General features: G+C 43.8%; 3 protein-coding genes and 1 long non-coding RNA gene across 7 annotated transcripts; 1 reads left to right on the top strand and 3 right to left on the bottom strand.

Moving 5' to 3' along the window:
* Positions 1–37,251: 37,251 nt before the first annotated feature.
* SIK2 (salt inducible kinase 2) lies at positions 37,252–155,538 on the bottom strand. 3 transcript variants are annotated; one of them, XM_077839668.1, is made up of 15 exons: positions 155,337–155,538; positions 143,373–143,489; positions 129,082–129,145; positions 97,229–97,390; positions 73,898–74,022; positions 68,620–68,743; positions 67,476–67,696; positions 65,689–65,841; positions 59,313–59,471; positions 47,624–47,852; positions 46,247–46,531; positions 45,928–46,091; positions 44,627–44,740; positions 43,554–43,645; positions 37,252–41,191 (listed from the first exon to the last, which is right to left on the bottom strand). In XM_077839668.1, the coding sequence occupies exons 1-15, from the start codon at positions 155,484–155,486 to the stop codon at positions 40,609–40,611; spliced, it is 2,742 nt and encodes a 913-aa protein (XP_077695794.1). In that variant the 5' UTR covers positions 155,487–155,538; the 3' UTR covers positions 37,252–40,608. The 3 variants fall into 3 exon arrangements, with proteins under 3 accessions (XP_077695794.1, XP_077695795.1, XP_077695796.1); XM_077839669.1 differs by lacking the exon at positions 155,337–155,538 and adding an exon at positions 100,068–100,265 and having other exon boundaries at positions 143,373–143,411; XM_077839670.1 differs by lacking the exons at positions 129,082–129,145; positions 143,373–143,489; positions 155,337–155,538 and adding an exon at positions 120,551–120,807.
* Positions 43,188–57,812, top strand: LOC144278408 (uncharacterized). The gene is made up of 3 exons (XR_013348579.1): positions 43,188–44,504; positions 56,990–57,130; positions 57,229–57,812. It is a non-coding gene; the product is annotated as an uncharacterized LOC144278408 (long non-coding RNA).
* A 17,566-nt stretch (positions 155,539–173,104) lies between the features above and the next one.
* Positions 173,105–186,525, bottom strand: LAYN (layilin). The gene is made up of 7 exons (XM_077839645.1): positions 186,426–186,525; positions 181,795–182,092; positions 178,399–178,556; positions 177,854–177,892; positions 177,407–177,490; positions 175,566–175,668; positions 173,105–173,639 (listed from the first exon to the last, which is right to left on the bottom strand). The coding sequence occupies exons 1-7, from the start codon at positions 186,523–186,525 to the stop codon at positions 173,279–173,281; spliced, it is 1,143 nt and encodes a 380-aa protein (XP_077695771.1). The 3' UTR covers positions 173,105–173,278.
* An 880-nt stretch (positions 186,526–187,405) lies between these two features.
* HOATZ (HOATZ cilia and flagella associated protein) lies at positions 187,406–210,481 on the bottom strand. 2 transcript variants are annotated; one of them, XM_077839694.1, is made up of 7 exons: positions 210,162–210,481; positions 209,184–209,222; positions 208,197–208,258; positions 198,974–199,039; positions 196,921–196,973; positions 191,551–191,811; positions 187,406–187,559 (listed from the first exon to the last, which is right to left on the bottom strand). In XM_077839694.1, the coding sequence occupies exons 1-6, from the start codon at positions 210,334–210,336 to the stop codon at positions 191,754–191,756; spliced, it is 453 nt and encodes a 150-aa protein (XP_077695820.1). In that variant the 5' UTR covers positions 210,337–210,481; the 3' UTR covers positions 187,406–187,559; positions 191,551–191,753. The 2 variants fall into 2 exon arrangements, with proteins under 2 accessions (XP_077695820.1, XP_077695821.1); XM_077839695.1 differs by having other exon boundaries at positions 198,980–199,039; positions 210,162–210,475.
* Between the last annotated feature and the right edge of the window lie 8,995 nt (positions 210,482–219,476).

The raw sequence follows: 219,476 nt of genomic DNA, 5'->3' as shown, positions 1-219,476 counted from the left end.
TAGACAGTACTGTCGGAGACTGAGAAATGTGGACGCTGGGTTCTAATCCTGGCTCTGAGGGGCAGCATGGGCTCACGGCTAGCTGTGGGGCTGGGACTCCTGGATTCTGTTCCAGCTCTGTTGCTGCTGACTTGTTACTTAGGTTCATGAAGCATGTTGGAGACGTTAAGTCTAAAAAGGATTTAAAAGGCAGATTCCTAATGTCACCTGGAAGAATGTGACAAACTCCTTGTTTCTCCAGGGTGTAAATAAGAGGCTGTTTTGATTTTTTTCTGTTTTTAATAGTCCCTTGTTCTTGTCATAGGCACATGCTCCTCCTGCCTGGGGTGAGCAGTGGGGAGCCTGTGGCCCCCTTCCCTGCATTGTATATGTTTGAGAAGCCCCTGTGGGGTTTCTTCAGCATGAGTCATCCTGTGGAGAACTGGACTGTGACTAGAGCCCAGTTCCATCTGGGTAATGAAGGGGGGTCCCACGCCAAGGATGTACTGCCTTAGAGCACCCTATCCAGAGGCTGCCCCATTCAGTGTACCTCAGCCAGGAGCTCTTTCCCCACACAGCACCTGAGTTTGAAAGAACCAGCAGGGCCATTGAGTGCCACAGGAAATAGATTCCACTATGAAATACTGAGGCATCACCCTTTGCTACTGGGAAGTGTTGGGCTCAGCCTGGAAGACAATTGGCGCAGAGCCTGTGGAGAGATCCCTACAGTTCAGTCCCGCTGAAGCTCTGAGCAGCTGTCACCATCATTGTCCCGCAGCTCTGGGCAGAGTGATGGTCCCAGAATGCTCTGGGTGACCCAGTGAGCATGAGGTGAAACCTCTCTTACCTGGGAAGAAGGCAGGTGGGGTGCTAAGTCCCTGATGAAGCAGCATTGAACCATCTGCTATACAAGTCGGGCTCACGGGATTGGCAAAAAGATTCAAACTGACCAAAAATCTGCAGGAAAATCTCAGCCTGGCCCAAGCCTGAGCAGCTGCTCACTGACTCCTTTAATTCTGTGGCTGAAAACAGCTGTTGAACATGGAGCAGAGTCTCTGCTCAGGCTACTGAAGTTCCTGTTCCCTTCCCATCTGATCAGTTGGACTTTTCAATTTCATTACATACACTTGGTGCTGAAGGCTGTATCCTCCACCCCTGCATGTATCCCGTTGTTCAAAAAGCATGCTCCCTTGGAGGCAGCGTGGGCTAATGGATAGAGTATTGCACTGGAACTCAGGAGAGCCGGGTTCAAATTTTGGCTCTGCTATGATCTTGGGCAAGTCACGCTTTGCTGTGCTTCTGTTTCCCCTCTTGCTCGATGTCTGTTCAGAATGCAAATGCTTCAGGATTGGGATTGTTTCTCACGCTGTGTTTATACAATGCCTAGCACAGTGGGGACCCTGATCTCAGTTAGGTTGTAATACAGATAAATAGTAATAAGTGCTGTGGGTCAGGAGCAGGGAAGGCTTTGCATAGCCAGAAGATGTGCCTATCTCTGGATGTTCTCATGGGGGTTCTTAGTTCAGTTCCCAGGAGCAGGGGACCAGCATGATGGGCATATTTACCTGGCTTACTGAAGGAGCCCTTCAGATTAGTTTGCAAACTCCAGTTTGCTAAAATGTCCCTGTCCTGAATACCCTACTCAGGATAGATGGCGCCTTGAGTGTCCTGCTGGCAGGGAACCAGAGTGCAGCTGGACAGAGTCCCTTTTCTAATTCATGACTTCTCAGGAACTCGTTCTGGGGACTGGCTGCTTTATGCAATACTGTATGAATCATGCAATAAACAAGTCCAAGCCCTATTATTAGACTTTGGAAACTGCTGCCTTAGAGACAGTTTTGCTTATAAGTATCCATGATTATCTCTCTCTGGCTCTTCACTAGGGATGCTGTCATGAAAAAAAAAAAATCTTTGCCTCTCAGGATTTAATCTGCCCCTATTGCTGCCGCTTCCCCACCTGAGCTCACGCTCCTAGATTACAGCCTCCCAGTTGCTTGCTGTGCTAATCAGCCGTTTGCTGTGACTTTAGCAGCGTGGTGAGTCTTGGATATTTCCGATGGAGAGAAAACACAGAAGCAATAAACAATTCAGCTGAACCCTTGCCATATATGTTACAGTCTGTCAATATCCAATCCAGCTGCTCATCCAGAGGGAGGATGGTCTTGTGGCTAAAATGGATCTTCCCTGCTTTGCCCCAGCTCCTTGTGGGACCTTGGCCAAGTCACTCAGTCTCTCTGTGGGTCAGTTCCCTGTCTATAAAATGGAGATAATGGTTCTTACTTTCTCCCACCCATTGTCTGTCTTGTCCACTTCAGGCCTGATCAGTGGAAAATATTAACATCAATGGGCGTTGTGAGCTCTTCAAGGCAGGGACTGTCTCTTACTATGTGTATATACACAGCACCTGGCACGATGGAGCCACGATCGTGTTTGGCACCCCTAGGTGCTACCCTAATACAGATAATAAATATTCCCTACATGACAAATCAATACCCAGCCCAGCTCCCACCCTCGCCCTCCTGTCTGTGCTGAATCTATTTCAGCTTGCTACATTGGTTTGACCCACGTGCTTTTAAGCCCTATGGGTTCTGGCTTTAGATTTTCCAGCAGCGATGATCCTGCATTTTCTGCATTGAGTGTTTGTCCAAGTCCCCAGAGCAAAGCTTTTCTTCAAAGCTTTTGTCCAGGACTCTTATTATCGTCTTTAGTTACCAGCACAGAGCTAAACTCTTAACCAGAGACAGAATTCAGGCAGCCTGAACAGATCCGAGTCTAATCCAGACAGGCGCAGAGTAGATGGGAATCCAAAGAAGGGGATAGAATTTAAAAAAAAAAAATGAATACAGTTGTTGAGTTGTGGCTTGTCAGAGGTGAAGGGTCAAGAGAAGCTGCTGAGCACTTTGTTCCCTGAACCACAGCAGCGCAGCCCTGCGACCACCTCTGAAGTAGGCCCCCCTCTCAACACACCTGTAATTTAGGGTCATATGGTTGGTGCTTCAGTAGTGACTGTTCGGGTTGCCGTTGTCATCAGACCCTATCGTCTTGTCTGCAGCGTTCTCAGCCGTGGTTGATCACTGGTTGTGCTCCACCCATGGTAGCAACTGTGGAAGCTTAGGGTGATCCGAGCCTGGGCCTTGCCATTGCGGTGTTTGATCCAGCACAAACGTAAATTCGTGTTGATTCCCCACCCCTGGCTCTGTACCTTGCAGTCCTGCTGCTGGTGGTGGAGTAGCCCCAGGGGTGCAGATTGTGGCTATGAAGTTGTTCGGTGTGGACGCAGCCTCAGATGAGCCGCTGGTGTTACGGGTGCCAGTGACTGGCAGCTTATTTGTTGGTCTGAAGCAGCCGCCTCTGCAGAGCGAGATGGGAGTGGAGGCCGCCGTGCGTGCAGCGCCTCTTCCCCGGATGACAGCATATGCTCCTTTCCATCTGGCCGACCTGCCTAGGGAGACTGTTATGGAGCAGATGAGCAGCAAGAAAAGGAGCCAACTCCAAAGCAGGAACGTGACCCCAAGCAGAGTAGAGGGGCCTGGCACGGCACCTGGTGTCGGGGATGAGCACAGACCTGACTCAACCTCCTCCAGCGATTCCAGAAGGATACCAGAGAAAGCCAAGTTGCTGTAAGCCCTGCTGAGCCCCCTTTTTATTGCATTTTCTGCTTTCCCTGCTGCCGCCGCCACTTCAGAAGGTGCCATATGTTCGGGCAGCTCCTGGGCTTTACTTGCCCCCAGCCTGGACCAGTGAGCAGAGCTGAGAGCGCAGTGGGTAATCTCCTCACCGGGGAGATGGAGCCCAGAGCTGTTCAGCAGCAGTGAGTGCCACTGAGGGGACTTGCAGGGAATTCTACGCAACTCACAGGCTGAACTCTCTCCTCTTGTCAGGTATCAGGGCTTAGGGTGGGTGGTGGTGTGGGGGACGGGAGGTGGAGCTGGAAGTGTAGGGGGGAAACTGAGGGTGAGATTTGGGGATTCTGCCCCACAAACTCCATATTAGTTTCGCACCACTGGCCTTGGTTGCTAACAATGGCTGGCAGCTCTTCCTTGTTCTCTCCTCCACCCCCGGCAATCAGTGCACAGTTAATGGATTGGGGGTGGGGGGTGAAGGGTTAATGTTTTAGCTGCCTTTGCTGTCCCTCTACCCAGGATCTGTCCCATTGCCAAAGCCCTGACGTGAACCTTGCTGAGGTTTTGTTTTTTTCCTTTTAAAACTAGAAATGGCTAAAAAGGGCTGCTTCTTTTTTTCTTCTCCAAACTAACAATGTTTAAAACGCCGTTTGCAAATGAGTGACCAAGCCCCACCCCCAGGCAGAGGAGCAGGATAGGTTGATTGGGCAGGCAGTCTGAGAAGTGATGCTCTGGAGCCGGTTCAGCCAGCCCCCACTAGAGGGCGTCCTGCTCTAAGCAAAGTGGGCGAGGAACAGGATGGTTCTGGCCTCTCTGCTGGGAGGGGTGGGTTAGATTCCTGCCCTGCTGTGGGGATTCTCTCGCTGTGCTAGAAGCCGGGACAATGGGGCTGTGACTTCAGTAGCAGGGGCTACAACTTTGCAGTTGTGCCTCAGGGATGATGTCCTCATTTGGCCCTGGCGGGGATCCCACAGGACTTGGGGAGGTCCCTTGCTGCCCTCCAGCAGCAGAACAACAGCCTGGCGTTTCCTCTGCTGAGCAGAAGGTGCAATGGCTGCAGAACATCCAGCCCTTTGAATTCCTTCCCGTTCCTGTCCCTGACCCTCCCCCACAACTCCCAGCGGTGGGGCGGGGACGAGGTTTCGCCATCAGGTGCTGTGCATCCCGTGGCCATAAAATGAGCCTGACCCAAAGGAGATGCTCTAGGATGGCGCAGGATGCTCAAAAGGGGCCGAGCCTGCAACCGAGCCCTGTGGTCGGGAGACCCAGGCATCCAACAGGATGCATGCCAGGGTGGTGCAGCTCAGGGACATAGGAAAGGTGGTTTTGTGCCAATTGCACCTTCACGTTCACCTGATCTGGGAAGCCGGAGGGGGTGCTGATTGCTCCATGAGTGGGGTGGTTTGTCTCTGGTTGCTGTAGTAACTGGGGTTTCTTTTGTCTGTCACTCTGACTCAAGCGAGTGCAAAGTGGGCAGAATTCACTGTAGTTTCTGATGAGTAGGGCAGCTGCTCTCAGACTGGCTAGATGCCCACCTGGATAAATCCCACCCTGAGGGTCAGTGCCTTGGCTCCTCACACATAGTTGCAACTCAGGTTCTTTTCTATGGCTGCTGTAAATGTCCTTTCCTCAGTAGGTTCCAATCTGGGAGAGGCTCCTAGGAGCAAGTTAATCTTGCTGAGTTCCTGATCCCTAGATGCAAGTCACAGTGTGTGTGTGTGTCTGTCTCTGAGAACAGGACCCAGCTGGAATGAGCTGTACAAGTTCAGTCCCCTCGTGGTTCATCAATTCCCCTCGTTTATCAAAGGAATGAGTAGAATGTATCAGGCCCTGAGCGGCTGGGGTGAGTAAGCAACCCACGGCTTGCTGTGCCATTTGGTCTGAGCCCAGCCTGCAGTGTGATGCGCTCCAGGCTAGTCTGCTCCTAGCTTTGAGTCTCCCATCTCCTCTTCAGTTGGCTCAGGAGAGCACGCTGGCTTCCTGAAGTCCTGGAAATCAGTGTGGAACCTTTTGTTTTGTGTCGAATTCCTGTGCAGGTTGGATGGCAGCCCAGCTGAGAGAGAGCCCCCTGTGGAGCTGAGACGCTGGTATTTGTGCTCTGCAGAGTTCCTCAGACAACAGACGCTGAAACCTGCAAACCGTTGATAGTAAAATGGTCAATCAAGGCAGGAGATGCTGTCGCTAAAGAGACTAGGAATAGCGAAATTCCTGATACTGTCCAACTATCCTGGGGAATCTCCTTCATCCACTGTAGAGAGGACTAGTGTTGATGGTTAGAGTGCAGGAAAAATGAAAATCTTAACCAGGGCCACCTGCCTCCCAGCAGAGCAAGCAACCCTTTTTTAGAGCAAACTGGGAGGCTTTGCTTTCTAATGGGGATTATCCCTGGATTTCATTTACTCTAGTGTTGGGAGATTATCCTCAGATAATCAGTAACTGGAAGGAAAATAATGATTAATTGCTTGACTTCAGTTAGCCTGCCTTCTCCCCTGCCTTGCAAAATCTGCTGCCGTGTTTATCTTTCTGGCAGCCAAAGATAAGTAGTTATTCCCATTTGGGCAGGGGCCAACACAGAGTCCAAAACATTCCTAAAATGCACTTGTCTTTCTGCTGCAAACTTCCCAGCAATAACAGGACCACAGACTAGAGCTGAAATTCCCATCCCTGGAATTAGTCAAACTTGGCTCTTGGGAATGTCCTGTCAGGAACAATCCTGAAATGGCCTTGAGTGGGCTGTAGGGAACAGTCATGCCCTGGACAGGGAAGAGCTGGAGGATCCCTGTGCACTTTAATTTACTCCCATTTCAAAGTGGGATAGATTAAAGTGTATTACAGAACTTTTGAGTGTGCAGCAGCAGGATCCACACAGATACTTAGTGCACGGCAAGGTAGCGTGGGGTAGATTTACAAGCTGTAAGCGTCCTTCCCATTTCTAAATTCTGTGTTCCTTGAAGTGGCATGGGAGAAGGACATGAGACAGATTGCATGCTGTACAACTTGGATCGTCTTTGACATCATAAAAATGCCAAATGAGCCCCTGGAATTCTAGCTCGAGAGGGATTACACAGCTTTGCAGTAATGTATTTTCTCCTAAACATAGAGAAAAGATAGCAGGGCACTGACGGGTGCTGTATTTCCCGTGGATTCAAGGTTATTTGTATGGCATCTTAAATGTCAATTGCTGCGTTAATGATTTACAGGGATAGCTGCGTGCCTGCGTCAGAGCCTTTGTTGTGAGAAGGAAGCCTCTGATGCTGCTGGAGTTGTCTTATTCCCCCAAATGCCCTTGCGCCTTCTCTCTGCTTTGTGTGGTGGTTGCAGTGTCAGGTAGGCCGCAGCTCCGATTGCATTTCAATCCAGCTGACTTGGGACAGCTGGTGAGCGTCGAAGCAAGAGGCTTACTTGACTAGGCAGAGGCAACAACAGACAGGTTTCTATGGAACCTGAAACAAATGACTACTGAGATCCTGGTATGACTTTGCCCATGGTCCTGGTGCTTAGAGTAACTTCTCTGTTCATTCTCCTTCAGTTATTTTAAATGAAGTTGCTTGAACATTAAATACTGATGCGGGATAGCATGTTCAGTCCTATGAACCTTAGTTTGCTGCAGACACACACTAAACAGTTCAGCCGCTCATAAGCACACCAAGAGAAGAAACAGATTAGAGAGGAAAGATAGTCCAGGGGTCAGGGCTCTGGTCTAGGGCTCAGGAGACCGACATTCAATTTCCTGCTCTAAGCTTCCTATGTGACCTTAGGCAAGTAACTTCGCCTCCCTGGGACTCGGTTCCCAATCCATACAATGGGGATAATAGGAAGATCCTGGATTCTATGGGTGCTATGAGGATAAATACATTAAAGTTTGGGAGATGCGCAGGTACTGTGGTAATGGGGGACGTCTCCTGTAAGTTTCCAACATGTCTCCAGCTTGCATGCATTTCCTAACATCTGAACGCAGACAGGCTTAGAGGTGCTTTTATCTGTGAACTGACCTTTTTTTCCATAGTGGTCTTTTGATACCAGTTTCCAGAAATATTCTTTGTTTACCGATTCTAATCTCTGTGTTCTTACTAAGCTGTAGGCACAATCGTCTATGCCAGAAAAGCCCCAACAGCAAGGGGAGCGTACTGGCTTCTTCCAATCAACCAGTCAATGTTTGCTCTTCCAGGCAAGCTGTTAAAAATGCTGTCGCTCTCTTGTTTTGAGGTTTGTTTCTCCTCTCCTGCTGGAACGTTGCCCCAGAGCCGCTCAGGGTTGGTAGTCTTGTCTGTGAAGCAACCGTGCCACAGATATTCACCGAAGGCTGAATGTGTGGGTTGCCTCTAATGATCTCCCAGGTCACATTTTGCTTTGTGTCTGGTGCATGGAGAGGACGTCCAGCTCATGCTTCATATGCTCCAAGGGGAGGCTGCTGTTCAGGAAGGATAGCAAAAAGAGAGAGCTTATTAAGTCTAAGGGTGATATTCTGGCTCCACTGAAGTCCCTGACAAAACTCTGATTGGGAGTTCAATAGGGCTAGGATTTCACCCTGAGTGTTCAGCCAGGGGCAGCTAGACGAGGCAGAAGTGGAGATGTTACGTTGTGAAAGTGAAACACCTGCTAACAGCTCCACAGACATGCTTGGAATGGAGGTGAAGGTAGCTGTGTGATAAAAGCCCCAGTAAAATCCAGTGTTTCAAGTGAAAGATACTGACTTGAGCACTGCTTACCAGAGCTGTCATACTGTCATGATGCGAGCTTTTCCTTGCAGTGAAGAGGCACCCTGAGGCAGATGTCAGTACCATGCGGTGGGTGCTCAGTTAAACTATAGAATCAGGTCCTTGCATGTCAAACTATACACATTGGGAGGCCTTTGCGGTGGAGCTGGGGAATCCTGACCTATCTATTCCTTTGCATTCTTGGTTCTAAATGCAGGGGAATGGTGACTTTCTCTTGGTGTTCCTAGTCATCCTCCTTTCTGATAAATGTGAATTGCTAGCACCGGTTCACTGCGGTGATTAGGGATGGAAGGTTGGATTTCAAACGTGTCTAATTGACATAAGGGAGCACATGCTGTTTGTGTGGGTGGCGCATCCTAGAACATTTTAGGGTCCTGTTCTCAAAATGTTGGGCAAACTGTTCACAAACTTGTCTTTGCTTTTGGCTGAACTATTGTGAATTCTCTTTGTGCACCTTCTGCTTTGCCAGCAGCCACTGCACAGGGCTTTCTGGTGGCAGAGAGATGGAAATCAGGGAGCTAGAGATGGCAGTCATAGGCGTTGGGGAGAGTCTGGAGGCTACGATGGGGGCTGGCATAGTAGTCACCAGTCGCTGGGTCCTACACAACAACAATCTATGTGGCACAGTTCACCTGAGAGATGAGTGAATGGCAGCTCTAACATTGACGTAGCAAGTCTGTCTTGCTTGCTTGCCTCTCTGAGCGAGGAGTGATTAGGTTGTGGGGAGAGTCGGAGATTGCTATAACATTGGGACATCAGATCCCACAGCCTTTAGGTTACTAGTTTCAATTCAGTGTTGCTGCATTGCGTTTCCATCAAGAATTATGAAGACAGCTCTGCCATAGATTGATGGGTATTAAACTGGCAACACTTTCCCTTAAGTACAATGGGAGAATTATAGCAAAACGTTGATTTATAGCTTCAGCATCACTTTGTATTCACGGGATGGAAGGACGTGTAATATGAGACGACATACAGCATGCATGGGTGATAAGTCCTTATTTACAGCTGCATGCTATAGGTGTATAATTCTCCAGCTGCAACCTGTTCTGATCAGGGCACTGACATTCTCATAAGCAAACAAGAGAAATGTGGTCTAGGTGAAATTATAAGGTGAGTGCACAACTGGTTGAAAGATCATTCTCAGAGTAGTTATTAATGGTTCGTTGTCAAACTGGGAGGGCTTATCTAGTGGGGTATAGCAGGGGTCAGTGCTTCCTGGGTCCAGTCCTAAACAGTATTTTCATTAATGACTTGGATAATGGAGTGGAGAATAAACTTATAAAATTTGTGGATAATAGCAAGCTGGGATGGGTTGCAAGCCCTTTGGAGGACAGGATTAGAATTCAAAATTACCTTGAAAAATTAGAGAATTGGTCTGAAATCAATACGAAGAAATTCAGTAAATACAAGTGCAAAGTACTTCAGTTAGGAAGAAAAAATCAAATGCACAGCTACAAAATGGGGAATACCTGGCTAGGTGGTTGTACTGCTGAAAAGGATATAGGGTTTATAGTGGATCACAAATTGAATATCAGTCAACAATGTGATGCAGTTACAAAAAAGGCTAGTATTATTCTGGGGTGTATTAACAGGAGTATTGTATTTAAGACACAGGAAGTAATTGTCCTGCTCTACCTGGCCCTGGTGCAGCCTCAGCTGGAGTGCAGGGTCCAGTTGTGAGCCCCACACTTGAGGAAAGATGTGGAGAAATTGGAGAGAGTCCAGAGGAGAGCAACAAAAATGTTAAAAGGTTTAGAGAACCTGACCTATGAGGAAGGGTTAAAAAACTAGGTATGTTGAGTCTTGAGAAAACAAGGCTATGAAGAGTCCTGCTAACAGTCTTCAAATACATTAAGTGCTGTTATAAAAGATCTATTGTCCTCCAGTGTTCACTGAAGGTAGAACAAGAAGTAATGGGCTTAATCTGCATCAAGGGAGATTTAGGTTAGCTAATAGGAAAATCCTTGCAACTCTAAGGGCAGTGAAGCTCTGGACTAGGCTTCGGAGGGAGGTTTTAAAGAAGAGGTTGGACAAACACCTCTCAGGGATGGTCCTGCCTCAGAGCAGGGGCCTGGACTTGATGATTTCTTGAGGTTCCTTCCAGACCTACATATTTATGATTCTATATTTCTCTCCTAAGCCCTGTGCCACAGTGCAGGCTTTAAAAGCCAGTTACTAGAAATATTTGTGCGTGATGCGCTCTCTCTCTCCTTTTGCAGAAGAGAGAGTGATAGCTGGCAGACTGTGCTTAGAGGCTTTCACTTGATCCCATACCTTCTCAGAATGTAAATTAAGCAGACACACAAGCTTCAATAAAAGGAGTTGATTGTGCAGCCAACATGCAACCGTGTCAAATCACAGCAGGGAAGACTGCCCATGTTTCCTTACAACACAAACCGTATTGGTAATTGTCAAAGGGTCCTTACACACACGTTCTGTGAGGAGTTCTGCCACTCCCATTCAGACTGCTGTGTAGCTGGAGTCGGTACTGTACCATTAGCTCTTAATGGCACAAAGCTGGGTTAGTATAACTCTCCATGGTGAAAGTTTGAGTTTGCATTGCCTGATTGCCTCCACAGGATGATCTGGAAGCGATGGTAGTGAACTTGGTCAATCACTTTTGGAAAGCCCAGATAAAGTATGTTTACTGGTTCCCCTTTATCAACTATTCTGCTGACACTCTGGGGGAATCTTAGTAGATTGGAGAGGCAGGACTTTGTTACAGAAGCCGTGTTTGTTTATCCTTATCTTATCATGATCTAGCTGTTTTATCATTCTGTTTTCAATGACTGTTTCAGTAAATTTTTCTCATCACTGCAGCAAGTCTCTTGTAATTCCCGGGTTTTTCCCAACTTCTTTTTTTTTTTAAAGAGAGGTACAAAAGCTGCTACTATGCAGTTGTCTGGTATAGACATTGGTTGGCTTTCTTGTCCTTGATTCTGTTTCATTAACAAGAAACTTAAAAGATCTTTGCTGTGTGTGGAAGTTCTTTGGTCCCCGTGTCTGTGTCATCTGAGGTTGGTTCGTCAAAGTAAAATATTTGGCTTTCATAAGAAGCTTTTCTTCTCCTGCCAGCTAGTGCCTTTAATTGCATTCTATATCAAGCCAAGTGAAATTCATCTCAACGTCCTTGGATTTGAAGCCAAAAAATCCCCCTTTGCAACATGCAGACTTTCCTGCTGGCTGAGTGAGCAGTTTCTGAGGGCCTGTTTACACGGGGAGGTTTAGCCACTGGGGTAGCTACACTGATGGAGCTGTACTGGTACAAGCCTTTAGTGCGGAGTGTGCAGCACTTGTGTGAACGGTGGTTTGTATTAGGGTAGCTTACCTTGGTTTAAAACCCCAGGGCAGACCAGGCTGAAAAGGGCTCAGTGATTGAGCATTGCTCTGGCTTCCTTTCAGACAGAAGTTCTATATGAATCCACTACTTTATGTTTAAAGTACCTTGTGTAAGGTTGGCGTCTCTATTGTGGGATTCTTATGGCTGGATTGGAAGCCCTGAAGTGTGTAACAGACAGTAAACCACATCGAGACCTACCATGAGGGAAGTGGCTTTTACTCCTACAATCATTGGTTCTGTTCATGTGCATTTACATGGCACCCGCCCCCCCCCCATCATCCAGGGCCACTGAGTTCCTGCTTCCTAAAGATAGAAGCAGCAGGTTAGGGTATTTTCTCTTGTGCCTGAGCATGAAGGAATAATATGCAGCTGCAGCCTTGCTGATCTATGCAGCTGGGGTTGGGGGAGGGAATGAGTCTGTGTGCACTATCCTATTCTGATACCCAGGGTCTATTAAATGGCTGCTTTTTGAATGGTTAAGTTGTGTTCCTCACTATAGTCAACTGAGTGCAGAGCTTAAACAAGGTGGTGCTGGTATTTTGCTGGGTTGACAGCTGCTTGAGTTTGGGTGGTTTTGATGCTAGACATTTTAAAGTACTAATTCATTCTTCATTGTGAATAGACACTGTTGAGGAATGGGAGTTCTAGAGAAAGATCACTTAAAGCTCTCCATAGTCAGTGTTTTCTCTTCTGCTTGATGTGAGGGCTGGAGTTAGACCCTGATTCCAGAAAGCCCTGTAAGCATGTGCTTACATCCCATTGACTTCAGTGGGACTTGAAACACATGCTTAAGTATTTTCCTGAATGGGGGCTATAGTGCCTTGTGGTCCATCTGAATATAATCTCTGACTGGGACTGTTTAAGGGAGGCAATTGGGACCCCTCAGCTCTCCCAGTCTTTCCTGTTTGTCATGGTGTAGGTGCCGAGTGGAGAGCATCTCTGGCCGTTTGTTAACAGATGACCAGCTGGGGATGCCCAGCGTGGCTTTATTTAGCTCCTTTAAGTTTTTGTTACTGTTGAGATGGGAAGAGTCCAAAGTCCTGGCTTCATGAAATGGCTGGATGAAGGCCAAATCACTCAACCCAGAGTTAGTTTCATGAAGGATGTTGCTCGGTTTTGGGGCATTACCTGTTACTGTATGCAGAGCACGTTGCTTTGACATTTGAGCGCCTTAGTCAGATGGAGGGTTTGCTGCATTTTTGTCTTCCTGTGATTGAGGATTTCATTCTTGTTGGCTGCAGGTGTGAGCTGAAGATAGACAGCATGTTTCCTTCATGTTCTCCTCCCTTCATGGCTGCACTAGGCACCTGGTGGGCCATTTCATGGCTGCACAGAAGGAGAAATAAAAATAGCAAAGTGCTCTCTAATGGGAACCATGAGGCCATCAACTTGCAGTGTTGGTGGAGATGATGTTACTGTAATAGTCTGCATGTGTATGGTACATCTACTACTCCTAGACCTTCTTGGAATGCTTAAGTCTCGTGTGTGTGCGCAAACTTCTCTATCAGTTCACCCATTGCTTAGGCCTCATCTACACGGGAAAGATTTTTGAGTATAACCAAAGATGTGATTTTTAAATAGAGTTATACTGAGAGAGTCCCTCTTGGGCGACCCTTCTAGCAGTATAAGAGTGCCTTTTTTGGTGTAACTTGTAGACTCATAGGAGTGTAGGGATGGAAGGGACCTCGAAAGGTCATCCAGTCCACCACCCTGTCCTGAGGCAGGACCAAATATACTTAGGTAGACCATCACTGACTGTTATTAGTCTAACTTGTTCTTTAAAACCTTTGATGACCGGGATTCCACAATCACCCTTGGAAGCCTATTCAACACTTAACTGTCCTTATCCTTAGAAAGTTTTTCCTAATCTCTAACCTAAATATCCACTGCTGCGGATAAAGCCCATTACTTCCTCTCCATGTCCACTGAAGGAAGGATAACAATTGATTACAGTTGCCTTTATGACAGCCCTTAAAATGGCTGAAGACTTATCAGGTCCCCCTTCAGTCCTCTTTTCTTAGGGCTAAACATGGCTGGATTTTTTGAACTTTCTTCATAAGTCAGTTTTTCAAAACCTTTTGTTGTTCTGTCACTTGGGAAGGAGTTTATGCTAAACTGAGGAAAGATACTCTTATACTATATTAAGAGCGTCCGCATGGGTGGGTTATACTGACAACATTGTCTCCTATAGACAGGCTTTTATGCTCCTACTGGGGTCTGGAAGCTCATTCTGTTGACTTTCAGACACATTTTCCTGGATAAAGCATTCTTGCAATCAACATTGGGAGGATTCATCCCTTTTGCTCCAGTTGGTACATTCTTGGTCTGTGAATATTTTGCTTTAGCTTGCTTGGCCCATTTCTTGCCTTTTCTCTTTTGTGTTTTATTCTCCCTGCAGTTTTATTATTTTGGGAAGAAGTCAAAGATCTTGTAAATTCTTACTCTCCATTAGCTGAGCCAAAAATACAAGCCGTGCTGATTTGGCGGGGGTGGGGGTTAGGGGAGAATGAAACCTGAGAAAGGCTTGAGGAAAATCCTGGAAGACATTAAAACTGCTAGGAGAATCATGGAACCTTCTCAAATCCTGTTTTTATACCCTTGGGTTAGGAATTAAAGGCCCAAAAAGGTTTATAGTGGTTTAACATTTCAATAATGCAACTGGAGAATATGTTTAAATGAGGCTGACAGCGTATTTAGGGCTCAGATTTGACTGACTTGAAAATTGTTATAATTGGATGAGGTAAGCTCTAGTTAAGCTCCAGGGCAGAGTGCAATAGCCATTGTTTGTCCAGCAGTTCAACACAGCTTTTCTGTTCTCACACAACTTACTTTCCCTTAGCTGCTTTACTGCAAATGCCTGTTCCCAGGGCGATGCACCATTGCTAGTGGTCCATGAGCCAGGAATTAAAACCAAAAAGCGAGGTTCGCTCTTGCTGTAATTGTAGTGGGAGCAGATTAGTTTGCTTGGAAGGAGTTTTATTCTCAAACTTTGCAAGGGCTGCAGCGTAGGGTAGCACTCTAGAAAAGCTGTGGAACATTTCTGTTTAACTTGGCATCTTTGGGGACACCTTACCCTTGACTGATGGTTGTTTACAAACTATTGGTGGATATTTTAGAAATTCTCAAGTTACTCTAGGTTTAATTGATGTGTAACTATATGATGAGTAATCATGACGACACGTAAATACTTGTGGATTTGCATAGGTATAGATCCTATAGCTCTAATTGATTATAATATTTATACTGTTTGTTATAAACATACTGTGCAATATAATTCCGTAAGACCTGACTGATGTTCGTGCCCTCAGTCTGTGGAGTTCTGTCCGTGATTATTACAATAGCAATGAGAGGTCACAGTTGGGGCCACTTTGTGCTAGGTGCTGTATAGACACATAGCAAGAGCCAGTCTCTGCTTTTTTAACCTAAGTTGGAGGTGACTGATTGTGCTGAGAGCTGGAACCAGTTTGCTGGAGCTGCATATCTTCTAACTCTGGCGTCTTCCTCATGAGATGGGAAGAAACGGGCTTGTGGTTTTAGCAGCTGCCTGGGAGTCTAGAGATGGAAGATCTAATCCTGGCTCTGCCACAGGCTCGCTGTGTGACCTTTGGGAACTCCCGTACAGTGGGGCTGGTGCCTCCCTCACAGGGAGGGTGAAGGGCGTCATTCATTAGCATTTGCAAAGCTCTTGACACTTGTTGGATGGAAGGCGCCAGGGAAGTGCAGAGAAGTATAGTTCTAGTGCTGGTTCCTTGCAGGAACGGGTTTCCAGCCTGCTACCTCGAGAGGAGGCATTTGCTATTTCAACTTCAGCAGGAAACTCTGGCTCAGATGGGTCCAAATTACAGTAAATGGAACATGGCCTCATGTGCATGAGCTGTGCCTTTCTTAGTGCTGGCATGTCCCCGTCGAGAGCTGCTGGCATCTCGCGGCTCTGGGAACCTGGCCAGCAATGTACTTTGTACAGGCTACAACACAGGAGACGTGCAGATTAGCAGCTTTCAGCAAGGTGCTTCTTTCAGCAGTTAGCTCACTGCAGGTGTCTCAAGATATCTAACACCCTCCTTTTGGTAGAGGTGAATAAAGAGGGTAATGAGACAATCCTAAGGGGAGAGTGTGTGTGTGTGGGGGGAGGGGGGGACAGTAAGTGAGGTGAAAGCTAAGGCTCTACTGCGGCAGAGCTCAGGGCTGCACATGCATCTTCCTCGATTCATCCTGCTTTATTATTTTTTTTCCTTGTGTCGTGCACAGGGGTTTATGGTTTAGTATTTCCCCTCTAACAACCAAACAGATTTAATACTCTTGCTTCAGCTTGTGATTCCCAAACAATAATTGGTGCAAATCCTTTTGTTGCCTTCATTCTGGAGCACTGTAATTATACCTAGCACTTTTCAGCCGTAGATCTCAAACCACTTGACAAAGGAGGTCAATGTCATTATCTTCATTTTACAAATGGGGAAACTGAGGCACAGGGAGGAGACGTGACTTACTCAAGGTCACCCGGCAGGCCAGTGACAGAGCCAGAAAGAGAACTCGGGGTATCTTGAGTCCCAGCCCAGTGCTCTGTTCACTAGGCAACATTGCCTCCCATGTAATGTAGCATCACGTTTTGTGAGGAACCAACCGTATCAATATTTAGTGCTGCTTGGGTGGGAGGTGAACTGTAGCGTTTAGGTGTTTAGTTGCCACCGACAATAGGGCAGATCATGTCCACTTAGTGCTGGCTGTAGCTGAGGGAGCCTGACTTCCCAAGAAATCCCCAGCTGCTCTGGAATGCTGTTGTGTTTATTTAGGCCATTGGAGTCCCATACAGTGCTCTAGTTTTCTGTACCTCTTCCTAGACTCGACTGTCACATCTGCATCTTTAAAGGCTTTGGGGAGTGAGAAGCCTGTCAGCTCTGTGTCCCTATTTCCTAGATACAGAATGTGAGGTGAGGACTGATGCTGGCAAACATGGTACCAGCATCAGTGAAGATGATTACTGAGCTCATGGAAGGATTGGAGCGGCAACAAACGTGATATTTAGTTAGAGCTGTCACCCTCTACAGCCCTGTTAAAGCTTTGTAGGTCTTGGTACAACACCTCGTAGCATAGTGGGACCCTGATCCTGTTTGGGGACTCAGGATACTGCAACAATATAAACATCGAGCAATAATACAAACACTGCTCCTCTGTTAGTCACACTTGGCAAGAGCACCGCCAGACTGAGCCAGCACCCTTTTGACATCATACAACACTATCATAAGACACCACACGGAAAGTTCATAAAGATGCAAGTCGAGGGGTTCTCTTCAATCCTATCAGCTTTATGCCAGGAAAGTGGGAAATCATCAGCTCCTTGACAGTTTCGTAGACGTTTGGCTGCTGGAGGCTTGGAAGCCTGTCCAGAGTTTGAGCAAACAGCCTCCAAGGACAGAACAGCTGTTTGTTCCTACCTGGAAGGTGTTATGTTAAAAGTCTGGCTCCTATTCATTGCTTGGAAAGACCCATGATCTTGCTGCCTTCTCCCCATACAGATACTCAGTTGCCTCACCGTTCCTTTCTCAGGGAAGTCCTTTCACAGAAGCATCACTTAAAGGCATTGCTCAGATTGGGTTGCAGGGACGGAGGCATGCTGGTTTTTACTGGCTTTATAATGATAATGTCTCAAGAAGCTGCAGGTGGGCACGGTTGTTTTCAGACCCTACCCTGCTTTGCTGAGCGCCGGTCATTCTAAATGTAACATTTCGGCAGTGGATGTTGAGTTGGTCTGATGGCTTGTGGTTCCTGGAGATCTGAAGAGTCGTCCCCGTGTTGTTCATGATCTCCATTCAAGCCCCATGCTCTGTCAGCCAAAAGGCCTCTGGGACTCTGTCCAGGGAATGTGCCTTTGTCTGATAAGGCACAGGAAAGTGTAAGAGGGAGCTGCTTTGCTTATTGGAAGGCAGCCCTGCCAGATCTTTCATAGGCTGATAATTTTGGAAAACAGAAACCATTGCATCATTCCAGCTCAGGACCAGGCTGCATTGCGCTGTTGGGAGGAATGTAACAAAACTTCTCTGAGCCCATGGAGTTGGCTTTGGCTCACTAGCCGCCCCTGAGTTTATCAGCGATAAGGACTGTGTTGTTTGGTTTTAAATTCCATCAGAGGGCAAAAAGCATAAATGCTGTACATGTTCTGATTCCAGGCTCTGCTCTAAGCAGGCAGAAAAAGAACCCATGTTGCTGGGGGACGGGGAGACACAGCTGCCTCAGTTTGTGTCACTATCCCCAGCTTTCACAGTGATGTTCTGGAGGGATGAATTGCAAGCTCTGTGGGGCAGGGACTCTGTGTTCTGTGGTTGTGCACAGTGGGGGTCCTGGGCCAGGTTTCTATAGAGTTAAAAGGTTTTAGAGTAACAGCCGTGTTAGTCTGTATTCGCAAAAAGAAAAGGAGTACTTGTGGCACCTTAGAGACTAACCAATTTATTTGAGCATAAGCTTTCGTGAGCTACAGCTCACTTCGTCGGATGCATCCACATGCAATGGACCAGTAGATTTGAGAATCCGGTGTTTGATGCAGGATGCGAAATGGAGCCACCTTTGATGTAGAGTCCAAGACTGCATCTAGTGTCCCCATGAGGGACATTATGTCCCTCATGGGGACACTAGATGCAGTCTTGGACTCTACATCAAAGGTGGCTCCATTTCGCATCCTGCATCAAACACCGGATTCTCAAATCTACTGGTCCATTGCATGTGGATGCATCCGACGAAGTGAGCTGTAGCTCACGAAAGCTTATGCTCAAATAAATTGGTTAGTCTCTAAGGTGCCACAAGTACTCCTTTTCTTTTTATAGAGTTAAAGGTGACAGGCATAAAAGTCAGACAAATAAGGTGAGAATGCATGCCCTGTGCGTGTCACCCTTGCTATAGAACAACTAGCGACTGCCGGGGTGATATTGAGACATCATTTTCTAAGGCATTCTGAATGCATTCCTGGGGAATCGTACTGTGCTAAGGGGCAGATCTGGCCAGCTGAAACTTGGCTTCCACGCAGCACTATTTCCTAATGCTTATGTGGGCAGAGCTCACTGAAGTCAATAGGAGGCTTTCCACTGGCTTCAGCAGGCATCAGGCCAGGCCCTTTCTGCATCCTACCTTAGGGTTACTTTTAAGGGTTCCTGGTGGGGAGGCAGAATTTATGGCTCATAAGAAGAGTGAAAAAGAAGAATATTTTACTATTATTACAGTAATGTATAGAGGCCCTATGGTGCTAAGCACTGTACAAACACTGTGCAAACACTTGTCTTCTCTTCGAAAAAGGGTGGATTTTTTTTACCAGATGTTAAAATTCTAGTGTGAACAAGGTGATTTGTAGTTTTTACACACTAATATGTTGATGTGATCATGAAGCTCCCTCCTAGTGTTTCACGAGGCTCACTAATGTGTGAAAATGACAGCTGCTTGTCTACTTTTTAGTGGGGACACCCATAGTTTGAGAGAGTTCCTGCTCCGAAGAGCTCACTTTCTAAATGGAAAAGGCAGACAAATGATGGGGAGGGGGAAGAGTGGTACAGAGAGGGGATGTAACTTGACCAAGGTCAGACAGCAGGTCAGTGGCAGAGCCAGGACTAGACCCCCAAGTCTTATGACTCCCAGTCTGGTGTTCTAACCACCAGACCCTGGCACTTCAAGTTACATTAAGTCCAATACCTGGCTAGGTTGCCTATGATGATGCAAGTGTCATCTTGTGTTGTAGCATTTACTTTTGTATGAAAGCTGTCTTGGAAAAATGTTCTCAGATCCAGAGAACTAGGACAGACAGCATGTACACAAAAAAGGAACAAATATTTATCTAAATTCCTGCCATAGGCTTTTTCCCCTCAAAAACCTTCTGTTAGAACTATATATACACATTTGAGAAGTTACCAGGTACGAGCTGACATCATTAGTGTGATTTTGCTTGAATTTTCCAGTTCTTGCCTTATGTTAATGAGGAGCAGCAAAGACTGGATCTTTTTATATTCACTCCACAGGTCCCATCCTACCAGAGATGAAAACTCTCCAATCTAAAGATGTGGCAATCGCTCTTGAAAGAGTTCCAATCCAGAGTCTGTGTTTTTCCTGAGGACAGTGGGTGAAATCCTGGCCCCACTGAAGTCAGATGGAGTTTTGTCAATGACTTCTGTGGAGCCAGAATTTCCTCTCAGAGGATATGGGTTTTTGTTCTGAAATCTAAGGAACTTTCTTTAAGCTTCTTTGGCCATTCGACTCGTCTACGAATTCCTAATATATAGTAACCGACTTCTGTTGTTACCAGGAAGATGGTATTGGCATAAGGCATTGAAAGGGGAATATGACAAACCTGTTCGTTTGTAGTGGTTGCTTATACTATATTTGTTCGATATTTTTTTTTTTTTTTTACTGTGAGGATGTCAGACAGAGTCTAAGCACTGGCGAATTCTGTGTTGTTCAAGCAGAATATGTTTCATGGACTTATGACAGCAACATTTCTTGTAAACATTTTAGAAGGGAATTTTCTGCGACTGGGAAACTATGCTTTCTCACACTTTCGAGTGGAGAGGGCAGCAAGTCCATCCAGAGCTACAAGATGGTTTGGAAATGTGTCTTAGAATGAAGGTGTGTCCACCCTTGAGCTGGGAGTGAGCCTCCCTGGCTAGGTAGACAGATTTGCACTAGCAGAGCTTGAGCTAGTGCACTAAAAATAGAATTGTCGATATTGCGGCTTGGGCTGAGCTCAGGCTCTGAAGCCTGGGGGCTGGGTTGGCTTGAAAGCCCTGGCTTCTGTGCAAGCTAGAATATCCACACTAGCATGCTAGCTTGAGCCCTGCAAGCAGGAGCCTGTCTACTTGGCCTTGGAGACTTGCAGACCCTGAGGGACTTGAGTTCATTCTATTTGACTTAATCTTCTCTTTGATAAGAGATGGCTTGATCACAGTCTAGAAGCACCTGCAGAGGAAGATGATTTCTGATACTAGAGGGCTGTTAAATCTAGCAGACAAAGACACAACAGGAGCCAACAGCTGGAAGTTAACATTTTGCAAATTGTTTTCAGTTTGAATTTTTCTATGTTTAACTGGGAGGGTAATTAGCCATTGGAGCAGCTTCCCAAGGAGTGGTGCATTCCCCATCACTAGGAGTCTTTAAGTCAAGTTGGATGTCTTTCTGAAAGATACGCTGCCGTTCGGTCAATACGCTGCCGATTGGGCCAGATGGTAGAATTGCTGGGTGACATTCTCTAGTCTGTCTTGTGCAGCAGGTTGGACAACATGATCACAATGACCTCCTCTGGCCTTCATAACGATTAAGTTCAATCATTGTGTTTGAGAGAAGGGGTGGTTGTGATTTCTTTTTTTTTGCATCTTTTTTCTCCATTAGAGCTTCAGTTAAATCAACAAAAAGAACAGGAGTACTTGTGGCACCTTAGAAACTAACACATTTATTTGAGCATAAGCTTTCGTGGGCTACAGCTCACTTCATCAGGTGCATAGAATGGAACATATAGTAAGAAGATATATGTATATACAGAGAACATGAAAAAGTGGAAGTTGAAAGGTGGAAGTTAAATCAACCTCAGTGATAACTGTCCTGGTTTTAATCCTAGAAGCAAACATTCTCCAGGGCCAAGACTTTGTCTCTCTCTGTCTCTCCTCTCCCCATGCGGCTTTATTGTGCCTCTTGTACGTTGAACTAAGTTATGAAGCTGGTTCAGGTGTTCTCCTCCCAGGGATGGAATTATAATGGCAGATGTGCAGCGAAGGGAATGAACTTCTTTACTGCACAGAACAGATGATGCCAGGGTGGTGTCGGGCAGAGTCTGGCATGTTGAGATAGCAGGTGAAACCGTTAATATCCAGCTACAATGAGTCCATGTTGGAATTATTGCCTATTGTAAGTCTGTTGGTCCTTGCTCTGCTTGCATCATGCTGGGGTCATAATGTTCCCTGAAAACCTTCAAGTGATACCACAAAGATGAGTTGCTGTGGCAGAATGGAGCCAGTTCTGTCTGCTGTCTCAGCGCACCTGGGCGCTCTGGCAAGAGAGCTGTGCTCTGTACTGGAGCATGAGACCAGGAGTGAGCCGATACCATTGTAGTAAAATGAGTCCATCTCACGGCCTTGGTGGCTGTGCTAGGTATTAACCAGGGAGTGCGAGCAGGATGCCACACAGGAAGGGGCTTGGACAAAGCTCTAAAATTGGAAGAGTGTGTTTCTTGTGACAATAGCTGTCTTGTAGCCCTCCCTGCTGCTAGTCTCTGCTAGGGCTGGCGACAGCAGGAAGCTCCTGTCATCAGTGATATATTGGGCCCCATCGAACTCCAAGGACTTGCATGGGCTGCATGGACCTACCTTCTTGCTTTTACACAGCATTACTGTCTGCGTGGTCCTGACTGAACAGAGAATGGCTGCTCTGGAGTGTCTTCCTTTCCTCATTCAGTCCATGGAGACTTCACACAACGAGCTGTACGAATGTCGCCAAAGTGTACAAGGGAGGCAGACCCAGCTGTGTGTCAGACAGAGGTATCCATCCAGAATGGTGCTGCACGCTGTGTATCGGGTCTGGTCCATTAGTCATTCCTGCTCCACGTTGGCTTGACAGAGTTGTGATTAAGCCAGAACTGTGACTGGGCTTTCAATCCACTGGCTCTGTCACTGGCCAGGAGCTGGTCTGTTCCCACGCTTCCTGCGATGCCAGCGGGAGGCCCTTTATAGCAAGGGGTGGGACCTACTGCTCTTCAGTCTATTCCCCAGGTACTTCTATGTCCCGCATGGCCATAGTATCTGAGCATGTATTTATCCTCATCACACCCATGTGTGGAAGGGCAGTGCTATTATTCCTCACTGTACAGTGGGAAACTGAGGCACAGAGAGGTTGAGTGACTTGCTCAAGGTCACGCAGTGGGAAAGCAAAGAATTCAACCTGGGTCTCCTCAGTCCCTGGCCAGCATCCTAACCACTGGACCATTCTTCCTCCCCATCAATTTATTTATTCTGAGATTTCTCCAGGTGGGGAGCACTTGTATGTCAGGCAGCTTTATTTTCCCTTCCACAGAGGCTTGACAAACAATTGCTGGTGATGCTAGAACACAGATTGCTTCTTCCTCTCACCTTAAATCAGCATCTCCCTTTGGGCAGGGTGAGGGCATTTGTGTCCCGTTCCATAGGGAAGCCCTGGGAAATGTGTTGCTGTGCTGGATTAAGCTAGGCTGGGGCAGTGGGGAATGTGTGGCTGTCTGCTAAGCATCATCTACCGTGTAACTTGTCCCATCTCTTTGAGGGAGGTTCGGAAAAACCTGCTTCCTGGAGGTAGGCTAATTAGTTGTGACTTAATCCTTATGTTCACTCTTTAGTTAGAAACCATGAGTTCATTCTCAGGTCAGTTTTTTAAACCTCATGGAGATGGTTTTGTTACCAAAAAAACCTGATTTTACTTTATGTATTTTTGTACTGTATGGTTTTTATTTTGCTGGGGGCTTTTCTTCCCTTTGCTGCAGAGTCTGTGGTGATGTCTCTGAAATCCATCTGCTAAAGCAAATTCCTCCCAATAAGCACTTTAGCCGCACCTGCCGTGTGGCTGAGACCTAATTTGGAAAAAAAGTGAGAGAGGCACCATTGAAAGCAAAATAAATTCAGCAGCCACTCCTGGCTCCAAACCCACTGGGTATTTGAATTGAATTGAATGTTGGCAGCTTCAGGTCAGATGTGACTGGCGTTGGCTGCCTCTACTCTTGAGAAATGTTTGGACCGTTTTTCTGTGTGTTTAGAGACAAGCTTGTGTTGGTTCTCTGGATGTGTTAATCCCTGGGGTGCTCTGTACATACACTGGCATCCTGGGAAATGCCATTGTTTTGATGTTAAGATAAGGTAAACACTAAGAACTTGGCTGAATTCAGGCACAATAGAGGATTGTCAAAGTTAAGCTGAACCCAGCAAAACCCAGATCTTGTGGGTTTGGATAGTTACTGGGAGCCTTTGAGACTCCCATTTAAACAATGTGTGAGCCTGGCAGGAGCGATGCCAATTGCAGAGTTTGACAGTTATGCAGTGAATGGTCGGCACAGCCTTGCCAAAGTCTAACCTCTGGAGGAGTGCCCTGGGAACTGGCCACTCTGCACAGAAAAGGTGATTATGACATAATGAAAGCTGAACAACTTCTTGTTTAAGTTGTGATTTGCTTTTCCTGCACAGCTGGTGTGTATTGGGTAGTTTCGATGCTTAGATCATTTCTGCCTCACTAAAGGACACGTTGCAGCAAGGATCCCATAGCAAAAGCTTGCATTTGATTTAGACGAGCGGTTCTCAAATTGTGGGTCGGGACCCCAAATTTTAATGGGGTCGCTAGAGCTGGGGTTAGACTTTCTGGGGCACAGGACTGAAGCCCAAGCCCCACTGCCTGGTACCGAAGCGGAAGCCCGACGGCTTCAGCCTGGGTGGCGGGGCAGAGGTTACAGGCCCCAAGCCTAGAGCTGAAGCCCTTGGCCTTCGGATCTGGACCCTCCTGCTGGGGGACTCAGGCTTTGGCCCCCCCACCTGGGGCAGTGGGACTCAGAGGACTGGGGATAGTTTAGGCTTCGATCCCCCTCCTGGGGTCATGTAATAATTTTTGTTGTCAGAAGGGGGTCATGGTGCAATGAAGTTTGAGAACCCCTGGTTTAGACTATTGCATTAGCCTGCAGAAACTGGTTGCACTTTGCTTTAATACTGTCATCTGGAATATTTGGAAGGCCAACACACCTGGTCCTATCAGTAGTATAACACGGCAGCTATCCATTTTCCTATGTGGATACTTAAAGGGCTCTAACAACCCATTCATTATATAAGCTCCTGTTGGTTAAATTAGTTCTGTGCCTGACTAATCATCCCTGGAATCTCTGGTGCTGACTGAGCATTGATTGCTCTGGGCTGGGCTGCATTGTAGCCCCTACCCCAGAATTATCTGCCAGTTTCCAGTGGGAGCTGAGTACTAGACAGGGTCCTGCTGAGGGAAGCAAGCAGGGAGAGGCTCGGGGGTGGAGTTCCAATGCCATGGGCTAGGGAGCTGCAAGGGGGGCCAGGGACTGGAGCTAAGGGCTAATCTCATCACGGTGCCATATGGCCAAGTGCCTCCATGTTGTCTGAGCACTTGTGCAAGTGGAGGTGGGAGCTTGGCCTGGGGAGGCATCTTCAGGCCTGGGAGTTTAGCAGGTGAAACAATGCTATAGATGTGTGTGCATGCAGGAGGTGCAAAGTAGTGCTGCCCATGGGCCAGAGAGCAGATGTGGCTAGCCAACCTCCCTTGGGCTTGCCTGCCTGAGGACAGCAGGAGACACTGAGAAGGTGCTTTGTGGACCAGAGGATTTGATAACTTGCTAATAGGCCGCATGGGGGCCCCGTGGGTGCCCTCAGTGTGTCGCTGGGCGGATGCGTTGGCCAGGAGGTAAGGGCTGGACCTTTTGGCAGGGGGGAGTCGGGTTTGTCTGGATCTGTAACTCATGCGTGCTGCATGAATTCGGATCATTGTGGGGAAGGGTGATTCAGTGCTGCTTAGGGAAATGTCCTGCCCCGTCCCATGCGGGAAGGCAGCCTGCCTCCTCCACACAGGCCATTCTCTTGAGCTAGGCAGCGGCCCCTGGTGTGTGGAGGGGGCACATCAGAGCAAACCCAGCACATGGCCATGCTTAAAATTCCAACATGAGACTCAGCAATAACTCTGAGCAGAGCTGCTGCATTGCTATTTCGTATTTATCACACCTGACAGAACATAGAAACGCAGTCCCTGCCTCCAGAAGCTTCCAGGGTGTTGTAACACTTGGCTCCCTTTTGCCTCATTCCCAAAAACCAGAAATCCAGTGTTCTAGTACCGTCAGCCCGAAGCCACCAGCATAGAGTGGAAGTCGTGGATTTTTTGCAGATGATTTGGTTTCAGGGGTGAGGATCCTGCCAGCAAGGGATGGATGGATTGGAAGGAAAGCCACTAAATATAGTAGAATAACTGGGTAGGGTGACATGAGTACATGGTTCTCTTTACGCTTTTATGATCCAATAGGAGTGAGCCATTCAGACAGCCTTCAGAGACGACAGGAGGGGGCTCTGACTTGTAATCTTGCTGGGAACAATGTGCAATACAAAGAGCACTATAAAAATGTCTCCAGGCATCGATGTTCATTTTTTTCCCCCACCCTCTGATTTTTTCCATTCTTATTTTTAGACAATTTATAGTTAACTCTGCAGGAGCAAAAATCAGTTTAATGGTTTCCAAGAAATTGTATAAGAATCGGCCCTTTTAAAGGCTGCTGTCCCTGGGGATGAGCTCCCAGGGGCTTCGGGGAAGGTCTGTCAGTCACACCTGTGGCCTTACATGCTTATTTCCAGCAGTTCAAAATGAGTACGTGTGGTGTATTTTCGCATGATTAAAAGAAAGTCTCAAACTCATGCTTCGATACTGACGTTTTACCCTCCATAAGCCGAAAGCTTGGCCTTTTCAACCCACGTTTGTTATTTTTGGAGGGGGGGGGTGTTTTGCTCAAAATCGTGACAATAAAACAAATAGGAAGGGCGTCACCATGGCTCCGAAGTGGTGCTCAGAACTTGAGAAATGCTCACATAAGAGGCAAACTGATCTCTTCTGGTTTAGAAGCCTGTTGCGTGTGTTCTTCTGCTGGTGTTTTTAGAAAGCTACCGTTTGCCCAAATTCCTGTCACCGCTATACAAACGGCTGCTTAAAGCAGCGAATGGAACAAAAAAAGGTTTTGATTCAGTCATCCTTTTGGTGCAGGGAGCATCCAGCCTGTCGTCATTCCTCCACAGTTTGCAAATTTTATACATGGGTCAGTTTCCCAGGGGAATGTCTGCTAAGTGATGGTGCTGAATCAGACTGCTGGCTGCTAATCAAAAATGTGATTCTATTAAATACATGTTACTAAAACAAGGTGAAGAGCTTTGGCTGCTGGGATGTTCTTGGAGGCAGAGGATGAAAAGTGCTTGGGTTAGACCAGTAATGTAAATAGTCAAAGTGACGTGATTCTGAAGAGACCTCAGGGTCTTTGTTTGTTTAAGAGAAGTTTGTCATAATATTGACTATTTAGCAACCTGAGGCATTAGGAAAAAATTGTTCTGCCCACTGGATCCCTTGGCTCACTTTGTTTACTTGCCCTTGCTAATTAGAGGTTTGTTGGGAAAACTGTAATTGAGTCCTTGAATCTTGCTTGCGTGCTTGGTGTTCCCCCTCTCAGACACAGTTCTAAGCAGAAAAGGGCAAAAACCTCCTGTCCCTTTGAGTCTCCTTAGGATCTCTCTAACTTCAGCTCCTTCAAGGTATAATCAGAGCCTTAGGTGAGCCACCTTTTAACACAGGAAGTGACTCTGGGACCATCTCCTGTCACATGAGCATGGCCCACCTGATAGGAGACTGCTGAAGCTGGGTAGCTCTCTAGCCATCCTCTTGCTGCACAGGAATGAATTAAACAGACCTTGTCCCTCCCTCCAGGAGAAGGTCAGCATAATTATCCCTATTTTACAGCAAACTGAGGCCCAGAGAGGGGAAGTGTCTGAGCCATGTTCGTACAGTGAGTCGTTGGGCAGAGCTTGGAATAGAACCCAGGAGTCCTGACTCCCACTCCTCTCCCAGAGCTGGTGATAGCAGAGGTAGGCTGAACGTCAGGAATCCTGAGTTCTAACTCTTTTGTGAGCTAATAGAGGGAAGCGTGGGCTAGTGGTGAGAGTAGGGGACTGGGACCCAGGACTCCCGGGTTCTAAAGGAATGTTTCTAAGCAGGCAGTACCCTTTCCCCAGAGGCTTGCAAGGCATTGACTGTGTCTCTGCAGCCACACATGGAGACCCCCTGCTGAGCCTGCGGGTCCTGGAAGTGGGGGCTCCCGCCCATGCTCTCTAGAGTGTCTGTGGTGGGGAGTCCTGGGCAGGGCAGTCAGGTGGGGTAACAGGGAGCCTGCTTGTTGAATTGCAGAGTAACTGTCTGTGATTTTTATCAAAACACTGTTCCCTTGACAATGGCTGCTGTCAGCCTTTTACTTGCAAGGAGCCAGCAGCTGTGTGGTCCCCCTCAGTACTGGGGCCAGAGCTGGGGAAAGTGAGAGCAATACAAACAGCCCAGTTTATCAGACCCTGCTGGGGCTGGGTGAGGTTCTGCCCACTCTTTGATGGAAGGGCACAAAAAAGCAGGAGGAGCCCGGTGGGTGTTACCAGAGCACAGCGGGGGCAATGCAGGAGGCTGTTCTCTGCCTGCTGGCCTTAAGACTTCCCTCTGAACAGTCCCCTTCCCTTGTGCAGCTCTAGGGATAGGTGGCCCCCTCTTCTTTTAGCCCCATCCCCCTGGTTAGAAGGACAGTTTGTCTGATTCCCACCCAAAGTCCCTGGGACTGGGGGTTTGAACCCTAAGATGGGTCAAATCTTTGCAGGAGATAGATTAAGTCCCCTGCGGTTATTGGCCTTACGTCTGTCCGAGGAGACCTTATAAACAAACGGAGGGTCTGTCTGCTCTGTGCCCCAAGATTCCAGATCACCGTCCTTTGGCTGTGGGACTGGGGTGTATCCGGGGTCCTGGTGGAAAAGCACAGAGTGGAGCCTGGCTTTATGTGAGAGGGATGATTGTGTGGGTGCATTGAGGCTGAAAGGAGTGTGGGGGAGAGTCAGGGCTGACAGTCACCAGGGTACAATTTACTGTTGCACGTTCAGTTTGTCCCAGAAGGGTTTGCTGCAGGCGTGTTTTTATAAACCTCAAAAGAAATAGGTGCCCTGGATTGTTTCCTCTGATGCTTAAAGGCCAGTGACACCCTAATCTTCTCAGCATTACCCGAGGGCCAGGAGCGTGCAGTGTCGTTTGTATGGCTCTCTGGCTTGGCAGCTTCTGCAGCCTCTGGGGTTGGGGGCGCACGTCCTGGATGCCCACTGGTGGGTTGGTGAGACAGGCAGCTGTGCTGCTTGTTGAGCCTCTCGTGTACGGAAGTGATCTCTGGGCCCTAGCACGACTGCCCCAAGCCTCGGGAAGCCCCAGCAGCTATCCCACCTGGCCCGGGGGGCAGCTCCTGTCTCCTCCTCCAGATGGAAGCTGTTCAGGGAGGGGGAAAGGGTTAAAACCTTAACGTTCTTCCCTCCTTTCTGTGCTAAATTACCTTAAACTTTCTGCAAGTGGCGACTGCTTAGCCAGATGTGTTGACATGGTAACAGGCAGCTCCAGGGAAACGCTCATCAAGTCAGGAGCCAGAGGCTGCGGTGCAATCATGACAAGGCACCTTGAGCAGGCAGAGAGGCTGCCGCTGCCCTGTACCCTAGCCTAGATCACATTGGGGCAGGGCTTTGATTAGCGAGAATAATTCATACATCTCTCTAATGACCTCTAACACAGCTGCAGTGACGTGCATGGCGCAGATGGAGCCGGGCCCTTAATTTGCTGCATTAATAATGTCGTCCTGTTCCTGCCTCAAGGAAATATTCCCAAGGAGCAGGGCTAAAGTCACATTCCCTGATTGGTCCCTTTGGAGTGAAGAGGGCAAGGCCCTAGCTTAATGGCCAGTGTATCACATCAATGTGCAACGACCATGAAGCCAAATGCTGTGGGTGTTTGAGACTTTGGTCCAGGCAGTGAGGATGGATCTGCATGAATACTCCAGCCTTATTCCAAAGAGTCAGGGAAGGTCCTGGGGGCATGCAGGGACCAGCCCACTAATACAATTGAGCTGTAGGCTTGAACAGCAGCATGGTCTAGTGGATAGGGCACTGGGAGCCCCTCAATTCTATTCCCACCTCTTAAGCAAGTCATGTCCCCTCTCTCTCCCTCTGTTTACCCTCCCACTCTGTTTTGTCCATCTAAACTTGAAGATCTGCAGGGCAGGGACTGTCTCCCAGGTAATACATACAGTAATAATAAGCCCTGAGCCGTGGCAGAGGGATGCATGACATGTTTCCTCCCCAGACTCTGCAACTTTGTTCTTGAAATAGCTAAGGTGGCAAAATTCTCCAGTTTAAAGAGTCCTGTGGCACCTTATAGACTGACAGACGTATTGGAGCATAAGCTTTGGTGGGATGCATGAACAAAGTTATTTGCAGGAAAGTGCCTGCTTGTATTTGACTAGCATTGTGCGTCTGTCCCTAATAAGCCAATGTAGTGCTAACAGGTTGTCAGTAGGCAGGATTGAACCTGGGACTCTGAAGCTTAGTTTATGAGGTTCTTGCTGCATGAGCTGAAAGCCATGGCTCTTAGCCCAGGCTGTAGCAGACTCCTTCATCTCTAGTTGGGCTAGGTGCCACTAAAGGGGGGTCAAAGTGCCGCACGAAGCAGCAGTGAACTCCTTCTAAGCACTGCATAGATCTTTAACTGGTTAATTTAAGCACCCCAGTGCCAATAGGGTGGCATTATCATGCCTCTCGTACTGCAGCTGTGGCCATGTCAGTTCAGTCCTCTGGAAGAGTTGCTATGGGCAATGGGATTTGAGTTCGAGAGTGCCTGGCTCCTAGGCCCCTGCTCAGTCCTTTGGACCATACCCCTACAGTACCCTATAGCCCCTGGGATCCCTATTACAGACAAATACTGGGTCTATCAGTACCATGCCCTAAGGAATCCAGGAAAGGATTTGTGCTGTGCCAGCCTCACAACCCTGTCTGTTCAGCACCACTTACTTCATGGCGTACAGCCCATCGTTCCACCTAACACAGCAGTGGGAAAATAAGATTGGTCAGGCAGACACAGCCAGTCACCGGGACAAGAACAGGCTGTCCTAGAACCAAGAAAGCAGCTGCTCAATTAGCCCTGCCAAGGATGAATCATCTCTCTCTGCTGCAGGGTTCGGATACTGCTCGGTCGTTTTGCTCTATGGGCAGCAGCACCCTGGGGTGCATGGTGGGTGGGGTATGGCTGCTGTTTTTCCCATGCTGCCCTAGGCCACCGTTCTCCCCACCCTCAGTTGCAGAGAAAGCCACACCATTTTATTGGAGTTTTGCCATTTCCAAAGCATATTTTCCATATAAGCAGGCACCTGGGCTTCCCAGAAGTCTTTGCTGCAAGATGTGTTCAGCTGGGCGCCGTTGAAAGGGTAATACAGGCTCAGGTGGTTTTAATGTACGGTATTATTTACCCTATTGATGTCAATGGTAGCCCATTCTTAGCTTTCCTTCTCCGTGGCAGCCTCTAGGATACAAGCAGTGAAACACTTACTAGCTACCTAAATGGGACTAACCTTTTCAGAGCTCAGCATATAATTCTCAGAGAAGTAAATGTCCATTTTTGATTATTTTGGGAACAAACCTCCCATTAGTCTTTCACAATGTGCCTCATTTTGCTCCTTCTCCACAAACCAACACCACATGGATTCTTATCACAATGTGCCTCATTTTGCTCCTTCTCCACAAAGCAACACCACATGGATTCTTATCAAAACACTGTCATCTTTATTTGCCATTAAATCAATTCAACAGGGACTGTTAACATAAAACCATATTACGACACTTTCTTTACACAAAATTAACCACTATATTTAAATATCTTTCTACCAAAACAATTTAATGGGGTAAATAAGAAATCTTTGTAACACTGAGTGACAGCAATGCAGGAGACACATTCTTCACGTTAGGGGTAGTGTATTGACTCGTCTTGCTCAAGACGCACAGAAAACGCAAGAATTGGGAGACACCCACATTTCAAAATAAAGATAAGATCTGCTACAGGAATTGCTGGCTTTCCTGAATAGTTTTCCACAGAGCAAACTCCTCCCAGAACTAAGGAAACTGTCTGTACCCTATATGGGGCAATTGCAGACAAGGCTCCAATTGGGCCTGCTGGACAGCCTTCCATGTTCTTTGAGGGCAGGGAGGGGGGTGTCCAACTCTAGCTGTTTTGCTTAGAAAAAAGCCTTTGAAGATGTGAACCGAGCGTTTCCAGGCAGACTGAAGCAATAGCTCTCAGGAGGGAGGGCTGCCCTGCTCATCTTGGTAGCGTTAACGCTGAAGGTGTCGCCATTGTCAACTTTTGCTGCTTGCCAAAGCCTGGGAGCACGGCAGAGCGAGGCCCACGTTGTGCAGATCTGCACAATGGCCTGTGAGTGGCCCCCTCGTGTTGGTGCAGTGAGTGTGTGGTGCATGGGCAGTACTGCCAGGTTTCTCTCTTCGCGCTCTGACCTTTGGGAACAGAAGGCCCGAGGGGAGGAGCAGAGCCAATCCCACAGCGTCCAATGGACATCCCCCCTTCAGCCAGCTGCAGCATGCTCTTGGGGGTGGGTGCCAAAACTGCTGTCTGCCAGGCACCAGTTTTTGCTACTTCTCCCTTTGCTGGATGCCATCTGCAACCATCACTGCTTTGGTTACACTTGGTTCACGTTTTTCTGCACAACCATGAGGGCTAGAAACACAGGTATATTTAAGGAGAGTTTGGATTCTGTCATTTCATGACAGGGAGGAGCCCCGGGCACGAGCCTATGCCTTAATCCTGCCCTGCCCAAGGACGTATCTGAACACCTTTGAGTGGGAGCGAAGCCTGATGAACCTGGCAGGGCATGCATGATCATATTCTGCCCCTCTGCATAGTCTACTGAGTGGTATGTCTAAAAGCAGAGCTTGGGCAAGTATCACTACTCTGTCTCCCCACCAGCTTGAGCCCTGACTGTAGCCAGAACAGGTACAGGTGAACTGTCTTCCCCTCTCCCTGTGCCCTGAGATTTGGGGGTTCACCAGCTTGTCTGCTCTTTCTTTTACAAATGGCCCTACATAAAGTACATGGAGGCACTCCGCAGAACCATGCAGTTCTAATTTCATCCAGCAGCACCACTATAACAGCTGAGGGGCAAAGAGGATACGGATTAAAGTTTTTGGAACACTCTTGTGCCACCTTGTTCATCTGGGGTTTTGGCTTGAAGGTGTTGGTGTTCTTTGACTGAAACATGATGGAAGGGCGGCACACTGCCTCGGTTTGGGCTAACGTGCTCAGCAAGGACTGAAGTTACTATTGAATAGCAGCTGCTGGAGCATCACAGTTTTAGCTTTCCTCTGCAGCCCAAGCCTGTGCTATGCCATGTGACTCTGATCTGCGAAGCACTCAGCTTCCCCTGGGCGCACAGAGGGACAGGCTTTGCCAGAAAGTTTTTGCAAAGCTGTAACTGAGTGGGTTTTTATTTCCCCCTTTGCAAAAATGCAAGGAGTTTGCCCTTTGGGGCTGTTTAAGTCACTAGTTAATCTCTGAGGGCTCTTTGCCTTGTGACTTTCCCACTGGTGAGTCATTCAGTTCTGTCTTCCCCATGACTTTCTTTCTACTCACACCCGAACCACGACCACTTGTCTGTTCCCTTCCCTCCCCCCACTTTGCGGTATTCCTGATAAGCTTGGAAAAACACTTCCCCCAGAGCCTTTATCTTGAATAGCTTCAGGATTCAAATGCCTTGGGAACTGTCTAGTCACAGGGACAATTGGTGGTTTTGAGGAGGTGAAGAGCAGGGACTGAATGGAGGCTGAGAGTCAGTTTGACTTTGGGTTTTTTTAATCTAGTTTGACCAACTACTTGGTCTCACCCTATCAGCAAAAGTGACACGCTCCCCTCTGCAGCCCATGCACACAGGGTGGTGATAGTCATGTGTTAAACTGCATGGTTTGTGCACCTGCACCAGCAGCATGCTGCTCAGTTAGCCACGGGCTAGGGGCTTAATGAAAAAGCAAGTGCCACAGGCCTGAGGCCCAGGATGGGAACTACTTTGCTCTACAGCAGTGACAGGTTTAAAGTCTACGCCCTGACCTAAAGCCAGCACTTTATACCACTGAAAGGGGAGAGCTTGGCCTGCTATCTAATGGGGCTCACAGCCCTTGCGTCTAGCCCTGGAAGGATCTGAGACTGATGTAAAAGTTGTCTGGAAAAGCTACAGTAGGCTATTTGTTGAAGTGTTGTTGTGACTTAGTTATCATGATGCAAATCAGAGGCCCAAGGCACCTGCTCTAGAGGTGGAGAGAGGAGCTCTTCCTGTATGGTATATTGGCACATATGATGGCCTGGGGTGGCAGAAAGGTCTTGATGGTTTTGAGGTAGTCTCACATGACTTAGTCACTCTTGCTGCCTTCATCCCAGCTTCATTAAGCCTTCATACACCACCTCATGCAGGGCATACTGTGTATAGCTGTGAATGTAAGAGGGCCAGGGGAATGGGGCTTCAGAATGTAGCCACCCCCGCCACACACCAGTGAGCCAGGTGGTGAAAGCATCACCCACGTTTTTTTAGGATGAATATTTACAAACTAGGTACTGTGAAAAGTAAATGTGAGAATGTCTGTGGTAAAGTATGTCTTGTCGAAGGAACTAGGCTGTCCATAAAACTGTTCATTTTCCTGTAGCCCGATTTGCTCTGAGCTCTTTGCTATTGTTGCCTGAGTGGAAGTGTTAGCCAAACGGCACCTCCCATCCTGCATTTAACCAGATTTTGGTGCTTTCGCATTGGGTGAGGTGTTGGGTGTGAAAGACACTGAAGCATGAACTGGTTTTGGGGATGCAGCTGTCAGGTCTGTACTGCCAGTGTATCAAGGGCTACATTGTGTGGGGTAAATATTTACCAAAAACCAGGCATCGCTCCTGTCACTGTTCTAAACGCTGCCTTGTAATTTCTATCAGTAGGAATGCAACAAGGTTATCTGGCAGCTAGATGTAGTGATTATAAACCCAAACTGCTAACTTCACATTCCAGGGTGCACCCATGCTTGCTGTGGAACTCACTCACAGTTCTTCGTGATCACACCACAAGCAAGAGAATCAGGGCCCTGTTACACCTGTGCACCAGCCCATGCCCCAACACAGGTGCAGCGATTCAGCCCTTAGAGGAGCAGTCCGTTCTGAGCGTGGCAGGGTGGAGGGGCTTTTCCAGTTTAGTTTGTGCTCTCCTAGTAATTCTTCCTCAATGTACCTAGGACTTTTACAAACCTTAGATAGATTTAACCCTGTTGGGGCTATTAAAGAGGCTCTTACAAAGTATGATAAGAGAATCTCTGTGGTTGTTGGAGAATTAGAGGCAGATAAAATATATCTTAGCCCAGTAGGTCTCAACCTTTTCTCGGCTATGACCCTCCTCCCAGCCAGCTGGAATCCGGGATAGACTTTTGTTCCATTTAGGACTATAGGAAGGCAGGTTAGTCACAGCTCCCTAGTTGAGAACCCAGGGTTAGAGCCCAGCACAGATACAAAACTTGTATCTACAGCTGATTGGCAAACATGGTCCATAGATATCTGCAACCTGTGGTGTCTGTATATTTTCCCCTACTTTAGACTCTTTTTCTATTTATAGCCATTCCTCTGAGTCTTTTACTTTCTATAGAGCTTTCCCTGTTTGAGTATCCAAATTTCCTCTTATAATGGAAGTGGGTTGCTATGAGTCATTTTTATAGGCCCTGCCCCTATCAGGGCGGACACATGGGCCTGCCAGGTGCATCCTATAAAAGCAGCAACATATGACCTCCCTCAGGCCTAAGGAGTTGATTGTAGCCACGCTGGGGAAAAGCTTCTCTTGAGGTTAACCCAAGGGTAAGGTCAGGTTTTAAGAAAAACTCCCTAGATTTAGTATACTAAGTTCTCCTGTCACACACAAGATTAGAGCAAAAGGTTCAGGGAAAATACCTGGAAGGATCCAAACAAAACTCCATATTTATTTCTCAGTGTCTTTCCTTTGCTTTTAGAAAGAAAAAGAATGGCTGTCCCAGCCCCAGTATCCAACTTCAGGTAAATTAAACTTATTTTGTGAGAAGGAAGAACAATGAGAGCATGGATTTAAATTTAATACACAACTTTAGATGGAACTGCTGGATGCTGCCTCTGGTTCTGCAGACAGAGCCCAGAAATTGTATCTGACTGGCTCCTTTTGCCATTAGCCCTTAACTTGTGGATTTTGGTTGTATTTCCTCTTAATGACTGTAAGTGACTATGGTGCTGGTGAAAGGTGTGGGATGAATACCCCTACAGGGTGCAGTTCTCTACTCAACCCCCAGAACAGGTACAGTCAGGGCACCTGAAACTCCCTCCTACAAGGGGGGGAAATTGTCCTTTGCACCCTAACTCTTCCAAATGGGATTGAGAAATGCAGACTCACTGTAATTCCCCAAATAACTGCTAGCAACTGTGGGTTACAGCTGAGCTAGTCTGGATTTGACAAGTCTATGCATGCTTTTGTACTGATTTAACTATATTTGTTTAGAACAGTTAAATCCGCAGCCTCTGTTATCCTGATAAGGGTGTTATTTGTATAATTTACTCCTAAAATGCAGCTCATTTCCATAGCTGTATAACCATCTTTTATACCAATTTAATCTCATCCTTGCTAGAAGAATGCATGGATTTAACTATGTTTCTAAATCTATATAGGTAGTAGGTACAGCCTCCCAGAGCCCATTCTTAATCATCCTAAATACTACCTATAATAAATGTTGAGTAGAGCTAGGCCAAATTTTCCAACCAGAAAGCTTTCCTGTAAAAGATGTGGGGGTGAGAGGAGTTTAAGTTTTTCCACAAGAAAGTCATTTGATTAAAGTTGTTATAACTTTGGAGCTTTAGTTCTTCCACTCTCCCCTCCTCTTGTGACCAAATGCAAAAGAATGAATGGAGTTGAATGAGAAAAGTCAAAGCAGAGGGGGAAATAAACCAATGTTCTTAACTTTGGAAGACGGGCAAAGCTAAAGGCTTTCATTTTTCCTTTTGCCACTTCCAATCTGTAGATTCTTCTAAAGTTGAGGAGATTTTAAAGAGTGAAGAAATGAAAATATGCCCCTGGACACTACTCATTTAATTGCGTTCAGTAGAGAAAGGGGGGAAAACAAGTATGAAATCCTGAAAAGTTCACGATTTTGCAAAACAAGTATTGTTCTAGGGTTCTGCAACACAGAAATAACTTATTATTTTGGTGTGAAATTGTTTTTCCTTCTCAAGCCACTTTAATGTTGAATCCTTTTCCTGGTCAAAACCAAATGACTCCTCTTTTACAATGGGTGTGAGAGGGGAATGGTTCAGCAGGTGACCTGAGACAGTTGGATTCTATCAATGTTAATAGCAAACATCTATGGCCACACCCAATCTCTTCTTGTGCTCAACACTGTGTAAGAAAGAGGTTTTTTTAAGCAGGGAAGTATAAGAACTAGCATTATGTAACCTACACTAAAACTGCTGCTTTCAAGTCATATGGATTTGTTGGTCAGTGTTCCCTGAATTGCTTAGGACTTAACTGTGAATAAGGAAAGTGATTCTTCAAAACCAGTTTCTTATAAAAGCATAGGTATCTGTGTAGTTGGTCGGTGATCTAGAGGCATTATGCAAACATTGCCTCTGCTGTGAATGGGTGATATTGAGAGCAGGGCTGTGCTAAATGGGTTGCATGTAATAGAGAAATGGACCTATGGTGTGAGGCTGTTAATACATTTTCTTCCTTCACATTTGTCTTCTGAGATTTTTTCAAGGTGGTACAAAACAACTGTTCAATTATATGAAATAGACAGGCCAGAGAACCCAACACTGGTAATAGGAACATGCTTATTTTTCATTATTTGTATCTTGGTGTCTCAGCTGCAGCCTGCCATTAGAATAACTTAAAGGTAATGCTACCATGGAGCTTGCTAAGCTTACGGTGTAGAACAATTTTCAATTCCATTTTAGTTCACTAAAGATTTAAAAATGAAATGTACATACTCTTTATTTTGTATTAATACACTGTAATTGCTTTACAGAGTCCAGTATACCAGTTGCATGTAATTACTACAGATGAACTTGCCCAACTGGAGCTCACAAAACTAGTGCATTTATCCCAAAGCAAAGACTAAACCCTCTAACTCTTTAAAAAAATACATTAAAGAACGTACCACACACACATATTGCACTTTTCTCCATATGAAATGTTTACCCCATATACATCTCACCAAAGTCTCTTCAGAGGAGCCTGTAATACAAGATACTAAAGGTAATACTGAACTATACAGTAGTATACACAATCCTCTAACGTTAGACACAACAGACTTGAACAAAAGCAACCACTTCAAAGTAGCATGAATACAATGAGTGGTGCCCAGGAAATAGTCTAGTGTGGCATTAGCAATTTTTTATTCTGAAGAAAATGACATGAAATGTTAAACAGGCTGTTAGTTGAGGGAGATCATCTAAGCTACTTCATGTTCATAACATTCAAAACTCTGTAGCTCCCTAGATACCTGCATTCCAAAACTCAGCAGCTTAAACTAGTTGGGACCCTCTGGTAAAGAAATTACTAAAATGAGTCGAGAGAGAGAGCGCGCGCGTACGCGGAATTATTGTTGTGGTTTGATCTCTTGTGCCCCTGAATCCTGATCCATGTCGTCCTACTATGTATGGGGTTGTAGGGTTTGTTGTGGAAATAGTTAAGAAAAGGGGCAGGCCATCTTTTGTAACCCAACTCCTTGTGCAGAACTGGGCCTCTGAATTTGTTGTTCATACTATGGAGACATTTCCATATCCATAGTTTTCTTCTACCTCACGCAGCTCTCTGGGTATTCAGCTTGGCCTCATGTTTGCTTAATATTTCAGGGGGCCTCTTGCTGCATGTGGTCACCTGCTCTGGTGAGATGCTTAGACTCCACTGGGCTGGCCCTTTGTTCCCCTGCAGTGTCGTTGCCAGTTGCTTGTTCTCTACAGGTCACTTAAGACCTAGGGGCTGTTCTTTGAAGATTTTTAATAAAGTTTGTATCGCTGTTTACCCCTTCTTTAGCTTACATGGGATTTCAAATTGCCCACCAGCAATGGCTTTGGAATCACTACGTAGTCAATACCAAGCCTTTATTGAACAAATCTGACTGCACTATAAGTGGATGAGTGACCAATATTACACAATGTGCTGTATAAACACCACAGGTCCGTCAGATTTTAGCATACTAGGAAATAAGGCAATTGCTGGCAGCAGTGCTGAACTTTTTCCTGTTTAAAGCTGATTAATAAACAGTCACTAGATTTTTTTTACCTTTGCCATGTAAATACTGTATTATTGCTCTGTGTGCTGGCTGCTTATTCTCTGAAGGGGAAAAAATGGTGCTGCAGTCTGATCTTTGATAACTCTGTTTATGACATGAAATTAGTTGGTCAGAAAATCCGATTATAAGTTGACTGGGCTTTTCTCAATGTATCAAGAATTCTCTTCTGCTACCACCAATTCAGTTCAATGCTTTGGTGCTTTATACAGTGACTGGAGAACTTGCCCGTGGGTCAGTGTAAAGTGACATACCCGATTTGGTGGGTTTGGGAACTTGCAACAAGACTGGTTTGAGAGCAAAGTCTCAGGCGCAAGGTTGGCGATTGTGTAGTGATGCAGCTATTAGCATATTTAGCCTCTTTCCTCACTTTGAACTTAATGAAAAGGGAAACCTTCCAGACAACTAAAGGTGTTTTTCATAAGCAGTATCTGCTTCTCTGCTGTTCTTTGTGCTTTAAAGAACCTGCATTGTGCTTAGTGTGTTCATCTGCTCACAAAGGGCTAAACTCTCCAACTGTGGGGTACTAGGTTCTCCTTTAATATTGTCTCACAGTATTTCAAACACTGGAGACAACCCAAATTACAGTGATTACCCATGTCCCTTCTATGGATCCAAAGCGCAGCTGCTGTCTGGCATTTTGTGAACTGCAAGGGTTTGGAGACTCAAGTGCTTGCTCAAAGTGAGTATCTGTTGAAACGGTTAATATAGCAACAGTTCTTGACTTTAAATATTGCTGTAATACTTTTAACATTTCACATATAGACGAGCAATCAAAACACTAAGGAAGTTGTATTGTATTCCACATGGTGGAACACATGCTCTGAAGTGACTTTGGCTTTAGCATGGATATAAATGGGGTATTGTCTACTTTCTTCAGGAAAAAAAGCATATAATCTGATAAAGAACCCAAAAAGGCACAGCACTATCACTTCACATGGGGGTTTTTAAGCTCATTTTGTTTTGTCCTTAAGTTCTATAACCTAAATTGTCCAAATATACAAAAAGCTTAATAAACCACCAGCAACGCATACTGTAAATTCAAAATAGTTATTTTTAAAAAGCGACCGAGGACAGATGTATCCTCTCCCATGACCAGAGCTGCTCCACGGCAGAGGCCTCCACAAGAGGCTGTCCGCAAAAAGGGTTGATTTCTAATGCTACCCTGGCTGACCTTTTTGACAATGTCATTTCCTGCAGTTGTAGACCTCCTCTTGGTACTTTCACATCTCTATTAACTGATCCTTTACCCCATTCAGAGGCCTCTAAAAACACTGCAGTGCCTGATGTCAGACTTAGCTATCTTTTGACTACATCAGTGTATCATTTTGTCAAAGTTCCAGAAACTTCCCATGATGGGCAATTAGAAGTTTTTTGTCAAGTTTGGGGAAATGCTGTTGCTAGCAGGAGGACGTGGAGTCTGCTGGAGAAACACCTGGCGTCCTCTGAGACCTACTGTGGACTAATTCAACATCAGTAGCTTAGAACCAACATTTCAATGCCAAAGTGCAACTTTCGTTTAAATCCACCATGCACTAAAGTTTCAAGAGTCCTTGATTTGCCTTCAGGTTACCCAAGTCTGAGTTCCAATGAAAAATATATTGCTTTTATTGCCAAGAAGTACAATGCGTCACTCATTCATTCATTCTCCTTTCTGTTGCAGATCTTCAACAGGTTTCATCTGATACTGGATGGATGCTTGCAGAGTATCCAGTTTTTGGAAGGGCCCCTCTTCTTCCTCTTAAAACTACGTCTGTAATCTCCTTCTCTGCAAACTGGTTTCTTTGTTTGACCAAATTGCACTATCCATCTCCAGCCCCTGCCACTGGGTTTGTGGCACAGTACTGACAGGATGAACCAATGGCGATGTAGCTTTTAGCCATCCCCTGCTAATACCAGTCAGGTGACTTTTACATCTCCCAGTAGGTCAAGGGTCGGAAAATAAGCCATGAATTTTAGGGTTGGAACAAAAATGAAAATTCACATGCTTTTCCTTCACTTCACCTGTTTTCTGTTCTTAAGTTAACACTGCAGGGTGGCTAATTCACCAAGACATAGCCACTATGTTGGGGGTCAACAGTCTCCATCATTTCGCAATCAAAAAGTCCTGGCAACTCTGAAAGGGTTAACGCCTCATAGTTGGACTGAGACTCATGAGATGCTGAGCTCCTCTGGTTGTCTGGTGATGCTACATTGCTTTGCTGGGCTGGGTTCATGGAATACTGGCACTGGTTCGGGTAGTCTGGCTCAGAAGAGGTGACGACTGGCAATTCACAAGTCTGATAGGAATATTGCAAGGGCGGCGGTGGTGGCTGCTGTTGTACATGAATCTGTGATGGCAACCGAGGTGAGCTGTGGATCTGTGATGGCGGCAATGACTCCAGCTGCAGTTTCTGATACTGGCTAAGGAAAGGGTCATATTGCATTTGTTCTGAGGAAGGCTCCATTACAGGGCTCAAGGGCTGTGCCAGGCTGAACTGTGGTGGTGGCTGCTGCTGCTCCTCCTGGCCTGGAAGTGGCAGTTGACTTGACCTTGGGTAGGAGCTTTCGGCTATTTGCATCTGGTTAAAATAAGCCTGCAGCTGGGACTGCTTCTGGAGGAAGAGTCTCTTCTGATGCAGCCTGAATCAAGGACATCAACAGGAATTATTTTCAGTCTTTGAAATATTAATGCTTAGCGTGATTAGCAGACAGATCTCACTAACAGCAATAGCAGAGGAGAGTGGTGAAAAGCACATTGGGTTCCATGACCTTTGAGAGAGCCAATCCCTAAACTGCCAGTTGGGTTTCATTTACAATTGAACCGTGTTAACTGTCACTTTGCTAATCTGCACACTCAACATGTCTCTCTCTCCCTGCTTCTTAGCAAAAGTGCAATAGCAGAGACAATGCAGTAAGATCTCTCATGGCTAACATTACAGAGCATAATTCTAGTACGCTATGAAATATTATCCTAAACGATTAAAACTAGACTATGCTTGGCAAATAAATAGACGTTATGCACTAAGCAATGCAATAGGAATAATTTTTTATTGAAAAAGCCCACACTTCACCCCCACAAAAATGCTAAGGGTGCTTGATCATACAAAAATTCTCATTAACAATGAACATCCCAACTTCAACCAAAAATTGTAGATGCATTTGCTTTTTTGTTTGCTACTTGCTAAATTTCAGAATTCAGCAACTGACAATGAGTCTCTCCAGTTACCAGTGCAAATTAGTGAAGTTCTACTGTATTCCTATTTTGTGACCATCATCATCTTGGATTTTAACAAACACCCATGCTCTTCACATCTGACACAGGAAGAACTTAACACGAGGACTTTTGTTTCATAGCTACCATTGGCAAATTCCAGGGATATCACAAAAGTGGGATCTCCAGCCAACCAATTTGCAGGGCATCCAGAAATATGAAGTCCTCTCCTGCCTACTCTCTACAGGATTCAGGAAAGGAGGTACAAGACTGTTCCCAGCTCACCTAGTTTAGGTAGTTTATGTTTCCTTACACACAACCTTCTTTTCTTTTTTTGAGACATGAAAAAGCACATGAAGTTGCTTTGGTCAGCAAGATAATGCTCTGGATGGTTGTCAGCCTTAGCCCTCAACTCTACAGCCGCTCTTGACGCTCATTCCAGATATAAAAGGGACAACAACAAGAAAGCAAGTGAAGATTTCATGCCCTCCATCTGTCCAGTCCCTCTACCAGTGTTTGTAGATTACAAACACATGGATTATCTGGATGTGTCTCACTACATCAATTCCCTGCCATTGCAGGGGCCTTGGAGCACCTTCGTCCTTCCTGTTCTCTGCGTCTGGCACTCAACAGTTGAGTTTCCTGAGGGCTGTAATACTTTTGTCTAATTCTGGCTGTAGGGCCAGACTCCTTCATCTCTGTGGCTCTTTCACAGAGAAACCAGAGCCAGTTTTTAGCTGACATACAGGCCTTTGTATACGCTCACTCTTTTTGCTTTTGTATCAGTTTTCTCTAACTGCTGTTGAACCTAGCACTTTAAATACATAGAGGAAACAGGTTACAAAAAGAAAAAAGAAGGTGGGGTAGAGGACGAAAAAGTCTCTTCTAATCTAAACTCGCTTGTTGTAATGTCTATGATTACTACAACAAAGATATTTTTAGAGAAGTGTCATTTTTAAATTGATTCTCCCTTCTGATGTCTGTAAGAGCCTGGCTTACAGGAATTGCTCATGTTCTTTGTGGTAAAATTATCTGGTCATGGAAAAAAGGCAGGAAATACCCAAATGACTGCAGGGATTCTGAGGCACCACATCATTCATGTTCTGAGTTACCATAAATACTGCAATACATGGTCCAAACACTTTCACTGGAAACCATGAGTACAGAAGTATAGCCACACTGCCCCCAATTCACAGACCTTCTGCACACTAAAGAAAGCTAAGGACACACTACAATTTGCTGAATCAAACTTCTATGGTCTTTTATTATCACTGCAGTAGTCAGGCAGTGGTGGCTGTTGGGACCCAGCTCCCTTTCAGTCTCTCTCCCCTCCACTGCACAGAGGAAGTGAACAGGGCTACACTGTAGGGCTGAACTCAGGAGGGAAGCAGAAGGCTGTACCCTGTGAGTATCACCCCCCTCTGCTCCTCCCTGGACAGAGCCCCAGCTGACCCTGCCAGCCCATCAGCAAAAAATTCACAGATCCCGAAAACCCAAAATTTGGGTGAAATTGACAAAACCTGAATAAAATCTAGTAATTTTTCAGCAAAAATTGGTAAAACTGATAATGAAGGGCCTTAGTACTCTGTTCGTAGAGATTTTTAGATGAGAGAGAGTTTGCCTGTCCCAAGAAAGTCTCTGTTCTCCTATTACTCCTGGGAAGAAGTTACATGCAAATCACTCAGCTACCCAGATTGTGAACCATAGGAACAGCCATACTGGGTCAGACCAAAGGTCCATCTAGCCCAGTATCCTGTCTTCCAACAGTGGCCAATGCCAGGTGCTTCTCACCTGTGTTCTTGTAACTGCTGTTCCAGGCTTCGGGGCAGTTCTTTGCAGTACAGCTGGCAGGTATTCTGGGCTTTTGACAGCAGGCTGGGTTTCTGCAACAATACCAAAAGATGATGGATTTAAAATGTGAAATGAAGCGCACTGTTTTAAATGCATGAGAGTCCAGGAGAGACTAAACTGTCCCATAAAGTCTCAGCTGGGGAAGTACTTGTTTATCCTATCACAATGTGAGGGTTTTTAAGAGATTGGGGGCAGCATTTTCAAGAGTGGATGTGTAAGTTTTGGACGTCTAACTTCCTATCTAGCACCTGGTTTTGCAACACCACCAGTTACTGGTAGTGCCTAGAGGCCCCAATCAGGGATCAGGATTTTATTGTGCTAGGCACATGTAACTAAAAGATAGACTGAAAGCTGCTTGGGGAAAATCCTAAGTAATCACCCTCCACTATAACTGAAGCTAGTGGTACGTGGAGGTACTCTGCACTCTGAAAAACCAAGCCCAATCTCACTCATGTTGGATACCCAAAATAATCTGAACCACTCAGAACTCAAGCACACTTGAAAATATTGGTCTGTTTCTACATTATAGATATGATTAGGTACTAACTGGTAGCTGTAATTGATTTCAAACATTCTCGGAGGTTAGACTTCTCTGGGAATTTTTATTATACAAGCTGGAAGAATTTGCAGAATTTGTGTTCTTAAAAGGAAACCAGTAAAAATAAAAAGAGAAATGTTACTCCGATGAAAAAGGACAGAGGTTCCTCAGATCACTTCCCAAACCAGATCTTGTGATGTTTCCTTTAAAGGAATGCAACCAAGAGGAGCTACCAAGAACTGCCATTGAACTCCTGTTACTCATAGTTGCCTCTAATTAATAAGTAACTGGCTAAGGAAATGGAAAACCAGAAGCAGGAGCTGCAGCAGCCAAAGGAACCCCTAGTATACAAGGTAACTTGAATTTTTGTCACTTTACTAGTTATCCACCATTTTTCTCATTGAAAATAACTCAGTGGCTAGATTGGTATGTACTATCAATGGCTGGCTTGACACTGTGGAGGAAGGCACCATACCTGCAGTCTGTGTTGCAAGTACTGTGTTTCTAAGCTCTGCCGTCTGGATAATAACTGGGGATGCACGCCATTAGGGAAGGCAGATACAGTCTCCTGCTGCTGAGAAGCTTCCTCCTGGGAAGAGAAGGCAAGAGCACAGTTTGATTCCGCCAGACAGAAGCTACATTTTCTGCTTAAACCCTTTAGGGAGCTGCTTACACAGATCTCCATAGTTGCAGTGATTGGGGCTGTAGAGCCAACTGATCTGCAGGGCTCATGGCTCATTTAGGGTTGTTTAGAATTTAGACAGGATTGTTTAGAAATAGAAAAGGCACACAACTGACTAACCTGGAGAAACACAAGGTATTTCCTGACTCATCTGCGCTCAGATCCCAGTGACACCAGGACAAAGTAATCCTGACCCTGTGAATATGTCTGCCTCTTTTCAGAGTTTTAAAACCAAAGACAAAAGGCTTTTGATACAAATTTTAAAAAGAGCTCTACGCACAGTGGGTGTCTCCAACAGGCAGGATAGCTGCTGATGTGGCTGGAGAGAATGGTTCACTGGTTGGCACCACAACTGAGCTCTGACATGTCACACTTAATGACCCATTCTTCCGAATGGATTGTGACTTTCTGGTTTCAGAGAGTGAGGAGTGGCACCGAAATCTCATAGCGAATTGTGAGAAAGCACTGGGATTATCAGTGCTTCAAAGTTGCTCTCTAGAGCATTTTGCAAGGAGTACCATAGGTTCTATTGACCATCCATGCTGATTATTCCCTGGAGCAGGTAGGCCCAACAAGATAAGATAGAAAGTGCTCATTATTTACAGTTGCTGCCTCTTGTTTTATTACAAACTGGCAAATAAAGGAAAGTGGAAGCAACTAGTTGGATTCTGTCTGACAAAATAAGGCCAAAGCTGGGCAAGTGATGTACCACCAACCACATTTAAAATGACGGGTGGAGGTTCAGTTCTGTTACAGCACAGTAACTCCACTATGGCAGAACAGAATGTGGCTCTATATGCATCTAAAACACATCCTTTAGACTGAAACTAACAATCTGTTGGATCTGAAAAGCCCGGAATACCATCTCGCTGGTTCCACAAGGCTGGCAAACACTAACCCATAGGAGTTCAATACCTGCTCTACCCTCCATTATACAAGTGAGGGGGAGAGGAGCAAATTTAAGCTCTACATTAACGTCTCTTCTAGGTCTCCCAGTGCATCTCCTCTCCTCTTTATCTGTCTCATTGAGGAAGGGCTTGTTTCTGCTTGTGGCTTGTACAGCACCAAACACATTATCTGTGCTTAACACACACCTGAGGGGGGCTGTTTACAAGATTCTGCAAGTGGGGAGTGGTTGATGTTAGGTTGGGCTCTTCTTCTGATCCCATCTGTTCATATAGCAGCTGGACTTTATTCAGCTCCAGGATTCCTTTGGTTCGTGCCAGATTCTGAAGGTGCTGTCGAAATGCTACAATTCCTGGACAAAAGTCAAACAGAACAATATCAGCAAAGCTATTGCTATTCAGTCAGCACAGCCCAGCTGAGCCATATTTTGCCACTAAAGCTGGGGTTAAACGCACACATGGTACTATGTTTGTGCATAACTTCTCATGACAACAGTGAAACAGTTACCTTGTGTGAGGGATGTGTCAGATGCCCTGCGCCCCTCTCGGAAACTGACGGGGGAACGGTTGTGGGCCTCTCGTTTTTGGGAGGTCAGTGCCTGCATGGCTGGATTGGCAGGTCTCAGGCCTATGAAAGGGGATGTCATTCTGGGTGCTGGCTGGTTGGCCAGCACCATTTCCTTCAGGGTAGGAGTGTCCTCAAGAAAGTTAAGATCCCTCTGAAAAGATCCCATATCATATTCTGAGTCAATGCTGCCCAAAGATGGATTCTCATCCAAGGAGTAGACTTTCCCTGTGAGAAATAACAAAAGCCAGATTAAATAGAAAGTGCAGTAATTTAGCAAAGCAAAGCGCCATCGGTTTGAGCCATTTCTGCCAGCATGGTCTCCAGTGACTGGCATGGAGGAAGTGTAAGAAAAATGCAAGCTTTATAAACACACTAATACTTCCAGCACTAGAATGGGGTCACACCCCTGGTTTTAATACTAAGTTTAAGGATAAAATAAGTTAAATGGCTTGCTAACAAGGATACTGTGCCCTTCATGTAGAAATCCCCCAAAGCGCTTTTCAAACAATCACTTCATTCACCACTGGGGTGAAACACAGAAGCCATTTACAGTGGACAGGTACATTACACAACTATTGGGGACATGAAGATGTGCATTCCACATCCAAATGAAACTGCAGTGGGAATTTAGGGAGGCAGAATGGAATTATCCACACTGGAACCTAGCCAGGTTAGTGGGAGCCAACACCTGAAGAAGTGCAGTGGAATCTTGAATGGTTAGATGTGGTTATGAACTTGGCTCTATAATCGCTAAAAGACAACAGCTGAGGGCTTTAGCCTTGCACTAAGACCTCAGTTCAGTACGGACTCTGGTAGAATGCCATTAAGTCACCAATCTTGTTTTCTTCACTACACTCTTTTTCTTGAGGAATTTCCCATTCAAGTACTGTCTAGATTCTGTTTAACTTGGGAGAGCTGACAAGATCATAGCCCAACTTGGCATTGCTGCATTCCTGCATTGGCATTGGGCTGCCAGAGAAACTAGTGTTTCTTTCTAGGCATATATATCACCTAGGAATTAAATATCTTGGGATGGTTAATTATGCCAAAAATGTAACTCATTTAATTTGCCTGCCACCCTCTACCCTTTCTACATTGCCATTAGATTGGATAGGGTTGTGCTTGCATAGGCCAGCTGTGAGTTTGCTCCCTTGTCTTCATATCTGCCTCTATCAAATAAATTAGTAACTATCAAGAAAAGCAGCTTTATTTATTGTTACTTAAGACACAAACCAAGCTAGTGTTTTTCATCCAGCATGTAACAAGCTGGGCTCTTAGATCCTTAAACTTCTGCAGAGACCTCTACAATATATGTACCTGTGCCTGGCATCATGACAAGCTGGTTGGTCACTTCTGCCAGAGTGTGACGTCTTTTCCCACAGCGGGTTGCTTGGAGGGCTGCAAATGCCTGTGCGGGATCGTCTTCTGATTCGCCTTCTGTCTCTATCCCCTCATCAATAGAGGTTTCCATCATGCTAGTAGGCAGTGACTGGCATCCTTTCCTAATCACCATAGGGGGCAAGGGATCCAGCAAGCAGCCATTTACCTAAATGCCACAGGGAGAGGAAGAAAGACAGCATTCAATTATTAGCATAGAGGCTCCCTGAAGAGTCAAATCTCTGCCCTATATTGTGAGATGCAGAGACACAGACTGAAATGGACTCAAAACAGCCTGGATATTCAGTGTCATCTGCAAACTCCTCTGATTTCAATCAGAGACCAGTTCAGAGTTCCAGAGTGAGGTTCCAGAAGAGTGGAATCATTGGTCACCTTTTTAAGTTATTGTTGGAATCTCCCAAATTTAGTCTGTTAGTTTCCCTAATACTTATTCTTGTCAGGAGTGTCTCATAAAATCTGCTTCAGGCTTAGCCACAAAATATTTAAATTTATGAAACCTGTGATTTTTGTTCTCCTTTGTCCTCTGTCCATTGTTTAATTTGGAGTTTGGCAAACAAGCATTCATTCATAAGACCAAGTTTGCCCTATTTAACTGCACTGTCTCCCTAAAACTGCAAAACAGTAAGTTCTCTTAGTGTATTTCACAAAGGATCAGCAAACATGCCCTTCCTTGGTTCATGCTTAGAACTGGTCATTTGCATTAAAGGTCCATTCCTCTTATCTTGTGTCTGCTCAGTCCAGCTGATGTGGTGGTGTCTGGGACTTGCAAGGGAAAATGAACAACATCAGTTTGTTCAGATAATTTTACATTTTGATTCCTTAATAGTGAATAGGAAAAAGATGGCACCTGTGTTCATACCATACGATGGCTGGTACTTTATGCAGTCTTAAAAAACAGTTTGGTCTCTAAAGTACCCTAGAAGTTGTAAGCAGCTTCCTTTTGCAAGGCTGGCCTGGGCTGCTACTTTTTTCTTCTGGAAACATCAGGGTGGATAACCATATTTTTTCATTTGTTTATTCAACTAGTTCAAAGTTCAATTACTAGCTCGTTCAAAATTGAGAAACTGAATGAGAGTTGAAAAAGCAAGAAAGTGTGTTCTCTCCCAATCTACAAATAAAAATGGAGTGTGAGGATGAGATCTATTAGAACTAAAATCTTGACGGACACGGTGACCTGAAACATTTAGTTCAATTCATTAACTACAGACACTTCCTTTAACAAATCAGCAAGTTTTAAAAAATAAGTATCAAAATTGAATTTATGTATCCAGGACATGTAATATTTTTAACTAATAATGATTCTAAACTGCTTTTTTGTGCATTTAAAATAATAAAGTACAATTAACTTACTTTCAGATTTTTATATTTGTAACTTTACAACTACGTATAACCTTTATACTAAATTTGGTACTTTTTTGCTAACCAGGAAGATATACTGTATTTATACATATTTAAGCAGTTATAAACAGACATTTTCATGGTTACAATCAATTTTTATCTTTAATTGCATCTGTAGTTTAGTTATTTTCCTGAAAAAGGGCAATTTCTCATTGGTTAGTAATCATTTTAAATCAGCAAACAGAAAAATTTGATTTAAATCAGTGATTTAAATCATTGTCAGAAAGAACAATTAATTGCACACATACAAAATGGGAAATGACTGCCTACGAAGGAACACTGTGGAAAGGGATATGGGGGTTATAATGGATCACAAGCTAAACAAGACTCAACAATGTAACACCTGCAGAAAAAGCAATCATCATTCTGGGATGCATCAGCAGGAATGTTGTGAGTAAGACACAAGAAGTAATTCTTCCGCTCCACTCTGTGCTCATAAGGCATCAACTGGAGTACTGTGTCCAGTTCTGGGCACCACATTTCAGGAAAGATGTGGACAAATTGGAGAAAGCTCAGAGGAGAGCAACAAAAATTATTAAAGGTCTAGAAAACATGAGCTATGAGGAAAGCCTGAAAAAATTGGGTTTGTTTAGTCTGGAAGAAGAGAAGACTGAGGGGGAACATAAGTTTTCAAATACATAAAAGATTGTTACAAGAAGGAGGGAGAAAAATTGTTCTTCTTAACCTCCGAGGATAGGACAAGAAGCAATGGGCTTAAATTGCAGCAAGGGAAGTTTGGGTTGGACATTAGGAAAAACTTCCCAACTGTCAGGGTAGTTAAGCACTGGAACAAACTGCCTAGGGAAGTTGTGGAATCTCTTTCAGTGGAGGTTTTTAACAGGTTGGACAAACACCTGTCAGAAGTGCTCTAGTTATTAAATCATCCTGCAGTCAAGGCAGAAGGAAGTAACTCAATCCACCCTGTGCAAGATATCCGGTGTGATATAAAGACCACCTCAGAGTGGTCCCTTTCAAGCTATCTGATGTGGTCCTGTTTCAAATAGTATTACATTAATGCACACTAGGGAACTTTTAGGGCACACCAGCAGGATCCACGTGCAGCACTAAGTGTGCAGCGCACCAGTAGTGCATTCTAGACTTCACACCCCTAGTATGGACTAATGCACCATGTAGACAAGCCCTAAGGCTCTTGGATTTCTACCATTCAGATGTGGCTCCCAATAAATTGTGTTTCCTATTATTCTGATGCCTAAGATGGCTAGGGTATAGTTGTCAAATGTAGTTCAGGAACCCATCCTTGGTCTTGCTCAGTAGGGACAAAAGATGAAAGAATAAAGAGGCATCCCTGGGTTTGACATTTCATGGGTCATCTAATAACATTTCCTCATTCTTGGTTTAAGAAGGTTTTAGGAGAAATAATTTAATCCTCTATTCCTGTCTAATACTGAACAGTTAATACTATGCTTTTACCTTTATTACGTACATTGCGGTAAATCTTCTCCAAACCCTTCAGAGGGAGCTTTCCAACCATTGCCTAGAAGGTACTCTGTTCCTGAATTTTCCTCTCTTCTGCATTTTCATTTTGAGTCCCTCCAACCAGATAATTACCTCCCCACTCTTCACTAATCCCCAGACATTTAAGCAGTTGCAGTTTTACAAAATGGTGTACATACAGTTCTCTACAGAGTTTAGTCTTATCAGATTAACTTCATAATTAGATAACTGCTAAGCTGTTTGGGGTTGGGCCAACTGCCCACACATCTCTGTGGACTTTGCTTTCTAGTGAAAACCCAGTCAGTTTTCACTACCTAGTCTTGGAATGTAATGTCTATACCTGGATAAGGGTTAGAGTGGGGAGCACCGCATAAGCCAGATGATTACCAGACCCAGGGAAAGGGCAGGTATTCAGCTATGCCCAGATGGAGGATCCACAAAGCCCTCCAGATGAGAAATGACTGCCTGGTGGACTAAAAGAAATCTGTATAGGTTTCTGAGAAAGTCACTTAATTTCCATGCTTCCTGGACTCACAGAAAGGAGACTTCAGGGTAAAACTGAAATTCTCTAGTTTATCCAGTCCTGCTTGCATAGAAGCCGAGTCACGTTTTGGGGTGGTACCCATGGACAGCTGGAGTTGTCTGTTCATCACCTCCATAGCTGCACGATGCTAAATGATGGATATTTCTAGGGATAAACTTAGAAGGGGAAGAATGCATTCAGGCTTTACCTAGAGTAAATTTGGATTCAGTTTTATTCTGGACACTTCCTTGATATCTTTTGCAATTTAATTCTTAAACTTCCCCCTGTTTATAAACTCTTGAGTTTCCTGCATAACATTTCCAACCTGTTTTAAAACCCACTTGAGCAAGCAGCTTGATGCCAGAAACAGGTTATTTCTGAATCTGTGGAATCCCTGTACTCTCCTTCACACCATTCCTGCAAGCCACCAAGTTGTGAGCACCTTCTTTCTGATCATGGACAGGGCAGGATGCCCCCTGAAGTCCATCAGAGCTGCTCCTTAGTCATTTGGGGATCACTGAGTGATATGAGGTGCTTCTGCTGACCCAAGGAATGAGACTGGGACTATTTTCTGGCATGGCAGCGCATAGCACTAACTACAAGGGCCATCATTGCCAGAGACTGATTTCATGGGTTGCTTTTTTTAAATACAAGGATCGCTAGTGTCTCTCCCCAGTCCTGACTGAAGAGTCTAATGGGTGACTGCATTACAAGAAGGGGCTTTTGTATGCACTCCCCGCTGGTGCGATTTAATACTGAACTAGTGTAATTTTGTGACGGTAACGGAACAGTTCAGCAGTCAATGAGATGCCAATGCCATGCGGTAGCAGCATTGCTTCTGTTTGATAGGAAACATTTAAATGTCCCCAGCTGTAGTCATTTTTACAATAATATGGGGAAGGTCATCCCTGTTGCCTGAGTTTTCCTTGCAATGCTATAAACTTGAATGAAAGTTTTGCACATGGTCCTGAGCTAACCACCATTAGCACAGTGCAGACGTTCCCACTACACACTGGAATTCAGTTGCCCATTCTGTATAACTAGCATAACTTCCTAGTTATTAAACACAAGAGAAAAGATGATAAATGACCAGTCTCTGTGTGCCTTCTCCCTGAGTTTAACCGCGAGTAGTGGGGCCTCTGAGGAGTCAGATAGCAATGTCAAATGCAAGGATGCAACTGATTCCTGCCACTGTTTTTGCGGGGGTAGAGGATGCATGATAGATAAATCAGCCTCAAAACAGAAAAGCATTAGTGACACCTGAGGCCTTGCCAGATGCATTACTAACACACAACCTCCAGCAGTTAAATCTGCACTGAAGGCAAAATGCTGGGCCCTTCGGCCCTGTCTTGACACGTAAAGTTTGTGGTTTTCAACTGAGTTAGCTGACCAAAACTGAAAAGCTCTCAATGCTTATGTAGGATCCAGGCCAACAAGAAAGCACATTAGCTAGCTCTTTGTAGCCTTGGCTACCTCTCTAGCTACAACATGGCCAGCTAAATATCTTCAGCCCAGGGTGGATTGATTTAAATCAGCTAGTTAAATCACCAAGAGGCAAGTCTCAATTTAAATCACTGATTTTAATAAACTTTTCCATTTGTACTTCAGGTATTTTTAAAGAGGCACGTTCTCACTGATTGATATAACCATTGAAACATGTTGATTTACAACTAAATAGAGTCAACTGTGGAACTCCTTGCCTGAGGAGGTTGTGAAGGCTAGGACTATAACAGGGTTAAAAGAGAACTGGATCAATTCATGGAGGCTAAGTCCATTAATGGCTATTAGCCAGGATGGGTAAAGGAAGGGTGTCCCTAGCCTCTGTTTGTCAGAGGGTGGAGATGGATGGCAGGAGAGAGATCACTAGATCATTACTTGCTAGGTTCACTCCCTCTGGGGCACCTGGCATTGGCCACTGTCGGTAGACAGGATACTGGGCTGGATGGACCTTTGGTCTGACCCAGTGTGGCCGTTCTTATGTTCTTTACACTAGATTTGGTATATATTTTTGCTATCTAAGAGTAGACTATAACTATGTACATTTATTTAAGCAATTATATAGTTTATTATTTTCACAGTCTTATCAGCTGTACATTTAGGTATGTTTGAAAACGGTGAATGATTTATTGCTTATTTACTAGATAATTATCTTTTTGCTCATCATTTGCATCAAGCGGCATTAGGATGGGAACTGGAATTTAATTAAACACACAAACCAGCATATATTGTTATTAAACAAAACTACCTCACATGTTTTGGGTACTTAAACTTCTCTTATCAAAACATGTTTCACATTTACAATGAAACAATTTGTTAAATAGAGATTAACTAGTGAGTGAATTAAACTGATTATTTCAGATCAGCCTGGGCAAGTTTTCAAATATGCCTAAGTGAAAGTGACTGAAACTTAAGTTGACTACTTGCCGAAGTCTCCTGAAAATGATAGACTCTTAAATTACTTCACGTGACCTATTGTGCCCTATTTATAAAGCTTGGTCTCAAATTAAGAAACCCAGCCCCCCCCGATTCTTTCCTTATATAGAAAAGCAGCCTTTAGCTCACAGGTTTTGATAGAGGCTCATGGATTCAGCACATTTTTTTTATTTAACCCTCTTAAGAGATAAGTAGTTTAGGCCTGAACATATTTTGTATTAAAATTAGATTTCATTTTAATCAGGTTTAAAAAAAATATTAAACAAATCCAAATGTTTTTATTTTAAAAATCTATGGTTATCCACCCTATTTCAGGTGAATAACATCTTAAAGAACAATAAGAGGGCTTTTCAATTACATTACACTAACTCAATTAAGCTAACAAAATTGAAAACTCCATCCTATTTGCTGTCAAGCAGTGCCTATTTGTTGTCCCCGCCCCCCATGTGTTTAATAAATAAGGATTTAATGTTTGTTATGCTGTCATCAGGATAGAGAACAAAACCAGGGATACACCAGTACCAAACTGATGAGTGCAAATCATTGAATCATAGAATCATAGAATATCAGGGTTGGAAGGGACCTCAGGAGGTCATCTAGTCCAACCCCCTGCTCAAAGCAGGACCGATCCCCAATTAAATCATCCCAGCCAGGGCTTTGTCAAGCCTGACCTTAAAAATATCTAAGGAAGGAGATTCCACCACCTCCCTAGGTAACGCATTCCACTGCTTCACCACCCTCCTAGTGCAAAAGTTTTTCCTAATATCCAACCTAAACCTCCCCCACTGCAACTTGAGACCATTACTCCTTGTCCTCTCCTCTTCTACCACTGAGAATAGTCTAGAACTATCCTCCCTGGAACCACCTCTCAGGTAGTTGAAAGCAGCTATCAAATCCCCCCTCATTCTTCTCTTCCGCAGACTAAACAATCCCAGTTCCCTCAGCCTCTCCTCATAAGTCATGTGTTCCAGACCCCTAATCATTTTTGTTGCCCTTCGCTGGACTCTCTCCAATTTATCCACATCCTTCTTGTAGTGTAGGGCCCAAAACTGGACACAGTACTCCAGATGAGGCCTCACCAATGTCGAATAGAGGGGAACGATCATGTCCCTCGATCTGCTCGCTGTGCCCCTACTTATACATCCCAAAATGCCACTGGCCTTCTTGGCAACAAGGGCACACTGCTGACTCATATCCAGCTTCTCGTCCACTGTCACCCCTAGGTCCTTTTCCGCAGAACTGCTGCCTAGCCATTCGGTCCCTAGTCTGTAGCTGTGCATTGGGTTCTTCCGTCCTAAGTGCAGGACCCTGCACTTATCCTTATTGGACCTCATCAGATTTCTTTTGGCCCAATCCTCCAATTTGTCTAGGTCCCTCTGTATCCTATCCCTGCCCTCCAGTGTATCTACCACTCCTCCTAGTTTAGTATCATCCACAAATTTGCTGAGAGTGCAATCCACACCATCCTCCAGATCATTTATGAAGATATTGAACAAAACCAGCCCCAGGACCAACCCCTGGGGCACTCCACTTGACACCGGCTGCCAACTAGACATGGAGCCATTGATCACTACCCCTTGAACCCGACAATCTAGCCAACTTTCTACCCACCTTATGGTGCATTCATCCAGCCCATACTTCTTTAACTTGCTGACGAGAATACTGTGGGAGACTGTGTCAAAAGCTTTGCTAAAGTCAAGAAACAATACATCCACTGCTTTCCCTTCATCCACAGAACCAGTAATCTCATCATAGAAGGCGATTAGATTAGTCAGGCATGACCTTCCCTTGGTGAATCCATGCTGACTGTTCCTGATCACTTTCCTCTCATGTAAGTGCTTCAGGATTGATTCTTTGAGGACCTGCTCCATGATTTTTCCGGGGACTGAGGTGAGGCTGACTGGCCTGTAGTTCCCAAGATCCTCCTTCTTCCCTTTTTTAAAGATGGGCACTACATTAGCCTTTTTCCAGTCATCTGGGACTTCCCCCATTGGCCACGAGTTTTCAAAGATAATGGCCAATGGCTCTGCAATCACAGCCGCCATTTCCTTTAGCACTTTCGGATGCAACTCGTCCGGCCCCATGGACTTGTGCACGTCCAGCTTTGGGCGTGGGAAGACTCTGGCAGCTTATTTGTTAACACAGGGCTATAGATGAGATTTGATGTTACAAGTCAGGCACAGAATGAGAGAGTTTCAAAGAGCTTTTCCTGAATTCAGCTGGTTTTCATACCATGAGAAGCAGCATTGTAAAATGGCATGGTGAGCTTCACATTCCTGTCAACGACTCTGAGAAACCTGGTCTGTTTGCAAATAAAATGATGGCATTTCATATCTCAGCCCTGCCAACTCAGTCTGGGGTCTGAGAGTTAAGCTGTTTCCCCCCCTAGCTAATGCATCATCAAAAGTAAAGATTCTGCAATGGACACTTAGTTAACCATTCTGTTGCCACTGGACAAGCCAGAAGAGAAATCAGTTTGCCTTCTGTTAGCTGAGTTAGCTATGGTGCTGCAGCAGCAATAACAAAAACAGTGCCAATTTAGTTTAAAGTCAGCTGATATGACTCAGAATAAAGGGAGTAGAACTGTTGAACAAGAAAGTTCAATATTTACCAAGTAATTTCTTTCAGTAGATTCAGAAATGTATGAAGTGATAGTCAGAAAAACAGTAGCTAAACTTCCATTGTTATAAGAGTGCTTACAGAACAAGTCTTGAATACGGAAAATGGCTTTCTATGCCCTTCTTGAACACCTCAAGCTTTTCCAACTCCACATGGGACAAAAACTGAGCCATCAAAGTAAGATAATGCAAAAAAACCCCAAACCCCAAAACAAAAAGCTGGAGATCTAGATTCAGATTCTCCTAGAGAAACGAGTTAGGGTCCATTGTTCACTACACCATGTGGTTTTGGCTCCTGTTCATATATGGGATTCTGTTCCTCCATTTTTAACATGCATTGGCAGAGTAAGGCTGCTGCAGGTCAGAACTAGCTAACTGCCATCAGGGGCAGGAGTGGAGTAGCAGGTTCGAGATGCATGGGCAGAGCTATAATAGAGAAGTTTACACAGCAGTTTCATTCCCTGTTGTGCTGACTAATGGTATTAGTAGGACTTTCATCAACACTAAATTAATGCACAAAAAAATCTAATGAATTGGCAGCCCTGATGCAGGGTTCTCTAGTTAGAATTCTAACATGAAAAAAGGGTATTTGGGTCTGCTGTATGATTTTTTAAAAATGTTTTAGGGGAAAACGTGTTGCAGAACAGTTAATCTACAATAAAGCGTCCTTTAGTATTTTGAAAACAAATATGTTTTCAAACAGCCTGTGTGATGTAGCTCTAGGGAAATACTTCCAGCATTCTTATGAGATGAACACCTATACATATTTTGTGCTTGTTGTATAATGTGTTGGTATTTATAAAGAACAGGTCTGGATCTGCAGTCTGATATTTTAAGACAATTTTTTTCTTTCCATAGGGTGGGTCACATTTTAGGAGTATCTCACAGACACCTCCCTTCCTATTTGTGATTCTGTGGACCAGCTATACATAGATTTTATGCTACCACCTATCCCTGTAGTGGATTTTGTGCAGTCTCTGGCACTTCTGCCTTTTCAAGGTAAAAACTCTGCTTCTCCCACTTAATATCCCTGTAGCAATAATAGTTTCTTACATGGAAAGTATTTAACATATTTGCTGTCTTGTATTGCAATTTAGCAGCTGAAATGGATGAGGAAAGCCAACACCACATGGCCAGTCGTTTCTTTGCAGACCACCAGAGGCATATGGACCACAGTTTGAGAACCTCTGGTGGACGTGGAGTGTAATATCTAGCCATTGCAATATTCTCAGGTCAGTGTGATCTGACTCCGCAGTATAAAGTACTCTGTGTGCTCATCTATTCTGTTCAAGCAGCATTTATTTAAAAAACCAAAAAACCTGAAGGGTGATGCAAGAGAGATTTTCATTTTCAAAGGCTGCTTCTTTTAAGTCTTGTGATTTGATGGCCATTTGCTTTAAAGTGAATCCATAGCTTTTCCTCTGCAAAGGGACCACACACACAGAGCTAGTCAAATCACTGACATGAAAAAGGTCCGAAGTACTATACTACTGTCAACATCTAACCATCAACAAATAAGAAATCCTTCAGAATGGCAAGTAGGGACTAAAAACATGGTTTGAATCAGCATATAAAATGCCAAGATTAAACTTCTAATGTGGTAACAAACGTGCAAATGCCAACGTTAGTGTGTGAATAAACACATTTTTGAACAATTCAGTATGACGACAAACTCGAGTTTTCTCCATGCTGCCAGTTCACATCTTTCAGCCTCCCTACAAAGCATTGCCACAGACACATAGGTTGATGGCAAAATACGTCAAACTTGCTGTTGCTCCCTTCAGAGAGTTAAGCTGTAACTGCACACGTGTATAGCTGTGGAATTGTCAAACTGTATTAGCAGAGTTCAGTTAAGTCTTAACTGTGGAGGTGCAGGCAGCCTACACAATCTTCCAGTCTGATTGCAGGAAACAAAATGCATGAAATGGTCTCCAGAGCAGATTTTATATACAATTCTAGTTACAGAAATGGCCTTGCTGAGAGGATCAGCTGTAATCCCGCTGAGACACAGCAGTTTGCTAATACTTTCTGTCAGTATGAATGTCCCTGCTGGCTATTTACTGTTAAAGAAATAGAGTATTTATTAATTTTTTACTGTAGTCCATTTAAACTAAAGTGCCTGTGTCTGCCAATTTTCCTGTATTTCATAAGACAGGGAGAAGAGTGAAATTCTAATAGCTTTAGCTGGTAATGCAAGCTTATGGTTAAGGCTCCATGTTCTCAAATATCTACATTTCTGGAAAAAAAAAAAGAAAACATTTCACTTTCAACTAAAAGTTTCCCATGTTGGACTTTGCACAAAAGTGGGTTTTTGGGAAGTTTGAGCAGCATCCAATTGCCCATTTTTACACTGTGTTAAGCTGGAGAGAAAGATACATCTATGCATAAGTCAACAGCACAAGCAAAACGCCTGCCTGAGCAACTGTCCTCAGGGCAATTTTTACTTTTGTGGAGGGGGAAAAAAAAAAAAAATCTATGGAGATTGATTTGTTTAAAAACAAACAAACAAAAAAGCATGGCAACTCAGTGGGCTTTGAATGTGAGACTAAAACCCCTGGGAGCCAGATTAAAGGACACAGGACAGGTAAAACTGTCAAAGGTGGATGATGAATTCCTGATTCTTGTCTCTAGAACTGGTCACGTTTCTCACATACATATATGTGGTATGGGTATGTATGTGTGACATATGCGCATTTATAATACATGTGGAGGTAACATCTGATAAAGGAATTCATCGTGCACTCTGACTGCCTTACCTGCCCTCTGACTAATCAGTCTTCCCCAAATCACCCATACAAAGATAGGATGAATAAGTTTTGCTTTTAAATGCCTCACAGAGGCAAATAGGGAGAGTAGATATACTGGAGAGGGCAGAGGGAGGGTTATCCCACTCAAGACTATACAGCTTTCAGTAAGCCCAGCTGGCAGGAATCAGGGTTGATCCAATGAAGTCAGTGGAGTGACACCACCTTCTAAAAGCTAAGAATCTGGCCCTGTTCTCTTAGGGGTTCTCTACTTGAAAACAGACATGCCCTAAAAGCCAATGTGCTGGTCTTTCAATTAACTAATGAAAAGGTGCAGATCATTCTGGTATCAAATGCTACTTACAGGCAATAATTTAACAGTACCAACCCCCCAAAGCTTTAGTGACATTGAAAAAGAGGTAATTTATAAGATGTACCTTTGGGGTATCGACTCTCTCTTCCTCCATGAATGCTGACTCGACATGGCAGCTGGATGCGGGAAAGGAGAAGGCTTCTGGAGCTGGTGGGAGGCCCGGAGACCTCAGCAGCCTTACATTCTGTGAACGCAGGTTCACTGGGGGCACTGCAGCTTGTGTCTATGAGATATAATAAAACCAAACAGTCTTAGGGCAAAAAAGGAATCATGAACAATGAAAATACAAAGATAATTGCAAATTCAAAACCTGGTAGTGTATCAGGGCTCCCCTGAGGAGTGTAGATATTTCTGCTTATCGCTGCATGATAAGGAGGAAGCCTTGGTACTAGTTAGGCTTTTGTCATGTTGGATAAAGGGAGACACATGCTTGAGTTAAATTCCTTCAAGGTCATTGGCATACAAGTGTCATTAACATTAAAAACATAGTCCCGCTCAAAGGCTGTGGGTGAGATTTACTGCCTAGTTCTTCCTACAGAAACATAGCCTTGCAGGCTTAGACTTCAGAGTTCATTTAGTAAATAGAAAGATTTACGTTTCTGAACAAACAGCATCTCTTCAAAGATGGCAGAAGAAAATTGCTTGGAATCTGCAGATGCTCCAAACTGCTCATGCTTTCCATGTTCCACAAATCCTTTTCATGGTTCCTTTCCTCTGTCATGAACTGATAAATGTTTTAAAGTCTCGTTTAAAAAGCTTTATTTGTATAAGAAATCTGTGTTAAAATGAGGCAAATGGCTATTTTAAGCTGTTTGTGACTGTCTAAAGATCATCCCACCCGCTGACCCCCTGTGGAACAAGACATAGAAAGGAATGGGAAGGATTCAGCTGTGAAGTCAGGCACCTTTAGACAGGAATTATCTCCTGGAAAACATAGTATTGAAAGCAAAGGGGCACCAAACTCCAGGCAAATGTGGTGAAATCGGGGAAACTGACAGTTACATGAAAATGGACTGGAACAAAAGAGTTGAGGGTCCACACAACCTGTCTGTGAAAATCAAACTGCACTGATCTATATTATAATGCTGCATAAAATTGAATATAGTAAGGATATAGAGGACAGAGACTATCTTTGTGCCCAAGACACTGCACCTATGCAAACATTAGGTAACTGTAGTAATAAAACAGAGGACTGCTTCATACTAAAGACATGAAGGGGTTATTCTGTGATTTTTCTTTTTTTCCTCTGGCAGTCTCCACCATCTCAGCTGATGCCTCATAGTTACAGGTTGACCAGATTTTTTTATAATGGAATTTGTTCCTAAAATAATTTAAAATAAGATCTATGTGGGAGTATGCAATTTTGTGTGGGAAATTCACAGAGTCCAGCCTGGAGGAGATAAAAGAAACAACTTCTCAGAGTATCTGGGGTGAAATTCTGGGTGCACTCAAGTCAATGAGAGTTTTGCCATTAACTTCACTGGGGCCAGAATTCCGCCCCCCGCCCCCTTGAAATCCTCAGACAAATGGCAAAATCAAAGTGGGGATTCTCTTTATAAGGGGACTAATGCCATGGCTGAGATTGGTGTGACTCATGGGGTATACCGAATGCCATGGATGAGAACTGAATTTAAGCACGTTACCTGATCTAAGGTAACATATTCTGCCTCAGTAAGCAACTGAGGGTTAGTTTTCATGGAAACTGGGCATACCATGTTGCAACACATTGAAACAAGAAGGCACCTCAAAGCAGAATCATAGCTATGTGGACTAAATTCCTCCACTGTCCCTAAAGGACCATGGCTAGAGGCAGCTCTCCCATAGTCAGCCAGGTCTGGGGGAAAAAAATTTGTGCCACTATCATCATCATAGTCAGGCCTGGTTATGTGCTTCCATGTGTAACACAGGCCCAGAATGATCAAGTAACTCCACCTGCATGGGCTGAGCAACCAAATAAAGTGGTTACAAAAACAAAGTTCCATACAAAAATATAAATCAGACTCAGAAGCTACTAGAGCCTTGTTTACACTTGGGATCCCCATTATATCTGATATTTTACTATCAACATGTTGACAGGCTAGTCAAAAGGCTAGAAAGCCTGCACAGCCTTTTCTACCCCAGGGCTCCCCTATCTACAGCTGAACAAGTGGTAGCATCGGTGGGAATATTAGTGAAATTCCCTAGCATAGACACAGCGAGCATCAATCATTTGTATCCCTGAGATCTCCTCAAACAGCCTGAATGACTTTCAAACCATCACGTGATTTGCAAATGTGTCCATTTGGGTTAGCGGTGTCTGATCTGTGTTTTCAGAGCAGATACAGATTCTACCTTCCACTTCAGGAGAATGCAAAACAAACAAAATGTCTTACAGTTAGCCCCCAGAGCACGATCACTGCTCTGAGTCCTCCTGGAAAAGAATAATGCAAGAAGCCTGGTAGCCTAGATGCAGACACATCTAGACAGAGCGGCACTCAACATACAGAAGGGACCAGCAACTTGACAAAATATATATATTCAATACCATTAAAACTTGACTGTATGAGTCATCTGAGGTCAATTATTTTAATAGGGCCATGCCTCTCATGTTTTCAGTTAGGCATTAATGGAAATTAGAATCCAGGCAATATTTTTGCACTTTAATGAAACAATCGGAGAGCATGTAAAAGGAACTCTAAGGGAATTATTGGAACAAAACACGATAAACTGTACATGACTTTTCTGTTTGGAGAAAGTAACTAGGGAATAAAGTGACAAATGGCAAGAGTGCCCCAGAGCCTGTACTGAATCCATCAGTTTTGGATGCATAACTGAAGAAGATACTGAGTAGATAGCCTCCTGGAATGTAGAGGCCAGTGTCTGAGCAGTAAGCTCCCAGATGCTGTTCTTGTGAGTGTTGGTAAAATGCATGTGACATCTTTGAGACTCAAATCAATTAGTTAGCAGTCATACTGGGTCTACTCACACAGAGGTGCTGGAAAACCTCAAAGGAGTTATTTACAGTACTCAGCCACCTGTGCTACAGGATTGCTAGCAAAACTAGACTCCTGACCACATGCATCTCAGGAGATCCTCATGCTGGGCTCAGCAGAAACTTTTGTATTTAGTGACAGATATACACACCCTTGAGGCACTAAGTATATGAAGACAATGATATCTGCTGCTTAGATATCACAGTGAATAGGTACCTTAGATAACTAGATCAGGCAGACCAACCCTAGAGATTTGTCTTGGGAATGACCTCACTTCTCCAGACTTAAGTGCAAATATAATGCATAGCTCAAGAAAAGCAGTGGGGAAAGTTAGGGTTAATTTTCAAAGGGTCCTGTGTGTGTAAGAGCACCGAACAGAGTGTGCTGACCATCAGACCCCATCTAACATAAATTCCTTTCACTCATCTCTAAATAATCCCCTGTAAAAAGTTCAGCTGCTCATTTGCAGATTACATTCAAGGTACTTGGAGCACAGAGAAGTCTGCAGCACAGTTGAGTTGATGGAGAAAGACAAACATACGGACCCTGGACTTCAGAAAAGCAGACTTTGACTCCCTCAGGGAACTGATGGGCAGGATCCCCTGGGAGAATAACATGAGGGGGAAAGGAGTCCAGGAGAGCTGGCTGTATTTTAAAGAATCCTTATTGAAGTTACAGGGACAAACCATCCCAATGTGTAGAAAGAATAGTAAATATGGCAGGCGACCAACTTGGCTTAACAGTGAAATCCTTGCTGATCTTAAACACAAAAAAGAAGCTTACAATAAGTGGAAGATTGGACAAATGACCAGGGAAGAGTATAAAAATATTGCTCAGGCATGCAGGAGTGAAATCAGTAAGGCCAAATCACACCTGGAGTTGCAGCTAGCAAGAGATGTTAAGAGTAACAAGAAGGGTTTCTTCAGGTATGTTAGCAACAAGAAGAAAGTCAAGGAAAGTGTGGGCCCCTTACTGAATGAGGGAGGCAACATAGTGACAGAGGAAGTGGAAAAAGCTAATGAACTCAATGCTTTTTTTGCTTCTGTCTTCACAAACAAGGTCAGCTCCCAGACTACTGCACTGGGCAGCACAGCATGGGGAGGAGGTGACCAGCCCTCTGTGGAGAAAGAAGTGGTTCGGGACTAATTTAGAAAAGTTGGACGAGCACAAATCCATGGGGCCGGATGCGCTGCATCCGAGAGTGCTAAAGGAGTTGGCGGATGTGATTGCAGAGCCATTGGCCATTATCTTTGAAAACTCATGGCGATTGGGGGAAGTCCCGGACGACTGGAAAAAGGCTAATGTAGTGCCTGTCTTTAAAAAGGGGAAAAGGAGGATCCTGGGAACTACAGGCCAGTCAGCTTCACCTCAGTCCCCGGAAAAATCATGGACCAGGTCCTCAAGGAATCAATTCTGAAGCACTTAGAGGAGAGGAAAGTGATCAGGAACAGTCAGCATGGATTCACCAAGGGAAGGTCATGCCTGACTAATCTAATTGCCTTCTATGACGAGATAACTGGCTCTGTGGATGAGGGGAAAGCGGTGGACGTGTTGTTCCTTGACTTTAGCAAAGCTTTTGACACGGTCTCCCACAGTATTCTTGTCAGCAAGTTAAAGAAGTATGGGCTGGATGAATGGACTATAAGGTGGATAGAAAGTTGGCTAGATTGTCGGGTTCAAGGGTTAGTGATCAATGGCTCCATGTCTAGTTGGCAGCCGGTAACAAGTGGAGTGCCCCAAGAGTTGGTCCTCGGGCCCGTTTTGTTTAATATCTTCATAAATGAACTGGAGGATGGTGTGGATTGCACCCTCAGCAAGTTTGCAGATGACACTAAACTGGGAGGAGAGGTAGATACGCTGGAGGGTAGGGATAGGATACAGAGGGCCCTAGACAAATGAGAGGATTGGGCCAAAAGAAATCTGATGAGGTTCAATAAGGATAAGTGCAGGGTCCTGCACTTAGGATGGAAGAATCCAATGCACCGCTACAGACAAGGGACCGAATGGCTCGGCAGCAGTTCTGCAGAAAAAGACCTAGGGGTGACAGTGGACAAGAAGCTGGATATGAGTCAACAGTGTGCCCTTGCTGCCAAGAAGGCCAATGGCATTTTGGGATGTACATGTAGGGGCATTGCCAGCAGATCGAGGGATGTGATCGTTCCTCTCTATTTGACATTGGTGAGGCCTCATCTGGAGTACTGTGTCCAGTTTTGGGCCCCACACTACAAAAAGGATGTGGAAAAATTGGAACGAGTCCAGCGGAGGGCAACAAAAATGATTAGGGGACTGGAACACATGACTTATGAGGAGAGGCTGAGGGAACTGGGATTGTTTAGTCTGCGGAAGAGAAGAATGAGGGGGGATTTGATAGCTGCTTTCAACTACCTGAAAGGGGGTTCCAAAGAGGATGGATCTAGACTGTTCTCAGTGGTAGCAGATGATAGAACGAGGAGTAATGGTCTCAAGCTGCAGTGTGGGAGGTTTAGGTTGGATATTAGGAAAAACTTTTTCACTAGAGGTGGTGGAATCTCCTTCCTTAGAAGTTTTTAAGGTCAGGCTTGACAAAGCCCTGGCTGGGATGATTTAGTTGGGGATTGGTCCTGCTTTGAGCACGGGGTTGGACTAGATGACCTCCTGAGCTCCTTTCCAACCCTGATATTCTATGATTCTATGAAACATCAGTTACTGACAGCAAAGAATGCCAAATCCTCAGAAAAGCAGAAACAGTCCATTAAAGTTGTTCAACAGCACACTTTTTATTTGTATGCCCCCTAAAAGCTGTCCTGGAATGTTGAGGGTGAAACAGAACTACTCAAGCAATGAACTGGGGCTTAACGATGAAACTCCCTGTCCCTGAGGACAAGTGAAATCATCTTTGTTAGCTTCAGCCTCAGAGTGCAAAGTCAGGCCATGTCCAATTTGCTGCTGCTCTGAGCCAACAGCCTCTGCTTTGTTCACCTGAGGTGGGAGGCAAGATCCTTCACCAAGAAGGACAACTCCGTGTGTGTGCACAGACCATGAAGCTGGGGTGATTCATTGCAGGGAGTAGTTCTGATCCAGTCTGGCTTCTCAGTGACCACATGCCCTTTCCAAGCACAGTGACCCTAGTGCTCACAAAATGAAATAGGAAAATTAGCCAGCCACTTGGGAATTGGCCAGTTTCCAAGGGTTCTCATCCCATTGCTTAGGCAGACATACAGACAATTGGTACCTAGTGTCTCACATGATTTGACAAGACCCACAACACTCAACAGGATGAGTCACAAACAACTGTCTTGTCCTATGATGGTACTGAACAGAACAAATGCAAAGCATTCTGCCCAGAGCAACACCGAAAAGCTTGGGATTCTGAAGACACAGGAAAGCGAAGGATCCTCTGACACAGAGCTATCTAGGAACAAGAGCTTTCTGAAACAAGAACATTTTGTGCAGTGATCAGTCCCATCTCTGCCTGGAATTAGGAGTTACCTTGGCGACTGTTTGTTCAGCAATGGTGCTTGGCCGACGCTGACGAGCATCAAGTCTCTGCTCCACAGGGAAGCTACTCCGATGTGACTTGAGTCTCTCCACTAACAGGTAATAGATAGCAGCAAAGTGGTTATAACTCTTGTTCTGCAGAGACTGAAAAGAGAAACAAGTGTCTAAATGCAGCCAACCCTCCATTCTCCAAAACCACAAAATAAGCAGCTAGGAGAAAAATCACACTTTTATCAAAAACAAAACAAAACGCTTAAAGGGGGAGGGGGTCTCAAGCAAGTGTCAATCTGGAAACCAATCAGATGAGAGAAAGTTTCAAGCCAGAATGGCAAAGCAGAGACTGTCAGCCTCTTGAGGCTCAATGGTTCTGTTAAGTTAAAAAGACCAAGTCGCTGCAGCTGCATGTGGAAGCCTGCTTCCAGAGTTAGCGGTCACTGTGTGCCTATCCGCAGTGATAGTGGGTGTCTGTAACCCAAAGGCCTTTCTGAGCCCTCTAAGACTGGCTCTTAGCCATCTGAAGAGAGCAAGCTCCATGACCTCACTCACAAGAGGTAGGCTACTCCAAATCCTCACCAGCACTGGGGAATTGATCCCTGGGGCGCGTGTGCACACATTCAGCCCTTTCTGGCAAGAAGTGTTAATAGTGCAGCCTCCACACTTACTAAAAATACCAGCCATTCTAAGGAAATGATCATGCTGAGTCCTGAGGGAGTCTTTTGAGCATTTATTTCTGGTAAGAGGCACGATTTGGAATCCAAGAGAGAAAGACAGTCAATGTTTGCTGCTCTTACGCTTCCTTTTACTCTCCTCTGAATTTCACATCCCCACCCTTTCAGAAGCATAAAACCAAATTATTTTGCTTCTGATTTTACCCCTCTCCATATGCCAAATGATGCTTTCCCCAATAACACCCTGTGAATCTGATGAAGCAGAAACCAGCACAGCTCCTTTGCTTTGTTTTTCTGCCTAAGAATCAGCTTTACTGTCAACACAGAGCTCTAGAAATAAGGGGGGGGGGGGGGGGGCTGGGGTTGGTTTATAAGCGGCAAGCTTCCGCATCCCAACAGGGGATCTTACAGAGCTAGCACTTTACAAGCTTTGCAGCCTCAGAAAGTCCCACAGGAATTATTCACAGGCATTTCAGTTTGCTCTATGATCCACTATAACAAATTGCAACCCCAAATGTTTGCAAGTGCACTCAAATAAAAACAACAACCAATAATTAATAAAAGAACCACCTCCAGTTCTGGAGGCCCTGGGATACATGGAGTGAATTCATTAACCTTTCCCTCTGGAGCTAGGGGGTCCAGTTATGATTCCCAGCACAAATGAAAGTTAATTTGGTGATTTTTTCCCCAGGTCCCACTTTTTACATAAGCCCCACGCATTTTGCTGTGACTGGCAGTATCTGCACAACAGAAGCCCAGCTCACTGATAAGCCCATCGCATTCAAGAGAACTTTTCCAGGTATTAGAGACATCCTCATTCCTCTGATCTCTTTTATTAATCAGTTACAAAGAATTGGGGCCAAAGTTGGCTAGAGCAGTTGTTGTGAACTGCGAGATTTTTAAACCTTCCAGAAGCTGGAGCATATTTTCTGTAATTTGCCTTCTCTTGCAAGGGCCTGTGCAACTGATAATACAACAGTAGCTTGACTTTGTTGCAAGAGTAACAAAAAGAATGTTATGAGAGAGACTCAGGTAAAATCTAGATTTAATAAAGCAGGACAGTGAATGGGCTCATTCTGGGGCTATATCTCTGTGGAAGGTATATTTTACCTCAATAGTTTTCTGTTGGTCTATTCCAAGGCTGTGCATCAGCCGCAAAACCTGCTCATTATACTCTCCAATGGAAGGCTCGTTCTCCTGTCCTTGTGGATAGAGAATGGGTCTCTGCACAGGAACTTCTATTAGCATCCATTTATGCTCCTTAATCTGAGCAATTGTCAATCTCTTGGATGGGTCTAGGACCAGCATTCTCCTGATCAGGTGCTCACACTCTGTTGGGATAAAAATAAAGTAAAAAAGGAAACATGCTACAAACTCCTAGCAAAGAGGCTACAGTGCACACACTGTATTAATCTGACACCTACTGATGAAGAGCAACAACAGGAAACTGTCCTAGTTGCTACCATAATTTTTGTGCTAAATAAATTTCCTGAAAGTTAAAATAATCTTTTGAGCTAAAGACTTCAGTTCACACCAAGAAAAAAAATCAACTTATTTAAAGAATGTGCTGTCTGGGGAGGGGTGTCATTAATTCTAAACATCTCCCAACATTTAACGCTTATGAAGCCACTTGATATGTTCAAAACACAGCGTCTCTTTAATTTAGACTAGACTATTAGCAACTTCTTCCCGGCCTGCAGGCCAATACCTGCATCATCGGTTTTGGGGTTACGCTATCAAACATTTCCTCATTGTTTATGATCAAGACTGACCAAGCAAGACCCAACAACTGGATCAATCAAACTAGGAAAAGATCTCATAGTCTTACAACAAGAACAACAACAACTGGGTGTGCCAAAGATATAAGACTGACACCCAGGCGTATGAGTTGGTTACGTGGTTTGTTGAGCTCTTCTTGGGGTGTTTGTTTTTTTGCTTCTGTTTAAAAGATGCAGTCAAAGAAAACAGGAAAACCCAATCTGCATTACGCTAAAATGAGGATTTTGTTTTCCCTGCATTTGCTTTCCAAACTAAAATGAATGTTTGTTTTGTTGTCTTGGAGAATGAAAACTACTTGCTGTTTGAATCTGTGAATTTTTTTCTGTTTGTAATCAGAGGTAGGAAGTGGGACACTCCTCTTCATTTACAATCATATTCATTGCTCATTAATGACTCAGTTGTCCACCATCTGCAGTTTAAGAGTTTAATTTAATTAGAGCTTAAAATCCTCAAAGCATAAGGCAAAATATATTACCTTCTGACATGAAATAGGGGATCCTGAACCTTCCTTCCAGAACCCGTTGTCTCAGAATAGGGAGTGTAGGTCCATCGAAAGGTAACGCTCCACAGACTAGGACATAAAGAACTACACCCATGCTCTGCAAGACAGAGAACATTCCTGCTTTTACCTTTCTGATGCACACAAGTACTCTTTGCTCTGAGATTTACTTGTGAAACCCCAGGCTATCCTTGCAAAAATTAAAGTTGATTCTACATCCTGCAAGAAACAGTGTTAAAGAAAAAGGAGTCATATACCTGGAAACCCCTAAACCTTAAGAACCCTTAGTCAACCCAAAATGGCTAGGTTTGCAGTGCCTTTTGCTGATAAGCAGGGTAAAGCTGCTGTGTGTAATGGACGAAGGACTCTGGCTGCTAGTGCAAAGCTTCATAGGGGTGACTGAATGATACATGAAAAATGAGCTGCTACTTCAAGGGAGATTTAAAGACACTCTTTACTACATCTGAATATGTTCAAACAAAAAACCCACCCCAAATTCCCGTTGTTCAGAACACACAAACCTCAACCTCTCCTGTTCACTGGCTTGCAAAGTTTTAAGGGAAAAAACCCACTGATGTTTGCATGGACTGTGATGGCTGTGATTCTGCAATGCTGAGTGCAAAGCCCATTGAGAGATTGCATAAGATGTGCAAAGAGACACACACAACCAGAACAGCAGCATTAAGTCAATTGTCAGATTCATTTCTGAAACTATGTGTTAACTGGCAAAGTAAGTGGAAACAGTCTTGCTACATTTGCCAGAGAAGATAGTGCCCTATGGAATTAAATGACTATACCAGACCCAGGGACATGAATCTGTATAGGTAGACATGGCACTAGGTGCCTCAATAGACAGGAAAAGCATTCTAAACACACACCAAAATTGTGTCAGCATACTGAGATTTTAAAACTAAAAATATTAAAAATCAATGTCTTTATCTGCTAAAACCTGAGTTGAGGATTATTTCTTCCTCCTGCCAACTCAGCTTTTTAGAGACCATTTCCGTTAGCTGCTTTAGCATTGTCAACTGTAGCACAACAACTCAGGTCTCGGCAGTACGTGAAGGAGGAAACCGCTTTTCAGATGCTTTATTGTAAAACGTAAATACACTTACGGTGTTTTTAGTTTACAAGGAGATTTTGTTAATAAGCCGAGATCTTAAAACAGTTTTAAAAATATTTACCAAAGCTCTGCAATTCACTTTTCACATTCAAACACCGCTCATATTATTCTGAACCTTGTGCATGGGTGGAGAGTAATGGGTTCATTTGGCAGTTACAGGATAATAGGCTCAGCAAAGCTGTAACCTTTACTCATTAAAAAAAAGAGTGCCTATGGGGACGGTGTTCATTTACGAAAACAACACAGATCTCTTTAGATGAGCAGCTGCAAGGTGAACGTCTATGCGCTGTGAACTGAGCTCTTACTCATGAATTCATCTGCCTCTCTCACATGTTACGTAGTATGAGCACTGTGCTTCTGGCACCAAAGCACAGGCTGCTGAATTGCACGGTATCTCTGGGTAGTTCAGGATATGGACACATCATCATCAAGACCAGACCACTAAAATTAGATTAAAAACAAAGAATGAAAAGTCTCATGTTTGACAGTGCATTGAAGAGTGCAAAAACCCTGCTCGGTGCATGTTTCTCCCTCTTTCACTTCATGCGATTTTGGTTGTTCTCTCTGTCCTCTTCCGTTAGAGCAGCAAGCAGGGAAACACATACACCGATTCAACAATATGAATCTGCCTGCAGCAGAATGGCACGGGACACATAGCTGCTTCTCTCTCTCAACTCAGAGAGAGGGCAGCCGGCAGCTCCCTCCCCACTGTGTTAGTGACTCAGACTCATCAACAATTTACATCGTGAACTCCTGCAGGAGAAGGAAGCAGTGCAGTGAAGCAGGGACATTCATACAAAAAACCTATTCAGGAAAAACGGTTACCTACCTCTCGTAAGTGTTGTTCTTCGAGATGTGTTGCTCATGTCCATTCCAATTAGATATTCATGTGCACGATTGTTGAAAAGTTTTTCCTCTAGCGGTACCCGTTGGGTCTGCTGTGGAGCCCCCTGAAGTGGCGCCTTTATGATGGTGTATATAGGTCCCTGCCAACCCGCCGCCTGCTCAGTTCCTTCTTGCTGGAATACTTCGACAGAGGGGAGGCGGACGGAATTTGGAATGGACGTGAGCAACACATCTTGAAGAACAGTTACGAGAGGTGAGTAGCCATTTTTTCTTCGAGTGCTTGCTCATGTCCATTCCAATTAGGTGACGACCAAGGCCATACTCTTGGAGGAGGGGTCAGAGTTCATCTGGTCACAGATTGCAGCACTGCCAAACGCTGCGTCATCTCCGGATTGTTGCAAAATTGCGTCATGTGAAGTGAAGGTGTGGCTAGAGGACCATGTGGCTGCCCTGCATATATCCTGAATGGGCACTTGAGCTCGGAAAGTGGCAGATGATGCCTGAGCTCTTGCAGAGTGCATCGTCAATGTCAGGGCTGGAATCTTGGCCAGGTCATAGGAAGTTCTGATGCATGACGTGATCCAGGATGACATGCGTTAGGAGGAGATGGGAAGCCCTTTCATCCTCTCTGCGACAGTGATGAAGAGCTGTGGGGACTTCCAAAATGGCTTTGTGCACTTGATATAGAAAGCCAAGGCGCATCTCACATCCAAGGAATGAAGCATGCTATCTCTGGTATTGGCATGCGGCTTGGGAACAAAGGTAGGAAAATGTCCTGATTTATATGGAATTGAGAGACTACCAAAGGAAGAAACGCAGGGTGTGGGCGTAGTTGCACCGTGTCTTTATAAAAGACAGTGTAAGGGGGCTCACATGTCAGCGCCTTGTGACCAAAGAGGTCCAGCTTCTTGGCCTCCTTGGTCTTCAGAGTGGGACCCGGCTGTCCTTGCTGCTCCGTGTGATTGGCGGCGTCCACCACTGATGTGCCCGGCTGGGGATGGGTGAAGAGGTGCTATGCCCCTTCTGTGGAACAAAATATCAGTGTTCTACCCCTTTAGCTGTTGGTGGGACAGAGGCCGGAGTCTGCCAGAGCACCTTAGTTATATTTACAATGGTCTTAATAAGAGGAAGGGCCACCCTAGAGGGCTCCTCAGGAGCCAGGATATCAACCATTGGGGCTGAATCCTCTGTGACCTCCTCAGCCTGTAGGTTCAAGTTTTGCGCCACCCGTCGAAGGAGGTCCTGATGGGCCCTGGTGTCCATTGCTGGCAGAGAGGTAGTCGTCCCTGCCATCGCCTCATCGGGCGAGGTGGACGAAGATGCCCAGGGAGGGATTGGGTCCTCTTGCCCTTCCGGTTCCCTGATGCTTACCAGGGTAGTTTCAGGTGCATCAGCTATAGGTGTCCTTCCTTGCACCAAGGGTGGAGTGACAACAGCTCCCGTCTAAGGGTCGGATTGCCCCAGGTCTTCCTCTAGGGACGCAGCCCGCACTCCTGGATCCCTTGAGTCCGATGGGCTCCCGAGGCCACCAAAGTCGCCCTCAAGTCCGGCCCCTGGGCCTGATGGTAGGCCCCTGGAGTCCAGAAGGGCCACTGCACCAGCCCCTGCCACTGGGGAGGCCATGACACCATTGGCATTGGTTGGGGTGCATCGCTTCTTGAGTGGTGCCGGGAACGGTGCCAGGATCTAGAGCGGTACCGGCTCCACCTGGAGGCATAGGATTCCACCTCCAACTCAGAGGAGTACTTAGATGCAGACCAAAACGGAGCAGAATCTGACGGTGCCAGAGATTGGTGCCGCGGCGAGGATGAGTGATGGCCCATCATTGTGGGCTTGCCCCTATGTCTGATGGGGGGCAGAGCCGTCATCGGTGCTGCCTTCGGTGCCGTCATTGTCGGAGCTGTGGTAGGTGGTGGTGCCGGGGCATGTGCCAGCAGGCCCAGGGATTGAGCCGTCATGGCGATCAGATCCCGTGCCACTTCCAATGTGTCCGGTATGGAAGGAAGATGGAGGTCTTCTCCCTCCAAGTCCTCCGGCACCGGAGAGTCTACCCACACTGGACTCAACATCCCCCCTGTCACAGCCAGAGTTGACGGCTACAGGACTTGCCGGCCAGGTTTGGGGTGTCCCAACACAGGATGCACTTCACTGGTGTGCCGTGCCGGTGAGCGGCCCCTGTTAGCTTTCTTATGTGGCACCGGCAATTGTGAACGTGTCGAAATGTGGAGCTGGGCCTTGGGGCCGGGAAGCAGTGCCGATGCTCCTTATTGGAGTCCTTCCTCGTTGCCAAGTGTTCCTGCACGGATGCCGGTGCAGTGCGCACCGAGGCTGCCGCTGCTGTCTTCGGCGCCGGCCGTTGGCAAAGTGCAGATTCCATTAGGAGGAGCTGCAGGTGAGAGTCTCTCTCCTTCTTTGTTCTGGGCTTAAAGCCCCTACAAATCTTGCACCTATCCGCCTGATGACCCTCCACGAGGCACCTGAGGCAGGAGTCGTGCGGATCGCCGCATGGCATAGGCTTCAGGCACTTCTCACAGGGCTTAAAGCCCTAGTCCCGGGGGAAAGGGAATCGGGGAAGATCCCCCAGCTAAGTACTATTCAACTAATTAACACTAATGGGTAACTATTTACAACAAGAAAAGGAGTACTTGTGGCACCTTAGAGACTAACCAATTTATTTGGTTAGTCTCTAAGGTGCCACAAGTACTCCTTTTCTTTTTGCGAATACAGACTAACACGGCTGTTACTCTGAAACCTATTTACAACAACTATTTGAAGAAAGACTGCTAAGCAGGCACTTGTGACAACCGTCACTGGTGGTAAGAAGGAACAGAGCAGGTGGCGGGTCGGTAGGGACCTATATACGCTGCCATAAAGGCACCACTCCACGGGGCTCCACAGCTGACCTGACGGGTACTGCTAGAGGGAAAACCTTCTGACAATCGCGCACGCACACCTAACTGGAATGGACATGAGCAAGCACTCGAAGAACCACCGCACATTCAGCAAGGAACAGTGACAGCTTTTTGGATTAGCTAAATTATTTCTTGCAGTGACTTCACGTGCACCTACTATGTAACTTTAATGCCAACCTGGCATTCAAAGTGACTTTACAAAGCAAGGTTCTATGCTTCAAAACTATTGGGTCTTAAGATCATTTTGTGACTTGGTCTAGAAAAATAAAGCCAGAGGGGAACAGCCTGTCTTGTGGCCTAAATGAAATTCAGAGGTGATTACAATCTTAATTTCTAAAAGATGATTTTAATCTAGTAAATAAAATAAAGATACCCAGATATCCAGTTGGGGTCCTTCATACTGCTGCCCTTCAAAGACTTCCGGGGCTGCATACGGGGGGCTTCCACACCAGGTGGTCAGAGGCTCACCACTTTTATAGAAATTTCCAAACCCAAAATCTGTAGGGAAAGAAAAAAAATTATTTTAACACATCTACATTTTTAAACCTGCGTCCAAACCAATGATCTGATGCGGATATGCACTGACTGAGCCTAAAGGCCCACTTTCAGTCATAGCTCTATATTTCTTGCAGAAACCAGAGACTGTTACTCTACTTTTCACTCACAGTGCAGACTGCTAATTCTTAAAGGTAACTGCACAATTAGCCCCCATCCCAACCAGCACAACGTAGTGGTTAATTTTTACCACTGGGGTAAATCTGGGATTATAACAATGTAATCGTCTAATTAAATGAGAGAATGGCAACCAGGCTATGTGTGCTGAGCCTACTTACTCACCTGTAAATGTCTGAGATTCAATACTGAACCCGAGAGCTCCTTGGCTTTCTCTAAGCTAGGCTTTCTTTAGCCCTGAGCACACTCAGGGTGTACAACCAATGTTGACAATCATGGCATCAACTTTGGCAGAGTTCCTTCTTCCCACCTCCAAAAACAGCAAGTATGTGAAAACACACAGGGCCTTGTATTGGCGAGGAAGCCTGCCACTGGCCTGTCTACAACCATTTGTTGCTAAAAGGGGGCTCTGCAACTGAACACTCACTTTTGGACAACTCTGCAATTTTAAAAAAAAGTGTTCTTTATGGCCTAAAAAAGTGACCACATTTTGGAACTTTTAAATCTTACATGCAATCCTAAAAAATTCAAAATCCAAAATGCACAGATAACTACTTAAAGAGACACAGTTAAAAAAAAGTTTCAGATTCTACACAACTTCCCTCATTGCTTACTTTCCAGTTTGTGTGGTTTTACTATCACATTATTCTAGTATCTAAAAAAAAATTGAACAGAGCAGATGAATTACTGACTATAATAAGGATTTATTATTATATGCTATGGACTGTACACACACATCTGTGCCTTGAAGGGCTTACAGTCTAAACAGACAAGACTGACAAGGGTGGGAGGGGAACTAGAGGCTCAGAGAAGGAAAGTGATTTGACCAAGGGCACACAGCTCTTCAGTGGTAAAGAACCTAAGGCATAGAACCTGGGACTCCTTAATCCCAGTCCGATGACCTATCCATTGGGAAATGCTGCCTCTCCGAGCTGACTTAATACAAACATAAGAACAGCCATGCTGGGTCAGTCCAAAGGTCCATCTAGCCCAATATCCTGTGTTCTGACAGCGGCCAATGAAGTGCTAACAGATGCTCAAAGTAAACAAACTGGGGGAAAAAAAGAGAGAAAATGTGTTTGCTCCACTCTCTCTCAGTTCTAGTAATCATAGCGGTTACATGTAACAGTAGGTACAAAAACATTCAGTGTAATTTTTAAGCTGATGTCCCTTTCAGGCTTTGACTGCTGATTTGGACTTTGACAATGTTTCTGGAAAGGCTGCTTTGGAATAGCTATTAACTTTGACTTTAAGAGAGCAGTTATGTGCCATCAGCTTGTCTGTGCATGTACAGTGGGTATCCGGGTCTTCAGCTAAATGAATGACTAATTCAGGACAGCAGGGAAAAAATACACCCATCCTCAAGGTGCCACCAGATAAATAAAACAAAATGTGGGGAATGTTGTGTGTCCATTGCCACAATCCATGTCAGCCCTCTGGCTCTCTTCTGCCTTTACACACACACTTCCTAGTCAACATCTTCAATGCTCAGCATAACTCTGATCTGCCTCTCTGCTCTTACTTCTAGCTATCCTTCTTTCTCCCTTTACTCTCTCCACACTTCATTGCCTTCTTCCATACTCCTTTGTAACACCCCTCTTCCTCCTCCTGGCACACCTGTTTCAAGTTCCTCCTCCAAACTCCTCCTTTCAACAAAGCCACTCATTGCTAACCCACAAAGTGGTGCTAAGCTATTTATTACTACATTTTTAAAAATAAACCTCCACTGCAATGCACCTGCTCATCTCTTGTGAAATTCTGACTCCAATAAAATCAGTGGAGGTTTTGCCATTGACTTCAGTGGGGCCGGGATTTCTTTCTTGCTTTGCGAGGGAGACAGTTTTTTCATATACCAATTTGAAGAGTTAGGTCGTTGGGCCCTGAACCCGTCAGTACATTCTGTATGGAGTAAATCACTGTTGGCACTCAAAGAGGAAGAAAAAACTCGAAGGTGCAAGGGGGAGCAGGATGAACATAGATTCATAGATATTTAGGTCAGAAGGGACCATTATGATCATCTAGTCTGACCTCCTGCACAACGCAGGCCACAGAATTTCACCCACCACTCCTACAAAAAAACCTCACACCTATATCTGTGCTATTGAAGTCCTCAAATTGTAGTTTAAAGACCTCAAGGAGCAGAGAATCCTCCAGCAAGTGACCCGTGCCCCATGCTACAGAGGAAGGCGAAAAACCTCCAGGGCCTCTTCCAATCTGCCCTGGAGGAAAATTCCTTCCCGACCCCAAATATGGCGATCAGCTAAACCCTGAGCATATGGGCAAGATTCATCAGCCAGATACTACAGAAAATTCTTTCCCAGAAAATTCTTTCCCAGGTAACTTGGATCTTACCCCATCTAAAACCCATCACAGGCCATTGGGCCTATTTACCGTGAATATTTAATTACCAAAACCATGTTATCCCATCATACCATCTCCTCCATAAACTTATCGAGTTTAATCTTAAAGCAAGATAGATCTTTTGCCCCCACTACTTCCCTCGGAAGGCTATTCCAAAACTTCACTCCTCTGATGGTTAGAAACCTTCGTCTAATTTCTAATCTAAATTTCCTAGTGGCCAGTTTATATCCATTTGTTCTTGTGTCCACATTGGTACTGAGTTTAAATAATTCCTCTCCCTCTCTGGTATTTATCCCTCTGATATATTTATAGAGGGCAATCATATCTCCCCTCAGCCTTCTTTTAGTTAGGCTAAACAAGCCAAGCTCCCTGAGTCTCCTTTCATAAGACAAGTTTTCCATTCCTCGGATCATCCTAGTAGCCCTTCTCTGTACCTGTTCCAGTTTGAATTCATCCTTCTTAAACATGGGAGACCAGAACTGCACACAGTACTCCAGGTGAGGTCTCACCAGTGCCTTATATAACGGTACTAAAACCTCCTTATCCCTACTGGAAATACCTCTCCTGATGCATCCCAAGACGACATTAGCTTTTTTCACAGCCATATCACATTGGCAGCTCATAGTCATCCTATGATCAACCAATACTCCAAGGTCCTTTTCCTCCTCCGTTACTTCTAGTTGATGCGTCTTTGTTTAAATACCTTTTCAAGAGTTAGACAAACCCTAACTTTAATGTTAACTAGTGGGCTGTATTTTTGTAGGAAACTAAAGCCTGGTTCTGACATTACCCAGGATGCAATCTGGACTGACGAACAGCTGTATTCCCCCAGTTCTCCAATCTGGGGTGTCTTTTACACTGCTCTGCTGTGAGAGCTACCATTCCTGGTCTGCTCTCGCACAGCCTCCAGCAGGTAAGTCACTCCCAATTATATTGTAGGAGTGTTACAGCTAGCCACTCATGAAATTATACTGCAGAGCAACACTGGCATATTCCCAGTCCCAGACTTTCCCCAGAAATGTACATCTTGTACTGCCCAGTTCTCTCCTGGACAATTCAAGCTCATATTAAGTCCATCATTGGATTAATAGAAAATGGTATGTACAAATCCTGTTATTCCAAATGGAGTTTCCCAAACACTTCAATCCAAACACACTGTTTTAGATAAATCAGTAAAACAAGTTTATTAACTACAGAAATATAGATTTTAAGTGATTACCACTAATGAGGTAAAAAAGTCAGAATTAGTTACAAGAAAATAAAAGTAAAATGCAACTAATGCCTAACTTAACAAGCTAAGTGAATTCAAAGCAAAGTCGCTCTCAACACATGTTTCAGCAGTCCTACTTGGTGAATTTCTTTCAGTCAGGATCCCTCCCCCAGTCCAATGATGCTTCCTTGTTCTTCAGGTGTTGTAGATGCCTTGGGTAGAGAGAAAGGGAGAGAGAATTTGGGGCACCTACTCTCTGTTCTTATAGTTCTTTCTCTTCTTCGAGAAGCATCTTCAGTTGAGGTTCAAGGAGACAGAAAGTTTGTGTGGATGGGAACCCCGAGCTGTTTCTTTGTCAAGATGTAGATTTTTCACTCACATCCTCTTTTCTGCCAAAGAACAGCCACTTAACCAGGTGACAGTCCATTTGATTTTGTTAACACCTGGCTGAGGCATTGCCTAGCCTTTTGTCTCTGGGGAACTGGTTTGTGACTACTCCCCAGACTTGGAACATATCTTAATAGTATCATATAGTAGAAACTTATAACTTTACATACAATGTTGCCACACACATTTTACCAGCACAATAATGATCAGCCAGTTATGAGTTTTCAAACACAAGGCATATTTTGTACAAAAATTTATCATAGTCCTATAAAAAGGGTGAACATACAGACTGTCACACAGTCTAAATGTGAAAATTAGGTCAATTTATCTGTGTCAGTCGGGTATGAAAAAAAACACACTCCTGAGCAGCGTTGTTAAACTGACTTAAGTCCCCATGTAGACAGCGCTAAGACGATGGAAGAATTCTTCCATCAACCTAGCTACTGCCTCTCAGTGAGGTGGATTATGTACACCAACAGGAGAACCCCTCCCATTGGTATAGGTAGTATCTACACTTAAGCACTACATCGGTGCAGGAGCACAGATGTGCCGCTGTAGCATTTTAAGGGTAGACAGATTCTGAGACATGTAACACTAGCAGGTCACAGGCAATCTAAGGCCCACAATCCAATGTACTGTGAGAACTTCATATATGCTCAGCATTAGTCTAACTTGGTGTTATCCATTGTTTTGCTGCTCCTTGAAGCAGTGATCCTGCTAACTTTTCCAGAGAATAACAAGTCATACAATATAAGATTTCAGCTTGTATTTTTTCAGGTGATAAAGCTTTACCCTCCTAAGTAGCTGAGCTTTTAATGTGTAACTGTACACTAGTGCGTTGGGGAATTTTGTGAAAGTCAACAGTGTTGATTTACAGTAATCAGGCTGTTGATTTAGTCCTATCAACCACTGAATACCTCAGAGGCATGTGAATAGCATGTGGCAGTGATCAGCAGATAGCTTCACTGATAAACACACTGGTTAGTAGACATTGTGCAGGTACCACGGATACCACTTCATTTTGCTCTATTTGCATATGTTGTATTATGTTTGGGAAAGGACTCAGCTTTCGCCGCATATGACCTGTGCTACAAAACCATATAAAGACCCTGCAAGTCACAAGCACAGCAACACAGTGTTACTGTTAACTATATGAAAACACAAGCTTAATCCCACAGTAAGAGGAATTGACAATTTTAAGTAAAACTAACCTTGCTCTGGAATGGCACATATGTGGAGTTGGAATTGCAAGATTTATTTTCAGTGTAGAGTAAAGGTATGTGCATTTATCTAACATAAGGCTACAAGATTCTCCTAGGATATGTCTACACTGCAGCTGGGAGTGAGCCTCCCACCCTAGACAGACAAGGAGCAGGGCTTGAACTAGAGTGCTAAAAATAGCAGTGTGGACATACCCTTAGAGCTCATTCAATTTCTCTAACTTTATTAATGTAATGCATCAATCGTGTTTTGTTTTTTTTTTTTATGAAATTCAGTAGAATCAAGCACTGAACCAATAAAATCTGAGTCAGTGGGTCACAGAGAACTTAAACAAGATTCCTGTAATATCAGGGGAGTCACAAGCTTTTTCATAGTGTCGATTACATCTTAATAGAAAGACTGTCTCCTAGATACCCCCACTTCCATTCGTGATAGCATAGCACCATTAGTAGCTACAACAACTGCTCTGTGTAAAGTACCATCTGCAAAATAGTCAATGGTTTTTTTTGCTGTTTATTAATTAAATATAGCAGCTGGGAACAAAGAAAGACAATGCCACATGGCCAGTCAGCTCTCTGTAGATCACAATATTGAAATCACTGCGCAGGAAAAATGGTTTAAGGTGATGCAAACATTAAGTCAATATTCACCAAGTATGATGATTCAAGGGGAATTCCTCCCATAAACTGGTCTTTTAATATGGCATGTTTTGTGGCTTATCTGGTCCACATGAGCAGTTGAAGTGTGTAGTTCAGTCACACTACAAACGCAATCCATACCATTTCCTCCTTGCCTTATCCCTCTCCTCCTTTCACTCACCCACTGTTATCTTGGGTTTGGTACTGGACACAGACACAGGAAGTAAATGTCTACACTAACTTACACTTAAGACTAGTTCTGAACTGACGTCACTCCTTGTTACATGAAGTTTAATAATACTTTGCGCCTTTATAGTATACGCCTTCCATCCAAGAATCTCAAAGCATTTATTATTCAGCTTGTCTTACCTTATAGGGGTTGTTTTGATAATAAATATCCATATTTTACAGATGAGGAATATATGAGACAGATATTAACTGACTTGCCCAAGATCACACACTGAGTTAGTAGCAGAGCCTAGACCAGAACCCATCATGATTAAGCGGCTGATCATTTCCTAAGCATAAAGCAGAAATCAGTGTCTCTCTCCTTAGAACCTTTGTCTGGACATTCCCAAGCACAGAAATCCATTGATATTCCTGAAATGATGCTTTGCTCCACCCTCTCTTACATTTACATACCATTTCATTAAGTAGATTGTGGGCAACCTTTCTATCATCTCTGATTCACATGATATGCTCAAGGAACACCACACTCAGATGACTCCAACACATCAGAACTCAAGTGGAACTGCCAACTCCAGTTTCCTTTTATAAACATTAGCCTTGTGCCTTTTTGCTCAGCTGTAACCATATGGTCCCCACCTATTTCTTTATCATTGTCTCATGCACCGCTCAAATTGATTTTCTTCTTTATATAAGCCATCCATCCTGTTCAAGACACACCACAGAACTTGCAGTCACGAGAGAAGGACAAGACTAAAGGTAAGCATTTGGTGGCATTTTTATTCATAACCAACCACCACCAACAATCATCACAACACTGGAATTCTAATTTGCTTTGATATTGCATTAAGTCACCCTCTCCCCATCTCAAAATTAACCATACCCAATATTCCCACCAATAACAAAACAGACACGAATCATATCCCAGGGTTCTCTTGTTGGGAAACAAGAGTAAGAGGTGTCAATGAATGGGCTGCCTTTATGAATTGAATACTCTCCCTCAACTGTTCTAGAAGGCCACTACCGCCTTCTTCATCTCTCTCCTCCAGACCCACCTCTGTCAAAATGCCTACAAGAATATAGCCAGTTAACTCTGGTTAAGTCAAAAGGGTATTTGAGGATTATGGATTTTTAGTGTGTGTGTGTGTGTGTGTGTGTGGGGCGGAAACGTATACATTCTGACTGTGTTTTATACTGCTCCTCTTTATTTCATAGACTACTTGTCTTCTCAGATAGTTAGCTCTTCACAAGAGGGATTATGTCTTCACAGGAGTTTGAACAGCCCTAACACATTGATGGAGCTACCAGAATTCAAATACTAGAACACTTTTCATTTTTGTAGAAGAAAAGAATAATTTGCTCTTCCTTCAAAACCTCTGTATATGAACACTATGGGAACCTTCAATTGGCATTTAATTATTGGATTAGGAATACAGCATGAGCCATCTTTATTATAAATCAAACAGACCATCTCATAAAACGGAAATGTAGCATATGGTGGATTAGCCATTACTTGGAATCTTTGAATTAAGATTAGATCTGTTTCTAGAAGATATGCTGTAGTTGAACCACAAATTATTAGGTTTGTGCAGCAATTAGTAGGTAACATCCTATAGCGTCTATCATGAAGGAAGTCAGATTAGATAATCACAATGGCCCCTTCTGGCTTTAAAATCCATGCATCCATCTGTTCGTCATTACATATCAATCATCTTCTCTGTGTCAGTCTTTTGCACAGAATTGTCAAATTGAAAAATGTCTGCGGAAAACATGGAAAATTTCTGTATTATTTTTATGAAGTGTCTGTGTGACTTAGCTTCCCCACTCACTACTATTTTATTGCTGCCCCTTTGGTAGGAAGGCGTTTATTTCTTTCCAGAGAAGGGGGAATATGCAATGAATTGACCAGGTTCGGATCCTGTAGACATGTCGAGGTTGGTATGATTGGACTATCAAGAACTCTCAACATATGAAGAGAGCTACCTTGGGAGACACAATGGAGACCCATGGCTGGACCATTAACTTTTAAAGACTGCCAGACAAAGGGACCTGATGGATGTGGATGGATAATTACTTGTCTGACCACAACTCCTTCCCAAGGGAGGAGGGCATACATGAGAATGTAGCGTGACTGGGACTCACTCCAGACGAAGAGCTAAAATACCAGGAGAGGGCAGTAAGAATCCTGCTCTTCCAGCAAATGGAATAATTCAATCTGGGACCACTGGGCAGGGACAGGGAGGTTTGCTACAGGAAAGCACCACCCAACTGTCTTCCAGGCCAGGACAAAGAGGGTACATCTACACGGCAAAAAAAGACAGGTGGCAGTGAGTCTCAGAGCCTGGGTCAACTGATTTGAGCTAGTGGGGATTGCACTGCAAAACTAAAAATAGCAGGGTAGATGTTCGGGTTTGGGGTGGAGCCTGAAGGGGAGAGAGTCTCAGAGCCTGTGCTCCCGAATCCCTCCCTCTTTGCTGGGTTCGAAGTCTCGTCTCTAACCCGAGCCCGCATGTCTGCTATTTTTAGCCCCATAGTTGACCCAGGCTATATGACTCATTGCCAATCTTTTATTTGTTTTCGTTTGTTCGTTTGTTTTTTGCTGTCTAGATGTACCCAGAGGGGCCGGCCCCACGTAACTAAGTAAGGATGAGCTGGCAAGTTAGAGCAGGACATGCATTTAGGCTTTGCATCATCACTGTCACTAAATATCGTATTCCAGTTCACAAATAATGTTTTGTTTTGAAAAGACTGTCCTGTATCATTGCAAATATCTGCTGGCTGCATTGCTCCTAAGAGGGGAAGTCTCCTAAGAGGGGTCCAAGCTCATTTGGACCAGTTCAAGGAGTCACACTGAGAAACAGAGGTGCTGAAGCCAAAAATCCAGTCTTGGAGTCACAGGGCTCCCCCCCTTGTGAAGAGTGGAGGCCCAGGGCCTATCACATACACTTCCAGAAAGATTGTATAAAGGTCAGAGGCATGGCATATCTTGTGGATCTATGACAACATCACATTTTGAAAACATGCAAAAAGCCTGACAGGCTGGCCAGACAGGCACGCAAGCAGCCTCTCTTTTCAATGGCACTGTAGTACATCATTCTCAGCTGGAGGGGCAAAGGATCAATATCAACTGGAGCTCTGTATCTCAGCGCAAAGCACAGAATGTAAAGTTCATGCCACATTTCCCCTTCTCCCTTCCCGAGACCCAATAATTGCAAAATAAGTTGTGATAAATACTTAAGAAAATAGTATAAATGAAAAACAACCACCCAGTCACTGTTTCTCGCCTGCCTTAATCCGATCACAGCCAGACTTGTGTTGTGAAATTTTTAATTCACTTTGACACAGTTTTTCTTCACACATTATTGGCTTAGCAACCTTGACTTTAGGAGACGTGAGGCAATCTCTTTCCTCAGAAGCATTTTGCCATCTGTATAGGTGTCATTAAGTCTGAACTCTCCCCTAGTTATCTTGAATTTGTCAGATCAGTTAAGATCTCCAAGAGACTCTTAGCGCTTCAGACAGACACCAGTCTTTTGCCAGGAATTGCAGTGTTGTTCAGGTGCCATTGTTAGGAATTTTCCATATCAGACCACACGTACTTTCAAAGGGGTAAAATTACAGTGACTTGTCTTGCAGAAAAATCTACAAGGTACTGTTACAATTCCCAAGGAAAGCAAAAATTAGGCCTGGTCTGCACTTAAAGATTACATCAACCTAGCTATGTCACTCAGGGTTATGAAGACATTCACGCCCTGCGTGCCATAATTAGGTCAGCCTAAGCCCAAGTGTAGGCTGATGACCTGTCTATCTACTGCCTCTCAGAGAGCTGGATTAACAATTTTATTAAGGCTAATGTTAAACACAAATTATATAATACGTAGGTTGAGAAAAGAGAGTCTGTACATCTGGGTATAGCACTTAGATTATCCACAAATACAGAGTTTGTTTTTAAAAGTCATATGATACACAGTGTATATAATCAGCAATAACCAAATTTAGGTGAATAAATTTAAGAATACAGTTTGGATATTAGCATCCAAGTATTCAGGTACATCAGTCATGAGAAGTTGTTCAGAGATTTGGTTGTGGAAAGCAAAATATATCAATGAATGGAGACTGTCCCTCAGTAACTGAGAATTGGGATAGGTTGTCCATTTAGGAAATAATCTATCAGGGAATCTTTCAGTTACTTTTTCACTGGCACTCCAGCTCATCCCTCCTTAGTTTGCCGACGTCCGGTGATGTGTTCTATGTAGATGTCCCTCGACCATCTGATGGTGTCCGACACCATGAGTTGCCGCATCAGCCGAGCATAGCGTTGACTGATTCTGCATTCCCGCAACACTCGCTTGTTACTGGGGTCCCATGCACAAAAGGCTCAGACGATCAGCACGTGTCTGAACCTGGTAACCCCTAGCTCTCAAGGTGTTGGCCAGAGGGGAGTATTTCTCCACCTTTCGACCTTGGACATCATGGAAGCCTGGGGTCCTGTTCTCGAAGGGCACTGTGACATCCACCATGATGATCTTCCTCCGGTCCTCATTGGTGAGAACGATGTCAGGTCACAGTTGGCTGTCGGTTCCGGGAATGGTGGAATTCACGGCAACCTTCCCTACGGGTGGCGGGATGGCTCTGACCAGGCGATCTTGGATGACGTTGTGTTGCAGCTGCCAGGCTCTGGAGTGGGGCTTGCAACTACACAGGGCATGGGGTGGTGTCTCGTTGGTATAGCCGCACTACCTATATCGCTTGTCCCGATTCCCGTAGCGGACGGCTCCATTCAGTGGAACGCAGTTGAGCCAGGCCCTGTAGATGAATCTCCAGTCAGCAAACTGGGTGAAGCTGCTCCTCAGGAGGAAGTGGTTGCTGGTGTCCTACTTTGCAAGTCACCTCGAACACCTTGCCCTGGTCCGGCTTCCGCTTCAGGTTTTCCACATACTGGCAGAGGATGGCATCCTTCAGGGTCCTCTCCAGCATAGTTCTGGTTTTCGGAGTGAGGATAACTATACTGATGAAAAATCCCCTTCTGCCGATGTAGGAAGTGTCTGCACCATCGCAGCTATGCTGCTGTAACATGTGTAGTATAGGCAGAGCCTTAGTTTGAAGGTTTTTTTAATTCTTTTTAACTAATTTAGACTATGTTCTGATGTACTACCTGTTTCCACTCTGGGTACTTAGAGTATGTTGCTGTATTCATATCATTTTAAGCTCAAAGTTTTATAAAAGGTGCCAGAATACCTCCAGACAGCCTTGTCTTGAAAAAATTAAACTAGTTGTTTGTAACAATACAGAGGTCCATATAAACCATTCTCTTGTATGCAGTGCTAATTTTTCAGTAAGCATCTTAATGAATCCATGAAGGGATCCAGATAAGGCCAGAGCTCTGTAGAGACCATTAAAATAAAGGTTACTCAACTGTAACTTGGGTTTTCTGAACAACAAAAGGAGAGAGAGGGCCTTTACACTGGATTGGTCAGGTGTAACAAATGTGTCTTTCTAGGGCATGAAGGATTCTTGAGATTCTCCTCTCTCAGAACTCTGTAAAGTATTTACATTATAACACCAAATACTTCACTGTTTTTATGAAATATTCACTAAATCTACACCAAGGGCAAGTAGGTTTTATAACAAGACAGCATGGCCCTTGCAAGGCTTTAACCTCCTGCTCCCCATTTGGTCAATGGCATGGCACATCCAGAATTTATACTATCCCAGATGCTAAGACAGACTGTGACTGAGTGGTGTGGGTAGCAGTACCTCTTTTCCACAGGATTTAGGGAGAAGTTTATGTCATGGATAGAGCCATTTTATAGATTCCCCAAGAACGTCCCTTTTGATTAATGGTGGCAAATCTCAATCTTATTTTCTGAAGAACGGTACTAGACAGTGTTGTCCACTATCTTGCTGATCCCAAACACTAGATGTTTTTCAAGGTTTCTCTCTGAACAACACTGAGTGCAGAGTTGCCATATATGCAGATTACCTACTGCTTTTTATCTCAAATCCTACAACCTCAATTCCTTCCCCTTCAGTTCCTGAGGAACATACATATCTCTCTGATTTTAAAGTAAGTGTTGAAAAATGGCATGCATTAGCAATAGGGTACAGCCCAAGTCAGACACCTACTAACTCAGATTGGACTTCTTCATGTAACAAAAATCTCAGACACTTAGGGATACATATTCCAGCAAATAGCTCAGATCTTTACAAATCCAACACATTCCACTGTTGGACAAGATAATTACCTGTTTGGATAAGTGTTCAATGTCAGTTGTTGGGCCATATCTTTGTAATTAAAACTACCCCTCTCTTATTTTCTCTAGGTTTCTATTATTTTCTTCTAATTTTTAAAAAATAAAATCCACGTATTAATACTATTGTTAAAAATGTATTTGGACCAAAAAATAACCCCACCCAGATGTAAACAGAGCATTGTATATGGCTTCACATTTAAGGTATACCATTGGGCTGTTTGATTTATTTATTTTTAGTTTGATTGGTTTGCTTTGATAAGAGCATTAGAGTGACTGGTACTCAAGTAAATACAAAAACAAACAATAGGTTTTTTCTTCATTTCTATGTTTGTGTGTTTTGTAAGTGCTGTTCCATTATAATCAGACTTCATCCTGGATCAGAGATGATCCTTTTAATATAACATGAATTTTGTTAATATTTCTTGTTCCAGATCTAGCAATCAGATTTAAAGAATATTAGTGTTCTTCAAGAGAAAGCCTTTCATAGAGCATATGTCATCCTGAGAATCTTAGGAGGGCTCCAATTGGACCCGCTATAAGGGCTGAGATTATACAATGGAGTGATCTTTATCTTCTTAAGCTTTGCCCGCATCTGTGCTTCAGATATAGGATCATTCACAGTTTTGTTTTCAGTTGTATAAACTGTATGTTTCTGCAGCCTACAAATGTTAGTCTGAATGATCTTGGCATTTTATTTCTTTTCCTGGTTACCCCTTTAAAATAATAAACTACTTAAACTAAAAAAAAAAAAAAAAAAATCTTGAATCAAAGAGGTGTAATTTGTGTGTTTATATCATTTAAATGAGTGTCTGTTAAAAAAGGAGACAATGGGGTAAGGTTTTAAACCAGTTTTCAGACTGAAAAATGGAAGCCATTTCCCAGAAATAAGAGAACCTCCGCAATTTTTGCTGTGCATCCAACACTCTGAGGTGAGCTGTAATTCACAGATTTAAAAATCCTCCTGCTGAAGAGCAAATAGCTTCAGGGTTAAATTAATCCACTTTTTAAAAATTACCAACAGAATTCAACCTTCCTGGCTTCATGGAGGCACATGGATCTTTAGTTATGATGGTAATATGAATGAAGGAGATAATTGTGAGAGGTGTGCTGATAAAGGAAAGGTATGAGTGTGGTAGAAACAAACCTGACCCACTTCATGAACTGAATACTGATCAGCCATTCTGACGTCAATGCATATTTTACTGTCCACCAGCAAGACAAGCCAGCAGCGCACTCTACTTCAAAATAATAGTCACTCCTACCTGATATGGTTCAACCACAATTGCGATCAAGTTCATGTGATCTCTGCAGACTCAGTCTATAAAAGATACTAATCCAAGCTCTCATGGGCTGGAAGTATACAGAGAGCTTCTCATTGTTTCATCCTAGTTCAAAGCTGTGCTTATTTTCCACAGACCTTTACAGAGCACACAGATTTTATTTGGTGGAGCCACAGTGCACAAGCAGTCAATAATCTGCACTCTGGCCCTCACAGACCCTTCAAAACCAAGTAAAATCAAAGAATAAAAAAAATAGTTTGACTTTTTTCTGAGGCAAACAGTTTCTGATAAGAACAAAGGGGACTGTCTGGTTAGCACTAAAAAATAATGCAGGGTAAAATCTGAAGGAGAATGCATTAGTGTAATAGCTCTAACCCATCCCTCCCCAAGCAGACATTTTATCTAGTTAATATAGAAAACCCTTTGTTTTCAATTTTTACCAGAAAATTCCCAGGTTCTGTAAAAGCGATTTGGTTTTTTACTAGTTTTCACCCCAATTTTGGATCACTCAAGTACATGAAAATACTGATTATGTTAAGGAAATTCAAAGTATTGGGTAGGTGCGTTTATGTTAATAATAAATTAGTGAAAGTGTAAATACAAAGCTGTATGTTAAAGTAAGGCAACATACATACACGTGTGCATATGTGTATGTACTGTTAATGTACAGTTCATGAAATCAACCACAGCACTAAACTTTTTACTTTCAATACCCTTACTTTTCTCTATTTGTTGCTTTTTTCTGTTCTCCCATCCCCCAATATTAACCCAGATGCTTACTCAGAAAACTGATAATTTTTTGCACCGATTTTCACCCATTTTAAATTTTTTGTAATGAACATATGATAAATTCCCTGGTAATTTTAAACAAAATAAAATAAAAATGGAGGGCCTTGTTAATATATGTACATTTGTTATTTAGGACGCACTTTGAGTTTGGATTTATTTATATATAAAAAAATCTGGAAGTTAATCCCCTAGAACAATCAGCTCAGATTCATTGCTCCCTAGGATCAATATTTACTTACCTTACATAAAGATCCCTGTTGAGAAAAGTTCCTTGGACTTCTCTCTGTCGTTTTTTTGGAGCAACTTTAAATAAAAAACCTGTAACTTGCAGTCCTGCGGGGGGGGGGGGGGGGGGAATGAAGAGGAGAGAGCCTAAGCAGCAAGGGTGACAATCTCACAAATACTTCAGCATGCATTCTTGGGAACAGGTTTTTTGGGTCTGAGTGTCTTCACCATTGAGCTGAACCACAAAGGGCAATTTTATTCCTATTTCTACATTTGACCAAGAAGTGTTCCGCCACTAAAAAGAAAAAGCTTCAGAATAAGAGCCCAAGAGCCAGAAGCAGATTTGCTGCAAATTAACTAGTGAAATGCACCAGCAAGTTACTGTGAAGAATGCAACTAAGCAGTTGACTCTTTGTTCTTTCATGGCAGAACTGGATGTGTGGCTGGATATCCCAAATGGCTGGACTGACTAGCAGAGGGAGGGCCCATAGGATTAGTACAAAAAGCCCAATGCCATTACAACAATAGAAACACCCTTGGGGTTAGATATCAGCTGGGTCTGGTTTTCCTCTGACTTTGCAGAACTGTCTCAAAATAATCAACTGCTTTAATTTGCTCTTTAAAAAAAATATACATTTTTTTCATGACAGAAAGGACCAGGCTATGGGATTTCGGCCCCTGGCTGCCTTTTGCTCCTTCTCAATTTGCTGACTGGAGGCAGCGAAGAACACAGCAACTTGCATCCATCTAAGTACAAATGACCCACTGGGGAAGGGAGAAAGGACAAAGACCTCTGTGACAACACATCACCACACAGTCTGGGATGAAACACACCACACAGTCTGGGGTGAAATTCACTGCTCATCACTTTGTGGAATTAATGAAAGAAGTGACTGGGCACCAATCACCCTAATGTTTCTGACAGCTATGACTGTCTTCTGATTAGCCATCACTACAGCCACTGCTGGACAAAGGGACCACTCTGGGTACGACAAAGCTGTACACAAGAATCACAGTATATGAAAAGTGTGACGTGTGGGGACTACTAGCTAACGTGGATACTTATCCACAGGCCAGCACAGTAACGAGCATTTTGACAATACAGTGATAACACTACAGAAGACCCGAAGAGAGAGAGAGCGAGCGCCTGACATAAGCAGCAAATGGAATTGGCTAATAACTTTATGATTTCACTTTGCTTTTATTTATTTCTGAATCCTGGAGAATGCATGCTGTGAAATTCCCTATGCTAGTACAGCTCAGGTCTCTAACCTTTCCTTGGCTAGCAGGACTCCTGGGATGCCTTTGAAATAGGGTTTTTGTGAGCCTTTGTTATGCTTGTGCTGGAATGTTCAGGGAGGCAGGAAACTTGCTTCCCTGCTCCTCTAAGGACATTTATGAAAAGGAGACCTTCTTTGAATACAGCACAAACTTCAAGGCAGCTCAGACCCCTGAGTAGGAAATCTGAAAAACAATCCTGGTTGAACATGACAAACAATAGCACAAAAAACCAGCATAAAGAAAATAAAATGGAGGGAGGGGGCAGGGAAGGAGAGATGAACAGAAGAGGAAATGAAAGACCACACAAATAACAGGCCAAGAACGTTCATTAATTCAGTACAGTTACTGACAGATAAGTCCACATATGCTGCAATTCCTAGCTGCAAAATTTGCCCAAGTACCAGCTTTCATTCTAAAAAATAGTAATAATTGTTAACAATCATAAGTTGTTAAGTCTTATGGTTGAAAAGAAAACCTTAGAAAACATGAACAGATTGCAAACCAATGGTTAAGGCTACAATTATATCATGGAGGTAACAGAATCTGTGACTTCCATTGACCTCTGTGACATTTTCTGCCCTGGGGCCGGAGCTCCCAGCCAATACCACCCTTGCAGCTCCCCCCTGCATGCCCAGCCACAGCGGGCGGCCGGCGGGACCACACGCAGCTGCCCAGCCACGGTGAACCCTCTGCATCTGCCCAGCCGCAGCGGCCAGGGGGGACTCCCCACAGCTGCAACTAGGGGCAACTGCAGCTACCAGCTGCCCGGGGCGAGGGGACCCTGCAGCAACCCAGCCCTAGGGGTAGGGGGACCACGGAGCTCCCACGCACCGCATTAGTGGGGGACCCGGGAGCCCCAGCAGCAGTGGGTGCTGAACTCACCTACCCCTTTTGTCACGGATATTTTTAGTGAAAGTCAGAAAAGGGTCACAGGCTACCGTGAATTTTAGTTTATTTCCCATGACCTGTCCACGACTTCTACTAAAAATATCTGTGACAAAAACTTTGCCTTACCAATGGTCAATGCAAGTGTAGATGACACAATGGTAAAAAACAAACAAACAAAAAAACCCATTCCGGGTGTCCTATCAGTGATCCTAGAATATCAGGGTTGGAAGGGACCTCAGGAGGTCATCTAGTCCAACCCCCTGCTCAAAGCAGGACCAATCCCCAACTAAATCATCCCAGCCAGGGCTTTGTCAAGCCTGACCTTAAAAATATCTAAGGAAGGAGATTCCACCACCTCCCTAGGTAACGCATTCCAGTGTTTCACCACCCTCCTAGTGAAAAAGTTTTTCCTAATATTCAACCTAAACCTCCCCCACTGCAACTTGAGACCATTACTCCTTGTTCTGTCATCAGCTACCACTGAGAACAGTCTCAATCCATCCTCTTTGGAACCCCCTTTCAGGTAGTTGAAAGCAGCTATCAAATCCCGCCTCATTCTTCTCTTCCGCAGACTAAACAATACCAGTTCCCTCAGCCTCTCCTCATAAGTCATTGTTCCAGTCCCCTAATAATTTTTGTTGCCCTCCGCTGGACTCGTTCCAATTTTTCTACATCCTTCTTGTAGCGTGGGGCCCAAAACTGGACACAGTACTCCAGACGAGGCCTCACCAATGTCAAATATAGGGGAATGATCACGTCCCTCGATCTGCTGGCAATGCCCCCACATATACATCCCAAAATGCCACCGGCCTTCTTGGCAACAAGGGCACATTGTTGACTCATATCCAGCTTCTTGTCCACTGTCACCCCTAGGTCCTTTTCTGCAGAACTGCTGCTGAGCCATTCGGTCCCTTGTCTGTAGCGGTGCATGGGATTCTTCCGTCCTAAGTGCAGGACTCTGCACTTGTCCTTGTTGAACCTCATCAGATTTCTTTTGGCCCAATCCTCTCATTTGTCTAGGGCCCTCTGTATCCTATCCCTACCCTCCAGCGTATCTACCTCTCCTCCCAGTTTAGTGTCATCTGCAAACTTGCTGAGGGTGCAATCCACATCATCCTCCAGATCATTTATGACGATATTGAACAAAACCGGCCCGAGGACCGACCCTTGGGGCACTCCACTTGATACTGGCTGCCAACTAGACATGGAGCCATTGATCACTACCCCTTGAACCCGACAATCTAGCCAACTTTCTATCCACCTTATAGTCCATTCATCCAGCCATACTTCTTTAACTTCCTGGAAAGAATACTGTGGGAGACAGTGTCAAAAGCTTTGCTAAAGTCAAGGAACAACACATCCACTGCTTTCCCCTCATCCACAGAGCCAGTTATCTCGTCATAGAAGGCAATTAGATTAGTCAGGCATGACTTGCCCTTGGTGAATCCATGCTGACTGTTCCTGATCACTTTCCTCTCCTCTGAGTGCTTCAGAATTGATTCCTTGAGGACCTGGTCCATGATTTTTCCAGGGACTGAGGTGAGGCTGAGTGGCCTGTAGTTCCCAGGATCCTCCTTCTTCCCTTTTTTAAAGACGGGCACTACATTAGCCTTTTTCCAGTCGTCCAGGACTTCCCCCGATCGCCATGAGTTTTCAAAGATAATGGCCAATGGCTCTGCAGTCCCATCCGCCAACTCCTTTAGCACTCTCGGATGCAGCGCATCCAGCCCCATGGACTTGTGCTCGTCCAGCTTTTCTAAATAGTCCCGAACCACTTCTTTCTCCACAGAGGGCTGGTCACTTCCTCCCCACGCTGTGCTGCCCAGTGCAGTAGTCTGGGAGCTGACCTTGTTTGTGAAGACAGAGGCAAAAAAAGCATTGAGTACATTAGCTTTTTCCACATCCTCTGTCACTAGGTTGCCTCCCTCATTCAGTAAGGGGCCCACGCTTTCCTTTACTTTCTTCTTGTTGCTAACATACCTGAAGAAACCCTTCTTGTTACTCTTAACATCTCTTGATAGCTGCAACTCCAGGTGTGATTTGGCCTTCCTGATTTCACTCCTGCATGCCCAAGCAATATTTTTATACTCTTCCCTGGTCATTTGTCCAATCTTCCACTTCTTGTAAGCTTCTTTTTTGTGTTTAAGATCAGCAAGGATTTCACTGTTAAGCCAAGCTGGTCGCCTGCCATATTTACTATTCTTTCTACACATCGGGATGGTTTGTCCCTGTAACCTCAATAAGGATTCTTTAAAATACAGCCAGCTCTCCTGGACTCCTTTCCCCCTCATGGTATTCTCCCAGGGGATCCTACCCATCAGTTCCCTGAGGGAGTCAAAATCAGCTTTTCTGAAGTCCAGGGTCCGTATTCTGCTGCTCTCCTTTCTTCCCTGTGTCAGGATCCTGAACTTGACCATCTCATGGTTACTGCCTCCCCGGTTCCCATCCACTTTAGCTTCCCCTACTAATTCTTCCCAGTTTGTGAGCAGCAGGTCAAGAAGAGCTCTTGATGAAGCTGCCCAACTGGTAGAATAAAGTTTAGAGAACTGCCTAAAACCCTCAATATCAATTCAGGTATCTTTGTCACCAATAGCTCTGAGAGAACAATGTTAATTGCTCCATTAACTTTAACGGGGTGCTAATTCTGAAACTGAATGATACAAATTCATTCTGAACATTATTAACTTTTTCACTTGAACCATTTATTATAACGTACAGCTTGTGCACTTGGTCCACAGTCTGAAATGGCCTTCCATGCCAAAAGCCCCATTTGTCCCTTACTCCAAAACTCCCAACTTCCATGCAAAGTTACTGCAAAATCCTCCTGTTTCCTGACAACTTCAACAGATATGCATTTTCAACACAAAATCCTGAAACATACAAAAAATTGAAATTTATAAGATAAAATGAAGTTTAATATCCAACGAAATTACATGGGGACTACTGCAATAACTGTGCTATTCATTTTCATATTACCTGAAATAAAAGCCTTCCATTTTTACAGTTTATCTGACGCTGCTGTTGACATTCTAGTGTGACATAATAGTGCTCTGCAGGAATTAGGAGTGCGGAGCGTGCTGCCGCACCCCCTGGCTTGAAGTGGTTTCCATTATTTACAGGGTTTACAGTTTGGTCCAATGGATCTCAGCACCCTCACTATAAAAATAGTTCCAGCACTCATGGCTACAGGATGCATGCGTGTGGTTATGAAATACACAGGATGTGACATCAAGAACCAGCTATTAATTGTCCATTTGCTCCCTTGTTTTATAGCGTTACCCTTTTTGACCTGAGCACCGAGCCAAAAATTTGGGGTCTTGCAGATTCCAGTTAGGAGAGGAATTGATGGAGTCAGGTACCTTTGGTGTAATCTTGTTTATTTAGAAAAATATACAAAATCCCTTTTTTCCCTGAACACCGCAGGAACCAAACAACAGGAGACCGTTTCCTTACTCTCAGTCCCAAATCTCTCTTAGCTAGCATGGACCCAAAAGCCCTTCCTCCAGGCTTCTCTCAGGACCACACGCCAAACTCATCCAGGTTACATCTGGAGTTTCCTTCTCTGTTTCTTGTCTCCCATCCCCAAACACTTTCTATTCAAACAATACCCAGTGAAGCCCTCCGCCCACATAATTCTAATTCATGAGTGGCCTTGGATGTACATGCCTTTGTTTTGGGAAGAGACATCTAGTATTTCATAAAGGAGCTTAACTATTCCTACTATCTGAAACGAAGGGTGGCTGTTATACCCCCAAGTTTCATGGAGGTTTAACCCAAAATATAACAATAAGGATCCTTCCATTCTTTCTTCAACCAAAAATGTCCTCCAGTATGTTTAAAACCAGCAACCAGAAATAGCCTAATGTTCTACCAGCAATATGGAGCAGGCTCTGCAGGCACCACACACTGAAATTAAATACACCTCCCTTTTCATTGCTTTCGGTTTACCTTATTCCTCAATCTTTCAGTAAATTTTCAGTCCACAAGGAAAGGGAAATCAGGCGTGTTAGATGGTACAGATGTGGATTGCTCAAAATAAATTTGAAAATTTGTATTTAATGCTAACAAAGTAAATATGCTGTATTTTAGATCACCAGAATTGTCTGACAAAATCTATATGGTGAGTAAAACAAACAGATGGGTGACCCCCATTTTTGGTGCATACATCCTATTATCCAACTGTGGGGTTCGAGTTAAGTCTGTCTTTGCAAAATCATACAGAATTGCCTCTACAAAGCCCTCTCTCTTAGTGTATCTTTTGAACCCTTTGACTTTTACTTTTTATATTGCCACACAGATATGTGATACAATCAACAAGCTAACGCAGAAAATGTCATCTTCAGCTTTTATTTTTTCAATTAGAGAGAAAACACCATTCTATAGAGGAATTAAATTACTTACAGATGGCGCTGAGCAAAAGAATTGGGATAAAGTTCTGGGGGATTTTTGGGCTCCATCTCTGCTTTGTCTTTTACTATTATTATTATTAGTAATCATGATCTCTACTGTGGTATGTCCTGTAGATATTTTATGCATTATTATTACTGCCTAGAATCCATCTCTAAAGAAAACCAATTTTCACATGACATGCTAACACTGCTATGGATCTGAAGTATATTTCGGTTCCCTTTTTGTTGTTACTTATGAAACTTGTCAATACAAATGACAGAATTCAGGAGCCTAGAAACCCACCAGTACAGAAGACAAGACGACAAAAAGTGTTTCTCAGCCTAGCACAAAAATCCCGTTCTCATATCAGACAGTATATATTGCAAGAAAGCTCTCTGAAAGCACTAAAATAATCCTTCCCTCTCTATCATATTTTAGATGGAGTTCTCATTCATGGAGTAGTTCGCTTGTAAAAGGTGACGTGCAATTTGTATTTGTTTTTTTAAATTGAGTTGGTTTCCTTCTTTGCTTTTTTTGGATAAAGCCTGGAAGGTTTAAGAGATTTTCCTGATTGTTTTTTTAACCCTAGAAACATCAGGAATGTCAGGTCTGGTCTTCCCTGGTTTTGCTACAGGATCTCAGGGATGTTTACTGGGAGCTCTACCACCTTTATTAAAAGGGTATGGGTGCTGAAACTTTAACAAAGGCTTCAGTTACCAAAAATGCTGTTAAATAGGTGTTAAAAATTAAGCCGTGATAAAAATCCCTTTCCCTCTCAGTCCCCCAACTTTCATTCTCTTGGCTCTTGTTTCCATTTCACTGGTTCTCTAGTCATAATCTTCCAGCCCGGACAGGTGTTGAATTTCTTGTATAAAAACAAACAGAATCCCCCTGCCTTTTTCATTTTTTTAAAACTGAAACTTTTCAGGCCACCTTCTTTATACTTCATAAATAAAAAGGAACAAGCCAATTTAAAACAAAAATCTGTTGAGTGTCACCTTTAACACATTCCTACAGCCTTGTCCTTACGAAAAATATCAGAGATCAAGATGCATCCTGCATCATGGCAATGCCTTTTAAGCCACTGCAGGAAAACTAGATAGGAAGTCCAACAATAAGATGATGCGATAGGAATTTGTAACTTAAAAGAGTATTTCTACAGCTTTGTCAGCCAACTGAAAGTCTTTTTGCACTTTGTCGTAACTGACAAGTTCACTTCATTACAAACCAGCTTCTTACTACAGAGACTCCTTTTCCCCTACCCCCCATATTCCCCAGCTACTGATAATGACAAAAGTTCAACAGTTCTCCAAGTCAGGGAGTCACCCAACCCTTCCCTATGCTAGAGTGTCAGGGCTAAAATCAATCTGGAAGGGTTCTCAGAATTGTAATGAAGTAACAAGCAGCAAAATTATCCCATTGCATATAACATCTGCTGTGTCTAAATTTATTAAAATGAAATCATGCAGGGTAAAAAAAAAAAAAATCAATAGGCTTCCATTTTGAGCTTTTTTATGTTGAAAGAAGTTATTTGATTAATTCTGTTTTAACCTGCACATCTGGCAGTGTTAATGAGGTGTCATGATACTACAAAAAAAAAACCAAACCCAACCACCCCGCTCCACCTCCCCCCCACCAAAAAAAAAAGAAAAAAGAAAAAGAAAAACAAACAACCCCACCAAACTCTACAAATTTGCTCCATTCTCCTGGAGACAAAAAGGAACTAAAACTAGGAGTTATTTTTAGCTGGTGTTTATTGCCATCATCACAAATTACCCACCAGTGCAAAATATTGCCCTCTTTTGCCTTTCCACTTCTGTTAGTGGAATCTCTTGAGCAACAAGAACTGATTTGTTGGAGCAGACCAGGTGCTTCCATGGGTACTAATATGGTATTATTTAGAATCAACTGTATTCTGAGTACCTGCTATTTTGATGTTCATGTTGTTGTCAAGCAGGAGATTTTCAGCCTTCAGGTCACGGTGCACAATCTTTCGGCTATGACAATATTCCACCGCAGAGAGGATTTGCCAGAATTTGCGCCTGGCCTCGGGCTCACTCAGACGGCCGTGGTTGGCAAGGTAATCTATGAAAATAATACATGTTTCAAGGGAAATGTGATAACCCTGTGATTAAAATAATTTCTTTCAAACATTTATGACGCAGAAACAAGAGAAAGATTTTGGCCAATTTCAGACACCAATAGTAATTCACCCAAGCCCCTCTGCAAAATGGCTTCAGAGCCAGAAAAAAAACATTGTGTAACATAGCGCAATAGTCCCTTCCTCCAGTGATGCATGCTTTGGTTTGATAGTCCCTTGTCATAAAACAGGAACTATTTCCATGGAAACAGAAAGACAGCTGCAATAAATTGGCTTTTGCTATTATAATGACAGGTTTCAGAGTAGCAGCCGTGTTAGTCTGTGTTCGCAAAAAGAAAAGGAGTATTTGTGGCACCTTAGAGACTAACCAATTTATTTGCTCAAATAAATTGGTTAGTCTCTAAGGTGCCACAAATACTCCTTTTCTTTTTGCTATTATAATGTATCAGCTTTGTTTCAAGGTTTAGTCACCTGAAGAAGACATTTACACTCTATTCTTCCTCTCTTTGGATATGTCTACACTGTGCTGTAACACCATGGTATAGGCCCTTCCTACACTGACGGAAGGTTTTTTCCCCATCAATGTAGTAATCCATCTTTCCAAGAGGCGGTAGCTAGGTCGATAGAAGAATTTTCCCACCAAACTAGCCACATCTACATCGGGGATCAGGTCGATCTACCTATGAGGCTCGGGCACCACATTTTTCATATCCCTAAGTGACACAGGTAGGTCAATTTAATTTTTAGGTATAGGCCAGGCCTCACAGTGAAGTCTCACCACATGCAGCCTTGCTGCCGAATTATATTTTTTCCACAGAATATAGACAACCAATATCTATGCAACAACAGAGCTGGCTGGACGCTGCTCCTTCTCAGACCTCAGGCACTACGATCAGTGTGTTTTTATCATTAATAATTTTTGTGACAGTAAACTGAGTGCTGGAATATAGAGAGCCCTAGAAAAAGAAGTCTCTATGGATCCCCAGAACAGGAACAGCATAGGCAGCAGCTTCTATTCACTGTCCCAAGTGGAGGTCAGTCTCCAATTCAATCCTTTCTCTCTCTCATGAGGCAGTAGTGCAATTAACAGCAAAGGTGAAGTAATGGTACTGGAATTACTCAGCAGATATATAGGCGGCAGCAGATGTATGTATAGCAATTGCCATGACAGACTCGTTGCATCACAATAATAAATCTTTGGTGGTGGAATTCAAACAAGAGGGGACAGTGAACATGACATACTTCATTATTTGCTGGATTAAACCAGTTAAAAAAATGCAAGGTGATTTATAGCTAAATGGTTAGTAGCTAAGCCAAAAATAATCAACACCAATAAATTCTGAGGTTGTACTCTAGGAATATGCCTGACTCACAACACTGGACTAGTCACTACAGCTCAGAGGAGATATAGAATTTATCTCATTAATAGGACTTATTTCTTAGAACTATTTAAAATGTTTTTGTGTACTATCAGATGCAGTGAAATTTTACTATGAAACTACATGGATAATTCTAATCTTTTAACTGTTCAAACAGAACAGATCTGACATTCATATATACTCCAGCCAGGAGACTGTACAGGAATTATACTGAAAATGTCTACTTTGTGCCTTTTACATGGAACACGAACCATTCAATGTATTTCCCTCTCCCCAATCAATTTGACACACAATCATCCCAGTAACACATTAGTACGTATGTTCTATGGGAACAGGAATGAAATCCAAAGAGAATGCAGGGGACAGTAATTAGTGCAACAGGATATCCACTAGCTGCCACAGTGAAATATTTGCTTACTGCAATATAGTTTAGATCTCAGCTGTTAGCCTAAAAGGAGTTTCTGTTAAAAAGAGGAAGAGGGAACAGAATGATTTTTAATTTTGTCTTGACTAAGGTTTGGTCCCTGGTTGTCACATCTCTGGAGTAACTCATTCTGCCCATGGCAAAACCTACAGGTTTTCCGTTCATTGGACATTTTCAATTTCTGTCTAAAATAAACTAAGGAACTCAGGTTAATATTTGGGTGCAAGGTTAGAGCTAGTCCCTCTTTCATTTCATATAACTGATGACATAATTAGCACCAGACAAGGCTGCTGAATGGTGGCACAATACCTAGTGTAATATTCATATGGTTCACGTAAAATTACTTTATCATCTTTCCCATTATCACAGGAGATTGACTTTAGCAGCATGTCACATGCACACTTCCTCTTACGCACAGACCTGCTGCATCCCAACTTTGAAACAGGAGATCCAGATTTCTCATACTACTGCATTTGCTTCCGCTTTAATTTTTAAAATGCCAACTAATTTTTATTCACAGTACACATTAATATTAGCTAAAAAGTTTAGTTCAACAACTTTCAATAATTCAATCTGTGTGGGGACCATATTGTGTGTGCATTATTTTTAAAGCATTATACTGTAAAATTTACTCCCTTCAGAGAAATAACATTTCTTATTGGCCAGAGGGATGGGAGCAGTCCAGGGCAAAATGCATTCTGCCTGGGGGCATCAGCAATGTACTATCACGTGACATCAACTGCAAACAAACCATCAGAGTATGAGCGCATGCTTAAAACCTCCTCTCCAAACAGATTTTGAATTGTTTAGCTGAACAAGTGAGACGCATTTTTGTAGGAAACCATCATTTGGAGTTACCTGCTAAAGGACAGATTGTCCATGGCCCTTGCAAAGATTCCATTATTTGACCAGGCCTCAAGAAATCTCACTCAGCAGCAGGATTGTGTGAGGCAGCCCTCTGCCTTTGCTGGTCCATATGATGCCCAGGCCACGTGGGCCTCCTCCTCTTCTTTTTCTTCTGTTAAGAAAGGCTGATTCACTGACATCTGGTCTACACTAGAAAATCAGGTTAATTTAGCTGCATCTCTTGGGGTGTGTAAAATCCACACTCCTGAGCTACATCGTTAAGATGACCTAAGGGTACAGCTACACTTAAAACCCTGCATTGGTGCAGCTGCACTCTTGCAGCTGCGCCACTACAGTGCTGCAGTATACACACAACGTACGCCGGGGGTTCTCAAACTGTGGGCTGGGACCCCAGAGTGGGTTGCGATCCCATTTGAGTGGGGTCACCAAAGCTGGTGTTGGCCCTGGGCCCCAGCAAGTCTGAAGCCCAAGCCCAAGCCCCATCACACAGGGCTAAGGTTACATGCCCCCCACCCCGGGCAGACGCCTTTTGGCTTCAGCTTTGGACCCTCGCCTGGGACGAGGGGCTTGGTCTTCGGTCCCCCCTCCTGGGGTCATACAGTCATTTTCGTTATCAGAAGGGGGGTCACGGTGCAATGAAGTTTGAGAACGCTGACCTACGCTAACAGGAGGGCTTCTCCAATTGGCGTAGATAATCCAGCTCCCTGAGAGGCAGTAACTAGGTCGATGGAAGAATTCTTTTAGCAGCATCTCTCAGGGGTGAGGATTTTTCACAACCCTGAGAGATGTATTTATACCAAAGTAAATTTCTAGTGTAGACCAGGCCTAAGTCCCAGAGTAGAAACTGCTAGGTCAATGGAAGAATTCTTCCATCAACCTAGCTACTGTCTCTCAGGGAGATGGATTACCTATGCGACAAAAGAAACTCTCACATCAGCATAGATAGGGTCTACACTGAAGCGTTGCTGTAGCGCAGCTGTAGCATTTTAAGTGCAGACATACCTAGAAAAACTAATTACAAACAATGATAGCACTGCTTCCCCCACTCCTGCTAGAAGGGAAGAAATAAAGGAAAACCAACAGAGCAGGCCCTGAAGACACTGGATACAATCCCCTCTCACTGCTCCCTCAATGGTTAGGATAAACTGAAGGGCAACTGGGACTACTCCCCCATTTATTACCCTCAGCACCCTCCACAAGTGGAGGGAGCAGAGAGTGGACCCTGCTTAACAGAGGACTTTGGAAGCTTATGGCATAGGTGATTTGATCCTGAAGGTGGGTATACATAAAGGCCACCTGAAGCAGTAGTATAGGGACTGCTCCATCTGAGAGCCCTCAAGATGCAAATCATTCCAAAGGGATTGGAGAAGAAGTGGAAATATGCCCCAGGGAAGTGGCCAGCCACAAAGAGGGGAGCAAGGCTAAATGCTGCAACCTGGCTTTCAATCCCAGCAGGTGAGAGTTGTCATGCCTCTTTGAACGGTCTATATCCATGACGATAAATAATGACTCAAATGGGATTAGAGAAAACTTGACTATTCTCTACTACTTTCTGCTTGGATAAATCAGAGGAGACCAAACAATATAATCTCACGTTCCTAAAATAAGTTATAGTTTGGGATTTTAATACCATCATAGGCTGTTTTATAAACCTGCATCCCTGCCCCTCATTTTCACTGCAACTCATCAATAGATGATAAATTATGGCTAATTAGCAGCTATAATGAAATATAAAGTTTGCAAAATGTGGAGGATGGTGGAGACAGTCTGCTGCCATTTGGCTGTGATTCCTGTAATGTGGCCGGAGGGGAAATTTAGCAGGAAAAAACCCAAATAAAAAAAGCTTTTACATCCTGCAGGTTGCATAAGGCGCTTAAAAGACACAGACACTCCCCCCCTCCCCCCCCCAACATTGCTAAACATTTCCCTCTGGCAATATTTCAGCCATACAGAATTTGTAAAAGAACAAATCTAATTTACAAACCATCAATAATAGTTAAGCTATTTCTTTATGATGTGACACAGAATAAATGTAACATAGCTGGCGAAAGACCATCACACACTTAAGACATATTCATGGCCAAATTCTGTTCTTCAATTACACACCTTGTAAAGCCACAGAAACTTCACTGATTTCAGTAGTATTGCTCTGGCCTTACATCATTGTCAGAGATGTTGGATTTAGCCTTTAATGAGTAAGGAAGCATTCAGCAGCAAAACTAGGGAGGCACTGCAGTCAGGTGACCTAGGAGAACTATGTTAGGGTGGTAATTTAGGAAACAGTCAATTATGAGGAAGAAACTGCCAAACTGGGAGTGAACCAGCCAGTCAATATGGCAGGCAGGAGAAATGTTCAGTATCAATGAGAGTACACCCACCAGTTCCATGGAAAGTCGATACTTCCTTCCTTAAATCTGATTTAATAAGTGATTCCTTGTCCTGTTTAAAAAGTTTCCCCTGTTGTTTCACCTCACATGATAAATGGCCATATTCCTGTGTCTCAGATCCTAGCTTCAGGTCCAAGAGTTAATCTAATGGCTTTCATCAGAAACCTACTGCCATTCTCATTGGTTTCACAGGTTCATTGCCAGCTAGTCCTTCCTATTCCAAATTTAAAACAAACAAACCAACCAACCAAAATTCCAAGGGACAATCAGGATCCTAGCAGCAAGAGGCACCTTGACCACCACACAGCCTGTGACTACTGACTGATAACTCGGTTTGATCACATGCTTGTGCCAACAGTGCAAGTAACATAACTGAAGGAGTCTGGCACCAGCAGGCGAGGAAAATGGATTTCATGGTTAGCTCATTTGCCGAAGTCCAATAAAAGCTGCCTCAAGCAACCACCCATAGGACCAGCATAAATCAATTTCCTCATGCACAATGGTCTTCAGCTGAAGGTCAAGGGCAGCTTTAGTGGAAAACTTGGGAAACGGTCATTTAGAGAATGGTGTTTGTATATTTGAGATCTGCAGATGAACAGTACTAAGTATTATTTAGGTTGCCTTGATATCTGTAGTTAAAGCAGGAATAAAATCCCTCTGTTACACAAGTTGATTGATTTTTAGTTTTGAAATTTTACATATTAAGTCTTTCAAGGCTCTCAGTTCTTCACTGCATTGGACAGTCAAGGCAGCAGAACCAAATGATTTTTCATCAGCTATCCAACTCCCATCTTCTCCCTGGCCCCACACAGCCCTATCTATCCCAGCATTCCTCAGAGCCTCCCCAGTTGGCTAATCTGCTCCTCCAGCTCAACAGGCTCTCTGTGCAGATAGAGAGTTTGGTGGCTGTGTGGACTGGATTATTCTAATCAAAAGGGACGAGGGAGGGAGGAAGATTCTCAAGAAAAAATTTGCTAAGGGCGCATTTTAAAATTCTTCCTCGACCAAACAAATCATGTAAGAAAAAAACACACAGAAAACCGTAATGACCTAGGAAGGACTAGTGTGAAAAAACTGTAGACTGAATTCACTCAAAGTGTTTAACTAAGGGATTTTAGTTCTAGTCTAATTGCAAATCTTAATGCATTTTTAACTCTGAAGCCACTTCCAACGCCTTCATATTTATTACTGAAGGTGGTCTCATGGAACAGGATTAATCATTTACAGAACTACACATGACAACCATCTTTGTCTGAATTCAACTAACAGGTCAAAGCTGCTGCTTTAAAATGCAAACAAATAAAGATGATGTAATGGGGCACTGAGCCCTGCTTCTGTTTGTTTGAAATAATCTGTCTGGAACATCTCTGATTAATGGTTTTACTTATGAATTTCAGTTAAAGTGCTTATGTAATCCTGATGGGTGAAACAGGGTTGTCCTAGGCATTGTAATGCTAAAAAGCAATAGGTCTAGGGAGCCTCTGAGTACATTGGGTAATTTTACTGGATTAGTTAGACAACATTCGGTTTTAAAGGTAGCCCACGGGGGAAAAAATTAGGTTTATGCCTTTGAGGTGGGGTTATGATGCAGAGAAGGCCTAAAGGGAACCCTAGGGCCAGCAGCACAGAGCCCCTGGAATTCCAAGAGCTAAGCAGATCAAAGCAAGCATCACACTGAGAAGATTTAAACTTCAAGACTCCTTATAAGAAATGGAAAGGGAGGTGGATATTTTTTGCTGCTTTTAAAATTAAATAGGCAGCTAGTATTGTTTTTAAAATTATTATTATGAACAACTTTAAGCTTTGTTGTAACATGCATTGTTTGCCCGGACTGCTCAAGACCTGAATGCTTGTGTAGGAGGAACTCTCTGAGTTGGCTTCTTAAATCCCTTCATGCTGTTTCACATCTGAAACTCCTTGATGAAACATAGGAGCCTTGTCTTATAACAGGCTTATTCAAAGTGATACAAGCTATGAAAGTGAGACCTTGGAAGATTGTTGCAGTTTTCATAATGTAATAAAAATACTATAACGATAAATAATAATAAATAGCGTGTAATAAGCATGTCAAAAACAAATTTTATTTTTCCAAGATCACTGCTTTTATCATTTATATTCAGGTAAAGGAGAAAATCCCTGGAAATATTCATTTTTAGGAGGGAGTTCGCGAGACTTGACATTTTAGTGAAAGGGGTTCACAGGTTGTTAAAGTTGGGTAACCACTGCTCTAGGGGTATGTCTACACAGTGGGGAGTAAACCTCCCAATGCCAGTAGACAGACTTGTGCTAGCAAGGCTCAAGCTAGTATGCTAAAAATAGCAGTGTGGACACTGCGGCTTGGGCAGCAGCTCAGGCTCTCAAGCCCATCCAACCCCCTAGGTCTACGCTCGGGGGCCTCCTCTGAATCTCTTTGGGAGCCACAACATCCATACTGCTATTTTTAGCATGCAGGCTCTAGCCCTGCTAGTGTATCTGTCTATTCACGCTGGGAAGCATGCTCTCCACTGCAGTGTAGACAGATGCACACTGTAAAATTTTATGAGTTGTTTTATTAAGACCTAATTTAATAACTAAACTTTTAAATAAAAAGATGGACTTTGTTAAAGGTATACCCCACGGAGCCCTTCAAAGTGTTATCCCTCCACAAACGTGCTCTGGGACCCTTAAAAGGATACTTCTGTGAAATCAGGGAAGACTAAACTTGGCACTTCTGCCTGCTTATTTCTAAGGTAAAAACAAGCAAGGAAAGAAACCTGCTCTAGAAATTAAACCCTTCAGAGATTTTTTTTTAAATACCTTATACACAAGCAAAAAAAAGTGCATAAACCCTATTTAAATAAAATATCCTTTGTAGGTCTCCTTTAAAAAAGTGAGTTCAAGTAGCAAGAATCTCCTTGGTATCAGGCTGGGGCTCCTTTCTAAATACTGGAGGTTTTTTTTGTTTTTTAAACAATCTCCTCTCCCCCAGCCAAGGGGGGTAGGAGAATTAAAGGTAGAAAATTTGAATCGATATTAGATAGCTATAGAGATAAAAGGAAAAAAACCTCTACAATAAATAGATGAATAGCATTTCATGCACTATACTCCACCGTAGAAACACTGCTGGTTGCTGACTACATTTACACGGGGTGACTCAGGAGGGGAAAGATAGTCTTGCGGCGAAAGCATAAGACAGGGTGCGACAGGAGGACAGGGTTTATCCTAGTTCACACAGTAATTCTTTGTGAGCTGGAACAAATTGCTGCCTACTCCCCCTTTTCTCCCCCAGAAGTGTCTGCAAATTTTGAGTGGCTCAACTGAGATACCCAGAGCCTATTTCCAGAGGTGATGGACAGCTGAAATCAAGCTATAAAGTTCTCTACATTTTAAAAGAGCTGTACAAATATTCACTAATTAAGCCTCACAGTGGCTCAATTAGGTATATGCACTCCAGGATAAGTTGTGATAAGCTCTTTTGTGCGCACACAAGGGAAGGGGAGGTGCTCCCCCTCACCCTTACAGCAGCTTATCACAAACTGGCCTTATAAATATTATTTCTCCTACTTTACAGATGTGGAGACAGACACAGAGGTAAAGTTATGTGCACATGACAACCTACAACTCAAGAGTTTTTGACTCTCAGTCAGATGCTCAATCTATAAAGACTACAACTGCTTCCTCCGTCAGCAGAAAAATTGCTCTCTGGAGGCCTGATCTACATTAGAAAATTAAGTGAGCTTAACTATGTTACTTGGGTCTCTGAATGGTGTAGTTAAGCCGATCTACCCCATGGTGCAGACAGTGCTAGACTGACAGAAGATTTCTTCCATCAACCCAGCTATCGCCACTTGAGGAGACAGATCACCTATAACAACAGGAGAACCTCTCCCGTTGGCATAGGCAAGTGTCTATGCTGAAGTGGTGCAGCTGCAGCAGTATAGCTGTGCTGCTATCGCATTTTAAGCGTAGACAAGCCCTAAATCTTCCCTATATAAAGTCTCCATCTGCAGCCATATCATATTATGGGATCTGATCATATCTCAACAAGCTAAATCAAATTAGGCCTGGTCAACACTTGGATGGAAAGTCAAGGAAAACCCTGATAGTGCAGAGAGTGGTGTTGCTGACGGCATTTTTTCTGAGTTTCAATACTGAACCAAGGCACTGGCATTGTTGCTGGAGATGACATCTTTTAGGCAAGATGTAAAACAGAGCTCCTCACCAGGCCTGGTCATCAGGAACCCTCTGATGTTTTCCAAGTGCCGTGGGCAAACATATTTGGATAGTGGTGCTCTGCTTTCCCAAACACTAGCACAAATTCAAACATACAGGATTCCTCTGTATTGCATTTTTATCTGAGCAATGAAAGAATGTGGACAGATAAATGATTTATTACAGTGCTACACCACAATTGTGGTCATTTACTCAGTTTATTGCATCAATGTAATAATAGTTAGAGAGCAGCAGTCACCCTTCCATCATTCTTTACACAGAAAATTAAACCCAGAAAGCTTTCTCTCTCTCCACAAATGCGCCTCCTAATGACAACTTTGAAATTCTTCCATCATACAATATTTAGCTCACTTGATCATTTTGTTATCTCAATGAGCTCTTTACAATAATAAATATATTGGGAACCTTCCTCTGTCCATACTGCAGTGATACCATTCATGCTGTGAAAGACATGGTTGCATTAGCATGCTACATTTTTGTTATAAACAAACCCTGATTTTAAAGGGATTTATGAATAGTCAGTCAGGAAGTGCCAAATTCAGGCTGAAATCTGATGCAAGTTTTTTGCCCCACACATTTAAAAACATTGAAGAAAAATATTCTTGGCTGCTCTGGGACAATGAGTGTAGAAAACAAACAGAAAAGTCGTAATTTTTTTCTACTGTAATTCAATAAAATTATTCTCATTTAAAGACTGACCTTTGTCAAGAGATCTAGCCACACCTGGGTCAAAGTAATCTAAAATGAAAATTAACAGCATCAAAAGATATTGATCTTCAAAAGTGCTCACTGAGAACCTGATCAAAAAGCTGTCAAAATCAATAAGAGTCTTTCCATTGACTTCAGAGGGATCAGGTTTCAGGAGCAAAGGGCATACTTCATACGTCTTTTCATCTGGATTTAATGGATTCATTGTGCCCTACTAATCACATTTTCCCCCAACCCACAATCTACTCTCTAGAAGTCTTGCAATAGGAATGCCATTACCCTGTTGGAGAAGCAACTACTTCCGTGACCTCCTGGATCATCTAGGCTCAATCATTGTACAGCTTCTGCACTGGATAAGATGGAAGAACATGCCTACTAGAGAGCTTGATAGCCACTTGTATTCCAAACAATCTCATTACAAGATCTATTCAAAATAAATGGGTATTTGAGTATATTAAATACAGGGCCTTAGGAAGGGGAACATGAAATATTAATCTTTCTAATCATGGGACCTTTAAACAATCACTGGAGGGCTTACTGACCTTGTGCTATCTAGTGGACTGAGTTAAGTGGCAGCTGGGAACTCAGATGCACAAGGACATGGCAGTGAAGTTTTGGCTCTGTCCTGCTGGCTAGAGAAACAAGTTCCTCATCCCACAAGGGATGAAAATTACATTCATCCCAGCTCATTTAAATTCTTGTATTTTATATGCAGCTGCTGTTACCACCTAAGGAGCAGGTACTGTGGGCAAAGGGAACTTGCAGCTCTCTATCTTCCAGGCAGTGGAAGGCTAGAGATCTCAATTAGATTGCACTGACCTTACCACCACCCAAAAATATTCCTGTAAAACATTCTGGATCTGATCTGCAGAAACAGATCTGAAGTCGCCCTGGGAGTTTCTAACCTTCCTCCCTAAGTCGTAATGTGTTCATTAGGTTTAATTTAGCAAAGTGCAAGAACAAACAAAAGCCTGGAGATTAAGGTTTGTGATTTCATCATATTTGTACGCTGAATATCATCTCAAACATAAAATGACTAACAAATCACATGGAATCAAGGCAGTCATGTTTCAAAGGTACAACCTGAAAAATACAACTCTCTTAACCATTTAACAGAGATGAATTCATAAACCTATTGAGATAGGTCTGCACCACAATGAAAAACCCACAGCTCTGAGTCTCAGAGCCTGGGTCAACTGACTCAGGCTGGTAGGGAGTCCGGGCTCTGTGGCCAACCTTAATCACCAGATTTCAGAGCCCATGGTCCAGCCCAAGCCTGAAAGTCTACACTGCAAATTTTAGCCCTGCAACCCCGAGTCAGTCGACCTGGGCAAGCCGCAGCTATGCCACCGGTCTTTTATTTTATGTAGACATACGCTCAGTGGTTGTAACAAGCAAGTTAAATCTAAAATGTTGTCATCTGCTTTTATAGTTCTGGCCTATTGGAATTTTGTTAAAGATTCCAGTGCAATTCCTAAAGCTAGCATTAAAGATATATTTGCTTTTACACCCCAATCTGGCCCAAAATATATTTATTTTACATATGATAGAAACCAGTTTGTCCATTTATACTAATGGATGTTTCCTTTCATCTCCATGGAGCGCAAAGTACCATAGCTTATCATGATGGTTAAAATTCTTAGTGTCTGTAGAGATGCTGGGAGTAATAAGTAATTTTCAAGTAGGACTGGTCAGGATTTGAGTGATACCAGCAACTGAGGTCATGGTGACCATTTCAAGACAGCTGAAACTCACCACAGACATTTTCCTGCAACAGCTGGAACCTTCTGTAAAGAGATTTGGATGGACTGTCTAGAAGATAATTTAAGCTGTGGCTTCTCTCCAGGATGAGCTGATGACTTGTTTATGAGGAATACTGTAAGGTATAGGGTCAAAACACTGAAGTTCATTGACACACACTGGATTAAGCAAAACAAATTGTCAAGTTGCCAGGTCTAGGAAGGCAAGTCAGTTCCATCTTGATAGAGGGCAGTTCCCTCAATCTGTATTTCAATTTCTCATTCTATACCTCTTCATGGCAGGAAGTGTGGCTTTCTTTGAGTTTGGAAAGAGCTACAGGCTCTACTATAATCTAAATAATAATAAGTACCATCACTGAAAAATTAGTAACAGGTATAAAAAACTTTGATTAAACTTTTCTTCCAGAACCAGTCAACTCCCTTTCTCTAAGAACATATTAATACTGTGCATATATTGTACTGTATAAACCCAAACTGCAGAAAAGGACCTGGGGATTATAGTGGATGAGAAGCTGGATATGAGTCAACAATGTGCCCTTGTTGCCAAGAAGGCTAATGACATATTGGGCTGCATTAGTAGGAGCACTGCCAGCAGACTGATGGAAGTGATTGTTCCTCTCTATTTGGCACTCTATTTTACACACCTGGAGTACTGCATCCAGTTTTGGTCCCCCCCACTACAGAAAGGATGTGGACAAATTGGAGAGAGTCAAGCGGAGGGCAACAAAAATGATTAGGGGGCTAGGGCACATGACTTACGTGGAGCAGCTGAGGGAATTGGGCTTGTTTAGTCTGCAGAAGAGAATACTGAGGGGGGATTTAATAGCAGCCTTCAACTACCTGAAGGTGGGTTCCAAAGAGGATGGAGCTCGGCTGTTCTCAGTGGTGGCAGATGACAGAACAAGGAGCAATGGTCTCAAGTTGCAGTGGGGGAGGCCAAGGTTGGATATTAGGAAACACTATTTCACTAGAAGGGTGATGAAGCACTGGAATGGGTTACCTAGGGAGGTGGTGGAATCTTTGTCCTTAGAGGTTTTTAAGGCTCAGCTTGACAAAGCCCTGGCTGGGATGATTTTGGTATTGGTCCTGCTTTGAGCAGGGGGTTGGACTAGATGACCTCCTGAGGTTTCTTCCAACCCTAATCTTCTATGACACTATGAAAACTCAGCATGCTATCCACACAGTGAATTTGTATAGCTGTCCACAAAGACATCCGTCTGCACAAGGTACAAAGTCTTCATACAGTGCAAGTCTTCTAGTACGGATTATTGTTTCCACAGCATTTAGAATAGCCCAGAGTCGCAAAGCTCCTTTAAGACACCCTGGGACTCTGACCACATACAATGTCCTTACAAGGAACTTAACCTAGACTGTTTCATTGCACAGTTTGAAAAAAACAAAGAAAGATTCATAATACTTAATGGAAGACAGTCACATTTTTGATGAACGCCTCACTGGGTTCTCTGGAAAACTGATTTACAGAAACCAGTTGTGAAAAGACCATGGTGTGACAGGTGTTTACAAATCAGGAGAACAAACAGACCTCGCTCACAGTCAACAGTCTAACATTAAATATAAGAAAGAGGGAATTACTCAGTGTCCCAAGCAATTCAGTAGGAAAGGACAGAGATCAGAGAACAGTACAGAAGGCTGAAGGGTTTTTCTGGGTAGGAATACTAGATTTTAAAAGATAGATTTAAATCGTCCTACAGGTTAACATTAAAAGCTTATCAGAAGCCCTTCTCTTCCTATGGTCTCAATAAGTTTGGTTACTACTCCACTCAGGTAATAGTATTATATTGGCATCTTCTCCCCTTAACTCACCAATTTGTGACACGTGTATTGCCTTGTAAAGCGGAGACATGGGGAACTTCACTTCTGTCCTGTAAGTACACTACACCCTGCTGAGATACTACAGTAATGGGCATCAGAATACAACAGCCTAGAGATCTATATGCTGTTATTTTAAACTTGTATCCTGGACAAATTTCACTCCCCACTTCATATCATTTGGTTATTTGAAGTGTTATTGTTGCTGTGTTGGTCCCAAGATATTAGAGAAACAAGGTGGTTGAGGTAATATCTTTTATTGGACCAACTTCTGTTGGCAAAAGAGACAAGCTTTTAAGCTACACAGAGCTTTCTTCAGGTCTTCATTTGGTTATGTTTTTGTTGTTGTTGCACTGTTTCTTTGGGTAGCTCAATAAAAACTGGAAGCCACCTTAGATTTGACGAGAACAATTGCTGGAATAAATAAGCCTTTCACTTGGAACTGAAGTGGCTTCCTGTCCTGTTTCAGCAGCACATTCCTTATTTGGATGAGTAAAATAATGGAAGGGTTTGGAAAAGAGTGAGATTTATTTCAAAGCATGTGATCTAATAGAAACAAAGTCAGGAGAAGCCAGTAGCTAATGCTTTGTTTCATTTAACATGCTAGCCTTCATATGGTTTTTCTTGTGTTCACATGTGAGGGAGCCAGGTAGATTTGAGAAAGTGTCTCGTAAAGAAGTAATCTCTTATTGATTTTCTGCCTTGTTATGTTAATATGGAACAGGAATGGCTTAAGAATTCAGGATACATCTCTATGATTCTAGATTGTATGATTTTTCTCTAGCTAAATCTGCAGACTGCCTACTTACACCCACATCAGAACACTGTGCGCAAAGATTTATATGATAAAGGGGTAGCACCCACTGATATATCACAAGGCTCTGATATAAACATGTCTTTTATACCTGCTACATACAAAAGACCGGCCATGACTTTAAGTGCTTAGAGCAGGGGTGGGCAAACTTTTTGGCCCGAGGGCCACAAAAATGGTATGGAGGACCAGGTAGGGAAGGCTGTGCCTCCGTAAACAGCCTGGCCCCCATCCCCTATCCGCCCTCTCCCACTTCCCTCCCCCCTCAGAACTCCCGACCTATCCAACCCCCCTGCTCCTTGTCCCTTGACCGCCCCCTCCCAGGACTCCCCGCTCCTAACCGCCCCCCCCCGGACTCCACCCCCTATCCAAAACCCCCACTCTGGGTCCCAACTGCCCCAACCCCTATACACACCCTTGCCCCCGACAGACCCCCTAGGACTCCCGACCCATCCAACCCCCCTTCTGTCCCCTGACCGCCCCCTCCTGGGACCCCCATCCCTAACTGCCCCCCCAGGACCCCGCCCCCTATCTAACCCCTCCACTCCCTGTCTCCTGACCATCCGCCTCCCAAACTTCTGCCCCATCCAACTGCCCTCTGTCTGCCCCCCGGGACCTCCTGCCCCTTACCCAAGCCCCCCTCCCCCTGCCCCCTTACCTTGCCACTCAGAGCGGCAGGACAGGCTTATTGGAAACCTGGCTTATTTAAACCTGGGAGGCATGCGGGTGCAAGCCACGCTGCCCGCGCGGTGACACAACTACAAGGGAGGGTGGACAGTGGGGGAGGGATCAGCGGCTAGCCTCCCAGCCAGGAGCTCAGGGGCTGGGCAGGATGGGCTCGCGGGCCGTAGTTTGCACACCTCTGGCTTAGAGCCTAAGAAATACTGTAAGTGAAGAAATGAACAGAGGCCAGCTATTTATGTTAATCTGTTAATGTTACAATCCCTCATCAGAAGTTGACCATTATTCAAAGTCTTCCTTGTGAGATTAAGTGTACCGTGGATTCCTATTTCAGGTCAAAATATGTTGAAGAAATGTCTATATATTTTAGGAAGATCCAATTTTGGATTAAAAGGTAAGAATTACAAATTTATAGTATGAATGAGCTCATCACATTTGACTTGATTCTTTATAGCTTACTTATATTCTCCATTCTTCGAAATATTCTTTGTGACTCAATGCCTGCTCTCTATGTCTGTATAAGCAGCTGCTCAAGGGCTCTAATATCTGCACATTAATTTCTAGTCATCTGCAGGCTAAAGGGATCGTACACGACAGGCTTTCTTGATCGCAGCAAAGCTCAATTTCAGGACAACACAACTTTACCTAGATTTCCCTAGTGATTAGCACAAGATCAGGAAAAGAATTTAGGTCAGGCTGATTTAGTTGTGCATAAATTACCAGGTTTTTCTAATAATTAAAATAGGAGTGCTCAGAAAAATAAAGGTTACTTGGGTTACTGATGTCATGCTCTCATCTCTTTTATTTGCATACTTATGACTCAAGAGTATTTCACTATTCATATTTTAGAAATTTAGTTTCTACTCCTAGTTTTTTACTGCTTCGTTTGGGGAAATATTTTCCACATGTTTATTAGTCTCTGTCCAAATTCAGTAGTATGTTACTCAATAAAAAGTGCAGGTATCCGGTTATGTCACATGGGTATTTCAGAGCCAAAGTGTCACTTTAGAGAAATATAAACACTGGCTGCATTGATGCAGTGGGTGTTTTTTGGCTTGTTTGTTTTTGTTTTGGCAAGAGTACAGGTCAGAGGTGTTGGATCAACAGCACTTGGGGACAGAATAATCTATTTTACCACAGAACAGCCATAAGAATGGCCATACTGGGTCAGACCAAACGTCCATCTAGCCCAGTATCCTGTCTTCTGATAGTGGCCAATGCCAAATGTCCCAGAGGGAATGAACAGAAGAGGTAATCATCAAGTGATCCATCCTCTGTTGCCCATTCCCAGCTCCTTGCAAAGAGAGGCTAGGGACATTATCCCTGCCCATCCTGGTTAATAGCCATTGATGGACCTATCCTCCATGAATTTATCTAGTTCTTTTTTGACCCCTGTTATAGTCTGGGTCTTCACAACATCCTCTGGCTAGGAGTTCCACAGGTTCACTGTGCATTGTATGAAAAAATACTTCCTTTTGTTTGTTTTAAACCTGATGCCTATTAATTTCATTTGGTGGCCCCTAGTTTGTGTGTTATGAGAAGGAGTAAATAACACTTCCTTATTTACTTTCTCCACACCAGTCATGATTTTATAGACCTCTATCATATCCCCCCTTAATTGTCTCTTTTCCAAGCTGAAAAGTCCCAGTCTTAGTAATCTCTCCTCATACGGCAGCCATTCCATACCTCTAATAATTTTTGTTGCCCTTTTCTGAACTTTTTCCAATTCCAATATAACTTTTTTGAGATGGGGTGACGACATCTGCACACAGTATTCAAGATGTGGGCGTACCATGGATTTATGTAGAGGCAATATGATATTTTCGGTCTTATTATCTATCCCTTTCTTAATGATTCCCAACATTCTGTTTGCTTTTTTGACTACCACTGCACATTGAGTGGATGTTTTCAGAGAACTATCCACAATGACTCCAAGATCTTTCTTGAGTGGTAACAGCTAATTTAGACCCCATCATTTTATATGTATAGTTGGGATTATGTTTTCCAATGTGCATTACTTTGCATTTATCAACACTGAATTTCATCAACCATTTTGGTGCCCAGTCACCCAGTTTTGAGAGATCCTTTTGTAGGTCTTTGCAGTCTGCCTGGGACTTAACTACTTTGAGTAGTTTTGTATCATCTGCAAATTTTGCCACCTCACTGTTTACCCCTTTTTCCAGATCATTTATGGATATGTTGAATAGGACTGGTCCCAGTATAGACCCCTATTTACCTCTCTCCATTCTGAAAACTGACCATTTATTCCTACCCTTTGTTTCTTATCTTTTAACCAGCTACCAATCCATGAGAGAACCTTCCCTCTTATCCCATGACTGCTTGCTTTGCTTAAAGAGCCTTGGGTGAGGGACCTTGTCAAAGGCTTTCTGAAAAATCTAAATTCACTATATCCACTGGATCCCCCTTATCCACATGCTTGTTGACCCCCTCAAAGAATTCTAGAAGATTGGTGAGGCATGATTTCCTTTTACAAAAACCATGTTGACTATTCCCCAACAAATTATGTTCATCTATGTGTCTGACAACTTTGTTCTTTACTATAGTTTCAACCAGTTTGCCCAGTACTGATGTCAGGCTTACTGGCCTGTAATTGCTGGGGTCACCTCTGGAGCCCTTTTTAAAATTTGGCATCACGTTAGCAATCCTCCAGTCATTTGGTACAGAAGCTGATTTAAATGATAGGTTACAGATGACAGTAGTTAGTCCTGCAATTTCACATCTGAGTTCCTTCAGAACTCTTGGGTGAATACCATCTGGTCCTGGGGACTTATTACTATTTAGTTTATCAATTTGTTCCAAAACCACCTCTAATGACACCTCAGTCTGGGACAGTTCCTCAGATCAGTCACCTAAAAAGAATGGCTCAGGTTTGGAAATCTCCCTCACATCCTCAACAGTGAAGACAGATGCAAAGAATTCATTTAGTTTCTCTGCAATGGCCTTATCGTCCTTGAGTGCTCCTTTAGCATCTTGATCATCCAGTGGCCCCACTGGCTTTTTAGCAGGCTTCCTGCTTCTGATATATTTAAAAAAATTTTTGCTATTACTTTTTGAGTCTTTGGGATAGCTGTTCTTCAAATTCTTTTTTGGCCTTCCTGATTATATTTTTACACTTCATTTGCCAGAGTTTATGCACCTTTCTATTTTCCTCTTAGTATAGATAAGGATACCACAGAGCACGCCACTGTGCTTTAACCAAAACCTGGAGGGACCCCCTTCTAGGGGCAAGATGACAATGTGAACACCTGTCTTTCTGACTATATCTACACAATAGAATTCTGTTGGCATAGTTATGTCGGCCAGGACTGTGAAAGGATGTGATCCTGATCAATATAAGCTGTGCCAGCAGAAGTCTCTAGTGTAGATGCAGCTAATCCAGCAAAATTGTGCTTTTACTGGTTGTGACATTATATGATTAAACATGACCATGTAGATCATTGTTGCTACCACTGATATATAACTGCAACAGATCTTATACAAAGTGTGTCAAGTACAGTGTCACTAGAAAAGCTATGATTTACTGAATATGATTATGCTATTTGTTTGCATGTATCATTTTTGTATCTGAAGTTATGAATATTAACTATGTACTTGTATTTCAATGTTTGCTCATGTGGTAATACCCACAAGGTATTTAGCCTGCACACATCATGAAAGGACTATTCAAGTTAAATAGCCCATCACAGTACACTTAACTCACAATGGGCCATGGAAGATGCCCATCCACATCTGATGGACTTTCGTGTGAACATTCTAACTAGCATATGGGTAACGGCCTCTGCTATGGCTAAGCGAAGCAGACATAGACATGTGACTCCAAAATCCATCTTGTTACCTGCATTTTTCCATAAGCTGTGCGGAGCACTTTGTTTGAAGCAATGGGTTCCTTCCACTTGGCAGAAGCTATAAAAGGCCCCGGAAACATCTCCATTTTGCCTCTTTTCTGCTGCAACCTCTGGACTATGGATTTATACTAATGGGAGCATTCTAACCAAAGGACTGAGGACCTTCCAATGATTTGGAAGCAACCAGAGACTTAACAAGCCAGCAGTTTATTCACTGCTACAAGCCTGAACCAAGAAGTTTGCAGTTATTGTATGTATTTGATTCCTTCAGCCAATTTTAACTCTCACCTTTCTTTTTATAAATAAACCTTCAGATATTAGATACTAAAAGGCAACAGAGTGATTACTGGGTAAGATCTGAGTTACTTATTGACCTGGGTGTGTGGCTGGTCCTTTGGGATCAGAATAACTTTTTGGTTGATGAAACTGGTTTTAAATGATCACTCATCCTTAAGTCTGGTATTTTTGGTGGTGATACACAGAGACTGCTTTTCTGATTTCTTATTGGTGTGGTGAAACTGAAGTTTACTTTTGTTGCTGGTTTGGTATATCTTATGGGAGAATAACCACCAGCTTTGGGGGGGGGGTGGCGGGGGGGGTGTCACCAGTTTGTCCTGAATTTGGTATTCTCAGTTGTGACCCACTAAGGCACGGTGACACTGGTATAGCTTGTTTGGCTTGTAGCGATGGTGTTTACTACACTGGTACAAAGCATAGCCTTGCCAGTGTAGTCGCATCCACACTAGGAGAACACTATCAGTACAAGAATACTTGCATGGAAATACTGGTAAAACTCTCCTTGTGTAGAGACAGGTTTCAGGGTAGCAGCCGTGTTAGTCTGCATCCGCAAAAAGAAAAGGAGTACCTGTGGCACTTTAGAGACTAACACCTTTATTTGAGCATAAGCTTTCGTGAGCTACAGCTCACTTCATCAGATGAAGTGAGCTGTAGCTCACGAAAGCTTATGCTCAAATAAAGGTGTTAGTCTCTAAAGTGCCACAGGTACTCCTTTTCTTTTTCCTTGTGTAGAGACAGCCTTAGGCACAGAGCTGACAAGTAGTGTTTGTGCAATTTATTTATATATATAAATAAATATATATAATCTCCTCCCCCCATACATATATATGTGCTCTTCAGCTGGGATTCTCAAAGACGACGAAGGAAGTATGGTGCCTAACTCCCAAGGCACCTACCATTCATAGGTACCTTTGAAAATCCCAGCCCTTACAAATATTTCAATGAGATATTTTCATTTGTCATTTCTTAATTTATTATAAAGGGGTAATATACTGGTATAAGGCAAGAAGATCTATTAGCACAAGAGACACGTAGAAGGGCTGAAGGTTTGAATGCCCTTAATTTGCTGATACTTTAGGATAAATTAATAAAATGGTAGAGTAATTATCATACTATTGCTATTTGTTTGAGAAAAAAGCCCCACAAAATCTAGCTGCCGACTGTGTGCGAGAGTTTGAGGACAAGGATGAAAATCTGTTCTACTAAACCTTGGCCAAAAGCATCACATTCCTGTCAACAGTGATTCATGCTGTAGGATTTATATGCCAACTTGGACATAAAATCACAGAATTAGCCAGTCTCAATATCCTATGAGATTTGGTCATATTTGCAGCCCCTGAACTATGCAATGAACCTTTCTAGTAGTGGGAAATACCTAAGATATACCACAATGAGCAAGACTGGTTGGGCTACATTAGCAGTAGTGCAGCCAATCACATAACAGTGACCTCAGAAACATTCCTCAACCCCACCCCCTGCTCAATGGTTAGCTTATTTTTAGGTTGAATAATCAGCTTTAGCTTCAAGAGTCTGAATTCTTGAAATACAAAACAGAACAATTGATCATTGATGAACAGAACTAGTGAATCAGTCCCTATAAAACAGCTTCACTGTAATTAACAGTTGATGGAAAAATATCTGCATTCCTAGAAACTTCAGTTTCGGGCACCGGATTTGGTGAAAGGTTGGGAAGAGGCAGCTGTAAAAATACCTCAAATATGCAGCAGAAGTGGTTGCTGAAAACCCACTTTGTAGGTCTGTAAAACATTACACATACGTGAAGCCTTTCCCTACTCATAAATCAATTTTTTTTTTAAAGACTTCCTTGGGTCTGTTTATCTCTTACCAGCTCATAAAATGTAACACCACTTACACTCGGTAGATTTTGCTCTGGAAGGAATTCCTCCAGCAGAGACCATAACTGCCAGAAGCTGTATTCACAACTGCCGCTAAGTGTGCAAAATTCTGGATGTCTATGGGGAAGCGTCGGGAGACTCACTTCAGGCCAAAGATAAAATCAGATCACCCTCTACATGAGCTAATGTATAATACTACACAACATTGTTTTGAGCTGAGTTGCCAAGCATCTCAATGAGATGCACCCGATGGATGTTCATACTGAGAATTTGCAATACTGATAAACAATGAACAAGGGAATGCTTACTCGTTGCCAGCTGCTGACAAGTTAAAGCATTTTCTGTACAGTTTATACCACCTCATTCAAGAGTTGGAATTATAGGATTGTCAACAAAATCTGATTTGTAAAATAAAGTCATCAAAAGTTATTTTGTTACTAATTCTGCAGTACAAAGTTTTGAAGGAATCTGTTCTTGTCTGAAAGACTCACTCAATCTCTATTTTGGTGCAGTCAAAATGTGAGGAGCAGAGAGCATGATCAAAAAAGACAAGTTAGCTAAAGAAAAATGGGACTCCAAAAGGATAATATTTATATGTCCACAAACTGGTGGACATGGCTAAGTGCTAGAAACCTGCAAGACACTTTGGATTCTGAGCACCAAAAGAGCACTCCACTATGTGCTAGTATGTAATCCAAGAGCATGAAAAAAGCAGGATTTATTTCACACGCTATTAGTCTCGAAGAAGGGAGTTTAACACAAGCCAATAAAGCATTTGGAAGAAAGAAGGAAAAGCTTTCACCTGAAAAGATCTGATTTGATTTTCTCTGATGATTTTTGTGTAAACAATAACCTTGTTTTTTTCACTGTGCTCTTACATAAGAGTTCTTCTGGACACACGACACCCTGAACTTGAATGATAAGGATTTAAAGGTAAAAAGAGAATACAGCCCAGACAACTGGAATGGACTTCGTAAATTTTAGTGAGTTCAGTCTCAGTCAAACCAGAAACTGCTAAGCACATGAGACGGTAAAATCATTCAGCCTCTGCCTCCGCCATTCTCTAATCATCAAGATTTTCAACATCACAGCTAAACTTTATTCTAATTACTCCTGGGTGAAATTTTTTCTTGTTGGTGATGTCAACTGACAAAAGCTGTGCTTCAGTGAAGCTGCCCTCACCATCCCCAACTGTGTTATCATGACTGAAAGAGAATGTAAAGACTGCAAATGCCTAGGTGTTGAATATAAGGTATGACGTTAACAACAAAGCAAAAATATTGCTAGGAAATACCCCATTCTATTTAGAACATCTACAATGACAGCTCAACCAATGAACCATGATGAGCAAGGAACTTTCTAGATCTGAAGTTAATTTTCATATTTTTTCTTAACCCTTGATCTCATTTCTGTTCTATTTCTTAGTGGTCTTAAACACTATGGTAATCTTCCTCTCTTGTTCCTTCAATTATTCATCTGTTCTGAGGTAGTGCCTAGGAGCCACAGTCATGCACCAAGACAACATGGTACTAGGTGCTGTTCAAACACAGAACAAAGTTTTTGGTACTAGGTTTTTTTTGTTTGTTTTGGTCATTAGTAAATAACAAACCACTCCCTTACATAGCAACTCGTCAGGATAGTGGATCTTTCTGTGTCTGGCAACCTGCAGAACTAACAGCAAGGAACCATTTTTTTTCTCCCTTTGAAATCTCAACTTGTTTCTATGACCAAAAAAAAGAGTTAGCAAAACTTCAAAAATATGCAGAATAAGAGAAAAAAAATTTCCATATAGAAATTCCAATCAACACTGAAAAATCCTGTCCCTTAATAGAAGGCCTCAATAACTCCTAAGACATAATTACTCAGAAAAAGTTGAGCTTGGGAAAAAAACTGTATAAATTTAAACAATATTAAACCTTCAATAATGCATCTAAAGGCATAATTCTATTACTTTACACAATAAGCCCTGGTCTACGCTACAGAGTTAGGTTGATGTAAGGCAACTTACAGTGACCTAACTCCGTAAGCATCAAGACTAAAATGTCGCTCCCGCCAATGTAACTCACCCGCTACGCCAACTTAATGACTCCACCTCCATGAGAGGCGTAGCACTTAGGTCGATGTAGTTAGGTCAACGCAGTGTCAGTGCAGACGCTGTGTCGCTTACATTGACTGTTGCTGGCTTTCAGAAGCCATCCCACAATGTCCCACACCGACAGTTAAATCAGTACAAGTGCTTCTGGCGGGGACGTGAACCGCTGACACAAGGAACGTAGTGTGGACATGCAAAAACGATGTAATTACCGCGGTGGCTGATCGTCGACATAACTTAGGTCGACATAATTTTGTAGCACAGACATACCCTAAGAAAAAACAGCAATAGACAATTCACAAGTTAGGTTATGGAGAATCAGATAAATTTAGTGTTAAAAGCCTCTAACCCATTTACAAACCCTTTAATATATATCTAGACCACCCAAAAAGCCTTTGTTTCACTGTAATAAAAAGACAGTTCATCTTTGAAGAGTCACAATTTTGCAGGAAATATGACAGACATTAAAACGCAGAGACAAACATCACCATGTAAAAAACAGCCCATCAGTTTCTTTCTACAAGCTTAGGTAGCCTTGGCCACATGAGAAAAGAGCGACTCTTCGCTCTGTGCTCATTTCTAGAGATCACCTCCTCTTTTTTTCCCTTACACATACATCACTCTCTCCTGACCAGCGAATATGTCTATAGAAATGGCAATAATAGAAAGTGGTTAAGCTGTTGCAACTTAGGGCGCAACAGCAGAATCTTTTGTGAATCAACAGTGTATATTTTTGATTAGAAGTTCAAAACTAATGGGAGAAAAACAAAAATACCAAACCCCTAAAGTATCTAACTTTAATTCTAATCCCAGAATCACTGCAAAGACTTTTTCCAGAGAAATCTCGGGGTTAGAACCAAAAATTGTACGTGAACCTGAGCTATCTGCACAACAGACTGTCTCCAATACAGAATATGCACAGGGAGATTATGAGGGAAACAGAAAAGTGCAAGGAAAATCTTACTCTCAATGTCCCCTTAGATGCCAAAGGAATTCCATGGAAAACATACATATCTATCTAGTTTCTTATCATAATAATGTCCATCAGCATACTATCTCAACGGTTCCAAGAGATATTCTAATTAAGCTCTATTCTTGGTTGTTTGGGCTAAGTGGCCTTCTTAAGCTGACTATATTTTTAATTCCAAAATTTGAGTCCATAAATCCTGGGACATGCTGGGTATGGAGGCAGACTTCTAAATCCAAAGAAACTCCTAACAGTGAACCAACTAAGGCTCGAACTTCACCTGAAATGTTCCTAATACCTACATTTCCCTGCGTCCAAGAAGGAAAAAAAAAAAAAAAAAATCACCAAAACAACGAAATAAACAATGTAATAACCTAAAGTCTAAAAGGAGGATTCAGGAAGCATGGTAGGGGAGGATTTAGAGATGGCTGGGGTTTCACACACAGCCTCCCTGGTCCTCACAATGTCACCTGGGGGCAGAGTAAAGGGGCTGCCTGCTCAGCAGGCTCGAGGCAGTGTCACGTTTTTTTTAAGCACGTTACTCAGTTAACTACCTGGAATATATTTACAACAAAAATTTCGAGTCAATGTGTGTTTTATTCCCCTAGGATGAAGCAGACAAACAGCTCCAGTACACTACAGAACTACAAAAAACACGCTCTCTGTAGTCAGATGCAGTGATGAGCTGCCAAAATCTTAACCGGTTCCCTCCTTACCCCACGAGGGGGTCGTGGCCCACCCCGCCCCTAAGAGCCAGAGGGACCTGCCGGTGGGCGAGGTGGGGAGTCCCAGCGGTGCTTACCTGGGGCAGCTCCCAGGAAGCATCCAGCAGGTCCCTCTGGCTCCTAGGCGTGGGGGAGCAGCCGCTCCCCTCACTGATCACATCAAAAGTGGCGCCTTAGGCGCCGACTCCGTGGGTGCTCCGGGGCTGGAGCACCCACAGGGAAAATTTGATGGGTGCACCCACCGGCAGCTCCCTGCCCCGTGCCCAGCCCCAGCTCACCTCTGCTCCGCCTCCGCCCCTGAACGAGCCGCCCCGCTCTGCTTCTCTCTCCCCCGCCCCGCCCCCAAGCTCACCTCCGTGGGCCTGAGTGCAAAGCCGCCGCTTGCTTCTCAGCCCTCCCAGGCTTCCAGCGCAGCTGATTCGCATGCGGGGAGGGGGAGGGGGGGGCGGCAGAGAGGCAGACCGGGGCGGAGCGTAACTCAGGGGCGGAAGCGGAGTGGAGGTGAGGCTGGGTGCTCTGCACCCACCAAATTTTCCCGTGGGTGCTTCAGCCCTGGAGCACCCACGGAGTCAGCGCCTAAGACGCCACTTTTGGCTGGTTGTTACATTTAGAAGCCCTTTTAGAACCGGCTGTCCCTCCTCTGTGAGGCATATGGACACAGAGAGGTCACTGAGGACACAATGACCCAAAGATAACTGACCGATAACGTCTCAGTAAGGTCTCATGTGTTTGCCAGTCTTTCAGAGTCTGTCAGAATAATTTCTGACAATTATTTAATATATAGTGTAATAATGCTCAGAGCCACAATCTGGATAAGAACCTTAACGTAATAGGCACTGATTACCTACCATCCATTCTATGATTTTCTACGGTGTCCACAACCACAGTAACTAAGTGCTATGACAGCACAGAACAAGAAAGGAGTCTGGAAATCATTTATGCAATTGCAGGATTGCAATAAGGGGTTAGCTTCCGGTCTCTGGGGCCTCCCTTGTTTCCCTATCTTGCAACCCGAGGACTGAACAAAAAGCTTTAAGGCAAATGTTTTTAAGTTTCTGAGAGACTCTGAAGAGCGACAATCTGACAAATTGCTCAATAAACCCAGTGGCCACAGATTCCAAGATTAAGCAAACTCCTCTGCCCTCCTGATCTCTTCCTTCTGAAGCTTCAGAAACATTGGGCCTCATTCTCCATTGCCTTGCAGCTTGTGTAGTCATTTACTCCAGTGCAAAGTGAGTGCAAAGTAGGTGTAAAATGCCACCAGATCAGAATAGTAGTTTTTTCCACCCAGTTTGCACAGGTTCAAGTGATGAAAAGTTTCAGAGCTTGTCTACACTTGAAACACTACAGTGGCACACCTGCAGGGCTCTACCGGCTGTAGAGCTTCACTATAAACACCCACTACAGTGACTGGAGGGTTTCTCCAATTGGTATAATTAACACACCTCCCCAAGAGGCACTAGCTAGGTCAACAGAATAATTCTCCCATCAACCTAGTGCTGTGTACACGGGGGTTAGGTCAACTTAACTCATTGCTCAAGGGTATAGCTCTTTCTCACCCCTGAATGACACAGCTGTGTCAACTTAACTTTTGAGTGTAGACCTGGCCTCAGATGGCTAATCATCACACTAACAAGCTTTTCCAGTAAGCAGGTTAGGGTAGTGGTAAGAACTGGGGGCTAAAGCCAATTGACACAAGCATAGAATCCCCTATCATACTGGTGCTGAACGATACTAAGTACCACTGAATACAATCTTCTAGGGTTAAGCATGAGACTTGAATGTAAATATTTCCGGGGGAGTGTAGTAGTGCATGGTCATCCAGCAGGATGTATAACCAGAACCAGTAAAATAACGGGATCAGTTACACAATGTAGTGTGGGGACCTTAACTCATGATCCTCATGACCTCTGTCAGAGGGGAAGAGATGTTTATTAATCTGGAATTTTCATGATAAATAAAAAGCATGGAACAATATAAAATCCTATTGCACAATTCTAATAGAGGACAAATTAAATGTTTAGTTTAAAAAAACAGACTAACAATATTGTCTTCCTACACAGATCCTGCAGAACATCGTGCTGTTCCAAGTTCTATGCTTTGCTGGTGCACGTCAGCCTTGGTGCCCCATTCATCATCTTCATTATTTCAGCTCTGAGCCTTCCACACAGCTTTACTAACATCTAAATCCTGACCTGCAGCCCTCCCTGCCTCTTACTATTCCAGACAAGGCCCTTTCTGTGAACTTCAGCCCCTAGAATATACTGGCACATCGCCCCAGACTGCCACCAAACACTATTTAAAAAAAAAAAAAGATGACGTAGAAACCCTTATCTAAGGTGTATCTAATTCCATTTCCATGTATCCAGAGAGCCTGCTTTAAACATTCAGTTTATGTTCGGCAATCCTAAATCTCCCCAATCCTGTTAATTAGGCACTAACTCAATCTCACACCAATTACAGGAAGACAAGGTGCAGAGACTGATTTATACAACATGGTTATACTTCAACAACGATTGCTTAAGAAAAGCCACATTTCCAAATCATGAACAAAAAATATTATTTCTGTCTTCTCCAGCAGGCTGACCTCTCCATCCAAGTATCTTCTCCCATTCCAAGATCATGGCTCTAAATGCTGATCATGTCCCGTCACAACCAAGACCACACACCATCCTGCTATTGTGGAAGCACAGCCAAATAGAAAAGGTCTTATTCTCACCCTATTCCCTTTCTGAACCCATTAACTCTTGCATCTACAAAGTTGCCAGTTGCTAATGTAACTAAACCTATACTCAAATATTGCCAACAGTTTAGGGTAATATACAGAAGCCCAAGAGGAAAAGGCTGCCAAAAATTTGCAAGATTAAATTCTACCTGTGCTAAATCTTTTAAGACCTCTGGGAGCACTATTTCAATAGATATATTTAAAGGTGACTGGAAACAGACTAGCTGAGTGACAGCGTCATCTTGTTTGCACAGGAATAGCCCTGACTCTTTCTGATGCTTATAGACTGGCAAATCTAAACCCTCATTACACTGAAATGTTGATATCCCAGAGTAGCCTATTTGGACTGACTACTCTGAAGACCTCTAAAAGGCCAGAGTACAAGTTACCAGGCTCAGCTATGTTACATGACCACCCAAGATTGCCAGAAGGGCCCCTAAAGATCAGATACATAATGAGTGCTCCGCTTACTCTATTGTCAGGCATCTGCCATTTTAGGACAGCCCAAATCTTCAGCGATTAGAAAGGATTTAACAAGCTCAAGGCCTGGTCTACACTGAAAAGTTAGGTCGACCCAGCTACATCACTCAGAGGTGTGCAAAATCCTCAAACAGGTAAGCCGATCTAACCCCCGGTGTACATAACACTAGGTCGAAGGACCGAGCTGCCGCCTCTTGAGGAGGTGGATTCCCATGCTGCCAGGAGAACCCCTCCCATCCCATATAGCAGTATCTACACTGAAGAGCTATAGCAACGCCACTGCCGCTGTAGCATTTCAAGTGGAGACAAATCTTAAGTCATCCCCACTGTGTCTGTGAGGCAATAGGCCAACCCATCACTGTACAGAAATACTGAAAGTAAACCTTTCTTCTATTAGGCTGCAGATACCCGGTTTTGGGGCTGAGACACTTATGCAATATTCTTGTGCTGTTAGCAGCCAAATGTCCAAAAGTTCTGTGGATTGAAGGTGGCCCATCTTCAGTTTCCAGTGCCAGCCACCTAAAATGTCATTACTGAAAACGAGAGAATCAACATTTTTAGGTAAAAACCACAAGCACATACTTGGCTTGCAAATAGAGAGTACGTCAAAAAGCAAAGATATGGAAACAAAACCCCCCAGGAATTTAATTACTGGCTGGGAATCTGCTGACTGCCTGTTAATTGTTTGAGCTCCCAAACTGTTAAGTGACCACCCTACAATTTCTGAGTTCTCACCCCACATGAAGACATCCACAACCATGGCAAATATATCCAGAAATGTGAGTGTCTTTAGGAAACCCTTTCTTTTTCCACAGTCCTATAATAACTCAAAAATGAAATTTCCCAATCCTCTCCTTCCTGTCACGTTCATAGACAACTAGAGACCTTTGTTAGGCATTGAATTCATCTCCCTTTGAATTGTTTCCAAATGTTCAGAAGATGAGAAAAAGCTTCCTTCACATCTTGTTATCCTAATGAAATGATGGAGATTCTTTATTACTACCATTGTGGAAAGAACACCTTGCAGGAATGTCCTGCCAGGCAAAGGCCAGATGCATGTGTAAGATACCAAATACCTGTGTAAGAACTGCTCAGAAGGCTCCATACTCCAAAATTCTACTTCACAGTTCATTCAATTTTATTTGCTCCAAAGGGAATTCTGTTTATTGGAAGATTCTGATATGAGAGAACTGCTTTCTGATCCCCGCAGTGAAAACTGGCAAGGCCGGAACAGCAGACAGCCTGTGAGGCCAGAAGAAACACTGTCTTCGACATAACCACATGTCATGACAGAGCCTCTCTGCAAATTATGATTCTTTCGATAGCAAAACCCTCAGACTGGAAAAACAACAGAAGAATAGAAACTACGGGATGAAAGCATAAAGCCAATCTCCACCCAAAGTCTTCTTCCTGGCTATATAAAGGCAGCAATAATTGGTAATGGAGAAAATGACAGCAGATGCCCCAGAGGTGTCTTGTGAAATGCCAACTATTCCCTCAAGATAAAGAGAACAGTACAAGGTCATTTCTTTTGGGAGGAATGCCTCTTTTCTCAGGCAACTCCAGAGAACAAACCTTTGACTCTTGGTGCATAAAGCACAGGTTCATTTTCTATTATGGTTGCAAATCTGATGGAGAGAGGACACTACTACTTTCTTTACCTTTCTTCCCTTCTATATAGCCAGAACCGCTAAGTCCCAGCATCTAAATATTACACTGCCCTCTGCTTCTGGAACTGCAGTGGACACACAAAAATAATTTCTGGGCCAACATTTTTCACTAACTACTAGTTTTAAAATGATCAAAAAGGAAAGAAAAGTCTGCACGATCCTTCTGCTAAGATGACAATTTGGAGAGCATACAACCTGGGACTCAGATGCATCGAGATGACTTCTTTATTCAGCCTTTCCTGATGGTTACAGTCTTCAGAGACCAACAGAAGCAAAACAACTCTTTTTAAAGTATCACAATAAGCAAAACGCCAAATTTCATTTGAATTTATTTTGAAAATCTTGTCCCTGCTCCAATTTCAGCGCTCAAAGACGAAACTGAAACAAGGTCAGGTTTGTCAGCTAAACTTACCAGAATTTAAGTGCCTACTGTAGAGTGACTCCGAGCAGCTATGAATAAACACGCACCATAGGAACCACATTAAAAAGGTAAGTCTGATGACTGAAAAAGGCTAGAAACAACAGTGTTTTAGCTTCCCTGAAATATGGTTTAGGCCTCCATTCATTGTGACAGAAGAACATCTGGCATTTTATGTAGTAAGCATAAACCCAGATCCTGATCTCCATTACACTGGTGTAAATCTGATAACTCTGTCTTCAACTGAGTTACACCATTGTAAATGAGATCAGATTTCGGCCCACACTCTCAGGGCTAATGCAATCAGGGGAATCTCAAGTAGGAGTACAGAAGTTATTATAACTATGTATTTGGCACTGGTGCAACCATTGCTGAAATATTGTGTCCAGTTCTGGTGCCCACAATTCAAAAAAGATGTTAATAAATTGGAGCAGGTTCAGAGAAGAGTCACAAAAATGATTAAAGGATTAGAAAACATGCCTTATAGTAACAGACTCCAGGAGCTCAAGCTATTTAGCTTAACACAAAGAAGATTAAGGGGTGACTTGGTTACAGTTTACAAGTACCCAAGTGGGGAACAATTATTTCGTAATAGGTCTTCAATCTAGCAGAGAACGGTACAACACAATCCAATGGCTCAAAGCTCAAACTAGACAAATTTAGACTGGAAATAAGGCATAAATGTTTAATGGTGAGGGTCATTAACCATTGGAACAATTTACCAAGGGCTATGGTGGATTCTCCAACACTAATTTTTTAAATCAAGATCAGATGTTTTTCTAAAAGAGTGGCTCTAGGAATTATTTTGGGGAAGTTATTTAGCCTGTGTTATACAGGAGGTCAGACTAGATGATCACAACAGTCCCTCCGACCTTGGAATCTATGAATCTACATTGCTTTTTAATATACAATCAACTCTGCTAGAAGGACACCACATTTCCTGAACAGAATTTTGTTAAACCTTACATTAAGCACTTACGTTTTTAAGAAACATTTTTGTATTTCAATTAATAAAAAGAGGAAAACAGTTTCAACTAGTGTCACAGCTTTTCCTTGACATATAAATGAGAAAGCGTGCGCTATAGTATAAATGTCCCCGAGGCTTCAATTTACATAAGAACGGCCATACTGAGTCAGACTAATGGTCCATCTAGCCCAATATCCTGTCTTCTAAAAGTAGCCAGTGCCCAATGCTTCAAAGGGAACGAATAGAACAGAGCAATTATCAAGTGATCCATCCACAGTTGTCCAGTCCCAGCTTCTGGCAGTTGGGACACCCAGAACGAGGATGCATCCCTGACCACCTTGGCTAATAGCCATTGAAGGACTGATCCTCCACAAACTTATTTAATTCTTTTTTGAACCCAGTTTTCTTCTGGCCTTCACAACATCCCCTGGCAACGAGCTCCGCAGGTTGGCTGTGTGTTTTTATTTTATAAAGACTGATCAAGTAAGATGCAATAACAACCTGCAGAAGTAAACGATTTAATATTTTAAGATTAAAATATTCTCTTGCTTACCGAAAATTTCTCCATTTTTGGCATATTCTGTCACAAGGTACAACATGCTTTTGGTCTCCATCACCTGTTGATGGAGAAATTGCACATTAGTTTAGTTGGAGAAGGATAAAAACTACATAAACATAGCTATTCCAGCCCTTCTCCCCCAGAGGAAGTCACTTAAGGTCTCATGCCTGCAAACACGTAGACAGGTGCTTAAATTTAGTCATGTGACTGGCTTCAACAGGGCTACTCATGTGCTGATGGTTAGCCAAATGCTTAAGTATTCTGCTAAAATTGGAGCCTAAATGACAACTTAGATTTGATTCTTCGTCCCAAATAATAGCTATGAGAAGCTGACAACTCCAAATGCTAACTGAGTGAACAGACTTGGCCTGAAAGTGGTTTGCACTTGAGCCAACATGTCAGAGTGACTGTTCTGCCTAACTCCTCTTCTGACTTGCTGGAAAATGATTAGTGTCTGTGGACAGGAAAGAAGCCTGGAGCCCTGGGTGCCCTCAGTCGTCATGGTGGAAAAAAAAATGCAGTGCACGTTTGGGAAAGACTGGCTAATCTGATAAATCATGAGATTCCATTGATACCATAATGCAACTGTGCGCAGTACAGTACTGGAACCAACACAAACCCATTTTCACCTTCCTGAAAATTTTACAAATAACTTCAAACTTCTTTCCTCAGACATCTATAGCCCTGATCGTGTTTGAGTAAGCTTTCCCACAAGAATAGCCTGCTCTCAATTTGGAAATACTGGGAAAAAATCTACATCTCTAAATTTGACATAAAAATTTCTGCGCTGTCCCAAACAAGGGGATTTCACTAAAGAATTCAGGACATGAGCTTACCAAGAAAATCAACCCCCAAAAGGAAATCTTCCTTGATTACACTCCAGTTTTTTTTCCTATGCATCACCCTAGCTTAATCTTTTAAGCGCTCCCTCAGTAGCTCATTACACAAGTAGCAGGACCAAAAACAGACTGAAAAACTGTATTTTAAAATAAAAATAGTCATTTAGGATTTTTTTCTCCAGCAGGTTATAACAATTTGAGCGTCAGTCACATTTTGGACCTCAACTATTTTAACAAACCTGAGCACTGTAATTTGAGAAACACACACCAACCTGAGTAAGCTGTGGGCGCAGCCTTCTTTAATCATGATTTTCCTGATTTTTATTTATTCACAACCTTGAAACTATTGCAACAGTTTCTAGTAAATAATTGTTTTTGAATAAATGTGTTTTTCTACTTAGGTTTTACAATATATTTTTAACATGTTGTAGCCATGTTGATCCCAGGATATTCAAGAGACAAGGTGGGTGACGTACCATCTTTTACTGAACCAACTTCTGTTGGTGAAAGAGACAAACTTTCAATCTACACAGAACTAAAGATGACACAGCTGAAGACGTGCTCTGTGTAGCTCAAAAGCTTGTCTCTTTCACCAACAGAAATTGGTCTAGTAAAAGATATTACCTCACCCACCTTGTCTCTCACATATCTAACAGAAAATTATAAAACCCACATGAATTACCCAAAAGATTTGATATCGCTCTACAGATAGAACGCAATGGCTAATCTTCAGAAACTCCAACCATATCTGGGTCCTTATTTAATTCTATACAGGGCCAGAGTACATTTTGCCTGTAAATTTTCTTTTTTGAAAAACAAAAAAAGTATGGAAAGGTTGGTTTTTAACCCAACACCTGGAGGAGACAGGAAGCGTCAATACTGTATTTTCTACACTAGAAAGCCATGAATTTGGTCCCCATTACATCCAGCACCCTCAAATAGGGAGCTCTGAGACTCATATTGTGGACATACTACTATGATGGGCACATTGTATGTAGATAGATTAGAAAGACTCAATGTTTTTGACATGCTAACGTTACTTTTATCTACTTACCTATCTACCAAATGTATTTCTAATGTGCCAATGACAATAATATCTAGGAGGCAAACAAAATTAAAAGTTGCATTACCTTTGTCTGTAACTGTCCTTGCTTCCCTCCAGTCCCTAATTTAACTCCTTCCCACTCCTCTCTCTCCCTCCTTTTTCTTTTCTGTCATTCATTAAGGAGATCGTGGTGAATCTTACTTATGCTTGCTACTAATTTTATCCCCTAACATTTGCCTCTATTCTATGAATCACAAGTTGATTTTAAAAGGAAATGCCAGACTATTTCCCATAATGTGAAATTAAAGCTAAACAAGACTTTGCTAAATCAAGCCCTTTGTCTTTATTCAGTGGAATAATTCTGTCACCAAAGAGTTGATCCTTTATGTGAGCAATCCCATTGCCTTCACAGGGCTTCAGCATCAGGCCCTCAGTTTGAATGCAAAGGGGTTTTTTCTTTTGTTTTATTTTTTTGGTGCCTGCAATTTGAGTTAAACATGTTTCTTGCATGACACTTCAAATACAAAATCAGATGAAGCACCATTCATGAAATAAGTTGGCCTAAATTTACTAAAAAGGTTGTTGACAGGGAAGTTAGGCCCAAAATGTAGATTCTGTAATATAAGGATTTATATTCAGATCAAACTCTTACCCTGCAATGCCAATAACCCAAAATGCCAGGGCACCATGTTAATATGAACAACAGAAAATGAAAGATACTTGAAACAAATGTGAAACTGACTGATCTATTTTTACCATCCAATTTAAGTGAAATGCAAAAAGAATACAACATAAATAGCGAAAAGTAAAACAGATTTTTAAGAAGTCTTTCAGGTCTAGAGTTTGATCATCCAGGTTCCTCAAGTCTTGAGTGGGAAGTGAAAAACTTAGAAGACATTACAGCTAATATTTTTCTCTGAGCTCATGCAGTCCTTCCGCACTGAAAGAGCCCAGCAGAATGTGTGGAGACAAACAATGTCAGAGTCCGGGAAAGCAGAAAATGAATGTGAGGACAGGAGGGACGAGCAAGATGAGAGGTTAAGAGCTCTTTTAACTTAGAGTTTACTTAAAACTAAAAATTAAGAATTAACGACGAACTAACAATGAATGAGCTGAACCTACCAAACATGGTGGGTTGCCCCATTATAGGGCCTCAGCCTTAGCCCTGGTCTACATAACAAGTTTAGGTCGAATTTAGCAGCGCTAGATCGATTTAACCCTGCACCCATCCACACGACGCAGCCATTTTTGTTGACTTAAAGGGCTCTTGAAATTGATTTCTGTACTACTCCCCGATGAGGGCATTACCGCTGAAATCGACATCGCCGGGTAGAATTTGGGGTAGCGTGGACGCAATTCGACCATATGGGTCTCTGGGAGCTATCCCAGAGTGCTCCATTGTGACTGCTCTGGACAGCACTTTCAACTCAGATGCACTAGACAGGTACACAGGAAAAACTCCGGGAACTTTTGAATTTCATTTCCTGTTTGGCCAGCATGACGAGCTCATGAGCACAGGTGACCATGCAGTCTCAGAATCGTCTCTAGCTTTCATCCAGACCACACCACACGATCCATTGTCTACAGCCAAGCTCTACGACACAACCACATTTGCTCCAACCCCTCAGACAGAGACAAACATCTACAAGATCTCTATCAAGCGTTCTTACAACTACAATACCCACCTGCTGAAGTGAAGAAACAGATTGACAGAGCCAGAAAAGTACCCAGAAGTTACCTATTACAGGACAGGCCCAACAAAGAAAATAACAGAACGCCACCAGCTGTCACCTTCAGCCCCCAACTAAAACCTCTCCAACGCATCTTGAAGGATGACCCACCACTCTCACAGATCTTGGGAGACAGGTCAGTCCTTGCTTACAGACAGCCCCCCAACCTGAAGCAAATACTCACCAGCAACCACACACCACACAACAAAAACACTAACCCAGGAACCTATCCTTGCAACAAAGCCTGTTGCCAACTGTGCCCACATATCTATTCAGGGGACACCATCAGAGGGCCTAATCACACCAGCCACACTATCAGAGGCTCGTTCACCTGCACATCTACCAATGTGATCTATGCCATCATGTGCCAGCAATGCCCCTCTGCCATGTACATTGGTCAAACTGGACAGTCTCTACGTAAAAGAATAAATGGACACAAATCAGACGTCAAGAATTATAACATTCAAAAACCAGTTGGAGAACACTTCAATCTCTCTGGTCACTCGATTTCTGACCTAAAAGTGGCAATCCTTCAATAAAAAAACTTCAAAAACAGACTCCAAAGAGAGACTGCTGAATTGGAATTAGTTTGCAAACTGGACACCATTAACTTAGGCTTGAATAAAGACTGGGAGTGGATGTGTCATTACACAAAGTAAAACTATTTCCCCATGTTTATTACTGTTCCTCACATGTTCTTGTCAACTGCTGGAAATAGCCCACCTTGATTATCACTACAAAAGGTTTATTTTCTCTCCTGCCGGTAGTATCTCACCTTATCTGATCACTCTCATTACAGTGTGTATGGTAACACCCATTGTTTCATGTCCTCTGTGCATATAAAATCTTCCCACTGTATTTTCCACTGCATGCATCCGATGAAGTGAGCTGTAGCTCAGGAAAGCTTATGCTCAAATAAATTTGTTAGTCTCTAAGGTGCCACAAGCACTCCTTTTCTTTTTGCAGGTACAGACTAACATGGCTGCTACTCTGAAACCTGTCAGAATCGCAAAAGAGCTCCAGCATGGACCGAACGGGACGTACTGGATCTGATCGCTGTATGGGGAGATGAATCCGTGCTATCAGAACTCCGTTCCAAAAGACAAAATGCCAATACATTTGCCAAAATCTCCAAGGGCATGATGGACAGAGGCTACAACAGCAACCCGCAGCAGTGCCGCATGAAAATTAAGGCGCTCAGGCAAGCCTACCAAAAAGGCAAACAGCTACTCCGGATCAGAGCCCCAGACATGCCGCTTCTATGATGAGCTGCATACAATTCTAGGGAGCGCCCCTACTACTACCCCACCCCTGTCCGTGGACACCTGCAAGGGGGGAGTCTCACGCAACAGGCATGAGGATTTTGGGGTGTGGAAGATGAAGAGGAGGAGGATAGCGCACAGCAGGCGAGCAGAGAAACCATTCTTCCCGACAGCCGGTAACTGTTCATCACCCTGGAGCCAATACCCTCCCAAGGCAGGCTCCCGTACCATGAAGCTGGAGAAGGCACCTCTGGCACCTCCATCTGTACCTTTGTAAATATAATATATGGTTTAAATGCAAGTGTGTTTAATGATTAATTTGCCCTGAAGACTTGGGATGCATTCGTGGCCAATAGAGCCCCTCCTTTTAAATGGCCAACCCAACGGGTGCTTGGTATGGGAAAGGAGGGCGCTGCTGTTTGAAACCATTCCCACATGTTATGAAGGTTGAAGAAACCGAGAGACTGTAACTTACCATGGCTGCCTGCATCTGAATTCTGTTGCCCGGCCCTTTGTGTGTGATCTCTCACACCAAACTGGCAGACCCTCAATGTAAGAGGCAAAATGCGACCTTGTAGCGAAAGCACATGTGCTATGTAACGTTAACAGCTTGGTTCACCGTGAAAGTGTCTACCCTTTGTTCTCTAAAATGTCTTTTTAAATACTATTCTCCCTTTTTTCCTCCCACAGCTGCAAATGTTTCAACGCTCCCCCTATCATCTCCGTCCCAGAGGCTAGCACCCTCCTCCCCAAATCCATCCATGGAACAAGGAGAAACATGCCTAACCCTGGACTCCAGTGACACAATGGGTTAGCACACAGTACTTTACGGGGGAGGGATAGCTCAGTGGTTTGAGCGTTGGCCTGCTAAACCCAGGGTTGTGAGTTCAATCCTTGAGGGGGCCATTTAGGGATCTGAGGCAAAAATTGGGGATTGGTCCTGCTTTGAGCAGGGGGTTGGACTAGATGACCTCCTGAGGTCCCTTCCAACCCTGATATTCTATGATAAGGCAGAAAAAAAACCCCACATTCGCGATTAAGATGAGAGGTTGCGGGAGCAAGAGGAGAGGTGGTGGCAGCATGATGAAAGGAGGCAGGATGCAATGCTGAGGCTACTGGGGGATCAGACTGATATGCTCTGGCGTCTGGTGGAGCTGTAGGAAAGACAGCAGGAGCACAGACCACTGCTGCAGCCCCTGTGTAACCGCCCACCCTCCTCCCCAAGTTCCATAGCCTCCTCCAAGTTCCCAGGCGCCCAAGAACCGGAGGTGGGCCCTCCGGGCACTCCACCCCAGAGGACTGCCCAAGCAACACAAGGCTGGCATTCAGTAAGTTTTGAAGTGTAGTGTGGCCTTGTCCTTCCCTCCTCCCTCATCCACCACCTCACCAGGTGCTTCCCTCCTCCCCCACTCCTCCCAGGCTACTTTGGCAGTTATCCCCCTATTTGTGTGATGAATAAAGAAAGAATGCATGATTTTGAAACAATGACTTTATTGCCTCTGCAAGCGGTGATCAAAGGTGGGAGGGTGGTTGGCTTACAGACTGAACCAAGGGGGTGGGTTTTCATCAAGGAGAAAAACAGAATTGTCACACCGTAGCCTGGCCAGTCATGAAACTGGTTTTCAGAGCTTCTCTGATGCGCAGCATGCCCTGCTGTGCTTTTCTAATCACCCTCGTGTCTGGCTGCACGTAATCAGCGGCCAGGCAATTTGCCTCAACCTCCCACCCCACCATAAATGTCTCCCCCTTACTCACAGATATTGTGGAGCACACAGCAAGCAGCAATACCAATGGGAATATTGGTTTCGCGGAGGTCAAACCGAGTCAGTAAACTGCGCCAGCGTGCTTTTAAACTTCCAAATGCATATTCTACCACCATTCTACACTTGCTCAGCCTGTAGTTGAACAGCTCCTTAATGCTGTCCAGGGTGCCTGTGTATGGCTTCATGAGCCATGGCATTAAGGGGTAGGCTGGGTCCCCAAGGATAACTATAGGCATTTCAACATCCCCAAAGGTTATTTTCTGGCTGGGAAGTAAGTCCCTTCCTGCAGCTGTTCAAACAGACCAGAGTTCCTGAAGATGTAACCATCATGTACCTCTCCTGGCTATCCTACATTGATGTCAGTGAAAAGTCCTTTGCGATCCACCAGTGCTTGCAGAACCACTGAAAAGTACCCCTTGCGGTTTATGTACTGGATGCCAAAGTGTTCCGGTCCCAAGATAGGGATAAGCGTTCCGTCTGTCTCCCCACCACAGTTAGGGAATCTGATTGCAGCACATTTCCCAGAGTCACTATCCTAGATAGCAACCGCTCAGTAATTGCGATGGCTACTTGGATCACAGCAGCCCTCACAGTAGATTTGCCCACTCCAAACTGATTCCCGACTGACCGGTAGCTGTCTGGCGTTGCAAGGTTCCAGAGGGCTATCACCACTCGCTTCTGAACTGTGAGGGCTGCTCTCATCTTGGTATTCTTGCGCTTCAGGGCAGGGGAAAGCAAGTCACAAAGTTCCATGAAAGTACCCTTAAATATGCAAAAGTTGCGCAGCCACTGGGAATCATCCCAGACCTGCAGCACTATGCAGTCCCAGCAGTCTGTGCTTGTTTCCCAGGCCCAGAATCGGCATTCCACAGTATGAGCCTGCCCTATTGCCACCAGGATGTCCAAATTGCCAGGGCCTGTGCTTTGAGAGAATCTGTGTCCACGTCCTCATCACTCTCGTCACCGCACTGCCGTTGCCTCCTCGCCTGCTTTTGGAGGTTCTGGTTCTACACATACTGCAGGATAATGATCAAGGTGTTTACAACGCTCATAACTGCTGCGGTGATCTGAACGGGCTCCATGCTTGCCGTGGCATGGCGTCTGCAGGAGAGCAGAGTTGCAGCGGAAGCGGTGGCTAAAGACGGATGCCACGAGAATAGATATTTATAGAGAACGACGAGAGGGCCTGCGAGGTGGATTCATGAGAGCAGAGTTGCAGCGGAAGCGGTGGAGGATGACGGTTAGCACCACGCACATTTCCCGAGGAAGAACACATGTACCCGGGAGCCCATGACAGACAACATGGAGAAATTTGCTATTGAGACAATAGCAGCAGAGCAGAGTTGCAGTGGAAGAGATGTATGATGATGGTTAGCAGTCCTACTACACTGTCTGCTGCCAGCAGCACCCAGGACACAACAGTGATGGTGTCGGTGAGCTGAGCGGGCTGCACGCTTGCCATGGTATGGCATCTGTGCAGAAAAAAGGCGTGAAACAATTGTCTGCCATTGCTTTCACGGAGGGAGGGACGACTGACGACGTATCCAAAACCACCCTTGACAATGTTTTTGCCCCATCAGGCATTGGGAGCTTAACCCTGAATTCCAATGGGCGGCCGAGACTGTGGGAACTGTGGGATAGCTACCCACAGGGCACCACTCTAAGTCTATGCTAGCCATGATAGTGAGGACGTACTCCGCTGACTTAATGCGCTTAGTGTGGACATACGCAATCAACTGTATAAAATCAATTTCTAAAAATAGACTTCTATAACATCGACCTAATTTCATAGTGTAGACATACCCTTATGTGCCAAACTTAACTTTCTCACCCACAAAAATGTTAAGGTATAGCAATAGTTCTCAAACTTTTGTATTGGTGACCCCTTTCACACAGTAAACCTATGAGTGCGACCCCGCTTATAAATTAGGAACACTTGAAATATTTAACACTATTATAAATGCTGGAAGTGAAGCAGGGTTTGGGGGTGGAGGTTGACAGCTTGCGTCTCCCCACGTAATAACCTTGTCTGCCCCTTTCATTCATGGCCTCTAACACCAGTGAGTTTGGCGTAGGGAAAAGGTGGGCAAACTACGGCCCGCGGGACTGTCCTGCCCAGCCCTGAGCTCCTGGCTGGGGAGGCCAGCCCCCAGCCCCTCCCCCGCAGCCTCCACACGACACCAGCGCTCTGGCCCGCCACGCATGGCGGCGGCGTGGCTGGCTCCGGCTGGGCGGTGAGGCTTTGCTGCTCTGAGCAGCATGGTAAGGGGGGGGTTGGATAAGGGGCAAAGGGTCCTGAGGGGCAGTCAGGGGCGGAGGTTCTGGGGTGGGGCAGTCGGGGGACAAGGAACAGAGAGCGTTGAATAGGCGTGGGAGTCCCGGGGGGCTGTCAGGGGCCAGGGATGTGGATAGGGGTTGGGGCAGTTAGGGAACAGGGAGAAGGGGTTGTGAAAATAAAAATTCCATTCTCTTGGAAGGGACAGAATTTTTTTAATCCGCTCTTTTGCAAGTGGGCAGAATTGTTGCTGGGCTCTGCCAGAGAGTCTTGGCTGGGTTCACGAGACCCTCATTTATTGGGGGAGCAATCTTGCAAGAGGTTGAAGTTTGGAGGATGTCCAACAACTTATGATGTGGGACTCTGCAACTTCTTCCAGCGGTATAGCAGTGAGTTTGCAATCCTCTTAAACAGTTCTTGGAACTGTTTAAAGTCATCCCCGTCGTGGGTGGTGGGGGCATGATAGTTTCATCTGGAAAGGAGGATGAAAAACCGGCAGCCGCAGTGACTTCCTGATCCAAAGTCTTCTCCAGTTTCTCGATTGCCTCTTCCAGGGATTCAGAGGGTCAAGGTACTGAAAGTGATGGAGAATGCCTTGACTTCTCCCTGTGTGGACTGGGAGTCTTAGGGTAGTGTTGGCGGCACGCTGCCCATGGGTCCCAGTAGGGATACTGTGGTGGGAATGATATTGGTGGCAGCATCCAGGGGCGTCTGTACCATCCTTGAGTTGCAGGTCTTCGGTGGTACTGATGTTGTTCTAGTGGACCCAGTCTGGTGTGTGTCTGTATAGGTGAAGAGCAATGGGAGGAGTAGATTTTTCCTTCCTCATTATCATCCTCATCACTGGATAAAGGAGGAGCTGATCAGGTTCGCATAGTGAGTTGGCATGGTACCAAGCGTGCTGGAATAATGTCGGTACTGAGGAGTGGAGATTCCGGTGTTGACGAGACTAAAAGGTCTTTATGTTGGAGAAACTGCTGTGGTACGGAGAGCATCAGTTCTGAGCAGGGTGCTGTCGGTGGTATTGATACCTTTACTGCGGTCGTCAGTGCCGAGGGTTGTGCACTGTGGATGACGCCATAGATTGTAGCGCTGCCAAGCTGCTCAGTGCTGCTGCCGCCGTATGTTTGAGCGGCTCTGGTGGTACTGAGGCAGAGATTGTAGGTTTTCCTTTTGTGCCTTTGACTGAACCCAGCTGCTTAGGGTCTTTGGCTTGCACAGTACGGGATGGTTCCACTGCCTCAGAGGTAGGTGGTCTTGGTGCAGTCAGTACCAAAGGGGTCTGACAGGTCAGGGAACTACTGGTCCTATAAGGTAACCATCCTGTCTTCTTCAAATCTGTGTCCATATGATCCCACTCTAGGTAACTGATAAGCACTGTCTCATCTAGAAGGTGGGATTGAGAAGTCCTGGCAACCGCTAAATAAAGTGACTGTAACACTGTTCTATCAAATTTGGTGTAGCTGATGCAGACTGACCAATTACTGAGGAAAGTGATGGTCTCTTCTGAGATAATCTTGGCTTCTTGTTGGGTGAGTACACAGAAGACTGTTGCCAAAGGTAGGTGGGCATCCTCTGTCTGGACTGTCTTTGGTATCTAAAGAGCTTGAGGTTTAGGGCTGAAGTGTAGAGGCAAACAGGTCATCACCCTCCTAATTTGAACAGAGAAACATGATCTTACATCTAGGATGAAGGAACATCATATCTGCAGAGTGGGGGAGTGCATCCTGGAGAGAAGAGACTCTCTCCTAAAAAAAAATTAAGGCACTGTAGTGGACAGATAACACAAAATGAGCTCCCAGTGTGACAATATAGCAAAAAAGGGCTAATGTGAACTTTGGATGTATAAATAGAAGAGCAGTGAGGTGATTTTACCTAGGTATACGGCATTGGAGAGACTGATACTGGAATACTGCATCCAGTTCTGGTGGCCTCATTTTAAAAATGATGCTGAAAAGTTTGACAAGGTGCGGAAAAGAGCCAGAAATTTCTCCCAAAGGCAGTGCTGATCTTTGCGCCGATTTTTGTATTGTGAGTTTGGAGATGTGTATCAGGGCCAAGTGTAGTGTAGTCAGTGCTGAGCATCACTTGCCCCGATTGAATGAACAAGCTTAGCACTCTGCTGCTGAGAGGAGGGCAAGGGTTTGAGTCTCTCCTTGTGGGACGAGGGGGATCAGTACAGGCAGCAGTGTCTATCCAGGTGTTCAGATCTCACTTGCCTTGGTGAGGACGCAGTACTGATTCTCAGTGCTGGGGTAGGAAGTTGGCACCAAGATAGTCTTCGCTGGTTCCTGATCTTTGCCTGATGTGCTGTGGATTTTTGCCAATAGTGAACTTGGATGTTGCGTGCCAGATTGCAGGAGCATTGGCTGACTGGAACTTAGAGACCAGATCAATCTGGGATGTCAAACTTCGCTCTTTGGGCTCTTAAGTCCCTCTCATTGATTGTCTGAGTTAATATAAATTCTTCTGAGAGTCTCTGGACTTAGTTGTTGAGATGGAAAAGGAACGTCATACCGAGCAGCAGTCTAACACATGGTTCTCCCTGAGATGACAAACACAGCAGCTGCGGCCATCTATGAGTGAAATGAGTGTCACAGAACTGCCACAGTTTGAAGCATGTGGGTTTTGAATCTGCCAGTTTAGGTCTGGATACCAGGTAAAAATAAGAGAGGAAAAAATTTAACTTTAAATTTTTCTTTTTTTTTTTTGGGCAGGGTGGTGTGTGTTAATACAGAAGAATTTTAAAAGGAGGAATCTGAAGAGAATTAACTAATTTACAAGAGAAAATTCTGCTAAAAGGAAGGGGGTGGACACCACTTGTTTTGTCTCACTGCTGTGGGCAGTAAGAGGAACTGAGAGTTGCAGCCACTTTTAGGCTGAAGGCACGCACTAAGGCATGCACAGCACACCTGTGGCCCAATGAACACCACTAGCTAAAGATTCTACTCTCATGCACGAGGCCCAGGTGGGCACCTACACTGAGATTGACATGAACAAATACTGGAAGAAATGTAACCTACTGTAGGACAGCAACTGTACATGAACAGCTCAATTCAACTGTTAAACTGCCAAACTGGCACGCTCAGACATTGTCTCTCTGCCATTGCATTATGCCCCCCCCGCCACACACACACTGTGCTAGCTCTTTTTATAGTCAAAGCATTTGTACTGAAAATGCCAGGCTTAAAAAACAAAAATTACCAGATACTGGCTCAAAGACTAAAAACTACATTGTGCTTTCACAATCTGACCTGTGTGAAGGGCAGTGTATAGCTACATATCTCCAGGAGCAGTGGAGGGAAGGAATCATGCCTCCAAGCGGGGAGTTATAAGCTAGTGGCCCATGACAATATCACACCAAAATGCTCTGTACCATATTTCTCTTTTTGAACATATCCTCATAATTACCCCTCCCTCTTACCCAGCCCTTCAACTCTCACCCATGCACACACATGTAGGTGTAGACATATTATATTCTTGAGAGCCAGAGGATCAAATCTACTAAATGATGACCTGTAAGAAAGATGCCCCCCTCACCTGCACACACTATTCAGAGGCAATGCCAGGTCAGAAGCCAACCCCCCGAAACATCACATGAGGGAAGAAGAGGGTGCTGAGATTCCTACCACAATGTGTTATCCCAAGACCCTATTTGGGGGATCCAGATTTCAAATTTGGCCTCTAGCTGGTAGGCATCTGAAAAGGTTGAGGACCCATTCTCTTGCTGTTCCCCCTCCCATCCCAGAGCTTCCTCGAGCTTTTGGGTTGCTGATGAGAGGACGGGTTGTGTAGAATTTTTCTACTACTATACTCCTGCCTTGGCCTCCACTTTTGAGTTCACCTCCCTTGTCAATAGTTCCAGTACTGCCCCTGCTCAAAGCAGAAAACATCTGGATGCCAATAAGACAAGCTGGCATTATAAGTCATTAATCATTTCATACAGATTTTGATTCAGCATCAGTGGGAAATGTGTGTGGCATGCCTGATTAGATCAGAAGGACTAACTATTGAATGCCTTGAAATTTTTTATACAATATATTGGGTTCTGATGCCAGCCTCAGTCTTCAGCAGGACTGATACACAACACCGTCCTGACATCGGAAAAGACTCAGCAGCATCTCTACGCTTCAGACTTCAAGGAAGTGTGTGCAATGAAGAACAAACCAAGAAACTTCTGAAAATGAACTCCCTCTACCTCATCTTTTTGTGCCAAAGACTGTTAAATCATCAAGACACAATAAGACAAGGGCAGTTTCACCTTTAACTCTGAACCCACCCAGCTGTATTGCAAACTGCATACATCGACTGAAAACAGTCAGCAGATACAAAGATTCAGTTCAGAATTACACAAATAGGTTTACGGACAAATTCTATAGGTGGATCTGCAGCATCATGGCCTACTGTGTGTATACAGATTTATTCATGACTTAGGAAAAATGAAAATCCAAATAATCATTTGCCCTGCATCTTGTGTACTTGCTTACACCCACACAGACAGGCAAGGCAGCATTCTGCAGTGATGTAAATGACCATACAACAATGAACTGGGACCTGGATTTTTAGGGGAACTGGGCAGTTCAAAGAATTGGGTTTAAGAATCTCCCACTTACAGGTGGTTGGTTTGAACTGAAAGCTACCACTTATTGGAAGGTTGGTAACTTCTCTGAAAGGAGACTGGTGGGTTCAGTCCAGATCCCCGTGGACAAGTCTTTATAAGATTACCAACAAGGGTGCCAAATGTTATGTCGGTGGGTTGTCTCAGCAGAAAAACCAAGAAAAAACAAAAAGAAAAGGAGTACTTGTGGCACTTTAGCGATGAAGTGAGCTGTAGCTCACGAAAGCTTATGCTCAAATAAATTGGTTAGTCTCTAAGGTGCCACAAGTACTCCTTTTCTTCTTGCGAATACAGACTAACACGGCTGTTACTCTGAAACATGAAAAAACAATGGTCACTCTCAGTTTAGGCACATAGGCAAAGTAATGTGAAGGAAACTTGCACTGCTGCTGCTCATACTGTACCTGCTCTGTGAATAAATAGGAGGCTCAGTCTCCAGGTATCTTAGTCTAGCACCTCTCACCAGCACTAAATCACCCAGTTTTTTTAAAAATTAGATCTCAGGCACCTCTGGAGTTCTTCTGTGTGACGCAGACATGTATGCTAACCACAGAATGAATTAGGCCAATATGCTGCTGTGCACGCACAAAGATTAAAAACACACCCAAAACAACTCCACCACATAAAAGCTGAATGTATACTGTGAACCAGCAGCCCATAAAATGTCACTGATGTAGAGGATTAGACATCCATAAACATTTTACACTAGAACACATGGGGGGGAGGGGAAAAGCAAGAGGATTATAACTGTACCTGGTAGAGTTTTATTACGTGCGGGTGGTCAAGCATTTTCATTATCTGCACTTCTCGATAGATCTTTTCCAGGTTCACTGCATCGAGCTGAGATTTGTCAATTATTTTTATTGCCACCTGTAGCAAAAGAACAAAAAAAAATTTCTCTCTTTAAATCAATTTTCCAGTCTTGTCTACCCCTGCTTGTTAACAGGACCCCAAATTCCTATGACTCTGGGTCATTTTTTTATTTAAAAAATATACCTGCTATATCTTAGAATTTGATAATTCAATTATAAAAACTAAGGCACATAAGATATCATGCTGTTGATCTAGGAACTCAACTGCTGACCAAAATCTCTTTAGCATTGTCGAAGGGTGCAGACAGTACCAGCAGGGGCTTAGACAGAGGAGCAGAGACCTCAAGTGCTGCTTAATTTGTGCATGTGAGCAAGTGGACTGAAGTAATAAATGGAGAAACCGCAGCCTAATGCCTGGGAACCAGAAGCAGTATTGAGGGATCAAACAGCTTGACAGACTTCTTGCAGCAGCACCATGTCACTATCTGGCACAATGCAATGATAAGTTCTCAAACAAAAACTAGTCAGTATTTTTTCATTTGCAAAATACATGAGTAAAACCTCCAATTACAGCTTGCTTTGCTACCCCAGAGCCTGATCCTGCAAACACTTATGCACATGCTTAATTCCATGCACATAAGTAGTTCCAGGCAGCCAGGATTTCACCCACAAAATTTTAAATAAAGTTTTGAACTCAAGTTCTTGACTCAGCACATGCAATCAAAACATACTTAGCTAATGCAATTCGGATTGTTAAGGACTTTTATTTCACTGTGATTAATGTCCTAGATATAAGGATGTCTGTAACTAACCTGTTGAGAAAGCGTAAAATCTCTGCAAGGAAACTCATGTCAGTTACACAGAGCAAACTGAGTCCATGTTGTTTAGAAGCTAGTTTGGGGTCCTACAGACCTCATTCCCAGTCAATACTGGAGAACTGAGTTACATAGAACTATACTTAAGGGATTCCCAATTTCACCAAAAAAGGAAACAAAACGTTAGGCGCTATAAAGAACGCAAGAGAAAATACTGAGAATATTAAAGAGACCAATAGTATGTCTCATCTTGAATATCATGTTAAAAGTGTAAAAATAGGCAACAAAAATCAGAGCCATTGAAAGACTTCCATAGGAAAAGAGAATCAAAAGATCGGGCTCATTTCAATAAGAGAATATAGGAAAGTTTATAAAAGAGTGATTGGTACAGGAAAGGTACATCACTCCTGATATTCAATGTCTTCAACAGGACTGGACCTACAATTATAGATGCATTTCCCAAGAACCAGGACTCTTACCTATCAAGAATGGCTAGCAAGCACAAGAGATACATAGGTCCTCAAAGATATGTAGGCACCTAACTTGCATTTATTTCAATACACAGGAGGTAGACCTTATTACCTGAATAAGAATGATAAAGGGCATCACTGTATTAAGCACTAATTACTAAACTCACTTGGCTTTCCTCTCAATAAACCTCTTCATATACAGATACCTGCCCACCCCACCCCTTAACACACAAAACATAAATAATTATATAATACTTAGTCCTGCCATGAATGCAGAGGACTGGACTAGATGACCTCTAGAGGTCCCCTCCAGTCCTATCATTCTATGAATGAGTAAAGGAATTCATCCTACTGAGTGGGAAGGGGGAGGGAGAGAGGGAGAGAGAGAGAGAGAGAGAGAGAGAGAGAGAGAGAGAGAGAGAGAGAGAGAGAGAGAGAGAGAGAGAGAGAGAGAGAGAGAGAAGTATATTTAAAATCTTGGAATGTGATGGGGGTCACATAAGTACCCACATAGAAAGCAACAGGGTAAAACACGAACACCTGAATTCTATTTCTCATAGTACAAGTACAACATGCAATTAAATTGATAAATTTAACAAACAAACAGAGTAATAATTTGAGCCCAAGACCTTAGTATAATTTTAAAAAGAGCATTTACATGAATGATGTAGCATCAATAGTTGCTAGATAGGATAAAAGATATACTGGGAATATAAACACATGTTCTAACATATGGTACTAACTAGCCACCATTGGAGACATGATACTCCCTGAATCCCTCCTGTTATCTCCACATCAAATTCAAGTTCATCTCACCTTGATAGCCTTTTACAACTCTATCCTGCTCTAGTATCTGCACTTGTATCTTGCTGCATTACTTCACAAACAAAGCCAGCCTTGACTGCCTGTTTGTCCACTTCTTCCACGTTAATCTTCATGCATGGAACACTCATCCTGAACTATTCCATAATGCCTCTAAGATGCTCCTTCACATCCCTCCTCAAGACCCATTTCTACTGTGATGTCTATGGAAAACAATCACAAGGGCGGTCTTTTTGATTTGTTCGTAAAGCGCCTAGCACAAGGGGATCCCGGTCCATGACTGGGGCTCCTACGTGCTACCATAATACAAGTAATAAATACTGCCACCACCACCACCACCAGACAATGGCTAGGAAGATGGCTAGTGGGGAATCTCTATTTGACTGATTTGTAACTCAGAATTAAAAACAACCCTAAAGGATGCAGAACTATCTAAATAAGAACATAACTAGTCTATGTAACCACGTTTCTATTTACCTTCATTCTCCTCCTACCACTCCTTCTGATGACTTATTACACCCATTTGTTGCAACTTGTCTTAAATTAGGCACTAATTTAATCTCCTTGCCTTCAAGCAAAAAGTAGATAGATGAAAGGAATATGTATGCATTTCACTTGATTAGAACTACCCAAATACCCAAAGTTAACCACCCATGTAAGTCTTTGCTAGATCAGGGCCTAAGTTACTGTCTGTATTACTTCTTGTTCATACACTCTGTTTTTTCACTTCCTGGTCACATATAAAAGCAGAGTTGTAAGCAAATTCTTTTTTTTGGTGTGAACATATAAAAGGTATGAATAAACTAGGATGTAAACAAGAATTCAGTCTGTTAAAAAAAATTAAGACTCCTCCCTCCCCAATTTCTGTTTACTGCTAATAAAACAGATTTGTGAACAAGTTTACGGAGGCACAATTTCATCAACCTATAAAACAAGTTTCCTAAAAAATTATAATAACCAAAACAGACACTAAAAATAGAAACAAAAATCCTTAAATACACCTTAGGAAATATTTGCTTAAACAAGTTATTCCTTCTGTGTCAAATTTCCCCACTTTCTCTCATTTACTTTATAGTAGCTCACTGAAAAAGCAATATCAAGCAGACACTGGAATTGGCCTGTTATATTTTCTTAACTATAAACAGGGCAGGTGTGCTCTGGGTGGTGCCCTATTTCTATCACCACTCAGCTTCCTCCCTCAATAAAAAGAATAGAAACCACTACCTTTAAAAGTTACCCAAAATTTATAGGGTAATCCCTACCCCAACCTGGTACCTCACTTTATCCAGATTCTGTCAGAATAATGGATCGCCTATTTTAGGTAAGCAAAGAGGATTTATATTCCAGTTTATTAGAGAAGTAGAATCAAGTGTACTCACTCACCAGACAAGCCTAATTCAAGAAACCAACCACCTTCTCTCAATTGTTTGTATGATCAATTTTTAAGTTTCCCATTACTTACATTAATAGCCTAATCTCTCCAGACCTCCCCTGTACATGGTATCTTACACAGCTTAAGTCTTGCCTCTTACTTCATTTATCCACACTAACCCCTTGCTCTAACTCTGTTCCTTAGTAGATGCACAGACTGCAGAAGCTTTATCCATAGAGAAATTGCTGAGCACTTTCCATTTCCTCTCTGTTCTTTCCTTTCATTATTCTAACCCGTTTGCTTTTGCCTTACACTTGAACCACTGCACACTTTTTCCTCGTTCTCTCCCTCTACCCCTTTATGAAGCTCCCTTTAATCATAACTAAAATAACTTTCTCTTATTGCTTGCCTGCATCTTGTGTGTGACAAGACTAACGTACAGAGGCTGACAGGAGCTAAGTTGTGTAGGGATTCAAAGAGGAGAGCGCTTATGTCTGATATGAAAGGTGAGGGAAAGCCAGTAAAGGGTGCTGTAGTGGAGCACAGTCAGAGTGATGGCGCACACTAAGTATCCGTGGCAGCATTCTGGACAACCTGAAGGAGGAAGCAGCAAAACTCTTCCTTCCTAGCCTCTTCCTTCATCTTTTTCAGTTCAAACAAAATGCTGTCACTCTCTTTAATATACACTTTTTTATTTTGGATTTCCATTCCTCCCCTTCCCCAGGAAAAAAAAAAATCTAGTATTTATATGGCTTGCAATTACAAGTTCCTGCAGTGAAGTGTGTAAGCTCCTTGAATTGAAAAAGTGAACTTAAAGTATACAAGCTTTGCTGTTTTTTCTAACAGAGTTTGGCATTTCCACAATTTGCCCCTGTATTTGAATACAGAATCTCTACAGAGATTATAAAACACCAAAGGAACATAAATATTTCAATGAAGAATGTTTCTGCTTTCAAGTCTATCGATAAAAATTTCCTATGTTGACAACTTTCTCCATGGATGTTAGGCAGTTACTAGCTCCCAAGGTTAGCAAAAGTGCATGCCCAAAACAAAGTTTTTAAAAGATACAATTCAGCTGAGTTGTCTTGCAAACCATCAAGGACCTATTCCTCAGTCAGACCTAGCTAAAGAAAGAAAGAAAAAAATAAAACAGATGAGTTCTGAGAGAGTAAATAGGGTCTTCATTTACCTGTAATCTCAGTTAATCTATACCAGATGCTTCTGTTATTTTTCAAGAGTAAATGTATAATTATAGTTTTACCATCTTTGAGACTCAAGTTATTTAAAAAAGTACTTAAAATTGAAAAGGCGTTTTCCACATTTACTTAGTAAAGTCCCTTCTGGCATTTGAACTAACTGAAGAACAAAAATAACCTCTGGGACCAACCATGGGGAGTTTCATCCCCGAAGGAGACTCTTCAGAAAACTGAGCATGTAAAAAGCGAGTGGCAGAATTATGACTCCTGCTGTAACATTTATTATAGTTTAATGTTAAATTAATGTGCTTTCTTTGTGGCTTTCTACCACTTCCTCCTTTTCCAAATGTTCCCCATTGAGAGGACATGCTACAGATGTTTCAAAATCTCCTAATACAACACAACCTGTCTACACTTAGAAGACGGTGAAAAGACTGTGAAAATAATTCCTTCATTTGAAGGTCAGGAAGCCATAGAGCTCCAAGAAATTCAGTCCTCAGGTCAAATGTTTCAGTGCAAATCCCAAGAAAATCTGTTTTAATGGCTTCCAAATAACATTAGCCTTCTCATAATAAAAATCAGTCTCTCAGATTCTAAAGAAAAAGGTATTTGTATTAGAGACCAGCATGCTACACAATCTCATTAAAGAGAGTCTATTGTACTAGAGTTCTACATTTCCCACACTATCAAATAGCTGTTTATTGCAAAAATTCTATTACTATCAATTAACATTATTGCTCTAAGAACCCTGCACTTATAGCTATGTAACTTGCAAATCCTTTGTCACATTTAGTTTTCATGCAGCGTATTCAGGTACAGTAGTGTGTCAAAGAACCTGACAAGCCAACACTTCCTGTGAAGTCTGAAAATGTCTTTATAAAAGCCTTATCGCATTAAGAGCAAGAATGTTCTTTTAATGTCATCAAGCCTTGAACTTACACAGCTGAACTTGTTTCCATATCTCCATATTTAATCACAAGTGACATGATCCAAACAAGTTCTGAAAAAATCAATTTTGGTCACTTAAAATGTAATACTGTACTTGGTAGCCTTACAACTTTCCTTGGCTAGATTTTCATTTACAAAGGCCTAACTTTGTGTTTAAAAATGCAATTACATTCTTTACAATTAGAATAATGGGCAAGTTACTCAGCTGTATTAGGTGAACTCTGGTATAAAGCTGAATGGGCAGTCTGCAAAACTAAAAGACCCTGAATTAGCATCCAAACCCTCCTCCTTCCTGTGGTTTAGTTATTATTACTAACAAAAAAAGATGAACTTCACTTTTAGTTTTCTTCTTACCATTGGTTTTCCCTAGGGTTTCCCTCCAGGACCTCCTCTACTCTAATGCTCTCTCTTTCCAGAGAATCCCTTAGTATCTTCCTTTCCATTCTAGATAGAGTTAAAAAGCTGCCCCCACAAAATGAGTTAAGCAAACTTCAGCAGCTTTATACAGTGTTCTATCACCTGCTGTGATGGTAGGTCAACAGATGAACTCTGCCATCCTATTAAATATCCATGAACACATTCTTGCCTCAGTCAAATGTTTAAAAAAATCAAGATTTTCGGTGTACAGATCACTCAACATGAGAATTGCCACACTGCCTCTTTGATTTAAAATGTAATTATACGAGTGTAAATGTTTTTTATTTAGCTACATGCTAGTTCATTCTTTTGAATTTCTGAAATAATCCCACGTGTGGTACTCTTGCTGACTACGAACAGCTGTGTATCAGCAACACAAAAAGCATTTATATCAAATAATGTAGACCAATAAATATTAAAGGCTTCTTATTTCTAGCTCATCCAGAGACTTTATAAAAACACTCATGATAATGAACAGAATAAAACGTAATGGGTACTCTCTTGCTATAGTTAAGTGCTAGCAGTTTTTCTGAAACAAAGATGCAGTAAGAGGTGCTGCTAATTACAGAAATATTTTATTGTCTATTCTCTAATACAGGTTGAGGTTTTATATTAGGATTGACGTAATATATGCATAAATATTTTCTTAATCTGAAATGGAGAAATATAGACATCTGGCTTCTCTGTTTCAAATGTTTAAAGGTAGATTAGATACCTCAGCCTTTTTTGAATCCTGAATTTTTTTGCCCTTTGTTGGATCTGAAGGTTTAGAGAAAAATCACGAAAATACTATGCAACTACACATAAATGTGAAGTTGCACTTAGCACCGAGTTCATTTTTATCAGCAATCTTGTGTCTTGAGTAGAACAAAACATGGGTCAAATCCTATTTAGTTCAAATTGAATGCTGCTTCTGACTGCAGCAAAGATTTCAATTTTACATTTTTGCACCGAAACTGTTGAACTATGAAATCTTTTTCAGTGAAACTGAAAATACAGCTCACTAGCAATCACTAATATCTTCCAGAAATGTCATAACATAGCACGAATCTTTCCAGTATACCGTGTAAAGGTTTGCTTGGTGCATGACTGAATTCTCATTTCTCTAGCATGGTCAACCTCTGTGTATGATAACACATGCCACCACCCACAGCACACACCAAATTAAGGACAATTATTCAAGTCACATGATTCTAGCATACTCCTACAGTTAGGTTGCAAATCACTGTGTATTTGGCACACCTCTCCCCACTACCACACACAACTTTCATGATTAAGAGTAATAAATGCTTTAGATCAGCTTAAAGGTGACCTGAAAAGGAGGGTGGAGGGGGGGAAATGGTCTACCCCCCACCCCCAACACACACACTTTTAAGATGCATAAAAGCCTAAAACCTATTTGAAATCGTCCCTGGTTTTTTTTAACCTTCAAAATCTCAGGAATATTAAGTCTTTCCTTCTCCCCCCACCCCCCTCCCTTTTTTTTTTTTTTTGGCTAAAGGACTAGAGAATTGGAGTGGGAGCCTTCTCTGCTTCTCTGCCTTCAACTGAAGGGGCAGGGAACTGAAACTGTGAGACTTCTAAATTTAAACAGATATCAAACAAAAAAGTGTGTCTGACTAATAATCCTTACTTTCAATTTTTCAAGCTTAATTTAATTTCTGCTTAGTTTTGATGCTACCCTCGTAGTCGTCCTGTCATCCAGAAAAAAGACAAAAACTTCTAATGAAAGGGAAATGCTGAATATCCTTCAGACCTATAAGACACAAAGCAAAAAAGGCACAAATCCAGATTTTCTCTTTTGCAGCTGCCATTTAGGTTGCACAGGTCAACTTAAAACCTTAGGCCCTGTCTAGGTTAGAGAAATTTGCACGAGTGCAATTACCCTGATGCACGCTCCCATGTAGACACACTGTAATAGCATAAAACATGGCTTACTCCGATATGGAATACATCATGCTGGTGCAAGCCCCATAGAAACAATGGAGTGCTTCTACATCATGGGTTTGCTCCAACATAGCTACATCAGTATTAGCTTCCCTTAAATCCGTTTGTGCTAAACCAATTTGTGGGTCACAACAAGGGGGGAGGGCTGTTGTGTTTTAAACTAGTGCACTTATGAGTATGTATCATGCATACACACACTTGATCAGCCAATGGTTCATCTAGTTCAGGATCCAATACGCTGGATCAGCCAACCATTCATCTAGTTCAATATTCTGCCTTCTAAAGAAGCCTCTTTGGAGGAAAATACAACCACATGTAATGGACAATTAGGCAATAACATGCCTATAGGAGAAGGTTTTCCAGGTTCAAGCAGTTGGTGGCCGACATGTCTCGAACCATGAGGACCGATTAGTAAAAACTGTTTAAGATAGTTCATGGAGCGATAGCTTATATCAATAAGTAGATGACTAACCATTTGAGTTTTATGTTTAATGCCCTATATCTTGTAGGAAAGAGTGCCACAGGTTGATGATGTATTTGAATATTTCTTTTATCTGTAAGTTTATTACTTTTATAATTCCATAGGGTGTCCCTCTTATATTATGAGGCAGTGAGCAGCAGATTCAGGCTGATGTTCTCTACCATTCATGCTTATACCTCATGTCACTACTTACCTCCTAAAACTAAGCAGTCCTAATCTTTCTGGGCTTCCCTTATGACTCTTTCAATGCTTCTAATTATTTTTGTGGATGTCTCCTATTTTTCCTATGTCCTCCTGAACATAATTTCTTCTTCTGTGTCCATATTCATGAACATAAACCTAATTCTCTGATCACAGGATATTTCTGTGATACAACAAACATGTACTGCATGCAAGAACCTATCAAAAATACAGCTGCCTCCTCTGAAGCATCTAGTACTGACTGATCTTAAAGGCGCATTACAGGACTATATCAACCATGGTTGAGAATACCTAACAATTCCTACATTTCTATTAACTTTCACATTTCTTCACTTGAGTGCTCAAATGCAACATTAAGGTTGCAGTTATATGATTTCACACTCAATTTAGAACTAGTTTGCCATACTCCACCTTCTGGGCTATGTTTTCTTCTTATGTACACATTCTGTTTCACTCTGATTTCACCTTTAACTATATTAGATTAATTTCATGACAAGAAACTTTAAGATCTGCATCATTTCATTACAATTCCACTACATAACTAAGCAGAGTTGGTGGAACCCACACTGGTCTGATTCTGAACCATTTACAGTAATGGTACTTGGTCAGAATGCAAGTTCTCTTTACCTTTAGTGAAAGTTAATAGGGTCCCTCTCCCTTGCAACCCAGCTAGCCACTCCTACTGACTGACCCAACAATGAAGTTCTACCTAATCCTATGTTTATAAATTTCTTGTTGTGGAAATAACTGGAAATGCAAAACAAACAAACAAACAAACAAAGTGCACAAGATTCAACCACAAAACTTTGGAAAGGTAAAACCTGCTACAAAAATTATGGGGAAAATATGATATAGGTTTCATTTTAGCTTAATTTTAAAATATACCATGTGAAACAACGGTCATTCATAGTAAGTTCTCCCTGCCATTCACATTCCTGGAATCACTTCCATCTTGGCAGTAGCAATTCACAATGTGAGCTATAAAAACAACTTCCAGACTGAGCACAGCATACAAGGCCCTAACCAAGAAGAAAACCTAATCAATCAAATTTAAATGTATTGATACTGACATTTAATAAAGTTTTTAGAATGTACTTCTATTAATTTCAGCCATTTTTTGAAGCTGACAACTTTTACCAAACAGAATATTGCCAAGCTATTTAAACTCAAAGTGTAGATGATTTTAAATTTTCAGAAAGCTCAACAGAGATCTAATTTTTGAATTACAATGAAAAGTTAAGATTGCCTCCGCAATGCCATTGAGACACGGTGCCTGAAGACCAGTAAGCAAACATTGCCTGGTGAAAAGAAAAGGAGTACTTGTGGCACCTTAGAGACTAAAATTTATTTCAGCATATTTCAAGAAATCCACTGAATGCATCCGATGAAGTGAGCTGTAGCTCACGAAAGCTTATGCTGAAATAAATTTGTTAGTCTCTAAGGTGCCACAAGTACTCCTTTTCTTTTTGCGGATACAGACTAACACTGCTGCGACTCTGAAAATTGCCTGGTGAGTGAAACATTAACACTATAATTGAACACTACTTAAAATTCTAATTTCCAAACTTGGATATTTAATAGTAGCAAGGAAAGGATTTAAAAATTATTTGAGTACCTTAATATATAATTTGAGAAGTGAGGCCATAACTTGATCAAATTTCCTTTAATACTTTGGATTGTCACAGAATCACAGTAATGTAGGGCTGGAAGAGACCTCAAGAGGTCAATAACATTCTTCAAAGTTGTGTGTACAGTGACCACTACTATGTGTCCTGCACTAATGTTAAAAGTAAAACTATAGTTAAAGTTAACAATTATAATTTTGCCTCCTGCCTATTGATACTTGTACCACTTAAGATCACTGTAAGTGAAAGATTACTGGTTTCAATTTCTTTACTTTGTGCTTTTGACATCATTTTGTTCAGTTTCCCTGTCTGTGTGGATCATTCACATCGCACCAGAGAAAAAGGGTTTTTTTAACATAGGAAATATGATCAGATCATAAAAACTGACAAGTAACTTAAAACCAGGTACACTAACTGAAAGTACTTACGTTTTAAAAGTTATTAAGCAATGATATCCAAAGGTGCTTCATCCATCAGATATTTAATATTTTAAAAATATGCCTAGCTACATTTTTACCCAAGTATACTATAGTTGTTTAATTACAGATGATGCGTAAAATAATTATCGTTTTCTGAGACTGGTATTTAATTGATAACTTGGGTAACTTGCATTTCTGAAAAGATGACTGTTTTTAATTTAGTATCCAGACAAGCTAATTCAGGGGAATGGGGTATGAGGGAATCATTCTTCTTCAAACTGAAGTACCAAATCTGGCCCTACACCTGGAGATATTGAATAGATGACAAACCTGACAGCAGAACACAGAACAATTTAGCCTTTAGGGTTCAAACCTGCAATGCTTAATTTGTGCCAGGGCTTGCTAGGGCAGAGTCCTGGCACCTCTAGGACCGGCACTTCAAAGCCCCGGCAACTCAGGGCTTGCCGCATGAGTTATGGAAGTAAATATAAATAAATAAAATCGCTTGAGCCAGGACACCTAACTGTGGGAGCCCCAGCCCCTCGCTCCTGACAAATCAAGCGCTGCAGCCCTGTTCTGCGGTTGGTAATGACCAAGTCATCCTGCCGGCAGTTTCTCGGGAAGGGGCTGTCCCTAACAGCAGCTTCACGGCTCGCGCCGGTCTCGGTCCCAGCGCTGTACAGCCCCGGACCCCCCGAGCTCTGTTGGCCCCATTGAAAAAATATTTCCTCGCCTCCTTACTGGCCAGGGCGCGGCCACGACTCACGGAATTCGCCCCCCGCGGCGCTCCCCTCCGGCTCTGCCCCGGGACAGCCCGGCGGGAGCTCCCAGGGCCGGCCGGCCGGCCCCTTCCCTGCAGCGCTCCCGCGCCGCGCGTCCTGAGGCCGGCTCCATCCCCGGCCCCGCCGCAGGGACCAAGGCAGCCGAGGGGAGGCTGCGGGCCGGCCGTGCCTGGGACAGCGGCCTTCGGACGGGGGGGGGGGGGGCGCACACCTGGAGCCGCCCCCGGGGCAGCCCCTATGGGGGTCGGAACCAGCCGCCCGCGGGGCTGGGGGGCGGTACCAGGCCCTTGGGCCGGTAGCCGTGGCGGGGAGTGGGGAGGGGTAGGGTCCGGCCCGGCCCCGCCTCCTCACGAACCGGTCCCCGGTGGGGGGGGGGCGCCGGTTCCCCCCGCGCGGCCCGGCCGCCTCACCTCGCTGCGCGTGATCCGGTGCCGCCCCAGCTTCACCACGGCGAAGTTGCCCTTCCCCAGCGTGCCCTCGATGTCGTAGAACCCGACGCGGACGGGCCCGGGCCCGCGGGGCAGCAGCGGGGGGGGCCGCCGGGGCTCGGCCATTACCATGCTGGGCTCGGGGGGCGGCGGCGGTGGCGGCGGCGGCTCCGGCTCGGTCCGTCTGGGGCCGTGCGGAGCCCTGCAGCCGCGCCGCCCCGCCCCGCCCCCCGCGCGTCACCGCGCGCGTCAGCGAAGGCGGAGTCTCGCCATGGCAACCGCAGCCACCGCCACCGGATGAGCAACGGCCTCCTGGGGCTGTTCCCTGGGGGGCGCCCCCTCCCACCGGCAGCGGGGCTCCCCGCACAGCCGTCCCCGGCAGAGCGCCTCCTCCCCGCCGGGCTGGTGCTGGGAGAGACCAGTGAGGGGAGAGTGGGCGAACACTGTACCCGGGGGGCGGGGGCTCCGGCTTTGGGGGAGGAGGGGGCTACCTGCACGCCCCCCCTCGAAGATGGGGAGAGCGTCCCCCACAGCTTGATTCTCCCCCAGCTTCCCCACCTCCGAGTTGGGGGCAGGGAGACCCCACCCCCCCCAAGACCGGGTTAGCCTGACTGCCGGGCCTGTCGCCACCCCCTCTGCTGCTGTGCCCCCCCCTTGCACACAGCCCCAGTGCCCCTCACTGCACAGCACTTCCCAGGGCTCCCAGTGCCACCCCCCCCCCGCACAGCACTCCCCTGGGCTCCCAGTGCCCTGTCTCCCCCCCCCCAACTGCACAGCACTCCCCTGGGCTCCCAGTGCCCTGTCTCCCCCCCCCCCCAACTGCACAGCACTCCCCTGGGCTCCCAGTGCCCTGTCTCCCCCCCCAAACTGCACAGCACTCCCCTGGGCTCTCAGTGCCCTGCCTCCCCCCCCCCCCAACTGCACAGCACTCCCTTGGGCTCTCAGTGCCCTGCCTCCCCCCCCCCCAACTGCACAGCACTCCCCTGGGCTCTCAGTGCCCTGCCTCCCCCCCCCCCAACTGCACAGCACTCCCTTGGGATCCCAGTGCCCTGCCTCCCTCCCCCCAACTGCACAGCACTCCCCTGGGCTCCCAGTGCCACCCCCCCCCCGGCACAGCACTCCCTTGGGATCCCAGTGCCCTACCTCCCTCCCCCCAACTGCACAGCACTCCCCTGGGCTCCCAGTGCCCTGTCTCCCCCCCCCCCAACTGCACAGCACTCCCCTGGGCTCCCAGTGCCACCCCCCCCCCCGGCACAGCACTCCCTTGGGATCCCAGTGCCCTACCTCCCTCCCCCCAACTGCACAGCACTCCCCTGGGCTCCCAGTGCCCTGTCGCCACCCCCCCCCCAACTGCACAGCACTCCCCTGGGCTCCCAGTGCCCTGTCTCCCCCCCCAACTGCACAGCACTCCCCTGGGCTCCCAGTGCCCTGTCTCCCCCCCCAACTGCACAGCACTCCCCTGGGCTCCCAGTGCCCTGTCTCCCCCCCCAACTGCACAGCACTCCCCTGGGCTCCCAGTGCCCTGTCTCCCCCCCCAAACTGCACAGCACTCCCCTGGGCTCCCAGTGCCCTGTCTCCCCCCCCAAACTGCACAGCACTCCCCTGGGCTCCCAGTGCCCTGTCTCCCCCCCCAACTGCACAGCACTCCCCTGGGCTCCCAGTGCCCTGTCTCCCCCCCCAAACTGCACAGCACTCCCCTGGGCTCCCAGTGCCCTGTCTCCCCCCCCAAACTGCACAGCACTCCCCTGGGCTCCCAGTGCCCTGTCTCCCCCCCCAAACTGCACAGCACTCCCCTGGGCTCCCAGTGCCACCCCCCCCCCGCACAGCACGCCCCTGGGCTCCCAGTGCCCTGCCTCCCTCCCCCCAACTGCACGGCACTCCCCTGGGCTCCCAGTGCCGTGCCCCCCCAACTGCACGGCACTCCCCTGGGCTCCCAGTGCCACCCCCCCCCCCGCACAGCACTCCCATGGGCTCCCAGTGCCCTGTCTCCCCCCCCAACTGCACAGCACTCCCATGGGCTCCCAGTGCCACCCCCCCCCCCGCACAGCACTCCCCTGGGCTCCCAGTGCCCTGCCTCCCTCCCCCCAACTGCACAGCACTCCCCTGGGCTCCCAGTGCCGTGCCCCCCCAACTGCACAGCACTCCCCTGGGCTCCCAGTGCCGTGCCCCCCCCAGCTCCCAGTGCCCTGCCTCCCCCCCCCCCAACTGCACAGCACTCTCTTGGGATCCCAGTGCCGTGACCCCCCCCCAAACTGCACAGCACTCTCTTGGGATCCCAGTGCCGTGCCTCCCCCCCCCCCCAACTGCACAGCACTCCCTTGAGATCCCAGTGCCATGCCTCCCCCCCCCAACTGCACAGCACTCCCCTGGGCTCCCAGTGCCGTGCCCCCCCCCCAACTGCACAGCACTCCCATGGGCTCCCAGTGCCGTGCCCCCCCCCCCAACTGCACAGCACTCCCATGGGCTCCCAGTGCCGTGCCTCCCCCCGGGCTCCCAGTGCCCTGCCTCCCCCCCCCAACTGCACAGCACTCCCCTGGGCTCCCAGTGCCCTGTCTCCCCCCCCAAACTGCACAGCACTCCCCTGGGCTCCCAGTGCCCTGCCTCCCTCCCCCCAACTGCACAGCACTCCCCTGGGCTCCCAGTGCCCTGTCTCCCCCCCCAAACTGCACAGCACTCCCCTGGGCTCCCAGTGCCCTGCCTCCCTCCCCCCAACTGCACAGCACTCCCCTGGGCTCCCAGTGCCCTGTCTCCCCCCCCGAACTGCACAGCACTCCCCTGGGCTCCCAGTGCCACCCCCCCCCGCACAGCACTCCCCTGGGCTCCCAGTGCCCTGCCTCCCTCCCCCCAACTGCACAGCACTCCCCTGGGCTCCCAGTGCCCTGTCTCCCCCCCCGAACTGCACAGCACTCCCCTGGGCTCCCAGTGCCACCCCCCCCCGCACAGCACTCCCCTGGGCTCCCAGTGCCCTGCCTCCCTCCCCCCAACTGCACAGCACTCCCCTGGGCTCCCAGTGCCGTGCCCCCCCAACTGCACAGCACTCCCCTGGGCTCCCAGTGCCGTGCCCCCCCCAGCTCCCAGTGCCCTGCCTCCCCCCCCCAAACTGCACAGCACTCCCTTGGGATCCCAGTGCCGTGACCCCCCCCCAGCTCCCAGTGCCCTGCCTCCCCCCCCCCAAACTGCACAGCACTCCCTTGGGATCCCAGTGCCGTGACCCCCCCCCAAACTGCACAGCACTCCCCTGGGCTCCCAGTGCCGTGCCCCCCCCCAACTGCACATCACTCCCATGGGCTCCCAGTGCCGTGCCCCCCCCCCAACTGCACAGCACTCCCATGGGCTCCCAGTGCCGTGCCCCCCCCCCCCGGGCTCCCAGTGCCCTGCCTCCCCCCCCCAACTGCACAGCACTCCCCTGGGCTCCCAGTGCCGTGCCTCCCTCCCCCCAACTGCACAGCACTCCCTTGGGCTCCCAGTGCCGTGCCTCCCCCCCCCCCCAACTGCACAGCACTCCGCCCAGGTGCCCCAGCCCCCTTAGCCTTCCCTCCATGGCTGTTGCCCATCTCTGCCCACACAAGGCCACACCAGCTCCTAGGGCTGCCCTGGCCTCTGCACCCCCTTCCTCAGAGCCACGGAACCAGCTGGGCACCTAGTCCTGCCCCGCTCCTAGGGTGCGGCTGCCCAGGGTTCCCACCCTTTGCTCCGCCAGACCACAGATCCTGTACGTGCCCTAGGACTTGATCACACACCTTGGCCAGTGCTCAAACCCACCCAGGATTTCCCCTAAAGGGGGCCACCTCGCCCCAGGCAGATGGCACCAGGAGCTCTGATGCAGCCCCTGGCAGGCTACAGTTCCACGCAGCAGGACTGCAGCTTCCTGCCCTGGAGAGTCGAATGTTGGCCATGCTTGGCGGAGTCTCTGTGAAATATTGCCTAATAGTTGCTCTATGTGCTCTATTCTACCAGGGAATTTGCCAAATACATTTTATATATTTTCGGTAGCAAAAGAATTGAGCTGCCTTTTTCCTACTTTTAATCGATGCTAACCCTTACCATATCTGTCTGAAACAATTTATTCAGCAAGTTAGACAGAAAGCTTCATTTGCACAGCCCGTCTTGTACAGCACAGGGTAACGTCAATTTTGGTTCAAATGCAGAGGCTTTTAAAATAAAACTTCAAAATAACGTTCCTGGAAAAACTGCAGCCAGGAGAACAGCCTTTCTGCAGATGGTTTTGCTACCCATGATTCACTTCTTGTTGTGCTTCAAACAAAGTGATCCAAATACTTTACACAAACACTTTTACAGTGTGCGATCTCAAACAAAATACTCAGGAATTATTCAAAGACAATTTCAGCAACTGTCCAAAAGTATCAAATGTGGAGCACATGTGCCCTCTAGTGGACCACTGTCCTAGGTATAACTAGGGTCCTACCAAATTAAAGGTCCATTGTGGTCAATTTCATGGTATGAGGATTTTAAATATTGTAAATTTCATGATTTCAGCTATTTAAATCTGAAATGTCAGGGTGTTGTAATTGTAGGGCTCTGACCCAAAAAGGGGGGGGGGTCACAGTTATTGTGGGGGGGGTTGCGGGACTGCTACCCTTACTTCTGAGCTGCTGCTGGCGGCGGTGCTGCCTGCAGAGCTGGGCAGCGGGAGAGGGGCAGCTGCAGGCCGGGAGCCCAGCGCTGAAAGCAGCGCCGTCACCAGCAGCAGCGCAGAAGGCAGGGTGGCAACGCCATGCCATGCCACCTTTACTTCTGCACTGCTGCCTGCAGAGCTGGGCCCTCACTCGGCAGCTGCCACTCTCCGGCCACCCAGCTCTGAAGGGAGCAGCACAGAAGTAAGGGTGGCTTGGTATGGTATTGCCACCCTTACTTCTGCACGGCTGCTGGCAGGGCGCTGACTTTAGAGCCGGGCGCCCAACCAACAGCCACCGCTCTCTAGCTGCCCAGCTCCGAAGTCAGGGCAGAAGTAAAGGTCACAATAACGTGACCTCCCCAAAAATAACCTTGTAACCCTCCTGCAACTCCCTTTTGGGTCAGGACCCCCAGTTTAGAAACACTGGTCTCCCTGTGATATCTGTATAATATAGGGTAAAAGCTCACAAAAGACCAGATTCAAGGGGGAAGGCCAGATTTAGCAGTCCGTGATGTGTTTTACATGGCCATGAATTTGGTAGGGCCCTAATTATAACACCTGGGTGATCTATTAAATATAAAGTGTCAAAGGAGATCTGACAGTTGTCTGTGCAAAAGGATAAAATAAGGTGCAGGTGAAGTCTGGCCAAAGGGATAATGCACTTGGTAGGCACAGTAGTCCCACACTCATTTAATAGCTATTAACAGATTCAAGCAAGAAGACAATGAAGAAACTAGAAGCACCTACCTGTGAAGATAGAGTCAGAAGACAGGCACCTTTCCTGTACTTTGCAGAGCTGTCTGAATCTCTGTCTGAGGCAGGGCAGGGCAAGAATGTCTTAGGGACCGTCAAACAGACTGCTTCCTGTAAAAGGTGAAAGCTCCATTGCTGTGGTCTTAGCAGAGTAACATTTAGAACTGTTCTATCCCCATATTTCAGGTCTTGACACTGCTGCTCCAATGAAATCTTCACCTTCGCTACTGAACTCCTCTCCTAGAAATCAGACTATGGATGTTTCAAGGACTGATGGGCAGCCTGGGATAGGCTCCCCTAACTGATCATACTAGAACATTCACTTATTAGGTCACATGGGAGTGTTTCTGGAAAAGCTCTGGTGAGTACAGTAGTGCACTATATAGCCACAGCAGTGCCGCAGAGAGAAAAGTTAGTTCATTGCCACCAGGTTTTGTTGCTGACCTCCTCCAGCAGAAGTAATGCGGAACCACTTGGGAATTCTAAGCTCTGCCCTCACAGCCTGAAGAAACCAAGTTATTTGTGGTCTCAAATCTGCCAAAAGTTGCAATAGTTTATGGTACACTGAGTCACAGTGGTGAAACAACAGTAAACTGAAATATTGTTAATATTTAAAATGGAGGATTAAACATGGACCTGCAGTTCTTCTGTTCTAATCCCAGTTCAGCCAATGAGTTATATAGCCTTGGGCAAGTTATGTAACCCCTGTCCATCTTCCCGATCTGCAAGATGGGGACAAGGCACAGTGCCCAGGCAGTGAGGATTTATGGATGGTTAGGTGCTAAATTATCTATAGCCGAATTTGCTGGACAATATGGGATACAAAGCATTGGAACTGTATTTCTAAATTGTTAGGAAGTTATAGTGATAGATATACACTTCAGAGAGAAAGTTCTGTGTGGGGAATTATTCCTAGCAAGAAGGCGACCTATGTGCCCTTCCCAAACTATAACAAAGTACTTGGGCTCCTGCCTCTACCTCAAGCCAAAAAGAGGAACAAAATTGGCCAGCTGGGTTAGAGGTGTCCACGTATCCGATGTTCTGACAGTTGAGATAATACACCCTTTTCTCAACTGAATCACACTTTTACACAACTGAAAATGGTGACACCGAAGAACAAATAGACATATTCTTTGCAATGAAACATGGTTACAAAAAAAGGCCAATGCAGTTTTGAGCTGTTTACAGGGAGAGACCCTGTCACAGGACAGGGAACTAATCATCCTCCACCAGGCCCTGACGCAACCATGTCTGAATCCTGGCATCATTGTATACTCTTCTAGGCACCACATTTCCAGAGAGCATGTCTTCAAAAAAAGGAAGAACTAAATATGTATAACTTGACTAAAGGGAAGGACGTAACTCTACAATTAAAGGATGGAAATAACAATGGGGAGGCATTTTTAGTGTGGCACAGCGGTGTATGTGTAGGAGTGAGTGGATGAAAGTAAAAGATGTTTTCCCCCTAATATTCAGTCTTATCAGAGCAATGTATTAGGCTATGGAACAGTCTCCTTCCAAAAGCAATGGAAGTGCAATTTCATGATGCTTAAAACAAGACTGAAATAAAGCTTTAGACAATGTGCTGTATGAAACAATCTTGCATTGGCTCCTAGGAGATAGACTGGATGATTTAATGCATCCTTCCCATCTAGCTTCTATAATCTAATAGTTCTTAACTTGGCTATTCTGTGCACATGAAACGGTTTGGAGCAGATTTTATTTATATGACATTTGTCTACTTTCATTAATCATACATGTAAAGGTGAGAGGGTTTTTCTGGTTTCATTTTCAGGTTCATAGTTGCCTGCCCTTTTCCAAAGGCCCAAAGGTGATCTCAAACTCTCCTGACTGCAAGAAATCATGTTTTTCCAATAATAAGCTTTTGCCTCTGTCCTACAAGAAGCAGCTATGAGGTGAGTGCATGTATATCACATCTGTTAAAAAGTTTCCTTGATGATGTTTATCTCTGATACAAGCACCTTTCCAGACTCAAAGCAGCCTCAGACTTGAAGGAATAGGGAACACTGGGTATTTCAGCACTTAAACATTTAACTTGTTCACACAACAATGGCATGAAAGACCTCCACAGATGAAGTGCCAGATAGGGGTTGACAAATTCAAGGAGACTTGTTCTTGTCAATACCTGTCATCGCCATATTCAACATTTTGATTTCAGAAAGAACACAGATCAAGTATTATTCAGTCCCATTACAGATGAAGAAGTGAACCTCAAGAGCTTTAATAGGCAAAACTTTTCCAAATTAGTTTACTAAAATTAACCATTTACAACCATATTTCAGCACCTCAATACCTGGCCTGACCTTCAGAGGTGTTGAACACGCATAGCTGACTTTCACTGACTTCAGCGAGAACTGCAGGTGGTCAGTGCCTCTAACAATAAGAAAAATGAGGAGTCCTTGTGGCACCTTAGAGACTAACAAATTTATTTGGGCAGAAGCTTATTTGTTAGTCTCTAAGGTGCCACAAGGACTCCTCATTGTTTTTGCTCATACAGACTATCATGGCTACCACTCTGAAATCTAACAATAAGGGCACTCATTTAGTTACCGAAATGTGGATGTAAGAGGTTACACACCTAAGTCTGCATATTTTGCTTGAGCTTTTTGCTCTCATTTCTTGTTTTTCCAAAGACTCAAAGATGCTTATGGCCTGCCTAAAAACAGAACAGAAGGATTTGAAGATTTGAAGGATAAAAATGAATACACATATATAGCTGCTTACTAAAATGCACTAATTAATGTAATGAATCCCAGGAAGTTAGCCAGCAACAGTCAGTGGATACCCCTTTCCTAGTGCCAATCAGCAACTATTGCCTAGCATTATCCCCACTGATAACCAGCTGGCAGGTTATCATTTCCTTGGTAGATAGTGGCCATTTTCTGGCAAGGATTGTTCTCCGGGGCTTGAACTTGCACCACTAAAGTCAATGGCAGACCACCAAATCCTGGTTGGTAGGCACTCTCCCAGACTGCCAGGTATCCAAGACAGGCCCTCTGTCTCTATCAACCCAACCTGTAATATTTATGAACAGACAGAAACAGCTATAGCAACTTACAAATATTTTACTGTTTGCAGTGAATATGATGGGTGGCATACAGCTCCAGAGCTGGCTCCCTGAATGTTTATATTGGCAGAGTCAACTCACAGCAACGTCCTGCACTCACTTCTGTTGTTGTTTCACTACCATATAAACACCTTCTGCCAAAGCCTTTGACGCATCTTTGCTTCCTGGTGGCTTCTGCAAACTGGTTTTGCTTCAATCTCATGATTTTTTTTTTTTTTAAGTGCAACAGGAAAAAAATGAATGTTTCATGAACTCTGTCAGTAGCTACCGACATTTCAGACGCTTCAGAGCTAGCTTTGTTTGGCTGCAGAACGTAGCGCATGAGTTATTCAGGGTTCCTCTTACAGCCAGAGACTCACCCGTGGAGCAGTGTATGTCCGTATCTACCTCTCTTCCTGACTTGTTTCACTCATGGTGTCACTCTCCCTCCCCTGCCAGATTTCTAATTGGAGAGAAAACAGATGGATCAGTGACCTGAAGGCTAGAAGCTCCTTAGAGGCAACAGATCTTAAAGCAGGTGTGGTTTTCCCAATGATGTGAAATTAATCTGAAGTATTCTGGCTTTAGTGATTACACAATGGCTTCTGTGCTGCTTCATCCCACTTGTTTTGTACAGTTCTGTATTATAGCCAATATGCCTTTAGATAAAACTCTTCCAAGCCAGGAAACTGGCATCTGATTGGCACATTGCATCTACTGCAGAGCATGGCGTACACATATAAAAAAGGGGATTTTTTTTTTTTTAATTACTGAATCTCACCAGGGGAATAAGACCAAAGGAAGCCTCTCCCTGGGACACTGGTGCAGACTTGTAATTAGGAATGCTCCTCTGAGAAATCAACAACAGCTGCAGGGAAACCCTTGGCAAGTGCAGACTATTAAATAGCTCTCACCTAAGATACACTGAAAAGAGCAGGCTGGAGCTCTGTTTTAGACCAGAGCCTAACTATATCCACCGGCCATCACTTTGCGGATTATGGTAGGTGGTACTTCCTGCCTGCTCTATAGTCCAGATTCTTCTGTGTTTAGAAGACAGGAACTCAATTAGGCAAAGCTCCTGTGGCAGACAGCAGGACACTGATGCAGACTTTACACTGAAATCTATGGATGCAAAGTGTTGTATGAGAGCGAGGTGGTATTATTACCACCGGTATAGAATGGCAGGCCTTTGCCTTAATGGCATTTACCCTTTTTTTAAAATTCAATTTTGAAAAGGACAAACAAGAGCCAAATAAATAAGCATCACTTGCTGTACACAGTGTTGGGCACCAAAATTACTCAACCAAACCACATACTGAGTCAAATACTCTTCCAAATCCTTATGTAACAGCTTATCTTCAATAAGTTTCCAAGATGTTCTAAAGGTCTGTGTGGAGAATTAAAATATTAAGTAATTATTTGGCCCCCATTACCATAGTTTCTGAGCATCTCATATTCTTTAATGTATTTATCCTCACAACACCCCTGTGAGGTAGGGCAGTGCTATTATCCCCATTGTACAGATGGGGAATGGAGAGACAGAGAAGCTAAGTAACATGCTCAAGGTCAGAGTGTGACAGAGTACGGAACTGAACCCAGGTGTCCCAAGTCCCAGGATACCATCCTAAACACTGGACCATCCTTCCTCTCCTTTAAAATAGACACCAAGTATCCTGCACTCTGCTATTCAACACTCCCAGTTCATCATCAGACCAGTGAGATATGTTCAGGCAAAATCCCAGTTTTAGGAAACAAGCCCCATTTGGGAGCAACTCCAGAATCAGACTGAAAGTAGTGTAAGTGTAGACAATACAAAATGCTGTGGGATCTCTCAGGAACTGGACACATTCAACGTGAGAACATTAAAACAAGCGTGTTAACCTTCCATGACAGGACATCAGAGCATGCAGGAACAGATAGATCACAACTGTCTAATCCCAAACCGGTGCAGCCAGCTCTCTGGATAAACTTGGACAAGAATAGATATAATAGCTCCCAGCAGGCAGCTATGCATTTCAGAATCCAACCCAATGAACATATTCACAGCAGAAGTGTTACTGGCAGGACAAAACAGGTACAAGCATTCTCTAAACAGGTTCTTAGAAGACACACTGCTATTTGTCAAGACCACATTTCCTCCTTCCACAGCTACAGAATTTACCTCAAAATCCAGCCCTTGCTGCAAAATTGTGAGCCAAAACCCAAGCTTACACTGAAAAAAGAACGTCTCACGCTCTTAGGGTGTTAGTCTGTATTCGCAAAAAGAAAAGGAATACTTGTGGCACCTTAGAGACTAACCAATTTATCTGTGAGCATAATAATTCATCCGATGAAGTGAGCTGTAGCTCACAAAAGCTTATGCTCAAATAAATTGGTTAGTCTCTAAGGTGCCACAAGTACTCCTTTTCTTTTTGCTCTTAGGGTGGTGTCCAACACTTTCCAAATGTGAACCAAATGCAAACCAATGCAAGATTATCTGCCTGAGTTTGCAGACAGCCTGAAGCAATAGCTTAGGAGTGAACTGTCCCCCAATTCATTTCAATGGGGTGTTAACCTTACATATTAATGATGCAAATTTCAGCGTCAATATTAATATATTTCACAGATTATTCTCATTTTTGCATCCAGTTAGTGTGCTTATCTCACAAACCCAAGCTTCCTCTCACATCTTCCTAAATGTGTATGCCACTGCTATAACGTCCAGCTTCCCCCTGTGAGCTCATAAAGACTAGCCAGGCATTTAAAAAAACCCAAAAAACAAAACCCCCACCACACATTCTGATCATACAGACCATGAAATGTAAGGCCAGCAGAAAATAAATGGCATTTAATATTCAAAAGCAAAGGGAAACCTGCCATGAGTGTATTCATTTTTGTATCCAGTTAAATATGAATCTCCATTTTTACACTTATCTGAAGCCAGAGCTCCAGTCTGCTGCACTGAACAGTGCAGCAACCTTGCCACATGATTTATATCAAGCTTCCTGTGGAGCACACAAAACCTTGATTACTGTAATCCCGACATTCAAAGGACTGCATATAAACAAGCACAACACAGGCATTAGAAAGCTCTAATGATCATCAAGTTAATAGTAAACCCAAAGTCATCAGTACTGCTCTCTCCCGAGTTCAGATTCTGAGTCCACTCCTCCCCACCACATCTTGCTCAAGAGCTTGTCAGTATCCCAAAACAGATACAGCTAGGCTTGCAATTCTGAATGGTTTAGCATGGTAAAGCTTTGTTGGTAGAAATGAGGTTGTTTGGGAAATGCCTCTCTCTTGGCTTACCAAGGTGGGTGAGGTAATATCTTTTATTGGGACAACATCTGTTGGTGAGACACACAAGCTTTCGAGTCAACAGCTCACACTTGTGTAACAGAACTTGCATCAGGACTGAAACCAGCTTGTTGTCATTATGGTGTAAGTCAGATTTAACTGTGTCAGTTGTCAGATACATAGGAAAGGAGAGTACTTCCTTAGTCACTTTTTGATTCACAGCTTCCTCCCTACAATCCCTCAAATGCCTTTTCGATGTGTGACAAGGGGCTCTTCGGTAGTATTAAAGTACAAAGTCATAGGAATCCATTTCTCAAAGAATAACGCCCATTGGCAGATCCACACAGTTTGTGCTTTGTCCATCTTGGTTTTGGTCCTTTCTAGGAAAGACTGTGTGTAGTGTTCAAACTCATTTCAGGTGGCTCAAGGCAACTCTGGGCACCTCTCCATGCAGTCAGGAGCCAGACAAGTACAGTACAAAGAAATTGCCAGTCACACACTTATTTCAGTCTCCTTTCCACATTATCTGTGATATCAAACATTATCCTCTCAGGTAGAAGAGAGATTAAATGGGCTAAAATGCTGGAGAGAAGGGGCAAGAAAGATGTCCAGATGCTCACCTTCGTTTCCAATATATAATCCCGATTCTTTGATTAGGGGGCTGTCTTAAATGTTGTATTGTGCCTCAAAAGCTTTAAAAACATACCAGTTGTTAAGTAAGATAGGTTCAGTTCATCTCACAGCCCATGTCTTAGGCTTCACATGGTAACAAAAGTCTCATACTTACGTATCAACAGCTCAAAAAATTAACTGTAATCTTAATGCATTCACTAATCGATAAAGCATGAACTTAATTCAACCACAGAGCTGTCGGCACATCCCTTACAATCATGCTGTTGCTCCAGTCTAAATACTTGTGGGTTATTGAGGATTTGGATACAAACTCCAGCGGAGGGTCACTTGCATAGACGTTTGGCAGGTTCCCTCATACCATCTCCATGGCTTTGGTGTATCTGCACTTCTCCTAGCTGCTTAGAAACTCTATTAAATGTGCTACAAATAAAGAGAAACAGACAGTGATAGGGATATGAAGCTGAGTGTGCAAACACCTCTCCCACCAACCCAGGACTAAAACAAACAGTGAATTTGTTCCCATAAGTGAATGACATTGTCTCACGTCACTCACATGCTCCCAGCTTTCAGTATCAGACTGGCTAATTCTGGTTTCATCTTAGTTCATATTTAGTTGTATACCAATATGCCACATTAGCATAACTAGAAAGAGATCTTGGGTCAGATTCTCAGTTACACTACAGCCATGTAAAGGAGCATTAAAACGAGTGCAACTGTAACTTATGTCCACTTTAAGGCTGCTTTATACAGCCATGGTGGTGTAAGTGGGCTTCAGCGTAAATGAGAATCCAGTCTTCAATCTCTGATGGGAGGAACTATCGTTGATCACCTACCAATGACCATGTAACAGATGCCTTCTACACTAAGTTGCAAAAGGTACTCAACCAGGTGCATGCTTACGTTGTCATTCTGGTTATGGGTGATATAAATGACAACTTGGGATACAAGCACTGAATGTGCAAATATGGCACTGAGAGGCAGATGGACAACGGTGAAAAATTTACTTAGCTGTGTAATAAGTATAACCTGTGCACCTGGGGTTCACTTTTCCCTCGTCACAGGAAACACAAACTAACATAGAAGTCAAATGACTGAATTACTGAGAAACAAGTGAAACACATTGCTGCTGGATACACAAAACAACCGCTGATATTGGAAGCAACTACCATCTTGTCACCAAAATAGAATAAAGCTAAAAAGACACGCTAATAAGAAAAGAAATGGAATTTGATGTGAAGAAACTGTTGGATCTGGGAATCAGGAGAGACTTTAAAATCCAGCTCTCCAACAGATTCCAAGAATGGTGAGTAATGAATGTGATAAAGAGCAACAATGGACTCGCTTTAGAGGTGTATGCTGGGAAGCTGCCAGAACTTCACTTGGACCAAGAGGATCAATCAAGGAAAGAAGAGCAGATACAGCCATTCATGTGGAAATTGACTAAAAAAGTAAGGCTTAAAAAAAAGAGGAAAGGACAGACGACATGACAAAAAACACATGCTGCAATGGGGATCTGTAGAGAAAGAGAAAGAAGTAAAGAAAATTGTATTGGAAAGGTAAGAGAATGGTTTGACAAAAAAAGCGAGAGAAACACCTGTGAGAGGCCACTAAGAAACCATTCCAGCTATGCAAGCAGTGATCATCCTGGTTCCAGAGTCACAATGGTTCACAAGAGCCAAAGATGGAAGATTGTTAACAGTGGAAGCAAAACAAATGGAATGATGGCAAGAACATTTTAATGAAATTCTTAGCCAACCACAGCCAATAACTCCAAATCAATGCACATGTAGAAGAAAGTGAAGAATTAAATATCTCTCTGCTAGAAATTTCAGAAGCAGAAATAGAGGAAGCAATTAAGTAGCTTAAAAATGGCAAAACACCTGGTCAAGAGAAGATCACTGGTGACATGTTTCACATGGGGAGGAAGTGGTACTACATGAATTACATAAACTTTTAAAAATAATTTAGGGTTAGGGAATTCTGCCCAGAGAAGTGGAAGAAAGATATGATCTGTAAATTACCAAAGCAGGAAACCAACAACTGGTGAGGAATAACACTGCTTTAAGTACACAGAAGTGTGTTGTCTAGTGTACGACTGAACACAATCAAACTGGTCACAGATGAAAAACTGCACGCTAAGCAAGCAGACTTTAGACCAAAAAGACCACAAAGGCTTTAGACCACGTCTTTGCCTTGAGATGAATGATTAAGAAACGGCTTGCTTACCAGAGAAGATTAGTCTTAAATTTAATGATATTTCACCAAAGCTTTCACTGCATTCAGAGTCGCTATGGAAGATCTCGTGACAATATGAGCCTCTTAGATAGTATGACGGGCTAAGATGCTGTATATGAAGGTTCAAAATGCAGTGTAAGGACAGGAAGTGGAGAGACGAATTGGTTTGATACCACCACTGGGGTGCGACAGAGATGCATCTTATCACCTGTCCTCTTCTGCATCTGATAGATTACGCAATGTGAAAAGCAAAAAAGGAAGACATAGGAATTATATGGAATAGAGGAAAACTTGCAACATCTCAACTTTCCAGATGACATTGCTCTGCTGAACACAAATGATGAGGCTATGAAAAAGACTACCACCACCAATGTCAAACGTGAGGCTGCCAAAGTAGAATTAAGAATCTGCCAAAAGAAAACAAAAAAGTCAACATCACTGAAAGAGGAGTCAGCAATGATGATGCATAAGTGATTGATAGTGCAGAATATGGCATCATTAATGAGTCTTTACATCTTGGAAGTACAACTAGTGCTGATGCTCTATTCCATAAGGAGATGGAAGCAAGAACTGGAAAGGCAAATGAAGCTTTCTGAGCCTGGCAAATATCTGAGGGGGAATAAGGAGATTCCCACAAGAACCAAGAGAAAGCTATGCAATGCCATTGGGATGCCCACATTGTTATATGCTTCTAAAACTTGGCAGATGCTAGAAATTCATAACAGGAAACTTAATGCATTGCATCAGAAATGCCTGAGAAGAATTTTTGGAATTCGCTAGGGGGATGAAGTAACCATCACGGGTGTGTTACAAAGGACTGACCAGCAGACTGTAGCAACAATGATTTGAGAAAGAAGGCTGAAGTGCTTTGGACATGTTGTACAGATGTCAAAAAACTGTATTCCTGCACAAGCTCTTGATTGGATACCACTTGGTGGAAGACAGAAAGGAGATGTTTCAGAGTAACAGCCGTGTTAGTCTGTCTTCGCAAAAAGAAAAGGAGTACTTGTGGCACCTTAGAGACTAACCAATTTATTTGAGCACGAGCTTTCGTGAGCTACAGCTCACTTCATCGGATGCATACCGTGGAAACTGCAGCAGACTTTATATATACACAGAGAATATGAAACAATACCTCCTCCCACCCCACTGCCCAGTCCTACTGTCCTACTGGGCAGTGGGGTGGGAGGAGGTATTGTTTCATATTCTCTGTGTATATATAAAGTCTGCTGCAGTTTCCACGGTATGCATCCGATGAAGTGAGCTGTAGCTCACGAAAGCTCGTGCTCAAATAAATTGGTTAGTCTCTAAGGTGCCACAAGTACTCCTTTTCTTTTTGAGAAAGGAGATGGACAACAAATGAGATAAGAAAATCATGGAGAAAGATGCCACTGTCATGAAGCCAGACTATAATGGAGCAAGAAACATGTCATTAGACAGTTGGAGGTGGAAAGATGGGATTGTCTCAGTGTCACAAGGCATGAGAGCATCTAATAAATAATAGATGCCATACATACAGATAACTTTAAAATGAAACTGTTCAAGTCAAGGCTGCAGCCCTCTTTCCTTGACCACATAAAATTCTGTCGGACCAAATGGCTACCTGTGGATATTAAATGTTAAGTTTACACTTTAAAGTAAAGTCAAGATCATAAAACTGTGACAACTGATCCTTCATTATGTCTAGGTAGGAGGCAGAGGACAAATCCAGAATCAGTAGATATTCTAACTGGGAGAGAGATGTTGGTGGAACAACTTCAACATGAGGACAGCATATGATTGAAGATGTGAGAATAGGGAAACTTTGTACTAATAATCAGTACAGAAAGGGAAAGGAAAGGGAATACAACCAGTACAAAGCCTATTTGGAGGAATTAAGAAATCCGTTAACTAAGGTGTGATTAGAATTAAAAATTCACAGTGTGGGAAAAGGCTGGGAACTCGTAAGGCACCAAATTAAGGCACAGAAGCCACAATTCTTCCAACCCCCTTCAGAAAATGCAGGGAGACAAGCAGCATCCAATATGGTTTCATGAAGAGCTTCTCAAAAACAAAGTTTAAAAAAAGCAGACCGACATCAGTCCCTCTCATTTGAGAGGCAAATCCATGTTCTATGCACTACCCTATCCAGACATTACGTCTCCCCTGGCGTTGGGGTAGCTGATGTCCCTGTGGCAATGAGTCAACAGAGCTTTTATTGTAACTGATGATAGCAATATGTTACTTGACACGTCAAAATTACATTTTTAATCCTCACCTTCTTTAGTAATCTCATCCATGCTGAGATTAGCAACATGTAATCAGTCTGCAGTCAGAGGAGCCATTGTAGCAATCTTCATAGCATCCAGTACAGCTCACGAGCATGAGAGGGGGAAAAAAATCTACGTCCGTCAGTAGCAGGCTATTTACTCTATAATAATGTAACCAGTGTTTAACTTGCCACTGAGGGCAAATTAGCATAACTCTGGATAGCAAAACCAACACAGAAGCCCATCAGATTGCAGCAACTTCTGAGGCCATTTCTCAACGCTTTGCAATGGCCATTTCTCCCCTACACAACACTGAGAAGGTGCTGCTTGTGTCACTGTTTTGCCATTCTCTTGCCTGGAGGATAAGTGAGGCAAAATTATCCGCCATAAAACACCAACACAGCTGCTGAGATTTTTGAAATCTTTGGCTATCTGGTTCTTAAAAAAAAAAATTAAATGAATGAGATCATTTAAGGGCAGTCTCTGAGACACCCTGCATGGCTAGCGGGACTAAGAAGGAGGGAAAGGCACATGGGCTACACTGCCAGTCCCTAATGAAGTGCCTGACTGGCAACATTACAAACCAGATGGTGAGGGAATCCATGTAACTAAACATGGTTTGAGATGGAAACAAATGACCAACCTGCCACCATTCTCTGGTGCAGTTAGGAGAAAGCAAGGATGGCCGGCTTACAACTTTAAAACATCCATGTGAATGAGGTCAGTTAACAAAAATGAAAGAATTTGGACTGATTTTTAGTTGCAAAGATGTAGAAATATTTTCATGTCTGTAGCTCAGGAAATATTTTAGTTCCAACAGAAAAAAAAGAACCAAGACCAAGAAAGATCATTCTCAGTATTGAACAGGGGTTTGAAGCAAGGCAAGCTAAATACATTCTGTTGTGTTCAACTGTTTAAAACAACATAGCCTTAAAAAAAAATGAGCACAGAGGCAATCTGAAACCACTATGCACGGCCACACACTATTTTTGTGTTCACTGTTAAATATGGTGCGTGGGGGACTACTCGTGTTTTTATCTGCTGCATCACCCACATCCAGGTGTTTCCAGTTTCCTTAATATCCATATATTTCGTTTTCCACCCAGGCCGACTCCTTGCTTTGTCCCATCTGATCACTGCACAGCTCATAGATCTCATTGGTCACAAAGCCACTTTCAGGACTAGCTAATGTCACAAAACCGCTCCCTGAAGTATTCACAGCCACGTTGTCGTAATCTCCGGAGAAGTTGTCAGACGTGTGGTCTCCGGAAGGGGTGCGGAAGGAAGAATTCTTAATATCTGGCCTGGTCCCAGCCAGATCTGCCTCCATTTGTTTTTTAATTACATTGTAAATCTCCAGATTGGGACTGTTCCTCCTGTTGGGGGAGATCCAGGCATCTTGCTCCTTTGGACTCGCCTCCATGTGCTCTCGTTTCCTTAAGTGAGGAAGAGGAGATACTGAATTCCTTGTGTGTTCTTTTTCATAAGCACAGTCTGACATTGCATCTCCCCTAACAAGAAGCCTAATGACAGCATTTTCGGAAAATGGCCATTAATAGCCTAGATTCAGAAACATGTACTTTAATTATTATTTGTAGTTGGACACATGAATGCAACATTACTGGCGTTGTCATGCCATAGCATTTCACTACTGTACTATGCTTGTGCGACATACTAATCCTGACTTCAAATTAGGGGAGCAACAGAGAATGAGATCTCTGGGGAATCAGCTTGCAGCCCTCATAAAATGGTATCCTATTCTGGATCCACACCTGTCCGACCAACAGGCAGGAGGACTGCGGCCCACATTAGCCCATCTGGTGCCTATAGGTATTATAGCAGCTGGGTGCTGGCCAGGGTGCTGAAGTGTTTGCACTGTAATTGTTCATCTTCTCATTCCTCCAAACAAACAAACAGAGAACATGTAGGAAGTCTCGAGTGGTCTGACCTGGCAATGAGCCTGAATGCCACGTACTCCTCCTCCAGAGCATTTAAATGATCTCACACTTGTATAACAGCAGCTTCATTCATGTTTATAGAGCCATTTAAGAGCCATGAATAATAGGAGCTATACAAACAAACTATTGCTCCCGCCTCTGTCTCCCTTTCCCACTCCCAACTTTGCTACTTCTATCATGCCGCCCTTACACTTAAAACAATCTCCCAGTTAGTGTTTGGCAAGCACTCTCCTCCTCCTCCTCCTCCCTTCTGCATTTGCTCCAAAGCCAATATCTTTTCACTGCGTCAGCAGACAGGTATTTGAATCAGGGTCTTTTCCGGTGCAGTGATGCGATTGCGGGTCCAATGTCAGCGTTCCAGCGGCCCCACTGGCAGTGCTGGTGCAGGCTGTGCCCACACGTGCATCCTGACAACTTCCATCTACCCTGACTGGCCGGGATCATCTCTGGGGCTCAAAAGGAAGTTTGGTCTCCACCGTTCATTCACTCCTTAGCATCTGCTGAAGGCGCCAACATGAGTACTAACTACCCTGGTTTCGGTCATGTGAGCTCATCTGTGCATTAGGAACATGGCATTTTATATATGCCAACAAACACTCAGATGGCAACTTTCATTCACTACCAACTTGGCCCTACATTCAAACTAGTGAACTAGATACCCCTGTTTCTAATCAAACAATTGATTGGCATCAACTCTTCGAGGACAGGGGCTGAGTCAATACAATTACAGTAAAAATTATACTATTAGATACATTAGGCCTCTTGTGTCACCAGTTATTACTTCAATACTAGAGTAGCTGTTGTCATCTCATTCAAGGATGCAGCTGAGAAAACAGTGGGAGTCTTCTTTGGAGTCCTCAACCTAGTTTCTAAAAATGTTTTAATTTAAACACAATCCTAATCATGATTTAAAGGTAAGCTATGCTGATGGTAGAGTTAGACTGTCTGCATGTATGAGAAAGTGAGGAGCAGAGCTGGGAAAACAAAAGGTTAAAAGGACAAAACATTAGAAAATTTGACCCAGCACTATTTGGTACTTTTGGAGGGGAGTTCCCAATCTGTCAGTTTTGCATTGAATCTTCTTTTCCCTTTTAATAAATCTAACACTTCAAATCAATCACCTTATTTTATGCTATTCCACAATTACTGTATGATTTTGATCACAATTAATAAAATAGCATAACATGGTTTATTAAAAAACTTACTCTACACAATGTCTGTCACTTCAACATGCATATATTGCTCTTTAGAAATGTACTAGACAGGACATATATACTCCAATTCTCTCTAGTGCATTTTATGGGGTTCAGTTGAAAATTCTGAAACTAATTAACCCTGGAGCTAAAGGATTCTTCAGTGTGACGAGATACAAAGGTTCACTCTTTGCACAATCATGCCACTTGCCTCTTTGCAAAAAGCCAAAAACAGAAGATGGCTGTAACGACCATCAGGAGAAGGAGCAGAGGGATGCTGGGAATTAAGATGTAGGCAAGACTCAAAACAGGTTCTGGGGGAGAAAAATATGAAATTCCAACTTTTATCCATTTAAAAATTTATTTTGCATGCACAAATTATTCCTGTGAAAGGTAGTACTGCCAAATAATAATAATAAAAGGTTTTCTTCAGCCCTATTTGTAATGTATTAGCAGCTACCCCACTCTCAGTGCCAATACTTCAAGTACAGAATAATCCTCTAGCTCAGCAGACCAGACCAAACTGTGCTCTTGAGTCTCCTAGTTTGGGGATCTCTATATAGTAACCCTAATTTTCCCCATCCTCCATGGATATAGGAATTCCCCGACTGGATCAAACTAGTGGATACTGGACTAGAAGGACCAATCTCCAATCATGGCCAGTACAATAAATTCCTCAGGATGAGGATGTGGGATAACCTGCATTTCGGTAGGATCTGTCTGACAAAATATAAGAGAAATGGCAGGGTCTAAACAAAAAAATGTTACTTTCCTAACATTTATTTGACATTTTCTCAATCTATTCATGTGAAAGTAATAATGGAATAAGCTAATAAGATGTGTTGTCTTTTGAAAGGCTTATAAACAACCATCATAAGAATTCTGGAGTGGGAATTATTTAATGACTGAGTGGTACATTTCCTCCTCCCTATCTTCATTTGATTTCTTTCCTCACACAGATAAAGGCATGGGGACTATGCAAGTCCCTTTATCTATGCAAGGAAAGAAGTCAGTGTGGTAACAACAATTTAATATCTTCGACATTTCAAATGTGCATCATTGAAATGCAAGGCTGTTAATTCAAAATAGTGTTTTCACATCTGACTTAGCTGGTACAGCTAAATCACTTGACAGCCAAAACAACCAATTTAGTTTTGTAGTTGTAAAGATTCAGAGCAAAACTATTAAACATTACCTATTGTGGTAAGGCACCTTCTCAGTCTCACAGGCCTCAGCTGTTTTTAGCCTTGGCGAGATAGGCTTGGGGTAAAACAGTCCCCCTTGGCTGCATAGGGGCAGCCCACTCCTTTCTCTCAGCCAGTCTTTTAGGCTTGTTTTTCTCCCCTAGGGGAAGGAATGCAGCCTCCCCTCCTGGTGAGGCTTGCTGTGTTGCTGCTACTCACCTACTGGCAGCTTGACTTCCTCAAGGTCTCATGCAGCCCTTGAGGAATCAGCTGATCCTAATTGCGCTCAGGTAACTCCCTCTCAGCTGATCCTAACTGACCTCTGGTAACCCCTTCTCAGCTGAACCTGATTGACCTGTAGTCACCCCTCCTCAGTTGACAGGGTGGAGTGCCTTTTACCCTTCTGGGACTGTTTTCTACCCCGCCCTTGCAGCTGTCTGTCCTGAGTTTATCACACTATATTTAAGCTTCTAAATTCATATACAGACACCAAGAACAGGATTTGTCTACATAGCAAGAGCTGTGCCTACCAGATCAGGCTTGAATACAGCTATTGCAAGTAACAATAGCAGTGAACACAGCGCAGCATGGGCTTCAGTGCCAAGTATGTACCCAGGGTCCATGAGGGGCTTGTATTACCTCTGTTGAAACTCACTCAGTACTGTCTGCACTGCTACTGTTATCCACGCTAGTTGGATGCGAGCTAGCTCAAGCAGGCTAGTTTGTGTATGCTTTTGCTGTATAGGCACACCATAAGAGGCTCAATATTCAGACGTGCTGAGCACCTGCACCCACACTGAGGCCAGCAGAAGCAGCAGGTGTGCATAGCTGCAGAGGGTAATGGCTAGTTGTTGTAAGTGCTGTGTACCTTTGTTTTCTTTAAGGGTTTCATTGGCATCTTCCTTAATGCATTCTTCTGGGAACATTGGCTTCAAGGACCCTGTTACAACATCTGGGGGGAAAAGTGATTTGTTAATATTGCAGATACTGGTTAAACATTGAATAAACTCCGGAGAGTAATTAAAAATGAGACAAAGATAAGGGATTTAGGACATTGCCAGACACACGGTGTGTTTTGATCTCACTCTCTTTTGCTCAGAGCTCTGTAGCATGGTGGTGGCCTCCAGATTGGGCAGCAACACCATGTCAGACCTGGTTGCTGGACCTTGGGTTTGAGATAAATAGAAGGGAATGCTAACTGAGCGGCAACTTCTTTGGTCAATTTTAATTACTGCAGGTAAATGTAAAGATTCTCTGGGAATATTTTTACCAAAAATTACCATGTCAGCAAATCAAACATTTTTCTGTAACTCACCCACTTGGGAGTTCTCTTCTGAGGCAGCAGTTGGTTTTTCTAAAAAGGAAGAAGCATATACTAAATTTCCTTATGCATTTGACTTGGGTAACCATGTCAAATAAATATAGTGAAAGAAGCTGGTGCTGGCCCTCACAACAGCATCCTCCCTCTCCCCTTTAGTACCCATTTCAGATTCTGAACTTTTTAAAAAGACCTTTAAAAAAGGAGAGCTTCCAAGCCAGTTGATTCATACATTTCACAAAGTACCTAGTCAGGGACATTCAGTACAGCAGCCCAGATCCTCTAAGGTATCAGGTTCCTAACTTCAATTGTTTTCAGTGGAAATTAGGAGCCTAAATACCTTTGAGGATCTGGGAAGTGTCCCGTCTATCCACAGGACTCTTATCCATTTACATGCATGTCTGCTTTCTACCAATTGTTCCCAAGCACAGATGATACATGGTTTGCCTCTAACCAGCCAGACGTGTGACACCTGACCAGTAATACACCCCCCCGTGGATTAGAGTACAATCATTTTTACGTGATACAGAGTAACTCATTACCAAGAGAATATTTGCAAATGAAGTTATTTTTCATGTTGCATCTGTCATCATTCCACTGAAACATATAGGAACCCCCGACACCTGCCGGGGCAGAGGGCTGGTGGTACATCACAACACAGATCTCACTCCCGCAGGAAGGCTCATCTGTATACCAATTCCTAGAAAAATAAACACATCAGGCAATGCATTTCCCCTGATATTGCAGAAGCTCAGACTTGAAATATTGCACAGGATTCCAGACGTCAGTGATAGCAGAACTAACGCTGAACATGATTCAACTTGTACCCTCTCTCAGCTGGACGCACGAAGTGCTCCCACTAATTCAGTTATCAGGAGTTTATTTTCACATTTTTGTCTTTTAGATTTTCACAAGATGGGGGCTCATGGAGAAACTCTTGACAATAAATGTAAGTAGTAAAAAAAAAAAAAAGGGGTCTGAATCCCTTTTAGAACAAAATGAAAAGAAGTTTGATCTCAACCCAGTTTCTAAGTCTTTTGTGCACGTTACAAACAGCATTTCCTATTCGAAAGACTCACAGGACTGGAAGATAAGGGATTTCATATCGGGGCTGTCAAAGGAGCTTAAGGAAGTTAGGTACCCAATTCCCACTGGATTTCAATGAGGGTTGAGCACTTCACCCCCTTCATCTCTTCATGAACTCTGACTTACTTTACATATTTTCAGGGTGAAAATGACCTATGTTCTCTGGTCTCAAACTCCATTGCCTACAATCATTTATCCATTTTATAAGATAATGAAAGATGCTTAAAGGAAATCTGCTTTGCTCTTGGAAGAAGTGTACTAAAAAAAAAAGGAGCTATCTTACAGGTGATGTTTTTTCCAGTAATAGCAAAACACTACCACTGGAAAATGCACGGACCTTTCTAAGAAGAATATAGGAAATATTCCCTTACTATTTAGCACTCTGTCATATATCAATTACTGTACAGACATTTTAGGACTCAGACGATTATTAATTTTAAGCTTACAAGGCCTGATTTCTAAGAGAGCTAGCACCCAACCACTCCCAATTAGGTCTGAGTCTAGAAATCTGGCCCTTAGAATATAAATAATTCTAGCTATACCAGAATATTTCAAAAGGAAAACTATCAGATAAATGTCCAACCAATCTTGTGATCATTACAAGACATTCTTTCTACATACATTTATACTGCATGCTATTTTGCTCTTTGAATTGTGAGTCTCTTTACAAAGAAAACAGCTCAGATCCAATAAAAATAGTAAATTTACGTGGGATGTATTTTTTTTCCCTTTTTTAGTATTATTCATGAGCAATTTTGGCCAGATCCTGTGGTACTAATTGGCATGCTTCCCTCAATGGAAGTCAACTGAGCTATGCCCATTTGTAACAGCAAGGAATTTGGCCCTATACCTCCATAACCAACATTCTCAGTATTTGGACCACAGGGAAAAATATTACACTATTGGACTAAAGTGTCCTAGCAAACAGCACTAAAAGCAGATGCATCTCATCCAGCCTTACTTATGGCTGAGCATCTTATTAGTGTTCCACGACCCTAACTGTCCTTAGAACATAAAGAGATAACCATTTCTTGGAGATTTGTTATAGGTTCTTATCTAAGCTACCTATCTGCAGAGAGTCACAAAGAGCGTGATCTCAAATCCTGATTTTGCTTTCCCTTCCCTAAGTGTTGAGGACTCATGCCAAACTGAGAGATCCAGAAATGAGGTTCAGACTACACTTTTAAATTGTGCCATTGTGATGTGGGGGGAGCAAAACCCTCAAACAATGGGGCAGAGGTCACCAGCTCATCTTGGATAATTCCGGAGGAAGGAAATGTCACATTAAGCAAGTTTTCCATTACACTTTCCGACTTCATGAGCAACCAATATTTTTCCCAGCACGTCCGTAACAGGTAGAATAAATAAGCACATCAGATAACCTACTCCTCAAAGTATTTAATATACTACATTTCAAAGTGCATTTTCCTAATGCTAAGTGCTGATACATATTTTTATTTTGGGGGTCTAAATTCAGATCAGAAGATGGCACAGAATTTTCCCTTTTAGTAGCTCCCCCAAACACTGCCCAGACCTTATGACCTATATGTTGTCTCTTGGCCAGTAGTTCCTCACAAAAAGAAAAGGAGTACTTGTGGCACCTTAGAGACTAACCAATTTATTTGAGCATAAGCGTTCGTGATTTGTTTTGGTTAGTCTCTAAGGTGCCACAAGTCCTCCTTTTCTTTTTGCGAATACAGACTAACATGGCTGCTACTCTGAAATCTAGTTCCTCACAAGCGTTTGCATGTAATGGTTGATTTTCCTGCCATCTGGCTTCAGTGTTACCTAAATTGTGAGTATCTTTCTCCATTATTCACCTCACTTCTTCCATCGCAAAGGAGTTATACAATGCACTCCTCTCTGCTTGCTGGAAAAGATCGACATCTGCTTTTCCTCCACTCTGTAAACAAACTCATCATAAGAAGTAGGGAAGGAAGAGCAGTACCTATTTCTTACTGTGGCTTCCAAAGCATAGCTCTTACCAAAACAGATTATTTCAGTGCATAACTCTTAGTAAGAAGAGCTCAAATTAAGACATTGCCATACATATTTAAGTGTTGACATAAAATATTTAATTACACTTGGGCTATTTAATGAAATAGATGGGTTCAATCACAGTAAATGTTGCAAAATGTGCAGGATAATTAGTGAATGGCATCCGCGCTTTGATTTTTTTTTTTAATAACTTTAATTAAACGTTCAATAGGAACTGCACCCTTGGCAAAACTGGAACCAGCAAATTCACTGTAGTGTTGGCATCTTGTTGTGAAGACTTTCATTAATCGGTCAGCATTTGGAGTATATGTTACTCTATTTCTACCTCAGGCAAACACAAACTCCATAAGGATGAGTTCTCATTTAAGATTATTTGCTGTTCACCTAGAAAACTGTGACTTAAGATCAGAATCAAAAGAGGACTAAACAAGACTTGCGGCTACACACATTTTTGGTTCAATTATGTTTGGAAGATGTTAATGTATCAAAACCATCTCCTGCAAAACTCACACTACTTGGAAGTCTCCTCTCCACTATCTTATAAGGAAATAATTACAGTGAGCATTATGGTTCCACTTGCCATGAGACAAGAGATCTATCAGGTAGTGCAAAGATTCTCACTACCTCTGTTTAAGATAAACTCAATGCAATTCTCAAGTTCTACCCTACCTCAAAAGGATAAGAGTTATTCCTGCTGCAGTCAACGAGAGTAAGTCCTATCATTGAGGAGGAAAAAAGGAGTCCTGAAGTTTAGGGAATTTCATTTCAAAACATCAGTTTACCCTGTATTATATACACTTTAGCCAGGACTTTAAGACAATAGATTTCTAACATTTTGATCTTCAGGTACTTACCGAAATGTGGATGTACTGCCATCAGACCATGAGTACAGGCCCTGACATTCTGTGCTATTATCCATGTTTTCCTCTTTTCTTCTAAGTCCTATCCAAAAATCTCCATCTGAAGCCAAGAGACTCTCAATCAATTTTTCAATCAGTCTCTGTTCTGATTCTGATTCAACACTGACTAAATGCCCACCATCTCTTCTGCATGCCTGCTGTGCTTCTTCAAAGCTGATCCTGCGCAAAGCATCATGAAAGTAAATGATTTTGTAGCACGGTCGCTGAGTTCCACCCCGGCAAACTGTCTGCCCTGCAGAAATAGAAATAAGCCCATTACAGAGACTGCATGCATTAGCTGCTGATGATTAGTACAAAGAGTAATCAAATACCATTAATACTTGTTGAATTTTGCATTGTGTGGCAGTTTACATAAACAACTCCAAATAGGTAAAAGAAATAAATACTAACTTTTATATGACTGAGGAATTATTGAGCACTGTCAACCTTTTCTTATTGCATACACTAGTTCAGACTGACCTCTGCAGCACTGTTTTCTCAGTTCCTGGGACCAACAGCCCCACCAAGAGTTCTCTGCAATAAAGAAACCTCAACAATTCCTTGCAGAGGGGGAGAAGATTCCCACACTAGAATGTTGTGCCAGAGAACCAACGGATATGTCCAACATTGTAAGAGAGAGAGATGCTGCACTAGGATTCAAGCATGCTCTTTTGTAATAATTTAACTGGCTAGAAACTCACTCATATCCAGAGATGTGCTTACAGCTCCAGAAATAAAAATTATTTACCACTTGGGAGGTGCATAATAGCTTCATGGAACTCACTGCAGTTAGTCAGGATATGCTTTCCAGAGCATAATGTTCCAGACTTCTAAAGAAGTAAACAATGACTGTTTTCAGTCATGAGCCAAGCTCTCTCCTAACCGCCTGGCTTATTTTGACCATAAAACAAAAAAAGTGAAGATCAAACAGAATAGACACACTTACTATAAAAAATACAGACTGGAATGTTTTATAACCTAACATTCCCAATATTTAAATTGTTGAAACAAATAGCTTTGAAAATAAATATTTATCATGTAAGAACTAATATGCAACATACATTTAGTTTAGCAACTTGTGAATCTACAGTAGAAAAACAACATTTAGCAGCTATTATGTATTCATAAATAAGTATGATTTAAGGACAGAATGTTACAAACTTCTGCATAGTAAATCAATGCTACTAAAAAAAGTGAGAGTGGTGTATGCTTGCCCTTTTGTGTTTCTACACCTTTTTTCAAGGCCACCGATGCAACAGGAATTTAAATCTATTCTGTTTTGGAGATTTAAATCCACTCACTTGCATATTTGGAATTACAGTGACTGCTAAAATTTGTCAAAGAAATTAAAACAAGGGATGCAGTAAAAGCAACACTTAAAATGTATCTTTAGGTAAACCCTGTATTTTCTGTTAATAGTTTTACAGACAGGCAGCGCTGGTGAAAAAGAGGCGATACTCTACCAGCCCTGAGGACCAGGGTCCGTTGCTGTGGAGTGTGGTAAACGCAAAGAGGATCTGCAGAAGCTGCAGAGGGAGAGCTTCAGTTACGAACTACAAGGTTCCTTTTTGATATTCCAAGCAAGTATTTTTACAAACCGGCAGAACATCTGTGACTTATCAACAAAACTTGCCTTTTCTTTTAGCTAAGGAAAAATGTAATGTATTTGCTCACTTCCCAGGCGCCACTGCAGGCTGTCCAAACAGTGATATCACTGTAGGGTATGTTATTGATTAGGCAACAGAGAACAATTGTATGCATAATTCTAGCCAATGGAGAATGAAACTCCATTTTCCTGTCCCCTCCCCCAAAAAAAAACAAAAACAAAAAAACTTACGTATGAAGGTGATAAAAATTCCCCACCTTTTCACAACACACAAAGGTTCTGGTCCAAAGCCTACTGACTTCAATAGGCACAGGGCCAAAGCATTCAGGTAATGGGGCTACCACTGGTCCAGACTCCACTCCACAGCTGTGTTCTGTCCCCATTTCCAGGCCAGTATACGGGAGGAGATCACACATCTCACAGCTTGCGTACACTGAGCTCACTACACATATCAGGGATTCCTGCAGCATTTCCTTCATTTCCCCTCACAAGCTCCCTGTGTGCCACCCTCTTTTTCAGGGACTCTCTGCAAGACCCCCACTCTCCTCCTAGCCAGAGACTGTGTGCACCCCCATTCCCACTTCCTCGATGCCTTCCATTCCCCCCACCCCATGGGGTTCCATCAATTCCCCACCCCAGAGGTTCTGTATATCCAGGGTCCCCCATTCTCCCCTCATAGGAGGTGCTGTGTACACCCCTCCATTCCCTCTTCCCCCCAAACCAAGGTCTCCCAATCTCCCCCCACCCAGGATCATGTGTGACCCCTCATCCCTCCATCCAGTGTTCCAGGGTCTCCCATTCTCCCCCCATGCCAGACACTGTCTGCAATTCCTCATTCCCCACCACCAATTATTCTCTCTCTGAAAGAAGTCATTCAGGCTGTCACCATATTAAGCTGTTGGGAGGATGGGCAGAGATGAGATGGAGTATTGTTATGCTGCACAGCGATAATTAGTGCCATCAACCAGTTCTTAGATTTATAGATAATTGCAGTGGTGCTTGCGGCTGTGCGGAGTAGCTGGCCAGGGCTTTATGTACCCTGATTTTCCCCCTTTTGGCTTTCAGATTTTCCCCAAAACAATAGGATTCTGACCACTGATGCCTAGAACATTTCCCGAAATTTTGAAATTGAGCAGATGTGGAGTTCAAAAGTTTTCCCATTGCGGAGAGGCAGACAGACAGAGAAACACTGTGGAGCTGAGCGTAAGGCCTTTGGAAGCGCAACGAAATATTACTTATTAACTCCCCAAAATAATGACTCCCCCACTTAAAGAGGTATGTAAAACAATGAATGGTACAGAGAAAGTAAATCAACTGTACCTATTTACCAACTCATAATACAAGAACAAAGTTATTACACTTAAGTGCAACAAATTTAATACTGATGAAAGGAAATACTTTTTCCCCACACAACTCATAACTGATCTCTGGAACTCACTGCCACAAGATATTATTGAAACCAAGAGTGTAGCAGGATTAAAAAAGGATTAAGTATTTATATGCATATTGACTACTCTTTCATTACATGGATAAACAAATATTTTATATGGGATACCAATTTTGATGTTTTGGGTCATATGTACTACTTATAGGGGATAGGCAGAAACTTCTGCATGGACAGGTCATTCTATACCCATACACTGTGGGGTTTCTTTCACTTTCTCTGAAACATCTGCTCTGATCTAGTATGGCAATTTCTGTACACGTATAATGCAATATAGACATGTATCAATAAAGACCAAAAATTTACTAGTCCCCATCCCGTTGCACAAAAATAGACAGGGTAGAGCCCAAAAAGGGAAAAGATGACATGCTATTTTCATTACTTACAAATTCTGGAAAGTCTGAAAATTATCCACCTTCCGGTCATAGAAAATTAGGACTGGAAGGGACTTTGAGAAGTCATCTAGTCCAGTACCCTGCACTCATGGCAGGACTAAGTATTATCTATCCTTATGTTCTATCCCAAAAAAAGGATTTTGCAAGATGGAAATGAGAAAATCCACTGTCTTCTGAAAATTCATCTGGGGATGACAAATATAACCGGGGAATCACCCGCAAGAGTGAGTCTGCGGCATTTAAAACCCCCCGGGGATAGAGGGGGATACCCAGGAGACTGGAGGAGGAAACAGCCTAATAACTGACACCTAACAGTGCCCGGGGTGGGAATCACTGTCGGGTCTAGTCCCAGACCCAGGCTGGCTGTACCTCCGGAGCAGAGAACCTTGCAGGGACCACACCGCGCTCTGGACGCTAGTTGTAAAGTCGCCGCAGGCAGAGCTGGCATTTCCCTTCCCACTTGGCTGAAAACTGGGAAATCGCTGGCTCTAGCTGGGGCTGCGCTCCCCCGCCCCAGCCCTGCCGCTGTTGCACCAGCGAGGGCACAGAGCCCTGGACCGCTCAGCCCCAGATCTGCAAGCAGGGCGACGGACAACGTTTGGGTCGCAGCCCTGCTGCCGCCGGTGGGAAGCGAGTCCCGGCCACGCTCAGCGCCCTACACTCGGAACAGGCTAACTTTCCGCGGAACAATCCCCAGGACCGGGGCTCCCTGCGCCCCTCCCCACTCCCCCCCTGAATTTCTCCCGCGGGGCTCCCCCCGCCCGAACCCCGCCCCTGGGGCTCCCCACTGTATCCCTCCCCGGGGCTCCCCCCGCCTGAACCCCGCCCCCGGGGCTCCCCACTGTATCCCTCCCCGGGGCTCCCCCCGCCTGAACCCCGCCCCCGGGGCTCCCCACTGTATCCCTCCCCGGGGCTCCCCCCGCCTGAACCCCGCCCCCGGGGCTCCCCACTGTATCCCTCCCCGGGGCTCCCCCCGCCTGAACCCCGCCCCCGGGGCTCCCTGTGCCCCCCCCCCCCCGCCCAAACTCCTCCTCCAGGGCTCCCCGCGCGAACCCCGCCCCTGGGGCTCCCCCCCGTACCCCTCCCCCGGGGCTCCCCGCGCCCCCCCCCGTACCCCTCCCCCGGGGCTCCCCCCACTCACCGCTCAGCAGCCGGGACGCCCCCGCGCAGCCCAGCACCGCGGCGCACACGGCCGCGGCCGCCAGCGCCTGCCCCAGTCCCAGTCCCAGTCCCAGTCCCATGGCCGCGGGCGCCGCGCTCCCGGAGCCGCATCTCCCGCCTGAGCCGAGCGGCCGCCCCGGGACCGAGCGGGGCTAGAGGGCGGGAGCGGGGCGGAGCCGGCTCCGCCTCCCCGGCCAATGACCGGCCAAGGGGGGAGGGCCAGGCCCCCCGAGCACAAGCAGGCAGGGCTAGCTCGGCTTCGCTGTGCAGCCCCCCCCCCACTATACACCCCCCAACCTCCTCTACACAGCACGCCCCTTCCCCCCCAACACATTGTACACCCCGCCCCCAGACACCCCTGCAACCTCCCCCCCCGCTCCAACACACTGTACACCCCGCCCCCAGACACCCCTGCAACCTCCACCGGGCCCCCCACCCTCAGCCCAGTACTCCCCCTCCAGACTCCCAGCCACCTCCCCACATCCTCCAACCCTGCCCCCTGTATCCCTCAGTCCTCTACACACACACTGTACACCCCCCACCTCCTCTGTGCAACCCACAGGCGCTCTCATCTCAACTCCAAGACAGAGCCCCCCAGCCTTCTCAAAACACCCCCATTTCTCCCCAAACACCCTACACTCAACTCCTCCACCCCCCTTCAATCTCACACCCCTGCTCTAGGGGAGATAAGGCTGTATTCATGCCAACACGAAACGCTACATTTTCTACTGCAGACTCAGGGATTTGCATGATCGCTGCGGAAAGAGCTAGGACAAGAGGAAATGTGCCCTCACCCCAGGGAGCTAGATTGACAGGCTGCACAAACTAGGGAGAGACCCTCTGCCCACAACCCCTAAAAGCTATGGACAGAACCTCCCATCAGAGGTGTTGAGGACTCTGTTCTCTGGGCACTTTTAAGCATCTGCTTTGGGACAAAAAGAAAATATGTAGGGATTTTGTTTCAAACACTGACTTTAATGGGATAAATGCTGAGTCTGCATTTTCCTCACTGTCTGTTATTTCCTGATTGGGAAGTTGGTGTGCATCTGTTTCCGGGCCCATTGACTCTTCAGCTGAGGGTCAAATTCTCCATGCCTGAGATGGTTTCCAGGTGCTGCAGACAGGGACAGAGAATTACAAAGAATGAAATGTAGGAAAACTCAAGAGCACTATTGCCTGAATGGCACTGATACACAAAGTTGTGAATTCTCAATTTTTTAAGAAAAACACAAATTTTAATAAAGAAAATTAAAACCCAGGCTCATTCTTTTGGGCCCAGTTGGAGAAACTTTTCAATGAAACAATTATCCAAAAATCAATAAATATTAATTTTTTAAAAGGCCTTTTAGTAAAACTTGCAAGCTTTGTACTCCATATCGCCAGTAGTCAGGAAATGCAAAAGTTAGGGTTCCAACTGCATTACCTCTGCTGCCTTGCACATCTTGTATAGTTATGTCATGTCATAAAATTACACCGGATGTGTAACGCAGAAGTAATGCTCTTCTAGGAGCAATTCTTTTGCAGTTCCTGACCCTTGGTTTTTAAGGCCCTGATCCAGCAAACATTCAAACACCTATTTATGAACCTATAGTCTCATGAGCAATTTTATGGCTTTAATTATTGTATTAACACATTTTTTAAAAAAATTAATTTCCTGGGTTTTTAGAAGAAAACTCCTTAAATCCTTTCCATTTTAAGATTCTTCAAAATCCCTAAAGCAAGGTATGTCATTAAGGCAACATAAGCATCCAACCACCTCAAATCCTCTTAAACTATTCTAAATATCTAGAAAAGCAGAGTGTATAAATTGCCAGGAGCTTGGGCTCTACTCCTAAAATCAGACACATGCCAGCCAAAGCTTCACTTCTTTGAAGCTCCATTAGAACATCTGCTCTTTGAAACACTTTTTGACACACAAAAGGATATCCTGTTTTGGAAGATTTTGTTTGTTTCATGAACAATGAGGTGACCAAAATAATTATTGTGCTTCTAGAAAGTATATAAAAAAAATAAACTTCATTGCAGCTGTTGGATATTTTCATACTATAGGTAAAATAATTTCCAATTGCTCTAGAACGTACATACAAGGAGTTTCTTAATGGGTTCAAAGAAAAAATGTTAAAACTATCAGCATGCCTTCCTTGAAGGAAGCGTCAATGTTTACAAGACATTTTGTTGAATTACTGCAGGTGACTGGATATTGTGCTACTCATTCACCATCAGCCCCTCCAAAATCAGATGCACAACCAGAGATCACACTGCAGCATCTGTAGCAGAAATTCTAATTAAAATTCTGCTGATTTTGACAGAAAAATGCCATTAGGGAATGGAGCCCTGATCAAATTTTTTTTGAACAAGCATGAAGTACAAATATTTAAACATCTTATATAATTTGTCTTGCAACAGATCTTAGTCTTCAGTATTTTAAAAATGTGTTAGACAATTCTGTTAACTAATTATGCAGTCCTTGTGACAGTGTTAGCCCCATGCTCCTTCTCCTTACCCAGCATCTGCTTAAACAAACAAACTTTTATTTTCCTTTACATTAAGTGAATTTAGTGCTGATGAAATTTGCCAGACCTATTCAGTTTACAAGTCCATCAGAGTTCAGAAGAGTTATAGCATTTAGAATCTGGCTAGCAAAGCTCCAAAGAATTAAAATCCCTTGGATAAATGTGACCCTAAATCTCTCAATGTCAACTGATAAGGAGGTTACAAGCAAATCCTGATTCTGGTATACCAAAAAAATGTCATGTAATGTGTCAAAGGAAAGCTGGTTTCACACTGGTTATGAATATCATCATGAAATGTATGCACTGCTACTATGGAAGGATATATATTACTGGAAATATGTTCTTACAGTTTGTACCAAGGTGCTAATCAGCAGAGGCAAAAACTGGTTTTCTATCCACTCAAATAAATTTATCCATTTATCTGTTGAAATGTACACTGAGCATTGTCTTGTTCACAATCATCAGCAGGAACAAAACACAGAAGAAGGATTGTGAGATTCAACAGGAAGAGAACAGCAGCAGGGGGAAAATAGCATTATCAGGGGGTGCACTTCAGAAGGTTTACTGCACTATAGCTGGGTGGACAAGGAAAACACCCTGTTATCCTGCACCTAGGAAGTAAATAGATGGCACATTTACATTAATGAAAAATGGGATCATAACCAGCCTCGGCTGGAAACACTGCAAAAGGCTATGTGTGAGATAAGACTGCTTTAGACAGGAGGTTAGATTGTTTAGTCTCTAGAAAATGTGTATTGATTTGTTTGATAGTTAACCGTTTTTTCCACCAATAATCTTACTCACTTTGCATCTCTGTTTTGTTAAACTTATTCTTGTTTTCATGACAAATATATCCAAGTACTGTGTGTTCTACAAAGATATAATTCTGGTGTGTATACTGTCCATCTGGGAACAGCTGAGCTGGTAATTCTTTGAGTGTTCAATATAGAAGAGGCTGGATATGACAGGGAAATGCTCCAAAGGAATTGGAGACTGAGGTACACTATTGTTAACCTGGAGGGAAAAGTAAAGGGCAGGCATAGCCCACAGGAGATTGGGCTATGCCAATAACAGGCTAGCAGTGTCAGGGAGCTGACACCCAGTTAAACACAATGCAGTCCTGACCACCCCAAGAATGTCACAATAAGTCACTAACCAAATGACCCAACACTGTCTCTAGTCTATCTTAGCCCCTGTCAGATCCTTTTCATTTCTTTCTAGCCACGATTTTGTTATAGGTGTGTATCATTTTCAGTTCAAATCAGTGCTAGTGGATTCAGGTTTTACACCATATCCATTACTGTAGTATGAGAGTGTCACCCTCTTCTTTATTTTGTTATTTGGCTGAAATTTTAGGGCTAATACCCCATACTTCTGCAAAATGGGGCACAGGATCTTTTTTGACCAGGCATTGCTGGGCCTTACTTTTTAATGGCACATCCAAAAGATGGTACCTCTATTGCTCGGGTAGGAGACTCACGGAGTAGTGCTTCAGAGGGAAAAGTACTTCCAACTCCACCACTATCACCAACTGCACCTACAGGGTTTTTCCCCTTCTGCTCTCCTATTCAAGCACTGGCTACATTAAAATTTAGCATTAATATTTCAAAAGCCAAGAGAGGTTGGTCAGATTTGATAATAGCAATGAAGACTGATGGCTGGACAAAGCTGGTGCTTTGAGTGAGATGCATATTATCTGAGCCAGAGTACAAAATGTGTGTGTCTCCTGAAAGTGATGCAAAGCAATGCTGACTAATTCACAGTACAGAGTCTGAGGAAGTTATAAAAACCTGCCTTCCCTTGCAAGTGACAGGAGACTGAAAACATCCCCTTCTAGAACAGGGATTGTAGATACTGGCAATGTCTCTAGTTCCCACCCTACAAAATGTTTTATTGACATTTTTGTGCAGTATTTCCACTTTTTTTTATGCTGACAATCTCCACAAAGATCTCACTGCAACTAGCACTTTCATTTCCTGCACACAGAGAACAAGGGAGGAACCAAGCCCTTTGTGAATTGGTCTTGCTGTGCATCAGTGTCAGCTACCAAAAGAAACATTGCAGCAGAGCAAGAGAAAATTCAGAGAGACATAGCGCGCTGTCACAGAAGAGCAGAATGCAAACTAGTGTAACAGGGGTTTGCAATCTCAATGAATTTATGCACTAAATTCAGTTAGAACATAGTTCTGAATCATTGGGAATAAAGCTCAGTAAGGATTATATTTTCCTCGTATTAGGAGAGATAATGAGCCTTAGAGAGAGATGTATAGTCTCTATGATAGGAAGGCCAGTAAAATTTAATATATTATACTACCATCACAAACAATTACCCTATGCAGCCGTCCTATTTGATCAGATACACCGTTATCACTGTGTTTAGTTTGGTGGAAGAGAGCCAAGACAAAGGAAAAACATGAAGCTGATTAAAAAAACCAAAACAGAACTAGCATTTGTAAAATCATGATACCATAAACAGACATAGCATAATTAATTTCCAAAGTAAATAAAATATTTGCCATTAAAAATCCATTTATTTGGATTAAACATTTATTGCTTTGACTTTTACCCAAACAAAAGTACAAAGACATTTACGGCTAGATTGAAGAGCTGCTCCATCAAGTGCATCCATAACTTTTGGCAGAGTATCCCGTGTCTCAACAGGAAGAACTAGAAATGTAATGAAGGCAGGAATGTATGTGGCTTAAATTCCAAAGCAGAATAGGCCTGTTAGCAGGATATCATTCTGAAGTGAAGAGACAAAGACTTTAATCTCCAAGTCAGTCAACTTAATCAAACTATTCAAGAGCTTTTACTGTTTCTTGATCCTCAGTGTCAGAATCGGATATCTTTGCCCTGTTGGAAAGAACAGAACCAGGTCAGCTACAGTACACAAATGGGTGAAGCAGTTCCCGTACTTTAGTTTCAGGTTTTATGCTGACTGCTTGAGGCCACCGCCACACATTTTGCCTCTTTATCCAGTTTTGCAGAGTAAATGCTTCCAATGTTCAGTTTAATTCAAAATATTTTCAGGTACAGATATTTTGCCAAGCTCTAGACCAGTAGTTCTCAACCAGCACACAGCTGCGGCCCACGTGACATCCTCAGGCCCCTACAGGTAGTATATGGACTGCATCCACACCGTGCATATAACAGAGTTGCATTTGTGGCCTACAATGGTAAATAGGTTTAGAACCACTGATCTAGACCAAAAACGTTCACTTGTTGGGGGGGGGGGGGGGGGCGGGCACAGAGTTGTTAATTACTATGACCCTGGTCCTGCGATGACTAAACACAGAGGCTTCCCTTAACCCACAATGCATAGTCCCAATGAGACTACTCACTGCGTAAAGTGAAGCATATGTATGAATCTTTGCAGGACGGGGCCTACATGCAATTATTTTAACTTTTGGAACCAAATGATGGAATTTCAAAATGCCTATGCATCTTTAGAAGCACAAGTCTGTTGAAAGTCAATAGAAGATGTGCTCCTAAATAAGTTAGGCTCTTTTGAGGATCCAACCCTTGGACTTTGGGTATGCAGTTACATTTTCATACCCTGTAGAAAACAACATCAAGTTTGTTATGTTTTCTGTATCAGCATGAAAAGCAAAACATTATGGGTAACTAATACCATCAAAACTCAAGACAATTCTCTGTTTAAATAATGTTAGCGTATTTCCATCTAACCATTGTGCACTGCAATGGCAGCACTATTAGAGTGTCTTAGAATAGCATTGATGGGTGATCATCAGTACAATGTTTCAGAGTAGTAGCCGTGTTAGTCTGTATTCACAAAAAGAAAAGGAGGACTTGTGGCACCTTAGAGACTAACAAATTTATTTGAGCATAAGCTTTCGTGAGGTACAGCTCAAATTTATTTGAGCATAAGCTTTCATAAGCTACAGCTCACTTCATTGGATGAAGTGAGCTGTAGCTCACAAAAGCTAATACTCAAATAAATTGGTTAGTCTCTAAGGTGCCACAAGTACTACTTTTCCTTTTGCATGGGTACAATGTGTTTTGCAATGCCTAAGCGCATGGCAGAGTGTTAAAGGTGTTCAGGAGTTTGTGTAAAACGCATGTTGGTTTAATATCTTTTTCTTGCACTTCTTTTGCATAATTATTAACTCCCTAGAGCACCACATCTTTACATGGTGTTTTACAGAGATTTTAAAAGCATGTGGTCTCTACCCTGAAAATTTTACAATCTAGATATAATTCCAGGGTTATGAGCCTGAGTGACAGGGAGGACAGTGGAGTTCTCAGCAGTGATGGAGAAAGGGATTTACAGGAAATGTGAGAAGTTCAGGTGTTGCCACATTTAGTTTCAGCAAGTGGGAGGGCGTCCAGGAAGAGGTGCCTGTGAAAGAGGAAGAGAAGCAAGCCTAGACAGAAGGGGTCAGTGACCAACCTAGAGATGATGACAACTGACTGCAGACTCCAATTCCAGTTCACTGTTCTGATATTTAAACCTCTCCATGCAACTGAACCTGAGAAATCCCTTCTCCCTTAGCAATCACATCTACACCTCACTGGAATCATGAAACAACTGATTAACGGGGAAGGCTCAGGAGCATGGTAGGCAGAACTTTCACAGCAGCTGGACCAAGGCTATCTAGAGTCCAGCCTTAATATCTCATGCAAGAAAGAATAACTATGGTCCACACTACATTGAGTTTGCTCTCTGACTTGGCTTTCCTTTGATAAGCTCTACAGATGGACACATGCACAAAACGGCTAAAGATATAAGACCGAATAGACACACATATTTTGCACCAGTACAACTATATTGGTTAAGGGTGAGTGGGTTTTTTGTTTTTGTTTTTTTGTAAACTGAAATAATTATAGACCAGTACAATCCCAAAATGGATGCAGTTATACCAGGATAGGGATGCCTTATACTGATGCAACTTTTTCCCCTTCCAGTACGGGAATTAGCTATACTGCTCTAAGCACCATTTATATTAGTACAACTACAGTCACATGAGGAGGCTTGTACTGCTATAGTTAAAACAGTTTAATTAAGCAGTACAACTTATGTGTCAACAAGCTCTTATTTAAGAAAAAAAAAAAAAAAAAAGCAGTCCAGGACGAACTATTCAAACTATTTCCCCTACTGGCTAGAAGCAAGAGAGGCGGATTTCTATTTTTAAATACTTGAAGGTGAAAGGCTATATAAATACAGACAGACCAAGCATGGGAGCTGAGGAGGTCAGCATCGGGGCAAACAGAGCGGGAGAAAGGAGATTCACTTTAAAGATATCACTAAAGGCAGAAAGACTCAGGAAAAGAGTGAATTCTGCCCAAGGAAGATTAGTAGGATTTAGACATTGCATAGCTCCCTGGAAATAGGAAATATTTTCCACTGTACATCTGAGCTATCACTGGAAACAGGAATCATCTCAGCCAATAAAGACTATAAATGTTTTAAAAGATATTAGTGAAATTGATATGATCATTGATCATTTCTTAGTGACAAGCATTAGAGACTTAAATTTACAAGTATTCTAATGAAATACAGAATCAATCATAGAACTGGAAGAGACCTCCAGAGGTCATCTAGTCCAGTCCCCTGCACTCATGGCAGGACAAGTATTCTCTAGACCACGATATGAATCTAGACTATGATACGACTCTATAGCTTCCACTCTGGGTGAGTTTGCTTAAATAAATATACTCAGTAGCTCAATGTTCTGTTTGAAGGCAGAGTTAAAGCAAATGTTTTTTTAAAAGGTTTTATATGGTAATAAGCTGAATTAAACTTCAGTTCTCTCTGTGGGGCCTAATCAGCTGTCTGAGAAAAATGCTTTCATTTGAATTATCTAAAACTCATTAAAAGGGAGAAATTGCTGAATCAAGGATTGTGAGATACCAAGTCAGCTTTTCCACAGATGAGATTTTTAAGATGGGTTTTAGAAATAAAGGACAACGTTGTAGAAAATGCAGCTATTTTCTTGAACTGGTTGAGTGCTGCCTAACAAACATGGATCAAAATGCATTTTGGAACTGCTGATGTGAGCATGTTCCACAGGAACACCAGCTTTTCAGAGCAACATTACATTTTCTGGCATCAGGAAAGGAGAATCGGCAACTGCTACTATTTATCATTTGTGCTGTGGTAGTGCCTAGGAGCCCATTGTACTAGGCACTATACAAACAGAACAAAGACTGTAAACTCCTCAGAGCAGGGACTATCAATGAGAATGCCCCCAAACCACAGAAATAGAGCACAAATATTACATGAGAGAATAAAATATACTGTGTGAGAATGCGAAATACCCATGGTTCCTCTTAGTACTCTATAGATATAGGACTGCCTGGAGCAAATGGTAAGACTCCCATCTGCAGTGTAAGAGCACTGCACTTTGTACCTTTAGGCTGAGAGCTTTCCAATGTTCACACACAGTGACCTCAGAATTCTCCCAATTGAATTCTTTTGGGCTTTTAGTGGAAGTGTTTTAGTTACATCAGGTTTCAGAGTAGCAGCCGTGTTAGTCTGTATTCGCAAAAAGAAAAGGAGTACTAGTGGCACCTTAGAGACGAACCAATTTATTTGAGCATAAGCCTTCGTGAGCTACAGCTCACTTCATCAGATGCTGTAGCTCAAGAAAGCTCATGCTCAGATAAATTGGTTCGTCTCTAAGGTGCCACAAGTCCTCCTTTTCTTTTTAGTTACATCAGTAAGTGAGCCCTTATTTACTGATGCTGTGAAATTCTCTTGTCGAAAGGGATACACAGGTGCAGCATATGTTGTATTACAAGAAGCAATGCTTTTACTGTTCACAGCTATCTCAACTCTAGCCCTGAGTGTGTGGACATGTATCAGAAAATAAACTGTACCTAAGATTGTATATGTTGGCCCTGTGGGGATTTCAGAATATTTGGGGTGGACAGCGATGGGTGGATAGGTAAAAGCAAGTTCTTTATTATTTCTCTATACACAGTGAAAACATATTAATGGACGGACAAAAAAGAAACAACCGCACAATCGTGTAAAAGGACCTGATATTTCATCTTTAATTTAGCAGCAACTTTTGTATACAAGGTCAGGTTTAAACTGTTTTTTTATCTAATTAAATGAGATTTCCTTTTACAAAGACAGATTTTTATATTTTCTGTTCCTGTCTGATAGTCATCTCTAACCAAAACCTGCTGACAAAGTTCAGTTGTGGGAGTTTTCTAACCTTCATCAATTGTTGGTTTCCGAAAGGAACAGTAATGTGACCTTAAACTTAAGCTTCTGCTCACACAGTAGATTAAATCTCCCACTCCCTATCTGATATTTTCTGGCTCCTGTTTGTTTATACAGATGCTCACTCACAATGGGAAAGAAGAGTACTGATATCACTCGGGAGATTCCATTCCAGGGCCAGAGAGGAAGCTGTTCAGCAGAATGAAAAATCAGATCCTCAGCAACCTCAGTCATGAGGTTGGTCACAACTCTCACCAAGTTTAGGAATCGCATTTTTGGATTGGTTAATTTAATCCAGTATCCTATCCACAGCAGAAATTCTCTTTAGGGCATTTCATCCCTCACCTTTGCAAAAGTCTTCAAATATTCTTAAAATGCTCCAGTTTTAGGGCTAGATCTTGAACTATCTGCATGGGCCCAGAGCCTCCAAGGCTTCAATGCGGCTCTGCAATGATGTAGGGATGCCCCCAGGAAGATCCATTTGCAGGATCTAGCCCTTCATTTCCAGTCTCACAAACACTTGGGTACATGGTCAATTTAAAAGGGCTTTTCTCTTCACTAGCCTCTGATTCTCTAAAACATGAGTGTGACAAATCTGATTATCTTTTTTTCAAAACAGTAAAAATGATTGGAAAACATTATGGCCCAGAGAACATTTCCGTGGCAGAGCGATCAACCGACAAAAACAGGACTTTATAATGCGAACAGACTTTAATCAGAGCAATATTGCTGGGACAGAGTGATAGCCTTATAATAAGCAGTTACATTACCTTACTTGATGTGTTTTGGTCTTTGGTTTATGCAGACAAGAAATCTGTTCTTTCTAAGAAACAAAAGAAAGATTATTTAGAATTTGTTTTCATTCATTCTAAATTTAGTTTGCTCATTCTGAAAGACTGCATTATACAATCACAGAAATACAATATCAACAGGCAGATCAGATGCTTTTGTAAATTACTACCATAGCTAGTCTGATTATTCTAGCATATATAATTTATTCATACAAAACAAAGCAAAAAGCAGTAGATGAAGAGATCCTCATTAATAGACACCCTCTGATACATACTTGTAGCAATTCAGCTCTTATACGTACGAAATGTCATTTTGATCAGTCCCTTGTGGCAAGCTTAGTTTTAACTGACTGAATCTGGAAATTGTCTTGTAACACAGATATGCATTATCCTGGATTTTAATGAATTTTGTGAAAAGGAAGTACTTACTTTGAACCACTTTACAATCCTGAAATAAATGAGAGAAGAAAAAGGACTCTTCTGCTCTTAAAACCATTTTACTCCTAAGATGAAGATTTCATCTATGAAAGACTTTTATGATACCTTGCTTTCTAAGTCACTGTTTTGTTACATTAAATCATTACATTTATCTGCCTAAAATCTGCAGTTTTGCTCTTCTGTGCTAGAATGTCACTGTATATAACAATCAGGATGCATGGCTCTTCAGCAGAAGAAATTTTGGTCTTATATGGCCTCTGAACTCACACATCAATCACCTCTGTAGGAAGATTTCAGAGTAGCAGCCATGTTAGTCTGTATTCGCAAAAAGAAATGTAACTCACGAAAGCTTATGCTCAAATAAATTTGTTAGTCTCTAAGGTGCCACAAGTACTCCTTTTCTTTCTGTAGGAAGAGAATTCTTTAGTCATACAGAAAACCCTCTTGTTCCAGTTCCTTCTGTTTCTCCTAAATATCTGGCTAATCCACACAAAAGCTTTCCAAATCAATAAATCTAGTTTATGCTACGTATAAGAAAAAAGCTAAAGGGATTTCCCACCCTCAGAAAATTGGTTTATAAAAAGGATCCTAGTGTGATAACATATGCCAAAACTATGGCCAGTTTTATGGTTCCCATATAAATCTCTGGTAAGAGGGTGTTATAGTGGGAAAGCCAACAGATAATGAAAAATAAAGTTAATTAAAAATAAAACTGACAGGCTGTAAAGATTAGTCTAGCTAAATTAATTGAGAAATTTAACTACTTTGTGAAATGTGGTTGTATTAAAACGAACTGAAGTGTTGCTTCTGTGACTCATCCTTAAGTTTAATATTGTATTTTATCTTTGTTTTATATTTCATTTCAGTTCCATTATTAGTAGCCAAACAACTATAACAAAACGCTGCTGCCAAGATCATCTTCCTTGCCCACTGACCTGACAATATCACCCCCTTCATAAATCCCTCCCCTAGATTCTGCCTTCCAAATCCAAGCTCTCTTCCAGGCCTCCTAGGCCTAGCACTTACTCATCCTTGTCTCTTTTCCTATTGCCTCCCTGTCAGCAATGTGAGCCTCAACACCATCTGCTTCTCTCACAAGCATCTCCATACCTTCTTCCATGCTACCCCTAATGCCCGAAACATCCTTCCTGAGCAAAAGCACATTTAAATCCCTCCTGAAGACCCTCTTCTACCAGGATGCCTCAAAAAGAATGGAACCTGGGCACCTAGGTATAAGAAATATAATTGTCTGACAAAGATTAACCCCAGCCCCAAGATCTGGCCAAGTAACCCCTTGACCATATGTGTGTGTGTGTATATATGTGTATATACGGTACCAATTTCCTTTTCCCACTGTCTTTTGGATTACAAGGGGAAGAAGACATATTTTACTTCCTTTTCCCAAAGGTCATTAACATTCATACTAAAGTGCATCTGTTTTCCAAGACTATTCTCAGACTAGATAATCTTCAATTATATCAGTATCCCCTCACCAGAGTATGTTGTTTCCTGGTACCTGCTGTATTATAAGAAGTGCCAAGGAAGGACTGCTCTTGAGACAGACATGTTAAAGATGAATATGAAAAATAACCACCCTTACTGTAATCCTCTCTTCTCTTTGTTTCCACAGTAAAGCAAGTATTTCATCCCTCCTCATGGCCTGAGAGAAAACATATTTACCATTTTAAGTCCAGAGAAATTAATTTAAACTCATCTGCATCTTACAGCTTCACAATAAACATTTGATTTCTTAATGGAGCAGAGAGCTAGAATAAATATGTAACAAGTACATTAGGAGATACTTTGTCAACTAAGCAGTTATTTCACAGCATTTTTCCATGATCCAGAAAGTCTGATCTTAAAATACTGAGAGTTTTCTGTTCCTAGAATGATGTAGGGATATATGAAGAAAGCCATCTGTGTCTTGATCCAGGATGAACCACTCCAAGTGGTGAAGTAAACACATTTACAAACAAAAGTTAGCAAACAATACTCCCTGTGTCTCTTCAAAACTGCAGAATAAGGATTATTTTGGTCTCCCATCCAAAATAACCCACATCAAACCTGTGTAGCTTAAAAGATGTGACAGGATCACATCCAAGGCAGAAGACACCTTTTATTGTGACACTACTTCTTCGGTGCAAGCAATTCTCTCCCACTCTAAGGCAATGTTTTAAAAAGTCAGAGGGTGAAATCCTGGCTTCACCGATGTCAAGGGAAATCTCCCAGTGACTTCCATGGGCCCATGATTTCATCCAGAGTAGTGAAACATGCAAATACTTTTTGCTTATTTTTCATTAACAGTCTTGGTTCTTCTGAACTGTAAAAAGATAAGTTCACGTCCCAGAACTTGTTAAAACCATTCCCTCTCTAAAATACCAGCTGCAAAGCAGAACGATTTCATGATGAACAGTGCAACAATTTCTACTCAGACCAGTTTAATACTTGGGTTTCCAGGCACCCATATAAATCAAAATACTTCTAACACACAAATAATCAAATGCTTTTTGCTTGCTGGAAATGAAGAACAGACTTTCTACTCTTCCTGCCCCACCACCTCTGTAGCTTGAAATTGTTTAAGCTGGGTAAAAAGCATATTAAACTGTGCTGAGACATTCCTAGTAATTTGTTATGAAACAGACATTCCAATAAGTATTCTGGGAAATCTCCACCACTGATGCCAGAGAACAACAAATTACAGAATGTGACTAACACCAAAGAGTTCTCACTTCATAACTCCTTTTGGGTTAAAACCTAATGTTTACAAAACTAAGGAAGTAAAATCTGATTTGAAAACCTCTTTATTCAGTGCCCATGTCATTCCCCGTTTCTTTCAATACCAGAGCGGAGACTCACACGGAATTGTAAGTATCTGAATATTAAACAGACCAAAATTTCACCTACAGTCTCTAATCACTAGTAAAAACACAATGAATCAGAAATTGCTTTCTGTTACCCAAGCAGCTAATGCTAGATAGAGCAAGGGATTTTTCAGGAAAAAACAAAATAGAAGATCTAGCTATTGGAGCAGGGTAAGGAAAAATAGGGATAAACAGCACTGGAGATGTTTAATCAGCAAAACCAAGATGCTCAATGTTGATTTATGGTTTAAACACAGGAATATGTTAGTACCTATCACAGGGAAGTAAAAGGAGACAAAGGATTCCTGCCAAGAGAGGGAAGAGGATGCTCAACATTCCTTAAGGAATCATTTAGGGTACATCTTCACTGCAAAGGTAACCCAGGGGCCAATCACCCTTAGTTAGCCTAGCCCAGGCATGAGCAGCCACACTGCAAAGCCCTACTTGAGCTATGGGTGCTGTGCTCCCCTGTGCCTATCACTATGACTTCTGGGGGCATCTCTATGGCTCTTCGTGCTGCAGTGAGCTGAGCCACTCTGATTTTTCCCAGTTAGGTGTGGTAGAACTTGTCTGTCCTTCTAGGCACACAGGGGAAACTGTGGGAAAGCACTGAAGGACTATCAGCACAAGAGTGCTTTAGTCACCCATTGCAAAGTCCGTGGTTTACCAGCCCAAGTGAGAGCAGCATCTGGGTTTTAACCCACAGCCCCACCCGGCCAACAAGCTTGGGTTTAAAAGCACCTCTAAACTTGGGCAAGAGGGTTGTTGTCTGTGGCCAGTATGGGTTAGGGAGCAACAGCCAAGTAAAAGACAGAGTTAACTGCAACGAAGACAGACCAATAGCCTCTGCCAGTATATTAATACCCAGCTACCGAAAGAAAACTCCTGAAGCCAGCTCGGATTCTTTTGTCTGACCACAATTTCCTCTGCACAGTTTGAGCTTTCTGCTTATGTAATTTCCAGCCCTTGAAAAAAGTCACTTGTTCAACAAACCACTTCAAATTTTAACCAACTTTAAACCTAGCCAAAAACGTTACCATTGATTTACGGAACAGTTCTTTTTAAAAATACGGCCGGTAGGAAGAGATCCAAGACTAAAACTAGTCCATTTTGGGGTGCGGATGCCCCAATATAACACCTAGACATTATTCTGGAGTCTGAACTTACATTTTACTATTTATTTTCCTTTACTAGAAAGGAAAGCAAAATATGTGAGGCTGTAAAAAAGAGGGGGACGAATCTATACCTCAGTACACAAAAAAGGGATTGTATTGATAAACACCAGCCAACGAAGGTGAAAGAAAACCCCAGATGCTATTTGAGTTCAATTCCCTTTCTGCCGGGGTGGCTTTATGAACACAAATATTAAAAACAAGAGGAAGCCAACCCTGTTCAAGTTTGGCAGTCAAACCTGAACATGCTGGGACAAGGCACAATGGCCCAGCGTGTCAGAGGTTACAAGGAGAGCTCAGTTCTGAGCTATCACATGGAAGATATGGGGAGGTGGGGCTATAAAAGAAAAGGCGGTGAGCAATGGCTGCCCCAGCCTTTACAGAAAACTGGGGAAAGGGCAAACCCTTTCACCCAGGTTGCTGCAGCTTCTCCTTTGCTTTAGTAACCCAGATGATCCATGTGATAACTAGGGAACCTTGGCTCTCCTTGTAATCCCATTATGTGCTGGGCCTCTGTACCTTGTCACAATCAGGCCAGGTTTGACTGCCAAATCAGCAATAATGCCAACTGGAAGGAGGGCAGTGTCCTAACACTTCATTAACTCCACCTTGTGAAAGTCTCTTCCAGGCCCTCAAGTTATCTTCAATGCGTTTGCCAGCCATGCTGCTCTGTACTCTAGGTGAATAAATTCTTGATGTGATCTACACCACTATCAAAGTATCCAATGGTCACATTCAGACCTACAGCACTAACTCAGAGATGAGGTAGAAGACAGCAGTCTGAGACCAAGATTGAAGGAGAGGAAGTGACCAGTTTAAAAAGCATTATGTATCAATATGTCTGAATATATTCAGACAGGCTAGGTTACCTGATGTTAGGCACACTTAGACTGACTCCCTTAGACCTGCAGTGCTTGTAATTTCTTAGGTAATCAGATAATAATCTAAAAACACTAGAAATAAATGAATTACATACTAGTCCAGTGTAATAAATGTTTTAAAAAAATATACACCAGCTATGTTTTTGCGCACATTACTCCAATTTCATTAAAATTAACTGGCTAATTAAAACAACCTTTTTCAATGAATGCATTTCACTGTGAGTTTGTGAAATTACAGTGTAATGGTTATATCTTGACTTGATGCTTTTTTGAAAATTCTTACTTTATACCTTACTTAGGGAAAAATTCTCTTCTCAGATCCGCATTGCCGATCTCACCTTCCATATTTTGTTCTTCCAATGAGACGCCTCCCCACACAGAAAGAACATTACATCCAACTCAAGATCTACCAGGTGGATTTGAAAGGAAAATTTTACCTTTGTCTAATAATTTAAAATGGTAGTCTTATTCTGTTCATATCCCTGGATTTATTGGAGGCTAGTACTTGGTCTTGCAGTTGTATAATTTGCTCATTAACATTTCTCAACTGCACCTACAACTGAAGGATGTGCAAAGCTGCACTACCTTGATTTCATCTAGTTGCCGAATTTTTAGAAAATGAACTGAATATTCACTGAAAAGGACTACACTGCCCTGTTAATCCAATTTTCAAAAGGTAAGCCTAATGCATGCTAATAGATTAAACGCATTACCAGGTTATTAACTGGAAAGAGGAGAATTGCCGAGTTGCAAGAAAGAGCTGCAGACCTCAGCACCTTTACACACCTACTTCTGATTGCTTTCATCTGGCCTGCTTCCCAGGCCTAAAAGATAAGCTTTTCCAAAACCCCCACCCCCAAACATTTTACTAAAGTAAGGCTAGCGACGTTATCATAATATTGAATGTTATTTGCTTTTGAGCTAGCTTCCTATTAACTGGATCCATAGTGAACATATGCAGTACTGTACTAATTTACCATCTTTATTGTTGGTAAATGCAAAAAAAAGCTTACTTCTATTGAATGCTTCAGCATCTAGAAAGCAAAAGTACAATGGGGTGTCCGTCATTATACGCTAACTGTGTATGTATGTGTGAGAGAGAAGTGTGACAGGTATCTGGATACTTTTCAAGTACAGTAGGTGAGTTAACAAGACTGAATCATGTAAATCCTAGTGTCTTCTTACATTCAAAAAATGTTATTTGAACAGATTAAAAAAATTTGAGGATTTGAAGGGTCATAATTGTTAATTTGTATTCCACTAGGACCAAAAGGGCCTGAATGCAAACAGGGCCCCATTGTGCTAGGTGCTGAACAAAACACATAATAAAAGTCAGTCCAGGCCCCAAGGAGCTCACAATCAGCCAAACAAGCTTCTTCCTAAATGCATGATCTTTTAAACAACAGTAAAGTCTATTATTGACTAGTCTCATGGATGAAGTGTTCTTTTAAATTAAAAAAAAAACAACAACAACAAAAAACAAGCTACAAATCTTATATCCAATTCTTCAAAACTTTACTTTTATCATTCAAAACAACCACCAAATAGACTTTGCTTGTCATGAGATTAGTCCAGAATATGAAATAAAAATTTTAAATGCACATTAGCTTCTCTTCTTTACTAAGGCGTTTTAACCATACACAGGTATGTCAGCACATGAACAGCACACAGCATGTCTCAAAACCTCCTACCTGATTAGGGACAATACAATCAAAGGAGCCATTATGGTCTGAGAGTCAAAATCGATCAAACAAAGACAGGTCTTGCAATAGAGCTGTGCAAATGTTTTCTGGCAATTCCAGAGGGGGGGAGGGGAGGGGAGAGGAAGAAGGGGAAAATCAGATCCACCCAAAAATGAATATTTCTGAAATTGTTAGCAAACTTAAGAGTCAAAAACCTTGGTTTGGGATTGAATGAAACATTTGGTTTGGATTTTGACCTTATTTTTAAGTTTTCCATTTTTAAAATTAAATGGAAGGAAATCTCAAAACAAGTTGTTTGGAAGAATAAAACAGAATCAAGACAGATGTGACTTTTTTCTTTTCGTTTTTTAAAGCTGAAAAACAAACAAGTCATCTGGAAAATTCAACACAAAGTCGCAAAAATGTTTCAGATGACCTGAATCTGCTTTTTTTTTTTTTTTTTGGCCAGTAAAAGTTTTGGTTCAAAAATTTCAAAAGTGAATGCAGCCTGTAGATGCACATTGCATGAGAAACCATTACAGTCTTTCATATTTATTCTTGCAGCGCTGAGATAGTGATTAATAGCCCCAACCCTCTCAACAAATAGGTGAGTAACTTTGGTCAAATGAACAGTTCTACTGGCTTGTTGAATGGTATACCTCATCTCCAGCCTACCACACATGTGCTCCATGATCTGCATTGGCTCCATGCTGGTTTGCAGGCAGATATTGGAGGTGTTGGTTTTGACCTCTAAAGCCTTAAGGGTACAGCGACATGGCAAGCAGAGTCCCCGTGCTGCGAGTCTCAGAGCCCAGGTCTACAGATACAGACTCACACTACAGCGCTAAAAATAGCGGTGCAGATGTTTGGGCTTGGGCTGGAGCTAGAATTTGCCTACAAAATTTGAACTGAATTAGGCAAAGGCTTCTTGATTTAGGACAGTCTAAAAATACAGCTGGGATATAAACTTTCATGCTTCAGGGTATAAGACAACTACTAACTGACAGGGGTTAGGCAGAAACATTCCCCACGGGCAAGTTATTACATAATCATCTACTATGGATTTCTCAGATTTTTCTCAGATGATGCATCTGTATTGACTACTGCTAGAGACAGGATAAGGGAGTAGACAGACCAATGATCAGATCCAGCATGGCAATTCCCATATTCCTAACCACCACCACCACCCCAAACTTGCATTAATTTGCAAAAACCCTGTATATAAAATTGTTAAATCAACATGCTGCATAACAAGGAGAAATAAGTAAACCCCACACTTATTGGGTTTAATGTTAATATGCTTGGAATTTAATTTTGAAAGTGGATGCAATACTTTTGGTCTTTAAAAAAAAATTGGTCCCCTTGAACTGATTAATTCTCTGTAAATACTATGGGCTAGCTAAATTCTTAGAAATACCAGATCTCAGGTGGGTAAGGGGAGCATAAGTGACAACATGCCACCTTTCCACCCACCTGATATTGGGGCATCATGGACTCAACTCCATTCTACAGCACAACTTGGAGCAGCCTTACGGTTGCTCTAAGTTCCACCAGTTGGGGATGACCCTGGAAGGACTGTTAGGCAGGTAGGGATCACTGAAGCAAGGCAGCCAGGAGTAGGTGGTACAGAGTTAGATGTGTTGGCTTTTTACTACCTGGATATTTCCCTATGCCAGGGGAATACCCAGCTTGCTGTTTAAACCCATCTTCCACCCCTTTGCACCAAGCAAACAAGCGGAAGGATTCACCCTTATGTTTTGCTGTAGTCTTAATATTTAGTGTCCTGATTATTTTAGTGTTTTAGGGTTTTTAGTGTTTTGTACACCATGGCACTGTGCATTCTGCAAACAACCCATTGTTCATTATATACAGCATATTCTATATAATCTACTTGCTTTCCATTGTAGAAACCTTTGTATGTTCCAGAGTTGTGCTATTATCAGCTTGGCAACAAATTTTTTTAAAAAAAGGAAAAGTCACAAGCAGCATGTTAAAGCAAACATGTAACAACTTTCAGAAATTATATTAATAAATTTATAAATGCACTCCAACTTTGCAATTTATGCTTTTTTCTTAAGTCGACTTCAGCTACAAGGAGTTAAATGTTTGATGTTAATATTACAAAAAAAAACAAATCAGTCCTTACTGAGACTATGGTTTTGCTGCAGTAGGATAATTAGCTCCTTTTTCAATTAGATAAACAACTCGCACTTTCTGCTGTTTAAGTTCCTTCATTATTTTCAATTTTATGTTTTTAATAAAAGTACTAGCTGTCCTCCAGATTTAAAATGCAATTTAATTATCCCAATTCCTTTGTTAAAGGGATAACAGATAAAAAGCCTTTCTTTCTAAGAGGCACTACTAAAAAGCAGATTTGTTTTATGGCTCCAAATGGACTTCAAACCATATTTATCTATTGTAACTGTGAAACACTATGTACCAACATATACAGGAAGAAAAATTGCTCTTCAGGATTGCCATGGGGTTTTTCATAGAATCATAGGACTGGACAGGACCTTAAGAGGTCTTCTAGTCCAGTAGCCTGCACTCAATGCAGGACCATTATCTAGACTATTCCTGACAGGTGTCTGTCCAACCTGCTCTTAAAAATCTCCGATGAGTGCGAACTTGGGACATTTACATTCACACATATTGTTTGCTTGCACCCTGTTTACCAAGTGATCCAGATAGCCCTGAATCAGTAATTTGTCCTCTTCACTATTTACCACTCCCCCCACCCCAATCAATTTTTGGGTCATCAGCAAACTTTATCAGTGATGATTTTATGCTTTCTTTTCGGTCATTGATAAAACTATTAAATAGCATAGGGTCAAGAACTAAATCCTGCAGGAACTCACTGGAAATGCACCCACTGGATAATGATTCCCCATTTATAATTACATTTTGAGATCTGTCAGTTAGCCAGTTTTTAATCAATTTAATGTGCCACTTGAACTTTGTATTTTTTTTTAAAAAAAAATATAATTGTGTGTGGTACCAAGTCAAATGCCTTACAGAAGTCTAACTATATTAGGTCAATATTACTACCTTGATCAACCAAATTTGTAATTTCACTAAAAATAATGAGTTCAGGTTAGTTTGACAGGATCTGTTTTCCACCAACCCATGCTGATATGCAGTAAATTACATGACCCTTTATTCCTTCTTGATTAATCAAGTCCCATATCAGTCACTCTGTCATCTTGCCCAGGATTGATGTCAAGCTAAGAGGCCTAAAATTTCCCAGGTCATCCTGTTTACCCTTTTTAAAAAATTGACACATTAGCTTCCTTCCAGTCTTCTGGAACTTCCCCAGTGATCCAAGACTTAATTTAAAAAACAAAACAAACAAAAACCCACCAAACAGAACAACCAATATTAATGGTCCAGTGAGCTACTCAGACAGCTCTTTTAAAAAGCTCTAGTACACAGGTTATCTGTACCTGCTGCTTTAAAAAGCTCTAATTTCAGTAGCTTGTTTAACATCCTCCAGAGGTATTAGTGGAATAGGAAGTGTTAGAAGCACTATATAATGAGACTATATCATCTGTTTTTGCCCAGATACAGAACAGAACAAAAATACTTATTCAACACATCTACCTTTCCTGCATTGTTATCGATAATTCTACCATTTCCATATAGTAATGGCCCAATACCATTGTCAAGATTCTTTTTCCTTCAATATACTTAAATTCCTTCTTATTGTCCTTAACTCTGGTGATCATATATTTCTCCTTGGGTCCCTAGGTTTCCTTTACCCATTTTCTACATTTATTACGATCAACTTACCCTTCTATTTGTCATTTTTTATGGCTTCCTTCACTTCCCCTCTAAACTATGTCTTTTTTTTTTTTTTAAACCAGTATAGGCTTCTTCCTTCATTGTGAATTTCTGGGCACCTAATAAGGTGATCTTAACTGATTCCCAATCATCATTCACATTTTTCTGATGAAGTTCTTCCTCCCAGCTGATTTGGCTCATAATTGTTTTCAGATTTGTAAATTTGCCCTATTAAAGTACTGGGCGTGTGTGTATGTATGTATGTATGTATGTATATCTATAGATATATAAAAATAACCAGTCTAGATTTTATTCTGCGTGCATATTATGTATTATGCACATTCATGTATTTCAACATTATACACACACACACATATATAAATAAAACATAAAAAATTTGCACTAGGCACACTCCAGAATCTTTTATTCAGTAGATCCTACCTTCTGAAGATATTTTTCTTTTTCTTCAGCTTTCTGAGCTTCCAGGATTATCTGTTCACTCTCTAAATAAAATAAGAGAGTCACAGGCTATATAGAAAATTAGTGCTAGACAAGCTTTTGAATAAGGATTCAGAATAGCAAGCACTAAGACCTATACAAATGGCATGTGATACGGAAATCTGAGACTTGACTTGTTCTCAGTCATGGTTACAGCATCATTATGGAAATGCAGTTTGGCCAGTAACAATAGAAGTGACAGGCATCATTGCAGAACTGTGAACTAATTGACAAGCCTGGTGAGTTTCCTTTGATTTCACATTTTGGAAACTGAGTTGGAGAAGTAAATCCTAACACAGGCCCCTATTCAGAAAGGTACTTAAGGACGTGCCTAACCTGAAGTCAATGGGAGTACTCAACTACCCAGTTGAAATGGGGCTTATGGCCACAATCCTGAAACAAGCACAAGTTTACCTCTAAGCACAAAAATAGCCCCATTGTTTTTACCACAATTGCTCATACCCTTAAAGTTGTGAAAGCGTTCACAGGATCAAGCTATATCTGGCTACAGGGCTCTTGGTAAGACTCCTGGGAATCTGGCCCCCATTACCTGAGCTCCTCATGGTCTTTAACACAGTATCCTCACAACACCCTTGTAGGGCAGGGCAGTGTTGTTATCCCCAGGTTACAGATGGGAAACTAAGGCACAGTGAGATAAAGTGACTTGCCCAAGGTCATGCAGGATGTCTGTGGCAGAGTAGGAAATTGAACCCAGGTCTCTGGAGTTCAAGGACAGCACTCTAACCACAGGACCATCTTACTCTTGCCACTAATTGGGGAGAGGGCAGTCTCCTGTGACTCAGCCCCTATAAGCCACTTCCTGGCTAAATTTCCACACTCACTCACACACACACCCCGCCCCACACACACAAAAAAACCCAAGATGTCAAGGGTTTAGCGACACGAGAGCACTTGTTATTTTATACTCACTATTATTGCCTGGTGGAATCTGGAAAGCAATATTTCTCCCTAAAAAACAAAAACCACATAAAGAAGAAATAAAAGATCACTTTAGCCTTGTTGACATACAGCATGATATGGTTTAAGTACAGCGGTGATTTTAAACCAGTTTAGTTGAAGCAGTAGAAAAGACCACGCAGACACTGATTTCACTAACCAAGCTTAGTTCAAGGCAATCAAAAACATGTTTAATTAAATCAAAATACACCCGTTTTAAACCAGAACACAAATGTCCACACTGGAGTTTGCACCAATGCATAAGGAACTTTTCAGAAACACCCCAAAACATTACTTTCAACCTCATCCAGTTACCAAAGCAGGCGTCTGATCCTGTCAACACCTACACCCATGCTTAACCATAATCATGCAAGTATTTACATTGACTGGAATGGGGCAGCTCATCTGTATCCAATGAAACACAAGTTTAGGCCTTGGCTTGGGCCAACACCTCGAATCTCCAGTGCCTGTGAAGCAAAGGCATATCATACACACCCAATACATGCAGGCTGGGAGAGGGGATTTGGGTTCTTGGGTTCTACATCAGCACAGAAGAGGTTTTTTTTATAGCAGGGTCATGCAGGGCATAGCTAAAATACAGCTGGCTTTTGGAACAGAGGCTGCGGGCTCTCAAGGCAGCCCTGGGGAGATAGGAAATAAACAGTCTTAAGGTGGAGTCACCCCACCCACTACTGGGGAGGAATGGGGGGGTCACCCAAGATAGGGGGCAAGGGGAAGGACATGAGGATCACTCACACCCCCCAGCACAGGGGGGAGAAAAGGGGGGGAGAGAGAAGGGGGGGGTCTCCCCGCAGCGCTGGGGGGGGGAGAGAGAAGGGGGGAGGGGGGTCTCCCCGCAGCGCTGGGGGGGGAGGGGGGGGAACGCGGGGGGAGGGGGGTCTCCCCGCAGCGCTGGGGGGGGGGAACGCGGGGGGAGGGGGGATCTCTCACGGGTCTCTCGAGGCCGCGGCCCCCCGCCGCCCAGGCAGGACTCCAGCGGGGGCTGCAGGGTCACCGAGTCCCAGAAGGCTTTGGCAAAGGCCACGTCGCGCTCGGCGGAGCCGGCGAAGACCAGCCGCCCGGCCCGCGGGAGGGAGGCGGCGGGGGGGCCCCGCGCCGTCTCCATGGAGCCCGAGAGCCGCCGCGCCCCGGCCCGAGCGGGTGGGGTCGGCCCAGGACCCCCGGGCAACGCCGGGCCCGGCCTGCGGGGAAGAAGCAGGCGGGCGGGATCGCTGCCCCCGCCCCGCCGCGGCTTGCCCGGCCCAACGCCACCCGCCCGGGACCTTGTCTCAAGAGCTCCCAGGCAGCGCGTGCACGGAGCCGCCTCCCCGCCGGGAACGAGCCTCCCTGCCGCGGCGGGCCCCGCTGGAAATGAAAGGCTCCGGGGGGCGGCGGAACGGCCCTTCCCTTGAATTGCCCTGCAGGGGCTGCGAGCCAGGCTTCGGCCTCGCTCAGGAAATCCGGGGGGGCCGGGCGAGGCTCGCCGGGCTGAGTGCTCGGGCCGAGGGGCCGGGCAGTTTCCGACGTTAGTTTACACGAAAGCGGTGCTGTAAGAGACGTTCCTCGTCCAGAACCGTGGGGCCCGTGTTACCTCGTGTTCTCATTCGCACCTTCCAAGGTAGCCAGGTCGCATTTCACACCCACCCGCCCCTGCTGGGGGGGGGTACCCCGTGGGCAGGCGTACCCCGTGGGCAGGCCAAGGATGAATCGGGGCCTGGTTTTCAGCTTTTTGTTTAAATAATTGATTTTGAAGGGCTGGGCCCCGCTGCATCTGTGCATTAATCCAGCACCAGCAAAAAGCAGCATTGATTTGCCCATCGCCCCCAGTGCAACACTTGACCCAGAACCCTGTTTGTTCTTCTCGGACTTGCTGCCCTCAGTTCTGCAGCCAGTTGGTGATATTATTGCACCGCCTAGGGTATCCGGCAGGGACAGTAACCATCAGAGGGCACTGCTGACCTGGACACATTACGGGAGTGCAGGTGTTTGTCACATGTGATGTGGCCCAATGGGAATATTACTGCTAGAATTAAAGCTTTAGATCTATTTTCACGTATAATTATAAATCAATTGGAATATAAATATTGTACTTACATTTCAGTATAGTATATAGAGCAGTGTAAACAAGTCATTGTCTGTGAAATTTTAATTTGTAATGACTTCGCGACTGCTTTTTATGTAGCCTGTTGTAAAACTAGGCAAATATCTAGATGAGCTGATGTAACCCCTGGAAGACCTCTCCGTACCCCACAGGGTACATGTATCCCTGGCTGAGAACCATGAACTATACCATGAGATGATCAGACAACTAGTTCCCCACCAATCTAGCACTCATTTGTACTGCACAGTAGAATTGTGTCATGTTTTGTGGTTACACTGAACTCTAGGCACAGTCTCTTTGGAGTCAACAGGAGTTTTGCTGAAGTAAGGACCGGAGGATGTAGACCAGGGTGTTCTATGCAGGAATAGCACCATTGCTGTATAGTGGAAGACAGGTATTGTTGTGACTGAAATGTTTAACATGATATTTTTGTAGGGCTTGCCACAATTCCCCATCCCCTCTGAGTGCCTCCTTGCAGCTGGGCACAACAATGTCAGGGTAACTGCCTCAGCTTCCCCTCTCAGGCTCCTTAAAGATTCCACCAGACAGTCTCTTGTGTCCACTATTACCCCTTCCTAGGGCTAGTTTATTATTCCGCATTACACACATAGTCCTTGGAAGCCCCAAACACAGTTTATCCCACACACAATGCATGTAGTCCATGAGAGTGCCAAACCACAGTTGAACAACACACCTCATATCCCAGCTCTGACATATTCTGCCGCACCAAGGCTTTCTTTTGGGTCCCACCTGTTCTTTTGTCAGAAAATACACCACAGTCAAAGTCGTTCTGCAGCTTCTTCCTGGCTTTCAAGCCTTGGCCTGAAAAGGCCATCAGGATAGTCCCTCTGCTGGTGTCCTAGGGTACAGCTCCCCTGCAATAATAGACTCCCGCTGGCCCAGGTCCGCTGAGTCAGGCTCAAGCTGTGGGGTTATAAAATTGCAGTGTAGACATTCAGGCTGCAGCCTCAGTTTTGGAACTCCCCACTTGTGGGATGTCAGAAACTGGGCTCCAGCCCTGAGCCCAAACACTGCATTGCAATTTTATAACCCTAGAGCCCAAACCATGAAGCCTGAGTCAGCGACCTAGGCCAGCTATGGGTTTTGTACTGCAGTGCTGACATACCCCTACCCCTTGTCAGCCTCCCTGCTCTGGCTCTCCTTTTCAGTTCTTCATGAACACAGGCCCCAGAGCTGCTTCCCCAGAGCGTGGCCCTTGTTCTAGGACTCATAGCACTCCTATAGCTGTCCTTCCCCAACTGACCTCCCATCTTCTTCCAGGGACGCTCCCCTTTCTCACAGCAGTCTTTCACTCATTTATTAGCTTCAAGTGCCACCCCACTCTCTCAATCGAGTCAATATGAGACGCACCGGTGCTGGAACAGAGGTACTGGACCCACTTCATTTAAAGCAGTTAGCCACTGTGTGACACTGCTATTTATTTCTTTCCTTTTTAAATTTAATTAAAATCAGCCTCCCTCAAATAAATTAACAACTTCATTATACTGTTCTGTATTTGATAGCTACAGTTAGTTACAATTTGTGGCGTATTAAATACACACAAGATAAAGAGAGGAACAAAACTATAGGGACATATAATACCCTGCTTTCCAAAAGACTAAGGGAAAAATAAACGAAAAACACATAGAAAGATGGTTCACATAAAAGATATTAAATCAACTACATTGTCTCTATGAAAAACCAGAATCAAGCTCACAACTCCAAAGTAAGTTGTAGGAAAAGACCACATATGCACACAGGCAAATGGCAAGCCACATGATACACATAAGACCCCATTCCGCAATGTCCTCAGGACTCTGAAATTCAAATGAAGATTATAGAAGTTGAGGATGGTTATCACATTAGAGAGAAATTAAGAACCGAATAGGATAAAGACCATGCGGAAGTTTCTGTATTTCCAATAGTCTTCTTCAATTTACATTTTGAGTTCCTCAACAGAGAAAGAGTGGATTAAGTCGATGTGAACAAGAGTAAATGCTGAGCGCTCTTTCCATGCAGAGCCATGTGTGCAATGTGTGCGTGGTTTTTGACTGGCCTTTTCTTCTCTTCTCTTTTCCTGCAGTTTCTTTGGGGCTTCTGTCGTCGTCTTCCTTTTGTCCTTTGAGTTGCTAGAAAGAGAGGGAAAGAGAGAGAGGTGAAGCGGGATAGGTGCGGGCTGAGTGGAGACCACGATTCCAAGGTCAATTCAAATTAAATGGACAAGGTCCTCGCCCCTCCTTGAAATTACCCCAATTCCTAGGTTTCGGCAGCAATCCGTAGCAGAAGGCAGGAGAGCTTGCAGCAGAACTCAGGGCCGGCTGGATGCAGAATACGCTGGGCTTTGACTTGGCTGAGAGCGTGAGGAGGCCACGGGCACAGGACAGCTACAAGGGCAAACCCTTAACTCTCTCAAGAGGCTGATTTCTAGAACTACCTTTCACAGGGGAGTGTAATCTGGGGAAAGACCTGCACCCTAGTTAGAGGGAGCTCACTTTGGACTTTGGTGATTTCTTGGCTTTTTTGAAGAAAGGGTTGAATTTTTCACGGCCTCCACCATCCCCTTACAGCCGCCCCTTCGCCACACCAGGTTACATGTGACCCGGACAGGAAATACATAGGACACAAACCAGATTTCACTTCAGAACCCAGAAAAGCCAAGTAGAAATCATTCGAGTGCAATTTACTGTGACCAGCAGAACGAGAACCTCAACCCTTCTTAAAGGGGGGTCACTCAGCCACAGGCACAAAGAGGCTCTCCTAGTTTACGAAGGAGAGGGATAAGACCTTACACCCTGGTTACAGGGCAGTCCTTTTGCCTGGCGTGTCAAAGTGACCTGTGGCTAACTAAGCATGGCGAGGGAGACCCAAGCCCTCCTTACAGGGTGGTCCTTAAGCCAGGGACATTTCAATGGGCCAGAGCCTAAGAGCGCTGAAGAGGAGAGACCTCCATTCCCTCAGTAGAGGGTGGTCTCTTTGCCCAGCAAGTGCCAGCGGCCCAAGACAAGCTCGAAAGAGGAGACCTGCACCCTCCTTACAGGGAGAGGTCAATGGCACAGGGCATTGTAAAGCCTGGGTCCTAAAGAATAGAGAGCCAGAGAGACCTCGACCCTTCTTAGAGGGGGGGTCACTCAGCCACAGGCAAGAAGAAAGGCTCTCCTAGTTTAAGAATGAGAGGGATAACACCTTGCAGCCTGGTTACAGGGCAGTCCTTTTGCCCGGCGTGTCAAAGTGACCTGTGGCTAACTAAGCATGGCGAGGGAGACCCAAACCCTCCTTACAGGGTGGTCCTTAAGCCAGGGACATTTCAATGGGCAGAGCCTAAGAGCGCTGAAGAGGAGAGACCTCCATTCCCTCAGTAGAGGGTGGTCTCTTTGCCCAGCAAGTGCCAGCGGCCCAAGACAAGCTCGAAAGAGGAGACCTGCACCCTCCTTACAGGGAGAGGACAATGGCACAGGGCATTGTAAAGCCTGGGTCCTAAATAATAGAGAGCCAGAGAGACCTCGACCCTTCTTAGAGGGGGGGTCACTCAGCCACAGGCAAGAAGAAAGGCTCTCCTAGTTTAAGAATGAGAGGGATAAGACCTTGCAGCCTGGTTACAGGGCAGTCCTTTTGCCCGGCGTGTCAAAGTGACCTGTGGCTACATAAGCATGGCGAAGGAGACCCAAACCCTCCTTACAGGGTGGTCCTTAAGCCAGGGGCATCACAGAGGGCCGTAGCCAAGCGGGCGGACAAGGAGAGACCTCCATTCCCTCGGTAGAGGGGGGTCTCTTTGCCCAGCAAGTGACTTTGGCATTCAGAGGGCCAATGCAGAGAGGAGAAAAGGGAAACAGACCTGATCCCTGAGTACAGGGCGGTCACCCTTTCTTTAGAAACATATTCCTCCTTTAAAGAAGCACGGGGTCGGGGGAAGTCCCCAATGTGAAAACATCTGGAAATGAACAGGTGAGGGAGGAATCCCGCTGAGTCTCCCATTACCATTAAATCCTCCATCCCTCGGCAACACCCTTCCCGACTTACCTTTCTCCCCCACCAAGAAAATTTCAACTTTGTGCCCCCTAACCTTGACCAAAAAGGACACCCCTTACTTGGACACAGTCCTGTTAATAGGGTTAGGTGCACCCACGTGCAAGCTCTGAATACCACTCCACGTACCTACACCAGCTGAGCATCACCACATTTCCGAAAGGACAGCCACATCCCTCACTTCAAACATAGCCCTAGGAATAGCCTCGGTCTATCACCAAAGAAACAAAAGGCCTGGAATTCGGACACAACTTGCAGAGCTCTCCGACTCTATACGATTCACACTAATCCGTCCAGCAATGTCTTTCTTGTGCCGAATAAAACAAGGGCTCAAAGCTGAGGTTGACTGGGCAGTGTAAATTGGGCAGGGCAAGAGGAAATGAGGAAGGATCGCCTGGAAGTGAGGCTCTGAAAGGAGCCCCCTTCCTCACCTGTTCAGTTCCAGACTTTGTGACATATGGATTTGGGGACGATTTCTTGGCTCTCTGGGAAAGAAGGGTCGAATTTTCCACGGCCTCCACCATCCCCTTACAGCCGCCCCTTCGCCACACCAGGTTACATGTGACCCGGAGAAGAAATACATGGGTCACAAACCAGATTTCACGTCAAAGCCCAAAAAAGCCAAACAGAAATCATTCTAGGGGAATTTACTGCGACTAACAGAACGAGAACCTCAACCCTTCTTAAAGGGGGGTCACTCAGCCACAGGCACAAAGAGGCTCTCCTAGTTTACGAAGGAGAGGGATAAGACCTTACACCCTGGTTACAGGGCAGTCCTTTTGCCCGGCGTGTCAAAGTGACCTGTGGCTAACTAAGCATGGCGAAGGAGACCCAAACCCTCCTTACAGGGTGGTCCTTAAGCCAGGGACATTTCAATGGGCCAGAGCCAAGAGCGCTGAAGAGGAGAGACCTCCGTTCCCTCAGTAGAGGGTGGTCTCTTTGCCCAGCAAGTGCCAGCGGCCCAAGACAAGCTCGAAAGGGGAGACCCGCACCCTTCTTACAGGGAGAGGTCAGTGGCACAGGGCATGTTAAAGGCGCGGTCCTAAAGAGCTGAAATCCACCGAGACCTCGACCCTTCTTAGAGGGGGGGTCACTCAGCCACAGGCACAAAGAGGCTCTCCTGTTTACGAACGAGAGGGATAAGACCTTACACCCCGGTTACAGGGCAGTCATTTTGCCGGGCATGTCAAGGGGACCTGTGGCTAAATAAGGCTGGCGAAGGAGACCCAAACCCTCCTTACAGGGTGGTCCTTAAGCCAGGGACATTTCAATGGGCCAGAGCCAAGAGCGCTGAAGAGGGGAGACCTCCGTTCCCTCAGTAGAGGGTGGTCTCTTTGCCCAGCAAGTGCCAGCGGCCCAAGACAAGCTCGAAAGGGGAGACCCGCACCCTTCTTACAGGGAGAGGTCAGTGGCACAGGGCATGTTAAAGGCGCGGTCCTAAAGAGCTGAAATCCACAGAGACCTCAACCCTTCTTAAAGGGCGGTCACTCAGCCGCAGGTGCGGAATGGGCCCAGAAAGCATTTCTCTTGGCAAGGAGTGGACCTTGATCCCCGTTTACAGAGAGGTCCTTTTCCCTGGCGCCTCAAGGGGCATTAAGCCTACGTGGACAAGTGTAAATGCCACCGGGAGGGCCACGTCTGCAATGTGTGCGTGGTTTTTGACTGGCCTTTTCTTCTCTTCTCTTTTCCTGCAGTTTCTTTGGGGCTTCTGTCGTCGTCTTCCTTTTGTCCTTTGAGTTGCTAGAAAGAGAGGGAAAGAGAGAGAGGTGAAGCGGGATAGGTGCGGGCTGAGTGGAGACCACGATTCCAAGGTCAATTCAAATTAAAAGGACAAGGTCCTCGCCCCTCCTTGAAATTACCCCAATTCCTAGGTTTCGGCAGCAATCCGTAGCAGAAGGCAGGAGAGCTTGCAGCAGAACTCAGGGCCGGCTGGATGCAGAATACGCTGGGCTTTGACTTGGCTGAGAGCGTGAGGAGGCCACGGGCACAGGACAGCTACAAGGGCAAACCCTTAACTCTCTCAAGAGGCTGATTTCTAGAACTACCTTTCACAGGGGAGTGTAATCTGGGGAAAGACCTGCACCCTAGTTAGAGGGAGCTCACTTTGGACTTTGGTGATTTCTTGGCTTTTTTGAAGAAAGGGTTGAATTTTTCACGGCCTCCACCATCCCCTTACAGCCGCCCCTTCGCCACACCAGGTTACATGTGACCCGGACAGGAAATACATAGGACACAAATCAGATTTCACTTCAGAACCCAGAAAAGCCAAGTAGAAATCATTCGAGTGCAATTTACTGTGACCAGCAGAACGAGAACCTCAACCCTTCTTAAAGGGGGGTCACTCAGCCACAGGCACAAAGAGGCTCTCCTAGTTTACGAAGGAGAGGGATAAGACCTTACACCCTGGTTACAGGGCAGTCCTTTTGCCCGGCGTGTCAAAGTGACCTGTGGCTAACTAAGCATGGCGAAGGAGACCCAAACCCTCCTTACAGGGTGGTCCTTAAGCCAGGGACATTTCAATGGGCCAGAGCCAAGAGCGCTGAAGAGGAGAGACCTCCGTTCCCTCAGTAGAGGGTGGTCTCTTTGCCCAGCAAGTGCCAGCGGCCCAAGACAAGCTCGAAAGGGGAGACCCGCACCCTTCTTACAGGGAGAGGTCAGTGGCACAGGGCATGTTAAAGGCGCGGTCCTAAAGAGCTGAAATCCACCGAGACCTCGACCCTTCTTAGAGGGGGGGTCACTCAGCCACAGGCACAAAGAGGCTCTCCTGTTTACGAACGAGAGGGATAAGACCTTACACCCCGGTTACAGGGCAGTCATTTTGCCGGGCATGTCAAGGGGACCTGTGGCTAAATAAGGCTGGCGAAGGAGACCCAAACCCTCCTTACAGGGTGGTCCTTAAGCCAGGGACATTTCAATGGGCCAGAGCCAAGAGCGCTGAAGAGGGGAGACCTCCGTTCCCTCAGTAGAGGGTGGTCTCTTTGCCCAGCAAGTGCCAGCGGCCCAAGACAAGCTCGAAAGGGGAGACCCGCACCCTTCTTACAGGGAGAGGTCAGTGGCACAGGGCATGTTAAAGGCGCGGTCCTAAAGAGCTGAAATCCACAGAGACCTCAACCCTTCTTAAAGGGCGGTCACTCAGCCGCAGGTGCGGAATGGGCCCAGAAAGCATTTCTCTTGGCAAGGAGTGGACCTTGATCCCCGTTTACAGAGAGGTCCTTTTCCCTGGCGCCTCAAGGGGCATTAAGCCTACGTGGACAAGTGTAAATGCCACCGGGAGGGCCACGTCTGCAATGTGTGCGTGGTTTTTGACTGGCCTTTTCTTCTCTTCTCTTTTCCTGCAGTTTCTTTGGGGCTTCTGTCGTCGTCTTCCTTTTGTCCTTTGAGTTGCTAGAAAGAGAGGGAAAGAGAGAGAGGTGAAGCGGGATAGGTGCGGGCTGAGTGGAGACCACGATTCCAAGGTCAATTCAAATTAAAAGGACAAGGTCCTCGCCCCTCCTTGAAATTACCCCAATTCCTAGGTTTCGGCAGCAATCCGTAGCAGAAGGCAGGAGAGCTTGCAGCAGAACTCAGGGCCGGCTGGATGCAGAATACGCTGGGCTTTGACTTGGCTGAGAGCGTGAGGAGGCCACGGGCACAGGACAGCTACAAGGGCAAACCCTTAACTCTCTCAAGAGGCTGATTTCTAGAACTACCTTTCACAGGGGAGTGTAATCTGGGGAAAGACCTGCACCCTAGTTAGAGGGAGCTCACTTTGGACTTTGGTGATTTCTTGGCTTTTTTGAAGAAAGGGTTGAATTTTTCACGGCCTCCACCATCCCCTTACAGCCGCCCCTTCGCCACACCAGGTTACATGTGACCCGGACAGGAAATACATAGGACACAAATCAGATTTCACTTCAGAACCCAGAAAAGCCAAGTAGAAATCATTCGAGTGCAATTTACTGTGACCAGCAGAACGAGAACCTCAACCCTTCTTAAAGGGGGGTCACTCAGCCACAGGCACAAAGAGGCTCTCCTAGTTTACGAAGGAGAGGGATAAGACCTTACACCCTGGTTACAGGGCAGTCCTTTTGCCTGGCGTGTCAAAGTGACCTGTGGCTAACTAAGCATGGCGAGGGAGACCCAAGCCCTCCTTACAGGGTGGT

The sequence above is a fragment of the Eretmochelys imbricata genome, chromosome 22 (genome assembly GCF_965152235.1).
Source record: "Eretmochelys imbricata isolate rEreImb1 chromosome 22, rEreImb1.hap1, whole genome shotgun sequence".
NCBI classification, from domain to species: Eukaryota; Metazoa; Chordata; order Testudines; family Cheloniidae; genus Eretmochelys; species Eretmochelys imbricata.
The sequence above is the reverse complement of the archived record's forward strand: the minus strand, read 5'-3'. Positions and strand labels throughout refer to the sequence as shown.

Bases quoted from the DNA above. Each gene is read 5' to 3' on its own strand.
- SIK2 (XM_077839668.1), bottom strand. From the start codon at position 155,486: ATGGTAATGGCCGAGCCCCGGCGGCCCCCCCCGCTGCTGCCCCGCGGG. The intron at 59,472-65,688 runs GTAACTCCTAAT...TATATCTCATAG, and splicing joins CTGAACAAACAGTCGCCAAG to ACACAAGCTGCAGTGCCCCC. The intron at 46,092-46,246 runs GTAACTGTTTCA...ACTTTTGTCCAG, and splicing joins TGACACATCCCTCACACAAG to GAATTGTAGCATTTCGACAG.
- LAYN (XM_077839645.1), bottom strand. From the start codon at position 186,525: ATGGGACTGGGACTGGGACTGGGACTGGGGCAGGCGCTGGCGGCCGCG. The intron at 177,491-177,853 runs GTGAGTTACAGA...TTTTCCCCCCAG, and splicing joins AGAAGAGAACTCCCAAGTGG to ATGTTGTAACAGGGTCCTTG. The intron at 173,640-175,565 runs GCAAGTGGCATG...TCCTCACTTAAG, and splicing joins TTTTGGCTTTTTGCAAAGAG to GAAACGAGAGCACATGGAGG.
- HOATZ (XM_077839694.1), bottom strand. From the start codon at position 210,336: ATGGAGACGGCGCGGGGCCCCCCCGCCGCCTCCCTCCCGCGGGCCGGG. The intron at 208,259-209,183 runs GTGAGTATAAAA...TATTTTATTTAG, and splicing joins GATTCCACCAGGCAATAATA to AGAGTGAACAGATAATCCTG. The intron at 191,812-196,920 runs GTAATGTAACTG...TCTTTCCAACAG, and splicing joins ACCAAAACACATCAAGTAAG to GGCAAAGATATCCGATTCTG.